This window comes from Nesoenas mayeri (genome assembly GCF_963082525.1).
Source record: "Nesoenas mayeri genome assembly, chromosome: 7".
In the NCBI taxonomy this organism is placed as follows: Eukaryota; Metazoa; Chordata; class Aves; order Columbiformes; family Columbidae; genus Nesoenas; species Nesoenas mayeri.
Window position 1 is genome coordinate 37,015,902 of NC_137551.1, and position 288,358 is coordinate 37,304,259.

At 41.8% G+C, this 288,358-nt stretch overlaps 2 protein-coding genes across 2 annotated transcripts; both read right to left on the reverse strand.

Moving 5' to 3' along the window:
- Positions 1 to 26,513: 26,513 nt before the first annotated feature.
- Positions 26,514 to 195,610, reverse strand: ADAM12 (ADAM metallopeptidase domain 12; the record flags this gene model as incomplete). Its single annotated transcript, XM_080348278.1, has 23 exons — positions 195,383 to 195,610; positions 178,698 to 178,831; positions 149,281 to 149,354; positions 96,461 to 96,539; positions 93,031 to 93,107; positions 81,828 to 82,011; positions 79,533 to 79,598; positions 78,840 to 78,911; positions 76,763 to 76,932; positions 75,485 to 75,569; positions 70,255 to 70,403; positions 52,236 to 52,413; positions 47,699 to 47,788; positions 46,104 to 46,299; positions 38,936 to 39,044; positions 38,612 to 38,810; positions 36,214 to 36,291; positions 34,203 to 34,311; positions 31,228 to 31,363; positions 30,502 to 30,610; positions 29,854 to 30,024; positions 27,524 to 27,612; positions 26,514 to 26,799 (listed from the first exon to the last, which is right to left on the reverse strand). The coding sequence occupies exons 1-23, from the start codon at positions 195,498 to 195,500 to the stop codon at positions 26,514 to 26,516; spliced, it is 2,958 nt and encodes a 985-aa protein (XP_080204404.1). The 5' UTR covers positions 195,501 to 195,610.
- A 14,532-nt stretch (positions 195,611 to 210,142) lies between these two features.
- On the reverse strand, positions 210,143 to 276,114 carry LOC308042684 ((E2-independent) E3 ubiquitin-conjugating enzyme FATS; the record flags this gene model as incomplete). Its single annotated transcript, XM_080348279.1, has 9 exons — positions 210,143 to 210,287; positions 210,869 to 210,968; positions 212,162 to 212,225; positions 222,270 to 222,468; positions 223,935 to 224,128; positions 226,074 to 226,358; positions 241,190 to 242,276; positions 244,484 to 244,578; positions 275,949 to 276,114. The coding sequence occupies 9 exons, from the start codon at positions 276,112 to 276,114 to the stop codon at positions 210,249 to 210,251; spliced, it is 2,229 nt and encodes a 742-aa protein (XP_080204405.1). The 3' UTR covers positions 210,143 to 210,248.
- Positions 276,115 to 288,358: the final 12,244 nt, after the last annotated feature.

A 288,358-nucleotide genomic window follows, 5' to 3' on the forward strand; every position in this document is an offset into this window, starting at 1 on the left:
CTTTTTCTGATGTCAGGCTTCTTGATCACCTCCTCTGATTGCTGCCATTATAGCAGGCCCTTAAGGATTTACAAGTTATACTTTTAAACACAATACAGAAGGATTTAATTAATTCTAACAAATAACAGAAACACTTGCTGCAGATGAGTGCTTTTAGTAAATTAGGGTATAAGCTGCTTTCAATGATTTCAATGAGAACTTTGCTATTGATTTAAATTATACGTTGTTGTGCAACTGCTTATGATAATGTGCTGTAGGAAAGCAGTAAATGCTACATAACGTATTCTGTATCTTTAATAACGTCTTGTTAATATATAGTTACTTTTTTCAGCTTTGCTATTAGATCTTTCAGAGGAGGAGGATTTTCTGTGTGTAATTTATAGAGAATTTGGGTTTGTAATACCAAGGGTATTGCAGTATTGCTGCTTCTCTGTTTCATTTTTCTTTCACCATTTTGGCAGCAATAGTTTGCAATAGCCATGAGAATTTAAGAGTGTCACTTCTTTTTGTCCCCAATAATGTTTAAATAGAGAGTTTCAGATTAAATTTACTTTATAATGAAGCAAATGAAGCCTAGGAAAAAGGAATGTTAAATATATCATGTTTTAAAAAACAAAATTATAGTTTATTCTTGTTAGATGAGAACCAGCAAATGCTGTCAAGAACAGTTCCATCCTATTTTCCAGCACAAAATCTTTTGATGCCAAATCCCTCCAGCACTCTTGTGTATGTCCATCGTGATGTGAAACTGCATCTTTGCAGCTCAAAGTGGAGAGACTGTTCCCGACCTTGAATTACATTGGTCCTGAAGGCTTTGCTAATCTTCCTTTTTAACCTAAAAAAGGATGTCTGCTGGTAACACATTTCTGTTTGTGTGCCTGGTACGATGCCCAATCACTCCCCTGCACTTTAGACTGGAAAAAACATTAAACTCAAAGATGCCTCTATAAAGATGCTCCTGTACACCTTCCACAGCCACTTAACAGTGTCCAAACATCTCCAGGAGGTGACTGGCTGTTTGTGCCACTGCCATGTGAGGATCTTACAAATTTAACCTCCCATAAATAGTTTTCTCTGTCTTCGCAGTGCCTACAGATAGGCACTTCACAGAAGACATGTCCCTTTCCTCAGGGATCCTCTTGATCTTTGCTTTATCAAGGATAACTCACTATAAAGACAGGAGGGAGATGGATTGCTGGGGGACAGAAAAAATCATTACATGGCTAAGGCATGTCACACAGTGATCCTTACCACTACACACTCTGAAGCTGGTTGACTGCAAGTTGAACATAGGAAAAGTCCATTAGTAATTATATTACGATGTATAAGACTAACAAGTGTGGTTTGTTATATGGGTCATATTCTGGTAGTTGTGCTGTTCAGGATCGGAGGTGTGAACATCTTTCCGATTTTAGGCTGACAAATTAGTAAATTTCTTCTTAGCAGTATAAATCATAAAGTATTTTAGCCACGAACAACATCTGTCAGGCATTAAGCCAGGCCCTGAGGTGAAGGTGGCCTTGTCTTTTAGTCCAGCCATACACAAATCATATTCTGGTCAGAAATCTGAGGGATTACAGGGCACATCACTACGGTTTCATTAATCGGTACGGATAGCAATTCTTTGTTAATTTCTGCTGTTCTAACACAAGGATTGATAGGGAATTCTGCAGATTATTTTACATTCTTGGGGATGTTTCTGTTCAGTTTGATTGAAGATAGACCACTGCAATTTCTGTGGCTATGTCAGTATAGAGCTCATCACTGAATACAACACTGCTCTCTTTAAAACTTTGATGTTTTGCATAATGCTTAAACTCATTGTTTTTCTTAATGAGACCAAATGAGGGTTTTGTGGAGCCAAAGCAGTTCAGAAGACAGATAGTCTCCAAAAGTTTCTGTTATACCTACCCAAACAGTTTACTTTATTCCCTGGGAATGAGTTACCTTGCTGAGCCACCTCTGGTTTCCAGTGGCCCGAGGCTGGTGGCCTCATCTATGGGACTCCAGGGCCATGAACGTGCCCAGGAGCAGGAGAAGCCCAGGAACCTGCCCCTGGACCTGCAGGTCACCAGCCACAATGCCACGGTGCCACCGTCCCCAAGGGCCACCAGCCTGCCAAGGCAGATGTTGCGAGTAGGAGCATTGGGTGGTAACTGGATTTTGGCCACGTTATAGTAGATCTGTGATAACAGTAGGAGTGGGGACAGGGCTGGAGATCTCCTTGGGTATCAGAAAAGCTGAACCAGCACCTGTGTGCATGAACCCACTGGAGCTCTTGCAGGGGGGAAGGCAGTGCCAAGCACTGGTAGAACCTTTAGGTGAGAACATCACTGTGATTTATGGAGCCCTGTTACTAAAAATGACACTTTAATAGTCTCTGCAGGACTTTTTTGGTTGCTTTTTATACTGCTATGAATATGAAAGCTTGGTGCCTGCCCAACAGGCAGTAGACAAACATGGAAAAAAAACCCCTCTCATTTCAAGATTCTGTTCACTTCTCTGTTGGCCAATTCACAGCAACATTTAACCTTGGTTGTACTGTAACTATATTAGTATTTATTGAGCAAACTGTAAAACTAAAATAGAGAATTTCCATCATATCAGAGAGATTGTAGCAGCACAGATGAGTCACAGCTCTACTGTGTTTTAATTTCCACTTAAGGCTTTGTTGGCTGGTAAAATATTATTAGTTTTGCATTATTGCTCTTGAAAGTACTGACAGCCAGTGATAGATTGCTTGAGAACATTTCAAGTTAGCAAATAAGAGGAAAAAAACAATCCAAGTTTAACTCACCATTTGCCCACTATTGAATGTTATGTGTCTTTAGCTGCAATTGTGCATGTGTAAGCAATATACTTGCTTTTTGTGAAAGTGAAGTAAAAGTATGTAAGAGACTTTTGTGGATTGAAACTGGAATTCGATCAAAATCACAATGTAAATGTTTTGTTTTACGTATTCAATCATATTGAAAAAGATTTATAATATTTTAAAATTCTAATAATATTTATTAAGAAAAGGAAGTGTGGCCTGATAGCTAGCGATTGAGAGGATGGTTTCAGATTGATATGATCCTACAAGATTAAAGCAGGAAAATATTCTCTTTTCATGTGGAGTCTTTAATGGTGAGAAGCAGCTTTGTCAGTCCAGCAGGTTCTGGGTACAGTGCAGTGACTTTGGAAATAAATGTAAACCACTGGAGTGTTATTGCTACCAATGGGTCACAGTGAGTTCAGGACTTAACATAGTTTGTCATAAACTGACATGATTTTAGAAGGAGAAAAAGTAAATTAAATATACAGGTTCAGTATTTTAGTACGTGTTCTGTACCTCGCCCATCCCAAATCAGTAGCAGGAGCAAGTTTAGTGATTTTCTTTAGTGATATCCAGTATCCTGTTGCAGGATGTTCATTTCTGGGGTGGTGGTGGGAGAGGAGATGGTGCTGGAGACAGAGGCTGGAATGTCACTTGCAGAGCCCAGTGTCACCTCCAGGAAAGGGCTGTGGGATGGGCTGGCTTGGCTGAGCCACGGCCTGAATGCCCTCAGCTGTCATCGTTAATAAAATAAAAGACAGCTCAAAACAAGTTTTTCTTGTATATTAAGATGTTCATCACCAGCATCTGGTTAATAAAACCATTGACTGTCTCATTATCTGCAGTGTAGCTGTGTTAGGACATTATCCAGAAAACTGTCAGCCAGGCATCAATCTGTTTGTTTGCTGCTTGTTTGAATGATGATATTAAAAGCAAACTAGTAGCTCTATGTATCTTTTGCAAGTATGTATTTTTTCCCTGAGCTGTTTTGGAGAATGGCTTTAAGTATTATTTAAACACCAAGCCGTCTTAAGAAGACAGATGATAGGAGGTCTAAATGGAATTTTATTCTAATTTATTAGTGGGTTTTTTTAATGTAATGGGATGTCTTCATCTGTTTTCTATTCTCTTTATGTTGTTCAGAAAAAGCAAGAGCAGCATTCTCTTTTAGTATAATATTCATGCATACTGGAGACTTAACGCTTTCCAGAGCTGGAACAGCAGGAGGAGGAGAAGGGAGAAACAGAGATAATTCACAGGGAAGAGAATAAAGGATATTTTGAACTTGGATTTGAAACGAGATGAAGAGTCAGCTAGACGGTATTAGTACATTTTGTTCCAGATGACAGGAACTACAGACAAGAAGCTTGGGCAGAGGCCAAAATGTCTGATGAGGCGACAACAAAAACTGGTGCTGCAGCAGCGTGGGGAACAGAGAAACACCAGGCTGCTTGTCAGGGAGAGCGTTTGCTTTAGGAACTGAGGAAAAATATTCTCTGGAAGCTTTCCTGGAACAAGTTGGGGCCTGTATTTGTGAAAATATTAGTGATATGGTTATATTTTAATTTGAATGAGAAGGCTGAAATACTTTCATGGCCTGGAATATGAATTTTTGGATTTTGGGGAGGTAGAGCGGAGCATACGGCGGGGATGTTGAGCAACGGAAGAGGCAGGTGTGTGACATAACGGCAAATGAACAAGGTGAAGCATTTACAGATAGCGCTAAATAGTGGCGGTGATAGATTTACAGGCAGCTGACAAGGAATCAAGTGGAAGGTAAAACTTCAGTCTCATGGCTTTCAGCAAACTTTTGCAGTTGATAAAAAGGAGCCACGATTTAACCCAGAGAGCCTGAGGAGTTGTTGTGTGTGTTATTCAAATTACCTCCTCCCGAATCCAAAGCTGTTCCCAGCTGTAGGAACTGCAGAGACCAGCGGAGCTGCTGGGTCAGCAGGGCCTGAGCGCTTGTTTGGGGAATTCATGGCTCTAGTTTTCTTTACCGCTTTTGGCAGCAGGCGTGAAACTCTTAGCGTGTTCATTGCTGCCCTGATGGATGATAGAATGAGAAGTCTCTTTGCTCTGGAATTAATGTTCACTATTCTAAGATATTCCAACTGCCTCTTTATGATTTGATTGATGTGTCTATCTTTTATATTTGCTGAATAAAATATATTACAGACACTCTCCCCAAATATTCTCACATCACAGGTGTCTGCCTTTCTCTACACTGAGGTTTATTCCTTTCTCTGTGGGTATGGATTTCCAGTGGTTTACATCATGCAGAATGGAAAAAGCATATATAAAGTTAATCTAGTTTATTTCTTAACATAAAAAGTATTTCATGGTGACTATGTTCTAAGTGCAAATTTTATTGCTTTGTTTCCTGTTCCAAAACTTGTCAGTTATTAGCACTTGATTATCCTCACTAACTTTTAACTGACTTGTGACTTAGTAACTTACTTAATGGAACCCGAGGTGTGAAAATGTTGCATGTTAGGGATGCCTTCTGATAAATGAAGACTGCGGGCCTGAAAACACAGTGCTGCAGTACTGCAAAAATAAATAACACCACAAACTCAGGCAAGAGGATGAGAACTTTTGAAGGCTTGACTTGGCACGCTGGGCACTGTTGGGTTTCATTACAGAGCTGTTGTAATCCTGTGATCGTCGACTTGAGACCCAGAAATTCCCATGTCATTGCTTTGACACCATTTTGTGTTGATTTTGCTTGATATGTTATAATATTCCAACCCTCATCAGGTCAGTAGGAGTTTCGTTACAGACATAAATGGAGTCAGTCTTCATTCTTTTGCTTTTACTCTAGAGTCATTGTTCGAGCCAAAATATTAGGGAAGTCAGTGCGAATTGGCATGGCTATACTCTGCCAAATCCCATCCTTCTTCTTGTTGGATATGCAGATAATATTTAGAATAAATGTCTGCTTCGTTACAGATGCAGAACTAAATGTTTGGCCTTTGAATTTAATGGGAATTTTGCCATCGATATAAATCAAGCCAAATTTTCTTCCAGAAAATGTTGTTAATTTATCTGTGAGATGTGTGTGGTTAAAAGACTTATGGAAATGTAGTTTATTTTCTCCAGGTAGAATAACCCCTTAGGTGGGGTCAAGCTTCGTTATAGTTTCAGATGCAAGCAAAAAGCTAATGTTAGGTAATGAGTGATCTCTTGATCTTGAATTTGTTTACCCCTGTAGAAGAAAGCAAATATAGTTTTAGATGTTGATAAAGAAAAAATACCTGCTTGAATATTTTTTCTTCATTCTCAGTAACTATGTTGCTCCTTCTGAGCAAATGTCACCTTTTATGTCACCTTAACTTGGAAAGTTTCCAGAAAGGTAACTTTGACTTTTTCCTTTGATAGTGCTCGAGAACCTACTTGCAAAATGTTCTGTACGGTCATGATGCTGAGATTTGGTATTTCTTATAATAATAAATACTTCAATTAAAAGAATTTTAGAGCCTCTGAAATGGGAGGCATATAGAGTATCTTTGCCTTTTGTAGGTGTATAAAGTAGTATTTTGCTTTATGCCCTAGAATATAATTGAATGGACTAAGTGGTATTGTTAATTTTTAAGAACTACATGAGCTTTGAATGAACTGTTGAATATTCAAATTCAGCTACTCATTATTTCTACACTCTTCCAGTTACTTGCAGTCATGGCCTTGATTGAATAAACCATGAAGAACAATCCTATACAAGTGGGGCAATATATCACCGTCTTGGCTCTAGCAAGGTAGAAAAGAGGGGGTTTTGTTCCTTTCTTTCTCCTGTAGGTAAAATACATCTAACTCTAAGCACTGTGTTGTGTGTGCTTTCCTGCTTAATGAAGAGCAATGGTTGTTTGATGAAATGATGGTGAAGTGAAACAAGTGCGATTCAAGTCAAGTGGTGGTGGAGAAAAGCTTTTCAGAAATAATAATACAAGCTGTAAATCAGACTCACTGAAATCTGCATGCAGTTCAGCTTTGATTTCTTAGGTGGAGAATCCAGAGGCTGCTGAAGAGAGGGTGCCCAAAATGAACTAAAATCAACTTCTTTCTCCTGAGCTTATTATTGGTCAGTGGGTTTAAAGTTCAGAAGATTCTGAGATTTCCATTGTCTGTGGCAAATATGATTTCCTTGGTGGAAATGGCAAGATTTTTTTTTAATTCTTTACATATATAGTATTTTTAGTAACATGCAAATTATTGATTACTGATTAAAATTGTTGTAGTTATAGGGTGGTATTTGTTATTGCTAAAATGTATCCAGTGGAGAGAGATTTAGCTAATTCATTTGTTAACTATTGCCAATGAAGACAATATTTTCTCTTCGTTTAGAGAAAATGGGATTTAAATGAGAGTAAATCATGAAATGGAAATGATAGAGGTATGTATAAGGTAATAAAAATGTGTGTATAATATATTCCTTTATACACAAACAGCTGTCAATGTTATAGGTTAACTTTGAAGAAAAATAGTCTCACTGTTCTAGTAAAACTTGGCTATGCCAGGCTGCAGTAAAACATAGTTGGGAGTGAGTGGGGGAATGTCGACTTCTGATAAATCACTTGTTTATGATGTTTCTCTGTGCTTCAAAAATAAACAGAGGTAAGATAAGATGTGAAAATCATTCAGAAAATGTTTGAATTTAAGTTCCTTGTTTCCCAGGCAGGTTGGCAGCAGAAATGTAACAATAAAACAGGTTGGATTCTGTGATCTCCCAGCTCTTTCTTAAGTGTCCTTTGGCCAAAGGACTGAGCTGGATGGAGAGCTCAGTTCCTCCAGAATGAGGAGGCTTTTAGGATTTATTTTCTGTTTTTTAGCATTTCAGAAGGTGGTAGTAAATCTTAGAGGCCTGTGTTTGCTAATACACCATTCTCCAATGTGTGTTTTTGTGAACTACACAAACTGTAGTTGACAATGTCTAAAAGTATAATAGAACAAGAAGCTTAGAGGATTTTCCTTCAAATCAGGTGCTGCTTCACAGCTTTGCAGTGAGAAACAGGTTTTCTTTGGGGAAATTAAGTGGTTTTATCAAAAAAGCAGGCACCTACTGCGATGGCTCCAGCCCTTCTGACAAGAGCAAACGTGGACACTGTCATAATTCAGACCGTATGGCAAAGGGAGGTCTTACACAGAGAGGGTGTAAAGCCTTGCTCAAAGCATTTATACTACCTGGGTGGAGAACATTAAATCCGTTAATTACACTGTATGGATGTTGTGGACCCCAGTTACTGCCTGGCTAAGCTTTTGGTGTTACCACGTTGTACAAAAAGTTTTACAGCCGAGGGGTATCATTAACTAATAACATGTTAAGAGGCTATTTGCAAGATTTTTTTGTTCATGAGAGAAGTAGTTGTGTTGACATATAGCTTATGTATGGAATGAATATCAATGAGTTCTGTTAAATACAACAGGACGTACGTTACTCATTGGCTTAAAAAAATACACTATGTATACTGTTTGGGTACAGGGTAATATAGCTCACAGAAAACACTACTGGCTTCCTTATAGTATTTTCAAACCACTATGTATATCTTGCATTTCTCATGTAGAGAGAGTCAGTCCATGGAGGCTGTGGTTTTTATATGCTGCTTATGTGTTGGGTATCTCCCAAATCAACTCTTGGCAATTCTGGAGTCACTTGTAACAAACTCACAAGTGAGTACAGAGACTGTTTCCCATTCCTCTGAAATAAATAGGAAGTGGTGGTGGTGCTAAAATTCAGAGTTTGCTGGTTTGGTTGTAAAGGCTGTGCACTTCGGTGTTTTTCCTACAGATCAGTGTGTTTTCTAGAGACACATAGTGATGTCCTTTGAAAATTTACATAGAAAACTTTGTCACTAGGTGGCGGAATTAGACTGTATTAGTACCAGCATTTTTTATGATTTGTCCAGCTGACTTCTTTCTATACCATAAATACCTCTGTGACTATAGCCAGCATTCAAAAATACCTACATGTTTATAAGTCTAATAAATGCAGCTTTTTTGAAGGAGTATTTCTTTTTAATAGCAGGTATAGTATGTTGGATTTCAGAATTGTTGTAAGTATTTGATTAATAGTTCACTTTGGCTTTGTGATAAAACCTGCTCAACTCCTGAAATCCTCAGTCCCGCATTTTAGAAGTATTTTAGTTTTCAAATTTGTAGATGATCTATAAATGAAAAGATGTTGTTCTGCTTCGGTGCTTCCCAAAGTTATATAATATTCAGATATTGCTTTAACTACATATGCAGGTGAGGAATTTGTAAGTGCAAATGTCTCTAAATGCCACTTTTCCTATGAGAACAGCTAATTCACAGCCACAGGTAAGGGTACTTACAAGGTAAGTTTCTCCTGTGTGGGACAATTTTGAATCTCTTTAGCTGGGGATAGAAGCAAAACTGAAGAAATCCTGCTCTAATTGGAAGAACAGTGATTACAGCATTTGTGTTCCGCTCTTGATTTGTGACTTAGCTTATATTGAAAAAGCTCATTGATTTGACAGATGCATCAGTATGGGAGCAGTAATGCAGAACTGGAGGACGTCGTCTTTTGAGGGATAATGCATGAGGTTTGAAAACATTGCAGAAGCATCTCTGATCACTTGCTATGTACTGAAAAGTTTGGGAATATTTGAAGGAACAGATGAGATTTCTCTTTCTTTCTAGAGGATGTTGCACACAGCATGTTGTAGGTGGCTGTGAGCCAAGAGTGTCCACAGATATCAATTAAAGGTCACTGGCCCTAAGGAGCTTTTGCTCATAGTCCAGTTGTATCTGTTCTCCCAACCAGAAAGTGGTACAGATTTTAAATTATAATGAAGGAACTAATTCAAGGACTCCTTAGACAGATTTTTTTAAAAAAGAATGCTTAAAAAACCCCATATTTGCTGAGCAGACTTTAAGGAAATCATATAATTTTATTTTAATACTCAGGTTAACTAGCATGGACTAAAGTTATTCTGTGGATTAAATTATAGTTATAAGTGTCTAGACTGCTGTCTGACATAATTTTTTAAATGAAGAATAAAAGGTTGCTTGATTTCCTATTTTTTTTTCAATATTTTATTTATCCAAATATCGACTGTTAGCGGTAAGCAGGTGGAATAGCAGTTCTGTATATTGTGTGTAGCCTATCTGGTGCCGTCTAGATTTGGGAAGAATATGATGATGATACAAGAAATGTATGTGCTCCTCCCGGACTCAGGGCCAGCTCCCCCATTGTTTTAGGTGAAGCCACTTGCATGCACTCTGTGGGCCTCCTGAATTATTAGTTGCTGCCCCTTAATAATCTTCCTCAACTGATATCCGAACCTGTATTCAAGTTACTTTCGGAGTGCTAAAACCCTGTTTCTCAGCGGTTTAATAAGAGTTGTTTTGGACTCTGTTCTTCCTTAAACTAACCTGGGCGTGCCTCCGTGACAATGTTGTTAGATGTTGCTGTTGGGGGATGCTCGGTGGGATGAGACCAACTGTGGGAAGCAGACAGAATAATGAGAATAATACAAAAATCATTAATGATTAAAATAATCAATACTTCTTTTTCTAATAAACATTCTCAGGCTTGAATAACGTCTGCTTGGAATTAAGCAACTCATTTTCAAGTTTTTCAGAAGTTCTAGTTTTGCATATTTTTAGGTGGCACCTGAAATGACTTCGGGAATTAGTTTTTTTACCATGAGCCTTTTTCATTAAATTTCCAGGTTGGCATTGCAGATGTTTTTTTTCCACAATGAAGGAAAGCTTTCCTAAAATATGAACGTATCTTTTTATGGATGCTTTTGATGCTTAAAACTCACAGCGTTTAAGAAATGTTGCATGGAATATTTGAGAGACGGAGATGCAGTAAACTACGCTTAAGCAGTTTGACTTGTTTCGAAGCAGATCTTCCAAAGCTGAGACTTATTTCTTTGCACATTTGCAACAAACCTTCAGCTTTTCAAGTAATCAGAACTTGCTTAAAGTATTTTTTTTAGTTGAAAAGTGTTACTGTACAAGTTGCCCAGGTCATTACGGGCGGTATCTGATCTCTGGTATAATCTAAGCAACAGGAGTTTCTTTTCAGATTCATGCTTGTGGCTGTGGAGAATCCACTACAGTAGTAAGTAAATTATTCCGGAGATTAATTACCCCTGTTAAAAAGGTACACCTCGTTCTGGCGTGTACTTCATTAGTTTCAGCTCCAGTCAATCCATCTTACTCTGCCTTCGCCTTCTGCATGGAAAAGCTGAGATGTCATCACCAGGTTTTGCTCCCTATTTAGACACCTTCTAACTTGATTCAAGCTTTTACATTTCATAGCTGCACAAAGCAGAAATCTCAGTCAGTAGTTTGGCCATAGGCTGGTTGAATATTGCACATTAGCTCATGCTGGTTCATAACAGTTCTCAGCTTCACCTAAGGTCCAGAAACTCTTAATACTATCATGCCGGTTCATAATATTTAATATATAGATATATAAAACCTGCATAGGTGTGTTTGTGTGTATATATACACGTGTGAACTGAATAGAAAAAGAAGTACAGTTTAAGTCTGAAATAACTTGTTGCACCATTTTGTTTTGTTACAGTTTATTTCCGATGAACATTCATAATATTTTAACTCTGATTTTTAAAATAGTGTCTGCATATCACACACAACAAACCAGAATAGGTTTCTAATTTGTATTTGGCTGGAGAGATGCTCAGTAAATCCAGAAAGAAACTGCAGTGTTTGAGAGAAGTTTTCTCTGCCTTTTTGGTAAAGTACAAGAGAATTCTGCTTAAATGAAGCATGCAATTTTAATCAATTTTACCCTGAGAAAAGAAGACAAACAGCTGCTGCTTGTTAATTGCTGAATGTCTTCACCAATGGACTCATCATTTATTCACTGCTTTCAGTGCAGCCTTAAATTCTGTAAACAAAGGTGCTATCACCATGCAATATGACCGCCTGCACATTTGCAACTGAGCAGCTCAGATAATACCTGAAGAATATATTTCAAAAGACAAATATGTGACCTTCACCCTCACAGATTCATTGCTTTCATCTAATAATCACATTTCCTATAAAAGGCCAGATCTCTGGTGTGAAACCCAAGGAAAAACATATTTCATCTCCCTAGCTGAAAGATTAATTTCTTGCTAAAAATTATACCAAACTCTGAAGATTTCCCACTCTGAAAAAGGATTTTCATATAGAACCACAGCCTCCAGAGATCACCCAGTCCAGCCTTCTGCTCAGACCAGGTGAGCTACAGCAGGTTGCTCAAGGCTTTGGTCAGTTGAGGTTTGAAGCTTCCCAAGGATGGAGATCCCACAGCTTCTCTGTGCTCCTGGTCCAGTGTTTCACCACCTTATGGTAGAATCATTTTCTTACATCAAGTCAGAACTTTCCGTCACCCAAGGCGAGCGTGTTGCCACCATTACACACCCAGCCAAGGGTCCCTCTGCCTCCTGTGCAGCCTGTTCGGTACCTGAATGCTGCCGTTGTCTCCTTTTTCCTCTTCTCCATAGTTGCAGAGTTGCTAAAGGTTACCAGAGGAGCAAATCATAGTGAGTTACAAGACTTCAAATTAACTTGACAGAATTTTGAGTGTTTTCTTCTTATTTCCTTCCGCTTCTTCCATAGTTTTTCTCTCATTTTGTTCCCTTCACTATCTCCTTTTCCTTTTGTCCTCCATGCAAGTACTTTTTGCTGTCGCTGTGCTCAGTTGTTATGTTCTTATCTTTTGTTTTGACCTTGCCTCTAGGTTTGTTCTTCGTATTTTGGTCTTGCAACTTGTTTCTTGGAGCCTTCGTTGTCCTTATTTCCCCTCTTCACACACGGCTTGGCTATTAGGGGCCTCTGCTCTCTACATGATTCCAGTGGTTTGTATTTACCTGAAAAATATTTGCTTTGGGTAACCTAGCTACTAAACACAAAGCACTGTAAAACTGCATAACCCAGATGTAAGCTCTGTTTTTGTTTTAATTCTTTTAAAATCAGTTGGCATGCAAAAGGATACAAATTCTTCATTTGATCCTACTTTGTTTCCTTTGGAAGGTATTTTTAAGATGGACTCTGAAGCTATTTCAGAGTCTCCAAAGAAGGCCATGTCTGAAATATTTTGGCATATTAATGATATCAGATCTTATCACCACTTCGAATAACATATCGCATGAAACACAGCTAACTGAAAATTGTGGGTTCTGTTGTTGGACTAAGTAAACTGGAAAATAAAAGATAACAGAACATTGAATATTAATCTTAGACCAGTAGTGATTTAATACTATACAACTAAAATGAATGTCCAACTATTTTTTTCAGAAAAATGCTTTGTGCTTCACTTTCTATAGAAGAACAATGAATGGAGAAAACTTGCATTGGCTGTCAGTGAAAACGATGTATGGGCACTTCTCTTACATTCTTCAAGGAGGGTAAGAAAATGTTCTGGTCTAAAAGAACCGATTTACAAGTGTTCAATAGCATTATTATGTCATTTAAATGTTTTAATAATGGTGTTATACAATGTTCTGTAAATGTCATTTACATGATAATTGCCATTATAATGTTAAAATACCATAAATGACGTGCTATTGTGCTTTCCAAATTCAATTATGAGTGTATCTTCTTTTATATCAGACTTAGCTGTTATGTTTGCATATTTTATCTAAAACTTACTCTGCAAGCATTTAAATTGAAGCAAAAAGGGAGAGGAGAATGGAAGTGGAAAAAACAGGTATAGTGTGAATATATTTCCTATATGACACATAGAGACTACATGACATATAAACATTGCTGTATACATTTAGAACCATATCAATATCTATCTTAAAATGTAGAAAGTACTTTTTATGTCATTGCTTTTTCAAATCTGGAGATTGTGATTTATAATCTAGGTTAAATCACAGTTAAAAATTCTCTTGTAAATTTTTGTCTTGGATTGCCTGCTATTTCCCGCATTTTGCTATAGGTGTGGAAGGGGAAAACAATTAAATGCCCATTCAGGCCCTTGGCTGGAGGTTTCCATTCCCTGTGCCATAGGATGCAGGTTCTTCATTTAAGCACAATTGTGGCCTGTGCATTCATGTCCACGTTGTTCAGGAACCTGGGGGGCTTTAATAATCTGCTTTTGCTTCAGCTCTGAGCACTGAACTTTAAGTGAAGTCTTTGAGATGGGATCTAAAGAGGGGAACCTTCCTGAATGTATTCTTCATGTGTTACTAAAGGTCTGTAGGTACTTGGCTCTAACCAATAGCGATTTTTTTTCCTTTCACTAATCCATGTACATGTTCATAGATCTGCAAAGAAAGGTATCAAACAAAATGAGTATCTTTATTGAAAAACAGCTGTCCTAAGGCAGACTCTAGCAGACTTCCACATGACACGGGAGTGCTGGCAGCTAATTGACAGGCACCCTTTTCTGCGTCAGACCTCACCGCTTCGTGTGCGTTTTGTGAGGGAGTTGCTTGAAGAAAACCTCTTTCTCCATCTTCAAAAGCAAAGAATCACTGTCCATCGCTGCACGCTGTGCTGCGCGCCCCTCTGATCATCCTCCCTTGCGTGCTGAAAGCAGTATTACGCTATTTTCACTGAAAATCCAGTGCGCAGCCAAATGCCGGTTTCTGTTTGTTGTAGGTCAGTTTTCAAGTCCTTTTTGCTGAGGGATGAAAAGCTGCAGCTGAGTATCTGAGGCAGGTGAGTTCGGTGTGCTGGATGTGCAGGAGCACGGCTTGAATGCTGAAAAAGAGGGAGGTGGCTCTGAATTAAATTAATCTGCAATAGGCATTGCTCTTCATTTACAGAATTGAAGGATTTTTCTGTAGACTAGATCAAGGGTCCTGTAGGTGGATAATTATATCTTTAATTTCCAGGCTCCATCCTGTGTGTTAAATGCCATCAGCTGGGTAGTCCAGTGGCTTAAACTGCAGAACCTCAGCATAAAGACGACTTTTCAGATTTGCAGATGTTTCTTAGTTAAGCTGTAAACTCATAAAAAGGGTTGTGTGCTGATTGCTGCGTTGTTTGACACCTGTTCAACCCTGGTGTCATCCCTGCTGACAAAGCTCTGATTAGCTTCCTGTGCTGAAAACGTGTGTTCCTTGGGATGAGTGTTGTTAACCGTATTGGCTTTGTCTTCCCTGGGCTCTGGTCACCCATAGAAGTTACTTCTTCCAACTGTAGCTTGGTTCTCTTTAGCAACTTCTCCATATGCACTTGTGGTGTTATATTTAGTGATCTGGTGAGACAACCGCCTTTTGTAGGTCTTACTTTGGAGCATCCATGAATATATCAACTACCTTCTGCTGATTTTCCCATTCTTTTGATCGACAGTGCTGGTTTTATTGGCAGCTCTATGCCCCACATGCAGCCATTCTGCATGGAACTTGATACATTGTGCCGGAGGGACTGATGTTGCTCGGTTTCTTTCATCATTCTTGGACTGCTTAAACTATTTCAAGAACCGATAGGCTCACAGTCTCATATATATTTTCTCACACGTATTATCCCAAAATGTTGAAGCTTCGTTCTGCATTCATTGAAGAAGTGGATGTTACGATTTATTGGCTTTGCTTGGAAAAAAACGCTTTGTGTCATGTTTTAATCTTTGTCAAAGTACGTATTTGCAACCAAAGAGCCAGGGTTTGAAAACTTGCAGAGCTTACGAAGGATTTAAGGTTTTCTAGCTAAAATCACAGTGCAACTCCGCATTCAATGGATACAGTGTATTATAAAACAGGATGGTTGAGATGTTTTTAGTCTAAAGATCTGAATTGTGAATTGCAGCTTGTTTAACTGGGGGACATGACGTGCGTTCAGTGCTGTCCCAAAGGCTTCACATGCAATTCTTTCCAAAAATCTCTTTTCTGTGGTCCGTGACCCTGGGACTGACTGAGGAAGATGGACAGTGAACACTCTTTTTTTACTACATATTTAGTAAATGTATTGGCGTGGTGTAGAATTATTATATCAGTGACAGAGTAAGCCAGTATCATGCTGTATTTTGAATCACATTACACATTTATCTGAGACAACAAGCCTTTTAATGTCAATTTAACCATAGTGTAGCTGACACTTTGCATATTCATTACCATGGCAGTTGGTCTGCTTACAAGTGGGATAAATACATCCTGGTACTAGGAAAAGCACTGTGATAAATAGAAATGATTTCTCATTTAGAAATGAAAAAAAAAAAGAAATAGAAAACTTCAACTAATGGTAATTGGAACTTGGTTTTGATGTGATTGACACAAAAATGTTATTTGGCCTAGCACTGCATTGAAGACTCGTTAGTTGAGAGAGTCCTACAGTTTTGTTAATAAAATATGTTATTATATATCATAAATACTATATTAGATAGGTATATAATATATAGTAAAGGCAGATAATGAAGCACCAATAGTGAGATTTTTGGAATAGGGAAATACGACACTGAGGACTGCATGTGCTCTATTTTTGAAAGGCATAAAATAATACGGTTGCTTGTAATAGCAGGAGACTGGACTTAACCTGGAAGAGCTCTTAAAGTCCTGCATTCTTAAAGTTTAAGATATATGTATATGTTTCTACTGTATATAAACATAGTGTCACGTGAGAGGTGCTGTGGAACCACACTGAGGGACAGGAGAAAATAAACACCATCATCTGATATTTTCATCATTTAAGACAATAAATAAAAGAACAATCTCTGAGGTATTTCTTTAGCTGGAGTACTACAATATTATAGGTTTTTTCCCACAGTGTTTTTGTTTTGTTTATTAATTTATTATTAAATTATGGTATATATTTTCATTTTTTATTACAGTTAAGGTTTTGAGAATCAGAAACTACATAGATGGCGCAAGGACCGCCAGTGTGGCTAGTGAAGTTAATGATGTTGAGAGCATCTGAAGCGCAGCATTCAATAGAAAGAGAGAAAAGATGAGGGTGAAAATGCAAGACAAACACTTGTTAAGCTAATGTGTTGAACTTCCTGACACCTTCAGTCTGTCTAATCCTACAGGTGCTTAAATCCACTGATTATTTGACAACAGACCTGAACTCAAGGAACGGAGGTTTCTCCTGGGTGTGAGGAAAATGTCTTTGCCGCGAGGGCTGCGGAGCGGCGGAACAGGTAACCCCGAAGGCTGTGCCCCATCCTCATCCCTAGAACTTTTCAAGACCGTATGAGATAAATCCCTGAGCAGCTGGGTCTGAGTTCAGCGCTGACCCTTCTTTGAGCAGGGGTTGGACTAAAGACCTGAGCTCTGTGCTGGTTTTTATGATCCTGAGATTAAGGCAGTTCTAGAGATTTGCTGAAGATGCAGCATTTTACATCTTCTCATCCGTGCTGGAGACAAGGCTGAACTAGAGCCGGTGCAGACGGCAAACAGCTGGTGGAAGCTGTTCCAGCCACCCGTGACCATACCGAAGCACAAGAACTATCACAGAGACCTGTCTGCTGGCTTTATTTTAGTGGTCAGTGCCACTGACACCCAGCAATAGGTGGTATAGAATAGAAAAGCAGTAACAAACCTCTGGAGCGTAAAAACACCTTAAATACCTTTGCCTTTGAAGTATGAAAAGGGTATTTTAAGAATTTACCCAAGCAGAAAGAAACCTATTGTCAGTTTGTTTCTTTCGGAATAGAGGCGTAAGTCCAGATCCTTTAGGTTTTAATAGTTTCCAGCTGATATCTGAAATATAAAGGTCACACCCTTGTACCAGAGTGGGAACTGAGAATTCAGTAGGAGAATTACATTAAATGTAAAATGTAGGTGTTGAAATGAAATCCCCTTTCTGAACTAATGGGTAGTGAAGGCAATAGGAGAGTTGAGATTCAAACGTGGGTTTCTCAGTGCTTATGTGTCCCCTTACCCTGTTCTGAAGTGTGGCAACCCTTCAAGAGGTCTCAGAAGGCTCTTAGGCATGCATCGAGCTTCTAAAATGTATTTATGCTGTTATTCCTTGTCTTCACAAATTCAGATATTTTCAGTTCTCACTCATTAGACTAAACACTTCAATTTTTTTAGCAGTGATAATGATATCCTGGTTTTGCAGCAGGTTGATTTCCTTTCTTTCAGTGTTTTTAATACCACAGCCTGATGTTGGCTGCCTTGGCTGCTCACCTGGGTATGGTGAAGTACCTGAGACCACAAGGTGCTTCTTGGGCAGCCGGAGATCTGGGAGGCCCTACAGCTTTGCACGGGGCTGCAGGCGGAGTTATTCATGTTATTCTGTGTGTGGTTGATGGTGGTTGGAATGCAGGTGGTTCATCTCTACATTTTGCAGAGAACACAGCATCGTCCCACATGGCCACAGGTTAATTTTTCAGACTCAGGTTAGTCCCGCACTGATACAACAGAGCGCTGCTGCTTAATGGAAACTTATTTGCCTGAAAGGATGATGACAAGGGAATGGGTTCAAAGAGTGAAGAACTGTGAAAATGACTGAAAAACAGAGGAGAAGATAAAATCCTACTAATGTGATAGCAATAAATACCATAACCTCTAAGGCTTTAGGACAGTGATGCTTCCACTGTAGTGGTTTTGTAATTAGATCTCTTTAGCTATATTTAATTAATGGGAAAATAACAGTTCCTTAATAGGGAACAGAGAGTAAGGAAATTTTCTCATTGGCAGTTGATACAAGATATAATAGGGACCCTTCCTCACCTATAATTGTACGTTTTTAGTTTTAATAAAAGTGAGATATTTTGTTTCATTTGCAGGTTTCCGTGGAACAGGAGATTTGTCTCTTTTTGGTTTCACATCATGGAGAGACACAAACGTGCGTTAGTAAACAAAATCAGACATATTTAGTAATGGCTCAGTAAATACTAGCAAATGGGTGGTATAATTTAATCAACATGTTTGCTGTTGATAAGGTGTTGAGAAGCTCTGATCAAGACTGCTGGGAGGCTAAATGAAAAGCTGGAGATTCAGAGATAAGGATTGATGGATATAATGTTATTCTAATTGAGAACAGTGGAGAATCTAAAACACTGAGAAATTAAACTGATGACCTGTAAAACAAGCTTAGATTAAGAAAAAAAATCAGACTGATAGAGGCTCCTGCAGGAGTGCAGACAGAGCAAGGGGCAGGAGGAGTAGCCTCATCATTATATCAGCCATCAGTAGATTACCAGAGTTTCCATTTTCATAGCTTTAATGCTGCTGGATATATAGCAAATATATATATATTGTATGTATATAACACTGCTGGCTATATAGTAATAACTAGTTATACTAGTAATTTTATGTCAAAGGTACTTATAAATGTTTTGTTGCCTAATGTATTTGTGATGCTGTACAGTACAGGATGCCGTTCGTGCTTCTGGTTTGATGGTTGCAGAGGAGAACGAAGGAGAAGGCGTTTCTGGGCGCCGCGGCTCCGGCAGGTGATGCCGCAGACACGTTCTGCTCTGGCGAACGTCTCGAGACGTGAGTTTGGGAAACTCCGTTTAGCAGTGGCTGCTCGGAGCCGTTTGTCTTGACTCATTTCATGCTGTTTCCAGAGTACAAAGAGCTGTTGTATTTCTTGTTCCTCAAAAGCCAAGAGGCTTTGAAGAGGAAGGGCAAGATGCAGGATGTTGCCTCTCAAAGAACTGCATTGCACTGGGAATTAACCTTTTGTCTTTAAACTTTTGCCCGTTTTCTTGTTGTATGGTGGTTGACTTTGGGCTGCTATTGGAGATGAATATGAATTGGAAAACTATCGAATCCAACACATTCTGTGCAGCTTCCTTGCTGCTGTCATGTTGTTGTTTTTGTGTTTCTGCATCCTCGGTACTTGGAACAGGCACGTTCTGTAAGAAAGACATTGAAGCTGCTTGGTATCTGATGAGATGAGCTCTGTTTGCCATTAATAGAATTACTGAACCGATGTTGTATCTGCATTTAAGGCATTCCAAGACTCCAGTGACTCTACTACCATTCACAATAAGAGATCGTTATGTCTTCTGATTTCCACTCTGGCCACATCACAGACTTCTATAGAAAAATTGGTCCTTATTTTTTGGCGTGGAGGTTTTGTATTTGTACCCATTCTAAAGGAGTCGGATGGTAAACATGTTTACTGGGATCAATTTCTGATCAGCTTTCAAGGAGACCTTATCCACATTAAAAACAGTGTAACGGATCTGTGGTGGTGCTGGGAACAGCACTGGCTTTGTAATGAAGTTTTTTGGAGAGGGAGAATGGTAACCCTTGGCTGAAGTGGGGAAATTAGAAGTGAGTAACGTGAAGTTAAAGTTCCAGCAGCAACCAAACTTCTAATTGGAAAAAATAGTCTGGCTACAACTTTCAGAACCTTCAGTACGTTGCAGGTGTGGGGTGGAAGAGTCAGTGCGGGGCTGTTCAGGTGCAGCTTCACAGCGAAGAAACAGCGTCTCAGGGTGTTCCAGTGGTCTAGAGAAGTCAAAGCTGCAGGAGAAGAAAAACCTGAAATGTGAGCGTTTTGACAGTGTAATTCATTACTCCATTTAACTGTCTTTTCTGTTACTTATGATGGTGCTTCTGGATATTATGAGCGTAAATGAGAGGTTGCAAAGCTTCGTGGCAGAAACTAGAGACAAAGTGGGGGAAAAGAATCAAGTCCTTCCTTAGAGAGGCTTCTGTGCTTTGTCACCACCTCTAGGTTTGGGATTGGCTTGAACGGCTGAGCAGAAACGATCCGGCAGTTGTGCCCCAGCAAAATCTGTGTGCTCTGTAGTGGTAAAACAACACTGGGAGTTACTCGAGTAGTAGATGTGGAATTTATGATATATGATGAATATATGATAAACGAGGAGGAGTTTGATTAATCTTTGCAGCTCTTCCCAGCCTGTGTTTTTGAATAACTGTGTCTCGTGCAGACTACTGGGGCATTACCTAAAAGTTATTTCAGACCATCTGTTTGGTGCAATTTGTGTGTCACTGGGCTTTACTTACTGCCGAAATCAAATTAACGGTTTCTGTACCAATCTTAGGCCTCTGTGTTGCACCCTTGTGCGGGATGTGAGTAGCAACAGGGCTGTTCACATGCTTTAGTATTTTATGCTTTATTAAAACCTTAGTCCATACATTAATGCCAGCCACCAGCATCATGGATTTTGTTGGCATAAGACATAGATTATACCTTTCAAACAGAATTTGGGGTTATTTTTTTCAGTGTCTGCTCCTTCTTGGACTCCAGGAGAAAGTTCCCAGCCCAGAGGTTGCAACAGCTGGATGCTCTTGTCACTCCCACAGGTTTTGAATAAGAAACCAACTCTGGTGCTGCTGGAAACTGCTCTAAAAATGAGAAAGAAGCAGCAAACCTCGCTTTCTCTCCTTCTTTATTGTTAAAAGGAATAGGCTATTGTTCTTGTCTTTCAGTATCGTAAAAGACTCCTGGAAGATTCCATAGGCAGATATGAACAATTTCTATAGACTGATTTTTGTGGCTCTGCATTTATTTTTTTAAATGTATTTCCTTCTCCATTTTTGATGATTTTTGTTTGTTTGGAGCTCAGTCACTTTATTAAAAGATGAAGAAGGCGCCAAGAGCAAACTCGCTATTTCTGCGTCTTTGAGCTCAGAGACGGGCGACTCCGACAGCCAGTGTTTTCCACCAAGAAGCTGAAAACATGAACACTGGACCTCGGATAAATGCGGTAAGTTTCCTGTTTCACCTCTCGCATCCAGCTGTCTGGCTCTTTGCTCTCATTAAATCGAGGAGTTCTCCACATTTCTACTTTATTTAAGTGCATCTATGGGATTTACAGTCACTGTTTTCCTCTAACAAAACCGAACCCTCTTGCATGCAAGAAATTCAAATAAACAGATACACTTCGCGTTCCCCTGGGGACGTTGCAAACTGTCTTTAAGCTGCTGGAAATTAAATGCTGAATTCTTTCTTTCTGTTCTCTACAGGTTTCTCTCCGAGACCTTTTCTATTTTCATGGGTGTCCCTTTAGTGAACAGAACATTCACATTTCTTACTCATCTCTATGAATATCCATCTTTAAATCTGCCAATTTCAGATCTTGTGCAGCAAATGGAGCCTCAACTCTTGGAGTGAAGAACATGCCCAAGGTGTGAGGGCATCTAATATTCCTTCAGAGAAGTGTATTAGTTTACAACTAACCTGATGTATCTTTGTGAAAAATGCACTTCAGGCTTTCAGAATGAAAAATTAATATACAACTTCAGTATTAAAATATCTGCCATGAATGACCTGAGGTGTTTTCAGTCGCGTGTGACAGTGATGCTACAGGAAGGTAAGAATGGATCGCTACTCATCAGTTCTACCCAGTAAAGATGCTTTAAAGGGAAATGTAAAACCTTTATTTTTGCATTGACTTAGCCTGGTATTAAACAATACCTTAATTTACCTAAATGATTGCATTATTGTGTGTAGAGTATTATTGTAGGTAGCCTAGTCTGAAAGAACCATTGGACAAAGCCTTAGAGGAAATAATATCTTTGTATCAACCCATTTTTAGTAGGAGGCCACGTCGATTGCACAGAAAGAAATGGTGTTAATTCCTATAGACTAGGGGGGAATGTTTGTGTTTTAATACAAATGGCATTACATTTCCCAGCAGGAGGACTGTGTAGAAGGTAATGGGACACTGTAAGCTTTGAGAACAGAGTACAGGAATTATATGATAATCCAACAAGTATTTGATGGTTGTCTGCAAACTATAGCATGAGGTATGCATAGACTAGCTTTTAAAACATTGTAATTCTTCCCAGTTTGTAAAATGAAACGTCGTAGTGCTGTTGGGTACTCACTTTGCTTTGAAATGCCACCCAGGGAACGGCTCGTACAGACTGAACAGGTAACTCCACCTCAAAAAAGAAGTAACTTCCATTGTTTGATACATTCTGATCAGTATTTGTTACCTTTTGTGGTAATGAAAATTGCAATGTGGCTTTATCTTCACTTTTTGTTCATGTTTTTTCCCAAAAATGCTTATACTGAACACATTGTCTTAAGCCATGACTTGGTCAGGTTGCCAGAACATCAGATGCATTCATACCAGAACATAGGATGCATTAATAATAGAAAGATTGTGATTGAAAATTGAAAGTGGAAACGATGATGCAATTAAAAATAATTCCCTAAGTTACTTGAACACTGCACAAGAAGCTTCTAAAATTGTTGCAGAAACATTTTACTTACTGGGGAACATACCAGTGTATTACTTCACCATTTGTTTCTTACATACAGACGGCTTTAGAAAGAGGAAAAAAGGAGCATATTTCTTGGACATGCTTTCATTTAGGTAATTTTAAAATGAGAAAATACGTGCCGTTCTTTCTCCTCCAGGTTGGTATCTGCGAGCAAAAATTAACTCAGCATTTTAAAAACCACCACCAAAACCTGCCCAAGAAGCCACAGCAAAGGACGGAGCCGCGGAGCATCCGTGACAGTGGTACCGAGCGGTGCTGTGACAGCTCCTCCCGCTGCCGCCCCTGCAGTCCCGCCTGGGTGCTCAGGCAGAGCCGGGCCTGCCGTGAGGTATGAGTTCTATGGTTTGGGGTTTAAAAAGTAGTCTTGGATGTCTCTGTATCAAGTAATGGCAAGACTGGAAGGTCAAGCATTGAAAAATGCAAAATTAAAGTTGCTTTTTTATTAATCCAGTCCTTTCCTCCATCCAGGTAAAGCATTATCTGACATATAGCATAATCAGGTATGGATTTATTCCCCTTGACAAGTTGACAAGTCCCGTGTGCTTGCTCAGAGCCCACGGAGAAGCAGGTGAGCATTTTCTTACCCATGTGGGTAGTTACACAGGCAGAACACTGACTGTAAGGAGGAATCTTTTACTGAGAGAACTGGAGGTCGAGCAGCTGGTTCAGCTGTGCAATTAGTAGGTTCATTTGCTGAATTTCTATGTTAGTTAAAACCGGCCACCTTGGAAAAAAAACAGCTACAGGTGATTCTGAAAAGTTCAGCAAACTGCAGTTAACTACAGGATTGTAAATGAATGGTGCAAAAAGATGATGTGCTGGGCTGGGTTCTTGTCAGTCTGTGATGACATATTAGTTAATTACTCACCATATTTTTTTAATAGCACCTTTTCAAGTAAAAACTGTCTTTTTAGATAGCCTGCCTTCAAGTGTTGCAAAAATGTTTCTTTTCCTTCTCATAGTTTGATTGCTTATGTTCATAGGAGACACTTTGTGATGTTATAGTTAAAAATCTACACATTTGTTCTTGTGCTGATGCTATGCACCAGAACCTTGTGTGAGTACGTTAAAGGACATACATTTAGATATGTAAAAATTAGACACGTAGTAAATGTTAAAAATCTATTGCTCATTTCTACAGACAAAGGGGAAAAAATCAGGTAATGGAAAAGCAAGCTTTGGCATGGTGATGACGCTGAGTATTCGATTTCTGAACTAACTGAATTCAGAGTTCAAACCTTTCTCTCCATATGCTGCGGGTTTTTATGCTTCTCCTGCGGCCCCGTGTACGCGGGGCAGCCGCCGGGAGCCTGGGGGCATGTTCAACGTTGCCCGTGCGCGGTGAGCGATCGGGGCTGCTCTGGGTGCAGGGTGAGTTTTAGCATCACTGAGTTTAGAAAATACCGTTTTGGAGAACGCTCGTAAGATAAAGAATTGTTTTGTTTTTTTTTTACACGGTAACTTATAGTTAAATTACCAAATACTGTTAGTTGACTGGAACAAAAGAGAATATTGTATACTCAAAATGATCAGAAGAAATCAGAATAGAAACCAAGAAAAAAGCTGTTTCTTTCCTGAGCTTTTGAAAAGCTTTGATAACATACCATGAAAGTTTTTAAAAGTGCTGCCGTTCTGATAATAGGTTAAAAGACCCCCAAGGAATACTGACGCCAAGAGGTCGGGAGTGCGTGTGGCAGATGCCGACAGCAAGGAGGAGCAGGCAGGAGCAGCTCTGCTCCACCAAGAGAAACTGAGGACCAGCACCATTTGCAAGGTGAGTTCCAAGTAGAACTTTGCTGCGCAGAGGTAGGTGAATGTGTTACACCAGGACCCAGAGCGGGTGCTGAGCTGACTCCTGCGTAAGCAGCTGCTGCACGTACACAGTGAGCAGCAAAGCTTGGATTCCACACTCTGGTGTAGCCCACAGTGATCTGTTTGCTTACACTGGCCTTAACAATGTAAAACCATTCAGCTGGTTTTCACAATGGAATTTTACATGACATCTGCATGTCTAATCGTAAAGACACTGATTTGGTATATTAAAAAAAATAAATGACAAAGCCAGCTACAGCTCCCACCCTGGGGGAGAAAACCGAACCAAAACAGAAGAAATATTTCATAGCTTGGGGGGGAGGGGGTTGTTGTTTTTTTTTAATCCCCTCTAAAAGCTACAGATCATTTTCTGCCTGTAGTATTTTGCATCTGAATAGGTATAAATACATTTGCATATCTGCTGAGGGGGAGGATTCCAGATTACACGCCTGTTACATCGCACCTACTCATCTGTTTTGCTGTGAAAAAACTCAAGTCAGGGTTGTCGTTTTCACAGGACGGGGTTTGCAGCCCTTGGCTCCAACAGTGGATCTGGCTGCGGCCACCTCTGACTCAAGCCAGTGACTCCGGTGGATAGCACGTACACGACACTGCACGGCACTGGGCGCTCGTGCTTCAGCTGCTTGTTTTAGAACAATGTTCACAGTTAAAACATCTGCCATATGCTTTTCTGCTTAGTTCACAGCTTGTTCGAACACGGTTTTTCCCCGGGTTGCGCTGGCTGCCCTGGATGGACATTTCGATTTCTGTGCTCAGCAGACTACACAGGTGGGTCACATTTGTTTGAAACTTAAAGGCTACTTTAAAGATCTAAAAGTTTATACGTGTGTTAAGCCTCACCTAAGCTGGTGCTGTTCAACTCCGATGTTAAAACTTCTGACAAACTTTGTAGTCATATATTTTCACCTTCTTCTTTCACTACTGATAGTTTCGTCTTAAGATTTTGGGGAGTTATCACTAACACTGGTGACTTATTCCAAAAACTGGAGTATTCAAACTAGCAAACTGAGATGTGTCTGCCCCCTCACCCTCCCGTTTTAGATATAAAGCTACTGCTGACAGACCAAATCGGTGTTTTAAATACAAAATATGTAAAATAGGGTAAGTGGGCATCACTGCTGCAGTGATTCTCCGTACATGAAGCACTGCTCTTGTATCGGAGTTGATTTAAGAACTGAAATGCTTTTGGGAAGCATTTACTGTTCAGCAACAAACTAAACTGTGGTTTATTTAGTTCATCAATATTGCAACGATGGGGAATCACCAGGAGAACTACATACAATTAGACTGAGATCCAAGTTTCTATCAATGCTTTTATTTTTGCTTAAAGAAACAAAAACTACAAGCACTAAGGAAACTAACCTGCATAAGGTAATAGTTCCTTCTCCCTCTAGTTCAACCGCTGTGTGTGTTACAGCGCAGGTGGAACAGCCGTGTGCAGCAGCGCTGCTGGTACGGACCCCATCACATCCAATGGCACCACAGAGTAAAGAGATACGAAGTCTCCATATTAAAATACGCATTTTGATTTGAAAATTAAGAAATCTAGAGCAATATCTTAGGAGTTAAATACAAAACAGTAGTAAATATGCAAAATACAGTTGATAAGCAGAGCGATGAGGCAAAAGAAGTAAGTGTACTAGTTGATTCTTACAATGTACCTGAATTTAACTCCCAAAGCATCCAAAAGGTAATGATGCCGGGAGGCCCGATATCTGCAGTAATATGTACCAACCACACTGTGGCTGAGGAAAATGAGGTTAAAAAAATACAGTTTTGTGCTATACAGTACTTGTTGAGTAAGAGAACTTGGCCCACGTGAATCCATCCTCTTTCCGCACAGATTTCTCGGCGATTTCAAACGTGAAAGCTGAAATTATAGCACAGCTCACACTGAGGGATCCTGTGGTTAATACGTTACCCATCTGGGTGCAGATATCGGGCATTTCACCATGTTCCAGAAGAGTTTTTGGTTTTGCTTTTACCCTGACAGATTTATTCCGAAGTTGTTTACGAACCACTGAGATAGAGCTGTTTGTACATTTGATTGATCCAGGAGTATCAGCGCTTAAAGAACAGATTAAAACTACCCACTCTACATAGGACCGATAGAGCAGAAGTATTCAAGTTCAGTGAAATATTACAAAAAAGGCTTCCTTTTTAGGAAAACTTCGCTATGGTAAAAATATCTACTACAGTGCACTGCACTGTAATAAATATTCAACATAAATTAATAATTTACAAGTACCTGAGCAAGTATACAGAGCACCATAGCACAGCACAGCACCAAAGGCAGTAGCTCAGAATTCTTAAAAATAATGCTGTTTTAAACATTAAAAATTCTAAGTATTGTCATAAAAATGAACCCCAGCTGGAGTTTCAAGATAGTGCAAACTTCTGTCTTCACTTTGGAAAATCAAGGTGTCAGGTTTTCTCATTGTTTCACATCACAGTGTTGCTGGACCTGGATACCGGCGGCGGCTGCTTGGGAGCAGGTCTGCGGGCAGAAAGAAAACAGCAAATTGGTATTTGAAATAGCAACAGTTTTCACATGGTGCTCTGGCCAACCTGGGCCACCTCACCACCCTCAGGGGCACAATTTCTTCCCCATGTCCAGCCTGAATCTCTTCCCGTTTAAAACCGTCACCCCTTGTCCTATCACACCAGGCCCTGCTCATCAATCTGTCCCATCTCTGCTGTCCAGCCCCAGCGGTGCTCGGTCTGACACTCTGTGCGTTCAGGTAAGCAAACAGAACGGGTTGTTGCAGAGATGCCAAGCGCTCGCACTGACCTTCGGGGCGCCCCGTGGGGCAGAGCTCGGGGGTGTCCTGGCGGGTCGGCCGGGAGCGGCTTCCGAGGAGGCGTCGGTTTGGGGTTCTCCTGCCATCAAACACCATCTCACGTTAGTCTTTGGAACCGACAGAACACGCTTAACACAGCAACAACTGAAGGAAACTGAAGGTAAGTTTGGAGTAGTTGTGACCAAATATATTGAAATGAGCAAGACAACTTATTTTTAATAAACAGGCACTTATATATTAAAATAAACACTTAATACTGCATTGTAATGATTTTGTTTCTTTTGATTCTTTACTCTAAAAATACTGGGTGCGTATACACTGGAGCTGATTAATTCGTGGTAAATGAAAACAACATAGAATACATAAAATTCTACAAGTAGCTATAGAGAAAGATGGAAATACCAAAACTGACTTGAAAATGCCAATTGAGATGCCCACAAAACCAAACTGCTCAAATGCATCTGTGGCATTTTTTGTGGCGCTGCTGCTGTGCTTTCGTGCTGCGCAATGGGAGGATTGATGATGGAAGAACTGCGGCCGCTGGCTGAGCGGGAGCTGCGGGCTCTGCCGTGTGTCCCAACGCTGCAAACCCGCAACGGCTCCATCTGAACTCTCGGTTCTCAAGAACGGGGCTGGATTAAGTGACTTGCACCCTGCAGCGCATCCAAAACCACCTGCAATCTGAACTGCATACTCGTGCTTTTTCTAAGTAGTTTTACTCTTTTGGTTTGCCACAACTATCATTAGGAAAGTTGACCAAAAAGGAACAAGTCGAGCTCCCAAGCGTGATCCAGTTAAAGATTCCCTGAAAGACATCATAAAAAACAACCAGAGGCACGAATTGCTCATGAAGAAAGTACAGCTGCTCATTATTTGTTCTGAACGTCCATTTGTTCTATTACTTTTCAGCACAAATGATGGCTCTTTCAAGAAGGAAAATGCCAGTTACCTCTCAGTAGGTATTTTGATAAGGAAAAAAAGATGGGAGCTTAAATAAACCTATATAGTTGTTTCAGATTCTTTAATTTTAAAGCTGTACATAATGTCCCTCTTCTTTTTCACTCTAGACACAACATGTATGAGTTCTTGAGTGAATCAGAAAGAGCATCATTAAAAAACAACCTTATTTTAACTTGTTAGAGCCAAATCTCATATTCAATAGAAAAATTAATCTTGACTGTCATGCAGAAGAACTTCCACTAAAGCCCAGATAACCATGTCCTGCTGTACGAACTTTGTGAGCTCTGTCTTTGGGGGTAAAAAGAATGGCAAATATTCTCAAAATAATCAGGCCTGAGCCGTGATGGAATGTTGAGCGTGCCTGGAGCTACTCGGGCAGCTCTGCCCCATGGGGTTATCCTGCTGGAAGTCGCAGTCTGATCAGACACCAGCAAAGGAAGCTTTTCAAAACATGATCCTTTCCCACAACACAGAACTGATACAGAACTGATAGAGCAGCTGATCTAACCTGAGTGATTCTATGTTCAGACTCCGCACAAAGCTGAAAGCAGGTACACTTTTCCTGCTGTCCACATTTGCAGGATGTGCATCCAAATCCATGGGATACTCACTTCAGACAGGTTTGTCATAACATTCACTTCATTTTCATCTTGTACTATATCCAGAATAGCACAATGTCCAGCAAACAGAAATAGCTGGGTGCCTGAATCTTTGCTTAGACACAGTCACGCTCCAAATGCAACCAAAAGAGAAGCCAGTGACAAGAAAAGGGACGATTTAATACAACTGCACAGACAACTTAATCTGCTCTGAACATCACCCTGAGATGCAGCTTACTGCCAAAAAATGGGTTACCAGCTCTACTTAAACACCGCAATGAAAGGTGTGTCTACATGAAACTGGGGGTAATGACAAGTCTGCTTGTCAGATCTGTGCTCTGGGAGAAAAACCCATGCACTTCATCCCCCTTGGCAGAACAAGCACATCAGGGTCATACACCTTTGCCCGTGTGCATCATCTGCAACTCCACCTCCTCAGCCGCGCCGCGGGATCTGGCACCTCGCTAAGCAGAGCGGCCCCTCCGGCTGGGCGGCTGCTGAGATGAGTGTGTGTTTGCCTCTAACATGGGGCTGCTTCATACTGGTGAGGCTTTTGAGCAGTGAAGAGAGATCAGGATCCTAAATTTTAGGATCACAGCCTCAGCTGGCATAAAACAACACATCTACACTGTGCTTCTAAACTTGCACAGAAGAAATAACTATGGGCAAAGGCCAAGATGAAAGGTGAGAAAACACTTAATTCCCCTTTAGCGCAGGCAGATAATCACACAGTAAATCTGAACCAGCAGCTTCAGGCTCACCTGGGGGCAGCGCGGGGCCCTGTGGGGCAGGGCTCTGGGGGGCACAGCCTGGGGACACGGCAGGGGGGGCAGGACTCGCTGCGGCGTCCTGAGCTGTGGCAGATCGTCTGTCTTCACAGGGCCGCCGATGTCCACGATTTGATAGGGCAGCGGTCTCCTTGGAGCATCGCGCTGCGGAAACAACCCCAACACAAAGTTAAAACTTCACGAGTCGCCATGAGCATTGCTACTTTAAAATCTACGTGATTAGCTTGTTCTTCGCTTCTGCTCTGCTTTCCTCACCCTCAACACCTCTGCAAACAGAACAACTCGCAGCTTCAAGAGTCCTGCTCGAGCACTGCGCCCCGTGCTGCTCTGCGGCCAGGGCCTGGCTCCGTCCTGGACCCCGAGTTCTTTATCTGCACTTGACTTGACTTTACCTGCCTAAAACGTGGAAGCCATCCAAGTATTTCGAAGCCTAAATCTCCATTTTACATATTGTTAGTTGTATGTGACATTAATATCACGTAATCACAGAATCACAGGCTGTTAGGGATTGGAAGGGACCTCAGAAGATCATCTAGTCCAGTCCCCATGCTGGAGCATAATTGTCTTATGATCAATTACTTACATGAGATCCCAAATATGCACTTTTTTCTTTTAACTCACTTTTTGTATGTTTGTATTTTGTGGCTTCAGGATGAGATTTTTATTGCGAGATGCGGTATGGACACGATTTGGCTCAGACGACCTGGAAGGTCTTGCTGGACTCACAGACCTGGAATACAAAAATATTGCTTGAACACAACATTCTACTTTATAACATGGTTTTAAACAGTAGTTTCAGAATGAGATTTTGCATGGACTTCCTGACTTTTGAGAGTAAACAAGGAAAGCGAACATTGTCTCACACTCCTGCAACAATCAAAATCAATACTGATTTTTTGGAAGCAGTGCTCTGTTCAATTAGCTCCTGCAATCTGTGGAAATGCAGCTTTGTAACACCCAGGAGACTATTCTAATGAATCTGGCATTTAACAGTAATGACCTCAAATATGGAAGTTTCAGCTCACTCGACCGAGTTTAGATAAAAGGCCACGCAATGTAATGAAACTATTTCAAGCAAAGGAAAATAAAGGGAATACTTCCTTCACTTCTTCATTTTTTATCACAAAAGAGATACACAGTCAAACTAAAACGTCCATTATTTACTGACAATAAAGTTAAACTAAAACAGAAAAACCACTGTTACTAATACTTTAATATTTTTGTAAAGGCTGGTGCTTTCTAACACCTTCACACTGTTGTTTGACGAACATCAAGGTGAGAGCTGCCACCTTAACAGCTACTGTCTACTAATACCTATTAGAGTAGAATTAGGGAAAATGCTCGTACCTCAGTTTCTCTATTGTTGTCTTTTTACTTGTGAACAACCATCTCATGAAAGTCTTCCTCTTCAGATACGTGACGGATCCAGCAAAGATAAGGCACAGAATGGTTATCAGCACTCCTATGGTTAAACTCCTATTATCTGCAACAAAACACATGGGATTAACTTCTCTCGAGCTGTTGTTACTGGGCTGGTTGTGTATGTGGAGCAGGACATCGCTGCCTGGCCTGAGTTTTCAAATGCAATGCAGGTGAAGTGAATAAACTATAAATTGAAGACTAACAAATTTATTTGTTTCTAGGCTGACGCTTGAATTTTGGTCTGTTTTCAAGTTATTTCTCTAACACAGGGGAAGGACTGGTTAAATTTAACACTGTAGGTTCCTTTCATGAACAGCTTCTTGTAGTCTCTCTGCTCCTCTGTTCGGGTCCTGCCTAGGCTGGCACCTGCCAACGGGGCCACAGGGTCTCATCCAGACACCCCGGGGTGACGGCCACAGCAGCACCCACTGGCACCTTCTGCAGGGGGTGCTGGGTGGGAGGGAGCGAAAAGTGACAGAAATGCCTAAATCGCAGTTTGGTAAAGCACAAATTTTAAATATTCCACCCCAATGGAATATTTAATTCTAGTTCCTTCCTAACTAGTTTTTACGGGTTTGCTTGTGCTTTAACACAGGGCGAACAGTCTGAAATCGGGACGACTGCCGTCCAGCCCGGGTGGCTGCCAAGCTGGATCTGGAGGGAAGTGCAGAGCGGAAGGAAAGCCCAAATCCAGTTAGAAAAGCCTTGGGCAGCGGGGCCGTGTGCTCTCGCAGGGACGCTCCGCAGCCTGCGCCACTCCGCAGGGCAGTGCCAGTGCCGGGCTGGAGCGGAGTGAGGCACAACGGGGACACCAGCCTGGCCACAGGACTAGAAAACCTTGTTTTCAGGAAGGGGTAAAGCAGCAGCTCTCGTCATTACGAGTCCGTGATATGATCACTGCCTGGAGGAGAGGATGCTGTGATTGCTCAGGGCTGCGGAGCTACAAGATGCACTCGTGGAGCGGGACAAACAGCTTTAGCCTTCGCTCAGGCCTCACCCCTGGCCCAGCGCGGATGGATTTTCTCCGGGCAGCAACGCAGACCAAACCAGCTACACCTGGGGCACCAAGTGCTGCACTGTTTACCTTGCAGAATAATAAATCCCTCCCTATCCCTATAGAGATTAATAAAATTAATAAGCTAAGATTACACAATTTAAATTAACTTCTCTACCTAACAATGAAATATCTAAGGCTTGTTTGTAAGAAAAATACAGAGTGCCAAACATACATTTATTCTAAGTCAGCTGGGTAAAATCAGTTACTAAATACTAATGAGACCATGTGCCTTGATTGACTAAAATGAAAGTGTTTTATTGAGCTAATCCTTTTGTAATTTGATTTAGACGTGTGCAAACCACTCAGGTCATAAACCAAACCACCTCGTCAAGCGCTCATATTTAAATGCAAGTGTCAGCGATAGAAAATTAGCTCCTCCAGCACTTTCCGTATTTATTCCCAGCATTACTGAATGTAGCGCCGGCTCCTGAGAAAAATGGGGAAACTACCACACTATAATAAACTATTGTTAAAACCATTTTTTGTTGAAGTTCGATCCAAAACCACAAAATGCAAGAATTATCAAAGATATCCTGTATTTGTCTTTTCCACTTAGCGTTGTCTACGCAGCACATTATTCTATTTTGTGGTTCCCTAGATACTTTCAGGTCAGCTGAAAAAGGACTAGAATGCTTTAGAGCAAACCTTAACACACTGAACTCACAAGTAATCACAGGTGTTCAGAGCCTGAGCACCGTTTCTGTGCTGTCTTACAACTGGGAGGCATTTAAAAAAAGATCTTTACACAGTTAAATCATAATGTGAAGTTTTGTCATGGAAATGACCATGGTGTCATAAATCCACTATTATAATTCCCTGCAGGATCTGGCATGTAGAGAATAAAATCTATTTTGGTTTTGAATAGGATTATTCATAAGAAAACATAGAGACCATCTTCCAGCAAGCTGTAGTTTATATATGTATGTGCAAGAAGACTGCTCGGCCTGTCGCTTACTTAAAGATCACAAACATCTCTGGGGAAGTCACTAAAGTTACAGTTCTCTGGAGCAAAATTGGCTTGTGATGCCTGTAACATCCTGTCGAAGTTCACAATGCGCAGAAATAACTCCTGAGGTTGGCCAAAGCTCAACAAAGATGCTACAGTCAACGTTCTGCAGACTGAACAGGGGAAACTGGAATGCGAGTTACAAAGATGCGCATCATCTGCTACTATCACGTGTCAGGGAAACTTCTGATAAATGTTTGGAAGCTATAAAATGTAGCTTTAATCTGATATGATCAGAACTCTGCTATTTTCCACGATACAAAAGATTGTCCTTAGAAGAGTAACATCTCATTTTTTGATTCTGCAATACTTTTGCATTTGTAATCACTGCAATGTCCACGGTCCATCAGGCCCAGCCCCACAGGAGCACGCTGTGTGTTCAACAAGGTATCTCCACCCTGAGGCTCCCAGTGGAGAGCACAGGAGCTCGGCCCATCGCGCGGTGAACCCCGGAGCGCCGCCACGTTCACCCGCCACGGCAACGGGATCAGCTCGAGGGGGCACTCAGCTCCTCATCCTCTGCTCCCACCAACACCATTTCCTACTCACTGCACTGAGCTACTGAACCCAACCACGCATCTTGGAAAACAAAAAAAGAGGCAAAAAAGGACAAAGCAAGAAGCCATCAGGACCACTGTGCCTTTAGTTACACAAGAAAATGGATGCACTCGGCTGGCCTTGGTTTTGCTTCACTGCATTCTAAAGGTGGTGCCAATATGTCTGGACAAAGCTAGTTGATTTACTGACTTATTTTCCCATCTCACTGCTTACAAGACAACACTTTGTGTTTCCACTCCTTATCACGGAAAGCACAAGTAGAGCAGAATTAGCACTAACCTGCCTGCCTAACGGGTCCGCTGTCCACGCTGCCACCAAAGCCCGGCTTGTCACAGTAAGGGGGGGCCCAGTCAGCCTCGCAGTGACAGTTCTTCTTATTGTTGCAGACCTGCAAAACAAGACAAACGACTTAACATGGAAAGAATGACCCTACAGATGTGAGAGCAGCACTGGCTGATAAGGCCTCCTCATCAGGTAGCAACACATCTGAAAGAGACAGAGCTTCTCGAGGAAAGGTGCCGTGCTGCTACCTGCCTGTGGGCACAACCCAGAGGGCGCAGAGCAGCTCTGAGTGCAGGACACCGCGGAGGAACCGGGATCCTAAAAATGCATTATTTATTTGGTGGGTAATTGAGCTGCACCAGCTGACAGCTTCAATAAGATAAGGATAACCACACACCTCCTAAGTTTTATGCTCTCTTTGTTTCCAGCAGTGACATTATCTGCTTTCTAACTTCTGCTCCTCCTGCCTCCACAGAAACAAGATGTTGAGGCTGTAAAGCTCTGTCAGCCCACAAGAACCCTCCTTGTACGTCAAGGCCGTGCACCAGCCTCAATACCCATCTTTCCACCACTCACATCCCCAGCTCTAACATGACCAGTTACTGGAAGAAGACGAAGACGACGATGATGAACAAGAAGACGACGACGAAGAACAAAAAGAAAACGATGACAATGAAGAACAAGAAGAGGACAATGAAGAAGACGACAAAGATGAAAAAGAAGAGAGAAAGAGAAGAGGAAGAGAAAAGACCATGCTGTATCAACAGAATACACAAACTGAACAGGCCAAAAACGTTCTTGCCCAGGATGAAGATGGCACAGTCAAGTGTAGAGGCTCAAATTGATTTTTAAATAAATTTTCTGGGCTTAGGGCTAGTTGTCAATATGGTTTGTAATTTCGTGATGGCACTGATCATCACTGATCTACCACCACCATGGAGAAACTACGCAATAGGTTAATAAATGTGTTTCTAAGTCAGACACTTCTTAGTTCACAGGAGTTTGCAAATATGCCTTTTTGTGGCGAGGCCAGGCTGTGTCTGCAGAGTATTAAATTATCATTCACACAGCTTAGACTGCCTATGGTCATGTAAAATGAAAATGTTACTTTGCAAAGACAGCAAGGTAATTAAAAATATAATTCATTAAACAGTATTTTTTAAATTAAAGCGCTACAGGAGTCCCCATGTAGAATTCCATCCGGAATTCAGCTACCCAGGAGTCACCAGAGGTTCTTGCTCGTAAAGACACAAAGATGCTCGTCTAAGCTGATGCTCATCCCAGCACAACAGGAACAGGCAGCACTGCCAGTGCTGCTCTGTGGTTCAAATACGGGATGATGAACTAAGTTAAACCACATTGAAATCCCTTCTTAGGAGAGGACAGAGAATTTCCTATGGCTCTTCCAATGCAGTAGCCACAGCTCTTCACAGAAACAAACAGTTCATTAGCAAATCAAGGTTAATACTGCATAGCTTGACATAATTATCATTTTCATAATATGAACTAGGTTTCAAAACACTTTTATATTATTAACTGATATCATTGAATTTTTCATCCTGCACCACTTTCATACCATGGAACTCATCAGTATGGTTGTACTTTATTTTAATACTTTTGGAAATGCTATTCCATTTGCATCTCAATTCAGCTGCATATTTTACCTTCTATCCACACAGAAACTGTATTTTTTAAAATGTTAATGGGAATCCTTCATGAAGGAAGGTTAGACTTCAAATTGCTTTGAAGATGACAATATTCCTTTTTTATCACAGACTGTTAATTAAGGAGAAGATAATTGCTACCTGATGAATATGTCTTTGTTGAAGAAAAATAATTTCTTGCAGTTCATATAAGGGACACTGAAAATGGAAATCTATAATAAAAAAGTATTGCAGTGACTTTGATATATTACAAACAATCACAGATCCCAAAGCTATTATGTAAAATGATTTCTGATCCAGTGTTTACTGACTGATTGTAAAAAAAGTGTTGCTATAATACTTACTCCTCGCCCATGGCACTTTGTTGCACATCTATGTACGCCAAAAACACTCGTATTCTGGCACCGGCGATTGAGGCAGATCTGCAAAAAAAGGGAAAATTAGTGTGAATAGGGACAGAACTGCTGGTGCCCCCAGGGCATCGTGTCCCTGTCTGTCCACCTGGCCATACATCGGAGGCCCTTTGACCAGTTAAAGAATTCCAAATAAAGATGGCACATTGACCAAAAGTAATACTGTGTGAGCATTTCAGGCTCAAATCTGCACAAGGTGAAAACGGCTCCTATCAGCACCCCAGCCAAGCCTGAATTTCAGAGCTGGTTCACGTTCAGCTGATGTGCTGAGCTGGTGCAAATCAACACTCCGCGTTTCACTGAAGTGGAACTAGTGGTGAGCCGCTGCGCTCTGGGCTTTTTGAAAAGCCAATTTAAACCCAGTCATTTGCATTCCTTCAGGACTAGGAATGCACTGAGCAGCATCTTCTCGCGTACGTGACGTGGCTGCGTTCACGTCTCCACAGCAGCAGCCGGTTCCTCGGGGAAAGGTGCAATGACCACAGTTGTGGTTACACCAACAGCACCGAACTTACTCGTGCTAGTGCAGAACTTACACCCAGGACAGGCTGAATATTCAGCTGCGGTCACTGATATATACAGGCTCACTGATATTCTTCAGCGAAACAGAGATGCTTTCAAGAATTTTCCCAAGAGAAACGAATTTTTGGTGTAAAATGTCATAATAATCTTATAGAAAATGGTTGGAACAAACAGCGTATGCACAGTAATCACATTCAAAACTTTTGTTTTCTAGTCATTATGGGTAAATTTTGCCAATATGGCTGAAAATTGGGGTAAAGCAACATTAGTACCATCTAATAACCCCATCAACCAAATGGCTGAGGAAGAGGTCAGTAATGAGTTATGCTGCTCCAAACTGAGCGAAGAAGAAATCAGGACTGGAATGACTGTCATCATCCTGACAAAAAGGAAAATATGACGGCACAATTTTGCTCCTGTTTAACTGCAGTTCAGTTCAGTAGTACTAAAAGTCAGGCACAACAATTAGCATTAAGCAGGGAATAGTGCTGCAGGAGACAACAGGGATGCTTAATCAGGGCACTTATCCCCTGAGGAGAAGGAAAAATGGAAAGGAAATGAGAGTGAATTGGCATCAACACGCACACAAGTAGAGAATACGGTCTGATTGCAGCAGCGTTCACCATTCAAAGGTTCCGCGCGCAGCAGCTCACACAGCTCTGATCACATTAAAATGGCTGAATTTCAAATTGTGTATCTTCGCCTTAGAAAACTCAAGAATATTGAAATTCATATTCTTAATCCATAATACAAACGCACTAATGTCCTCAAAGGAAAACATACAATTTCAGAAGTATTAGCCTGTGTATTCTATAGTGTGTATGTGTATGATTAGATAGATTAGAAAGATTAAATACTCATTAGTAAAACATAATGGGGTGCTTTCCCAGCGTTCAATTTTCTTTGAAAAGACATTTTATAACATGACTTAGAGATGCTGTCAGGGTTGTTTTCCTGTGCCAGAACTGTAGTTTCACTAGGGATGTATTTTAAACCTGTTCCCAACGCAGGCTGATAATCCAACAGAACTCACAAGCACTCAGAACTTCGGAGGTTTATCTGAATTCACCACAGATTATCAAAGCACCTTTTTGTTTTCTTATTGCAAGTAACCCAGTGAGGGTAAGAAAACCTTCAACAGTTTCTGGATTCCTTTCCATGGCTCCTCCTGTAAACTCGTGCCTGTCCCCCACCTTTCTCTGTTCCTTTTCCCACAAAAGAAAATCTAAGAAAGAGTCGGCCATGTGAAATGCGGCCACATTCACACTGGGTAATTCACCAAGTTTGCAAACTATGATTGTGAGAACCAGTTTTGGTGGCTGAACCAACAATGGATTTAGATTTTTCCAACCTTGCATAGACAGACAACTCTTGCTGCAAGAAAAAAGAAGAGACGGGGAGCTACAATCAGCAGATATAATATATTTTGAAGCCTCAAGTGAAGTTAATGACAATTTTGCAACACTACAGACACTGGGAAAGTGATACATTGAACTCACAAATTCATTAACGATTATGTAATGTATTTTGCTGTAATTATTTTGCAGAAAACCTCTAGCCTACATGGACAGATACTTGGGACTGTCCTCAAAAAATCTGTTATAAGCTTAAGCAACTTGCATTACATCTGTGATCCAGAATAGTGGCCAAAAGATGAGAGTAAAAATGTGACTCAGTGTAAGCATGAGAAACTGTTCTGTGGGAAAAAGAAACTATTCCAAAGCAAAACCCAGTCAGTTTAGCACAACATACTTTGCAGCACGAGCGTAGTGATGTTCCCCTCGTCTGGGAGGGTTTCAGAACTCACCTTCCCGTCTTCGCACTTGGTTCCCGCCAGCACGAGCCCAGGGTCGGGCATATCGTCACCCAGGTATACGTGGGTCCCCCGACACAGGATCTTGCCGCCTTCCTGAAGCGGGATATTAGTTTCTATGGAAACAGCATTGGTACCAATTACAGGTCGATTTGCTCCCCCTTGACACTGAATTTTTCCACATTTAGCATCTCTGAAGGGAATAAACATAACCAAAGATTAGTTAAGTAATTTTAAATGTTGTTAAATAATTTTAAAGGTTATAAGCCCCCCTCCCACCCCGGTGTATCTGCTCCTGTTGGCAGGGACAGCCCCTACCTGGGTTCACATTTGGCAAAGGAGCTCTTGGAGTCTTTGCCGCAGTTGCCGTATGGATCACCCGCAGAATTGACTCTCTCAAAGCAGATCCCAGGAGCGGGTTTCGCACCTGAAAACAAAACCTCATCAGAACTTCCAGCTCATACAAGGTGTTTTTAACCATTTTCTTGGAGCTCCACCGATGCTTTAGGGGAAGGAGCGATGTGATCAGCATATTGATGAAGCACAACACAACTGGCACAGGATCCGCATGCTAATTGAAGAGCTGAGATGTGTGGGGTTCCCACTATTTGTCTCTCTTGGCAATGCTGAGCAATAGGCAATGCACAACTCTTTTGGAATTTCTCTAGATGTTACCCCTCTCATGGTCCTCCTGGGACACAAAAACCTTTAGGAAATGCCCAATCTAGTTTGGTGAAGAAAGATAAGGGCCAGCCGGGAAGTCAACTCCCTCTTTTTCCAGGAGTCCACGTGACTGTAGAGAAAGCCCAAGAGCTGAAGCCAAAGAAAACTCTCTCCAAGTATGGCCTAAAGTGCAATTCAGAACACCACGAAACCAGAAAAAAATCCAGTTGCAAACCAGTCCTTTGTGACTGTAAAACCACAAATACACGCCATGGTGAAGAGAATACGCTGCTGGTAGCTCATGCCGATGCACTGGGGAGAGGAAGAGAACCCATCCCCACCTGAGTCCTCTGTTAATCTCCTGAAAGCCTGACTTGGAGGAAGGGTCATTTCTAGCACAGAGGCAGAAGCAGGATCTGGGAAGAAAGGCAGCATCTGGCTCTTACCTACCACAGCTTTTTATGCTGGAGACATGTCCTAACAGCAAAGGAACTTTCCTGATGGGTGAGTACGGGCAATGTTTGTGCAGACACATTATCGAGCCTTACATTTCAGAAGTTTAAAGGTACTATTAGAACATCTCTTCTAATGTCTTATACCATCTCCTGTCCATTTTTTTCCCAGATCATGACCAAGTACTGAATATCTTCTATGGGATGATACCTGCATTCATCTGCAAAGCCCAAGAGGTGGAGGATCCACTTCCCTGTTTTGACTTGCAATGATTCATTAGTCCATGTATTAGAATTTAATCCCCTTGTTCTAACGTGAAGTGCGGCTTTTATTTCCAGCCAATAATTGCTGCTCTTTGTAAGATTAAGAGGCCCTTTGCTAGGGCCCTTTACTGCCCCACATTTTCTTTCCATGAAGATAATTAATAGCACAATCAAGTCACTGCCAACATTCCAACTAATCCAATACGCGGACTTGCTTTGAGCACACAAGGTGGTGAGGAGACACAATGGCTACAACTCCTCACAGCTATCTGCTGGAAACGTTTCTGTACTTTTGAGAGATGAGCCAAACTAAAGCAAAAAGAACTGGCAACGAGTGATGTTATAGCCTGAGGGCTGAGAACAGACCATTCCTACAGCGTTCCCTCATCTTTAACGGAGACAAACTGAGTTTACATCACTTTTTTTTAAAAATGTTTTGAGCCACTTCCAAGTGTGGGTAAAACATCCCATTTATTTACAGCATCCCGAACATTTCATTTGAAAAGCTTCAAGGAGGAAGAAGGTTTAAAATAAAAAAGGGGTCAAATTCCTGGAGAAGCAAATACAAGTATGATTTTAAGACTTCCAGTTAGTGTGGCTCTTTTCACTAATAACTCAGAGATTAACGCCTCAATTAATTATCTGCAGTTCACAGGCAGAAGCTTGACTAATACTATATACTGCTGCACCATCTAATGCTATTAAGGACAATATATTAAACCTTGAGAGAGGCTTAAGATGGAACTCTCTTTTCCCTCTAACGTTTTTACATAGTGCAACTAGAAAACTCAGAAAGAAAAGCATAGAAGGAACAGAATATGAGCTGTTGTTCCCTGGAGAGCAGGACAAGAGCTTGAAATTCTTCGGAAGATTACGATCAAGCTTGCTGAGTTCAGAATATTTCTCAAATCTGGAACTATTAAAAGGGACGCACACAGGACTCTTTCACTTCTTCTCATTAAACCACAAGCAACAATCAAAAAATCAACCAAAGCATCCAGACAAGGCACTGTGCAAAAAGCAAAAGTCAAATTTCCATTTTCAGCATGTAGATTACTCGTCTTTCCCAGGGCAGGCACATTAACCATTCAGCTTGATACAAACATTAATATGTGCATATACTGTGCCAGCTTGGGAAAGGAAGAAGAAGGGAGGAAAAAAATATGCTGTAAGCAAGAAGCCAAGAAAAAAGGCTTTTTCTCCAATATCCATGAAGGTGGATTTGCTCAGCCCCATCTCACCGAAGGAATAAGCTCCCCCATGTACCACTATCCTGCTCGATTGCAATGGGTCTCGTTTGTTCTTGGCCTGGAGCTTTGTGCCCCAACTAGTTGAGCCAGTGGCACATTGCTGCATTCCTGACGAACACATTAAAAAAAGGTGTTAAAAAGAGAATGGGCTCACTGACATAATAAGACAGTTTAAGGTATTTATCTGCCTCTTGGTGAAATGTGTTGTTTGGTTGGGTTTTTTTGAATGTAGAAGTCAAGCGTGCTACAGCGGATGGAAAGCAGCCCACAGGAAGAACACCACATCTGCGGCATCCTCGCAGGGCGCAGACAGCGAGATGTAGCTCCAACCCATAATGCTTAACAAGAAAACACATCTCAAAAAAAACATCATCACAAAAAAAATGCTCCCCCTGCCAGGCTGGGAGCAGCCTGGGTATGAAAACACCTGGTACCCAACCATCATCTGCGCTTGGAAACAGCAAGCTAGCTTCAATTTCTGTCTTTGGTATCAAACCAAAACATATTGTTGCTGGGGATTCAGACGGCTGTTCCCTCTCCTCGCTGCTTTCTCAAAATATTTGGACATTTTTACAGATGAAAACATATCGGAGTGTAAGAAGCTGAACAGATGGAGCTCCCAAGTTAAAAGGAGGATTTCAGAGGACGCTTAAGGAAGAGAACTGTGATGTTGTGTTTCTGGAGGAAACCCATTTATCATGATTGCACCACATAAACTGAAGCAGAAAGTCCCATCTTTCTCTGTTTTGCCACCTCTACAGGCAAAGGCAAAATGATCTGTGAAAGACTTCCAGTGATTAAGTGCTTCAAGCTGGATGAGCAGAGTTTATCTCATTTGCTATTGATAATTACAGTCTCGTGACCCTGTAATGAAGGTCCTGTCAGCATTTCCACGCCAAGTGTTATTCAAGGGATTAAATCAGCCATCTGAAACTGCAGAAGGTCACAGCTCACCACCGCCGCTGTCACCCCCCAGAGTTCGAGGTTTTCTTCCCAAGGTGTAGATTGATGAGCCTGCTTCTTTCCCTGTAAGGCTGCGAAAAAGAGATGCTCTATGCTTTTGGAAGTGATACAGAAACACTGTGTCATTTCAGATCAGCACGAGCCCTGTTGCAGTGAGAAAACACCGTCTCCTCAAAGAGAGAATTTTCTGACCATGGTGCTGATTCCAAGAAGAGAGAAACACCCGTTCTCAGGCTGAGAGCACAAAAGAGATTGCAACTCAGTTCCAAATACTGTCTCAGACATTTACAAATATTATACAGTGTTTATGGATGTGGAAGGAAAAAAAGCCCACACCTGAGTAACTGGAGTTCTGCTGCTCAGAGCAAACGAACCAGCACCACAAACAACTGTGTAAATAAATATAAGCATAAAATACCGTTCTCTGGCACGTGATTTGCGCCTGGATTTTCTCTCTCATTGTTTTACTGCACAGCTGATGTAAAACAAACGTCCCACAAGCTCCCCTTGGCCTCTCTCTTTGTCTTGGTGATCCCTGTTGTTCAGTCTGTGCAAGAGCGAGATGGGGCTGAGCTGTTACCAATAATTTTGCATTTCAGGAGTCTGCTGGCTCTCCCTGGCCCTGAAAACATGGCTTAATGCCTTACACATCTCAAAAAAAAACAGGCCTGGCCATAAATCTCTGGTGATCAAAAGAGCTTGATTTTCATTGGACTCAAATCTTTACAGTGCTTGGATAAATTGGTAGTTTTGCAGACAAAAGCAGCTGGCGATGGTCTGGTCAGCTGGGCAGCCCATCTCTTTTGCCTATAGGGTTGTAGCTGGATAAAAACGCAAAACTCTTACATGAGTGATGGGTCTTTGTAACAAATATTGACATTCGGGTTAAGATTCTTTCTACCTAAACAAATGGCTACATCTATGCAACATATTTCAGTATTTTCTAATTATTAAGTCAGTGCCTGCCACTGGCTCCCCAAACCATGGCTTTTTCCCTCCTGGGGAGAAGTAGGAAAACACAGACATGCATCTACTTTCCTTCCCTAAGGAATCATTTTCTTGTCAATGTAGGAAAAGCCATGAGCCTAAAACGGAGAATCTTCTACTCCCTGGTAATGAATAATTCCTCTCTCTTACTTATCTTGATCTCTGTGTCCCGTTGCTCCCAGGATGTGCCAGTGGAGCCCCAGGTGTTGCACAGATGTGTCACTATTATCAGTAAGTCTGATCAGCACAGTTGGATATTTTTGAATACGAGACTAAAAAGGTCACAAGCAATTCATACACGTTGCTCCTTAAAGACAAAAAATACATGAATTAAGGTGAGAGAGAGAAAAATCTGTGTGTTCTGGGAATGAACTTGGTCTGTAAGAGGAATTTATGGCTATTTTCAGACACTGCCCCCAGGTCCTCCTCCCCTCTTTCACTCCAAGCTTTCCATGATATTGCAGATAGGGAACAGAAAACTTATTCCCCTATTTGACTTGAATTTATGTGTTGAAAGTAAGCAAAAAACCCAAGGAAATGCAAGTACATCTCTCTGGAACCACATTCCTATTGCTCAGCCTAATGTTAACGAGGCCTGACGGTGCTCATCATTTTTCTTCAACTACATCTAAAAATATTAAGATTGACATTTATCATTTGGCTTCTGGACATCTTGTAATCCAGCAAATAAGGAAAGATGTACCAAAGAAGACGGTGATAAGGAATTCAATATACAGAATATTAAGAAAAGTTACTGTATTTTACTTAGCATGTTTTTCTCCTATCGGGAAGCAGAAAAAAAGAATTAATATAAGTGAACTCTGACCTGTTTTCTCTTTATGGTGTAGAATTTGTTCTAAAAAACCAAACGACTCTCCTTCATTTCAATACACACAGTCGGTAAAAACCATTTTAATCAACTATAACAACCTAGTGAAAGGTTCAAACGTATTGTTTGGATACAAAGGCCAGAGACACCACCTTAGAATGCCAAGTCTCTCTTTCTGCTGCAAGGCTGGAAGGAAATCTTTACATTCTCTCCCACAGTATTTTTCCAAGTGCTCATACTCCAACCAGATGTGACCGAGTGGCGGATATTCACCTCCTCAGTCCCTAAATCCAGAACACAGGCCCTAGGTTGTTGCCTGAGCCCTATGTGCTGCACTGCTTGAAGGCTGATTTTCCTGGCGTGGTCTCCAAGAATGTGAAGAGAATTAAGCCTTCCAGTTCAGGTTTGGTAATGTCCCATCCTTCATTTCAAAATCTTTATCCTTGGGTACTCCTGAGACAAATAAGTGTATTCCAGCTCCAGTCCGCTGGAGCTCTGCTCTGAACAAAGCCTTATTTCTCAGAGCCCTGACCAGCAGAGACCCCACGCACAGCGCTGCCCACGCTGAACAGCCCAGAGAAGAAAGACAAGAAAGCACCCGGGGAGCCCAGGGGTTTGGAGGATTTGCGGCGTTAGGACACAGACCTGGCAAGGGAGCTGCAGCAATTCAGCTCTCTGACCTTTAGTTGAATTTTTCTCAGCAACTGAAATTATTAACAGTCCAACCAAGTAACTTTCCACGGCATGGGAAACTGGTTCATCAGGAGATTTTGCTTTAGACAAGAGAAAATGTCTGTGTGTCCAGGGGATTAAAAATCCCAGTATGACTAAGACTGGAGGCCGTAACTGTACACACTTACACGTGCTCATATTAACTCTACCATGTGAGTGGGATTTGGAGGAGTATATTAGATTCATGGCTTGCTCCACACGGGGAGTTTAATTATGAACTGGAACTCTGCTACCATTCTCTTATGCCCACACGACCGAGCTGACCTACCATCTGCATTACTGGCGTTATTTCTTCAGATGCTTTAACTCTCTTTAAAACAAAAACTGTGAACAGTCGAAGTCCCTGTGAAGATGACAGATAAATCCTTCAAGACGTTTCTGATGAGGGTTTGGACAAAGGGAACCATCTGTGTGTCATTATGTTGATAAATAAGTTTTGAAACAGAGTTGAAGGCAGAGAAATACTGAACTGAAAGAGGTCAGGGAGCCAAAAGAGTCAGTTTAAAAGAAATAATTAAATCTACTCTAACTAATGCTTTTCTTCAGAAAAAGTCAAAGTCTTTTTTCCCATTTGAGAGAATGTCCAAGTGAGATGCTGAAAGAGACATGACTGGTCCTTATCAATGCAGGAGGCAATAGCAAAAGGCTGAGTTAGTACCTGTATTTCAGTGGAAGGGCCATAGGACATTATAGAAAGGTGAAGAGCTTTCCTGCGATATCATCTGTCTAGGACAGCCCAAGAACTTGTACAATGAGATCTTTTTTTGCAAAACATACAAAAATTCCCAAGGGAGAATAAAATCTTTCTGCTTCAGTGCATACACTGCTGTGAGTACTGTCAGGAAGCAGGTTTACAGGTAACACCAATTAATAAAATCTACACAGTGATACAAGAATCTTACGTTAACGTCAAATACTGAACTCTGTTTTGGGATGTCGACAGATACACCTGCACTATTTAGAGCACAGAAGGAAGGTTATGTACCAGCCTGAAAAGAGATGTGATTTCAACCTGCCAAGAGCATTCAGCACTTTGTAGGATGACATAAGGCTATATCAAAGCCAGTATTAAATGATTTGTCTAAGTTCACATAGCCATTTGCAGTCGTCTTGCAAAATGAACCTAGTTACTGTTGCTCTCTACCTCCTGCTGCAAGAGATGAAGCCGACTGCAGATCAACGATAAAATGAATCACAAAATTATTCCCTCATTATTCAGTTCAGAAAAGAATAGATGCAGATTGGCACTGCAGAAAATTCTTCCAGCTCTATCTATAACCAAATGCCTTTTGCTTTTTCTTTCCCAAGTGTATTTCATGACCGGATCTCGCGGTTCTCAGGCTCACCCTGGCCCCAGAGGGTGATGCACTGCTGCTCGTGGGTCTGGCAGATGCCGCTGTAGCAATAGCCGTCCTCCCGCTGGCACGCGTGCCCGTCATGCAGGTACACGTTGGCTGGGCAGTGAGGGCTGGCGCCGGTGCAAAACTCGGGCAGATCACAGGAATTACTTGAATCTCTGCAAGAAATCCCCGCTGGTTTTAACTGCAAAACAAACAGAAATCCTTAACCGAATTGCAATCAATAGGAGTTATGCAGTGGTATAACTCATGCGGTGCACAAACAGCTTTTTCCACTGGCTCTGCACCAACTGACCGCAGAGGACAGTGTAAGGATTGCGCAGCTCCTCAAGCACATTTATTTGACACATGTTGCGGAGGGTTTGGCAGGAAGGAGGGCCAAACTCAACTTGCAGCTGCAAACATGGCTCACGTGGCTCAGGTCAGAAGGTAAATCCAGCCTTTTGTTCATTTTCAAATAAAAACCAAGGTTTTCAGCATGTCTCCTGCAACCACGCCAAAACATGGGCACAGAAACACTCTGGGCTGTAATGCAAAGGATGCTCTACAGCACCAACCAAAAGTCAGAACAGAAAGCTTTCCATCCATATGGCTCTACCAAGACAGCACGGAGCAGGGCAGCCAGTTAATCACATCATGTTATGGATTATGGTATATAACTCATGAAGCCACCAGCCCACCTGCCTCCGGATTCAGCTGCCTGGGGTGGAGGGGCATCTCCTCAAGGAAACATCACTCTGTTACAGGCATCAAGATCTTCAACTTAATTATACAACTAGTCCATATAATTCTTCCTGTCCCGTCCTGATTTCCCCAGATAACTATATTTTTCTCAGAGCTGAAGGCAACTAGCAGTCAATGGCAACTGAATGCGCCAGTCGGAACCTTCGCTTATCAACAAACACCTTAAAAGCTGGTGGTGCCCTGGGAGCTGAATTTGAATGGCAGCAGCGCCTTCAGTAAAAAGCAAAGAGACGTGGAGATTGATTTTGCTGAAAAGCATTTGCTGGCTGTTTGGATAGCTTGCTGCTACCCAGCTTTTAGGCAGATGGTTGCCACAGACACGATGGAAACTTGCTGAATGCTTTATTAGCCCATATGCAAGAGATGGCCTGAGAATTGAAGAAGGTAAATGCCTGCAGCAAGCTGGCTTTTTATGGGATGTTAGGAGTTCACAAGAGCTGATGATTTGCCATTAAAAATACATATGCTGTTGACAGAATTAATATTTTAAGAATCTTTGCACAAAAAGAGGGTCCAGCATTTAATGACTGTTTGCCAGAGCACAACATCCATGGAAGCACAAAACAATCAAAGAATACAGAAGTTTGTGAAAAGAGGTTTTGCACAAGCAAATTAAATGGCTACAAATAGCTCAGATGCCATTAAAAAAAAAGTCCGTTAATCTGCTCCTTCAGTAACTGGTACAATTTGAGAATTTTTTTAATTGCTTACATGAGATCCAAGTGTCTCAATGCTTAATGATACTAATTTGTTCTGCATCCTCGCTTACAATTTGCAGTCGGGAAGATTGTGGAATTCTGCCCGCCCCACACAGAAAACAACCATCCCCATGGATTCACCTGGCAGTCTTCGCAGCAAAGTCCGTGTGCACACACTGCTCCCGGTTTCAAAGTACAGGTAGTTGCATTACAGCACCGGTTTGTACATTCCTAGATGGAGGACAAATTGAGAGCAGACAACTTGCAGTCACAATGAGCTGTAAATCAAGAGGCTGCCTATAGCTCTGCCAAGAAAAGCCAGACATGAAACAATGAATTATGCATGAAATTCTACAACTTGATCCAAACAGTCTTGTCTGTCCTTAGATTCAGCAAGCGCAATAATTGTAGTAAAAGCAGAGAAGCCATCAAGGAAGGCTGGTTTATTCTAGCTATGGATCTAATCCCAAATATCCCAAACAACTCAAGTGTGCTGATACCAACCCTGACACCACAGTACGGTGTTTTATTTCCACAAAAATCAGTGCAATGATTCCACTGCCTTCAGGACCTGTGTTGCAGCTACTGAACACCAAACTACAACTCTCTATTTTGTGATAGTTGCACACCAGACTTCTGTATCGCATGGAGACAGGCGGCTGCCACAAAGCAGATGATGACACCATTCCATGTAATCTCTTATCGGGCTATGCCAGTAATAGAGCTTTAAGAAATGAAATGAGTATGAATTGCATTCTCGCTAACTGATACATCCCAATTTCACACTTAGGGATTAGATGGTGGCATGTGCGGGCTTTTGCAAACTTCATTCTCAGTAGGATGAGCTACTAAGAAGTTGCGGAAAATAATGGATTGGTTTTTCCACGATTATGCTCTCAAACTGCAAGTTAAATCAGCTGTGCTGGAATCTCAGCTCTCTAACAAAAATAGCAGCAGATAAAATTGCTCTTCAGCTGTGTTAAGTCAGTTTGACTTAACAAGGGATCACCAACAATATAGGGAACACAGGAAAAGTGTGTTACCATTATGTTCGCAGCTTCTTCTTACTTTATTGGCTTTTGTAAAGCTTTCCAACTGGAAGATGGAGCTACCACTACACTCACAATAAGGAGCAAAACTATTCTCAGCACTTCACTGTGTTCTTAGATAATATCTGCCTAAATACACCAAGCTAACTGCGCTGCTCTGGAGCAGGGGAACAACTTCCTGCACCTATTTCTGATCATGCCGGAAGGCAGCAGGCTGCATCAATATTTCTGTGCAGCTGCTCTAGTTAAGAAGTAACATTCTGCTGTACAGAAGCACATTTTATAAATTCACCTCAATAGCGATGTGAGAAAAGCAGAGAGGACGAAAGCAACGTCAGTCAGCTCCTACAGCCCATCATGTGGCCCTGCACAGCCCACAATAGAGAGCAATCAGCATTCCACGCGCTCATCGGGATAAAGACACGGCTCTTTGAATGATATTACTGCAGCCTTTGACACTTCCAATTACTCACGCGCTTATTACTCATTGTAGGGAATAGGTTTGGTAAATAGTTTTTGTGCCTGGGCCATTAAATTGTCAGGAATGGTTTTAACATAAACAGGCGAGCAAACAGAAAAGGCTCCCAAGGCTGGGGGCTGCCACCCCAAACCACTGCTGTGTCGTAGTTTATTATTATTAGCAACAACAGCAATGATGGGAGTTGGGTTTCTTGATGCGGGTCTCCTGGGCTCATCAGAGCACCTCAGCAATTCCAGCACCACCTACATGGTGTCAGATACTGTAGACAGGACATTTTTGCAGCCCCTCTTTTCTACGCACACAAGACAGACCACATCGGGTCGGCCCATAACCCTTCTAGCCTTGAGTCTTCCTGGCAGCAACCAGCAGAAAATGCTTCAGGACAAGAATACGAAGACACACAGATGCCACCTTCCTGGTGTCCTGGCTCACCCCTGGCTCCACGGGCACTTCTAGCACCTGTAACATTCAGTGGAAAGGAACTCACAAGTCATCGATGCACTGTGGGGAGCAGCTCCTTCTGCTGGTTTGCAACCTGCCATTTTCTAACTGCATTTGCACGGTTCCTGGCAGGGGGCAATCGCTCCCTACTCAATCTTCCCATTTTGCTCATGGCTTTATGGCATTTTCCTTCCTTTTCTTCTTTTCCAGCCAGAGACTCTCCAAAACTTTCAACTACCTTATTGCTTTTCTTTCAACCTTTTTCATTCTGCTTTATTCTTCCTGAGATCAGGGAGGGGTAGGAAAAAATGGCATATGCATTTTCTGAGGCAGCAGATTTATAGAGGCCTATTGATGCTTTGTTTTGTATTCCTATTTCTTCCCTAGTAATTTCTAACAGCCTATTTACCTTTTAGACCACTCTTGAGCACTGAGCTGACATTTTCATGAGACTATTTATTGCAATACGAAGTCTCGTTCCTCTATGGTCAGAGTCAGCTCAAGTCCATCATCTTCTACCTGATATTTGGGATGTGCATCACTCCGCACTGAATCTCATTTGTCATCTTAATGCCCCGTCCAGCTGTCTGAGAAGGTTCCTCTGCAGTTTCACAGCCAGCGTTCATCTCTACCATCCTAACTCATGTCAGCAGCAAATTCCAGACTATTCCTCTTCCCGGGCTCTTTATGAATATGCTGAATTGTGTAGTCCCCAGGACACATCTCATGGATACGTCACAGCAGATCTCCTTCCACTCCATAAAACAAACGATTTATACCTGGTTGTAGTTCCTATCTTTTATAACCCAATTTCTGCCCATGCAATATTCTCTCATCCCACAGCTGCTTAGTCTCCTAAAGAGGCTTTAGTGAAAGGTTTTGGTCTACAGCCTCTCTGAATTCCTCATAGGCCACAAGAACAGCATCATCTCTTTCCATCCACTTGTTCATTACAGAGCACTGACAGGTTTGTAACACAAGGTTTCCTGGCACAAAAGCTGCGCTGACTCGTCCCTCACATGTCACAGCTGTTGAGGCACAAGATCTTAACTAATTTTGGAAGGAACTGGCCTGACTTCTGGTTTACCTACTTGTAGTTTTGTGATTCCTCTTGCAGCCCGTTATAAAATTAGACGCATATGTCACTTTTCCGTTCTCAGGGACCAAGGTTATTCTTTTTTCCCTTCTTCTATCTTGCTATCTTTTTCCTTCTTCTATTTTTTCCTATTTTCATGGCTACAGCCACAGCTCTCCATCCTTATGAATCCCTTGCTAGCCCACTGTTAATCAATGTCAGCGAGGACAGACCTCAACACAAGGCTAGCATCTTACCTAAAGGAGAAATATCCCTACCAGCCACCTACATCTACATATTGACTGATATTTACTTCTGATCACTGATAAAATACAACTAGAATATATTATTGTACAGCTTTCCATGCCACAAAACACTGCAATACTACTGACAAAACTCAGCTGGTATAAATTACTGGGCCGTCAATTATTAACTCATCTAAGGGGTTTTTTGGTACCACTTAGATTACAGCAGTAATTCCAAACTAATGTAATTGGGCCCAAGCTGCAGTTTTCCAATGCAATTAAAAAGGAAAAACACAGAAAGAAGAGCCAAATGAAGTCAGTGCTTGCTGACGGTAAGTGGCTTCCACTTTAAAAGGTATCGCTAACATTCAAAAGTGAAAATGAGAAAAGATAACTGGGTTAGAAAGACATTTGCAAGCTGCTTGCACTCCACTGACTTTAAACAAGATAAGACTGCTTCCTCCAACCTCGTTACCCTGAAGAATGAGTGAACTGTCAGGAAATCCTTACGGCTTGTGTAAATCCGATCCGCTGTACGGACAGGATACAGCAAGATCTCGCTGTTTGAACTGCCCTGGTATATTTTGTCCATAGAACCACATTTATCACAGGAAACAAATCCCTCATCTGCTGATATATTTAATTCAGATAATCTTAGAGACGTTCAATCCAGCTGACGAGCACAGGAAGCCAAAGGGATAAGGATGTCGGGTCTGACATGATTTGAGCCCCAGGTTTTGCCTGTCCCCTGACCTGAGCAGTGCTCGGACACATTCACTAAACCAAACGGAACCATCTCTGACGCAGCAGCAATCTATTTGGGAGGCAGAACAGGCTGTTTCTGTCAGTAGGTAATTGGCTAGCGGCAAAGAAAAATCTCATGGTGAAGGAGGGAAAGGTCTTGTACCTAAAAACTGAAGTTGGCTGCAATGAAAAAATACCCAGGCAATAATAATACTTATATAACTATTTATATTAATATCTGAGTGGCTTCTGATACACGCTAACAAACCCTCAATTAATTCATGGTAATAGCAGAAATTTGAGCAACGTTAAGAAATTTGAGTTTAGCTTATTAGCTAGTACTTGAAGGAATTTCTGTTGTTGGGAAGATGAGTTAGTCACGATTAGTCTGTTGGAGCAGTCATGAGAATTTGTTCTCTAATGGTGAATCAAACACATTCTTAACTAAAACCCAGCCTGAACTTCAGCAACTCAAATGCAATTTAAGCACCAACTCCCCATATATCTGAGGACCCCGAGGTTTAAGCTATAAAGCAACGGAGAGTTTTGTTTTACACTGAATCGCGTTAAACGTGTCGAAGCAATTCTGATTCGTCTTTGCTGTTAAGAGCGTGTTGACAGGAGGTGAGCAGTAACTCCTTACATCAGGCTCCCCGCAGTCGCACTCCTCGCCGTCCTCCACGTAGCCGTTCCCACATTTCTGTCCACCAAAGGACTCCTTGACTTCAGGCAGGTTAAACAGACACATGCCCACTCCTTTCTCCAGGCTGTTCTCCAGGTCCTTTCTGCTGCAGCTACTGAACACCATGGGAAATGGATAGCTAGGAAAAAATACACAGGGACAAGAACAAGAGGGGGTGTTATCAGATGAGAACATCTCTCTCCTGCCATGCTGGTGACCTTTTAGCACATCTGTGGGCAAACATGAAGATGGTGTTCATTTTTTTAACCCTTTAACCTAGGATTGAGAAATAGCAATTTCACTGTGAAATTGTGCCAAAAGCATATAATAATTTCTGACTATGAGTAAGGGATTTCCATCATCTTCACTTAAATCTGTAGCTGCCGTTAAGGATTTTAAAACGTTCGCATTTGGAATTCTTTCTTTCTCTTTTGCATATGTAGTTACAGCGCAAATTCTGATCATGAGCCTAAAGCAATACTGGGCGAGCAAGGAGGATTCCCGCAGTTACAGGACTGCAAAACATCCTAATCCTTCTTGGAAAATTCAGCCCCAAATGGCAAATTCATTCCTCCTGCTCTGCAGAATGGTAAACTTCCTGCTCTTTTCAGGAAAAATCATACAGAAAAACACCGAGGAACTTGATGAGTCTGCTTCTGCAATTCATCATCGAGCTTGAGAAGTGCATGATTGAAGCAAATTCTTATTTTACATCAGGATGACTGTAAAGATGCTACTGAAAACACCAGCATTTTGCATTCACACTGCTTAGAGCAGGATTCAGCCCCGCTGTGCAGGCACATGGCGGCTCTGAGTTCCTTTGGAAAACACATGGACAACACTATTGAAATGATCTGGGGCAGTACAAATATCACCAGATAATTTGTGGTTTTCTGTTGAGGACTTAATTCCATTGTCACTACTGAAAGTTTGGGGTTGGATTTGCAGATTTGAGACAAAGTGGCAGCTGGATGTGGCCAGCAAAGCACATCCCAGAGTCTGCTGTGCCCTTTGTGCGCTGAGATGGGCACACGGTTGACGTCCAAGTTGGATCACAATGAAATCATAAGTACCTAAGACTTGGTACTTGGGCCACTGCTGCTCCACGGTCCAGCAGTAATTCAACATTATGGCAGCACAGGGAGCCAACCTGATCACGACTGGACTTTATTCCCTACATGTTTTGTATCACTCCCACGTTATTGGGGCATCATCTTTACAGACAAGATAGATAACAGGTGGAAGTTCCGCACTGCTGAACTTCAGACTTTCATTAATCTCCTGTTGTTTCTAACACCCTGAAATGAAAAGCTTGCTTTGTGAATGATGATGCCTATAGGTATCAGAAAGGGATCGATTCTATTAAAAAATGTTTGACAATTACAGATGCCATAGAGCTTCCACTGCTGCCATAAAGTTATTAGGATCTTCTAGAAAGGTTATAGGTACTTAACACAACAGTATTTATTTTGTGCATATTTAAGACTACCTCTTCTACAGATTATTTTGCAATGAAACAGCCAGCTCATTGGAAAAGAACATGACTCTGAAGAAGAAAATCATCTTCACGTATCACTATAGGACTTGTCTACTTAAATTACACAGTTCTGTGATTCACTGACATATGGAAAGTTAATAGGCATCTCCACTTAAAAAACTAATGTGTGGAAAATATCACTGTTTAGGCAAAATGATAAGAGTCTAAGATACACCAAGCAATTTCGGGATAGCGTGAGGCAGGAGTCCGGCTGCTGCGGCTATGGGCCCCAAGGGAAAACAAGGAAGGTACGTGGAGTAACGGAACAGAAAATAAGGACGCTTGGGAAACCTCCTCCTGACCATTTCACGCGGAGCAATGGAGATGTTCTTAACAGGACACTCCAAACTCCTGTCCTGCTCTCAGTCTGACCAGCAAATGAGCTGCAGAAGATGTTGTGCACATGACTATGAACAGGTAGCTGGATGGTCACTACTATCAACCACCAGAAACATCTCAAGAACCCCAGATGCATCTGACTGATAAATCCTGCCAAAATGTAAGAGTGCTCGATCAGACATGACCCTCATATCAAAGTGGGAATAAATGAATAGTGCGTCATCCACACAAGATCCTTCACTTCAGTGACACATTTACTTTGATATCAATCGAGATGAACACGAGGAGACACACATACCTTATGGAGACTGAAATCAGATCAGGAACACAAATCATGCATTTTTCCCTGTGCCGTATGTCTTGGCCGCACACAGACCATGAGAAAGCTCGCCAGTCAAAACTATCAATATTTTAAGGCTGCTCCTTTTTATCCATGAACGCTCAGCGTCATTTGCATGAATGGGAGATGTGTCTGTCCATTACCGGGAGAACAGAATCCTCTCTCTGTACCGCTGAAATAATGTCATTGTTAATGAATGAGGTTTCTGTTTTACCCCAAAGGAACTTCAAGCTGTTTCCTATTTTGTACTAAGAGATCATCTTCCGGCTTTTCCTGCTTCTGATGCTGATTTCCTCAGCTGACATCAGTGCCGCACATGTTATTAGATGACATTTTCTAAAAAACACTTGTTCTTTAGCAAGTATGCCCAAAATAAAGCAATACAAACCCAGAGACAGACCCAGCAAGTGGAAACAGAGAGCACCTGAAGGGTAACCACACCATGCAAGAGAAGACCCCACATCAACTGATGCCAGTTATTTCACTGGAAACATAACTGATGTTTAATACCACGATATTCTGACACACACGCATTCTTCATTTTTTTTGACCAAAAGAAAGTCCCATGTAATAGCCACTGTGTTTGATCACTGTGATTTTAGGCTACGTTTTGGCCATCTTTGCAATTTTAAAGCTGTTTCATCACAAGCATGAAATCCCTGGCAGATGGGAAGGGACGCTATTCATATCAGACGTCAGCAGCATTAGGCACGATGTGTAAGTGAATCTGGAGCTTGTGAAAAATGACAAACTAACAGTGACATGGAAGAAATCTGTCCCCTGAACAAATGCAGTCAGCTTCCTTGTACTATCCTGTTATGAGGCTTCGGACTCACCTGGAAGAACAACCTTCAGGTGGGAAAAAGTCACGTGGTCTCCACAGCAAAGTCAGCCCTTGACCTGTCTCCAAGATTTCCGTAACAGCCTAAATAGGGATATTTAGTCATCTAGCCATCAGCCACTTATCCTATTGGAAAAACTCTCAGCTACCAGCTCATTGAAGAACCAGATTAAAAACTCATTAGCAATCAGTATATTCCATTATCCTTCACTCAAGACATTTTCTTTTACAGATTCTTATTTTTCTACAATTGGGAAGAGAAAGGATACTTTGGTGCAACCTAATTCCTGTTCTAAAATGCTGAATAGCCCACACAGTTCCTACACTGTTTGAATCTGTAGATTTAGTACAAAATGGATCATTTTGTCAAACCGCTCTGGCTGTGTGTACAACTCCACAGAACTCAGATTGTGCCCAGCACTCCATCAGTCTCCTCACTGGATTTACAGCAAGGAAAATAATTCCAGAGTCTGTCTACCCCTCCTGAATCCACCGCATTCCTCAGTGTCTCCTTGGTGCTTAAAAGATGCACTTAATCTCAAGCAATGAATATCCCAGTTCCCAGTAAAAATAGCTTTGACTGTTCCTGCAAATGAGAGTTCACAGCAGTAAAAGGATGCCTGGTAACTGATTCCTTTAGAAAGAGAGTCTGGTCTTGTCCCATTCATTTATATTTCAAGCACTCAAGCCATTCAAATGCCAGTTTCCTCTATGTCGCTTTGCATTTAGCCTGTATTAGACGGCTCCTTTCATTAACTAAGCGAAGTGGCATCATCACCGTGTCAAGTCCCTTTCAAGAACAGAGAATTCTTTGTACAAGCACCACATTGCCCATCATTGTCTTTTTTTTTGCAAGTTCATCCCTGTTTCAGAGGCATTCCCGCTCCTAACGGGCTGAAAAGCACGAGAACAAGGACAGAAAAAGAGAGGCTCAGTGCTGCAGGGAATTACAGTCTTCAGAGACAAGACAGCCAAAGCAGTTGGGAGAAACAGAGCGGCTGCTGCTGGGTGGAGGGGAGCACAGCAGATCAGGAATGTCCTCGCACGGATCCTGCGCTCAGGCTCACGTGCTGCATTTGCAATTGCTGCTTGTCCCATTCCTCCCACTGGAAAATGCTCCTGGCTGCACATCTTTGCTCCATTCCAAACCAAATTCCATTCCACTGCACTGCAGCAATTCCTTGGGAAAGCCATCTGAACTGAAATTCCCTTGGTGCCTCCAAGCGTCTAGATGTGTACCTACCTCCAACTTTAAGTGTCTAAACAACAGTACCTTGGATCTACCTCCTCCTTGTTCCTCACCATAAACCACATCTTGCTGTTTCTCCAGAAGCACCACTGAAGCGCTAACACCATCGATGCTTCTGGCAATTCTCTGAGTATAACACGGGAGGACAAACTGCAGGTTCACAACATCCTGAGAACTAACATTTTGATTATGATGATTATCGCTATCCAATCTCAGAATTTTTTCATGTCCAAGGACTTTTATGAAGTAAATGCCTTCGTCTCTCCAAAATGTTATATATACACACATTCATTATATGTATGTATACATTATATATCTAGTGATATGGTTCATTTGTTCTAGTTCATATCACAACCTGATTGTTCAGCATTACGGCAATGTTTATACAGAGCCTTTTACCAAAAGGCCCCGAAGTACTTTACAATTATTCACCCAATTAAAATGCACAACAGCCCCAACGAGCTCTATTAAGTACCACCAAGCCTTCCTCCCTGAGGTAATATGATAATTGAAGATTATATTAATTTTAAAAGGACATTTTGATTTTCCAGAGCATACTTACTGAAGCAACCACTGACTAGCTAATTTCCAAAGTTGCAGAAAACTGGGACCTGGTTTTGTCCAGAATGCTTGAAAAATCAAGCCTGCAAGGCCCTATGTGGAAACAGCTCAGACATCAGCAGCGCCTTTTAAGAGCATGAAGGTGCTCAAAGACAAGAAATGTCTTTGAAATGTGCCACCACCTTGTAAGAGCTGAACACCGCAATGTCTCTTTGTGTCTGTCCCAACCTCAGGACCCCTTGAGATTCACAAATATGAATATTTACTCTTCTTAGTCTCCAAAATTCTTCATTTTTCGGTGCCCAAGGGCTCACAAGAAGAGCAACTCAGATCCTTTTTTTGAAGGCAGAAGATGGGGGTTTGAGCTCCCCCGTGTTTAGACACTACAGAATTACCTGTGCACAAATGTGTAGGTTTTCTGTTGCAAATCTCCAGTCTAACATAGGAACCTAAAATAGGGGGTTTTAACTTTAAAAAAAATTGAGACAGGATTGCTTTTGTTAATTCAGGTGTAAGAGACTTTTCCATGGAAGTGGTAGAGAGAGTGACAAAAGAATAAACCTCTATAAGGTTAAGCAACATGGATGTTTCTAGATGCAATGAGGTGTTGATTGCAAGGAACTATGACAAATTTCAAGCCTTCTCTAACTCCTGATCGTTCTTTCCCACTAAAAAGCATCTCCCTTGGTTTTAACCTTCTAGACATTATTACTGCTCTCCATCTCTTGACAACAACTTTTGATGGTCTTCTAAGAGAGATGAGCCTACTAGAATAAAACTGAATTTGCTATTAGATGACATTTTTTGACACTTCAGCTATTCCGTACAGCGTGTTTGTTAATAAGTTAGTAAGCATAAAGAACCTCACAGACTTAGGTATTAAGCAGGAGGTAAACCTGAGTTTTCTTTGATATTGAAATAGGTGTTCGAATACTACAGATCCCTTCGTGTATAAAGTTCTGTCGTTACACATCATTCCATACGCCTCATGTTTTAATAGCAACTGTTTAAAATTAGACAGATGCCATCATACAGAAGGGGTTTTTAATCTATTATTTAAACAATGCCTTCATTTGTAACTACTTTTGAGGGAGAAAGACACAAATGCAGTTTTAAAGTAGATCCCATGAGCACAACAGAGGAAAGGGAGACCCTAAAGGTGGCTGCAATCCTTTCCCACCCAAAGCTGGGAAGAGGGGCTGACCCGGAGGTCCCTTTGTACAGGACACCAGAATGGATGGGTCACACCTTTTAGCTAAAAATGCAGGGTGTTTTTATATAGACTAACAAAAAGATTGAAAAAGGAAGCTTGCTTCAAAAGGCACTAGATGTCTGACAACTCACACTTATTTTTCTAGCCTATTTTTCATTCCCTTGCTCCTCTTTTATAGTTTTAATCCCTAGAGCATCAATAAAGTAGAGCATGGAATTGGGCTATGTGGTTTTACATGACATCAAAGCTCTTGCTGAGTTCATGGTCAGTGAATTTAAAACAAGCCTAGATTTCTCCTACAGCTTTTGTCACGTTCACTACATGGCAGTTTTTACACCTCCAATAAATAACTGTGAATATGCCACACTGGTGGTTACATTTAATTGATGTGTAGTGGCAATGGCTTGTTGAGCTACAATGAAATTTCCAGGGTTATTGAAAAGAAAGTCTTTGCAAGCGAATGTTTAAACTTCGCACACAAATGCTTTAGGTTCATTTTAATTTGGCCCTGGGGATGGTGCAGATTTGCCAAATGCATTCAAATAATCTCAGCTCAGGTGCCTGGGTTGGGCTGTCCCAGCCCCAGCCGAGACTTGACCTCTCCCATTGAACAGAAGGTGAAAACTTAACTACCTGAACTATCCAAAAAGGCAGATTTATAATACTGACTGGGGGACTTCAGGGCAGAAAGCAGCAATGAAACTAACAACTGGATGTTTCAGAAAAATACTTTCTGTCTGCAAAGGACCACCATTTAATGGCTTTATACAATATATACTGTCATGGCTTGATATTTCTGCAGTCACAAAACTGCCAAATAAAACATTATTAGCAGTTACTTTGACAAATATACGGTCAGAGAAGTTTTTTCTTGTTGAGAGGCCTGTTGTGACTTTCCTTTCTGTGATCTGGGGGGTGAAGCAACACTAAACCGATCCATCAATCCTGACAGAATTCTGACTTTCTGCTCGAGTTATCTGCATTGCAAAAGCTCTACGGGAATTGAACTCAGACAATTGTTCTTCCTTTGGAAAGCAGACAGCCAGGGAAAGTAGCTATAATCAGTCTGCATTCGCCTCTGGCTCATCTCTTGCTCTGTTTCCTTTTAGACCGCTACCTCATTAATAAAAATCTGCTGGATTGCTGAGAGTTCAGGTTTCACAATCTACTGCTTAGAATTTGATGTTAATCCAATGCTGACTACAGTGAAAGCTAAAAAGCAACAAACGAGCAGAGGGAGGGATGCACAGGCCAGGCCAGGCCTGGTCCCAGGCTGGAGAACTGGGGCAGCAGGCGGATCCAGCGCTGGCGCCCCAAAGGAAACTGTACAGAAGAAGCACAGAAAGAATGCCCAGGGTTTGAATTTGTTGCACAAACCAATATCCTCAGCACATAACAAGCAAATCAAGAAGAACAGTCCATCCTGTTGCTCAGAATACCTTACTGAAGATTAGCGTTCTATTGATTTCTGGTCAGATAAAAAGCACCGTATGACCTGGCTGGAAATGCTGGGGCAGCGCTACATCCTGATGACACTTCATTTATTTCCCAACGTGACCTTACATCAACTTTTGTTTTAGGCAGTTACATTCTGATTTTCTCCCTTGAAAAACTTCGGAATTATTTTTTAAATGGGTCATGAGCAGATGAGGAGGAAAAAAACAAGTAATGTGACTTTGGGAACTCGGTTTTGAGAGAATCACTTTATAAAGAGCATGTCTGGCTGGGGGAGAAGAACAAAATCATTTTTCAAAAACCAAAGCAAACCAAACAAAAAAGAAGTTCAAACCTAAACTGTAATAGGGAAAAATCAATCCATGGTATTTATTTATGGACACTTCCCCCTTCCAGCAGTACAAGCTCCTGTCCTGCCTGTGTGTATCCTAAACACAACCCTTGATATACTGCACCCTGAAGAACAGAAGAATCATGCCCAGTTGTTCTCCTGGCCACAGAACCATAGAATCATTTTGGTTGGAAAAACCCCTCAAGATCACTGAGTCCAACCGTTAACCCACCCCTGGCACTGCCCCATGTCCTGAGAACCTCATGTCCGTCTGTCCAACCCTCCAGGGATGGCGACTCCAGCATTGCCCTGGGCAGCCTGTTCCAATGCCCCACAGCCCTTTGGGGAAGAAATTGTTCCTCATATCCAATCTAAACCTCCCCTGGTGCCACTTTTTTGTTTGTTACCTTGTCTTTCAGTCCTAGCCCCCAACTTCTATACTATTTGTTTTCAGGATAAATAGTAATGCTTCTTTCAGCATGAATTTAAGAAATTACGAGTGGTTGTTTTCAAAAAAGTCTTAATTCTAGACCCTGTCAAAATGGAAGAGGAGCGTCAGCGTCACCACTTGATTTAAAGACCCGCCATACTGTGGGTCCTTGGCCTCAGCAGATGGATTTGGGGGAGGATGAGCCCGTACGGCAAGTGAGCAGATCCAAGCATATTGAGTCTAGGGAAGAGAACTCTGAGGAGAACGAAACCCCACATGGAGGAACCCAGGACAGCGATAAGGGTTTGGGAAACAGCCCTTTGGTCGCAGCAGGTGAAGAAGCTGCAATGGCAGTAAGAGAATGCAGCTTATGGAAATGCCACTCAGCAAGATGTGGGTGCTAGAGAAAAAACGTGTGAGCCTTTCAAAAAGCTGGAAATAATATATACCCTGGGGACAGGCTCATATTGATTTCACTTAACATCAGTACTACCCGGTCTCTTAATAAATTGGGACTTCAAGACAGGAGTACCTGACTTGCAAGAAGCATGGCTCAACTGTTCTTCCTTTTAGAAGATCCAAAGGAAAAGTAAGTGAAGCATAACAGTGCCAGAAACCAGACTGCTCTCCCCCAGCGTTTCCACCTTCCCTCCTTCTGCTACAAGATAAGCACCAAGGAAAAAAGAGCAGTTTATCCCATATCTCCTACATCACCTCAGCAAATGAAGTGGAATTCCTTCAAAATAATTCATAAACAGCAATTAATCACTTTTCTAGCTCTCCTTTTCTTTTTCATATAGCTTGAACAAAGAAAATGAACTAATCAGCAGCAGCATTGCATGTAATCACTATTTCAAGCCATGAGAAAAGAATGGATCTGGCCATGATCTGAGCGTTGGGGATTTTTAAGCAAGCAAATTAAAGCTTTCACTCACAGGAATGAAGAGCTTCTGAGAAATTTAAAGGAATCCACAGGTATTCTGATGAAATCCTGGCCTTACTGGAGTCCACAAGAGCCTTCCTATCACCTTTGAGGGAGCCTGGATTTCACATCTAATGCTGCTCAGCTGCCAGGAGAACGCCAATGACCAAGATGAATGCAATTTCCAGGCTGTGTTAGAAGAAGCCAGAAAGGCTCGCTAGGATACCAAAGTTATTTCACCTTTTTATTTTCAGTCATTTTACACTAAAATAGGTGGTCGCTTATCTTCATCTCACCACTGGGGCTGCACCATTCAATTTTTAAAAGCTGAAACGGAGCCTACCCGCATTTTTGCTGCAATAATCCTACAGGAAATGTGTCCAGGGCTTTCTAACAGCCTTTGACATGAGAAAAAATAGAATGACCTTGGAGGAAACAACTGTTGGGGTAAAATGGCCATCTTACCCGCTCTGAATGCTAAACATTTTGCACATCTTTCCCAGGCAAACAACACTCTGTGATTCTCATGACAACTGTGGCAAACGCAGCTGTAGGCATCGTTTAATTACAGTGATTCAGCCTTCCAAGTCACCATCAATTCCTTAACGTGCTCCAGGGCGTACAACACATGTTCAAAAAGCAGCATCCATGTGACCTTAAGAATATGCCCTTTAAGGTATGTTTCCATTTATACTCCAGGAATTCGGAATTCATTAACACCAATTAAAACTGGACATTGTGTGCTGAATTCTCCATGCATTGCACTACAGATTTATCCCTGCAGGTGGAAAAGGTTTTTTGATGAAACAGAAAAGCTAAGATAAAGGGAAATGCCCTTATAGGATTTGTTCTCATGGGTTATGGCAATAACAGCACTGTGGGAGAAAAATGTCCCTTAAGGAGCTATATTTTCTATGGATATTACACTGACAAGACAAAATGCAGCTGAGCTCTCGCATACCAGCATCCAACCCAGTAAAACTGTACCCATTCTGGCTACATCACATGGTACAAAACATGACTTGTCTTTAAGTATCTGCTATAAATAATCAGACCAGAAGTAAAATGTGTTTTCATTTGAGGAGCAACCTCTCTCCTTGTCAGCTTCACTTACAGAAAACGCACGCTGGAAGTCTGTACAAGTTCTCCTCTAGAATATACCAAAAATATATTCACTTCTAACAGCACATCTAGTGAAATGGAAAAGACTAAAGCAAAACAAAAAGGGATTTATTTCTTTCTAAAGAGTTGTCCTGTAGCTCTGTGTGCTAATTGTTCACAGCGACCCGCTCCTGTAAAGGACTGGGAAACGTGCAACCTATTTTACCAACGCTACTAATTGTTCAATGCAGATCCGATTTGCCAATACAATTAAATGTATCTGCAATGTATGGTAATTATTAACAAAAAGGAACGCCAAATGAGCTGCAGACATGGGGCTACTCGGAGTGAAGTGAAAGACTGACATAAATCTATTCTGTAATCTCGTCGTGGCTGTTTCCTACTAAAGGAAGGACCAGAATGCAATGTGCTAAACTACTGGGGCACAGGGATGTGTTGCTTAAGTTTTGCTTTTAAAAAAGCAGTTGCACTGCTGGCACAACAGCCCGAGCTCTGTCACAAGCCATTTATTACATCAGTATATCAACTTTATTAAAAAAAGAAAAGACAACAAAGAAGTCTGTCTTTGTGCAGAGCTCAGCTCAGACTGGAAACATAAACAGCTTCAGAGTTTAATTAGAAACTGTTTATATCTTAGAGATAATTTCATTTTCTTCAAATTGTAAGGGAGCTAATTCCAGATAGTTCTGCTGACTCCACAGTATAGTGTCTCTAGGCTGCCAGACTGAGAAATGCAAAGTGAGGTCCGCACAACCGAAAACAAACTGAGAGGGGTCACGTAATCCTGTGCTAACTAATAATAGTCTGATTATTTAACATTTAACAGCTCTGCAGCTACAAGATGCTGCAAGATGCCTAGAAAGAGGAAAAGTGAACCAGTCAGTAAAGTGTCCTTCCCCACTCTGTATTTCTGTCCTATTTCTAGCATGACCTTTTGCACTTTTTCTTTTTTAGCTTTTTTTAAACTTTGTACTTATTCTTTTCTCTTGTGAATTGTTGGAATGAGTGGTGTTCACTTCGCTTTGAACCAGTAGCGAAGCCAAGATGCTGTGTTCATGGCAGACCTGTCTCTGAAGTGCTGGCCATCTCTGGAGGGTGTGTTTTCATAGCCTGGTTCTGTAGAGCCTGAATAACCAAAATCAAGGTGACCATATCTCCCGCTTCCTTGAGATCGTTTTCCAAAAAAGAAACGTGATTGAAACTAATACTTAATACAGTGAATGCCATGTATGATTAATACTTTCCTAACTTGTCCTTAATGGTTTCCAACTATGTTCTGTTTATTTAACCACACGTTTGTAATGTAGTTAAACATTTTTTTTTGCGTGGTAGTTTAAAACCAGAAATCAAACAAAAGCAGATGACAAAATAACAATGCTCTCCACAAATGCCTTTGAGAGCCAACCCTACCGAGCAACACTGTTCTCTCCAGAAGACATCAGCCACCCATCTATCAAGCAAATACATATTTATGCATTATAAAATGAGCATTACTGTTACTAGCTGCCTTTTGATGTTCAGTCCTAAATCTCATTAATGGTAATGGGTGATACACGAGGGAAGAACAGACCCTCAGCACCATCAAAGGACATCAGTTGCGTAACACACTGTAACCACAGGCTCCTGTTCCCCCAGCCGCTGCCCTTGCTGGTGGAGATGAAGCCGCTGAGCATCTCCTCACCCTGACCCCATCCTGCTGTCCACACTTAGCCCAGTTCCACCGGGAAAACTGCCAGGCCGACCACTAAATCCTGCCAATTAGTCCACATTCTTCTGCCCCCACGAGCCGCGTTTTTAACTTGGATGATTGCCATCGTTTGGATTATCACGTGGCCCTACAAAACACTATTCCAGTGCACCAGAAGTAGAAGTAAATGGCTGCACAGGAGCACATCAAGTTGGGGTTTAGATCCACAAGCCAATTTCTCTGCCCAAACTTGTACTTCATAGTGTGAGTATAATGCGAGAATCAGAAATATCAGATGGCTTTTGGATAGAGACCATATACACAGATTCTGTAATTCACACGCCCATGACCTACCGTTTACTTTAACAGAAAGAACAAATGCCTAATCCAAGTTGTGCTGCCTCAGTGGCTCTGGGGAGCATTTCCAGAACCACCCTTAGACCCCAACAGCTTGGGGAAGAGGAAGAACACCGACTGCTGGACTCCTGGAATCCCAGTTACATGTGAGTGCTAAAGCTTCTACTAGTCCTGCCCTTAGATTGAGCAGGAATGCTGGAAAAATCTTAAAAGTGTGAGCACTGCAGAATCTCAGAGCCTTTACACCAGGAAAATCAGGAAACAAAACAGTGAAACTTCAGCAATGTGAAAGTAGCATGAACTAGGGATGGGGAGAAGAGGAGAAAGCAAAGAAAGAGCTAGTTTAGATGTCTCTAATAATCTACGTGCTACCACAGAGGGCTGTTAATAGAGGGTAGCCAATAAAACCAATTTTTCTTTGCCAGCACGTTAGAGAAGTTACATGTTAGATGTTAGAGAAATGGATGCTTTAAGTGACAAAAACTGAAGTGTAATGCACCTCCCCTTGGCCACTGAAGTTAACGCATAAAAGCAAAGTGTCAAATATAACTGTTTCTCACTGGCAGGAAAGTTGCCTTTCAAGCAAAGCTTCTTTTCCCAGATCTTACAGCACTGCACTTTCAAAACAGTTGGGATTTAGCCTGTAATAGGCAACAAAGAACAAATGTTTCCTAACCTAAGTCAGGCTTTCTGTCCCTAGAGCTTCGTGCCATCACTGGGCTGCAAACCAGCGTATGGCCTGGCACAAGGAGACTCCTGGAACAGAGGTAAAACAAGTCTGCTGGGGACCTAGATTAACATAAAGGTTTCTGAAGAGATATTCTTTTATTCAAAAGTCTTCTGAGCAAATAGCAATGGCCGAGACCTCCCTCACACATCAGGTTTTGCACTTTCTACATATACACCACATACTGCTTGAATCATGTCTTGAAACAACAGCCCATGCAGTGTTCTTCTTCTCCTAAGGATTTGTTATTTTCAGTTATTTCACATTTACTTCATCTCTTCTTTGTCACAGTCTTTGAAGAGAAGCAATTTACAGCCAAGGCAGAAATAAGAGTAGAAGCAGACTTACATGACCAGGCTGTGCTTGATGTGCAGTACAATTTGGAAGGCTGGTGACAAAGTGACGGTGCTTGAGGCAAGAGTTCAAGGGCATCTGAAGGGATCCCACTGCAGACAGAGTCACAACTCCTCAGCACAAACCCATCCTGCCTTCCTACTATCGCACTTGTTTGCAGGGACAAACTCCAAGCTGGGTCGCATCTTTCATTTGTAGTTTCTGTGCAGTGGGGTAAGGGGGAATCTGCTGGACGGGTGTGGAAAAGCCCCCCCAGTTTACAGCTGTAAAGACAACTTTCAGCCTACGGTAAAGCATGCACCCCTTCCAGGTCAATAGGAGGTATTTTATCTCACAATATATGGACAGCAAAAGAAATGAGGTGTGGGCAGTAAGGCAAACGTGAAAAAAAAGCTTCTGTCATTCCCATAGTCAGATGCAAAGGGGACTGCAGGAGAGACGGAGAAGCAGCCCTTTTTCCATCACCCTCTTTTGTATCAGCACGGTGAAAACCTGCTTCTGCCTACACAAGTGCGAGGAGAGACGAAGCAACTGGCTCTGTCCTCAGAGCCTGCCTGGCATTTCAATTAGCCCTGGCTGGGATGATTCAGCAGTGAGAGCTGATCCTGGTAAGAGCAGCATGCCTCTGAGAGACGGCAGGGAAAGCAGCTTGCAGCAGCGCGAGTTACGGGGATCTGCAAAGGGAGCAGATCTGAACGAGCCTGGTAAAACCTGGTCTGACCTTCATGGATTCCCGGTCTCCCATCAACACCTCAACTAGGCGGGGGTACACGAAAAGGCGCCAAGGGGTATTTTCTGTTAGAGGGAAGGAAGAACATGTTTACAGCACGCTCAGTTTCCCCAATGACAAGTTAGCTGGGTGAGTCACACGTATTAAACCAGAAGAGCCACTACTGGCAAGGACACAGACGTGGGTGAGGGAAGTATAAACCCTCAGCTTTCCACCAGTGACAAGACAGACTAAACATGCTTAAGGTTGACCAGAAATTTCAAGCTTTCAAACACTTTGGGGGAAACTACCCAGTTTTAACTCCCAAGGAGATACCTGTGCTCAATTTTGATGAAAGAGCACATAAAAAGTACATTTTCAAAATTCTGAAATAAACAAGCCCTGCTAATTGGCTTCGTTTTGCTTCAAAATTTGTGTTCAATTCTGCTTTTAATTGCAGTGGTATAAATCTAGACTGACGCCTTGGGTTTCACCAAAAGTCTTCGGTATTTATCTACCTGTCAGGAAGAACATTTTCACTCCTAAGAGCAGATATTGGGAAAACAAGTGGAATACTGAAATGGCCTCACCGAGCCAGCCTAGTGCCTTGGTTTTCAGATCCTATAATCTCAGCAAAAAGACCTACAGATCTCTTTAAGACTCCTTATATCTTTCTTTTTCATTTGGAAAAGTTTACAGTCAAAAAGGAACTCAAGGAATATCATTAAAAACACTCACAAAAAGGGAACAATGCGTTAGTATTAAATATTTCCTTGTTCATACAATTTTTATAGAAAAAAAAAGTCCTTTTACAGTGGGATTTATGTCATTTCCATAGCACATATTTGAATCTCTAAAAGGCCTGGAGTGTCACGAATGTTGGCTTCTAGATGTTTAACTCCATGTTACACAAAATATATTTTGCTGAAGTAGAGGGTCTTTAAGGCATTTGTAGCTCACACCAAGCGGTTCACATCTTGCTGGTATCTTTTAAGAGTTAAAGCTATAGGAAGCTCATTAAAGGACAGATCCAACAGAGTTTAAATTCCACACTGATCCCTTGAGATTTTTTTCCACCAACAAGTAATTTCCAAGACCTCTTCAAAGACTGAAACATAAGAACTGAAAGAAGATGGCAATAATTAATGAAATCACTTTTAAGTCAAAAACCTTCAAACATTCCCTTCTGCTGCACAACCACACAAATGACTCCAAAGTTAAGTTTATGGAGGCTTTTCTGTTATAACCCGGAGATTTCCTATGCTTTTTAAATATCACATAAGGACTTCTCAACAGCTTGTACTTTTTACATTAGTTCAACACAAAGATTTTTTCTTGCACTTGCTAAATCTACCTTAAACCAACAGCAATTAGAGGAGCAGAGTGTCAGTGAGTACACTGAGAGCTCAGGCTGTTTCTTCAAATGTATGTAGCTTTACTGGGATGCTCTTTGTTTTGATATTTTTCCTATTCTAACAATGTTTTTCAGGTAGGGAGTTTTAATTTCGCCTTAACAGACACGTACTTCTTCAGTGTTCCATGAATAATGGTGCTCAGATGAATACCAGCCTTGGTCAGATCTTGGGTAAATATTCAAAGTGTTAATTTTAAATCGGTAAAATGCAGTTTGGCTTAAGGCATGAAGTATTCTCCCGGAATACTTATTATGGATTAACCGCACAGTATGAAGCCTAAGGCTATAAACTGATGTTAAAATTTCCATTTATAAATCAATAATCGCTGCAAACAACACAGTCCGCTCAATTCTGCGAATGCCGCAACTCTTCCTGAGGCACTAGTTGTATATAAAGTTTGATAAAAATCTGAAGCAAGTGTTCCAAAGCTGGAGTGCAGCTGATGCCCCTCTCCCCACACTGCAAACCTGTGGCATTCTGGAGCTGGGCACGGTGTTGCTGGAGGAAAAACAGCCTTGGAGCCATAATGTGCTACAGGAACCCCAACATCAAGTGAGCGGAGCTGCTGGACTCACATCTGAGAAGACACTGAGCAGGTACAACCTTGGTCTGTCCATGCCCTGAGCAAACCCAGCACCAAGTGTCAGGACTGGCACATTCTGAACACAGGACGGCTTCAGATAAACCCCAAAAACCCCTGCGCAGAAGACAGAACCAGGGAGGAGTTATCTAATCTCACGTTAAAGAGGACGAGTACACAAAACGCCTAGAAGTTTCTGTCCTGAGAGCATCTCCTGCATTTATTTCCAAAAGCGGAATAACTGGATGCTGAAGCAGGAATTCAGCGGGGATGACTCAAGCCTGCACGCATCTGTCAGGAGCTCAGAGCCCATTCTCAGGCCCGTCCGCCCGCTGCGCACCAGCTCTCGCATCCCCTCACCTCAGAGCCCCGTTTCCAATTCCAGTTTGTTTTCCAGTGTGCATACGAGCTCTGATGCGCTGCAGAATGCAATTCCATACAGATATTTACTACCTATTGTTTCAGAAGAGCCAAGCTATTTTTCTTTTCCAAACTGCAGAAATCACTCTCGTTTTCCTCCCTCCACACACAAACTCTCTTTTGTTTGTCTCTTAACTTGCTGTGCTTGGCCGCTGGCCAGAATCCCTTCTTCTGCCTCGAAGGAGGGTGACAGCATGCCTTTGAAGAGACGCCAAGGCTGCTGTTAGGCTGACCAGCGGGGAGCAACCCTGCCCAGCACTCCCTGGCCTCTCCCAGATCGCTCTCCCTCTTTCCCAGAAACATGCAGTGTTGGAGAAGGCAGAGGCTGAGCTGATCACGATTCCCAGAAGAGATTTTTAAGCAACAGATGAAGTTTAAGCAGACACAGAGAATGCTGGAGCTGGAACAGACACAAGATCATTGAGACCATCTTCTTGCCCCAAGGCAAGTCCAGCTGTACCTACAAGACACTGCTGGCAGATTATCTGCCCCACTGGTTCTCACCAGTTTCCAGTCACAGGCTGGAACATTTCTGCAGCCAGTCCACTCCAGCACATCACTTACCATCAGAAAGCTTTGGTGAATCTACTGCTCTTACTATCAGTTCTTGTCTGAATATGGACATGGAGAACTCATTCATTATATCACATATTTCTAGAAGAACTTCAAAATACAGAGAAGTAATCTGTAATGAGCTCCTCTGGTCATGGTGCCTGTGCTCTGTCTACAAAAACACTGCGCTTCTCTTCACATAGCACTCTTATCATCAGCAGAGATGACCAAGGGTTCACTGGCTTTAATTCCCACAGTGTCTTGAACCTTTCCTTGGAAGATCTTCCTCCGGCCACTGAACAGTCCTGACCTCACCAAATGTACAGCTTTAAGTTGCTCACATGTAAATACTGCACCACACTTATAACTAGGGGTGAAACGCAAACATTTGTGCGAAACTAAAAACCTTCTCGGCACAAGACAAAGGCTTTACAGAGCGTCTACTAATAACATATTTCCTGCATTACTTTATTTGCTATACATTCATCTTAGTCTTGGCCTTGGGATGCTGCTCATTTCCTATTATGACTATGATACTCGGTTGGCAAGATGGGAGAAGGTGAAATTCTGATTCAACACTTGCAAGGTTTTTTTAATTTTCCTATTGCTTATGGCATTTTGTCTCTCACACTGGGAACAGAAATACAAAGGTACAATGGTACATGTTTGTGCTCTGATAACAACTTTAATTGTTTCAGCTTGAGGGGGATAAATGCGGAAAGATTTGACGGATGTTGAAAAGATTTTCTCTTTCGCCCTTGAACGTTCCCGAGACACAAAGGAGAACTAAAACTTTTCCGTTCTAAGTGTAACTTGCCAGTGCTTACCCCCGCACTTACCCAGTAGAAGGGTTCATGATGCAGCCCCCTTTGTCGGTAGATGCTTTGCAGTTACAGCCTCTCTCCAATGTGTCGTGATTCATTCCGAAATTGTGGCCCAGTTCATGAGCCAGGGTGACCGCTGCACCCAGAGGGTTTTCTGAGTGATCCTACAACACAACGACACACCAGTGAAGTCAACATATAAAAGCAATTCAAAATACACACTCCCCACTCTGAGGTTCTACTGTCTGTCCTTTGAAATGTTTGATAAACTTACCAGCTGCATTAGATTGGTGTTAAATGGACAAACTTTTAAACTCATCCACCATATACCAAGCACCGACTGGGAATTTCAGGGCAGGCCACCCAGTTTCCCTGGCACATTAGGCATTTGAAACCAATGGATAGTTTTGAACATCTGGGCCATCTCTTTATTTAGGGCATAAAACTCCCCTGCTCAATAAAACCCCCAAAATCCCAAGACATGGCAGAAGAGGCACCCAGCTGTGGAGTGCTGGGCAACCATTTATGGGTGAGGATGAGCGTGATGAGGGAAAAGGGAGAAGATCCTTCGTGGCAGGAGGTAAATTACATAAGCAGCAAGAAACTTCACTTGGTCTATTTAATATTCTTCAGACTGTTTCTTTAATATCAGAAAGTCCAAGATTTCACAAGCCTTGCAAGGAAAACCAAGTAACTTTGAAAATCTCCTTTTTAAAATGAAAGGATAAGGCAAGTCGAGATCTTAGATGGCCTCTTGTTAACACCTATGAATATTCTTCAATGTTGCGGTGTCAAAATTGAAATATTAACATTAATCCTTGTTGAAATACTGATTTTCACGACAATTATTTATGAGAAATTCACTGCATGGTCTGACTACAGGTTGGTGATCGGACTGATGTTTTGGCTTAACCACAAGTAAGAGACCTTTCCACATTGATCATTTTCCTTGAGGGAAAAATCCCACTGCACTCAACTGAAAACTTCCCCTAAAGGCATAAACATGTAATATAAATGCATGATCCACTATTTATCAGTCAGTAAATGGAATTACTATGTACAGCCACCTGCTTTAAAAGCATATATGAATATATTCAGTTTAAATAACTCTTTTAGTATCATCTAAGCCAACCTTCAGACTGAAACGAAGTGAAAGGTAAAACTGTTCAAAACATTAGCTACATATTAATGAAGCCCTTGATACACAACTTGGGGTACATTTAAGAGGTTCTTCTGCCATTCACCTGTGCTAATATTTTTAGTAAATCACTTCTCAGAAAACAAAATAGAAAAGAAAACACGGTCATTCTGAAAACAAGAAACTACTTCTGCATTTGGAATAAACTTTTATCTTTTAACAAAGGATCTCTTTTTAGTTTTTCCTGAATGTTTAACTTGTAATATAAAAACCTCATGGCTAATCTAAAAGGCAGTTTGTGTGCAGTTCTAGTCTAAGATGCCTGTTTGCTGAAAGAAGCTGTACAACCTGTCCTAGTAAAACAAGTAACAAAGTAAACCTATGCAGCAAAAGAATCTGTAATAATCAAGAAAATATAAACTCCTGCACAATGCCTACATATGGAGATGTCTTATGTAGACACGCGTCACATACAGACTGATTTACCTTTGCACTCGTAGTAATTTATGAAATATTTCGAGAATTCTATGTGATCGAACCTGATGTCATCAAAAGAGCACAACTTCTCGCTCGACTGGAAAAGAATCCAGGACTGAAGATGAATAAAACAATGATAAAATTCCATGTAATTTACCAAGAGCACAGTGGAATGATGCCTTGAAACCAGGGCTACGTGGTCAGGACAGAAACTCCCCTAAGGTCTGAGCTACCTCGATGGACAACAAACTGAGCTCAGACCTCCTCATTTGTTCAGTCCCTCTTACTGAACAGAGACTACGCTTATGTGAAACCCTCTAGAGCTGGCAAGTAAAAATAAACCCACAGTTCACACAGTCCACTCCAAAACTGGAGCACTAAATTCCGAAGCGTAATTTGTGTCTTGAATAGGCAAACAATTATTACAGCCCATGCGGTTCTCATTACTTGCTCTGATCCGCTTGGAATGCAATTTTATCAGTTTCTAGAGAGGGTTTTTAAAACCAGGAATGTGATGTCTCAGCAAAGGAGGTTATGTGAAGACAGCAGAAATGAAGGTTATCAAAACAAACAGTTGACACGTCCCATTTGATACTGAGACCATCTAAGTATTGCAAGGACTAAATAAATGAATAGCAATGTGACTTTGATTTATTCCACCGGGGTCTTTTAAAGTTAACTTGAGCAGTAAAAGTCATTACCAAACAGTTTCACAACCACTGAATAAGCAACCATCTACTGTTAAGACATAATAAGCTGTTGCACAAAACATGCAGCTGCTTTTCAGCTGAACTCTGCTTCGTTCCACTGAGATTCAGACCAAATCGTAACAATAAAATACTGTCACCTATAGCTAGAACAGGCTAATGTCCCAGTCCTGGAACTTCACATGCAGTTGCAGGAATAAGTTCCTAAAACACACTTTTATTTCATGTAAGCAATTCACTGAAATGCAAGTGCCTCAGTTCTACGCTTGTCATTCAGCCTAACTTTCCATTGAAGTTGACAGAAATTTGACATGAGTGAGAATATGACATCACATTACAGCAGTATTTTATGTTTAGATCCACAACTTCAGCGGGCCATATTCTGAAACACAATGAAGACGAAATCGCATGTCAAAGGTTTGTTCTTTCGTTTGGTCTTTATACAACACAACAAAACCACGGCGGTAAAATACAGTTATAATGCTCTTGATGCCTTCTCAGACGCAGATGCCTGCTCTCCCCACTTCGAGTTTCTCTTATAGTTAGTGGGGGACAGGGTGTCACCCACCGCTAGAGAATTCAGCCCTACAGAAAAGCTGAGAGGGGCAGGCTCTCAGTAGGGATGATAGAGAAACAGTCAGGAAAACCAGATCATACAAGGATGATTCTAGTTTTTGTATTCAAATATTACTTTTCATGCAATCTCCCTGTTTTCTTTCGGATGAGTTTTGAGAGCATGGCAGCTTTTTGGTATTGAGTGTTAGGGGTGGGATGGGTAAGAGATTGGTGGGATTATAAGGATGGCCAGATGTTCAGCTGCCCAGTGTTGAGACATTTGAGCGCTACTGTCCCCCAGATTAAGAGTTATTCATTCTTTCATGTGCCTGTCTTCCAAATTTAGAGCTTTCTTCTCTAGGTACTGGTATAAATAAGAACTTTTTTTCTATGCACCTGAATTAGCTTTTGTTAACTGGGGGAGGAAGGCTGGACAGCTGCCCATTTGGGTTTTGGGGGTGAGCGTTTGCTTATATTGGATTTGGCTCCTTTTTGAGGATTTGCTTAAAGAACTGGAAAACATTTATGGTTAGGCTGTACAAGCCTTGAGTTAATTTGCATCTCGAGTGAAGCTGCAGCCTGGCCCATCATTCAAATACGAGCACCGGAGTTCTCCTGGATATGTAGAATCACAGAACAGTTTGGGTTGGAAGGGACCTTCAAAGATCATCTAGTCCAACCCCCGGCCATGAGCAGGGACATATAAATCAGTCTCTCCCTGAGAGAACGTTAAGAAATGCTGATTCTTGTTTTCCTGTTACCAGAACGAAATATTTTCTGTTGTTTCTGTTTAAAATGACAGTTTCCAGAGTGAAGAGGACTGACATCGCAGTAAAATACACTGTAGTGTATTTTAAACCTTATGCTAAAAATTAAATGGACAAAAAGTCGTCATTAAGGGCACCTCTGACTACAGATAAAGCCAAAGCAGTGAGTGCTTGTCTGAGGGTGAAATGGATAAAATGGGCCTGTCTGTCTCATATAAGCCTTTGCCAAGATCTGGAAGTGCACTGGGAGGTTCCTACAGCTTGTTCTTCCTCTTTTCCTCTCATACTTATCCCCCAGGTACCCAGTGAAAACGTGTAACAAACACCAATTAGAGACTCAGCTTCTAAAGCTAACAAGAGACTGAAGCCTTTTTCTTTTCTACCATTTTGACACGACTTTCTCCGAATTACATGATGTGATTGTTCTTTCCTATACCTCAGCTTCCCTGCTCACCTCGTAAATCTTCCCAGTCCGAACCATCTATACATCATCTTCCACGAACGCACACAAACCCCAGCTTTGCTTCTTGCCTGTTTGTCCAAGAGACCACAAAGGAGACCTGCAGACCAAACTCAGTCTGGATGCTTGTTAAGACAGAAGGCAGAGCTTTCAAGGGGCTGTATCTCTGGGATTACCCTGTGGCATGTAATGTCTTGAGGCAAAAGCCTTAGTGCCCTGGGCTGCAGGTTTGCCCTATGAAGCTTTGAGATCATGCAAACTCTGAACATTGAGCTCCCACCTCATTTCTGTAGGGATCTGAGGTGTCCAGCAAAGCTGGAGAGAACAACCCATCACCTGAGGTGCTGGAAGCCTTGACGAAGCTGCAGAAAACACAAAGGGTTGAGCACATGCAGGCTGAACTCAGACACTGTCTAAGAGGTTTGTAGGTCTTTATGCTCTGAGTTGAGCCCTGAGGTCAGCAGCTGAGGCTGTTAGTGGCCTGCAAGCTCTGCGAGTCTGCAACTGCACAAAAACACTGTGCAAAATTAATCAAATAATTTTTTTAAAATCTGAAAGAAAATCCTCCAGAAATACCTCCAGAAATTGGCTAAGAAGTTTACTTGTGTGTTCATCATGCCTAGCATGTAACCACAGCATTACCAGTAATGCTACTTGAGAGAGGCTCAGGTAGAGTAAATGCTGCTGTTGTTTGTTCTTGTTGTCTGGCAATGTAATAAACCCACTGTGCTGCTAAGATGGAAAATAAAGCCTTACACAAGAAACTCTGCAAATACAGAATAAAATCAATATAATAAAAGATTCAGCACAGACCGCTGCTGCCTGTAACACTAGTATACTCTAGTGCGTAACATATACATCTTCTGGTTTTCATCCCTTATAGTACCTCAACATCTGATTTCATTATAATTAGGAGCAGGGGATTCTTGCAAAGAGGCCATGTTGTATTTTAATGCCACATTTTCAGTTTTTTCACTTTGGAAACTATCACTTAGAAGCAATGTGCATGTAGATATAGATAACACTGACTGAAAATGGGACAAAAGGGGCTGACGTTCTGGTACAGAATTCAGCGCTACAAAACCTGAGATGGTGTCGCGCCACCTGGGCCAGTTTCAAGTCCCGCGCTTTCAGCACTTACCATGACGACCCCTCCAGACTGCTCTGCGGTGCACATGCTCATGATGGGCGCCATGCCAATGGTGGTCCCTTGGAAGTACACCCCGCTGTGGGAGGGGGAAAGGAGAAGAACAGTCCCCGAATCACCATTCTGTGCCAAGATACCACCCTATTATTTTCAGTCTTATATTTCGGCCCATCTCAAACAAAGATCCCATTTCAAGTGTGTCAGCTCTAGACATTTGCAGGTTTAAAACAATGAAAAGCACACATTAGTCATGCTGACTTGCCAAACTGACAATGACGGCATCCCCGCTACGAGAAATATCTATTTGATCACCGTCCTTTGGGTTTACTGCTGTAATAGGACCCTTCTTTCCTTTCTTTTTCCCCTGACTGAAGTTTGGAATAGAAATACAAACATAAAAATAATGTCTCCAGCTCAAAGAAGGGTTATTTTAATGCAGTGGGAAGTTTATATGCTACTTGTTATAATACATGGCCAAGAATGCAATCATTCCAAACAAAGAGTTATTATACATAGAGAGCAATCAAGTATCTCATGAGGGACAGTTTGGAAGGGCTCATTCTACTCTTACACAGCTAATGTAAGAATATCTACATAATGAGTAAAGAGCTCCTTTTATTTACTAACACATCAGGCACATTTATCTGTAGAATATAAAGAACGGTTCATTGATCAAAAATGATACCTGGCTGAAGAAAGACATGTTTCTCTTGTTTTTTCTTAAGAGTGCTTTTACTTTGAGAATGTCTACTCAATTACTTTAACCCAGGCAATAGCAGCAGCAGGGTAAAAGACATGTATAATTTAATTTTTAAGTCACAAATGAATTGTCTGATTTAGACTGCATTTTAAAGTTTACTGAGGTCTTTCTACCAACAAACAGGCTTAGTGCTGCCTCAGCTCTGCTTCTGGGGTGAGGGCACGACTGCCTTTTGCAGTAACAATTTAGCCTGAGACCAGGTTAAACCGCTCATGAATTCATGCCCATAGTATTTACCAGCTTCTTACACACGTACACTTGTACACGAGTGGTATTCAGGAAAGGCCTACAAGCAACAGGGCTATTGCAGAGCTACGGAAGGAAATTCATCTGAAGAGTCTCCTGAAGAGCTCTGCAAAGTGTTTTCGTGTTGGATGTTTGCAGAGGGGACAGACAAACCGTCAGGGGCACAGACGTTTCTCCCAACAGCTTAGCAACTGGGGAATAAACCAGTACAGCTGTTCTTGTATCACTGCCATACCAGCCGGTACTATATACAGTGTCAAGTCTACCTTATTAGTTGTGCATTGTCATGGGGTTTACGAGGTAGCAGTTTCAGCTTTCTCCAGTCCAGGAACTCATGCAGGCTGGTGAAAGGGTCTTGAGAAATAGAGCACTTATCCATGTCATTCCACACTTCCACTCCGACCAGGGCTACTCGAATATTTAGTGGCCTATAGAACTAATGAGAAAACAAAAATAAAAACATGTTTCTAAAACTCATTTTAGACCACACTGGATTAGAATATGTTAATAAGGACTACAATATGCACAACGTGCACAGGAACCTTTATTGTAGAGGCTTAACTGATCTCTTCTCCAGGGCCAAAGTGAACACCTGATAGGACTGTGTCAGAAAGAGTATTTCCATGACTTAGAGAGAAGAGTTCTGACCTAAATACCCACCAGGCATTCAAAGACATCCAGAGGTGACGCTATTTCTTCATGTCTCACCCAAGTTTGGTATCTTCTGAGATTAAATGTTGTGGCTACCTTCACATGTCAGCTTGAAGGTGACTAGAACAACGTTTGGCAGCTTGTCCTGCACTTTGTGAACAAACGTGTTGCTCCAGCAGATGACTCTCCCTCGCTAGCACCAGTGCAATTCAAGAGGCAGAGGTGACTGTACGCAGCTATGGTTGTGCTTCAATACAATAACTGAAAATTACTCAGCCATCGAGTTTTGCTCACAGCAGATAAAACCAAGTGATTTTGGCACCATGGGCTACCTGTGCTATTAGCACACTAGTAAATGCAACAGTTGCTACAAGAGGGGGAGCCAGAGCAGAATTATCAACAGAGCAGAGATAACAATTCTAGTGTGAGACTAATGTGAAGGATTCAAGAAGCGATCAAGTTCAGATTTGGCTGACAGTCTGAGTAAAGAATATACTAGATCTTTGTCTTGTTTGTATGCATTACAGTCATTTGGATAACACTGGCATTTGCTGAGCATAAATTAAGTATGAAACATAAATATATTGTAACATGCAAAATTAATTTTGAGCAGGTAACATATAAACACCTGTCCTCCAGCAATAAGTCAGCAAGACAATTATGGAAGAGGTGGAGGTGTCTACAGCAGCTTGTTTTTAATCAAGAATGCTTCTCCTTCAGTTATTTCCCTTGAAGTGTCACTTGGCAAGTTCTCAGCTAAATTAAGACTCCCTTCAGTTATAATTTCACTACTGGACGCCTCATTTTTTCCGGCCATACAGCACAACAGAAATAAACTTTAATTTGCTCAAAAAGCACTGTAGAGGACTCTCAGCATTTATTGTTTATGTGAAGAAATTACTCCAAATACAAAAAAAAATCCAGTGTGTGTCTCTTATTGCGCTCACTCAGCCATCAACTCCTGCTTCCTAAAGACCTGCATATTTCTAATTCTGCTATCTTCCTCAGCCATATATATTATTGATCGTATCTTCGCAGGCCTTTTGTTGGCCTTACAATTTGACCATCCCCCGCTGCTGCAAAGGACTTTGCTCTCCAAATTCCTCCTCTGAATAATCCTTTTGCTATGGGCTGTTCCATAGGTGATTATCCCCACTCTCTTCCCAGGTTAATAAAATCCTAGAGCTAAACTGTACATCTCCTTAGGAGATGCACACAGATATATGCATCCTGTGTATAGTCCATGCATTACCGAGAACTGTCAGAGCAGCGCAGAGCTCCCAGCTCAGTACGCTGAAGGGCATATGAAAGGTGTAAGTTTACTTTCTTGGTTTTACGGGTTGTGGAGAAGTATTGCTCTGAAATCCTGCAGTATTAGGAAAGCACAGGGGCAGCTCCTCGAAAAGGTGGGTGGATAAGGAGCTGCGGCACAGGTTGTGAAAGCTGCTGATCTGAGCACGGCGGGTACGCTGGGAGAGCACGATGGGGACACAGCCCCATTGAGAATGGAAATATTGGAAACGTACAGCTTATGCTTACCTGCGGCAAGCTCTTTTTCTTTTTATGAAAGCAAAAGTTTAAAGTTTTAGAAGCTTTCTTCATTTGCTGGTAAAACAGACACTGATTTCAGAGCAATGTTCTTCAGAAAGCATAGTAAGATTTGAAAAAGTGAAATAATGCTTATGTTCTTACCTTATCAACATAGTTTGCAATTTCTATCAGCCTCTGCTTAATTTTTTCCACATCCTTGCCTTGTCTCTGAAACTTCAAATGTAAAGGATTAATATACCAGCAGGACAAATGGCATCGTTTCCCCCATCAGCCACCTTACGGTGCAGCACTGCGAGTGATGTCTGGGGATCCCCGATCTGAGGCAAATTCCCAATGGCTCAGAACAAGCACAGGCTGTGGGACAGGATTTTGGTTCTCACTAAAAGGTTTAAAAATCCCTAAATCACACATAGAAATCTTTCTGGGACTGATGTTTTGTGAAAAAGCGAAGTCTCTCCTGTTAGCTCTTGTGCTGCTTTGTGATTGTATCTACCTAACTAGCACTGTCCAAGGAGACGAAAAAATGAGGTGGTAAAATAACTCAAACCAAGATTTAGATCTTTGGTTGCCGTTCAACTCACTGGAATGTTTCTACAGTTAGTCCCACTTGAGAGTCAAACTCCTTATGAAATATTGCAAGAAATTTTACAATTAACTGTCAGCATTGTCCCATCCTAACAGCGCCTTCCATTGCTCAGCCCTAATTAGGGAAGAAACTTTACTTTGGAAAACCATTGTGTTACAGTCCGAAGCACATTATGTGTGATACCGTGGAAGATGAACTGAGCTACTGGTTTCCCACCCGTGTTCCCCATAACTTTCTAATTTTCTTACCTCGCGATTATCTGCCACAATAACAAGCTCCACATACTTTGTAGTCTTCAGCGTCTCCCTCTTATACTGCCAAAAAAGATGCAAATAGTATTTTATGTTTGCAGTAAGTGACCCTTGGAATCACCTCTCCCTCAGTCCAACACAGCGCTTGCAAGAGGAAATACACAACATCTCAAATTACCAAAGATTTCACTACATACAAAGTTTTATTTTATTCCTTCTCCTTGTGGACGTTTTCCTTTTATCGACCACAACAGAAATGGCCTATGTGGTACTTACAAAAAAAACCCCTCAGGATTTGCTCAGAGCAAGCAGGAAAGCGGGGCAAAGTCTCTCTCAAGCTTTCAGCTTTCTGCAGTTGCAATGTTTGAGTTATCTTCCCTCACAGGAAAATATCATCCCCAGCAGAAAGACTTCGGCTGTTTCCAAGGCACATTTAAAGAAACGATGAGCTGACTTTTAGCAAACATTTCACACAAGAGACAAACTGACTACTAGGAAAAATGAGAGATAAAGGGATATTGAGCGAAGCAGAGAAAAGATCAAGTGGTCAACTGATAAATTATGTAGGAGGAAAAGCCCAAGAACAAAAACTGCAGAAATAAGCAGAATCAACTGTCAGCATCTAGGGAAGCAAACCAACACTCTGAAACCAGAAGGCATCCATTTAGTTTTGTATCTGTATATTTACACAAAACAGCTGGTCACACTACCTGCAGTTCTAAATGCAGGTCTAGAAAAGTCATAGTATTGACCTGCAAAAAGATCACTGAAGAAAATGATTTCGTTATTAGAACTAATTAGAGGACAGCTTCTCTGCTACCCTAAACTTAAATGACCTATTAATGCCTGCAAAAGTTCGGTGATTTAGAGCAGCTGAGCATCTATTCCATCATTCCTCCCTTGCTTCTGGAATAAGACAGTTCAGGAAAAGAGGTCACAGCAGTGTATCTGATCTTCATGCCAGAGCTTAAGGAGCTTAAGCAGATGTATGACCTACTAATGACCACGATTTCTTTAACTAAACTAATTCTCTATAACCTAAAACACGACTAAAGCTTTCCAAAGCAAACTGTTCCTGGGCAAACTGTGCGACCCCCTGCGCTAAGTCAGTGCTGCACATCACCTGCCAGCCACATTTCACAAAGTCTTCTTCACATTCCTAAAGTGTTCCTCTTTATTATCTGCAGATTAGACTTTGAACATCTTACAAAAAGCACTGTCTTTAGAGGAAAGTGACTTCCAAACTCACATGTGATAGTGTTACATAGCCTTCAAACGACAGGAAACGGAAAAAAGCTAAGTTCTATTTGGGCACTATTTATGACCTTAGAAAGCAGTAAAAGCTATTATTAATGAACTAAATGTCAATGATACAAACATGTTACAGGATTTCGCTACATAGGAGGTCTGGCAAATGAGCTCAGGTACATAGTAACACAACTTTTCCTGATACTGGGCTTCTCTGTCACCTTCTTGGGCAACTGCCACCACCATGGGGACACGGTGAGCGCACAGACTTGGTGCCCGTGCCTCATTTGCCACCCAGGTCATCAGCTGTGCCTGGTGATGTGCTGGTTGGGACCCAGGACACCAAAGAGTCAGTGTGTCCCCTCCTGCTGCTCCTGGCACAGCAGCAGATGTGATATAAAGGGCCTGCCACGTCTCACTAAACTTCAGCTGGATCTGCAGTGCTCTGGCGGAGCTTGATTTACCTCCCAACAAAATGTATCAGACATGAGTGAGATGCCACGCAAGGCAAATGACCACGTGGGTGTTGTGATGGACCTGACCTCTCTAGACACTAGAAGTCTAACAGAAATCTGAAATTGATTATGTCGTCCTGATCAGAGGGGTATCCCCAAGGCACCTCTAGTCTTCTTCCAAATGAAAAGTATCACAGCTATCGTGTTCTCTTCCATCTTGAGTGGGCAAGAACTTTTCCAGACATTGCTCAGTGTTCTTATGGGGTCTTAAATTCTTGCTATAATCATCCATGAACCAAAAAGTACTACCACAGTATGAAACTATACACTTTTCTGTGCCATCTCATTCCCACAAAGAAAGTAAAAAGCAAGTTATGCGTGCAGGATCAAGAAAGAGTAAAAAACTTTTAAGTATATGCTCAATTTTAAGCATGATCTTAAGCACATGACATCAACAGAAGCTGATGATGTGTGTAATGTTTTGCAAAGCAGGGACTCTGCAACAGTGAGTTTGGGTGGGCAGTAATATGGAAATGCTAACAGACACACACTCACAAGCCAGAAACATCAAAGTGCCTCATCCACCTACCCTGCCAGCCTGGGAATGGTGCGATGCGTCACCGCCAGCAGCTCTCACCGCAGAGATGTCCAGCTGGTGCCCACAAGATCCTGGGGCTATTTTCAAATTCTCTGCTCGGTAGATCTTGTGTTCGTTTGTAGCACCTTCTAATGGCTCCAGAACGTAGCTTTTGTTTGCAAATGAAATAATTCCCCTGTTACAAAAGAGAACAGAGTAAGATGCATGGTTTTCAAGAGCTAACATATGCGTGTCTGCGACAAAGTTACAACAGGTTTTTATAATAACAGTATGAAAAAGCAAAACGCTGATTTACAATGTCATGGTCGTGTGGAGCAGGAAACATCAAAGCTGTGTATTTGTCACTGCAGTACACTATACTTTAAAAGAAGCAATGGCTCAAAGAAAATTTTCCTCATCTGAAGTGCTGTAGAGCAAAACTGTATCTGTGTTTTATGTTTTCCATTTTCGCAGTGAAGCACGGCCATTGCAGAGTGGAGCAGCGATATGTGTGCTTCTAAGGACCACGGCAAACAGCACTGAACAGAAGTGTGGTGAATGCTTTTGTAAGAAAAAGCAGAGTGAAAGTGTTCATTGTGACCTGCCGTGTGCACTAGACCTCCTAAGCCAAATGCTGATGCAAGCATCAATTCTGCCAGATGAAAGAGGCATTGTAGTATCAAAATGGATTATTAAGTATTGCAGAGTGGGGCAGCAGAATGAACCTCAAATATATTAGCCAGTTGATTCCTGTTTAACTCATTTTACTACCCAAAGTAATAATTTTTACAGCAATCCCACCTGCTCTCTGAGGAGCTCAAAGATTTTCCATCAATGAAAGCACTCTTGTTGCGCTACTTTAAGCTGCAGTATGCAAAGAGGAAAGAGATACAACACCTTGCTCCAAGAACATGTGGAAGAATATAGAACACGTAGCCAATTCTGGGCTTCGTGTGCTGCCTCCTCACTAAAAACCGCTCTCCCTCTATACTCTAGACAACTCACCAAATAAAAGCCATGCTTGGGTTTTTGTCTTGGGTCCCGCCCAATTATTCTGAGCTGCTACAGTAAAACAAAGTTGACAAAAGGCTGAATATCTTTCCAGTTCTTCCCACTGAGGAAGCTGCTGGCACAAGGCTGCTCTCTCAGCTCAGCATAGTAATACAGGCAGCATGGTATAGATGTCCATGGTCTGGGTATGCTGGAATAGGACTTCTGGTATTGTATGGCACAAAGTAGGATGATCTCCAACTATATTGCTGGAACTGGTAATGAGAACTGCAGCTGGAGGACCATGGAGTAAGAAGACTGCTCTGTGCTGTAGCACAACGCAGCATGAAGTGGGTTCACAGACAGGGCTTGGGTAAAATCACTAGAAGATAAAGGAATTGAAATATTCTGTGCCTGACAAGTGTGTAACTTGCATCCTGAGCACATCCCGCTCGCCACGCAGGAGGGTCCCACACAATTCCTGCATCATGCTGGACGTGGAGTTTTGTTGGGTAACTGCGAGACCAAAGAAAGACACCCTTTAAAACCCATTTCTCTCTTCTAAACTAGGAATAAGCATTTCCTTATGGGGCATTGTAAGCATTCATCAACTAGACACTACACTGAACAGTGCACCGAGTTACTGATTTCTTCCCTGTCTGTAAATTATAAAGGCATTAACCCCTAAGCACTGGCAAAGGTTCAGCAGCAGTAATTACAACCTGTATACCAGGAATTCCAATGGAACTTTTAATTAGCCAAGGCATTCTTCCTCAATTCCGCCTCTAAACTACTCTATATTGTCCATATATGCTATTACACAGCAACCATTTTCAGCCCAAAGCCGCCTACATTTTATTAGTGTGTCTTTTTGGTGGATTGGAAGTGTCTGCTCTTTTTATTTCTGTCTGTACTGCAACAAAGGTAAGATACTACAAGCACTGGGAGATCGATATGTGTCTCTATACATTTCTTCTGCAGAAAGCTAAAAAAAGACAAAAAAGAAGGACCCAGAAGCAGGTTAATGACACCATAAAGACTGATTTAAAAATAAAAAGTAAAATTATTAGGAAAAAGCTGCCCTAGCTATTCTATTCTTAGCGAGATATGAAGAAACTCAAAGCCTTTGGCCTCCTGGCCAGCTAAATGAAATTTCCATTCCAAGCTGCCTGCAGTTTTGCTACAAAACATCATTGCCATCAGTTCAGCCAAGCCAACAGGTGAGCCTTTTACCACTAACTAGCACAGCTACAAGTCCAAGAGAAACAAAAAAGCCTGGAAACCCACGACACTGAAAAGGCTGTGCAACAGCTTTACTAATCTCAACCGAGAATCAGGGGCTGGTAACTCATCTGAAGCTTCGTTAGTACCCTTGGCAAATGGGTATTTTATTTACCTGTGGCACAGACACACTGGGTACGATGGATCCCAGCTGGAGAAGCAGCACAGACTGATGGCAGCAACCCCTGCAGCTCCAGCCTGGCCACACTGCAGCACACACAACCCGCCATCCCACTCACCTCACATCCTCCAGTTCTACGTTATTTTCACATCTGCCTTATTCCTTGGAGAATTTAGGAAACTAGGACAACATATTCCCTTTACTCCGATAATCAGCAACTCTACAATCAGTATAATCAAATAAGGACTGTTGTCTTTCCCTTGTGCAATTAATCATTTAATTTAGGAGGCAGCTGGAAGCAGCGATGGAGCCAGGAGTCCATTAGTCACTGTTTGACACGGGCCAGCCTGACCATCTCCCTTTACTGACAACCCCAAACCAACATAAAACCATGGGAGGTTTTATTTTTATTGTTAAACTTTATCCTATTTAGAACATTAACTTAAAAAATAGACTTAAATAATTATTTACACTAGAAACAGACTCAGTAGCACGTTTTTTACTGGGTAAAGAGCATTCTCTTTTTCTTGGTGTTAAGAGCTCATAGCCAAAACATGCCACATCAATGCCAGGTTCCAATGCACCCCTTGTATACCCAGCTGCTGTCTAAAATAAGTGAATAACCATAACAGTTCCACCTTTGCACATGGAGCAATCCCATGGCAAAAAAAAGATATCCTGCAGATGCGATAAAAAGGAAAATATACATTTCATTTAATGCAGACTTATCCTTTGAGTGCTGCCTTGAGGATATCAGCACCTGGCTTGGGACCATTTGTAATAAGATAATGGACATCAAATATGAATTATCTTGGCCAGCTCCCTGGTTTTGACTGATTTTCTTTTCCTACAATTGCATTTTTTTGCTATTCATCAGTGCCAAGCACAGCACCTTCAAACTGTAACTAGCCAAAAGCTCTGGTTTCGCTTCTTGGTGTGCCAGGATGAGACGAACGATACCTGCCAGGCTTTCAGTGCTATGAATTTGATGCAAATAAAATAAATCCAAAACTACCTTTCTCTTGCACTTTTGTCAGGTGTTTCAGAAAAGCCTCTGTTCCTCCTACACTGTTCCTGTGTCTCGCACAGCCCTGGCTCAGCCTCTGCTCCCCAAGACCAGGATGCTGCAACTTTTCCGTTTTTCAGAACGCATTCATGTTGAATAATACAATGTTTTCTAGTGTGGCAAATAGACCGTTTATTAAACTACAGATGTCCAACCAAGAATGACACAAGGAGCTCCAATGGGGTTTCAGGAACCCTGTGAGCGCTCAAGCAGTGGGATTTCCTTATGACCAACTGAAACGTGTGGGATTTCTACCATTACCTCTACCAGGCCAAAGACTGTCAGAACTCATGAGCTAATAAATATTTGGGAAAAATGTAACATGAAGTACACATTTTTTGGTCTCCAGCTATCAAGCTGATAGCATCTGTGTTTTTGCCAGTCCCAAATCACAGTGATGCTGGCAAGTCAGCAACATTTTAAAGAGATAATTCAACCGCTGTCTATAACTAGCGGGTTGTCCTTTTCATCACTGGTAGCAGCGAAGAGGGGAAAAAAAAGAATCGATACCATATAGCATGTCCAGACATGAGTTCACAGGCTCCAAGCCAACTGGGAGCAGCCTCCGTGTGGTCTTGAGCCTGAGCTAATATTTTATTCCATCTCAACAGGGATTGAATCTTGCGCATGTCTGGTGCGCAGCACCAAATAAACCACATCCACGTCACTGCTAATCAGCTCTGAACACAACGACTCATTGGTATTTGCCTACTATATGTCACTATATGCCATAGGCACACACAGGGAATATTTACATGAGATGGCCTATGATGCCACGGCTCTCTCCATCTCAAAGAAAAAGAAATTAAACCATAACTTAAATAATTGTTATTAATTGCTGTTTAACCTGCCACGAATCTCTCAATTAGGGAAGTGCAATTTGATGGAATAATTCCACTATTTAAATCGTTGATAAAGTAAAATGTGATTTTTTTTTCCTCTTTAAAAGAAAAACCAAAACAAAAGCTAATGCAAGGCCAGTTGTATTTCATAAATCAGCAGGCTTTAGGAAATCTCAAAATATAAATGGGATTTTTCTTTTCCAGCTTGTCAGCAGAAGCAAAGGCCCTGCCAACATAAACCATCAATGCATACTTGTCTGAGAAACCATGATGCCGGAGTAAAACTTGGCCAGGACAGCATTATATTAAACTGTGATATATTATTCTGCTGTACTATACAGGGGAAGTTAAGTAAATCAATAAATCTGATATCCATGAGTGCAATTAAACATTTGGTTTTAATGAAGCTCAAAGTTATATGCATTTCTAAACAATAATAATAAAAAGCTCTATTACCACTGGAAGAGGAATGTAGATGTTTTCAGGCTGTAAGAAATTAATTAGACTACACAGGGCTGTCATGTTTACACCCCACATATTCCCCCCGAACACTGTACAGTGCCCGAGTGCCACCTGAAAACCTGCATTCTGTAACTGATGCTGCAGCTTCAAAAGCAAAGGGACCCATCCCACAGCTGTAATACCTATTTCAATGAGAGTTTTAGGTGAACAGACGACAGAATTGGAGCCTTGTGGCCCTGAAGTGTTGTTATGATGCTCATGATGGAGGTAAAGTAGTTCCTCACTAGAGTGGTTTTCAACATGTATATCAGGTGATCTGTAAAATAAGGCATTTTTATGTAGTTTCCTTATCAATTCTAAGTTCTCAGGACTTCGTGTAACAAACTCCCAGGCAAGTCAGCAGACAAACAAACAAAAGAGGAATGAAATAATGAATTAAAGCTTCACTTTTAGTCCATTTAAATAAGTTGCAGATGAATATTATTGGGATAAGTGAAAAGGATGATCTATCAACTGTTTTTCTAATGGGCGAGGTGATCCTTAGATATTTTTCAAATGATCTGGCCATTCTTTAACTTGAAAGAACTGGGAGAAATACAGAGCATGGGATCTGGATGCAGAGACAGAAGCAGCCACGTCTCCCCGCTGCCCTGGGCCACTAGGGACAGGAATTCCCATCTTTCTGCATCAGTTCCCCACCTTTAAAATGGGGGAAAATTTAGTAACCACAAACAATAACTAGATATTGGTGAAGAGCATCACACAAGACCCAAATAATACCATTAGCCTACTACACTGCACATCAGGATTCCATTAAAATAACAAATCCGACCCAAATGAAGCAAGGGCAGTCTCTCAAAGGGAGGTCAAAGCAGTAGCATTATTGGGTTTACATTTTGCAGCAGTGGTAGAGGTGTTCTCACGCAGACACATCATCAGTCAAATAGTTTTACTCCAGCCAGTGCCTTTCATTAACCTGAAAACACATTCTATAGCACAGCATCTAAAATGTAGTCATACCCAGACACTCCTGTAACTCACACTTAATCCTTTCTCGGTGCAAGACAGATTTGTCCAGTGTGAACGCATATTGCTCTAAACTTTGATGCCTGGAATTTAAGCAGGGAGTTACTTGAACTAAAAGCAATAATGCAATTTCATGTCCAGCATTTGGGTTGCAAGAAAAAGTAATTGTTTTATCAGAGAAAGTGTTACACGTAAGATCGACGGGGAGGGTGACAAGATATACCAAGGAAAGTGAGAAAAACCAAGGGAAGAGCTTTTGGCATCAGTGCCAACTTAGGGAGCACGTTTTATAGCACAGTGCAGCAAACAGCGTAACAATATATGAAGGCTTGATTCAAACTTGAACATCACATTAATGCTTACAGGGTGCTTTTCTGAGTCAAAAAATCTATTAAAATAGTTTTAGTTTTGTTTTTTTTCCTAAATTGAGTGTTGTCAGACACACATGCTGGAGAAGGGGCAGGCTCAAACAGGTCATCTCTCCTGTGTGTCCTGGCAGCCCCAGTGATGCTTTGGCATTACTTTGCACCTGGGGACAGCATGCACACAATTGGCAAAAAATGGATGTAATGTTCATCTCAGACCACAGAGGTGATTGTGATCCAGGAGCTGTTCACCACTTGAACAGCCAGAATACAGAAGCTATGAAACCCCAGAAGCTCAATGCTTTCTAATGTTAAGCTTAAAAACCTCGAGTAGTTTCACGGTCCAACAACTTACAAACCGTGCGAGATGTTTATATGAACTAAAAGCTCTTCAGAAAGTATGGAGAAAAAGCAAACATCCAAAACAGTGCTTTTCTCAACTGGGATTTCCTCCTAACTTCTTTTTCTTGGATGAAATCTCCCCTTCTGTGGGGAAATCATGCTTGAGGAGTCATGAGGAATTTAATTCTTTTCTCACTGGTTTCCTACTTCCATCCCTTTTTTCAAACAGTTGATGTCTGGAGTGTCATGTTTAAATCTCCTCTTTAGCTGACTGTGTCTGGGAAGCAGGGAGTTCAGCCAGACCATTGGAATAATGGATGGCTCTAGTATCTGCGGCCTCATGTAGCAGAACTATGTAATCCCATTAAAAACGACTCTCTATTCAGTTCTGGGGCCTTATCCCCATCACTGTCACTGTGGGCACAGCATCTTTCAGTTGCTGAGGGGTAAATGACTGAATACTTTTCATATGTGTGAGTGGGTTTATTAGCTAGCAACTGGGTAACTCCAAGGGATTCTCAGATTTTCAAGGGTGTTTTGGTGTTTCAGAAAGAAAAGGTTTCCTGTGAGATTAGCATCCTTAAACTACTGAGGCATTTGTGAGAGCACCTCTCAGGTTCCCTCCAGCAGTGATGTCGCCTTTGGAGCCACATGTCCCCGTGTCAGCATCCTCCACCAGCCCCTGGACCATGGACATCGTGCTCATCTTCAGCCTGTGTTTTCTGTGCATTTGCTGCATTCTGCACTTGCAGGGGAAGTAATAGGGGAAAAATCATTCAAGTCTATACAAATTCATCATCAAAGACGTCTGTGGTGGCTACAGGCCAAGGCTATTTGCTATAAACTGGAAGAGCCTCCAAGCTAGATAAACAGAAGGGTACTTCCTCGGGACAGGAAGGAAACGACTTGACTTTGTCGTACCTCCACCTTCCCACAAGCTCTGACAGTCTAATTGGTTTTCTTATCCAGATGGAAGCGCTGGAAATCTTGATTATCCATTGTTCCCATTTCGTGCATTCAGCATTTACCGTCTCCTCTCTGCCTTTCAGCTCTTCCTCCTCCGGAGGAGCCAGCAGGATACAGATTACAGCATGATTATATTCTCCTCTAACCTGCATTTTAGGCAGCTATCAGTGTCAATCCAACTATTTATGCCATTGTAATCCTATATGAAGCGAGGCACTCAAATGTTATGTCTGAGAGGATGTAACATAGCTGGAATACATGAGTGCCTGTGTAAAAGAGCCGAGTCTACTCCTCACGTATCTTCCTAACTCACCTCCTCTATCTGCCTGGAAAAAGTAAACTAGTCAAACCTGCCTTAATTTGCAGATTTCACACTTGGTTCTTCCTGTAGCTCATTACACAGTAATCCTGTCATATTTACAAGCTAATAACACATCTTAAATGCTCAACTATGTGGTTGCAAAGTAAGAACCTGATGGCTACAGTAGGTCAGAGCAAGGTCCCTCCAGCTCAGCACCTTGGCCCTGGCCAACAGCAGATACTTAGTGGTAAGATATAAGAATATGACAAATACACCTCAGTTTGTACCCCCAGCTCTGAGAGCATGAGCACTGGAGACATCTTTGGGTTTGACAGCCCTGGAGAGGCTCCCCCAAGTCCCCTCCTCAAATTGGCTCATCTTTTTTGTCTCTACATTGACACCCACCTGTGGCACTGAGCTCCATGGCTTCATTAGGCGGGGAACAAAAAAGTACTCTCCTCTGCTCTAAAGTTTCATTTGATGTCTCCTAATTTTTGGGGTTATGAAAAATATTCAGTAATTGTCCCCTCTTCAGAATGACATTCAACCTCATTTTATCATACCCTTTTCTCCGCCATCTCCTTTCAAAAGTGATAAATCCTAGTCTATTTTCTCTCCTTGGATAAAAGCTGTTCCATACCTTTGATCATGATTTTTGCCCTTCTCTGTATCTTTTCTGGATATAATGCTTCTTTTTTCTGAAACGGGGATGAGAAAACAAGAACTGCATGCACAATTCAAGATGTGAGTGCACTATGGATTTATAGTGGTAATGAAGGTTTTTGTTCTATCCTCTATTTTTGTCTCAGTAATTCCTATGATCCTTTTTGCTTCTGTGACTACCGCTGAGCACTCAGGCTTCAGAGCACGCTGAAATGTGGAACCTATTCTTTATGAAGAGTTTCATGTCTTTTAATGAACTCCCCTAATCTGGGGGAAAAGACACAGTCCCTGCCTATCCACGCCTGGAACAATGCCCGAGGTGTCTGTGTAGCAGGAGTGGGAGGATATTAGTGCTCTGAGATTTCGGTGAGCTAACAGCTTGCACTTCCTTTCATTAGATGTTTTTCAGGCACTTAAACTTTAGTCCCATGCAACAGCTGTCTGAGGTAGGTAAGAATCATTTAATGAATTTCACAGACAGAGAAAAAGAGACAGAGACATTTGTCCAATTCACTCAGAAACTGTCACAAAGCCAGGAACAGGCTGAGAACGAGACCCGTCTTTCCTTCCACCGGCTGCTGCAAGCGAAACTGCGGCCTCAGGGACTGTCCTCACCCAGGGCTCCCCGGCCACACCATGTCTCATGTCCTCACCCCTGCAGCTTGCAGCTTTTAGCATGCCGTGGAAAAACAAGAATCCTTACTCCAGCAAGCTGGTGGGCAAGTACACCATCCCACCCTATCCGTAATACCAGGAAAGTTGCCATGAAGTAGCTTTGAACTGTCCTAATTCCCATTGTATTGTTTAGGCCTGGATCAAGTGCAGTAAATCACAGATTCATTGAATGGTTTGGGTTTGAAAGGACCTTTAAAAGTTGTCTCGTCCAACCTCCCTGCAAGGAGCAGGGACATCTTCAACTAGATCTTTCCACCCAAATTCTCAAGGGACACATTGCCACAATGATGTTTTGGTGGCAGAGGTACACAGTGACGTGTGGGCCTGATTCTGGGAGATGTTTAGTGCTTTCAGAACCTCACTGCAGCTGCTTGGGATTTCACACCACTTGGCCTTTTATCCCTAACCAGTTTTAAGGAGAGGGTCTGGATGGTTCAAGGAGCTGATAGTGCATTATGAAGCCTTTCAAATACACACACTGCTGGCTTAGATCAGGAACAGGTAATGCCTGGAAGTTATTACTATTGGCTATCAGGCTGTGAAATGAATTTTTTGAAGTAAGTCAACAAGCACCCTTATCACAAAATGTTATCACTCATGGGCAATCCTTTAACCAACCTCAGCAGTGAATGCAGCAGCTAAATGGACACGGGTATTGAGATGTATCCTCAGTTTCTCCTGCTGGAGCACAACATGCACTGGCAGGGAAACTTATGAAAAATCGTATTGAAAAAGATGCTGCTATGCTTCTCCTATGGGAAGGAGTCTAATATTGTCAGCTTGCACATTGGGGATTTATCTGCAGTAGTGCCACATGAGCGAAAAATGTCACTGCCAACATATGTTGCCTTGACATACCCGACTACCTAAAACTAAGAAACAACTCTGTGAACTCAACAATTGTAAAAAGAGCACATTAGAAGAGAGAAAATGCATTTCATGTGGAGAAGAGTAACTTCTCTTGAGAGTTCTTCATTTGTTAGGTAGCCCTGGAACAAGACGTTGGTGCAGACTGTGTTTCACACGGTGCAGATTTTCCCAGTGGACCCTGCAGCATTGCAATCCCTTTCACTAAGCTGTGCTTAAAATACCAAGAGCGCTGCGTTATATTTTTACAGACTGAGAACGACTGGTGAATGCAGACCGCCACGGTCCACGCAAGGGCTTAATTATAGTAAACTTGTGGAAGATGCCAGATACATATAAGCGACCAATAAAACCCCCCCTCTCTGTGTGGGAATGAGCCACAGGAATCCCATCCACTCCAGTAAACGGGTCCCTCGCACAGGGAGAGGGGTCCTGGTAACACACTGTTTGCTCTTTCTGCTGCTGTCTGTTCCCAAAGCTCCGTTAGAAAAGCCCTGATAATACCACTGTTGCACAAAATGCTAAATCAAGGGAAAAAGAGTCCAGCTACTCATGCTGTTTGTAGATAAATTAAACAAACCCAGAAAAGGTTGAGACAGCTGGAAATTTGACAGGAAAACTGGGTTTTCCAGGGAGAACGCTAGAGCCAATTTACAGTTAATTACTGTGATTTGGAACAGCTCTGTGAGTAAATACCAGTCTCTGATTGTCCAAGTAGGGAAGATAATTGTTTCCTGAACTGTGTCCATTGTGTATTTAAAATGCTGTCAGTCTGTTCATTTCTCAAACTCAGAAGAGATTTGGTTTTCGACAATGTGAATCTGCTACTCTTCTGTTAACAAGTAGCTAAAACCTGAATGCTGAACATCATACCTGCCATGAACATAATTATTGAGCTCCACAGCCACAAAGCAAACTCTCCTAATAAAGAGGCCGCAGGACAGCGCATGAGTCCACAGCTGCAAAGCAGGACTGGAGGGTCACCGGGCACTGCCAGCCCAAAAATGTGCCAAGCACCACGCTGCCACGGAAGGGTATAGACAAAGATGGGCAGCAAGACAGAAATAACATCATGGAAAACCCCAAAACTGCATTTTCTTTTTTTTCGAAGAGGGAAAATGCTTCTAGAGATTGCATCAACATTTCAAAACCAGGTATCAGTACATTCATTATAAAGTAAAACAACAATTCAACAGATACCAGAATGGTTCCTTTAGGAGCTCACGTGTTACTGCACTCTTGGCTCACCTGAGTCCAGAGCAGGTACTGAGACTGACCGAGGAGCCGGGGAACCCTCGCACGGCGCCGTGGTAATAACAGTGATCCTGATGGCGAAAAACAGAAAACGTTTCAATAGTCACAAATGCTCTTTGCTCTCCAGTTTTCTCATGGTTTTCCATCCCCTTTATTTCAAAGTGATGATCAATTTCAGGCTACGGCATTCAGAACCACACTGAGAGCACCTTTCCTGGCCCGTATTTAACAGTGCAAATAGTTCCTGAGTGGGAAACTTGGGTGTTTTTTAAACCCCGAAGTGCTGGAGCATTTTTGTTTTGTTTTGTGTATTTTTTAAAGAGGCTCAACGGTGTTAAACTGCATGACTGACCACCGTTTTCTGTGTTATTTTATTTGAAGCTAGCATTTAGGATATTTTACAAAATTAAATGAACAAATCAACTGACACATTTTACTACTCTCCATAAACAGATATTTTTATTTAAGGTCATTTACATCTATGTATGTCTATAGGAGAAATTATAGCTATATATTAACGAGATGTATAAAAAACCCAATCCCAACCCTATAGTTTGAAAAAAATCACAGACCAAATGAAGGGGAAGGGAAACAGGTTGGAAAGGAAACCTTCTATTGAATTACCCAACTGAGCTGTATGTTATTAAGAACAACCAATAATAAGAGGGTCTTCTTTTTTGAGAGGCAACAATCCAATTTCATTTTGTGGCTGGGTTATTGTATTTCCTTAATAATCCACTGCTTGGAAAAGCCACCCACAACAGAGATACATTCTCAGCGCACACACGTATCTGTCTGGAATCAAGGTTAATTTTATTGTTGACTAAAGGTTATATTACATTCCAATTATGTGACTGGCTGGAAAGCAATGATTGTGTCACGTCCAGCATTTCTTTTCTCATGGCTCCTTTGAAGCCACCCTGAAACTGGAAACACTGCTGTTAGAGGTTCCTATCGTAGTAGTGCGAAGGGAAATTATTGCTCAGGCTTTAACCTCAGAGTCATCTCACTGGGCCTTTTTATCACTCGGTTCATTCATATCCATCTAGCTGCATTAATTAACATTTTCAGGTTTGGGGCAGCATGGCTTTCACTTACAAAGCCTCACTTAGCAGGCTTCTAAAGACCACCTTGATTTTCTTAAAGTAAGCAATAGCCATAAAAACGCTGAGCAACACAGAATAATTCAGATATTAATTTTCTGCAAATAAGGTGGTACCATGGGAAACATTTGTTTAGGGCATTTGTGTTTCCAACATGAGTAACTGAACACAGAACAGCAACTTCTGATGTTCTAAATACAAATCTCAATAGCTTTTCTTGAAGAAAGAAATGACAGAAATGGGGTAGTGATGTTTTACTCTTGGGTATTTCTGTCATCCATACTCATACATTAGCAAGGATACAGCCTCAACAGAAAGGAGGAAGGACATACACTGAGCTTTCTGGGGATGATTGCTTCAGTCACAACACACATCAAAGCTTTCAGGGTGAGCGTACTATTTCATCGTATTTTAAGATTATCAGTTATATGTGTCTAGTTGATAAGACAGAAGAAAAAATGCCCCCCATCTCAGCACTGACTCTCATACAGTGACCCTGAAACAGTCTGAAATAAAAAATAAAGCAGCTTTATTCTCATCACTTAAAGAATGAGGTAGAGGTGCAGTTCAGAGCTCTTAAGAAGCCAATTTTGGGGGTTGAGCAACACTAGTGTTAAGCAGAGTCCCCACTGAAACAGGGAGGGCAGCTGATATCTCATCCCACCCAGGCTGCTGCTCCACTCTGGTTGTCTTTATCAAAGGTGAATTATGGCAAATGTCCTGATCTTCTTTCACTCTCCACGTACAACTTGTCATTTTATTAACTTTGAGCTCCTTGTTGTGGCCCATTTCACAATTTCTCTGAGGTCCACATGCTATATGATGCCAAAAAATGCAAACTTACCAGACCGTGGCCTGCAACTGGACTGGTAGAAAATTGATTTCTAGCTCAGTAACTCCACTGAACTGCAGGATTTTTTTTCCCACCTATTGAATCTTTTTATCCCTATAAACTAGTATATAAAATGGATGATCCCCTAAAAACAAATAATCATCATGGCTGATTTGTCAGACTTAAAAGAGTACTCTACCCGTACTTGAGATCATTGAATAAATACCAGCTTCTGACAACTGCCATTTTGTCAAGTGCTGTAAATCAGAAAAAGAACCTGGACACCGACTTGGGCGCTAGAGAAACTCCCCACCGACAGCTCCACAACCCTCACTGGCTCCGACTCCCAAGCAGAAGTTGACTAAGCAACTTTTCAATGGGAATCTGGATTTGGTTTCAACTACACACTTTTTCTTGGTAAGGAAACACCTGGCTACCATTAGCTGGACACATATTCATGTTAATGTAGGTTAATCTGTCAGTTCTGTGCTTCCTTTCTTTCCTTTCACTTCCTTGAGGAATCTATACAGCCTCTCTAAAACAAATGACTACCTTCTAGTAAGCTGATTTTGAAGAAGACAGGAGCAAGCAGCAAAAATGCAGACATTAAACATTTCAAAATGATAGCTGTACCTGGGAGCTCTGGGGCTATAATGAAGATGCTGTTGCAGAAGAAAGATGTTATGCATAGAAACGAAGCCTTTCACTGATCCCAGCAATGCCCATTATGGATGGGAACACTACGATGCCTCTTCTGACAGCATCAATAAATAAGTAACGTAACACAACAAATACTTTATAGGACTTCAGCAGATAAAAGATAAATTTTGTAATTAAATAGCTTGCTCCATTGCTCCTAATTAAGGCATTTATACTGTCAGAGGACAAAAATATTACTGCCTTAAAGTATTTTAACTACTGATTTCAATATGGATCATATTAGTCATATATTTATGTGTATATATATCTAGACAGACACACGCACAAATATACACATATATACATAAAGTATATCCACAACAATCTTATGGTCTGGTTTAAAACAAAATCCAATCAAGCAAGCCCGTCTCCCAAAGCCCATTGGTTTCCCCAATGTGGAATGACACTCAAACCTTCGCAATCCCTGATGTGGGTTTCTGCACTATAGGAATCAGATATTTAGGGCTTTCTTCCTACCTGAACCGAGACTTTCCTCCATAACTCATCAACAATGGCTGCGCTTATTATAAAATTTTAATGGGCATATTTCCAAGAAGCTGAATAAATCTTACAGATTTTAAAAGTCACCTGCTTAAAACCCCACAGCTTTCTTTTAATGTCTCTCTCTAAAGATTCATGTGTAGGACCACAGTAGTCAAAAAGGTAACTGAAGGCAACAATAAAAAAAGATCACACATTGAGCTGTTTCATCCCCTGGCTCAGATCCCGGCAGAGAACACTTTGGGTTTTAACGACGCAGCATCATCTACCCACGAAACGCCAACCTTACCTTGTAATTGCGGGTGAGCACCACGTTAGTGCCATCTTTCAAATAATGTGTTTCTGTGAAGCCGCTGGCTAACAGGCCTCTGAAAAAAAAACCACAGCACATGTCATATTAAGGCCACATCACCTTGACTTTGTCCTTTAGCGGTTCTATTTGAGACAGCGATCAAAGCCAAGCGTTAATGACACAGCGACCACCAGGGCTGTGTGTGAAATAAGGAAAAATGTAACTCCCAATGCTGAAGCTGCAGTGCATGAACAATTCCTTCGTTAATTGTGGAAAGACTACAAGTTTCCAGCCTGCTTTTTCTTCCAAATGAGGACTGTGAGCCAGCACATCTCAGTATTGAATCTTCCATGTAATTTTCAACACATTTTGTGTTAAATCTGAATTCTAGACATTTGGACTATTGTTAATTAATGGTGGTTTGTGAAAAAGGAAAATCTTTTCCCTCTGAGACTTGTTTTACTGGATGTGTTGTATTCATCATCAAGTGACCACCCAAATGAAACAAACTTCTTCCACTGACACTCAAGGAAAAACCCTACAGGACTGGATTTATTCTGATCATCTGAAAAGGATATTCACAAATGGAAATCCAATGACTTGAAATTATGTAGCAGGAGACGGTGAAAAGACCATGACCATGATGAGACATTTTGTTCTCATTCTCCCCACACTTCCCCTCCTGCCTTTAGTAATGATCTAAAAAATTGTGCCTTGCAGTTACCATCTTCTGGCCTCTGGAGAGAGGGGCATGTGTGTGACATCCAGGAAAACTTTGCTTTTTTGCAGTAAACTTATGGAACACAGAACATCACCTTTTCTTTTAAGTCTTGTTATTGATCTGTTTTTCAACTCCTTATCTAAAGAGCAGGAAGGCCAGAAGGAAGAAAACATCTTCACATTTAGTCCTAACACAGGCACTAACCTAAGTACCTCACCACAAACATCCACATTTGGACAAACACTCCAGTGAAATGCAAAAGCACAATATTAAGGAAACCAAGATAAGTGCCACCATCACCTTCTGAAAACTGGAGAGTCTGGACTACTGAAAAATCTTTGCCACAGAGTTTCACAATATTCTGTTCCACTTCAAAGAAGTGGTTCTCCCTTGCCTTGTTCATTTGAACAAACCAGGCCCCTTCTTTTATTTAAAGCTGATTAATGCTAAACAATTGCATATATACTAGTGTGAACTAGTACACAGTCTCAGTATGCCTTTCTTGCACTTTGTATAAATGTTAAAACAAAGATTTTAATTGCTGATTTATTTGCATTGCGTTAATATCCAATGACTCAGTCAGGATCAGGACCTGGTTGTGCTGGAACTACACAAACACTTCGTAGAGATAAAACCTATCTTGAAAAGCTTGTATCTTACAGTAGAAGAAAAAGAAAAACAACACTGAATGGAATAATTTAAAAAATAAAAAAAAAAGAAAAAAGAAAAAAGAAAATTAAAAAAAAAGAGAAGGAAATGGCATCGTAAAAAGATGAAGATAGCAAAGACCCAACACAATGAGTATTCAAGTACAGATTATCATTCTACATTTTTCAGTTTGTGGTAAATATCAGCATATCAACAGATACCGAATGTTATAATATGGCAGCACTTGGTGTGTTACAGAGGAACTGCTCCGGTCTCGGCCAAGCACCACACCTAGAGCAGGATTTGATTTCCTAACCCAGCATCCCGCTTTGATTTAGATGTCCGTACATTCAACAATGGGCTCCACAGGGACTCCTCGGATGGCACCTGACACCCACGTTCATCTCACCCCTTGTGCCTGCAGCCTCTGGCAGACCTGCCTGAAACAAAATATGCTGTATCTGTGTTTCCTGCTGTGTCAATTATCACAAAGAGCAGCTGCTTTCTTAATTATCATTATTATTTATATAACACCACTGCTATCTCTTGCAGTTAGCAGGCATTCTTTACCTTTGTAAAGGCAAAAGGTAAGATCCCATCACTGTCGAACCCAGCAGAGTTCTGCTGTGCACATTTTGGAAATGGCATTTCATACAGGATAGCAGATCGATTTTTATTTAATGGGACACAACACCGGCACTGATAGAGTAACACATGTAGCAGAGAGGCAAAGTGATAGAGCAATATACTGGCTTTGTTCTCTGCTATTTTCTCAGTGTTTGACAGCAATGATGATAGAGGTGACCCTCTTGCTTCTGTTCTACCCTCAGGCACAGATTTAGAAAATATTTCATGGCTTTCTAGATTTTAACACCAGAAGGGAGCGCTGTGATGAGCAGTCTGACCTGCTGCATTACCTACGCCATCTGACTTGAATTAATCTTCTGGTACAATGTTATGCAACCAGATCCATTTTCTTATTGCATAGAGCCATTGTCTAGATCTCCCATGATGAAGCAGCTGCCACAAGTGTGATAAGTTTTTAACAGTTAATTAAGTTCAATATAAAACACTGCACTTGCGTCTAGGGTGACTGTGTCAATGTTCAGCTTCCAACCACTGGATCCCATTCCTTTACATCAAGGCTTCTTTTTCATATGAGTCTTTCATGATCAGTTTTGCTTACTACAGCGAGGAAATAGCGCAGATAAACAAATTCCTGGTGTGGCTGTCGGGCACGTTTCATCAGGATGAAAGTTTGCTGATGAAAATACCAACTGAACATCAGAATTCCCAGTGTGAGCAGTAAAAGAATGGCAAGAGCACCAAGATGATGGAGTCCCACTGTTGGACTAATCTAATGAAGTAAAAAGCATGTCCTGATGTAGAAGCCAAAGCAGGATTTCAAATCATGGAAATTTCATGCACCACTAAAGGACCTTTTTAAGAAAATGAGACAGTTTTTCAGGAGTCTGCACTAACACTCCTTCGGTTTAGTAACCAAGACCTCATTCCTGAGACATCTGTTCTCCTGCTGCATGTGGCACCAATCCTGATTTGAGAACAAGGCAGAGGAAAGGGCTGGAGAACCTGGGGACCTCAACAAGACACATCACCAGGGAGTCCAAGCATTTCTGGCACACAAAGAAGCTGTAATCTCCACTTTCAAAATGTCTAATATCTTAAAAGCTGTGTAGCCGAATGAGCACGCAGCATCAGTGTCCAGGGACAGCAAGTCATGTAAAGGCTTTTCGTAAAAGGTTACGGAAACTAAGTGTAACAAGCATTCAAATTCCACAACTCAGTGTGCACCCCTTCACTTTCCAATTAGGGCAATATTGTTTAACATACCAAACAATGAATTCAACATATGTATCTATCAGGTAATTTAATTACCCACCCCCCTGCCTTCCAAAGATATGCAATGTAATGGATTGATTTACATTTCTGTTTCTGACCCACAGTAAAGGAGATTAATAGAGGAAAGTAAATGAATTTAGATGGCAAGCTACTTAACCTAATTGGATCAATGTAATTCTGAAAGAGCAGGGATCAAAATAACATTAATATATCATAGTGCAATTCATCACCATGTCTGGAGTTTCAAATACTCAGCAGTACCAGATGATTACCAGTTTTTTGCACTGCATGAAAAGAAAACAAATGCTATCAAGAACTGCATCAACTGCTGGATACGATGAGAAAAAAACAGTAGAAGCAACGCCACACATTTCTCATTTATTCTCCAGAGATGTAGAAGCACATTTCTTCAGTTCAACTGGTTTTGTACTCAGCCACTATGCTTGTCCACATCATGGATTTTTTCAGTTCCCAGACCCAAATTAACAAGTAGAAGCTTTGATGGCCCAGAAGGACAAGTTTTATCCCCCCGATCTATGACAGATGCAGCAGAGGCTCCTTCATCCTCTGTACATCAGCAGCAAGCTCACCTGGCACATCTGCCGAAACATTTTCAGGTGTCAAGCAGCTTCCACCAACCTAAGCCTCGGGAAGTATGATGAACGTTATTTAAACTTCTAAGCCTCACCTTGTCCAACGTGAAGTCTTAGGTGGTTTGTTCGGGGAGGGGGAAAATGTCTTCTATGAAACACACCAGATTTTTTACTCAATCCATTTAGTGACAGGAATGGTAATTTAACACAGTGCCTCTCACTTGCAAATGAGAAAAATCACTCTCTGCTCTCCAGGCTCCAATATATTATTTTGAAAGGTTATAATGATATTTCATCACCCAGGGAGAGTCAGAAAGATGGAGTTGCAGAAGTCAGACATGGAGAAAATCTAGTGGATCATGTAGATGGCCTCCCTGGAAGCCAAGTACGCTCTACATCAAATTAGGTTCTGTCTCATGGAGCTTCAAATATCAGAAGTGATCCCATCACTTGCAGAGGGAGATTACTCTGTGTTCCAACAGATGTTACTGTCATTATACATTTCCTGATATTAAGTCTTCCCTAGTTTCACTTCTTTACCTTGCTGAAACAATTGCTTTTCCTTCTTGGTACATGCATCATTTAGATAGGTGCAGGTTATTACCAAATTCTCCCTTAATCACCCATGTGCCAAGTAGAACATACCAGGCTATAAAAAAAATGATAAGTCAGGAAAAATCTAAGTATCGTCACAGAAGGAGCAGACAGCAGGGTTTCCCTTGGTGAACCAGGAGAAACCAGCAGACAAAAGCCTAAGGAGAAAATCTCTTACTAACAGCACATGGGCTTGTTTTCCAATCTGCCTCTTAGGATGAAACTTCTTTGATTGCCCTCCCTGTTCCAGGTCATCACCGTGCAATACAGATGCAAGGAGGAAGACAGCAACATTATTATCCATCAAAATGGATCTACAAGTCTTTTAAAGTTGCTCTGTGAGACTGAAAACATCCAACAGCATTGCTTTAAAGCCAAACAATACCACGGTCTGGTGCATGTCTCTTCCACATCCTGGGTGGTGTGTGGCTCTCACACATCTCAGAAGGACTCTGCTTTGCTCTGGCATGACATGGAGCATAAAACTTGACCTTTGCTTCAGCAAGGAATCAGGGCCGGCAGAAGAGACTCAAGGATTTACAATAACAAATCCCTGCTTCTGCCAGGACTAATTGTCAGTGCTTGTGAAGGAGCAGGGAACTGGGATTCTTCTCTTGGGCAGAGGCTCTGCGGCATACAGCCCAAACCAGGGATGGTGTCATTTGCCTACTGCCATCAAGCATTAACCAGCACTTCAAGATGGGGTAAAGTGATGCAGGAACCGGACACTTAGCTAAAATCCCATGCCCGAAATAGAAACACCATAAGCAATTTCTAAAAGCAGCTGTGTTTACTTTTGAATCTCATGGAGGTGTAAAGCAGCCTCAGATCTGAACTAGAGCTTCGTCAACTTCAATTCAGAAGCCTGACACGCCTAAGGATGAATCTTGGATATTCTACATTTAAACTGCAAGACTGACAGCACTGAGATGTATGATCTGTGTTTCTGCAACTCCTCACCCTGCGGAAAGGTTTGAAAATGCAGCCCCTAACTGTCACCTTAAATCTGGTTTCAAATATGACCATACATGGCCATCTCTGTTTTGGGGTTCAACACCACAGCAATGCACCCTTGGTTAGAAGGCTTCGCAGGGATGTTTTAGATTATACAGAGAAGGTGGCTGTGAACCTACTGAGCTTCAGAGAGGAGCATACACTTTTCCTACTCTTAAGTTTGCTTTTCTGCTTACCTTTGGTTTTGACTCACATCTCAGTATAGTTACAGTAGTTCAAGAACTGATGATTTAGGAAAAACATAAAAAAGTCCTCCTAACCGATGAAAGTCAGCTGCTCTCCTCGCTCTGCGGGAGCCCCGGCGCTAACAAGCCCCTGGCAGTGCAGGGCTGACTCAGACCCGACTCCGGTGCTTCCCATCTCAGCAACGCCGCCTGCAGCGCAGACATCGACCTTTGCTGATAGCTGCTACTCTTCCTCCTCCTTCCCAATGATAAAGTGCCTGTTTTCTCCCCCATTCAAGTATTGCCTCACTCTGTGTCACAAGTTGTTATTAAAAGCCCGCCAGCTCTCCATTGCAAACCTGGCCTACAAATGGAGGAGGTGAGGAGTGAAACATATAGGCAGTTACAAAAATGTCATCTAAACCTCAGCCTCCTGACACCAGCACACTCCATTAATTCTTAAGCACCTCAATTCAGGTCATTTTGACCTTTATACTGGCATTAGCTGTTATTTCTTCAATTGTTGTATTTCTTCACAGGTGTATCCGTAGGAACCAACAAGTCTGTGAAGCCTGATGCTGCTGCAGCAGTGGTCTCAGTGCAGGCACCTCCTCATACACACAAAGGCGATATTCACAGAGGCGGTTTTCAATTCTCCTTTCTCATTACAATATAACGAATGAGTGAAGCACGGGTAATGAGTTTCCCATGCACAGGCGTCTAACATCATCCTATTCATAAAACCACCACATATTCTTTAAACACGCCACTTTCTTTCCCCTTGTTTAATTATCTTAAGTGATTTGAAATGCTTTTGGACATTTTCCCACTGAATGTCTCCACTTCATAATATCCTATCTGCCACTCTCCAGTGTGCTGCCATAGAGGGACTGCAATGTCATAATTGAAGAACCTGAGAGATTGAAATTCGCAGAGCCTAATTAGCACAACAATTCCGAGTAAAAGGGGAGCAGAATAAAACTATAACAGCTAGGAAACCAACCAAGCATCCAAAGTTTCAATATTAACTCGAGGGTAGTAGCCTCCAGCCTATTTCACATAGCCTGCAGATAGACAATTTGAGTTGATCATACGCTACATTTGAAAAATATGGCTCTGTACTCCTAGCCAGTTCTTTTGATGCGGAAATTCATATAATCCTGAGTCTACTGGAGTCCGTGTTAACACCCCGCTCCCATCCCCTTGCAGGAACGGAACAGTATCTGGCACTGAGAGAGGAAATTTTCATAAACACTCGCTACAATATTAAAAGCTCTGAGTTGTCCCTGGACAGTGTGTTGGAACACATCGATAGCTGCTCTCTGCTGTGCTGGGGACAGGGAGACAAGAGGGACAAGCACAGCTTTTAAAGCCCACACGCTTCCGTCTTCAGAAGAGTCACCGCATGAGGCTGCAGCATATAGAAAACCAAAGAGCAGCCTAAGCAAACAAATCTGAACAACCTAGGGAGAAAACCACCTCCCTAGCCAGCAATCACTGAGTGATTGAGAGCTTATTGTTTCCTGACTGCTTGGAAAATAAACCATAAACCTCACCTACCCAAACTTGAATAGAAAAAGACTGAAATTAAATCAAGCACGTCGGCAGGCTCCCATGCTGGTCCAGGCTCTTGATGCACACCCTGTGTCCATCGCTCCTTGTAATGTCTGTGGCAAACATTTATTTGCCAAAACTGCAGCATTTATTATATAATTCTAATTCCAAAATGTTACTGAAGAGACTACTGCTAACCAGTCATGCAGTGACATGTTCTCCCTTGGAAGAATATAAATAACATTGCTTTCCAACAAGGCAAACAGGTAAAACCAAATTCTTTCCCTAAAATGGCTTAAGATTGGCCAAAACCCTCAGGGTAGTGGTAACAAGACAACAGGTACCCTGCATCTCAGATAGTCATTAAGGGAAGAAGCAACTCACACCGCATGTGTTGGGAAATGGGGAACACCAGCAAGGTTCACTGTCTTTGCAAGAGAGCTTGAGGAAATAGCAAAATTCTGCAGCAGCAGAGGGGACGGTACCAGTGCTGTGAGCTTCAACTAAACCTGCTCATCTTGCACACACCAAAAGCCAAAGCTAAACTGGCTCCTCACCATCCCGCCCATGTCAAACTCAAAGAACTGAGTATGTTTTTCACCGGTCAACTCCAATCTACCAGAGCAGCATCTGACAGTTTGCAGCATTTCTCTCACAGAATTGTCCTAGGAGAGCTCCTTGCGAGGAATATTTTACATTACCTCCTTGAGCAACCCTGTCTAGTGGAATAATAGAAATCCTGTTATCGGTTCAGCTGGGCAGTATGCCATGAAAAGCAAACACCTTCGGTAAAGGCTCCAGAATAACACTAGGCACAAACTGTTGTCAGCTACGGATAGATGACAGCACTTACTGGGTAACTGATTTTTGATGGAAAAATACAATTCTGTACATTTAGGCAAACTATGCAGGCTGTCCACTTTAGAAATACTTTACTGCATGAGCTACATTAAGTACTTTTAACTCCAAATAACAGAAATGGCTGTGAAACCCTGAAGCAACGTGCCAAAAGTTAAAGCATTATGCTGGAAACAACCACTCAACTATTACACCTCTGTATCTGTGGTACAGATCAAAAGTAATGTGTGTTGCTACACCGCAGGATGAAACGGCACAAATTTACACAACTCAGTATTCTGAACTGGCTTTGGCTACAGACTAACACGGCTCTGAAACCTCTGGCTTCCATTCCATGGGTCTGTTCCTCGGATGACAATATTGTGGCTTCTTATGAAATGCATACTGGCTATCGTTATGCTGCCACTAAAACTCATACATGATAATCTAAGGGGTTTCTCTTTTTTAACATTCTGATCTTGCACGCAGAACACAGCATTGGAGTTACAGATTTAGGCAACACAGAATGATAAAATCATGGCTCAAAAGAGCCACTAGAAAACATGGAGATGTTTCAGAAGCGACAAAGTACGTATATCACAAGTGGCAGACATAATATTTTAATGCATTCTTTTCTAACATCACAGTACTGCTTTTCATAAACTAAATTCTTTATAGTCCCTGTAACTTCTAGGATGGCATATTTTCATTAAATAGTAACTTCGGAGATACTGGGCTGGAAAGCTGTCAAAGTCTATTTGAAATGTTTCATTCAATTAAATATGGCATGTGTAGCTGAGTAAAATTATGCCGCTGAACAGTTGTCATTGGGCAAACTGTCTAACTGTACTTTCATCTGAACATTTCCAGACTAGTACAGAATTCTATTTAAAACATCCAAGAAAACTAGTCCTAACATGGAAAATTCATAAACATAGAAATTTAAGCAACTCCAATGAAAAACCAGAACTTATTAAAATGTAGCTAACAAAATGTAAATAGTACTGTGGGATTGCAAAAGGTTCTATCCAAGGATCTGCAATACTTCTAGAAGAACAGGATCGTACATTAATGAAAAGCACTCTAACCAGCAATCACATCCTTTCTGTTACCTTATTCTTGCTTTTCAGTATGTGCCTGTAGGTTTGCATTTTTAATTGAAGTTGCCTTGCCATTTCTGCCAGTTTGTTGAAACATAAAATAGTATTTTTTTTTTTACTAAACCCATAATCTTTTCCTTGCCACAAGTACGAGCCATTTGCACTAAGTAGGCCGATCTCATATTTCACTCGCAGAACACCACTGACTTTTACAGATATTCCTTCATCCTGCCCTACACCTCACTGCCTCTCTCACTAACCTTTTACAATTCTGGATGAAGAGGGCAAAGATGTGTAAGGGTATTTCTGTGCAAAATCCATGTTTAAGTTGCACGCCTACAAATCCAGTGTGCATGCTCATTTAAAACTAAGTAGGTGCCAAAGCCATAAGACTGCCTGAAGATTGTCAGACCAAAGGTCCACCTAGTGCTATATTCTGCCTCAAACGGTGTCCAGTATTAGGGATATAACTTGTGAAGAGGGCAAGCATGCTACATTTCCCTGAAACACTGCTCCAGTTCTGCCTCCAAATCCTTTACAAGCCAGCAACGAATGTAGAGTGGAGACTGGGCAGACTAAATGAGAACTCACAAGGCTGTTCTCACTCTCCCCGACATCTTTCCTTTCCAGTTAAAGCAGTGACTTCCACAAAGATCAATTAATGCTGATGGCAGCAATGACAGCGTGGCGTGCTGGGCAGTCTGCTCCTGTGGAATCGATGGATACGGCTTTGAGGTGCCTAGCGCAATTTTCCTGGGACAGAAAAGCCACCAGCAAGACACCCACTCTCTCAGCAACCTGTATTTTGTGTTCGCAGGCTGACTACAAATGCTCGTGTGGTTTTCAAGTGTGCAAAGGCTCTTACCAGAGAAAGCAAAGCTGCATAAGAACAGACTCCTATTAACGCTCCTCTGGCTCGATAAACCCACCATCGCTCACAATTGCAGCTCAAAGCCAGCAGGCTGATCCCACACCAGATCAGGGAATCCCAGACACTGCAGCAGCTGGTGGCACATGGCACTTCAGGTGACTTGGGGAAGCCTGGAGTGATTTTTCAAGTAATATTAAACTATACTCTCAGAGGACGATGGCTCATTTCCAGCTAAGTCTGCTTCAGTGTATAACTTGAAATTGGGATGGGGTGATTTGGGTGTTTGCACAACAAAAGCATGGGCCTGAGGTAGCAAGAGAGCAAGTTTATAGGGTGGAGGCATGTGAGAGAAAGGATGGGATTTAAAATATTCCTTCTTCCTTTCCTCTTTCTTACCCATTCATTTCCTACATTCCCTGCATTTTACATTAGCCATTCTTCATCCTCTTTCCATTCTCTCTCCTTTTCCACACATTATTTCTCCACAGCCCTCCTTTCATCACCTCCTACATGTCTATGTTTACCATTAAACTGTTAAACAGGAGATATATTTTTCTTAGTAAGCAAGATGCAAAAAAGCAACACAACCACACTGGTGCTTCTCTTAAACAAGCCTCAAATCTGGGGGTACCACACCACAGTGTATGAGGCTGGGGGAGCATGAGGATCCCTCCTCCCTTATCCAGCAGCAAGTCTGTGCTCAGAAACACAAAGAAAAACCCCACGACATCAGCTGCTCCTGCTTTTATTTAGGAAGTGGTCAGTGTCAGAAGGAGAACCTGACTTCTTGCTACACAAAGGGCTTGTGCTGGCCCAGGGCTCCGAACTTGCTTCTCACTCACTCTGAGGGCATTTCATTGCACTGAAGTCACTGAGGATACACTGGTAAAGAGCTCGAAGGAGAGAAGGTTCAGACACCGCCTTTTAGCAGTTAAGACACAAAATTATAATTTTCTTTTCAACTCAAGGAAGTAATTAGATTATAATAACATTTAACATTTTGTTGCTGACAGAGATATGACACTTATCTTACATAAGTCATTTTAATTATTCCTACTAACTAAGACCTCAAAAATATTGTGTAGTCTAAGCTAACAAAGCCTTGCCAGATATTTTTGGTTCTACTGTCATTTGAAAAATTGATGCCTAGAGCATCAGCATTTGTCAAGCTCATTATAGATTTCATCCAAATCACTACAGATAATTAAAAGTAAGCTTCATTTTTACTGTAATGCCCCCCACCCCCACCCCCGCAACACTGTGAAGTAATGCTGTTGTTGCTTAGGGTTTTAGTAATTAATATAGACTTATCTGCCAGAAAATAAAGTTCCACAGGACTATATACAAATTGTTCATAGATACAGACAAGAGTCAAGCACACAGAAATTCTATGTGCATACACACACACTTTGGAGCACTATATGCATTTGCTCGTACATAAAACAGACTTAAAAGTGAATGGTTATTTCAGAAACACAGCTTCAGGCACTTGGGTAACCATCCCCTGAAAATCAGTCTTCTCTAAGGCACTTGGTCAAATTGGACACACAAAATCCCTTTAGAAAATGTTTGTCATACTTACATTTGTTACCTATATGAAATATATGCACCTGATGTCCCATCGTCTTACACCGCACAGAATTATTCAGAAGTAAATGAAGCATACGTACACTACTACTGCAGACAGGAGTGGAGAAATCCTGGCAGCTATTGCTTTATTTTGTGTAGGTGTCATTAACTTGGAAGATGCCCAGAGCGAAGAAACAAATCTTTTGAGCAAATGTTCCACAGGACTCTGGAGAGCCTTCCTTCCTGAGCTGGGGTTGAAGTGATGGAAAACCCGCTAGGAGACTTCTGAGCTAACTCAGGTTCCTCTGCATTGGGAAATGTGTCACTCACCCATAAAAAGCTGGATTTCTGTACAAATGTAGGGTATGCACTTCCACACAGTTTAAATATGTTTTCTACTATTCACAGATCAGGCTATGTCTGTCATACCGGGATATGATAATCTTTAATAATGTTTATGTAAAACATACATATTTTTTTACAGTTTGTGAATTTGAAATAATTACTACAACACCATGTTTGACTAGTGTAAGTATAATACATTGCACCTAGAAACCAGCTTCATTCTAGGATCCTTAACAGTGCTTCCATTAAATAACATCATGTATGATGAATTTTCCTTGGCACACCTTTATCACCAAATGCTTTATGTTCTTACATGACTTTCCAGGTTACTTTGAAACTAAAATTACCCATAAATAGCAATGGCATTAAAATGCTATTACAGATACATGCCTTTTTAATGCCTCTATTATAATCCACATTCTGGTAAATCAAAAAAGAGACTCTTTAATGACACAGGCACAGAAGAAACTAATGATTTAGCAGTAACATCCATATGAAGCAGTGCTAGCAAGGGGCTGGTGAGGTAGTTTCATACTAAGATAAGAAAGAGGAAAAAAATATAATGAGCAGAACCTGACATAAAGATTATTAAACAGATCCATGTTTTATAAAGGCCATTTTATCCCAGACAGTTTAGGTTTCCTCCCACTCATAGCACGAATTCACAGTGAATAGACTCTTGACTCATGAGAATATTTCACATGCGGATTTGGATTTTATGTAAATTATTTACGTATGTTTCAGAAAGTTTGGGCAGTGATGTAGAAATGTTCCCCTGCCTATACATATCAGGCAAAAAACCAGCGCTCATCACCAAGGAATTCATGAGGGTACAAGTTTTGCAAACAGGCTTAAGACTACACTGTGGCATGGAAAAGATGAGACTATATTAATTAGCCTATCCTTTAAATTTGCCTCCTTGAAGGCTGTGCCAAAAGGAAAATCTTGCAACCTACACATCCGGAATATCAAAAAGAAGGTTAATTACACAAAAGGATTGGTTTGGGATTGTTTTGTTTTTTTTTTTTTGCTTTATCTCCTGGTTATTTCCAAACCACTCAGAATTACCTTTATTTTATCTGAGTTACACTCAAGTCAGGACATGCTCCTCCACGTTTAAGTGTTGGATAGTTTCCAATAAGGCAAGAGATTGTTTTTAACAACAGACAACAACAAAACCCCTAGAGTAAGTCCCTCCAAAAAAGTTCGCCAAAGGAGAACTGCTGAGACACTACAAGAGGCTGGAGGTAATGAGTAATTGCTCATTGCATTGCAAACACACACACACAAAATCTGTTTGCTTTCTCACACATAGTTGAACTATTACTCTTTAAATTTATGTCCAAAAAAACACATATGATATTTTATTGTTGACTGCCCTACCTAAAATAAATGGTGGTTTTTTAATTTAAGCTGGGCTCTGCCATTAGGTCAACACTCATAGGGAAATCAGGCGGCTGTTTTACTCGATGAGACACGTTACACCGCACTGCGCTGTAGGAATTACCTACAACGCTTCCATAGCAAAAGCAGGAGATAAAATTCTATCTGAAGGTGTGCAGGAGAATTTCTACCACTCATGTCTGTCTGCTACCCAGAGCCAGACAAGCTTACAATGGTGCTGTTGACAAAGGTTAGAGAGAAAGCACGCGTTAACAGAAGGGATGCCAGGTTGTCAGGGAGATCTAGATAATACCCAACAAAAAAGCTCTAACCCAGCTCAGTTAGGTGAGGGAACAGAAGACACAATCAGAGCTTTTAACAAAATAGCAGAGAATTCAACCATTTCGGAAATGTGTCATGGGATACTGAGCCTTTCCCCTCCAGACTTCTGGTTTTAATTAGATCCTTGTCCAAAATAATGGAAAGGTTTTTCGCAACTGATGGCTGATGTGTGGATTGCAAAAAATGAGCTGGTCTGAGATGAGACAGTGATATCATAGTACAATACACTCCATCTCACCACGTTCCCCTTTCCCCCCTCAATTCTGCCAACTGTCTCTTTTCTCTTTTGTTATCAGTCTGAGCAGGAAGGAGATACCACATAAATTCCCAACTATTCTCTCAGTATTAGGAGATGGGAGGCAGAGCACGGCTGAGGCAGACGAAGCAGGCAGGGTATGAGCAGGGTGCAGTAAAACGGGCTTCCACATTCTGCATGCCAAGCTCATCAATTCCAGGGATGTTAGTGCAGCATCTCAGGCAGCTAACTAATACAATACGTGGAACAAAGGAAAAACAGCAATAAAGACAAACAACTAGAAAATCAGAGCAACAAATGCTAGAAATGTAGAATTTGTCCTCAACAGTTGTAGGTTTTCCAGGTGTCAGTAATGCTTTGAGACATCCTTATACTGCTTTCAACGCTTTTCTTTCCCATCTCCTATACTTAATTACATTTTCAGTGCATTCACATTTTGGCCTAACTTTCCATACAGGAGAAAGGCCCTTTGTTTCAGTAACAGACCACCTGTGTCCTGCCATGGCTTTCAGGTAGGGCAGAAGTTTTTATGATAACCATTGTTATCATAGCCCCAACATTTTTAGATACCATTAAGGAAAAACCTCCACCTGATTTTGCCCTTTAAGGCCAATCTGCTTGCTCCTGGATTTCCCCTTGGTCTGCTCCGGTTGTCATGTTCCAGAGAGGACTAATATCCCAGCTGGGCTTCAGAAAGTGCAATGGCAATGACCTGAGATGTGCTGTTTCCCCGTATCACAGCACACCAAGAGGGATGAGCTTTGGTCTGCAGCCCATGATACTGGGTTTTTTTCAGCATTGAGAGCTATGAGGAAGTTTTCCTTGGAAAATGGAGCAGCAGTTCATCTCTTTATCTTAATCTGACAGAAACATTTAAAGAGTGCATCAAATTATGAATATGTACCTATTTGGTTTCATAAGCATATTCTGGAGATACCTAGAAAGAGCACAGGAAGCAATATTTCACAAATACTAGTGCAAATCAGCAGACTCTCATTATCTCCTACTGAGCTCTGGTGATTCATTTCAGCTGAAAGAGATACGACAACAAAAAACAGAATTCCAAACAGACTAGATCATTCAATTAAATTCAGGTAGCAAAGGGAAGAGGCTGAGTTTTAAACTCAATGCAAGACAGTAATTGTGGCTTACAAAAGAAGAAAGAAACCATCACAGCCCTGGAATTCCAGAAATCTGCTCTCCTAAGAGGAAATTTTCCTTATCCTTTCTGATGGATGGGAGGCTCAAAGTACAGTGTCACTGAGACAGGAAAGTAACTGCAGCTCCAGAGACCCAAATCTGCCAAGATCCAGAGAGTGCTGCCAAAAAGGTATTTTAAACTTTAACAAGACCTGACCAGAGACTATTTGGCCTGTCTCAGTTTCCTGATGGTTAAAAGCTGGAAAGGTAGCAGAACCTCAGCAAAAATACCTGGAAAGCCTAGGTGGCAGAAAAATACTCTGTCTGGAAGAGAGAGGACACAGGAGCATCACTTTGGAGTGAGGCTTCACTGCTGGGCTGTTTGCTGTTATCTACAGAGCCTTAAATATATTGTCTATTTGAAAGCTTTTCTAAAACTGGCTTGATTACACAACATATCAGCTTGGCCTGTGATTCTGCATCTCAACAAAAGGGAAAGCCTCCCCTGCTTCCCAAAACGCCACTCCACTTCTCACTGAGCTTATTTTTGTTTCTGTGTCTTCATACTTGTTTTTGCTTTGATGGTCTAGAAGCTAAAAAAGTCTTACGACGTTTCAAGATGCAAATGGTTCCAGTATGAATGCAATGACCAACCACCCTACAAACGGATCAGCAAGAAAACGTGGATGTTTTTTGTATGTTTGTTTGTATTTGAAGAATCCCTGTTGCCAACTGCAGTTGGTTGCTGTCAGAGAGCATCATCACTAACAAGATCTCTAGAAACACAAGGCGAACACGATCTTGAAGTTTCTAATACTCCAGATCAGTAGAAAGCTTGAGGACAGTGATATCGTGCTGCCAACAGCTGTCGTAAATAGGATGGTTTCATCTTGTCGCTGGCCTAACAACTGTCTTTTCCTTTTCTACTTCATGCTTCAGCATATCTTCAGCTGTCACAACACATATGTCAAGCAATATTACCCTCCCGACAACATCAGTTCAAATTACATCCCAGAATATTCCTCTTCTGGCCTCTCAAAGCCATGAGTCTATTTTCCCAACTCCAGTCAGTGCAACAGTAGAACTAATTCACTCTGTATCAATGTATCTTTTCCATAAAGTAACAAATTCAAGATGTCAAAGATTAATCTGAAAGGCAAACTCATGTAAAATTGCTAAATCACAGCACTCATGTGCTGAGTTGCTATGGGAAACTTCCCAGCTGAAGGAAGAAAGCCTTTTGCTTACAGAATCAATGCCAAGGCAATGGAAAGACGTGTTCTGCAGTCCACACTGACCAATGGACTGTGGCTTTTGCCCACCAGCAACATTAAGAACATGCAATGCTCTTTTTAAGATTTGCTACTTCCTAATAATTATCTGCTCCTAGAATCTCAGACGTGAAGAACAGTCTACAGAGAAATCCTCAAGAAAGCAATGCCTTTCCAGTCGTGTAATTTAAAAACATCTACCAAAAAATGCCAATATCCAAAGGACTAAAGGGAACTGTCATTCCAAGGGCTGCAAATTCAGAAAAAAGCTGCCATGTGTAATGAACACATTACAAGTCATGCTGCATTCACTGATGCAGCTCTCGGTGGACTGTTTATGGGTTTTTTTCCCCTGCGCAAACATCACTGTTTAGGAGTCCTGCTCTTTCATGAAGATACAGCTCTTGTTGTAGCAGAGCCATGAACCCACTGTGTATTTATTGTGAAGTGTCAGCTGTGGTAGCAGTGAAGAGGAAAGGCTGACAAATCCTCCTTCTCACTGTACGTCTCTATGTTAAAAAAGCAGGTGTGCCATAGCGTGACTATCTGCCACAGAGAAATTATTTCCTCATTATAATGTACTAGCTGCTCCGTACAGCTGATTTCACACTTGGTTGGTGTAGATGATGCTACAGGTCGTACAGTCACTTTCTGACACACAAGATAAAAACCTGTCTGCTGGAGTCAAACCCCAAGCTGTCTTCATCATGGCCAGTATTTCACTCAAATCATTACAGGCAGTATGGTTTATCTGTAGGTACAAGACAGGAGTAAGCCAGCAGACAGCATTCAATCTAAGACAGACATCCAGAAACAGATAATACACAGAAGAGCTAAATTGTGTCTGTACAGAGGTAGACATGCATCAAGTACCCCAACTCAGAACCGCAGCCAAGCAAATGAAGTCTAGTCTATTTAAATTGCAGCGAAGAGTATTTTCAAGTTTTCCCTTTTGCCTTTATTTGCCTGCCAATTGTGTATGGGGGGGTACAATTTCATGTTCCTGTTTTGAAAAACATCTCCTCCTCTTCCCAATGGGTAAAGCCTACCAAAACTAAATAGGAAACTGCAGAATTATGGCTAGGATCCAGCTGAGATTTCAGCACCCATGTAAGTAAAAACACATGCTCATTTCCAGCTCTCTTCAGAGAAATCTTTAAGCACATGGCTAAAGCTTTTAATGTGGGGTTTTTCTGAAACTGATAGAAGTACATGTTAAGTAACCAACCAAGTTTTTCAGAAGCACTCAAGTGTGGAGGTCTTAACAGGGACTTGCACAGCATACAAGCCTAGCTCTGCTCAGAGCACCTTCTGTGAGGATGATTCTGTATCAAGAAAGCCAACATGAAGCAAACAGGAAAAAAAAGCATTGTACTTCATGTCCTTTGTGCACAGTAACTGTTGAAAACATCCAGATAGAAATATGACTCCTAACTGTGACCCATTTAACAAAGAAAGTCACCCCTAAGGTCACAAAGAACAACAGGCCTAGTGCTCAGCGTACCTACGAAATGGGAGAGCGTGATTCTGACCGTAGCGGCTTCTAGCCAGGCAGTGGCAGGAAAACGCTGGCTCCCCCGAACATGAAAGCAAATCAATCAAGAGAAGGAAGCACAGCAAGTGCCATCCTGCCATGGAGGAACACGGGCAAGGGACTTCCACGCTCAGATGAGGAAATCTGCGCAGCACAAAGACGGGTGAGGAAAAACAAAGTGCAGACAGTAGTAACAGGAGGAGAAGAAACAGTCTCAAGTTGCACCAGCGAAGGCTCAGATTGGATATGAGGAACAATTTCTTGCCGGAAAGGGCTGTCGGACATCGGAACACCATGGAGTCACCATCTCTGGAGGGGTTTAACAGACACAGAGATGAGGTTCTCAGGGACAGGGGTTAGTGACAGGGTTGGGTTAATGGTTGGACTCGATCTTGAGCGTCTCTCCCAACCAAAGTGATTCTATGATTCCATGATCATGAGTATGATGACGGAGTGCTCCAGTTGCAGGAGGGAAGGGACACTGGTATTTATACAAGTCACTTGGCTATAGCCACTGGCAAATTAGAGCTATCTACACGTCACAAGCTACCCTGAAGATGGAAAATTCTAGGCAAGTGGTTAACCCGATTACTATTAAATAAGAAAGTAAAAACTACTCCTAAATAATAGTTCACCTTAATGTACAGAATTACAAAATGTTTAAGTAATGAACTAAAATTACATTTACTGCTGTCTGTATAAAAAAGCGTATCTTTCTACTGTTAGTTCACATGTTAATGTGTCTAATCCAACAAGCAAGAGAAATCGAGATTGGGCTATATTAAATTCAGGATATTTAATATCCCAGCCTTCATTAATTTAAGAACATTTCTTAAAGAGGCATCATAGAGGCTTCCATGTGCTTTATTTTTATATTAGGGCATATTTCATACCTCCAATCACCCTTCCTTTCCTTCTCCCATTGTCAGATGACTGAAGAAGCCACCAAACTGAGAGTGACTTCCAGCTTGACCACCTCACTTCATGGAGCAATATTATTAACATTATGCCTGCACGGTTTTCACTATGAGCTACTCTCCCCATCAAGAACATAAAAGCCTAACCTGGATGCAAGCCCCAAGCCAGTGAACTAGTATTTTTAAAAGGCTGGGACCTATAAAACAATTATAAGCAAAAGGAAGTTTTCTAACTTGCGTCTTTGTTAGTGTTGTTGGAGGAAAACAGGTCACGTCAAGCAAACCGAATTTCATTTATTAATTATATGTTTGTTTTTATGAAGATGATTACATGGTTTAAACTGTTGTAAAGCATTTGACCTAGTAATGCCCAGTGTTCTGACTGAAGATCCACCTAGAAGACATGCTAAATGCAACAGAGACTAGAGACACAGGAAAACTGAAAGATTGAGTGTCAGCAAAGAATGCCCATATTCAGATCCTGGTGGATTCCACTGGGCTCTGTAGCAGGCACTGTGTTATTCTGCACTGTGATCAACAGCTCTGAAGCAAAAATATGCAGCTTACTCAAAGCTGGGAGGAAATTCATGTGATGAGAAAAAAAGGACTACGCTGTTAACTGGGCCACTTCAAGGAAGACGCCTGTTAGTGCAGCAAAATACAAAGACATTGATCCATAAGAAACATCCCCACATCAGTGGTGGTTTTGATTTTAAGTACAAATGCACCATATACCCAGAGAACAGTGAGAAAGAGGAGGCGAACCTTCTCTTGGAAAGCAGTAACTGTGGCAGAACAGATGGTTGTAGGAAATGACATGGAGTCATCCATCTCTCTGGACCTGAGAAAAAGTGGCCAAGTGAAAGAATGACCCAAAATTGAGAGAATCAGGAGAAGTTCCCCCAAGTTGAAGAAAAACAAGAGGTAGTGGTTCAAAGACGTGGTGGTTGTGAGTGGTTCGAAGGATATTTACAGAACCCTTAAGAATATAGCAAAGAAGAGGGAGAGAGGGAGCTTCACAGCTCTGAGGGCTTCAGAAATTAAAAACCAGAGAAAAATATTTAAGGTAGATTCTTCTGATCTGGGCAGGGGCTGTTGGGAAGGTCTGAGCTGGCTCACCAGGCATATCAGGAGCTCTGCAGCAGCCAAGGGATGCCTGCTGAGCAAAAAGTGGGCCCAGGTATGTCCCTGTCACCCACTCCAGCACAGGCTCAACAGTCGGACAAGAGAAAATAACAGTTGGACCTCATGTTCCATACGCATCTGTGTGTAAATATCCCCCATGAAGGCGGATGGAAATGTTACTAGTGTAACTCTTACAACAAAGAGCAAGGAGATCAGATGCAAAAATACTTGGAGAGGAGAAAAAGGCTGCTCGGAATGCATCTCCCAGAGCAATGCAGCATGGATTAAGAATTGTGGATGTAGGATGCTCTGGCCTTTTTTATTGTATCCACGGAAGGGACAGAGAGCAGCATATCAAGTGGCTTAGAGAATAACAAGGCGCTTATGATGCTATTAAGTACCAATGTTTTAAAATAAAACCCATAATAGTGAGATCTCAACTTCTGTGCCATAGCAGACCTTCTGAAAGCTACGAATGTCTTACGCAGAGAACACAAAGATAAGGAGCACTGCTGGCAATCTGGTGACTGCTCCTACTCAGAGGTCTCCTTCCTCTTCAGATTTAATGGAAACCTTCTCAACCGCTGTTGTACACGATGCCTGTAACTGCTACAGATCCATAGGTTATTGTGACGCAAGTGAAAATATGCAGCATGAAGAGGTTTTTTTTTTTCAAATATAGGTATATATTTCTTTAAATTATACTGTTGTTTGAAAATGCAATTAGTCAGTTAGCACATGTATTAGTCTCCAATAAGGACTTTTGCACCAAAGTTATGTGAGTTCTCCACAAACACCATTTTTTGTTTGGATAAACAGATGGGACATAGCTTTACAAACGGGCAAAGAGCAGACGACAGTGTTCAGAGCGCCTGCTGGCTGCTCAGGAATGCCAGCTATTCCAGCACCATGAGCTGTTGCAGAGCATGAGACTGGATACTTCTTTAACAAATTGGCATTTCTCTAATAGAAGTCTTTCCAGGTTACATATGTAGAGCAGCTACGATTTATGCAAACAAATCCTACCCTGATTCTCTGAACTGACCACATCTATTTTCTATCCCAAGTGTAACCTAAAAACATCTGATTTGCTTTGTCTCCTCCTCTGCCCTTTCCTGAAAATAGTGGTGGTGCTTTCAGGGAAAGGTCTGTGAAAGCGCTGCTGTTGCTCGGGGTTCACTCGTCATTTTCAAGTGTGCTTATTTTGACAGCGTATTTCTTATCAGTTTTTCGGAATATTTTAAAAACCACTGAGCCATGCTGCAGTATACATCTCTACTGCAAAATCCACCAAGGAGCAAGTTAAATAGAAAAGAGTCAAAGAAAATATCTGTATGTGCAATACAAAATAAGTACGGTGCAACCACTGGCTCTTACTGAACACCATCTGACTCAATCATTTAATTTACTTTCTTGCTATGTTACCCTCCCTCTTACAATATCCTTCCTTTCTAAAGATCTCCCCTTCACCAACACGGACCAGAAACTCTTGCACCATTTTAAGTGTTGTCATAATTTAATATGTCCTTTAAAACACACCTACTCTTCCTACATGAACTCATCGAAAACATTATTTATTACCTCGCTTTTCATTTCATCAGCCAGTAATCAAATTCTTTATTGGACAATATTAATGCCAAACAGATTTCACAGGAAGAAATACGAAAACAATTTCCATATGCTCCATTCTTGCTGTTTCTAGACTCTTCCTAGCTGAGAGGGTGCAGAAAAAAACACCAAAAATCTGAAGGCAACGTGTGATGCTCATTTCAGAAGCTCCCAGTGGTGACATAAGCAACAAAAAAATTAAGTTACAATCTCAGTTGTTTTCTGGCTACCCTAAATATATGCAAGCTTCAATGTTCTGAAATTGGAATATCAAGTTAGCATCTGTGCTATGAAAAGCTTATGTTAACCACCTATTTACAAGATAACTGTCTTCAAGTGACAGATATCACCTTGAAATGAACAGATCTCTGCTTACCTAAGCAAAAAATTCACAGGAAGAAATATCAAATACTGGTCAAAGGCACATTTGCTCATTGTTGGAAGATGTCACATGAAACATGACGTCAGTAAATACAATTCATTCCCTGCTCTACATTGGAGTAAGTAACATCTGTCAGTAGGCTGGCCCAATGAAGTGTCAGAATGCAAACTGGGAAAAAACAGAAATGCAGCTGCACTAAGTGTAACACCCTAAATTTAATATGGTTTCTCCTATACTGGCAAGACAAACATGAGGGTGGGCAGATGCAGGCACTGTTTCCACTGGCTCTTCGAGTGAGACATTTGCCATCTGGTTTGCTGAGGTAAAGTGAGTGGAGAGAAAAAGCCAAGATCTCTCTTTGAATGTTAAATGAGTTGTTTCTGTTGGAGAGAAGATATTAAAACTTAAACTGTCTGGTAGTTGGTTCTTTCTCTTCCTTTAAACCACCATTCAGTTGTTAATACACTATTCAATTATAAGCAATGCAGTATATATGAGACAATCTAATGACACTATAACATTTATAAGTTAAAAGCAAAGGCTTCACATGCTGACAATGAATCGCAATTTTTATCTGAAGGTATGCATGCTTACCCTTTCCAATGTTCACTTTCAATTCTGTAAACTATTTTTTCACATTTCATGTATATTTATGAATATACTATTACTGCCAAATTCCTAGCTTAGCTATCCTTGCAGAGCTTAATACATATTCAAAAGTCACAGCTGTGACTAGGAGGAGATGAGTATTTTTGTGGAAACCAATTTTTCTCACATATCAAAATGTATTTCCTTAATTTATTGTCACATGCTTGTTAAACCATATTTTAGATTCTTTTCCTAATGCATACTTATGTAGAATATGTATTCAGTTTAGAAGACTCCTACAATTGCAGTCCATACTTATTTAAAGAGAGATTTCCTTCCAATATGAAATACTGTGGACAAAACACTGGCAATAGCATGTGGCACTTAACAGGAACACTCAACTAACAAAACTCTAAAATTTTACTAACCTACTGAGTGTTGATGGCTCTCCTATAATATGTGTGACAGTTATTATGGCTGCTCTCAGAACTTACTAATTAAGCAACTCAGTAATAAGGATAAATGATAACAACTGAAATAGATTGAATCCATGATAAAAATCCTGCCATATGCTACAGAATATACTTGTACTTTTGGGAAAAGCCATCTTCTGAAAACAAACCCGGGAAATTTACTGGTTATCATTCAGTCTTAATGGAACAAATGACTTCTGAAATCTCGATTTCACTAAAAACGTGTCTGCAAGATAGCTGTGAACACCCGGTGCACGTGGTGCTACTCACAGGTGGAGTGAAACGGTTCTTATTGCTCCCCTTGGTGATGATCCCACCTGATGGGAAGGTTTCGTGAAGGTGGATGAAGGATACTTTTGTGGAATACATAGCCACTAATCTCTATGAGCGCAGCTAAGTGTTTATTTCAAATGCTACGAATTTCAGTTCTGTAAAATCTAAGTTTGAACCTGGGAGTTTGAATCTAAGTTTGAAAACAGAAATTTTCAAGTGGTATTTCCTATCACTGATGAACTTTCCTTCAGGCAAAAGCTACAAGACAAATTGATGAGACCAGTGAGGCCAGCAGAAATTACTCACTTTGCTAATTAGTGCCTAAGCCATTCTCATCCCAGGCAACATAAACTCCCATTTATCCCAGTGGACACATCTGGTCTGAGTGGTGCAAGAGCTGTTTTTGCAGTGTTGCTAATACCACGCTTTAAACCCACGTATGGACAAAACAAAATGAATTATGTGTGAATTAGGCAATATAAATAACCAGGAGAGAGCTGATTAACGAGCTAGAACCTCTTCTGTCTGTACCAGACAAGCATTTAGCTGGCGCATCTAAAATAGACGTTTCCCCTCCTAGTCTGGACAAACTCAAAGAACAGTAATTGTTAAGTTAGAACAAGATATGCAAAGAATAAAACATCTGGCATTAAGATACAGTCTGTTCTGGAAAACAATACAAATGTAATGTTTTTGCATACTTTGCACATTTCTAATGGAATGGCACTATCTCTAGAGCATGGATTTTCCCAATATCATTTTCATCTGCAGAGTGAGCCAGAGTTTGTTAACCATCTGCATATGTGCAGTATAGATTTTAAAAGTAATTATTTTTACAGTATTCCAAATAGCTATTGCATAAAATAGCATGTCTTTTTCAGTTAAACAGCTGGAGGTTACCTAAGTCATCAAATACCATTTTGCATCCATTTTAGCTTAGCTGTTGTGCATCTAGAAGTTTGTGGACATGTATTTTGTCTCAAAGAAATGCAAACATTTGAAGTTTTAAGGTCCCTTGCTGGTGACAATATCTGAAGGGAGAGGTTTTGCTGTTCTATTTTCATGTCTTCAGGGATCTACTTGGGTTGACGTCTATCATGACCAAGTCTACGGGGATTTTATTCAGATCAAAGTTTCTCAGGTGGGGTTTTGCAGGGCAAAGGGTGTAACTCAAATACACAATTCTCTCCTGTCTCTCTACTGTTTCCTACTGAATGAATACAACTGAAATTCTGCTGATTTACAAAGGAAAAACAACATCTGCAACACCCATTTAAGGCAAACTATGGGCTGTGGTTGTGCTGTTGTCTTTATTGTTCTGGAATGCTTGGGGTTTTTTGGGGGGAAGAGGAGGATTCGGTCTAAAGCCTTCTGCTGTTTTATTTGCAAATTAAATAACAAGAAACACCCTAGGTTTGTGAAATATTTACAAATATTAAAAAAACAGGGCAGAACCACAACTGAGTAAAAATGACTTGGTTCCAAATGACAACATTCACTAGGCAGATCCATGTAATTAAACCTTCAGAACAAAGACCTCCACTGAAAACTGAAGTCTAACATGCATTTACATTCTCCACATACCCAGAGTAACTTCTCAAGATTGCCATCATACCCAAACAGCTGCTCCGCACGTCCTTTGAAAAGATCCCTAATTATTGGAAAGGTCAGAATGAGACTCAATATCTCAAAATCACTAAGACATGTTTCACCAAAGGCTCCTGTATTTTCTTTTCTTTCAGGGAAGAGCACGGCTCGCAGTTCAACCCACAGAAGAATTCATACAAAGTTAGGAAGCTTCTGATAAGCGAGTCTTGCAAAATACTACACTTTTTTGGCCTCAGGCGAACAAATTTTTTCCGGTGGATAAATAACAATATCATCCTCCTAACACGTGTAAATTCTATTCCTTCATGCACAAACTCCATGATTATTTTTCAGCCTTTGATAAATAGCACGAATTCTATATCCTGCATGGCCCTCCCCTGTAATGAATAAATTTGCTTTTAAAAGTCCGCAGCCCTAATAACATAAATAGGAAGTAAACAAGAAAAACTGAAATAGGAACTGTTTCAACATGCTGATTGCAAATAAGGGGGAAAAAATCAAGGCAAAACCCCTAAAGTGTATTCAAAGTTTGATAATGATTTCCAAATGAGACTATTCTAAATGTAACACCTTCAGACAGCTGTAAATTTGATCTACAACAGTAACAACTGTAGCAGTGATTTCCAATCAGGAGTTACCAGCCCTATCAAGTTTGCTACATTTTCTATTCATAGGTTTATGTTTTTCTTTTAGCATCCATTTTAAAAGAGATGCATATTTTTGAAATACAATGACTAAACTGTACCATGGCTGAAACAATTTAGAGCAAACATAGAAAATAATATTTTTGCTTCTGAAATGCCACTGCAATGGAATTCATTTTCTGTAACAAAACGTGTTCATCAGTGCCAAGAAAACACTAAGATTATAGATTCATTTCTATTATAGGTCTCTGCAAATGCCTTCACTTCCATGCCTTCACCCACACATCTTGAGAACACGCTGAAGTTTGATCAATACAGATTAGAAACAATATAAAGATCTGTCTATATGACTGAGGCTGCAGAAATCAGCAGACTGGATTAGGATTTAAACAATTAAGAAACAGATACGCACAAGCTCAACTTCTGTCATGTCTACTCTATAGAAATTTGCTTATATGAGCCTACTATTACTAATTATTGCTTTGAAAATAAAGTCAAGGAACCTGGGCTACATGTGCAATAATTTTATCCTTGATGCTAAACAAACTAAAACAAAGAGTCCTTTCAGTCAATATCTTTGAGCTTTATTTATCATAGAAGACTCACATTAAAAAGCTGAGCCATTATAGACACCAAAGAGAACTTGCATACTGTATGACATCCTTTAAAAATCACATTATTTCTTTCCTTAAGAAGAGTTTAAGTGAAGGGAACCATATTATTCCCACCATCTGGGAACCCAAGGTAGTTTTGTGTACCTGCATCTTCTCTTCAATGACATAATAATTGGAAAACAACAATTTCTTCTACTCTGTAAGCAAACTATTCATCTTCAAGAAGGTATGGAAACAACATGCAAACAGCTGCGCTCTAAAGCTCTAAAAATATTAGTTATGAAGTTTATGTATTACAGTAATCTGATCAAAATATGTTTTATCAAAACATCTTTTTTGTGCAAATGGCAACTGCTTACGTCTATATAAGATGAGGTACCTCTACACTTTTCCCCTCCTGAAAAAGTAGCACAGACAAAAAGCCAGGAACTAATAGTGACAAAGCTGGTGATCCCCACCTGGCACCGAGTGCTGCTCCAAAGTGCTGCCGTGACACTGTAACATAGTGTCACTAGTAATATTTCATTAATCAGGATCTAGTTCAATTACAGCTGTTCTCCATAGGACCAGTTCACTTCAGTGGAGAGAAAAGATTTCCCTCTTCATATGTTTAAGGCGGATCTTGTGTGCGATATGATTATTCAGCAGTATGAGATGACAGACAATTCAATTTTTGATCATGCAGCCCCACAAATCTCTGCTCACAACATCTAGATCAACAAAACACAACTCTTACAAAACACGGCCTTTTGTTAGGCTTTCTCGATTTCCTTCTCTTTTCTTTGTTTCCTACTTGTACTGGGATTTCTCTCCCTCTGCATGTGCATGAGAAAAGAGAAGGGGAGGGTGAGGAGTCTTGAATCGACACCCACACGTCAAACAATAAAAGAGGGTTCAGAAACATTGCCAACTCTGACCTGTCATCTCAGTGGTTATATTCCTTCCATGCAGAAGAACAAGATTCGTTTTTCAAGTCATTACATCTCTACACAAACGCATCTCTATCTACTTTTTGACTGCCCATCTTTTGGGGATGCCCTTAGGGCACACAAGTGCTGAAAACTGAAATGAAGACGCAACTATAATGACGTTCATTGTAAAGATCAGTCAAGTTGACAACACTGCCTCAATGCAGAAAAGAAAAAAAAATATATATTAATTAAAAAAACCAAAAACAGCAGAACACCAGGCAAAAAACACTCATCCTACCAACAAACCTCAGGTTGAAGTGCTGGAAGAACTGCCAAACACTGCGTATTTTAGCACAAAACCCTGCATTTGCAATGGTCTTTTTGGTTTTGCCCCCAGCACGAGTGTTTTGCCCCGAGGACAGTGGAAATGCCATGGAAACGCCAGGCTCTGCCTCCTCTCTTGCCACCCAGACTCTTTTCTTTGAGGGCTCAGTCCTTGGAGTAATCCCAGTGCAACGAAGGGTAGAATGAACACCACCCGGGTCACAGCTCGCAGCCCCAAATCAGCGGGTGTCCTTCAGGAATCCACTTGCAAAATCAAGGTCTTGTGTACCACACAGCACAAAGCTCCTCATTCCTGCAAGACTATCCATCAAAGTAAATAAAATTATCCCAACTGACAGCTACTTAAGTATGTGGAAACTGCATTCTTCTGGTATATTTTAGTCTACAAGCCAAAACCAATTCTATGAATGTCCAAGGATCTGAAGATTACAGCGAATTAAGGGCATTTCACATCTGAATGAAAGCATCTGCTGAAAGGAGGGTGGTGAGAGTGGAATGTAGGTATTTTCACTTAGCCTGTATTAACTTCGTATTTTTGATTAATTCATCTTAACTTTCCGAGCTTCCCAGCATGGCGAAGTCCCCGGAGAGGCTGTGAGTCCCTGTGCTGTAGCAGCTCCTGTCACTGGAGGGCACACTGCTGCTGCTTTCCCAGCCTTTCGCAGGCTCAGCACTCACATTGTTTAGAAAGATAATCTTTTCTTTTCCCTATGAAATGTATTTTATCTCTCCGAATTATCTGAATGCACAATACATCTCTGACTGCTAAGAAAAAAACAAAACCTCCCAAAATATAAAGCTGAAAAAAAAATATAAGAGTTTTTGTTTCCTGTGTAGCATTGCAGACAGTGTAACTATTCATTGGCCCCTCAGTTCCAGCAGGACAGGGAACTGCTGCAGAGAGTCCAGCGCAGCCACCAAGATGCTGAAGGGAGTGGAGCATCTCCCGTGTGAGGAAAGGCTGAGGGAGCTGGGGCTCTGGAGCTGGACAAGAGGACACTGAGGGGGGACTCACTCACGCAGATCAATATGGAAAGGGGGAGTGTCAGGAGGATGGAGCCAGGCTCTTCTGGTGACAACCAATGATAGGACAAGGGGCCATGGGTACAAATTGGAACACAGGAGGTTCCACTTAAATATGAGAAGAAACTTGTTCCCAGTGAGGGTGGCAGAGCCTGGCCCAGGCTGCCCAGGGGGTTGTGGAGTCTCCTTCTCTGCAGACATTCCAACCCGCCTGGACACCTTCCTGTGTAACCTCATCTGGGTGTTCCTGCTCCATGGGGGGATTGCACTGGATGAGCTTTCCAGGGCCCTTCCAACCCCTGACATTCTGTGAGTTTGTGATTAACTTTAAAGCACACAGTTTAAAATTCTGTTTTTCTTTTAGTCTCAGCTTTATATCCTGGAATTCATTTAGACCAAATCCCTGGCTCTGATTCTACCCTTAGTATTAGGAAAATTGGGGTTCCACCCATTTAACCTGTTATGCTTAGTCAGCATTTCCTCTAGCTACTTGAGGAAAAACCTGACCCAGGTAAAGCTCCTTCTTACGGATATGCACTGAACACAAAGAAAAGCCTTTTCCTTTCTGCCTGTGCTCCACTGGCAGCGCCCTCTCACTTGTCAACTGTCCAGATAGCGTGAAATGCTGAGCTGTGGTGCAAATTAGAAAAGAAGTAATGGGGCAGAGGGGGAAGTCTTCCTAAATGTTTAAAGCTCACAGGATAGAAATCATGCAGCAATGAATACTATGAGCCTGGCTGGCTCATGCAACCCCTATGTAAGCGTGCGGGGGCAACTGCAGCAGAGCAGCCCCCACCGTATTCCTGCTGAGTTCCTCCACATGATGTTTTTACCCCACCAAACATCAAGAGGGAGATCACAGAGGCAAATGCACAAGCAGATTCCTCCCAAATGGACCCTCTGTGTGGTTTCTCCTTCCTGTCGCAGGCTACGAGATGCAAATTGGAGCCAGCCAGGGCCAGGAAACACATTTCACAATGCTGATGGGCTCCTCAGTACTTCTGAAATCATATTGTGACCCATGGCTTGGAATGCTTGGACACAACTACTGGAGAAGCGTTCTGGAAAGCAATTTCATTAGCACACAGGATTGGCCTGACTCTGCCTGAAAAGTCAATGGTAAAACTCAAAGTGATTTTAATAAGAGAAGAAGTAGGTCAGTACTGGAAAATCTCATGCACAGCCTTTATATTCTGTCACTGATTCTTTGTGATCCCCAGAGAAAGAGGAATAATGCTGAATATCCACAAGCAAAACAGGGAAGTCAGTTTTACTGCCCTAGCTGGGGTTTTGTACAATCTGTGGAAAAGTCCTTTACTGCATAAGAGTTTAAATGTGGCAATTTTAAATAAATGCCAAATGCATCTTTGCTGTTGTCCCAGTCTTTCAGACTATCTCACTACAACAAGCTTCCTTTAAAAAACAAAAATAAATAAGAGCCCAACATTAATAGAATTTAAGATATTTTAGAGTGCAATGTGGCAAGTCTCACGTATATGTAAAAGCTGCTGGAAGACACAGACAAGTGTCAATAATCCAGTGTCAGTCCCTAAAAGGATCAATTCTGAATTCCCCAACCAAACCAGGTTGTAACACAGACAGCACTGTTCAGACTCAGGGGTTTTAGCTCCATTTACAGTCTGAGTCTATCTTTGCCCAGAATGTGTGTTATTCAGTCCTGCATACCTCCCAGCCCAGACCCTGAATGCTCCATTTATTAATCTGATATTATTTCCTCTGTAGGTAAACGAAAGGATTCACAGCTCATGATTCGGACTGGTCGCTAAACAGCTGGGTCTTCTTCCAAGCCTTTTCCACGCTATGCCTTTTCGCACACTGCAGACTTCAGCTACAGCTATGTTATACAAACTTCTCAGCTAAAGGAACAAGTTAAAACACTGGAATCCAAACCACTTCAGACTGGCAACCACATACAACTGCTGAGTCTCCCTAAGCCATAAGAAAACTGTTGTGGAGATCAGACTCGTATTCCCAAAGCCTTCATGGAAGTTTTCCATTCTGACCCGACTCGTCACATCACCGATATGCAGTGACATGCAAGTCCAGCCGTACAGGTCACATAACGCCCTGCCACATCTGCATTTCCAAAGCATCAGCCTCCTACCAGTAAGGAAAGGCACAACAGAACATCTGAAATCAGATAAACATGGCTAATTATCAAGGGAATTATAATTGTGACAGTGAAATATGATGGTCTACTAGGTCAAATATTTTCTTCGAAGAAACATGCTTGAAAATTATATAGAAAGCTTGACTTAGACAGATTGTAGGGAACTGATCCAACACTATGTTCAAAGATATTTTTCCCTGAAGGCATCAGTCACTGCACTACACAAGACTTGCACACACACAAGCACCAACACAAAAATAATGTAACATCTATTCTGACTTATCTTCCTGCATTAGCATCATTAGCACTGATCCATACCATCAATCAAATCTCGCATTGCAAGAAGTAGTATACAAGATCAGTTCTTAATATTCCAAAAAGTGAAGTTCAAGACAAGTTGAAAAAACATGTTAATATTGACAGGATTTTTAAAGCAACACCTACACATAATTTGCACCTGATCAAGTAATGTTTTCTATCCAGCAGATAAGACCTCCTTGTTACTTATTAATATTGGATTGTAGCTTTGTTTACAGGGAGCCTCACATTTATATGGTTAGATATCATTCAAATTAAATAGGCCACAGAAGTTTAACCAATATTGTAGGTCCCTTATCTTTACATTTCCAACCTCAGATGACTAAATTATGTTGTTGCTTGATAAAACCACATGACACAACTGTTTGCAAAACAATCACAGGAATGTAGGACTAGCAGGAATCACCTGGTAATATATGTTCACTTCAGACGGTGTATATAACATCAGTTCCATTCACCTCAGGTTAAGAAATTCACAGACTCATAATAACACAAAAGCCTTCAGAAAGAAGCCCAGAAGCCATAAAACTTTGCTGTGGCACAGCAGGACAGCAAGAGAGACCAAAGGTATCGCCACTGTTCCAGATTCCTCCATCAGCAACATATCTGCTCACTGAAAACACCCAGACAGCCAAATTTATCTGGAGACACTTGTACTTGCTCATCTACCTCCATATGATAAAGGAAATCCTGTGTTACTATCAAATAAATAGGCCTTTTAAAATTAAAAGCACAATGTTCGAACAATACTTCTGCAGAAGACAGTCTAGATATGATATTAATCCTAAATTAAGTACAGTTGCATCCAGATAAATTCCAATTGCATATCATTATCCACATCCATCCAGATGTTCTGGAAATCATTCATTACAGTTACATTCTGTAACTATAGAGATAGATACATTGTGTAAACACCCTGTGATTTATGGTAGCTTTAATTGCTACAGGAGTGAAACTAGATGTCTAGAGCATACTTTACTGACCATGTCATGATGCAGAGGTCTGCAAATGTTATGAGATTCATGGCCACAGCCACTTGCAGAAAGCAACCCCATCACATGAGGTGTCAGCCAGGACGCTGCCCACCATGGCTACAAACCATAAATGATACTATGGACATCTTTAAAAAGCATGATTAGAAATATATTAACTAAAAATGAGCATTAGGCCAATTAATCATTAACCTAATGATGAATGTTAGGTCATTACATCTACTCTGTTCCTCTACTACCTGTTGTACGAGATCAGTGGCTACTGTAAATCAACACAGCTCAGATGAATTGGTGTGGGGCCATTGATTTTCTGTCAATGACAGATCTACTCTATCAGCTGCTTTGCTCTTTATTTTTCAGCTTTGCCTAACTTATGCTACTTATTTTGCCTGCCCCTGCCATGCTGCCTAATACTCTAATGTAGTGTTGTTCTGGCAAGCTGATGCAGCCATTAAAACACAGAAGAAGTAGGAAGATGGAATTTGTTAAAAAAGGTGCTGGCAGCTGCAAGATGTCAGCTGCATTTGGAATAATAAAGCACTCTTCTGGGGAGTACAAAACACACAATTTGCAATAATTAATACAAAACCCAAGCTAAGTCAGTAATGCTAGCCAAGGGTGATAACGTGAGCATATTTTATTAGTAGAACAACATCCATTTATTTTTTTCTGGCATACAACATTACTGCTTACATTGTTTCATGGCATCTGAATTTGTATTATGGTTGTAGATGCTACTCCACCCTCAGAGTACAAGAAGTTCTCTTTACATCATTAAATGTCTATACATTCATCTGGCATATCAAGCTTTTGTATTAGGTAAATGAGCTTTTTTTCATGCACTGAATTCTCACCTGAAAGCGACCATTTGGAGAAACCTCTTAAAGCCATCAAGCAGCAGAGAGTGCTAAGAGTGTTTACCCTTCCCTGTACAGGGCACGCTAAAATTCTGCTCAACCACTGATTATTGGAGTCCCTTCTAGGAGATAAAGAAAACTGAGATTTCATATGAATATCAACAGACTTTGATCTAGCAATACATCTACCAAATGTTATTCCAGTATCTCATTCTAAATCTTTGTCTCTACAATGATGTGGATCGGCAGAACTTCATACATAAATTTATGAGAGACCATCTTTAATTTCATGCAAATGACAGTCCTAAATGGCCCTGGTAAAACAGTTATTGTCTTCTACTACCACCAATTTCAACTTCAGGTTTCCCTGAACTCTGAAGATGAATGACATTCTAACTGTTCTCATCACACATTTCTATCGTCTTGGACTCGCACTGTGCTGCTACGCAGAAAGATGAAGTTCCAACAAAAAAGCTGATACCAAGCAAAAGTTTTAGCAGTTCTGAAATAAAATTCTCTATCAAGTCTGGAAAGTAAATGTTTTAACTTGCTCTCAATGGCCCTCTTATTTCCTAGGTAAAAATGTGTGCCATATGCAGTTCAAATTCATTATTATTTTGGAGCCCAATACGCTGTACTTTAATTTGTTAACTTAAGGGGTTTGTGCAGCTATCCCATTTTTGTTATACTATCTACTTCTCCCTCTCCTTCCTGAATGAACAGCTAAATGTTTTCCTTCAAAGTATTCTCTCAAGAGGAAAAAAAAAGTTTCTAGACGCTTTTTCCAGAAATGTCTGTCTTCACAACAAAAAAACAGGAAGCCAAAGGATTTCCCAGTTTGGCTCCCCTAACTGTGCTGCCATCCTACATCTTTACTAACAGTGTAGAGATAAACGTGACGGAGCTGGTTTATCATGTGGCCAGGCTCTGGTGTGAACTTACTGGGACACAAACACAGTCGTAATTTGGAAGACCCCTAACTAATAGATTAGTCTTAACAATTCCATTTTCACACTACTTGCCTCTCAGGAATAAATAAAATAAAATAAAATAAAATAAAATAAAATAAAATAAAATAAAATATTAAAAAAACCCCACAACCCTGTCAGGTCACCAAGGGCAAGGTATTGGTTCTTGAAATGCATCCAGAATGATGACACACTTCAACAGCTGGGTCACAGGTATAAATAACAAAAACCCACACAATTAACAGTATAGAAGTTCACTTACTACAGTTACTGGGAACCACCAGTATATATATATCCAAGCCACCTGCAGAGCTTCTGTGGGCTTTTGGGACACATATCAAACATGACAAGAACCTCACAGGTTTTATTCTACATCATCATAGAAATTTTACTGGGGTTTTTTGGGGGTAAGGGAGGCAGAACTGAAGGCACTGTTGCTGATAACAGGCATCCAGCTCATTCAGTTGTACAGAAAAAAATCAGAGTTTTGAATCGTTCCATAAAAATGTTAAAGTTGCCTTGAAGCCACCACTGTATGATTAGCACCTTAATACAGAACAGAATTACTACGTGTATGGTTCAGGGTCCATATAAACACATGCAGTGAATTTCCCTATGTCATGATAATAATAAAGAAAAGCTATTCAGAGACACCCTGTGAAGGAATGCGGAACCAGCAGAGTATCTGCGACTGTTCTTTAAAATGAATAATGAATTTTCAGAAGGAGGAAACAAATCAGTGGCAGAAATGAATTGTACTAAGATAACTTTCACATGCAACAGAATAGAAACAGAACAAATCAAATTCAGGACTGAGGAGATGAAAATTATAAACAACCCATGACTAAGGAATCACAGGAAACAAGAACAAGGGAGGAGCACAGTCCTCTTTCCTATTTATCCATGGAGAGATTAAAAACCAAAACACTTCTTAACCACCACTCGATGCCTTTATTTCAGAACAAGGGAGCTCCGTCCTTCTGCATTTGGGGCACTGCTGCTCCAAATATCCTTTTGAGTGTAAATAAAAGAATTGCTGTTTAAAATCTTTCTTATATGTTGATGACAGATTTATCACATGAAGTAGCTGCGTCCTAGCAACAACATCACTCTTGCTAAACTCAGGCAATTGGAAAAATCAGTCAAATTCAGACACAATTCAGATTAAATGTCATAACTGATAAGGTATGAAAAACACTAGGCCTTTCCAATTTAACTTCTTTTTATTCTCATCTCCATATCTCTGCCAGTGATTCATGCAATGACATTAGTAATACAGAGAATTAAATTAGAATTGACTTTCGCTAGAATATCTGAATAGTACATTAGCTCTTCTCTAGGCATGTCCGTGAGGAGTTCCCCTTCTCCTGCAAACTAAATGCAAGCAGCTTGTATAAAGCACAGATAGCTCCAAGTTGGGCTATTTCAGTACTCAAACTTAAGTCACATCCTAAACCTCTTTCTAAGCCTGAAGGCTCCTAATTTTTCCTGGACTGGACCTCAACTCAACACCATTGCCAAGTCCTTGTTCATTTACTAGTGGATGCAAAGACTTCTAAGACTTCTGTCTGTGTTCCCTTTGAGAAAATCCTGTGCTTCTGAATTCTATGTTTCCATCCCTCCTGAATAGAAGGTTTTCTCGTTTCTTACAGAAAACAGAGTTGCTTTCTCTTCTATATAAGCTTCAACAATCACAGTCAGTCAGCCAATTCTGCTATCAATAAAACTGCTTCTTCAAGATCCCAAAGAAAATTAAAAATTAGACATTATTATTAATATCAGCATATTTTCAAGTCTCTTAAGTTATTAGGTTTCTTATTACTTCTCTGCTATGGCATATTTTCCAGTAGTCTCAACATAAATTTTGTAAAGCAAAGAATCTATCCTGTGAGGAGTCTGTTCGCTCCCATTGCTGTCTGCTGTCTTCCTCTCTCCCTCTTCCCTTTGAAAATATCCTTCTATTTAGGCAACTGAAAATAACAATATGAAGAACACAGAGGAATTGCTCACGGTTTACACTGTAACAGCTTTACAAATTAAGATGACCTTAAATTAGTAATGTGTCCCCTTTACGTAACCTATGCTTCCTGTACAATTTTTAGTCAGGAATTATGTTGTGTTGGTTTCCTTATACTCCATCCCTGACATAATTTCCTAAGGGGAAAGACGGTTTGCCAGCATCCTCTTCCAACACCAGCTGGACACTCTACCTTGTACTTGATGTGCAACTGCCAGGGTTAAAGCAATTTGCATATTTTAGTCCTACCAGTAGTTTCACTGTCAATCACATACTCGACATTCTTCGTTTCCTTGGGCTGAGGTACTATATTAATTTTTCCTTTCCTCCAGTTTCATTGACAGCAGTTCCTGTGCAACCTTAACTGCACAATGAAGGTTTTCCCTTGGAGATTCCTATGCATAGATCTCACCTGAGCCTCTTTTCTCCACCATCACCTACACAAAGCACCCACCTGCCTCCCCAGTGTTCCTTGGCCTCCTGTGAGCAGCTGAAGAGGACAGGTTACTATACAGCATGTATGCCACGTACACCAGATTTATCATAGTATCAGCACTGCCTCTGATAGATCTTCAAGACTATTAATCACAATTTATCCACTACCTTCAGCTCTCTTTCACCTACTTTTTTTTTCCCTTTTATCATGTCAAGAGTACCAACATTTTTTTATTCCTGCTGACCTCTTTACATTTCAGGGCCAAACCTTTAGCAGCGAAGGCGTCTCCATCTCTCCCCTTCTCCCTTAAATCATCAATGACAGTAAAACTCCTACTTCTTCTTCCACAAAAGACTTGCCTATATCAATTTTGCTTTCTGTCCACATGCAGTTCCCCCTCTGACTCTCCTGTCCCTGCTCCACCCTGTTGTTTCTCTACCTTTGCCTCCCTGAAAACGTTCAACAAAGAATGCAACAAGCCTCATTTAACGCTTTTCTGCTGTCTGATATGCCCACTTATTTATTTCAAATATACTTCTGCTAACAATGCATAGCTCTAGAATACTAGATTCTGATCCAACCCACGTCTAAAGTGAATTAGTGATTTATATCCAAATGGGGATACATTTCTGTTCCATCACTCCCTAGGCACTTTAGACTCCCCAAAGTGAAAATACCCAACTAGTTCAGTACCCAAAACTCAAAATGTAGGTTGCCTTTTTCACCACCAGGGCCATTTTCCCCTGTGCCACCACACCATTAATCCAACATTTCCATGTGAGCCCAGAACACTCCTGAGGAGGGACCATCAGCCCGAGCCCGGTGCCAGTGGCTTCATCTCGGGGTTGAGATGAAGTTACAATCACACCTACAAGAGACTGACTGGATCTGGTATGTCACAGAGACACCCACAAGTCGATTTGGGCAGGCAAAGAGCTCCAAACACACTTTATCCCAACCAGAGGCGGTCAGCAAAGAAACCAACTAGAAACAGAGTTTATCCAGAATTATTCATCACTTTGGTAACATTGTAAAGCACATCTGGATAGCAAGTAGGATATCAGTTACTACACAGCTGAGTGAAACTGAAGGGGATCAGTGAAACTGACAGGGTGAGGACCCTCAGGGGTACCCAGATCACTTACTATGTCCTGAGGTGTCTCAGTCGCTGGAAAACGTCCCTCAGGTGGCCAGTCTGAGGAGAAGAACCTTCCACTGCAGACCTGCTGCTCTGAGGAGCCCAACCCCATTGGGGTTTCCAGCAAGTGCCCCATTTCACAGCGGGGACCCCATTTCACAGCGGGGACGACGCGGCCGCAGCCGTTACCAGCGGGCTCCAGAAGCTTCTCTGCGCCTCCACACCTGATTGGCTGAGGCCGCTGTCTGTTGAGCGAGGGTCCCGCCCCTCCCGCTCCCCCATCCGGAGAGGTGACCTGAGGATGTCCCTGTCACCGCCCGAGGACAGGGCAGAGGGGCACAAAAGGTGCTAAGCACCTTTTGTGCCCCTCTGCCCTGTCCTCGGGCGGTGACAGGGAGCCATCAAGTGCCCCATTGAAAGCTACAGACCTCATGGGGCTAAGAGCCGTAATTAAAGCAACAAGTAGATGCAATTCGCGACTCAGAATCCCTCATCTGGAACTGCTGTCTGCAGTTATTCATTCTGGACAAGAAAGAACGCAGCCCTAAAACAAAGGACATCTGAAAAAATGTAGCAACGCATCCATACCATGGAGGAGAAAAGCCCCAGTGTTAAATTTCAGCAAAGATCAAGGTCAGAGTGGATATGGAGAACAGGAGCTGAGGGGAGACCTTCTGATCTCTGAACTGCCTGAAAGGAGCTTGGAGCCAGGGGGGTCGGGCTCTGCTCCCCAGGAACAAGCGCCAGGAGCAGAGGAAACGGCCTCAAGTTGCACCAGGGGAGGTTGAGCTTGGATCTGGGAACAATTTCTTCCCCAAAGGGTTGTTGGGCACTAGAACAGGCTGCCCAGGGCAGTGCTGGAGTCACCATCCCTGGAGGGTTGGACAGACGGACATGAGGTTCTCAGGACACGGGGCAGTGCCAGGGGTGGGTTAATGGATGAACTCAATGATCTCAAGGGTCTTTTCCAACCAAAGTGATTCCAGGGTTCTATACATTCAGAATGGGTGCTGTGACTCGTGTGTAACCTGTGCACAGATCCTTTCCTGCATTCCTCCTCCAACGCTTCTAATAATGCATGAGCGCTACACCGTGTTGTACAAGCCCAGCGGTGTCAGAGCATCGCCCAAGGCAGCTGTCACAAGCAGTGACAGCCTTTTAGGTGATCCCTTCAGATAAAGCAAGGAGGAGGAAATTGCATCTGGCTGAACTTTTAAGATTCATTTCATTTTTAAGGTAAGGAAAAGCTCAGGTTGTGGATTGCAATCACCAGAACACATTAGTTCATACAAAAAAAAAATAGACAGTAATGCAAAATGTTGGAATCTGGTGGGATTTCAGTTACCACCTGCTGAATTTTCACAGACACACCTGCCCGTGTGTGGTCTTTGGGAAAAAAATCCATAATCTTGAGATCAGATCTCAGGACCTGAGTCTCTTGCTGCAGGTTGAATACTCTCCCCATAGTCTACCTGTGTGGAAAATGCACACCTTTCCTTGCACTGGAGGATTAGGGGAAAGCCAATAAAAGAGGAATTTTCTCCTTTTATTTCTACTGCCAAAAATGAGAATGTTTTCCCACTGAACTGAAAACAGGTAGAGAACACACCCTGCTCTGTTCTCACCATCAGACACTGACAGACCATTCAAAATCTACCTGACAAGATGATTCAAAAGCGAGGGGTATTATGGTTTCAGCTGACTGCGTGAATGAAAATAAGCATGAAAAACTAACTTAATAAAACTGCTGCACCTCTCATTGTCTTAATATGTGAGGAAATATTAGGAAAATCTATGAAATTCACTGTGGTGCGGAAAGCCCATGCAACAATCTGGCAATGGCAAAGCCCTGGAGATGTGGGTTTGGTGCACTGTAAGATCTTCCAAGTCCCTCTGCTCTGAAAGTGATTTTCACCCTGCTTGAACTTTGTAAAAAATGCCTATAAAGAAGCAAAGAAGAACATTTGAGATGAGAAAAGCAACCATTAAATATGTACAGTAATGTGGAATCTGTGGAAATACTTCTCGTGGAAGTATATAAGAAAAGCAGCTGGCTATTAAGCCAAGTAATGCAAGACAAGGCATCCACCTCTCTGCAGACTCCTAATATTGTAAACACACTTTCCAACGAGAAAGCTAATATCACTGTAATACTTACTTCTTCCAGTAAAATATATATGCTTTTCAGAACAGGATTCACTTCTGAAGCTGTACCAACAAGTAAATTATTCATAAAAGAAGAGATAAAAGGCAGAACATTTCACAGAGTAAAATATTTAGACCCCCCCTGACTCTGGGAGTGTGATCATACCCGCACTAACTGGGCATACTGGGAATCAAAATGAACCTAAATTAAGTGGTACAAACTATGCATATAAAGTTGATCAAAAAAGAGAGCTCTCATGTACCTACATTTCATCTTTCATGTTGAACTAGTTCAAATAGAATTAAGCAAAGATGCAATTAATCAGTGCTCTTACATTGTGCTACTTATCAATATGCGAGTGTAAAGCTTCAATAAAAAAAAGGATGCTTAAAGGTCTGTTAAATGTATCAATATTCAATTACTTACTGTTAATAAAGCCATTAAAAGAGAATTAACAAGGGTTTACACAGGAAGTATCTCTGCCTGACATTAGGTGGCTCTTTAAACATTTCTAAAGAAATACTGTAAAAAGCTATTAAAATATTTATGCAATGCTTGCATTAGTTCTATTTAACGGGTATAGCAGCAATAATATCAGCAGTTAAAAATGCCTCGCTTCTCAGCAACACGATTATCTACCAGTTACGAGAGAGAAATAAATTCCCAGGTTTAGAATTTTAATGCTTTTCATTATAAAGAAAAGACCTTCAAATCCTTCATTAAATCTCGTAGCTTCACCAAAATCGGATGCTTCCGACTATTTGTTGGGAAACTAATAAGAGAGTATTCCTGCAGCAGGAACCCGGGCTGGAACTTGCCCCCGTGGCTCTCGCCGGCTGCTCCGCGGTTCCGGTGGCCCCAGAGGAAACCTGGGTCTTGCCCCAGATCTTTGTTTCTCGTGAACTCAGGCCTCGCAGGGAAACCCTTCATGGAGAGCTCAGAGAGCAAGAGAGATTATTTCATTCCAAGAGATTGTGCTGGTGCAGCAGTTCTGGGCTTTGTGGCTCCTCCTCTATTACCGAGTAACAAAAAGCCTCCTAGGACTTGTTAAATTAGCCAAGGTAATGAAGTCCAATTCTGTGTTATTTGCACAGGGACTGGAAAAGATTTCATGTTTCCATGTACATAAACAAAACCTGGCTCAGCACACCAGGGACTTAAGAGGTTTATAAAATATAAAAGACATTCACATTAATCTGTTAAACAATTCATTCCCTACCCTGCTCTTTCCTGCTAAGTCAATTCATTACTTATTAAAATATATCTATTTGCTGCTGGCCCTTTAGCTCCCAGCACCCCGGGGCTCGCTGGGGGACAGTGATGCTGCCCCTGGGGCAAGTCCATTTGGGATGAAAAAGGCACAAGCACCAGCAGAAAATTAAAGATTCAAGGATATTTCTTCCTATGATTACAAGGATTTGGGCCCGTAACCATGTCAGTCTTGCTGTGGCGAGGACAGAGAGTCTTTCAGACTGCCCCATTGATCAGAATTAAATGATTAGGAGGTGTGGAAATGAAACTAGTGAGTTCACTCCCCGGAAACCAAAAAGCCAAGCAGTCTCTCTGGTGCTGCCTAGGCAATGGTGAGTAATTTTCTTCCAGGAATTGCTAAGCTAAGGGAAAACACATCTTTCTTGCAGAGGAGCTTGGGCAAAGTTTCTCAAGATAAACCCGTCCCTACATTCAGGCATCTGTGACGCCTCTCAAGGAACTGTCGCTTATAGTTTTGATGGATACTCCTCTAAAATTGTATAAAACCCTTATTTTCCTGAAAATAATATCACTTGCTATTTAAAAAGATCAAACAGGTGCTACTAAGTAGAAATATCTTAACAAGAACTTGTTGGTTTTGGTTTTATGTTTGTCTTTTTTTTAGAAGAGATCATTATACCATCTAACTGTATGTCCTACTTGAGCATTATTCCTACAATTGTTTGGGAAGACATTAATTTGCCCCAATTTACATCCACAAAACAAAGTGATAAAGATTTTTAGAGATGATGTAGTTCCTTTATGAACTACTCTTCAACCCACGTGCAAGTAAGAGTGAAAACGGTCACTACTTGCCTTTGGTTGCAGTATTTGCAGCAGACACCAACAGCCACCCACTTCTTTAACAGAACCACAACCTATCACATTCCCTCCTCTCCTCCCCAAATATTTCTGTTTCAGAAGCATTCATGTTACAATCACTGCTGGTTTTGTGCTACCTCAGTGCTATCACCCAGCTGATAACATGTGTGACGTTATCTACTTTGTATTTGGGTGGGGTTTTGCTGTTTTTATAGGGATAAGAGATCTATTCCATTTTTCATTTCTCGTGTAGCACTCAAAATCCCTGCTGTTTCATAAATTAGATTTTTATTTGTCCAACTAAAACTGCATAAGCTATCCAATGAGTCTGTGGAACAAGTTAAGGTATTGTAGCTTCCACCAGTCCAATCCAATCTCCAACTAGATTCGTTTCAAAGCTAATCAAATTATGATACACCTAACAGGCACTAGCCCGTCCATAATGGGCGATTTGCCCATTTTCCAGCCAAATGCAGTGGGTCTGAACACTCTTATTCACTTTGAATCCTCTGCCAAGTTATCGTGCAGTCATCTTTCATCCAGTGATTCGAAGAGTGTCTTTTTTAAAGCCCATACCCAGCCAGGGGACAGATCTAATTCAGGAAATGGTGTTGCACCGGACTTGACACGTACTGCAAAGAAACAAATGTGTACGTTGAATTTATGAGTCACCCCAATACATTTATTAAGCATTAAGTTGTGCTTTTACAACTGGTCTTCATCAAAGATATTTCATCTGTTAGCCAAAGCGTCATCTTTTCTAATGACTCATAATGAAGACTCATTCCATTTAGCTTGATTTTACTGGCTCATCAGCCTCTTGTTCTCAAGGGGCTAAGCTGTTCTTTTCAGCATGTTCAACCCACATATAAGTGGCCATTAACTATACTTTCTCATTATGTAAGAATCAGCTAATCAAGACTGACCAAGAAATAACTGATGTTGTGATTAAAAGAGGAGAGACATCTGCTTGGAATTATCCAGACCGCTGTTTCAAAACTGATAAGGCTTTTAACTGCCTTAGTATTAAATTAGAACAAGAATAAATGATGTTGGGGGGCGGTGGGAAGAATGCGGAGTTTGCTTTACCCATCGCTTGGAAGGGGAAGCGACGGAGAGCAGAAAGGGCAAGCAAAGACCTATCTCGAGAAGTAAATGCAGAACGTGCCTGTGAACTGCAGCAATGCAAGTGCAGGCAAAAATTCTAGGCTATATTTGAGGGACTGTATTTAATGTCATTTCCATGTTTTGCAGAGATGCAGTAAAGGCTAAATTGTAAAAATCTCTCTACTTCCATCTCCTGGAATCCCATTCAGGGTTTGGTTGTGGTTTTTTTTTTTCCTTTTTCTGATATCCAAAATAAAAATAACATTCATATCTATCAAATTCTTTTCTCATGTAAATAGGCAACCATTCTCCTGAAATCAGAGTGGGCTGCATATATGTATTTCTGATGAAGTCTGACTAGGAAGCTTGCTTTAACTCATTTCGAAATGTCACGTGCAACTCTTCCAAAGCCAGAAGTTTACTTATTTTGCTCAGAGAGCAGGAGATACATCCATCCTCTTATTCTTTCTTTTTACAGAAGAACTGTAATAAGCTGTGATCATTTCATACACAAACACTAGCAAAACAGATACCAGAATGTTAGATAAAATATGTAACGTGATAGAGACTCTACTGAAACTGAACCATCACTAGGGCTGTAACTGGACTTATACTGGACTAAACAACACTGAGAAAGCGCAAATGTGTGGGTCAGCTGAAGGACCAGGCGAGCTTTGCTCTCATCCCCAGAGGACTTGAAAAGCAGAAATTGCCAAGAACAGTGCCATTTAGAGGGAGTATTACAGTGTACTCAAATTACCTTATTCATAAAAAAGCATACTTCTCCACAGCACCAGGTACTCCATTTTTTGCGTAGCTACTTCAAATGAACAAGTAGCAGGTAGCAAGATAAAAGCACAGAAATAAATTGGACCGGTTTCTTGAAGGAATCTGTCTGGATTACTGAGGCCAGACATCAAAGAGTAGGGGGGGAAAAAAGCACCCTATTGCCAAGCTTATTTTTCCATATATGTATTTCCTCCGCACTCAGACTCTTCATATAGACTCTGCTTTTTGAATCAGCCCTCTTGGCTGATATTGCAAGACTTAGTGCTCATACACCGCTTTTCATCTTTAAAATGCGAACAAATGAATCCTCGAGGCCCTGCTTGAAGGCAATGAAATAAAGAAATGCCGCAGGGCGGTGGGAGGCGAGCGGGGGACGAGCTGACCCGGCTGGGGCAGCAGAGCTGGACGCGGCTCCAGCATCTCCCGGCGCCAGGTTTTGCGAGCAAGGCGCTTTCTGCCATCCTGCGCAGCCCCGAGAAACTGCGCTGTCACTTGGACAGGAACTGACCTTTTCTGGAAAGAGCCTCAAATTCAACGTCCAGGAAAGTATCTGCTTCTCCTATGAATCCCGTCCTATATAGAAGATTCTTGTCCTTAAATACCTTGCGTCTGGCTTTTGCTCTCTTTCTTCATTTCTTTTTTTTTTCCATTTTTCTCCTCTCTCTCTAATTTTTTTTCTTTCAATGAGAGGAAAACCTTCCATAAGTGAATGCAGAGAACCAGCTGTTGCAGCAGCAGCTCTGCAGACATGCCTGCTGCCTGACTCACACACGCCTCGCTCAAAAAATGTGAAAGGAACCGTTACATCAGTGATGTTGAATCGCACCGTGCCCAGAGAAACATCCAGGGCTCACAGTCTTCTCCTGTCAACACAGGGCATTAATTTCTTCCTCCCCTTGGCCGTCCTCTTTCCCTGTGTTTTGTGAGACAGGAGGTCACAAGTATTTTTAGAGGGGGGTCTGTGCACACTGACCCCCTCACCTACACCCTGGCAGAACAGGAGGGCTTGAAATGCCAAAGGCTGCCCTACTTTGGCTATGGAAATGCAGATACAGCTGGAAATCTCTCTCAAAGGAGTTTTGGAAAAGGGCAAAAAAGAGCAAAAAAGGAAAGAGGAAAAAAAATTAAAAAAAAGAAAAGAAGAAGAAAGAAGGAAGAAAGAAAAAACAGCCAGATCAAAATTTATGTGGAAGTTCCTGCACTCAATTCCTGACCGAGATTTTTAAAGGAAACGAAGGTATGGACTCTTCTCGAGAACAGGATGACTAATTTCTCTTTAGCCCCTTAAAATATCCCTACACTCAGTTCTTCATAAACGTCTATTCCTTTAAGGCTACAGGGGTGTCAAACCATGTCCCAGGACCTCAAAACACAAATCACTTGGGGCAAAGTGTGTGCGTGGGGGGAAAAAAGGTCTTCTTGGACCCTCATGTATCTGAACTTCATGACTACAGCATGGCAAGGCTCCCAAACATGAGGATTTTACCATGCCTGTGTCTATATCATCAGGGGTTCAGTTTGGTTTTCTAAACTTATGACAGAGCAAAAAAGCTTCATGATATGAATGTTAAATATCACAGCAACAGCAAAGGTTAAAAAGAGCATCAAATACTTGCATCTTGCCTTTTTTGTTTGTTTGTTTTACTGTCATGCTCTTTTCTTTGAGCTGGTACTGACACGGACATGCATTGTCAGGACACGGCTCATCCTCCTCCTGCTCTTACCTCCTTTTTGATACATCCACCAAGCAGCTGAAATTCTTGGAATGCAAACTCAAGGAAGAAACAATAACCTGAACGGACCGTGATACAAGTAGATGCCAACAGCAGCAGCAACCTGACATAGGGATAGTCTAGTATATAAAAATCTATGTGTTTTAGGGAAACAATAAGGTGTGCCTCTTCCTCGCACATACGCTTTGGTGGGTCAGAGGGGAAGGGTTGAGGCACTGAGATGCTGGAGATTAATTTATGTTTTACATAACTTTGGACATCTACAGACACAAATCTGCATTACAGAACTTGCCTCCACTCCTCAATATTCACCATAAGGACTCAACAACAGTTGTGCAGAAGGTGATTTTGGAGGACAAGTGCAGGACCCTGCAAGACACGTGGACAAGGGGATGGATTTCTAGGCTCTGGAAAGCTCTGCAGCAGGTTCAGGGCCACTTTTGGTGTAGATGAGTCAAAAGCTGGGAAAGCAGTGCCCGATTTGGGAGGCACGTGCTGTGCTCAGCCCTGTGCCTGCCGGGGGTGCGGATCAGGTTCCCAGACAAGGATTATTAGCAGAATTGAATTGTTCCCTTTGAATGCTTTTCATCTCCACATGCAAGATAAAATAATGAGGAATTCATCAGAAGAACTGTGCTTCAGTGTAGTCTGTATTTACTAACCTTCTATAAATACATACGTGAAACAGCGGACACTCTACGCAAATTAAATAGCTGGCATCTTTCCCTACAGAACTTTATGAAGGCAACAGTGTTCTTTCTACAAAGCCTTCAGGAGACGTTGAGGAGCAGAGTGTGTGCCAGCAAAATGCCACTAGATGCAAAAAGGCAAATTCTAGGGGTGCTGGATATACTGTCACATATCTGCTCTTCTTCAAAGACATTGGACCCCTGGGACTGAGCATCACAGTGAAAATATGTGATAGAAGATGCATTAAAAGCAAGTTCACCCACAATTTTGACTTGAAAACTCATTTACAGTCCTCCCTGTGTTTCTAAAGCCAGAAAGCAATATCCACAAACGTTTCTGAAAAGCAGGAGAATCCTTTTGGTTTTGGGCTGGTACCTTTACACATGTTGTGAAACGGGTAACGAGGGGGCACGTGAGGATGCAAAGCCAAATTCAATGCTCCCCCTTCCCCGCTATTGAAAAATCTGCTCACGCTCGTTAGAAGCAAATTAAAAACCACCACAAACCAAAAGCAATCTGAAACCTGCTCAAGCAGCCGATCGCAGAAACACGTGAGGAACACCCGCGAGGTTTGCGAGCAAAGCCTGGGTCCAGCTGGACACCCCCAAACGTCTCCTGCCAACCTGCAAAACAGTGGCCGCGAGGCCACGAAATGTTCTGCGCCACGTGTGCTGGCATATGACTATCCATGGGAGATTACAAGGTTTCCAGAAAATGGGTTTTTTTCTCTTTCTTTTTTTCTCCTCTCCCCTCATCATTTATTTTACAGTCCCAGATGATTGTACTTTGCCTGCGTGTTCGTTATCATCGCGATCGCGCTCACTCCAGCCCGCCCGCGGGAGTGCACATTCCTATTGTGTTCTTGCAGCCAGCTCTCCTCCCCGACCCCACTGCTCAGCCCTGTCAAAATGAAATGCTGAAAACCTCACATTCTGCAGTACGAAAGGAGATTAAAACACAGCTCTGAAAATATAATGTTCTACTGCTGCAATATATCTGGGGAGTGAAATCTAAAGCAGGCATTTCTTCATTAAATCCATTGCACCAGCAAGTGTATTTCCCTCTCCATTATTGTTATGTATTTAATTGGAAGGTACAGCTCTGACTGACAGACACTGAACAAGCAAAACCTTGTGTTAACTTGATTCAAAGCTGACAACCGATGCAGCACTGGAAACTACCACTCTCAGGAAAACATTTGTGGAGGGAAAACAGTACCTGTCCTACCCATCAGACTCCAATTTTCTTTGCATGCTATGTGAACAAGGCTTGTAGTGCTGCAGTATGTACAGAAATGTTAAACTTCTCCATATCTGAGTCTTCCCATCTGAGAAAGGGGATTGTCCCCTAAGTCCTTCGCGTGTGCCAAGGCTGCAGGACAAGGACAGAGCAGCTCTGGCTCTCCTCGGCCCCAAGGTTTGGGCTGTGAAGGGGACACAGACTTGGCTTTGCCCCATGGTCCTGCTGTTTTATGGGGCATGGGATGAGAAGAAGCTTGGCCGTGTTAGAGATTATGACGATCAGCCACAAGGTCTCCAGAATAGAAACTCCAGTCTTTTTACCGTCTCCACTTAAAGCATATTATATCAGTGTACAAATACCTTCTCTCATTATTCTTTTCTTTTGGTATATTTATATAAGGAGAGGAAAAACAGATGAAGAAGCAGTTTCTGTCCTGATGGAGCTGAAGCTTTTCACTCCAACACACAGCTCCAAAAGGACACAGCTAAAGGGAGCCCCAACCCCACAACCTCGACTACCATCACCAATACCAACCTATTCTAATAATTATAGAAAAAATCTTGGTATCTCAACACCCACACTAAATATGCCACGCTTATATTACAAAGATACAGCAAATACCTGTTCCATTAGAGCCAGGGATCAATACCATCATTACTGTAGCTGTGGGAGCTGAATCTTCACATTTCAGTGTGGTGCAAACCATTTGATTGTTGCCATTACAGAAGGGAAAAATTGTTCCTTCCATTAATGTGAAACTTTTACTGCAATTAAAGTGAAACCCCAACTGTCAGCTCCTGCTGAAATGCTGCAGTGCAGCTGCCAACTCCAGCATTTGCAGATAAAACAGTCAGGGGTCATCGTTTTTTGGCTAAGATGCAGCACAGAATTATAACAGCAAATGTATCTGAGAGGTCCCATTTCTCTATTTGATATTTGTTTGTTTAGATTTGTATTTCAAGCCATTGATTGCATATAAGCATGTCAATTCATTAACAAATTTTGTCAGCTATTTTCTTTGGCACTGGAAACGGGTTGTTTCCCTGCTAAACTAATCCAGCTAGAATGTCACTTGCACACCGATCAGTGCTCATATTCAGAAAGGTCAGGGAGAAGAGAAGGGATAACTAACCAAAAAAATAACATAAAAGGTTTCTGAACACCAAAGCCTCATTGGAACAGTTCACATGAGCGTGAAGATGTCCAGGGCCTGCTTTTCTGATGGAAGGAATACTGCTGGAACCTCCTCTGTCCTGGAGATAAGCTTTCCAGGTGACCTCCAATCCTGGCCCGTTACACCTCAATACATCCATGTAGAAGTGGTAACTGTGCAAGGGGGACAGTCAGAGATGCTCTGAACTTCTAGACATCTCTGGATCCTAAGGGATTTAAAGGATAAGATGGAAACTTATACCATGGCCTAGGATGGATTTTTCCTCCTGATAAACAGAATAATTTTTACTGAGAGAATAAAAGGCAGCAATCTAACCACATATATTTCATTTTTTTATATTGCTTTGTTAAAGGCTGTGTCATAAACCTGACAAAAAAGAGCATTAAGTTATGGGGAAATGATTAGTGAACTCCGCTTCTCTAAAAGACTTGAGCTTTTTCTTTCTGTCTCCACGTTCCTCTGGACTCTGGCAATGGCCTGTCAGCCACAGCCTCGCCCATCACTCTGCAGAGCTGCTCAGTGACACCCCAGGACTCAGTTGAGATGCTGCCGATGTCCTGGGGGCAATGCCATCCTACCTCCATCCTGGCCATCACACGCTCTCCACTGGCCTCAGCTTTTTATCTGCCATAGACTCAGGTATATACAGGAGCCGGCCGTGAACACGCTCTCTAACATCTGTTCAAAGTTATATTCCTTTGACATTCATAATTATGACCTTTACCAGCAAATCATTTAAGCATGAAATTAATTTTGAAAATAAGTAATTCCACTGACTTTACCTGGATTACTCATATGTTTAAAGTTAAAAGAACACTTAAGTGCTTTGCTGTGTACAGACCTACTTCTGACAAGAGTGTAAAATGTTTCCAGTTGCAGAAAACCAGCCAGTAGTCACATAGCATTCCACTCTCCAACACGGATTTAATCTTACAGGGGGTTTGTTTCATTTACACAATAGTCAGCCTGCTTTCCTCTCAGATCCACATGCTGCAATCAACTTTAAAGGGATTTATATGTGCATACATTACTGTCCCTTGCACAAGAGAACGGCATCAGTATTGTTGATGTAATGCACACCAGTACAGTCAGCTGCTCTGCAGAGTGGTTTATTTTGCAGCTGATCGATGATTTGCTGATTCTGGAAATCTCTCCATATGACAAGTGTTCCTAAAACATTTAAGGTACTACAGAGCTTAAGGTTCTCGAGAGTGCAACCATATTTTGCAACTTAATCATAGTAAGAAATGTACTTGCAGTATAAGCTCACTGGCAGGTTTTCTACAATTAACAAATTGGATTCATAGGAAATAATTTTGGTTTTGCAATTACAAATGTGCAATGCCTGAAAATTAATCACTGAAGTATTTAATCAATATGTGCAAAAGTAACCTTAACAGCTGGAAATCACAGAGATTTTAAACCCTGAGCAGTGAAATTAGGTACCAGTAACTCTTGCAGAACTAACTTACAACATCTTGCCCAGTACATACGAACACATCTTGCTGAGTCTAAATATCAGAAAACACCAAACTGACATTAAATATTTCCATAGATAACAGATGGTTTAACACATCAGTCCCCACTTGGGTTGCCTAATGCATCTGAATCGTGTTTTGAAATATAACCCAAGGTTTGGAAAATCTCTAAGGTTTTCGATAAATGAAGTTTAATGTCAAGACTACTCAAAGCAGCTGTTTCTACTAACCATGGAAAATCACATCCAGTTTTTTAGGGTTTTTTTTTTGCATGACCAAATGCAGAAATTATGTAATTTATGGGTCCCATCTACCTCCACTCTCACCATTCTCCAAGGAATAACATGCTTTACATGAAACTACAGGAAAATAACAGCACACATATCAGAACTTCATATGTGTTGTCACGTATGACTCAAGAAAAGATGTTTGTATTTAGCACTGTACTTCTACCTAAAGCATGCTGATTGAATGGCTTCTCCAGTGCTCAGCATCAATGCTTGCGGGCTATTTGAGCTGCATGTTTCATGCCAAGATCAGGAAGATGGAGCAGGCTGGAGGAGATGGGATCTGTATCCACATCTGCTGGTCCTCTCGGCAGCCTGGGAGACCCACGGGCAGGAGCTGCAGCGTGGGAACTTCGCTTCCTTCTCCAGGGACCTTCTCACATCTCTGGAGTCCATCATCTACCTTAGGCCCACCAGCTGTTACCCTATCCCCTGCTCTGCATTCTCTCATTTCTCTCCTGGACTTTATTTTTCGCTCCATGAACCTGCAGGAGCCCCTGGAAGCAGCAGCGCGTCCATGCCGTTTGCTACGTGCCCCCAATGTCTCATCTCCCCTGCTGCCACTTGCCTCTCCGTGCCAGGGACAACATGCCCAACACCATCATCACAAGCAGAAGAAATGCAAGCACCAGTTTCCACAGACAAGCAGAGAGGCCTTGAGATTGTTTGCCCCGGGAAGCACAGACTGATGTGCTGTGTTATTTACAGAAACACGTAACAAATGCAACTACAACTACACACACACTCACCAAAGCAACTTCTGCGCAGACCTGCAACATTCAAACCATTAATTCTCCTGAAAATCAAAGTCAGTAATACTGCAGAAAAGGGATGAATGATTTTGCAAAGCCATGACCAGCTTTTCCTGTGGTTTGGGATCTATGAACTGCCTCATATGCTCCAAAGGGTAATTCTAGTGTTTTACTATCCTGCCTAGAAGCTCCTGCAAGGTTGAGGAACCTCATGTTGTTAAGAGCACACAAAGCTCGTATAGAATGCAAATGTTCTGGTGGGCACCGCACCAAAGAGAGAGGTAAACTAAAAAACAATCATTAATAAATTTATTAAGGAGCAGATCTCAACATCTCCAAATCTGATTAGTCAGACACATGCTCATAGACTTAATTTACTGAATATCCATGTCCTGCTTCTAAAAGAGGTAGAGATTGCATCTTACCATTTTCTAAATCTGACTTTATTACAAGTACAAGAGAGTTTGGACAGTTTCAGCAAGGCCTGTATTAGCAGTTTTATGTTCTTTTAATTGCTGACATGGAATGTAAATAGTTTCCTCAATTGCTGCATACTTCCCATTCCTGAAGGAAGGCACGCCCTTTGACAAAGATTACCAGAATATAAAGTTAAATCCCTGTTTATAAAAGGAATTAAATCCTCCTCTACTTACTGAAACAGAGCAGCCTATGCATGGGGGATCTACATACCCTTCAAGGATAGGAAATGAACGACTAAGGAGCATTAAAAACAATGTAGAGAGCTCAACATTTGGGCCTGATGTTGAATAATAAAGTGAACTGGATTTTTTCACAGCTGAGTAATCACAGAATGGTCTGGGTTAGAAGGGACCTTCAAAACTCCCCCAGTGCCCCCCCTGCCCTGAGCAGGGACATCTTCAGCAGCTCAGGTTGCTCAGAGCCCCGTCCAGCCTGGCCTGGGATGTCTCCAGGGATGGTTCATCCACCACCTCTCTGGCCAACCTGGGCCAGGCTCTCACCACCCTCACTGTCAAAAATTTCTTGTTCATGTCTAGCCTGAATGTTGAGACTCTTCCAAATGACTGGAAACAGAAAGTGTTTTGTTTTACTCCAGAGGACTAAAGCGGTGCCCTGTCGTTTTCCATTGACGTTGTCCATCTCCAGGCTGTACCCGATCTCCCTCAGACATTTGCTTTCACATGCACATTCCCTCCTCCTAGCACATAAAGCTGCACTGCTTAGGTCTATGGTCTCTCTATTACAGTAAAAAAATCCAACCCTCTGCTGCTTTTATTTCACAGCAAGGAAACCTACAGAACTCATAGATCCTTGCTAACATTTACAAAAAGTTCTCCCTAGGTTGAGAGTGGTCTTAGATCTGCCTTCAACAAGCAGCATGTAGTTGCCCTGATCTGAATTCCCATAATATATTCTTGAGATGCTCTTAGAGGAAAAGCAGTTTGAGAAGTTAAACTAAGACTTGGATGACTTTGGTTCCGTTTGTCATGGACTTGCAGAGAAGTGACTTCATTTCTGTACAGTTCTGTATCCCTTTGTAAAAACTCTGCTGGGTTTCTGCCATCTCTACAGCAGCCCCCAGTGTCCCCTCTGAAAGCTGATAGATATGGGTGGGAGTTGTCAAGAGCACGTGGAAGAAGACACAATATTTTCATCCCCCAAACAAGGGCTCAAGCTCAGCTTTGATCACAGGCCCTGTGAACAGCACAAACATCCCATCATCAGCCCCTTGACACCAAACCCATTAAAAGTCCAGAGGGGTTAAGCTCAAACCCTTGATCTGTCTTCCCTGAGCAGACGCCGATGGCCACTGCATGGAAGTAACCGCGGTCACAGGCAGTGCCAGGAGAGTGAGTCCTCCAAAACACATTCCAAAGACTGGAGGATTTTCCACATTACCATAAACAACAGGGCTTACCACAGGAACGGAGGACAAACCCAAATCAAATAAAAATAATGACCAACAGGAAAACACGGAGAGGCAACGTGTCCATTTTCAGTCCCACATAAATGCAGACGACTGTGGAGATTCTTGCTCTAAAAGCAACGTCCAAACACACATGACCCAAACTGGAACAAAACTCTCTTGTTAGGGACCAGCAGCCAACGTGGCCCTGGGTTACTTTTAAACCCTCAATTTTAAAATGATAACCCTTCTCTGAGAACCGCCAGTACAAAGTGAACACGCAACAAGGGTACTTACTCGTTCCTCTCCAAATCGATGACCAGATGTTTACTCTCAGCTTGTATCACAAACTGCAGCAATGCCGGGTGATTCTGAAAAAGGAAAATAGAGTGGGTTGAGTCCAAACCCAAAGCCCATCATCCCACACCCCTCTTTGCCATGTCTGTGGTTGCAGGGAGGAGCAAACAGCTACAAAGAGAAGCGCGTGTGGTGTCCCAGCTCCTTAGTGCCACCTCAGTGCGAACAAACATTGAGAGGCAGCAGGATTTCAACCCCTGTCTTCAAGACGCCACGATGCACCCTCAAGCAATTGTATCGCTTGCAACTTTGCACATCAGAAAGCCTGGGAAGACAAGCATAGTGATGCAATACGCATCAGTTCCAGGAGACATCTCATACAGTGCTGAATTTTCTCTTTTTCCTCTCCATGTAATAGCATAACTGCAATAAACACTACTATAATCTCTTATCAATGCTCTATCTTGCTGTATACGTACAACTGCACACATGATCTAAGATCATCACGTAAACAAAACATAAAGTACACTCATGCTGAACTATTTTTCCCTGTAAACAGCTGGATGTTTTAATGTGTATTTTATACCTTTTAATAAGGAATGATAAAGTTGTAGCTAAAAAAAAGAACTAGGAATATGGTCAATGGTACTATCAAGTATCTCTGTGAGAGCAGTAGACACAGTATTTGTACATATTCAAGCATTTAAGAGAATTTTCTAAACAAGACATCAAGAGCTGAGCACACGGAAATCCCAGTTGCACTCCAGCACGGAGCAGGGACCAGGACATCTGGATTGCATTTTCAGCACCATCAGGGCTGCATGCAATCTTCATCTTGCATTCCCCTGATTCTAAAACAAGTTGTTTGCCATCTCAAGCATTCAAAAGTAAATAGACTATTTTTTTGAAAGCTGTGAAAGAGCATCAGAAAGGTCTGGTGATCCATTTGCTATCAGAAGCAGAAGGAGCTGGAGGCTCAGACACTTGTTTGCTGCAAGGGGCAGTGCACCTATAGAACCTCTTGAAACTCTACTTCAAACAAGAAAGCACAGTTTATGATACACTAGTTGCTCTTAATCCAAGAGTCTGAACTTGCATATATTTTAAGCCTGTTTACATTTAGCTTACATCTCCTTAAAAAAAAATTACTGGATTGTGAGACAGTATTTCCTTGTTTTAAAATTCCAGCAGTAGCTCCATCAATCAGTTATTCCTCTGTACACTCAATATGCCTTTCCGAAGATTTCAGTCAACTAATTGCAATACTGCAGCAGGATAATTCTAGGGTTCTAGTATTTAATTGATTTATTGAGAAGTGTGGCTGAATTTGTGCTTGCTGTAGTGGTGCCTTGATGAAGCCCCAGCTGCATGGGGCACCCCACCTACAAAACGCAATGATTTTTACATTATTTAGAAAATGGCAAATGTTTATTAAAAAGTGAAATTCTGAGGAGGCTGTCGTAGACTAAACAAAACTGTAATTTTGTTATAATGAAAAATAGCTGACAGCTCCCCAGTGCTCTCGGAGATTATTGCGCGCAGAGCGTGACTGAGATCCCGCTGCTTTCTTCTGTGTCCTGCCCCGCTGCTCGTGCAAATCCAAATGTGTTTTCTCTCTCCCCATGCAAAACAGCAACATTATTGAAATTCTGCATCTCTGTGAACTTTGCAGAAAGCAGATCCCACTAGGATACTAAATAAATGTTCAGACTATCCTTGGCATTCAGCAAACACATGGGAGTCATTTATTGACATGAATATTTAGAAGCACTGTTGATTACCGCTTGAATATCAGCACATTGGTTCCAAACCCCGTAAGATATAGATACTAGAGAGTTTTTAGAGGGTAAAATACAATTAATTACAATATAACACAGTAAATAATTAAGATATTGCAGTAGCACAAATGGACCCTTTTCAGCTAAAGGCCCTCTGTTACTATGTAAATGATAAGTGTTTATTCATGCGTTCTCAGTGGTACTTATTTGACAGTCAATTGATGTTAGTAAGTTGTAAAGTTGAAAAAGCAGCTGCAGAATAAAGCAAACTGGTACAAGACAAAAACATCTCTCAGAGAATTCCTAAAGCTGGAGCTTCTCATTATCGAGCACAGTACTGTCCCCAGTTAGGGCGCTGGGCTGCTTTGCATGGCACCCAGGTTCAAATTCTTGCCGTACCATAGATTTTTCTCTCAAACAAATGCCTCATTTCCTCGTTTGCCATCTGGGAAGAGATGAAACTGCACTTTTTCTTATTCTCACTGGCAGTCATAAGCATAAATACAGTAAAAAATGACATGCTGCTCAGGTGGGATGGTGACTGGAAACACATAAACACCTCCAATGATACATTTGTCATGTGAAAGAAAAACACAGATCATTCAGAAACAGGGGGATTTTTGGTTGTTTTCTCCCTTTTGTAAGGTATACACTTGTGAAAGAAACTAAAATCTTTTCCATTTTTACATTTCAGCAGTCGCGAAGTCTCCCCTGAAGTATTTGCGTGGTCTGTACCACACCTTAAAAGCTGATTTTGAATCTCTAACGCTTTTCCCTTACAATCAATATTTTCAAAACCGAGCTGCAGGATGAAATGGGAATCACCATAAACACAGATATTAGATTCCTGTTATATATTTTCTGTCACAAACATTGAAAAGGCACGTTGTGAAGGCACATTTCAGAAAGAACCACTCCTTATAAAACATTTCCATGCTGATACCACAACTTATTCCCACATTGATGCCTTTAAAATTATCAAATGTGAATGTAAAGTGAACCTTATAAGAGTAGCAGTATTTAAACCATAATAAATAATGATGTGTGCTTCTACCTTCTTTTCTCTACTGACTTACATTTTCTACTTCTCTCTACTCTTTAAGTACAATTTGCTGCTCTCTTTTTTTTTGGCAATGCCTTTTGTAGCATAAGAAAAGGTTTCACCAATGCACATAAACCCTTCCTTGATATCTGAAGAGGCAGAACTGACTTTGGGATGACTGAAGCAGGATCCTCCATAACCTTCCCCTCTTATTTAGAGCACTTACTTTCAAAATCTACAGCAAATTGTATCAGCAGAAAAGAAAAACTCTTTTCCCCAGTAATTTTTTCCTTGCTTGCTGAGGGATGTCACTGTGAACGTGCGTTAGTGAAACACAATATTCTAAAGGAAAGCAGCAAAACAACAAGGTAAGACCAAGCAAGAACTCTCAGAGCAGATTAAAAGCAGATGAATAAAGCAGCACCTGAACAACTGGAAGCTGGTGAGACAGCAGCTACTTCTGTCATTCTCGTATTCTTACAATGGAATGAAAATCAATATGCACTAGTAAAGCTAGTTTAACTAGTACATGTGTTTAAGTACTATTGAAGTTTTTGTCGCCTTTTGAATCACTTTGATCTCCAGATCTTTATACAGAAAGAGAAAAGAAAGGATGGTTTGGAGGTTAAGGACTTCCTGTGTGAACCTGGAGATGGTGTTGGGATCCCAGCTCTACCACGGACTCATGTTTTGGCTGGGACACAGCATTTCGTTGTGGGAAACCCCACACCCCTCCACTTGAGCCAACCTCCTGCACCTCACTCTTTTGGGGCTTCACTCACCCTTGTCCAATTCTTTCCTCCAACTTAAAATCTGCAAAATGGACCTGACAATAGTTTTCATCCTCTTGTCTCTGTCTACTTCGCATGTAAACTGATTTAAAGACATGCTGCCTAAACACAGATGCGAGCGAATGGGTACTTCTGGTGAAGGAATCAAGACAGTACAAGAGCAGTGGCTCAAAAATGGCAATAACACTTTCTTTCCTTCAGCTGCTCATGTTTTATCACATCACCATGAATACCAAGATAGACTCTCAGTAACAGATTTTGAGCTTCGCACACTTTCAGGGACTTTCTTATAATAATACGACAGCCTCAAAAAAAAGTCAGTTTTTATGCCTGAAATACTAGTAGCTGTCCATTTGGAGTACATTTGTTCACCTTGGTGGGATGCCCATTCTGGAATCCGAATACAAAGTAGTTGTCACCGAGCATATTTTTCTGCACAGTAATGTAGGAAAAAGTCTTAATCGTTTCTGGATCATCTCTTCCTTCGGGCTGCGGAGTTGGCAGGGACTGTGAAACACTGCGGTGCCGTCAGCTTTTCCCTTGATACTCACTGTTGAGATTGGGATAGAACACTTCGAGTAATTTCTTATGACATTTGGAGAGAGAGAGACAAGTGATGAAGTGGACAGTCCTAATGCATATGTCTTTACACCTTTACAGATAAGGCATAAGGATTAAGAAACATGAGTTAGACCGCCACAACTTTAAATAAAAAATATTCTAGCAATCATGTAGTGGAAATAAAAGGAAATATCGATAGACAAGGGAAAGAGTGCAAATAAACTCAAAACAGCGGCATTAATTCATTCGGAAAGCGAAAAGCATTTTCAGCTGTATCAGATATCCAAATCCAGTATTTGAGAACAGAGATCAGCACAAGAAATAGAACCAAAAGGGATGATTTTGCTTCTCTGGTTTCGAAGTTTTAATTATATCCTAACATGGTAGACTGAAATAGGCAGGTTTGTTCAACCCAACAAAGCGGTTTCCAGTCCCTTCAGAGCTACTATTAACTTCACTAAAGGCAAACTTGCAACAGGGCTGACTTTGCACAGGCGGCCAAGTCGACCCACACCCACAAAGTGCCGATCAGAGATTGCAGGATCCATCCTGACAGGTCACCAGTGGGACGCTCCTACTCTGAAATCAGTCAAAATTGGCACGATGCTATAGGAAGAAAAACATAGAATGTCCTGAGTTGGAAGGGATCATTAAGTCCAACTTTAATTTTAAGGCAAACTACAGATTGCAATTAGTTGTACACAACAAGATTTGTGCCATTCAATGTGGACCAGAAATAAAAATGCAGCAAAATCTCATTTAATAATTAGTTGCCTGGGCTTTAGTTTGAAGTAAGAGAAATCACATCAGCAGTGACAAGGACAGAAGAGATTCTGGAAGCTACTCCAGACTTGCACAAAGCTCGTCATTACTGTACCAGCCCATAGAAACAAAAGACAATGTTCCTGTAGGATAAGGAAAGAACACTGAGATGCAAAAGACAACTGTCATTTATGTTGAGCAGCCTGGCTCTGATAAATATGTGCTCATGGATGGGGCTTAACATGGTGTTATACAAGGCAGTTGGCTTTAGAAGAAAATCAGTGTTTGCTCATGAGAACAGTGAGAGGAATAGGGAAAAGACATCTCCATAGTGCAGAGAAACCAGAATATGTACCTGAAACTTGAGCATGTATTTAAAATGAAACTAAATAAATAGCTCATTCATGCAGAAATTCCCCACTCGTAACTGGCCAACCAGGACTGTTGCCTTTTGGTTACCTGGTTTCCCCCAGTATTGCACACGTCAAACCAGACTCGATGACGTGATGGTCAACATACTCTACCAGGGGATAATCTCAACGTACTCTACCAGGGGATAATCTAGGGATATTTTTTAATTCAGATTCTTAAACTGTGCAAAAAGCCCCAACATTTACTCTAGGGATAAGACCCTATTTACTTTCTCCTCTATGGTTCTTAAACCAGAAATTCCAACTCAAAAACAGTGAGGGTCACAAGTTTGCGTTATCTCTTAAGCGTAGCTCTGGAAATGAAGGACTTCTGAAGTAGTTACATTCCACACAAATCTAGATGCTTTTTCTTGTATCTGAATAGCTAACATCAGGAATTAGAGATTGCATAACTGAGGAAAGAGTACATCATTTCCAGTACATAAATGTACATAAATTCTATGCCATTTTGTGCTATCGATGTGAAAATACCTTTTCCCCCCCACTTCATTTGTCAGACACCGAGGTCCTGCGTTGGCGTCTTCACAAGCTAAAAGGTTTGTTTATATATATCAGATCTTTGGGCTGATATTACCCCTCTACTATCTGTAATACACAAAGAGAGAAAAACTAGAAAATCTGTAAGAAATAAAACCACCTGGGGAATCTTATCATGATAACTGGAGTTCCACCCAACAAACACAAGCTGTCTACAAAGTATATACCTTTAAGATAACGACAATCAGCAATGAATACTATAAATCGCATGCCTCGCTTTAAAATCAATAAGTATTTCTTCCTTTTCTTTTGGCGTGAGTTCAGAAGGCAACACAAGAGGCTGTGTTTCCTGCAAACACCTCCAAACCCCAGCGATATTTCATGCGGATATGAAAAGTAGAAACATTTAATTCATATTGGTTTGGCAGTTCCTGAGGGCAGTGAACTCAGCTGTGCTTTCCTCACTGTCAAACGACAAGCGTGTATCCCTGTGGTTGTGTATAATGAGTAGCAACAAAGGGAACGGAGTGTTTTGCAGCTTGCTTTTTTTAATGGCATTGCAAAGAATCACAGCCCCTTAATAAATTGGCTGAGCCACTCCAATCACATAGGAAAGAACTTCCAAGTTTGTTCCCACCCTTAAAATAAAATGGTTATTTGAAAACAGAACGGTAACACTCCTTTCTTGCTAACTGTACAAAGAGATGTGAGATTCTTCTGTTTGGAAGGCATAATTTCTATTTCTTTTAGATTTAAATAAAAGAAATGTGTAGGTGCGCTGCTTCTCTACCACTGCCAGTCCCAGCCTTTGGCCATCAGGTTATTTGGCAACATCTGCTGAAGCTCCTACGAATCCCTTATAAAGGGCTTTTAAAATTAACAGTTCCTTGCTCACTGTTGCTGTCCCAAGATCCCTATTCAGAGTTAAAAATTCAAGCAAATAATGCTCAAGAAAGAGGAAATTGAGAAGTTAATTGTGCCAGACCAAAATCAATAAAACCACACAGCTTCAGCACACAGTTTCCTGGTTTCCATGCAGAAATACAAAGCTAATGACTACTCTGGGAAAGGGAAAGCGTACTTACGGTTAAGCTAGATCCTTTTGGTGAGGTATTTCTAGTTTATGTTTTTTAAAAATTAAAGAATAACCTGGCTAAAACATGCTCAAAATGTCCTAACACTGTGGGTCAAATCTTCCATGAGCAAATCCAAAATAACCAGTTTGATGTTGTAAAGAAATCTGCATTTTCTGAGGCTGAGTTGTTGTGCTATGAACTTATTTAGTGTCAGTAAAAAGTCGGGCATGAAAGCTGAGTTCAACATTTACACCGTATTTTCATTATCAGGCACTGAAGTTGTCTTAAAACGTATTTATGTGCATTTGGCTGGCTAAACAGGGATTATCAGAAAATTCACAACTTTATACACTAAAAAAAAAAAGTAAAATGTGTTCTTTCTTCTTAATTAAATCTAAGCAGAGCAAATAGAGCAGTCTTGGTTTTTAAACCAGCCACCCAATTATCTGCTGAATTATATTGGTCAAAAATAGGTCAAAAAAAATCAATACTCCCGTTTCAGGACAAACTTGGAAAAACAAAAATCTTTCAAAGATTCCTAAAAACAAGTTCAGAGAACAAACGTGAGTGAATTATGAAGAAGGGGACTGGTGTTGCCAACGCTTTGAAAAAGCCGATGGGGAGCGAGCTCCCCTGTCCTCTGGTTCAGGATGTGGTTTGGGAGAAGGATGCGAGTTGTAACGCAAACCAGCCAGTGCGAGGTATTGAAGCCCTTCCTGTATCTTTGCAGCAGGATGGATGCAAACCAACATAAACCAACGCTCGGCGTGTATTTATTGCACTTCTCTGCGCGCCTGATGACCTGCAAGGAGTCTGCTGCGCATCTGGGAGAGGGTGATTCGTTAGATTCACGGATCACAAAGGAAGGAAGAAAGGAAAACGCAACAACATATGGTTTTGACTGAATGGAAACGACTGCAAACTGTGAACTCAAGTTTGTATTAAGAACAAGTAATAAAAATAATTTAAAATATGTATGCTTTTAGCCAGCTTTCATTTAGTAGGGCCTGTGGTGATAAGACAAAGGGTAATGGTTTTAAACTAAGAGAGTAGATTCAGACGAGCTATAGAGAATAAATGTTTTACACTGCGGGTGGTGGGAGCCTGGACCAGGTTGGCTAGAGAGGTGGTGGATGAACCATCCCTGGAGACATCCCAGGCCAGGCTGGACGGGGCTCTGAGCAGCCTGAGCTGGTGAAGATGTCCCTGCTCATGGCAGGGGTGGCACTGGGTGCATTTGGAAGGTCCCTTCAACCCAAACCATTCTGTGATTCTACGATTTATTGCCCCCACTTGAGCTGCTGCCTGCCACCTCTTTGAAGGACTCTCTCCATAGATCTACCTAAAGCCGCTACATTTTGTCATTTAGGTAAGGACTTCATGGAGAAAATGAGTTTCTACCCAGACCATGAGTACAACTGGCAGGTCCTCAGCCTGGAAGCAGGTCAAGAGCAGCAGTGCTTTTTAATGTGAGTTTGATGGAGGGGTGTGTTGTTTGCTATCACAACATGTTCCCTCAACCAGCCGGAAAGACCAAGCCCTGCCCGTCCTCTGATGCACCACAACCTCGCCAAAGGGGTCAGGCAGGACACTGATTGCACCGATGCCCATTTTAGCTTTCTGAAAGACCTGAAAATATAAACGTCTTTTTAATAGTAAAAAGAAACATTATCTGAAGAGTTTGGTTAAAAGACTGGTTACTTTGCTGCCCAAAAAAAGTTAAAATAGCAATACCCACAGGCCTGTAAGTCTCTGGGGGAGTGTTTATGTTGTCTTATATTCCAAAAGGCAACTAGATATTATACACCACAGCCTTGGAGGGCTGAGAAGCATATGGCAGCTCATCCTCCTGGTACCTGCTGCATTGTCAGGTCTTCTTGTTGCAGCCTTTTACTATCACCTCAGATGACAACGAGTCACTGTGTTAGAGGGAGGTTTAACACCTAAAAAGTTCAGGCCCAACATCAGAAATTTTTCTCTGACTCAAAAACCAACTAAAACCTGGCATAGGAATAAAATAACCTGGAATTTGCTCAAAGTAAACCCGCAGTCACTATACAGTATTTACACTGCACGTACCAATCACAACTGTTCATTTTGCTATCAAACAGATGGGAGCAAAAAGTACCTCTTTCTTGGAATAGATTATGTGCTGCTTAAACAATGCTTTGTGGAAGGCTGTGTGAAGAAAACAAACATATTGGTTCTGTAGTAAAGTGTTACAAACCAAAACTTAATAGAGCTGGCAGCTAGGAAGCAATTGCAGTGGGTCTTGGTAGCCTTAGTTATTGAAAGAACTTATTGCAGACAGCCCTTTGCAATTTGGGTAATTATCATGTGAGTGAACAGCTGTTGATATTTGCCAATTTTAAATGTATGTGAACTTCTTTGAGGTCTCTGCCATGTAGATTTAGTAGATCCCATTTGAGTTTAAAACTACACATAACTTTAAAAGTAAAATTCCTCCTTTTTGTAAGGACACTGGGGACTGTCACCTCCTTTTACTAGAAGTTTGATTACAACATCGTGTTCTTCCAATGTACTCAAATATCAAGGTCAAGCATGGCCTGTATCAATGCCTGTATGTCCACTATCTACCCGCTGTCATTGTATTTTATGCAGCTCACCCCTTTGTCCTGCCACTTCTTCTGTGAGTATTCCTATCTCATTTACCAGACACACATCCACTGTGTTTTATCAGAGCTGGAGCCGAACAGCAAACCTGACCCGCTTTAGAAACACCTCTTCTCTCCTTCTATGCACATCATTATTGCAGCGTACGTTTGTGGGAACCCAGAACGTGCCGTGCGCTAGGGGTGATCCAAATAATGAAGATAATTAATACTGAAGATAATTACTAAGTTGCCCATGATAAGAAATGGCACGTCCTCCAGATTATCACTGCAAGTGTTCTCACCAGTGGGAGATGTCTGGCACGCCAAGGAGGACACGAGCTGATGAGCTCCATGTATTTTGCGTGGGGGCTGCATGCACAATGTACTCGTGTATGCTGGGCAGGTTAGCAGATAAGAGAAATGTTTCCAGGTCAATAGGAAATTAAGTCCAATCTGAATTGCGCCAATCACAGCCATTATCTGAGCCACCCGCCCACTCTTTAGGTCCCTTCGGTGTCACCTGCATCCTCAGAGCCTTCTGTGACTGCAGGAGTCCCGCGATGGAGGGTTCTCCACATTCATACAAAGTTGAGGAGCAAAACCAAAAATCACAACCACCCCCCTCCCAACGTTTCCGTGGTTCAGCTAACTAACATAGAAAGAAAGAACGCAAAATACAGTAGTAGCTGTGTCCACCGAGAAGCAAACTGAGATGGCCACCCGTTTCAGCAAACTGCAAGTCAGCTCAGAAGGCTTCAAGAAAGCCCATAAATTATTCTGTCACTGGAAGAGGATTTCAGATGCTTTTTGTCTCCCATCAATACAAATCTGGCTCTGCTCAGTAAGTTATATTAAATGCACATGTATCTCCTTGAAGCCACATTTCATGCTCTCCAAACATCTTTCTCTAAATTAGATCCTTTCATATTCCTTGAAAAGCTCAGTTCTTAATTAGGAAAGAGTTCTGATTTTCCATTTTCATTAATTCGTTTGATTTCAAGATTTTGAAGCCAGAGTAATTGCAGCTAAATGAAACTTATTGAAAGGCAAAAAGACACAATCGGTTTCAGACAATGAAAAATTTAAGAATTTGTTGAACGCAAGTGAAGGGTTGGTCTAAATGTCCTGGCTAAACTGAATCCTTGACGATGCAACAATCTCCAGAGAAGGAATGATCTATGTTTTGCTTCTCTGAATGAACTCGGAGGGTTGGCTAGATTAACGCTTAAATCACTTAATTATTTGGCTTAATTCACATGCAGTTCTTCACTCTCAGATCCCTCCCGCTCCTCTCCGGCTGCACCGCTCCACTGCAGCAGGTCTATGCCAAGATCTCTGAGCTCAGACTTCATCCTCTCTAAACATCTTTTTCTATTATGTGGCTCAGATTAAATCTTCTTCGTTAATTTGTTATTGCAATCACAGATGTGCTTCTGGATTCGAGTTCCCTTTTGCACCGCAAATACTGGAATGCAAACCAGAAGTGAGGAGCCGGTATCTAATTTCCACTCTTTCAAAGTGTAATTTGTCTCTGATGACCTTTTGAAGATGACAGATGAGTTATACAAAGACAGATAAAATATTAATATTTTTTAAATGAATGGAAGGGGAGATTTCACCCCGGTCTTGGGCTACTCAAGATAACTTGACAAACTTTCCAAAGCTGTACTTCCAAGACACATGAATCATTTTTATATCCTGGAATGTGCCCTAAGAGAAGGAAGATTTCCTAGTAAAGCAAATGACATCGCAAACCTGTGGGCAGCATTTCACATTTTTCTACTTAATTAGAAAGAGACTTTACTCATAGATACCTCATCTATGCATTTACATCCTCATGGAAAATAAATGACACAATGTAGTGTAGAATGCTCAGAAAACTTATCTAAGAAAGTACTCCCTAGAACAAAAACATATGTTTTATTCTGAACAATACCTGGAGATTTCAAGTATTAATGACCAGCATATTTCTTGCCACAAAGGCACAGACAAAACACAGATGAAAATGCCATTACCATTAATATATACACCCCCCACCCCGTAAATAAAATGTATCTATTAATTATAAAATAGATTTTTAAATACATCCAACTTGATTACAGAAGGCAAATATGCATCTAATTCCTCCTGTAGGCAATTTGCTTAAGTATTTTCATTTGCTGAGTTTAGAGAAAATCTGATTCTTTTCTTATTACTCCTAAGTTCAATAAAAATAAGCTATAAAATGTTATTTCTCGAACAAGCTCTCTCATGACATATCAGATAAACTTGTGGGTCTAAAAAATAACTCCTGTATCAAGGTTATATAAATTGATATTAAAGCTCAGCAAGTATCTGCTTTACGCTAAATCATCTAGAAATAGCACACCCTTTCCCCATTGAAGGGCATGAGGTAAATAACTGAAGAGGAGGTAAAAACAGATAATCAATTATTTCAGTTGGCTTCAGGGTTAGTGCTGAAATTTTCAGCCCCTTAGAGAAAAGGTAAAAATCAATACAGCACAGTATTTCGAGATAACAAAGAAAGAAACGTTTCAAAGGTACTTGTGACGTGATAAACGTCTAAAGAAAAGCTCACTGTCACCTTCAGCTGCTCTACCACACGGTGCAAATGAACACAAATATTCCCGTTTCTTTGCTGAACTGACTGCACTGCCTTAGAAAACAGAAAAATAAACATTCTGCAGAAGGCTCCTAAAACATTTCAATTACCCAACCTCAGTCTCACGGACCAACACAGCAAAATGGAATGAGCAAGAATATTTTCCAGTTCAGCCAGTGGATGCTGGAGTCCAGCACCCAGAGGGACCCCACAATGACTTTGAAATGATGGAAGAAAGCGACATTTGTTCGTGCAGCTAAAAGATGAGGAGCAAGTAAAATTGCAAGCCGCAAACTCTATTTTAATTGTTCTTTATGTCACCAGACCTCTCTCCAAATCTGTCTGTGCAAAACCCAGGCTGCCAGAGCATCCCATGATGGGAGAAGACGGTCCATCTGCCCTTCTGCACAGCTTTCCATTCCTTTTGTGTTAACACACCATTCAAGCATGGATTTACAATGCCTCCCCCCAGCTTCTTGTCACTCCATTATTCGTACGAGTCCCGCTCTATTTTCCCTGCCTTCCCCAATATCAGCCGCCAGTGAACGAGCACAGGTAAGAGAATAATAAAGATTGTCTGAGACAAGTCTGTTTTATGCGGTTTTGTCTGAGCAAACGCAGTAAAGCTCTGACAACACACTGATTTAAATGTCTGTGATAGTCTCAAATTCTCTGTTTCTTATTTCAGTTTCACGGATATTTTTTCCCCCCAAGATTAAACCCCAATGGAAATTTCAATAGAATGGTTTCCCCAAGGACAGGCTGTGACATACAGACTATTTAGGTATTTGCACTAGATGAATTGTGTGCCGTATGTTGTTGCATTTCCATCAGCTTTGGAGATTTATTGTCTTCTGAGGGAACATTCTCACTTTTAGACACAGAGGAGAACCCAGACCTGGAACTACAAACCAACCATCCTTCATAGCAAAAAAAAAACCCAAGCAAAGATAAAATAAAACCAGAAAAATCATATTTTCCAACTTAGCATTGGGGAGAGTTGGTAGCCACAAGAGAGATATATTCCTGAGGAGCACTGAGTGAACAAATCTGTTAAACACCTGAAAACGTCTAGCAATAGGCGAAGCACAGCATTATCTGCCCCAAACACGCCACGCTCTGCATCCTGTCGACTTCCTTCATAGCTCCTGACACTAAACTGCAGAAAAGATACTGAAAGGAAAAAGAAAAGGAAAAGAAATACTCACAAGCAGCTCTGGACTGAACATGTTTTTATCCAGATGATACTTAAAAAAAAAAAGCAGCACCCAAGCCCATCACCATGTCTCTGTTCACTGCTAATTAAAAATAAGGCAACTCTGCAACATGTGATCCACCGGGACTTCGCAACTCAAATGTCCCACAATGTGGTTTGAATTACTTCAGGCTTATTGTAAACGGTTGAAATTGTCATCTCAGGATTTGCTCTATTTATGATGCACTGCAGTTCAGTCCTCTCCTCCCTGACAGCCTTTTGAAGCTTTGATGCTGCTCAGGAACAGATGACATGGGTCCAAGGCTGCTGCTGCCACCCAACACGGTTCATGGCATTACAATCCCCGAAAGCCACCCAAGGGCCTCTGATGAAGCCTGAGTATTTCTGTTGAACAACTTTTCCATAAAATACAGAAAGAGATATAAAATAGAATTTTGAAAGATTCATCTCTCCATGCAACTTTTATTTACAATATTTTATAGTGTATACTTTGGAAAGAGGCAATAATTAAAGTGCTACTACAAGGTGCGGTCAACAGTTCACATGGAGACCGTATTTTCTTCATAATGGCTTAAACATCTCTTTCCTGAACCCCCAAAATTCCTCCGAGGAAGGATTTCCTCAAGCTCTCCACTACTGTTTGTTAAAACTCTCTTGCATTTTCCTAAGAGTCTCTATCACGGCTGCAACCAAGCGCCTGTGAGACAGACAAGTGTCGCTATCTCCATTTACAGATAAGAAACTATGGCACAGAGAGGTTAATTGATTTGTCCATAATTACACGTGAACTGTGTGGCACAACACAACATTTAACGAGTCCTTCTAGAGCCTTAACTACTTTCTCCCTAGAGCAAATCTCTTCAGGTTACAAATATACCAACCCAGCCCTGTGATTTCAGTGTCCACCCTGGAATTAATAATAAAATTTGAAAGAACAGACAAAAGGTTCAGCTTCTGCTGGGGCATTTCTCTTCATCCAGTTGAGACAGGACTATGGTTAATGTTTTAGTTGTCTACGCATTATTTAGAGCCTGGTTCTAAGTTGTGCTAAACCAATAATTAGAAGAGAAAGAAAAGCTATAGGTCGACAAAGTCTTCATCTTGGGCATGAAATGGAAGCTTTAGGTATCTGAAAACTCAGAAAAAAAATCCCAAATCTTATTCTTTGAAATGTAGAAATGGCAAAAGTTCGCAAAGCAGATTTTGATAAAGGAGAAAGAATGGTCTCCACATGAAATAATAGAAAATATGGATATGGGACCTTAGAGGCTCCTGCCCCATGTCAGGATCAACGATATCTCTCTCATTAGCAGCCGTTTCTCTGGCTTTTCTGAAAACCAAGGGCACTCTGACAGACTTGAAAAGCTTCCCTTCCTCACTATGTGCATGTAAATACATCCTTTTCTCATTATCTTCATTACTGAGCCCTTACTTGCTGCCTTGTAAGGCCATTCTTCTTGTCCCTGCTAGACAGGGAGCATATCTAACAGTGACACAGAAACTAATTACTCCCTCTTGCTTTCCTGCAGCCTTTTCCATACTGGAAGATTCATCATGTCTCTGCCCTCCCCATGCTGACAGTCCCCATTCTTTGGTCCTCACCACAGGCCATGGTTTCAGACCTCCAACCATTCCCTTCATTTCCTCCTGTGTTCTCCCCAGGTGACCTCCCTCTCTCATTTATTTTAATGGCTATTCTCCCGCCCGGTAATTATTCAATGAAGATATACAGGGTGTTTGAAAAAGATGGACCTAATTGGAAATCACTTCACTTTGAAATCGGGTCCATCTTTGTGAAACACTCTGGAGAATGAAGTGCGTACAGTCTCCCACCTGCACTCACGAGTACTCCAACCACTAGATTCTTAATGAACAGGTTTGCACCCCACTCTTGCTATTGAGCCGTTCATCACTCCTTTTTTGAAGCAAGAAGTCCAACCTTTCATTGAGGTGTGCACCTACGCTACTAAATTACAACTCCTTTACAGCACTATATCTTTTAAGGCTTAATGCTGCACGATGTTGCATATTTAAATGAAGTTCAACATGAGCGTATGAAACTTTGCCTGTTAAAACATGACATATAGCACTGGGCTTCTGGTTTTTGTACTCCTGAGTCACACAAGTTAGCAGAATGCAAAGAGGACGGCTTCTGGAAAGGTTCATTAGTGGCTCTATAAATAGCAAGAATTTGCCAGATATGGGTATTAGTATGCTGTATCATAAAGTGTCAGCAAACATAGTATGTTTAGAGCAGGACTTTGAAGCACAAGAGCAAGCCAGAGCCTTCTGGCAGGTTTAAAAATACATATAGTCTTTTTGGAAATGTTCGTGCAGGCTCATCAACATATAAATAGAGAAGGGCTCTGCAGGGGTTCCTCCTACTGTGCTGATTTCCTGAGACGATGAGGGAAAGCGTGTTTTAGAGCTGTATCACAAAGCTTAACTGAGAAGTCTTGCTCACCAGAAGACTGAAGAGTTTCACCCAAGAACTTGGACGGACAATTCATGGATGTGCATGAGAAAATAACATTTGAGGGCTGAATAAATAGACAGGGAACTGGGAAGAGCAAAGGTGCCATGTGTGTGCTCATCCCCTGCGGGACTCCCGAGCAACTACATCTGAACCACCTCAGCCCACGGCTGCTGCATTCTTCCCTGCGACAACAGTTATTTGCTTTTATATAGAGACTCTGTTTTTGAAGAAACCTAAATGTCATGATACATTCGGTAAAGAAGGTATATCAACTGCCTCCCAAAACAACTCAGTTATATTTTAGTTCGAAAAAATCAAAATTCAGAGATAAAAATACATCGCACATACAAACTTTACCTCAGGCTAAATACATGGGACAAGTTATTTCCTCTCCATCTATCAAGGCCGTGACGGTGACATTGCATCAACAGACAAGACACAGCTCCCTAAATCTGAAGAAGCAAATTTGCACCTTCAGGGAGATGCAGAGGAATGATTTTGTGGGAAAGATAAAGACAGCAATAAATTGCTGTAAAATTTTACTGTTGGCTGAATAATTTTCTCACCAGCTCACACCAGACCGGCAGGTGCCAGACAGCTGAGGAACTTTTGAAACTCTTGCTGCTATGACTAGAAAACAGAAGCATATAATACAAAAAATGTAAAATGGCAGAGTGGCTGCTGAAAAACCAAAGCATACAGTGGTATTTCCAAATCATTTGACTTGACCGTGATGGCTCATGTAGGAATTCAGCTTCAGAAATACACCTTGGTGAGACACAGCTTTGTGTTTTACCAGTGATATGTTGATTTGCCTTTCACCGAGAAAGATTCTACTGGTAAAAACAAACCAACATCACCATTAATGACTTCAAGCAGAGATTGGAGTCTTCCTCCAAATTGTTCAGTAATGAAGGTTATGAAGATTTTTTTTTTGTATTTCTGTAAAAAAAACCCAAAAAACCACAAAAAGCACAAAAAACCAAATTCAATCTCTCTTTGTTACCTGCCAAAGCTTATTAGAATTATAGAAAATATTTGTTCAGCTCTAGCACCAAATAATGAGGGATCCCCCTACCCACTAGACACTTATCTTCATACACACCAGCCAAAATGTCTGTAATAGGTGATCCTGTTGCAAATTTTAAGCTCTTTAGTGATGCAACAGCTAATACCCACACTTTCAATGGCTGGATACTGGTTTTATTTCTTTTACAATATGCTGGGTTTGGGTGTTTGCAGTCGTTTGGGGTTTCTCCCCCCTCTCGCAGCCTAGTCCTAAAATTAGAACAACTCTATCTACATATATGAAGTTGCTGACATTGGCAAGTGTGCTACAAGGACACACTGATAAGCTCTCTGCTTCCAAATGTGATTCCATTGCGGAAGCCTTGACAGGAATTTCACTCAACGCTATTTATCTTCCCTTTCAACTGCTTGATTTTATGATTTGATTTCGGCGCGCAAGCTTGGTGGCACCTTATTCTCACATATTGTTGCAAAAATTTTTCAAATTGTGATTTAACAGCTGAATCCTGAGGCAAAGCTGGAAACGGAGTATCTGTATATATGTATAGATATATAGATATAGATGGTATAGGCATAGATAGTGATATACATACTATATCAACATCGATACAGACGTAAGTACTGGGACATTTGGGAATGCAATGGGGACGCCTCAGGAACCTCTTTTAAAGAAATGGCCCCCAAAGGGTCATCATTCTCTCCATCTCAAACATACAGATTTGGAGAAATTGCCAAATACTAATGAAGGCTGAAATTAGAGTTGATTTCAATTCCACGAGTAGAGATTTGTTCTTAAATTAGTTAGTAAAAGATGTATGGAAGCATGTTGAAACTAATACATTTGATTTAAAAAATTAATTGATGCTTCATGATTAAATTGCATATTTGAAAGCAGTAAAATGTACACGTGAAAGAAAAATACATAATACACCAAATCTCATTTCTCAAAATGTTGCTTAAAATAAAGTGTTTTCACGTCAACATTAATCTCCCTCAACGAAAGGTGATCGTGCTAAACTTGGACTGATTTATATGGCTCATCATACACTATAAAAATCTCAGTTAATGTTCTTCATAGTGCTTACAAGCTGCTCTCAAATTGCCTCCAAGATTTTAACAGTCAAAATCCTTGTATGCAGCATTGCAAACACTCCTCTTTAATTCTTTGGGAACTAAAATCTTGAAAATGTTTGTTCCCTTGCTCTGAGAACACATGCGTGATCTATTCACACAAGTAAGACGTCCCTCTTTCCCCCAGGACGGCAAATCCTTGCTCTCTAAAAGTTGTACAGCAAGAGTACGGACACAAATAATACTTTTAATCTGAAAAGGCCGTCGCCAAAGTCAAATCAATCTCCCGTGGCTTGGCTTAAGCTTTATTCCCATTTTACAGACGGAAAAGGGCGGTAAAATGGGAGAGGTTTGACTGCAAAAAGGCAAACAATTGAAGTTTCCATCTTGAAAAATAAGATCAACTGTTTCTATCAATGACTTAAATTTGCCGTCTGTGACTTGCAGCGCGTTCCCAGGCTCTTGGTCCCTGTGGTGTTGCTGTTTCCTTTCCTCTGTCCCTGCGGGGATCCCGGGAATTGGCCCTTTGGCCTGGGGGCTCCCACATGTCACGGTTTAAACCAGCCCAGCCCCGGTCAGTCCCTTTTTACCTTTATAACCAGCACACCAAAGCAATTCTGCACTAAAACTTGCAAAGAAAATAAAAAAGAAAAGGAGGTCAATATTTCAAAATAATGTCTTTTTTGTTGGTATTGAAGCCTTTTACAACCAGAAATCCTGAGATAATAAATGGAATGTCAATATAGTATGAAATACAGCACTTCGTGTTTAATTGTGGGCATTTAAATTGATTTTAATTTCTCTCTGCAGGGTGTACTTTTGGGGTTTGGTTTTGGTTCTTACACGTGTCAGTCACTTATTCACAGTAATTTACATGCCTCAGTGTATCTCAATAGCTACTTCACTAACAAACATGGCATCTCTTGGCAATAAAAGGTTAAAATTCACTTCGCCCCCTGACTATAACAGAAATACCTTTGCAAACTAATGACTGTAACAGGCCGCTCTGTTCCCAAATAAACATTCTAGGGATTTCCTGAGGTGTTGTTTTGTTTTGCTTTTTCTTTTTTATTCTATTTTTTTCTCCTCTCCCATCTTTTTAATTGAGGGAAAATAACTTGCAGGGCACAGCCAGCTTAGATGCTATTTCAGTCAAAAATGGGTGCATGTTTTCTTTCTATACACTTTTTAAACTGAAAAAAAATACATTTACACAGCTTCTGGATATTCATTTTATAGGAAAAAAAAATCTTTAAAGCTTCTCCAACTCATCTCCTCCTGCCAGCTTCCCTTGCCAACTCTGTCTTCGTAATGCCAGTAAATGCCAAAAAGAGTCTGGTTTGAACAATGTTCCTGTCTGTTGAAACCAAGAGAAAGGCAGTTTATGTTGGAGATACTCGATTTAGCGATCCCACTTTTTATTCTGTTGCTGAAAACGCACCCTGGCCGTGTCAGCGCAGGCAGAGGGGAGCGTGCAAAGTTAAACCAGAAATATGCTAAAAGTTGCTCTGAGGACAAAATTACACAGTTCCTCTTATTGGCTTTTCCCGCAACAGATTCATTTCCAGAAACTCCCCTCTCTGAAAAAGGCAGATTCAGTATCTGCCAAGGAAATGGTCCTTTTTGGGGCAGGGATACTATGGCTGTTTAGATTAACACATCTGAGAGCTTTTGTCTCACCATCACTTGCCAGGAGCTGAAGCAGAACCTCCTTGAGCAGCCTTTCTTTTTCAGTACGAGATGTACTTAATTTGAAAACATCGAGGGAAATATGATGGAATGGGTGAAGCCCAAGTAAATAATGTCCTCTGAGAGACACCAGTGTGGGATTCCATCCAAGGCTGCTGCCCAAAGAGCCTGTCATCTCCAACACTCACCCAAATGAAGTGTCCCGGAAAACTGCATCCACCAGCATGTAAAAATTAGGCGTCTCAGTGAAGATCTGATCCTCCCCTTGCTGGGCAGCAGCTTTGACTAAAATACATTTACTCCTGTGCTCATTTAATTCAAGAAGAGACTGGACAACATCCTCAGACACATGGTGGACCGGTGGGGTTGTGCTGAGCAGGGACAGGAGTTGGACTCCATGGCCCTTGTGGGTCCCTTCCAGCTCAGGACATTCTATGACTTAAGCAGCCTCAGGTAGCAAATACAATTCTCCCAAATACTAGAATTAACTAAATTGCTGCTACCTGGGAAGGAGGCAAATCACTCCAGACAGTGATGACTGGCTGGGAAGGTTTTGGCAGGTTCATCCTAAAAGGACCATTTTCGTGTAGAACTTCAGTGCTTCTCAAAGGACGTGCTCAGTGGAGGGAGAAGGAGCAAACAAGGAGATCAATCCTGCCAAGAAACTGCCCAGTAGCTCCTGGTGGAGATCAATGGTCAGAAGAGGACAAGGGAACAAGTTCATTCAGTAGAAGCAAAGTAAAGTTGATCCTAAGGCGGGACACACAGTAAGGGCAAAGGAATGAGGGCAGGACCTAAAAGTACTTCATTTCCTGAGAGTGATTCAAACTTCAGAGGAAACAACATATGAGCACCCTGGGACTTTGGGCAGAGGATGAAAAGGCAATGAGAAAGTCAGAACTGGAGATCTAAACAGAGCTCAACGCGTTCTGGTTTGCTGAGGAGCAACGAGAGGTGACGAGACCCCTCCTTGGATTCGGTGGCCCTGTCAAAGCAACCGTGTGTCTCTAAGTGCTGTATCAGGGTGAGCAAACACACACTTCAGTACAACCTGTGTTGGCAGGAGATTTATCGTTACACTGACCAGAAACGTCCCAGCAGGACAAGGATGAGATCAAGTCCAGTAAGACACCAGCAGAGCATCCCCGTCACACACACATCGCACCAATGGAAAAGCATCACACAAATTATCACCAAATGCACTTCGTCTCCAGTCTCACTGAACTTCATCACTCCACCCTGTCCACAAAGCTGTAAATTGCAACTGTTTTGTTGAATAAAGCTCCGAAAGCTCAATTACTCTTTAAAACTGTGTCCTTGAAGAAAGCGCACAAAAGGGACACACAATTTCCTCAAGACAGAAACTGACCGCAAACTTTCTGCTACAATATCACAATGATATAGATCAGTTTTACCTCATCTACACAAGCTTTTCAAAAACCACTAGCAGGTTTTTTGGCAGTCACTTTATTGCTAGAAAAATAGTAACACTTTGATACCCTTGTATTGTCAAGATATTACTACTGCATTTAAAAAAGCCTTATTATCAATCTGAATTATTTTTTCTTATCGAGCCTTAAACTGCTTCTAAACTCTATGGCTTCTTGTTACAATTCTGAGAATGAGAAATATTCCTATAGAAGAGGTAAATCAACTGGGGTTTGAGTAAATCATATTGGAATAGAATTATAATTCAACAGGAAAGCCACCAGACTTGTTAATAATAGGACTTGGTGGATCGACCAGCTAAATTTACCTCTTCATCCTTAAAATATACAGAGTACAATTCAATTTACTAAGGCTTCCTGAGATAAGGGTCATCATCACAGCGTATGTCAGCAGCTCTTAGTTTCCATGGCCTTCCCCTGCTCAGAGGACTTGAGGCCTTGGAAGGGCCCCAAGTTCTTCTGCTGTTACCTCCAAGCCCTCAAATGACTCCTTGCAGGAGCTCAACGCTCCACATAGCAAGAGCACATGGTGGGAGAGGGATCCTGCTATAGGAATTGTGGCGTGTTCGGTTTGACTCAAGGCAATCACAATAAGAATTAAGAACAAGAGAGATTCTCCTTTTGCCCGTAAAAAAAAAAATAATAATCACGTGTTCATAGCTGGAAAGCAACACATTATTTCAATCCAACACTGAAATTCACACCTTACGCTCGCAAAATCTGTTGCAAGAGACATGAAATAGCCAAGTATAAGCTAAATTAATTCAATATGAAAATGTCTCAGTACAAGCACTTCACAAACGCGGCATTATGCTGCATAATTGCAAGAACTTAGTTTTAGATTTTAGCAGCACGTTGAAGTGTTGCTAGCATTAACCGCGTCATTAAGATGAAAAGATATTTTCCATTTTCTTACAGAAAGTATGATCTGTTTGTTTGGCTTTTTAAATGCCAGTCTGAAAGCTCATGTTGAAGAGCATCGCTTCAGCCCCACAACCTTCCAGAGGAACATATGAATGGATTCCTCGAGCCCCAATCTGAGACGCTACCTCATCGCTGGTGGGTCCCAGGCAGCAAACGCAACAAAGCGCTTCTGCAGAGTTGCATGGTGTGGAAGCGCTGGCAGCGGGAGGCCGGGGGTACGGGCAGACAGAGCTCGCCCAAGGCTCTTATATCACTGCAGATCTTTACTGGCCAAGTATGACAAAATTCCTCCCAACAGCTCAGCATGATACAGGCTCATGAAAGGGACTTTCACCCCATCGAGGGCTCCAAGATGCTGAAAGGAGGCGGGGGGTGTCTGGTGGATGGTTAATATAAAACCCTCCGTTTTCTGTTTATTGAAATAGCAATCGCTCCCAATAATATCTGCTATTTATATTGTGCATAAACTATTGCACAAAACTTAACACACTGTATCACTTAAGCTAAAAATGAAATGGACCGTTTTCTGGGATGAATCCCAATTGCTTAACACTTCCCAGTATGCCCAAGCGTTTCAGGCAGGAAATGAACACTCGTGTATCTCGTCTAAACTGGGGCACTGATTCAGTGCAGACAGAGAAAAGAATTTCCCCTACTCAATCACCAACACAAAGATTTTATTGGTGGTCCCAGCTCCAGGCATTTCTCAACCCTGTAGCTGCTGTGTAAGATCCAGCAACTCCCCAGGGCCAGGATATACCTAATAACGTTTCTAAAAAAATTCATAAATGAAATAATCAGATTGATCGATTGGTTAAACACAGATACGGAGCTGTCTGAGATGCTGAAAATGTGCTTCCTCCATGAGGAGGGGTGGCTTTAAGCTGCTTTTGCTCACCCGGTGAAGCAACCCAGCCCTACTTGCATAGTCACAGACATTCAACCAAGAATCAGAGGAGGTGACACACTCCCTTTCCTAACAGTTCCATGCAAAAATTATGCTATTTCTGAATTAAACAAATGCAGAATGTTATTATTTAATAAAGCACATTTGAACTAATTGGCTCTCACAGTGGCCCTACAAGGCAGGGCTAGAGGTATAATAAAACAAAACAAAACAACCCCGATTGTTTACTAGGCTATTAAATTAATGGCTACCAGGTTACTATTTAAAGGCTCAAGGTGCAGATCGCCCGTAGAATTTTATCGAGGATTAGTGGAGTTTCTCCCACCGCTGAGCTGTCCGTGCCAAGCTGCATTCCCAGCTGATGACACAGCCCCGGCAGCATGCACAGCTCTGCCTCTTCTATTCGATACTCGTGAGTCATAAAAATATGGAGAGGACTATAAATTCTGTTTATGCCTCTCTCTCTTCAGATATGTAAAACAACTATGTAAAAGAGCTCTGAAAGCTGTCCTCTCAGTCTTCAAAGACTTGTTTAAGCAGCACTGTATGATTCCCCTTAATACAATTGTCTGGAAGTCTAAACTTTGGTAATTATTTCAAATGAAAAAGAACAGCAGGAGGCTCTGTTGAAGGGAATATAAACAATTATCACTTGCACGAAGGCTATGCCAGTTACGAAACAAACTTGAATGGCTTTGCTCTTGAGAGCACCGAGCACTAAATTCATTATTAGATATAGCAAGCCTCTCAGCTGTACTCCATACATCAAACCCTATATGAGTGTCGCACGAGATGTGCAGCAAAGAGGGGAAATATGAACTGGCACAGACATCTCATTAAATTGGGGTCTTTCTAATGAGAGCACCATAATAATACCAAAGCTGGTGTGGTGGATGATAGACTCGACTATAGACCATGCCTATTCTGCCAGTTTGCAAGAGAAATATCATAATGCAAGAGCATAAAGACAGGATCAAACGGGTAAGGCTCATCCCTGCTTGGCAGGTTCAAGAATGTTCTCGAATCTTCAGCATTATTCCTATGGCTTTTTAACAAATTTAAAGTTATTTCTTATCCCTTCCAATGATTTTTTGTTTCAGTGGCAAAAATGCCTATTTCAGTAGGTGTTGAATTAGGCCCTTGTAGTAAAGGCATGGAAAAAAATGCAAAAAGCTGGAAAAAAAAATGAGTGCAACATCTGATACATTTGATAAATCTGGAGAATCATAAAGATAACTAACAACTGTCAGAGCTCATAATGTTTGTACAGATAGTGAAGAACTTCACATTGAAATTCAAGTAATCAGTGTCCAGAATGACATAGAGATAATCAAGATTCTGATGTTTGTTTATGAACACGATCCATAACAATACTTTGCGAATGAGGCAGGCAGAAACGCAAAAGCCACTTCTTTGCAAGCTCAATGAGATGCAATGCATGCTAAGCAGTAAAAAATGGCAATCTTCTGCCACTTTACATGCAGAATCTTTTGAGCTGTGACAAGCGTATACTTAAAAACCACAAGAAATACAGTCTAAGTGTATATTTATAGCTGGCTTCCTCTTTATCTTTGCATTTCATTGCTAGAGTTTATATTCAAAGTATAACATACCACCAAGAAAGAAAAAAAGAAGTGTTGCTACAAGGAAAGGAATTCTGTCTACTCATCTTTTTGGAAAACACTTCTTTAAGATTTCAATTTGCAAACCTGATTTATAACAGCCCAACCAAAGGAAAGAAACTGACTCACGTGAGCTTGTAATCTGGCCTTGAAAGCTTAAACTTGGTGAAGGAGTTTTAATGTTCTCTGAATCCATCTCCCTCTCCCCAATGGGGAAACGAATTTCTGATTTATTTGGATTTATTTTATGGGTGTTGGAGTCCTAGCTGTTCTTCATCAGGGAACCCTCTGCAGGTTTTCCCATCCTCTCTGCCCACCATGGGCATCTTGCTTTTCCTTTGCTTGTCTCTAACCCCAACAACAACAGCTCCACATCTTCTGGTATGTGCAAAGTCATCCAGCTTCTGCCATCAAACAAAAGGTCTGAAAGCTGGGGGAGAGGTTGCTGTTCCAATATACTTTTTATATATCAAGGTCAGTGGTATCACTTTAAAAGAGTCAAGTGGGACTCACCGTGATTCAAGTGGATTAAGGGTCTGATCCTTGACAGGTATCTTGTACTCATCTCCTTTCCTGTAGTTAATTATTTTTTAAAAGTTACACAGCAAAATTTGCTCCTTGTCCTCTATACATTTAACATTAAAACCCAAATTCTCTGCATCATTTGAAAACAACCTGGACTAGCAACTTGTCATCTCAAAGCAACCTAAAGCCTCTCAGGGCTTTCCAGCTCCTTGCACAGCTCTTCAGAGACCATGGCCAACTCCATGGTGCCAAGTCCTTCAATACCTGCCCAAGTACATTCAAATTTGGCTTTACAAATGGCAATCGTAGCCTGAGTGGAGCATACACCTGTGTATGGAGCAGTTTAATATTGCACTCAGACAGGTACAGACATCAGAATTACAAAAGTATGTGTATAAGCATCCAAACACGCAAAGCCAGTAAGGAGAGTTGCACCTAACTTGCTTGTATGCTTTTAGAAACTTCAGAGGATTAAACCTTTCAAAGCACTTGATGAGCCTCGTGCTTATATTTGAGTCCTCGCAGGTGCCAGCAATGGCACCACAGATGCTGCACAGCCAAGAGCAGAGGAAAAACCCCACACCCGAGTGACAGATGCCACAACCTGAGGGCTCTGTGTTTACCTGCATAATCGATCATGTCATATACACCCAAAATGTTTTCCATTTCCCAGAAACGTAATGCATTTTAAGATCTGGGCTAAACCCTGGATACCAAGCCAACATCATTAATGAGCGTGTCACTCCAGAAGGACAAAAATCAGCTCAGGGCAGTGCCACACCAGGACCCCCCAGCCTTCCACCTATTGCATATCTGCTCTGGATGCTCCTGCCAGGCAGTGTTTCCACCCAGTTACGACCCTTTAAACACAGAAATGGAGACAAAACCCCCTTAATGCCCTCATGAAATGCTTCCTTTGGAGCGCTCGTCTCTCCAGGAGAAGGCACGTGCTCTGGTGTAACGCAACCAACATTACCTGACCTACAGCTCCTGGGAGACAGGGATCTGGCACACAGTAACCATGGGGTGTCCCTAACAGGGTGTGAGGATAAAAGCTGAAGCCAAACAGATGGTCCTTGAAAAAAATCTCCCCTGAAGTGTTCTGCGTACTAAAACATCACTTACCCAACTCCCATCAAACTTGGCTTGATTTGCAAGTCTCAAGCCAAGTTTGGAGAAAAATATTCAGCTGGAAACATGTGGGGAGAAAGAGTCTTTTTCTTGCACTTGAATAATATAAAAATGAAAATATTTTGTTCAAACCTTAGAACAAATTAAGAAAAACAGAACCCAGCCCTCTTGGGTTTAAATCAAGTACTAGGGGGAAAAAAAAATAAATCAACACAGAACGCAAAGTGATGAACAAATGAAAGAGAAGTGGAAAGGGAACTGGAGCTATAATGTATAATGACCTATCAACACGTTCTATAATGTACACAAAATTTCCCTAAAAACGGAAATCACATCCGTACGGAATAGGGGCAGCTATTGTCTGAAAGCGCAGAGCAACGTTGCACAACACTCCAGGGTCCTGAGGTCGCCGTCACACACCCACAAATACAGTTACTCATCGGTACAACTGGGTACTCCAAATAGTAGCCACTAATTTTAGCAGCGTGTTCAGGATTAGCAACAGAATATTATACTCAGTTAATAAAAGAATGTAACTGGGCACCATTGAAATATTCCAACTGAAAAGGATGTAAATTTTCTGGATTCAACAAAAGATGCCAGGAGAACTGTTAACAACCACTAACTAGATGAGCAGCATAGTACAGTTGCAAAAACGTGCATTCATTTCCATTGTAACTTAAATACGCATATGTAATTTTTTAAATGTGCTTCAGTATATATAAAGTTTGTATGAGCATATGCATCCTTTTAAACAAGAAAGAAACAGCAGCATTTCTGAAATAACACTACCACAATGAGACCCCGGCCTTGGTCTCTTATAACTTGGGGTGCAGAAGGCAGCGAGAAACATCAATCTGCCCAGTAAATGATGGGTTCTCTCCAGAAACAAAATACTACATTTATACTTAGGGAAACCCAAATTCTTTATATATAATTTGATTACATGTCTGATTTTAAAATTGGATTTTTCCTCCCATTAATTTGAACCGTCATCCTTCAGAAGTACCTACATCATCAGATGTCCTTGAAAAAGTACACCCTAACTGCATTAAAGTAAAACCAGGCTATAGCTAAGGAAGCTTTTTAGTTTTTGCTTCTCAGTAAATGTAATTTTATTGCTGCTGGTGAGTGAGTCCGTGTGTTTGTGTGATTAGTCAGGGTGACTAGTTTCAGCTTTTTGCTTCTCCTCTGCACAGGGTATCGCGCAGACGGCTCTCACTGAGAAAGTCATTAGCTCAATAATAATTCCTGACAGATTCTGAATGAGATATTCCAACAGCTACTGCAGTGACTCCTGGGGTAAATAAAAGGACAGTTTTATCTTTGAGATGGGAATGAAAGAGTACACTGCACTAAATGACTAACAAGGTTTCTCAGGGACTAATTGTTAAACAAGAGTATTTATGATCAGAGGACTGGAGAATGGGACTATCATTGCAAAGTAATTAGCTCTACACAAATAACTTTAATACTTTGGCATTTTTATAACCACTGCATTATTTATTTTACTATCTATTCTATTGCAATACCATTCCCCTGGTTGCAAGTACACAGCACTTTATACTTTTTTTTTATTTCATATAAATTAAAATAAAATGGAGGAACACTCCAAAATGAGTTGAAGAACAATAGGTCCCATTTAACCATCAAATACAACAGTATTTAACTTTTGTGCTTTTGATCAATATTTACGTGACAAGCTATTAAATGCTCTTCTCCTCTACCAGTTTAATGCTGTTGTTCTTCCCACAGCCTGATCTGCACTTTTGTGTATTTAATTTATAACAGTTTCCATGGAAAAGAAGTATTCAAAGAAAAAAAAAGTGCTGATACAGCACATGGATCTTTCTACCAAACCACAAATCTTTTCTAATGTTCATCTTAAACTGAAAGCAATTCTGGGAAACAAATTAATGGTATAAATCACATTATCATTACTCACATAAAGATACTCTGTTCTAACTCTCTCAGAAAGCTACAGTGAGTAGCTAGAAGAATTCTGTATGGAGAATGCCTGTTTCTAATTAAATGATCTAAAAATAGAGTTTACATACATCTAGGACCAAGCCATCTGTGTTATCTCTCTAAGATAAGCTGTTATACACCCAAATGATATCCCTTTCATCACTGCACATATTCAAAACTAGGACTGGCCCTTCTGTCCCATTTCAGAGGGGAAAAAGAAAAAGGAAGCACATTTTTAATCAGACAAGATTTTCTGAACCTCAGATCAGATCCCTTGGTTTGGAATCTCTTTTCACACCTACTCCTGTCAATCAGAAGCAGCATGATTCAAAACTGAGGCAGCAGGCAAGTAGGATTCCTCCATGAAAGACTTGCCCAATGCAGTAAGAAGAGCTGGTTTTAATGGGCTGTCTGCATTATTTGTGTGGGGAATTCTTGCATTTTTTTTTAACAAAAGCAAACACCACCACCACCCACAAGTGTTGAAAAATCTAACTTTTTAACCTTCATTCTGACAATTAAAAGAAGAATATAAAAAGGGCACTGGAGCAAAAAGGAACCTGGGTTAAAAAGGCTGGGTAAGAGATTCCCTTGACATCTTTTGGTGATAATAAACAACAACCTGACCTCATACTTCAAGCAGGAGACCAAGGAGACAGAAAACAGACCTTTTCCCCTAAAAACAGCTACCTATATTATCAGCCAATGTCTGAGGGGAAAAAAAAGAGGAGGAAAGCTTATCAGGGCCTGTGGAGAGGGGGAAACAATCCCTGCTCAGTCAGAGCCAGTGATGGATTATCCCTTGTTAGGGAAAGGGAGCGTGATGGCATTTGGGATTGGGCTCCAGGTAACGCCTCAGGCTGCACTCAACAAAGCAACATTATTTACACCTCTCCTTAAAGTTCTTGCTGTCAGACTGTATTGAATCAAACAAATGTGTTGGTTATATTTGCCCCTCCCCTCAGCTCTGAGGCTGTTTTGCTGTTGCATGATAAAATCTCAAGCAATGGAAGTTAACCTCTTTTTTTAAAAAACTATTTCACTTTAACCTTCCAGTTCTACCACTTCACAGTAAAAAGGTATTAATTTCAACCAAAGACCTTATCCATTTTCTTGAATTAGGTAAGTAACAATTTTACACAGCAGATTCTCTACAAAAAAATTATTAAAAATACACTTATAACAGATACAAAGTAAATGCACTTAGTAATACTTTCCCCTAAAGCCTTCCAATTGTAATAGACCTTAGAATAAAATAAGCAAAATGAAGACTAACCTTTGAATAAATGCCATTTACTGGTCTCCACTGTTCTCCATTCAAAAGGAAGGGAACTGTTATCTCATAATCTTTTGACTGGTCCTTTGGCATCTGCTGTCTGGAGGACTCCAATCTGCCATCCACATTCTCGCCTGGGGACAGGGAGAAGCATTTCACATTAGTCCGGAACAGCATCTGACAACATGAACCTTGTTATTTAGAGGACCTGGCAGTATATTTCAAAAGGAAGAAATTCAGGAAAAGAATTAAACAGTAAAACCTTGTGGGGTCATATTGTCAGTGTCAAAACCTACACACATTTCTAAAAGAGCTGGTGTTCTGGGAGAGAAGCATTGAGGTTATTTCCAGCGTTGATTAGATGGTGCGTTTCTGTAGCCGCAGACAACACAGACTGCACGTAAGGAGTACAGATACCAGAATGAAAAGGTAAGGAGTTGGGATGCAAGACTTAAATATAAAAATCTGGAGAAATATTGGCACCACTATTCAAAGTGTTACATTAACCACCATACTAGAGTTTGGTATTTTTTTTCCATTTACGATGACTGGTCAGGGGAATGCCCTAGCTGGCTGTCTTTTCAGCGTCACGTTAAGAGGGTAAGCAGACTGCAGGGATTTAGAAGAGAGAAGATTTTATCAGGGCTCTTTTTCCATAGTTAAGGTAAGAAATTAGCCTTGATCATTCCACTCCCCAAGCCCTCCTCTCCCATTCCCTCTTCCCACATACAGTTGCTCTGGATCAGATTCAAACAGTGGTGGTAGGAGGAGGGACAGTGCCCCGGGGGGTGTCACGGGAGCTCTACCGTCCCCGAGGTGAACAAACCCTGCGGTTACATGACACAGGCTCCCTAAGGGCACAGTGACCCCAGATTTTCCCTTATATCCTTCCTGTTTCTGCAGTGGGGTCCACTGGTCCTCCCACTTTGCGAGTTGGAGTCACAGCATTGATATAACAACCCGGTTTGGGGTTCCTGAAAACTCCAGGTTTATTGTACACAGCAGGTTTACTGGGTTTAATCCTCAGTATTTTATTATCCCTCCAAACACTTCTTAATGGACCATCTCACTCCGCTAAAGATGGAAAGGTGAGGTTGTACTCGGTTTTAATCAGTCTGAGCTGTGTAAAACAAAACACTGAATAATGCTCTAATCCTACACAGTCAGATGACTTCAGTTCATACCACAATGTCAAAAAGCCATTTGCATGCAACATTTATCAGGTATTTTTTTTTACTCTCACTAAACATACTAATGGTATTGTGCCTGTCAAAGCAGAGTCCTAAAAAACAGTATTATAGTACAAGAGTTTGGAATGGTGTTGAGAATAAACCTTAAAGAGAAGATAGGGTTGGCCTCCAGGTGCCATGGGACAGTCAAAACCCTGGTGAGGTTTGCCACACTCTTGACCTACCATCACACTGAGCCCTTCGGTGTACTTGGACCTCACGAGGATGAGACCTGAATCTTCCCAGGTGCTCTACGATCGTGTCCATCCTCCACTAAGCTGGAGAAAGGCCGGCATTGCCTGTCTTCCTCCTTCCCCCGTTGCCTTTGTGCGAGGAGGTGCAGTGGGAAGGCGATGGGGCAGCGTTTTAGCAGCTCAACCACAGCCCAGGGCTGAACCGTGTTATGGGAGGGAGACTCATAGATTCATAGAATGTCCTGAGCTGGAAGGGACCCACAAGGATCATGGAGTCCAGCTCCTGTCCCTGCACAGGACACCCCACAGGTCACCCCGTGTGTCTGAGGACGGTGTCCAGTCTCTTCTTGAACACTGTCAGGTTGGGGCCGTGACACCTCCCTGGGGAGCCTGTTCAGTGTCCAGCACCTCTGGGTGAAGAACCTTTTCCTCGTGTCCAACTGACCCTCCCTGGCACATCTTCTGCCATTCCCTGGGCTCTGTCACTGTCACAGAGAAGAGCTCAGCCCTGCCCCTCCCGCTCCCCTGCTGAGGAAGCTGTTCCCGCCATGAGCTCTCCCTCAGCCTCCTGTTCTCCAGGTTGAACAAACCCAGTGACTTCAGCCGCTCTCATATGGCTTCCCCTCCAAACCCTTCACCAACTTTGTAGCCTCTTCTGGACACTCTCAGTAGCTTTATATCCTTTTTATCCCGTGGTGCCCAAACCTGCACACAGTGCTCCAGGTGCGGCCGCACCAGAGCGGGAACCTGCCCACACAGCGCAGCGCTCCGTGCCGCCACCTCAGTAACCTGCCCTGTCCTCTCGGGCCACCTCTCACCCTTTGTGGATCAAGAGCTCTGTTTTGGGCAGAGTGACCCCAATTTTGTCACTGTTAGAATTACCTTAAAAACATCCACACAGCCATTCATGCACACGCTTGGGCTCAGCCCTGTGGAGCCACATGAGATACCATCTCATCTGCCTGCGAGGGTCTAGACAGAACCTCACAGCTCTTTATCCTGATTATCAGGCGTGAAGCTCCCTGCACAGAGCAGAAATTTATGAAGCATATCTCAGGGAAATGAGAAAAGTTTGACTCCAGCCCTGATCTTTTTTTTTTTCCTTGGCTCACTAGAGCAGTCTCAACTATATGAATTAAATGACTCAGGTTCTTCTACTATTTTGTGGGATTTGCACTCTGAAAGTTTCATGAAATGTGAGTTTTAAGGAACGCTATTAGCACACTTTCCCTCCCACGGATGCACTGTCTACATTGATTCCACACTATCTTATACCATGGAACTGCAACTAGATATCAGGAAGCATCAAAGTCTTTCTGATATTCCTACATGTGCAAGTTGCCTTTCTTATTAATTCTGCAAAGCATTAACATTACAACATTACCCGAAACAGAAGAACTAGGAGACAGGGTGGGATCAGCCTTTGTGCACAGATGTGTTATTCCCTCATTATATGGCATAGTCCACAAAGTGCAACTGCTATAAAAATATCATGGGGAAAATAGAACAATATCTACACAAAGTGTGATTCAGTTTTGCCACTCCTACTTCTATGCTATCCTGACAAAGTGATGCTTGTGGCGCATAACAAAGTAAGGTTACAATGAGGAAATTTAATCTTACACACATGCTTATTTATCTGAACACTGAAAATGCATATTGTGCAGAAGTGTTGATAGTCTGGAGACAGACATCAAGACAGGTTTATAGGCAGCAGTTATATCTTTATTGGAAAAGACAATTTATTTGGGGGAAACTAAACAGACAAGCTTTAGGGTTTGTGAAGTCTTCTGAAGCCATAGCATTTATAAAACACAAGATCAGTTTCTGTCTAGTTGCTTTTCTTCAGCCAAATATTTTCCTGCTTATCTGAATGTTTTTATTGAAATTATTGGGTGTGATAGAAATCACAGCTTCCTGCAGGAGGCAGAGAAAGCACTGCAGCCCAGTCACGGGGCCTCATTCTGAAGAGCACTTGGGCACATGCTTAATGTTATATACGTGCTTAACTCCCAGCTGTCCTCAGTGTGATATAACCACATTATTATTTGATTTACAAAAGAAACTGTAATGTTTTTCCTATTTAAGATGATTATATTTAATCACTATGTATATTCCTGAAAGATTACAAAACACCGAAATCTGTATAACTGGTCAGTAAACTCTAGGTCAGTATTTAAATATAAAAGTAGGGGGAAGATGAAAAGGTAGATCCTTTAAATGGGATTCCACAGTCCGATTGCAAAGCTTCAGAGAACACGTTGCAGAAAACAAGGGATCACAGTCAATAAAGAGCAACCCACACATACCCATCTGAGATGGGAAATATGATGGAATTTAAAGGGCCACGGAGCCTGACCAAGGAACGGGATGCAGACAGAAAAGATACGGGTAAAGGAAGGTGTGAATTCAGAAATTTTGGGCCACCCATCCCCAAAAACAAGCACAGCCCTTCCCAAGAGCATCCGAGGAGCACCAGGAGTGGAGTGCGATGGGATGGGACCACAGGTCCATGCTAACAAAGGGTTTCCATCACCCCAATCATGTCCCCCGAGCTCCCCATGCTACCGTTCCTCATGCACACAGACCTGCTGGTATTTCCTCTCTGCCACTCTTCATCTCCTCTGCCTATTTTCATTAGCAACTCTTTGAAGCTGAGACCATTAGAGTTGTTTGCGTTATATTAATAATGAGGCCTCTTCTCTACAGAGACTCCTGGTATTACAGCAATATAAATAGTGTAATAATTGAAATCAGAGAATTTAAATTTCGATAACGTGTCATGAGAGGGGAAGAAAAATCAGGCCATCTGTATTACCAGAAACTTTTATTAGACCCAGGTTTCCTATCTCTTGTGTCACATGCACCTACTTACTCACCTACTTATTTTCCATTTCAGTGAAATTCTGTCCAGTTCTTCCTGACGCAAGCTCGTCTCCCAATTTTTCACATGAAAAACTTCACAGTTGTGCCTATCTGTTTTCTATTTTCAGCCTGCAGCGAAGGTAACGCTTTTGATCCATAAGCAGCCCACAAGCTGATGTAGCACCCTTTATTCTTTTTTTTCTTAGTAATATAAAAGACACTTTGTACAAATAGTGAGATGAGTACGTGTTATCTGACAGTGACTTTTGCACAGCTTAAATATTTTTTAATCTGCCGTCTACTTCTACAACTTTTCTTCTTCGTGCAGTATCACACAAGGACTTGTTGGGAAAGAAGTTAAGAGTAGTTTTCATCTTTTTGCTTTGTATTTCAGCTCCTCTGAGCTCTGTGCAAAACAAACTCCAAGCGTGTGATGTGACATCTTTGTTTAACGGCTGTTGCCTCCTGAAGAAGCCCAGACACACTTCAGATTTGCATTTGCTTAAAATTAATAAGCTTTTAGTCAGGCAGTGCAATTTATTTGTCCTTATGATAAACAAAAAGGTGAATGCTCTCAATACTGAGTGGGTCTGGATAAAATGGGCTGAAGTGGAAGGAAGAAAAGAAAATGCTCCCTAACCGCCCACCCCTGCCATCCTGCTAGTGCTGGTTTTGCTCCCCTGGCACAGCACAGGAGAGCGGACCCAGACCTGCGGTGGTTTATAAAAACCCTCCATCTATTAACACAGATTTACATGATGTACAACAAAGCCAAACGTACGACACTGCGCTTCCTCCCCATTGTGGATGTGCATGTCCTGGGCGTCCCATCCGCACGTCTTGTCCCACACGTGCCAACGTGATCCCATCAGGATCCCCAGGCACCCAAAGGCTCTCACAGCCCAAACATCCCACTGCAGCCCAGGGTGATGAAAATAACAGAAGCAAAGGCAGGGAAATAGAAAAAGGCTAAAGTATATTAAATCATAGTACACTTGTGTTAACTTTCTTATTACAAATGGGCTCAGAATTGTAAGTCACAGCCTATCTACTTTTTCATCTGCAACAAAACACCAATGCATCAGAATAATCTTAGGCTAGAAGAGTAATCTTTCTACAAACGGAACACCGGCATTAGCACTGCTCTGTATCGCAGGCTGTGGAAGACAGAAGGATCATACTTTGCCCATTTTCCTCCTCATTTTCTCCAGCTTCCTCAGCTTAGTTCACAGTCAGTGGGATCCATGGTTTGGATGCGTTGCTTCTCTCCCATGCCTTAAGAGAAATCTTTTATCATCTCTAGTCTCAAACTACAACTTTTAAATCCAAAATTACCAAGTGTATACGCCAAGAGAGGAGGACCAAGCATTTGTCCTTCAGGATGGGGGTGAACTTGGGAAATGTAAGGACATGAATCTGTGTAAAGAACAGAGACTCCCCACCAAGCACATCACTAACCAACCAGGTAAAGTTTTCTACCAAGGTTTAGTCAGAAAATGTATTAGGATCAACCTTTACTCACTATGCACAAGTGTCCTCCTGAAACCCAGTGCTCCAAGTTAGGAGACAACATGTGCACAGAGGACAGGAATACAACAAAAGTATCCAGCAACTTCCAGGCTGGAGCAAAGAGCCGAAACCAAGCAGTACAGAATGGAGGGCCAAATTCTAAGGGACCAGTAAATTTTCGGCTCTAAGCCATAATCTTCAAAGGCAAATAACACAAGAAAGATAAGCACATGCTATTCACATAACATCAATGTCACATGAGGCAAAGATAGTCCTGCAACAATGCATTAAAAGCAGTGTTTCCAGTGAATATCAGATACTGAAGTTACTCCCAAGAGTTACCAATGCAAGAATACCTGCAATATTGCAGGTATTTCTCCTCACCTACATTCACGAAAGTGATTGGGCCTGGAGCTGGTGGATGGGAAAGGCTGCCCGGGCGATCAGGGGAGCAGAAAGACTGAATTACCAGAAGGGAACTAAAAGAATCATTTTACATAGTCTAGAAAACCAAAGGCCCATGAATGTCGTTTAGCTTTATATACCTCTTGGTTGTTATCTGGCCAGGGCTGATGTATTTATAGATGCCAAGAGTATAAAGTAGTGATACACAAAAATAGATTGGATCACAATAAAGAACTTCTGAGCAAAGATGCTCTTGTGCATCAACGAAAGAAAAAATCAACTTCCTTTAAATGGAAATTGTTAATGTTAGGACTCCGTCTATATCATGCCAAAAAGAAAGTGTCAACTATCCAATTAACTATCCAGCTATCTGGCCAAGGAGTGGGGATGTGTGCTTCCAGTGCTGTTTCACTCCATCTTCCAGCAAAACCAAAACATTACCCAAGCCAAACATTATCCAGGCACAGTTCTTGCTGAAACCATCTTCTAGGATGGTATCCATCCTGTTTGAGCCAGGAAAAATAATAAATTGTCACTTAGTAACACAACAAAAATGCAAATTATATCTGATAATAAATATGAGAATGCTGCAAAAGAAACCGGTACAAGATTTTCAGTGCATAATGGTTAAAGAATGAAAGCCCAGTAACTTGCATAGGGTCAGACAAGCACTAGCTTGCCTTAAAGTCAACCCTTCATCTGTCTTAAATTTTACACTAACCACCAGCTGGAAACACAGCCACCCTCTCAGAAGAAAGGACAAAAATCAGAAACTCCAGCAGACTGATAAGGTTTATCCCATTATCCCACTAACAGCACTTAAACAGCTTTAAAAGAGACAGCACATAACATGCCAGGCTCTGCCCTCATCTGTGTGTAAGCACCAAAGTCTGGGCAGGATTTGACTGTGCACAAAATAAAGAACTTATCTATTCGTTCAAAATCATAAATTATTTTTCCAGCTAACATTTGGACATCTGAGCAGTACATTGATTCTCTCTACAAAACGGAGTGAAATGAGCCCTTTCAAGGTCTGCCTGGAAAACAATTATTGAGAAGAAAGAAAATACAAAAAGGGCAAGCCACCTAGCTAGACACAAAGTTAGACTTGTCTTCTCATTCCTCCCCTCATTCCCAAATCCGAGACCTCAGGCATTTAAGCACCAGTAACTTCTGGAAAACAACTAATCCATGGATCTTAGGTTTGAATCTTGTCTTTTCCTTCCCATTGCAAAATTACAACTCAAGTGCAAAAGTCTTTAAAACATCAAAAGTCAGCAAAGGTCTTTGATGAGCCTGAGGACAGGCAAGAGCAAGACGGCTCCACACACATTTCTGAATTTAATTTGCTGTTCTTTCTGCTTCTAATGAAAAAAGATCCTCTCTCCAGCTTGACAGGTCTGTCAACTTGGAACTGATCTGTCCATGACTTTCCAGCATGTCCACTTGATCTTTCCCACTGAGCACCTCCATGGGCACCGACCGCTCGGGTGACAAATAGGAGCTCGAGACGCGCGGATCCCCTTTAACTAAACAGCATTAAAACCACACTTTTTAATATTTCAGTTTTATAATTCTAAGAGCTAGCTCCTGTCATCACTTGTTCTTGCATGAGTTATTCCCTTCCTAAATCTAAATTCTGCTGATGAAATAATCTGCGACAGGAAACAGCCCTCCCAGCCCTCCCCCCACCAAATCCCATAAACTCCACGGAAAAAGTCATATGTTCAACATTTTAATATGGACTTGGGAGTGAAAGCTTAAATTTGAAGGTAACTTGCTGTTCTTCTCCACCAAAGGCTCTGCAGTCAGTGCCGCTGCGCGACCAGCTGAACAAACTAATGACACATTTCAGGGCGAAAATAGAGAGGGCGGAATAAAAAGAAAAATAAAATGTTCATTGTGGAACATACCCCCTAAGCAGTTGGGTCATCTTAATCTTCAAGCTTCTGTAATACAACTGTTGGAAGGCTCTAAGTCTGCGCACAATAAAGTGCTTTATTCAGGGAACCATATGACTCCATCAGTCATTCAAGCACATGTTTGGCACAGATTGAAAGTGAAAAGCATAGCTAAGTCAAATATTTCAAAACTGAACTTGTCTTTCTAACACACATGGTTTATATATTGGTGTAATATCTATATAACTTTTCAGTTCTCATATACGGTAATGTCATGGCTAAAGTACAAAATGATGTCTGCGGCGCTAGGCAGCGCCGTGCTTCTCGGGAGTTAACGCACGCCAAAAAGCCATTTACCAGAAAATTAAAAGGGAAGTATCACACTTGACAGGTCCTCAAGAAAACTGTAAAAAAAAATAGCTTTTGTTCCTTCTAATTCTTGAATATCTATTTCTCAAATCAGGATGCTACACCATTCTTCAGTACAGAGCTGCGCTGTAACAGATCCAGGACAGGCAGTTCCCTCCTCGGCGTGCGCCCGAGATCCATCCCCTCTGTTTGCAGATGAAATATTGCTCATCATCCAGAGTTACTCCTGCTGATGCAAATGCGATTAAAGCAATCTTGGGAGAGCACAGTGTGATTAAAGCATAAGTAATGCAAGAAGGATTTGGGCCCTCATTATACAAAATACATATTGAAATGCACTCGAGGAAAGAAGCCAGTGTATCTCAATATCCTCCCTGTTCTCGAGAACAAAATGTGACAAGTGGAGTTTTGAGAACAACATTTGCCATTGACTGCAGGAGGGGGCAGGGAGACTGCAGAACGTTTCCAATAGTGAAAACCAAGCTTTATTACCGTGTATAGAATACATACATATACTATATTTAGGAAACAGCTGTCCAGCCTCATTTGTGATGTTGTTACATTTGACTGAGGAATTACTATTCAGAACCAGTCCAAAGACAAGAGTTGTCTTTTTTCCCTAGAAAAGAACTTTTCAAAATATGAGAGAAATAAAGCAGCAAAACATTGAACCAGAGGGCATTTCAGCATGCCGGGTGATGGGTACGTATCAAGAGGTTCCTCCTATGAAAGAGCTCAAAGCCTGGAGTTCATGGCCAAGGGCAAGTTGTTAATGCAAGATTCAACCCCAAAGCAGCTTTGAAAAGTGGGCTTGGGACAACTTTGGTCCTCTTACTGCAAATCCTGTTTTAAGCTGGCTTCTTTTCCAGATCCTGATGTGTACCAAATAAACAGTCCCCATCACTCTTTCTCATGAAAACAAGCAGGACAGGACTAACAAAAGGTGAAAAATATTGAGGGTTGCACTCTGCCTTTCCCACAGGTATTTCCAGAATGCCATAGTGAGGGATGCCCTAACTCAGCATCACCCCGGCACAGGCACTACAAGGGCACATCTGTTTCTGCCTAAACTGCTGCTCCTTCCCCAAAAGATCCCAGTCCCAGACATTCTCATGTTGATTATAAACTCAGCTTTGCAGCCTTCAAGGCAGCACCTCACAAAAACACTCAGGAAGAGGAAGAGCAACCCATGCTTTACAGGAACACACACAACTAATCCATAAAGCTCCAATGTCAAAAAAAAAGTACTGAATATATTCACTTTTCAGCAATGAGTCTACATAATTACATGAAAATCCGGATCTAGCCATTCATCTCCAGCTCCTCCCCTCCAAACTCTCAAGAAAGGCTATTTTCCACTGAATGAAATTCAAAATTATGCCCAAAAATACCATTTCCTCTTGGTCTTTATAAGGTACCATACAATCATTTTCTCTTTTGATTTACCAGCCTCCCCCACTGAGTACAAGGAATCCTTAGCATTGCTGTATTGAGAGATGTTCCTTCCCATATACAACCACTGGTGGAAAAAACTATTGAGTGGGAGTTTGAGTTGTGCTCTTTAGGTGCTCACAAATCATTCATTCAGGTGTTCTCTGGGAAATCACACTCAAAACACAGCAAATCCAGATGAAGCAAATTTCAGTATTAATTGACGTAAACGTGCATGGGAAACGACTTATAATCCTTTCCCAAGCAACTATGCTACTGGACTGGGGAGTCAATATCCATCATGTATTTTGGTTTGGATGGGGAATATCTGCTACTCATATTGCACAATGGCAGCAGAAGAAAAAAATCACTGCACCTGTACTAACAGAAGCTGTCACTGACTTCTGTCTTCCTATGTTTTGAAACATAAATGAACGGACAACTCAGAGTTACTTAATCTTCTCGAAGCCACCTATCCTGCTCAGGTTTATGTGTGTAACCTTACAACAAATGTCACCATAAGCACTGGATGAGTCCATAACTCCTGACATTCACAGGCTTCTCCGGGAGATGAGGTACAGAAGTCACGAACATTTATTTTTATTGTTTCCTCAGGGCAGGATATCTTTCCAGGTCAATAACACGCTTTGCTCATCTAACCTACACATCCTCTGATCCTGCCAAGCAGATTTGAAATGAACAGCGCAGAACATCGGCACCAGGTTGTGCAAAGGAGCCAGATCCACAGAGGTGTGACAACTTATCCTGACCAAGGATCAGACCCACAAACAAGGAAAATACATGACACAAAATAAATATACAAACTACTTCTTTCTGAAGCATGACAATTTCTTCTGCAACGACCCTGCACTTTCTCCTCAACCACAAACGTTTACCCAAAATGTCTCTTCAGTGGGACGTGTTTTCCTCACTTAAGAGGCAATAGATGAACGCATAAACGCTGTTGCACTTGGAATTCTTATCTCCTGCTTCAAAATCTGCATTAAAACACAAGAGTGGTTTTCAACCTGGATACAGTTTTATGATCTCCAACTCAAAAAGGAGCACGGATCGGATGAGAGATGCTGTATCCTTCCCTAGAAGCTGCAGAGGCCATGCTTTATTCTCAGCTACAGCTGTGCCACCGCAGTGCTCTCAGTGACAGAAGAGGAATGCAATATAGACTTAAATAATCGGGACTGAACAGTTCTCCTCTTCACATCTCCTAATTGTGGAAGTAACGGGGTTTTCAGCACACTGCCACTGCTGCCTACAGACAGTGCTGCTGAATAAAGACATTGGTGATATTCTGCTCCACATATGCTCAGGCCCCTATGCTCACCTTATGTAGCATTATGATTTTTTATCTTACTTTTTTTAGATGACTGCGTCAAAACAAAATCCCCTAAACACTTAGATTCAGTGAAGTTTCTATTTTCAAATATTCCTTCAAAGGTAAGCAGTCACACATGAGGTTTATTTCTCTTGCTTGATCAGCCGTTTTCAGAATTAGAACACAAGAAGCCAGAACCAGCAAACTTTCACCGTTGTCAGAAGAAGGTTTTTCACCTAAAGCATCTGATGTATATCGTTAACCTGTATTTGTAGGGACTGACAAGGTTCCTCTTAACAAATATCTCAGGATAAACTCGTTAAAGATTCTTCTGTACCAAATCCCATGTCCTGCTTTTTATGCCCTGCTGTGTGTTATCCAGCGTGGCTAACAGGCCATGAGACATTTTGCTTCTTGCCTTATTAGATCATATATTTTGGACGAGAAAGAATGTGTTCATCTAATCAACGGTTTTGTCATGTTGACCTTGTGAATGGACAACCCACCGCTTCCAATCTACCAAATATTTCTCATCTTATCTCCAAGCCATAGAAAGCAGCAAACTCATTTATGTGGGGGGTAAAAAAATTAATGATGCAACAAGAAGTGATTTAACAGGGGAGTCAGCATTTCCAATTAGATGATGCTGCTCATCAAGTCACTTTCTGAAGCATGGATGCCAACATCACACTCAATATTGACGTACTCTCAGACTCTTATGTGACACTACAAAGAGAAGAATCAACATCCCAGAGCAGGGGTCGCCCAAGAAACAGAACCTTTTATCAGTTAGTGTGATCCTTTTCCCAAAGAGATAAAAATTTAATACAGTTGAAGCCCTTTGCTCTGTGTTAGCCAGAAACAAAAAGGATTGACCTTTTGGACTCCACTGTCCTGTCAAGAACCAATTGCAATTCTGTAACAGACTTACTCAACCTGAGGATTTTTAATTTAGATTGCTGTAGATTTGCCCTGGTGACTCAGCAGGGCCTAAGAGAAGGCTCTTGCAGGTGCGATTTAGGCCGTCGGTACTATCAAATTTTGGAGATGATGTGCTTTTGTCCTAGGAGTAATCTGAAAAGCTAATAGAAATGCAAGTACAATGTGCATGCAACAGGAAGAGCAAAATCTGAGATGATGTGGCATAAAATACAAGAACTTGTAGATGGAAAAAAAGCCATCATAAAAAGGATTAAATATAAAAATCCTTCTAGTATGAATACTATGAAGGGCCTGGTATCCTAAGCAGGACAGGATGCTACGCGAGATGCAGAGCTGGGGAGAATCTTTTTAGCAGGGCCTGCTGTGACAGAACAAGGGGTGATGGGTTTAAGCTGAAAAACGGAAGATTCAGGCCAGACATGAGGAAAGAATTGTTGGCCCTGAGGGTGGTGAGAGCCTGGCCCAGGTTGGCCAGAGAGGTGGTGGATGAACCATCCCTGGAGACATCCCAGGCCAGGCTGGACGGGGCTCTGAGCACCCTGAGCTGGTGAAGATGCCCCTGCTCATGGCAGGGGGGCACTGGATGGGCTGTTGATTAGATGACAAAACTGTTGATTAGATGAACACATTCTTTCTTGTCCAAAATATATGATCTAATAAGGTAAGAAGCAAAATGTCTCATGGCCTGTGGTTCTATGTGGTTCTATGAACCTCCTGGTGTAGCAGGACCTGGCCATAGAAACATATTTCAGACCTAATTGCAAACACCCTAGAAATGTCACTTCTCAGTTTACAACAACTCACAGCAAAAGTCAAAAGAAAAGCCACCCCACCAGCCCTCAAACATGCAGTCTCCAAAAGTCAGATTCCCAGAGGGGGGCTTGGCAGCACCCCCAGCAGAAACTGGGCTGTGAAACCCCCTGGCCAAGCATCGAGGTGGCTCCATGGCCCGTGCTGGCCACATCCCGCTGCCCGCCTGGCCCACACCACTCGCCATTCGCATGCCACACCACAGCCCTGGAGCACAAACGGGCCTGCCCAAAAGCATACACATGAATACTAATTAAAGAAAGCCCAGCTGGACTCCCTGGACCATTTGCACTTGCAATGTGAGATATGTTAGAAACTCGGGGACCGCTTGTGATAAATCTGTCAGGATGAGGATACACGAGGTCTGAACAAGGCTGGTGCAGGACCAAATAAGCCTTTACATGAATTCAGCCTTTTAAAAACAGAATTTCATGATCAATAGCATCGGCGGCAGCTGAGAGCTGGAGTGGAAGTAACAGATAAACACAGCCCTGATCTGCTGCTGTCACTCAGGTGGCGTTAGAAAAGTGCCACCGGGGCAGCCTCTGCGCTGCCAGTGGATGAAAAGCAGCCCAAAACACAGCCTGTCAATCATTAGTTCAAGGATGCTCTTTGCGGCTGGATGGACACCTTTCCAAAAAAATCTCAAGGAAAAACAAGAGATGCGAAGCTCAACAAAACACCAGCAAACCACCCGGCAGCTCCTCAGCGAGCAGGAGGGTTAACGACGCGAACATGATTTGGAGAGTGGGCATAATATCCTCAGCTGGTGTATTTTGGCATGTATCTGCGGAGCCCCGTGGACAGTGACAGCTCATGCCAGGCTATCTGCAGGGGACCTGATAGGGATAATCGTCAGACAAGAAGGTGATTATACACAGGCTGTAAATATCTGCCACGAGTGCTGGAACACTTTGAAAGAAGACGGTATTTGAAACTGAGCTGTAAAACAGAGTGCGTTGGAGAGACTGCATTTAAAAGCAAGAGACAAGGAAAGATTTGTTCTTTTGTAATTTATTTCTGCTATAGCCAATGGAGTAGCAATCAGTAACAAAAATAAAACCTGATGGAAAAGTTATTTTAATTGAAGGTAAAGAGGTTTGGACCACAATTTTAGAGTTTTCGTTTTTCTGCTATTCATGCAGCTAACACCTAATATCTGAAAGGGATTCAAAGGCTTCCACACACACACACTGATTTGGACTTTATACACCAACACCTTCATTGTCAGCCCTGAAGACACAGGAAGGCCTTGATTATGCAAAAGACTTGTACAGATGTAGTTTTTAAGGCGTTTGGCTCAATCTATATGATTAGATCATATCCTAGTAGGTATTATCCTCCAACAGGATAGCAAAGCCGGTATTTCAGTTAGTTTTCCTTTTGTCCATAAGGTCTTTTAGCTAGCGACCAAGAGCTAGCACTACTGAAAACTGGAAAAGGCAATGCTAAAACCATACAAATTGGAAACTCATACCAAAAGTGAGCGGCAGGGTTACTTTCAAGCTGTCTAGCTTATAACCTGATAATCTCTGTTTAATGTTAGTTGTTACTTGGGCAGTCCCACACCATGCACGTCTCTTGCCTTTTAAAACAACCGCATTTCAAAATCCGTTTTCAAGGCGTATCACAACTTAAACTTCTGTCTTAATCGCTAAGCACGTGTTTATGTAAAAATTGGGATATCCTGGCAGCACCTCAAATCCATAACGCCGGGCCCAGAGCAGTGGCAGCCGTAAAGCTGAGGCAGGAGCTGCAAAGCTTCCAAACGCCCGGTGGGGACGTGTGCCAGCACAGCCAAGGGGACGCTTTGTCACTGGGTCCAGGAGCACGCGGCTGTAACTTTCAGCACCTCCGCGACCAAGAAAGCAGCACATGCTCTGGCAAAGCTAAAGCCGCTCTCTGCTTCCATGCGACAACAACAACAAAAAAGGAATTAAAGGAGATAGTTGCTGAGCACACTGGCTGCAGCCACAAAAGAGCAAGTTACAAACGTGTTACAGAAAGGAATAGGAAAGATGTAGCGAGGCAAACCACAAATCCAGGGTTAGCAAGCACCACTGTTGCTCAAGCTTAGACATCTAAAGACAGGCACCATAGAGATGAGCAGCTGACACAAGTCTTACTGAGAGCTTAATTCATCAGAGCAAACAGAACCTCAGAGCTTCGGCTTGGCTCTTAGGGCATCCCAAAACACAGGTAATAGGATTTCCACCCACACCCACCACTGCGCTTTCTCATTTGTATGCTCAATCTAAGTCACCTATAGTTTGCCCTTTTATTTTACTATAGGGACAACTACTTTGAGGTACGCTCATTTCTGTCATATGTGAGTGCTTAAAGCATCTTACCTCAAACTTCCCTGGATGCATCGTCACGTTTACCTGCAGCACACGGAGGGCCTGGCCAGGTTCCCATGCTCAGAGATGGGGTACGTGCTTCCCTGACCTATACAAACCCCTCTCAGCCCATGCAAAGGGAATGATCACAGGGGAACTGGAGACCAATTTCTCATCCACCTGAGAACTGCTGCAGCTTTTATCCCCAATGTGCTGATTTGGTGTAAACACAGATGCTGATAAAGAGAAATTAAGACCCCTCACCAAGGCAAAGCAAAGCTTCAGCTCCTGTTAAGCCATTAACATAAACCCCAGGTGTTCAATTAAATGCAACAACTTGCTCTGTCTACCCTAGGATTTCAATGTGCCGGCTAACATCACGAAGTATATCTCTATCGTTCTCTTAGCAAGTCCAGAGCCAAAGTCCCAGTGAAACTCACTGCGCATAAATTTGGAGACAAACAAACATTTACAAAGTTTAAAGTTACAATGAAAAAAAAGACCCAAGACAAGAGTTTGTAGTAACACATAGGGGGACACGCGCTGTTACATGTATTTACACAAGAGAATCTCCCTTCCTCTCTCACATAAAATATGCATTGTCAGCTGCTGCTCAATGAAGAGCACAGGGCCTGGGCCCTCCAGTGGTTCCCGAATAAGCCCCAAACTTGCCGTATGAAGAGACAATTCACTTTTTCTGTGCTGCACCCCCCTTTGTAACGCAGATATCACGGGGCTGGTGCTGCAAAACACCTTTAAAACCGAAGCCACCGCTCCCTGACTTGTGCTCACTTTGAATGAACGTAGCGGCGAGTAAACTTTTCCCCAGCAAGGACGCGTTTTCCATCAGTATGGGGCTTTTTCAGGCAATTCTTCCCGGCTGGAAGCGGAGCCTGAACTCCGCCGATACTCAACCCCCCAATTGAATCTGCAGGGGACCCTGGCGGGGTAACGGCTCCCGGGTCCCCCCAGGGCACCCCGGTGCTCCCCAGGACCAGCCCCCCAGGCGACGTGCCGGGCGCTGCAAAGCGGAGTTTTTCCGCAAAGGGCTCAGAAGCCCCCACACCGCGCAGGTTACGCGGCCCCGCGTGTCCCCGGCCAAACCCCCCGCGGCTCCACCGCGTCCCACCCCCCCGCTCCGCGGGGCACCGCGGAGGTTCCGCCGCTTCTCCGCAGCGCGGAGCCCGGGGGGGAGCGCGGCGTGGGGCGCAAAACCAGCGCCGGGGGAAGCGCCCCCCCCACGCTGCTGAGTGCGCTCACTTTAACAAAGTCATTTCTCTCTTGCTTGTCCCCTTAAAATGGAGTGTGCGGTGAGGACGTGCTGCAGCAAAATGTATAGCGATGTATGGTTAACTTACCTTGAGCTGCGGGTGATGCTAAGAGGAGGCAGCTGAGGCTGAGCAGCAGCATGGAAATCTGGGCTGGGGGGTGCGGAGGAGGGGAGCGCTGCTGCTCTGCACGGAGACGCTTTGACATCTTAGCCCAGACTGAGGGAGACAAACTTTCATCAGCTGGGGCTGGAGAGCAGCACCATAATATACAGTTACAGAGAGGAGCGAGCTGGGACTCAGGATGTGAGAGATTTCCTGCATGCAGTTAACTCCAAAACCCCTCCTGCTCCTGCATGAGCTGCTGATGAGTTGGGCTTTGCTTTCTTAGGAGGAAAAAAAAGAGAGAGAGAGAGAAAAAAAAAAAAAAGAGTGAGCAGTTGTCTTTCTTTTGGTTGGTGTTTTTTTGGTTTTTTTGTTTTTTTGTTTTTTTTTTTTTCTTTTTAAGAGATAAAGGGGTTTGCGGCTGTTTTGTTTTGGGGTGTGTTGGGGTTTTTTTTGTTTGTGTTTTTATTTTTGGCAAGGAAAATTGAATTCTGTTGACCGTTGCCGTGCAGGAGCAGCCCGGCCGTGCTGGCTTGCGCGCTGCTCACCATGGAACAAATGAGCTCCGCGCCCACTCCGCGGGGTCCTAGCGCCCGCCGCCGCGCAGCCAGCGCCGAGCACCGCGCAGGGACGGGACGAGGGGGCCTGGGGTCTCCCCACCCCCAATTTTCCCATTTCTGCAGCACACGCAGCCTTGGCTGCTTCCTTTGGAAAGTCATCTGCATACGTTAAGAGCTCAGGGATTATTTATTGGTTTCATAATTATTTCGGAGTTGTTTCTGGTGCCTCCGACTTATTTCACAGGGTTGATTTTTTTTTTTTTGAAGAAAAAATAAAAAGAAAAAACACACCCACAGAGCTGCCAGATGCATTTTTTAAAATCTTCCTCATTCAAATTGCTATTGCTGACTGTCTGGGAGAATAACCAAATACAGATTATCTATTCCTTAATGTACCAGCAAAATACTACCATGCCCACGTGTTGTGCAGAATGTTGTACTACAGTAGTAAGATCCTAATCCTGCAAATCCTCTCAGACTTTTATTGTGTAGTTTTATTTTTAATTTATTAAGATTCTTCCCCAGTCCCTCTGTTTGGATATTGATGCTTAATTCTGCAGGTTGGCCCCGTGTTTCTTGTGCAGTTGGCAAAACTGGCTTAATATGTGTCTGTACATCAAAAGGAGCAAAAGCCATGCAATCCCACATAGAAATTTATTTTGGAGCCATGGATTTGAGCCTATCCTAGAGCAGGCTGGTAGTTATTTACAGTGATCTGGACTATGCAGGAACTCAATGGGTGTAAAATGCTGCAGCTCCCAAGCTGGAACTACCCTGGGGGACAGTCACATCCCAGGATAACAGTGGTAATCTCAGGTTGTCTCTGCACATACAAACCTGGAGAAGAGCTGGGGTGGTGAAGCAAAGGCAGAAAAGGCCTCTTAGCAGCTGCTTTTCTTCACAGTTAAAAAGTACATTTTCTCCCCTTACCTCTCCACCCAAAACTAGACACATGGACTCCCCTCCAGTGCTCTGAATCAGCTCTGTCTACATTTGCCTCTCCAGTCTCACATCAGCAGCACACGTTTTCTTCACCATGCCCCTTCCCAGGAAACCCCAATCCTTGCCAGCAGTCAGGAATTATCCTATGTATAACATACCCAAATGCTAATAACATACCCAAATGCTATTTTTTCCCTATGTACCCATTATCACTTACATTTTAACAGCTATAGTCAACAACCAGAGGGCCACAGATATGATCAGAGGTTGGAACAGCTCTGCTGGGAGGACAGGCTGAGAGAGCTGGGGTGTTCAGCTGGAGAAGAGAAGCTCTGGGGAGACCTTATTGTGGCCTTTCTGTGCTTAAAAGGGGTGGTAAGAAAGATGGGACAGACTTTTCAGCAGGGCCTGTTGCCATAGGACAAGGGGTGGTGGTTTTAAACTGAAAGAGGGGAGATTCAGGCTGGACATGAGGAAGAAATTGTTGCTGCTGAGGGTGGTGAGAGCCTGGCCCAGGTTGGCCAGAGAGGTGGTGGCTGAACCATCCCTGGAGACATCCCAGGCCAGGCTGGACGGGGCTCTGAGCACCCTGAGCTGGTGAAGATGTCCCTGCTCAGGGCAGGGGTGGGAATGGATGGGCTTTGAAGGTCCTGTCAACCCAAACCACCCTGTGGTTCTGTGATGATTCTGTCTCATTATGGACATACATGCTCCACACAGCACATTGGTGAAAAACATTAAAATTAAACCAGAAGACTGAGGAAGGCCGCCATAAAAGCCATGTAAACAATTTTTATTCTTTGAAGGTATTTTTCCCATTAAAAAAAATCAGTCAAAAGGAACTAAAGAATTCTAAATAGAGTTTTGGTAATCCCACATGGCTTTTCACTTAAATGGTAGTATTTTTATTTTGAGTAACAATATTCCCTGACAGAGAATGTGGAGCCAATTATATCTTGGTCACTCACTACCGTGAATGAACCAGATATTATCAGAGTTCTTCCTCCTCCCCCCAAACTGAATCAGAAAGGAACAGTTGCATTTTACTACACTGATTTTTATGGGCTTGAAGTTGATAAATGGATAGTTTATCACAAAAGATCCACAAGTATTTTATTAACAGCATCCATAAAGAAATGCTACTGCATTACAGTTACCTCTGGTTCTGGAGAACAGCACAATTTCACAGCAGTTGCAGAACTGTTTATGAACAAAAAAATGTCAAGGAGAAGTTAATCTGAGGTGCCCCTGCTTCACTAGGGTGCATGGGAGAGACCAAACCTTGCCTTTTAATTTCTCATGTCAAACCACCTCCCACAATTAGTTTTACGAGCCTTGGTTTATCCTCGTCAGAAGAACAAGGGCGAGTTTCCCTGCAGGAAATGAAAATTGCATCCAGGTTGTGTGGCTGCTTCAAAGGGGCCACAATCCTGATTCTCCAGGTTATTCCCGCAGGCAATGGCTCTCCATCCATCCATCCATCCATCCATCCATCCATCCATCCAACCCGACTTTGTTCTTTAGCACTGTCAGGGGAAGAGGAATGGGGATGTTTTCTGTGGGTGTCTTGCTGCTGCTGGGATCTTCTTTACCTTTGCATCTTTTGCTGCTGCTTCTTTGTGTTCCCTCCTCCTCCTCCTTTATGTTCCCTGCTCCAGCAGGGGGATTGGACTAGCTGATCTTTTGAGGTCCCTTCCAATCCCAAACATACTGTGATACTGTGATTTTTGTCCTCCTTATCTTCTTTGTTCTATGTGTTTAGTTTTTCTTTCCTTCATCCACAAGTAGCTTTTCTTTCCAAAGCATCCACCCCACTCTATGCTAGTTTAGGGCTGTCTTGCAATAGCAGCAGCATATTAACAGCTAAATTGTGTTTTTTGCTCTTCATTTTTTTTTCTCTTTGGGTAAGGGAAACCGAACATATCGCTATTTCTTCTCTATTGCTATAGACAGAGGGTGGCAATAGCTACAACCTGAAGAGCACAGGCGGCTGTTCTGTAGCACCTCTGAGATGTGTGGATGAAATAGCTCCCACTGCAGCTGCAGGTCACCAGTGGCTGGAGGAAAGACCAGGGAATGAAGTGACAAAGATCTCTGAGATCCCATCAGGAGCGTCTTTCCACTTCCCCTCAGAGCAGTTCGGAAGCATTTAACTCTTTCAGCAGGACCCTGAGGGTTGGTAACGCTTACAGGATGCTCAGGATGTCCTGCATTAATTGTGACCTCTTGTCATTCCGCGAGCGGGACCTTTTCTCTCCAGCTCTTGTACCTGCCTCTGACTTGTGTCACTTTAAGGGGTCACACTGAAGTATTAATAGCTTAACTTTCAGTTTGCATTTACATATGAAAATAATTTGATGTAAAGAGCACCCGTGATTTTTACCAGTTAATATTTGACTATATGACAATAAAGGCTGTTGGCTTGGGCCTTGGTTGTCAATTTAGTAATTCATGTAGGAGCAGGAGTTCACATGGCACTGAAAACGGCAATTCAGGAGAGAGCAATATGGAAGACAGCAATATGGAAGAGAGCAGTATGGAATAACCTACCTGGAAAGAAGCATGACATATGGGGCTGTATAGCCGCCAGAAAGAAGGAGGATGCACTGAGGAAAATACCAACTTCCATTAGTTTCCTCTTCGTTAAAGAAGAAGGAATTTTGAGAAGGAATTAGTGACTCGTGGAGACAACATCGGACAAAAAAAAAAGGAGCAGAGAGAACATATATTGAGTCTAAAACCTCCAGACTATGATACTGTATAGTTTCGTGACATTAGATGGAAGGCACTGTAACAAACTATATGGCACTTGTGAGATGGGTAATAGTACGCTATAGGATAGGGGGTATTAGAATGAGAAAGAAAAAGGGAGGAGGAGAGAATAGAAAACAATAAAATGGAGAAAAAAAAGAGGGGAAGAGGAAGGGAAAATAAGAAGAGAAATAATGAAAGAGAAAGAGAGAAAGAGAGAGAGAAAGAGAGAGAGAAAGAGAAAGAGAAAAAGAGAAAGAAAAAAGAGAAAGAGAAAAAGAGAAAGAGAAAGAGAAAAAGAGAACGAGAAAGAGAGAGAGAGGGAAAGAGAAAGAGAAAGAAAGAGAAAGAGAAAGAGAAAGAGAAAGAGAGAAAGAGGGGGGGGGAAAAACACCAAACAAACAAAAAAAGAAAAAGAGATGTAAGAGAAAAATCTATGTCTGCTGCCCTTCTCTGGTAGAGCATGAATTGCAATCCTGGATTCCAGCCTGAGTTAAGCGAAGAGAGGATAAAACACCCTAGATAGTTGAATGGTTTCACAAGAAGAGGTTCTGGTGGGGAGAAACCCCTTCTGTACCACTGCTCCCACATCGTCCCACTTCAGCCCTGATCTCCTTTTGGATATCCAGGAAACCTGACTGTAATCACAGCATCGAGTATTGCCCAGAAATCCAAGCCCTTTGATTCCCATATGTGCCAAAGCGCATGAAGACTTGTCTGGCCTTAGCTACAGGGATCTACAGTTTTGGGGCCTCCAGGCTGAATTTTTTGCTTCTTAGAGTAAACAAAACAAAACAAAAAAAGCTTTTCCCTTTGAAATCTTGGTGTCCCCTCGCCAGCTGCGGAGACTTTGTGTCTCCAGCCCTCCCTCACTTCATTAACTCTCTGCAAAACCAAGACCCAGCTGAATTGTGACTGCAGTGGCAGATTACAATCCCCTGTAATTAAGGGGCATAGAGGGAGCACAGCCCAGCGTGACCTTGAGCGGCGGAGCTTTGCTGCAGCCCTCTGTCAAACACCCGCCGCTCAATGGCGTGATCCCCAGAGCAGCAGCCCACACGCTGGGATAAAGTACTGCCTGCAAATATTGTTTGCTGCAGTACTTGAGTGGAGTTGCATTCTATAGATTTCCAAGGCTCTGAGGACAAGTTTCGTTCCTCCGCATCTTTAGCGAGCTGTCCCGAGCAGCGTGGCAAGCCTGAACCGAGGTGTTAAGCCCATGAAAAGTGACGCAAGGACAGCAATCCGACCTGTCTGTTATCAATAAATATATTCCTGCCATCCCCTCCACTCCCCTTGCTGCTTCCCCCTTGGGTTACCACTTTTTTCTCCCGTCCTGAAGGTACCGTTGAATTCATGTGACGTTTCTACCTTGAAGCTCAATTTAATCCCAGAGACGGAAATCTCCCGACTCCAAGAACCAAGGATTTCCTCAGTTTCTCCCTTGTCACACACATGCGAGGGACACATTATAAAGTTGGGATTTTGTTGACTGGGAACTGTTTCTTTCCGTAGACCTATCCGTGAGCTATCTGAACTAACATGGTCCTTTGTACTTGTGGAGAAGGATGTAATACTGCATTAATTTTATCGTGGATTGCAGAACCCCCAAACTCAAATATTTCTAGCTGATACCTTTTTTTTTGATAGACCCCTACCTTGTTTGAATGATAAAGCTGTAGAAGGTTATTATAATGTTTATGTTTTTAACATTCAAATACAAGTAAAATTGACACAGCCATCCTGAAGTTATTAATACATTTAATAGATGAGCTGCAGCAATTTTAGTCTGTCTCAGGGATAAAACATCATCTGAGACAGCAAACCCCTTCTGTTAAGCCATGTTTGGAGAACGGTGCCTGCCGGCATCTTTTCTATCTGGAAGAAGAGCAGCAGGGCTGATGGCAAATGGTACAAGCTCATCATGATCCTCCCCCTCTGCCACTCCGTTCAGTCCATCCTACCCTTCCACTGCAACGCCATTATGGAAAACAGCTCCTTTCCTCTAACAAAGCCGGGCAGTAAGCTCCGCTTTAGCGCTGATTAAGCAATATATACTACTTTATAGGGAAACTGCACAGAGGCTGTTGCTGGCTGCTGTATCAGGGCCAAGGGTGAAAAAGCCAAGAGGAGCTCGAGCAAGAGCAAACAAAGAAACCCACCGCTCCAAGGATACGGGACCTTAGCAACAACAACGGCAACCCCAAAATTCCTCGGCAGTTAAAACACAAAACCCCAAACCTCATACAGTCCCTAGTTACATTCTTTTCCTGTAGCATAAACCCTTGGTCGTGTGAACACAGAGCTCTCTGGGATCACGGCCGCCAACGGCAGCTCAGCCTCCCTTGGGGCGACCCTGTAACTTGGGGTACCCTCCACATCTTGGGGCACCATCCCTAAATTGGGACACCCTCCGGATCTTGGGGCACCCTCCCCACCTTGGAGTACCCTCCCTATTTTGGGACACACTCCCCATCTTGGGGCACCCTCCCTAAATTGGGACACCCTCCCCATCTTGGGGCACCCTCCCTAACTTGGGGTACCCTCCCCATCTTGGGGCACCCTCCCCACTTTGGGGTACCCTCCCCATCTTGGGACACCCTCTTCATCTTGGTGCATTCTTGCCATCTTGGGGTACACCCGTGGCCCCCAGCACGCTGCCCCAACAGCCTCAGCATCCTCAGCTTCCAGCTTCACCCCACACTGAACTGGCCACTGATATTTTCCTTCATTCTTTCTTCCCCTGTGATAACAGATGCCCAAATACTTATCTTCATAAACCCAAGACAGGCGTCATCATGCCTGCACAGCCTTAACATTCCACTTTTCATTCTGGTGGTGCCATTTTCCCACCCAAACCCATTGCAGTGACTGGGGATCCCCGCTCCCCTTGCAGGGCTCAGCACGTGGCATGGCAGCTCGATTAGCGCTCGCAGACAGCAATTAATACTCCGCAAAATAAATTTACAAAAAGAAAGGTTGCACTGTCTTCCCATTTGATGCTCTGCTGTTGATCAACCCCTGTTTACTCCAGTGAGAAGGAAATTCTGACACGTAGGAAGAAGCACCAACAGTCTGCACAGAGAAATCCTGACAATGTCCAAACCAGAGTAATTTGGGCCTCTCTTCTGGATATCCTGCATCCTCTCCTGAGGACTCCAATAGCTGCTTCTTTTTCAGACCACCTGAATAGATCCTTATTTTTCCATGATGGAAGAAACATAATTTCAAGCTTTCCTACTAATTTCAACGCTTATTCTGAGAAGCGATGATTGTCCAGCAGGATCCCTATATCAGACAGGCCATTTCTGGGAGCATGGCGGGAAGTTTTCATGTGCTAAAATCATTTTAAATACAACAAATAACCCATTACATATGTGGCTTCTTTTTTTTTTGACATTTTAGACCAGACATTGAGAATAAACACTTTGATCTGTTGCTGCAAGTTTCGCTGTCTCCCTGAAAACAAAGGAAAGAAAAAAGCCACCAATTTGTACATGTCTCACAAGAGGACAATATTCAACTCAGACTAAAAATTATGAAGTAACATATTCTTAATATTCCTGTCTAGCCCTCTGCAAACCACAAAACAATGCAACATCCATCATCGTGAATGCTGGGACAGTAAATTAGGAGGACAGCATATTTTTGGGTGTTTTTAAAGAAAAATAAATATTCCTAATGGGAAATTTGAGGGGAATCATTACAAAGTACTGCGGTATAAATCACAGGAGAATGAAATCTATTAGGTCTTCATCTCATATTATTTATGAAAGGAAGAGTGAAATGGAGCTGCTTTTATTATAGGCATCTTTTGATTGGTAGACTCTGTTGCAAAATTTGCATTTTCTTTGGGTCACAAACACAGCAAGCGAAACCTCTCGAAACTAAACCAAATGGAAGTCAAATGTTGGGTTTGTAACACCAGCTAATAGTATTAGATAGAACAGTCAGCCCATAATTATATATCTTTCATGCCGTTTAACTTATGCCATTATATAATTAAATCTAGACCAATGAGCCATCAAAGTTATATTTTTACATAATAACAAACACAGAAATTATATATGTTCTCCCAGTAGCATTACAAGCCAAGTATATATTTGGCGACACTTTACAGTAAGTGGGTATTAATTACTAATTCCTCCGGTATTCATTGTAACAACATTAGTCGCGAAGAACTAATGTGGATATAATATTTGAGCCCTGGTTTATTTCTCTGTAAATCAGCAATCTAAAATACACCGGGAATTCCCTTTCCTGACATCACTGCAATGCTGCTGAGGACCACATGGCTCCATCTCCCTGCCTTCTTCTGCAGGGACACCATTTTAGAAGACAACTCAGTCACAAAACCAGACTTAGGTACTGAACAGGGTTTGTTTTTAAGCTCCTTGGCCACAATTATATATTACAATTATCTTCAATGATTGCTGAGGGACCTTTCTTTCAGACACCATTATCAGGTAACCAGAAGATGAGTCCAAGTTCAGACTGGACACCATTTCCATGACCACCCTTTTGTCACCATCTTTATTAACTTGCCCCGCATCACCCCAGAAGCAAAGTGCTCACTTACTTTTAGAACAAAAAGTTCTAACAAAGCACAGAAAAGTTAACAAAAAACCAGAAGTCTCCCCATTCTTCAAGCCCAACTTCAAGAGCACCTTAGATGGTGGGTGCACAGATGGGTCCAAGTGAGCAAATGAAGCTAAAATGCCTTTAAAAAGGTCTGTGCCATTTTCTACTGGCAATTTCTCAAGCCAATTGCAGACCTGCAGTAACTCCAGCGCCACGGAGCAGCCTAGATGTAATAGATGTTCGCATAAAGATCTTCCTATAATCATACATTAACTAAAGTCTGGTCATTGTAAGATACTGTAGAAGATAAAAGTGCTTAAAACATGAAATCTAAAAAAAAATAAATCACTGTGACCAATTTCTGAACTAAAAAATCCAACACCAAACAAGCAAAACCCACAACTCTGCAATTAGGGGCTTTTTTACATATTCGTATGTATGCAACACAAACCTCAAACAGATCATCACACTTTTCCTATTTACTGATTTGATATAATTGCGTGTACCGTGAGTACATTTGTGCGGTTTCTCCTTTTTTAATCACTCCGCAGCTGGTAGGGAGATGATACACCTCATTATCTTATTCTGCGGGTCATCTAAAATGGATATTAAGTAATTCTGCCTCCTACAGCTTTGGTACGGAGCCAAGGAGAACTAGGAAAAGTAAGATTCCTGACTTAAAAAAAGAGGATACTTGTTCTTTTCAACATAAAACTGTGTTTTCGCATGACAGGCTTCTTTCAATGGTTTTGTTGTAGCTAAACAGACATCGCAAGAGAGAAAATCACAACCTCCCAAAACACCTCCAGGTAGTTTAGATAGGAGACAAGTTTCACTTCCAGAGCCCAATGCGCTAATGAGCCATTATTAACAGACAGAGTAACTCCACTCAACGAGTAACACGGGCTTCTCCCTCTGAACAAGGATTTTGGACAAGGGGTTTTGTGGTTGTGGTATCAGTAGATGCCTGTTTAAGTGAAAGCTTAACAAATATTTTCATACGTACTTCTCTACCTACACTATGTTTGAAAGATTTTTCTGTATTTTCTTTTATCCTAACCCATTTTTATGCTCAGATGTCCTTGCATTTCAATTTGTGTCACTGCTTCTAATGGACTTTTATTCAGAAGACTGCAGGCTGGGAATGGTCTCGGCTGGAGGTGGGATCAGGAATTACTGGAGAGAGTCAATGGTGGGCTGTGAAGATGCTGAGGGGTCTGGAGCATCTTTCTTATGAGGAGAGACTGAGGAAGCTGGGGCTGTTGAGCTGGAGAAGAGAAGCTGAGAGGGGATCTCATCAATGCCGATCAACATCTCCAGGGTGGGTGTCAGAGGATGGACCAGAGTCTGTTCAGTGGTGCCCAGTGACAGGGTGAGGGGCAACGGGCACAGACTGAAACATGGGAGGTTCCATCTGAATATGAGGAGAAACTTCTTCACTTTGAGGGGCCAGAGCCTGTCCCAGGCTGCCCAGAGAGGTTGTGGAGTCTCCTTCTCTGAGACATTCAAACCCGTCTGGACACGACTCTGTGTGATCTGCTCTGGTGACCCTGCGTGAGCAGGTGGGTTGGACTGGATGATCTCCAGAGGTCCCTTCAACCCCAGCCATTCTATGATTCTGTGATGCTCAGCCCCCCATTGCCGGGTGTTGACCTGCGCCCACGGCAGCGGAGGAGCACAGGGAGGGCATCTTGCAGGCATCCAGCTCAACAAGAACCCTACTGAGTAATGAACTACACAGGCTTAAGTCATGGTGCTTGATGAAATGTGACCCCGTGGGACAACCCCATGGACTGACCTACTCTGTGAGTGAAAAAGTGGCCAGTCAACGCTCTTGGAAGGATAATTACTCACCCATCAAAGCACACAGGCATTGTTGTCCCTGAAGTCAAAGGGGCAAACATCTCTAGGGATGGGGCACTCTGGGGTATTTTTAGCCATAGGGCTCTTATTGCAATGGCTCTATCGGGGAAGGGTTTCCTCTGGAGAGAGCTGCCAGAAACTTAATCCCTGCTTTTCTGTGTTGTTTTCCTTGTAAATCAGCCCTCTCACAGAAAACATTACACTAACATGGCCAATCCCAGATACTCAACAACAAAACTCCCGAGAAGTCTTACCCAGACAGTCTCCTCATCTCTCCAACCAGCTGAGTAAACTCGAAGAAGTAACTAATGACTTGCGTACACATACACAGGAAAATATTTGGGTTTAAAATAAATCCCCAGAATACCGTAACCCTTGGGGCTTTACAGTGCAATGAGTTTCAGCCCTTAATGAGGTATTTCTGTCCGATGAAATTAACGATGCCAGCAAGCAAACAAACACCACGTCTTGCACACCTACAACACTGCGCGTTCCCCATGTGGGCTCCATTTCGAATCACGCAAAATGTCAGCCCTGCTGAGGGGCTTTCTGCTTTGGAAGAAGAACGCCGAGTCAATGTGTTGGAACCTACGCAGGCTCTGCACTTCTACACCCCAAAACCATCTCAGTATCTCACCCCAACCGATATTTGTTATTAAATACCTTTCTGTGGGCACATAAAAACAAGCAGTGTGAAGAGATGAGCCAGCAAAGGAGATGGGCAACAAATAACACCTATTGACCAAGATTTTAATCCTCATAGAGTTGTACCTGCAGGAAGATGTGTCCCTTCTGAAGACACAGGGCATGGGCCAACAGCCAGACAACCCAAACTCCAACAGCATCCAACACGAAGGAAAATTCCAGTATTTGACAAGTGAGGGGATTTCCAGCTTAGGCTGGGGAGTTTTCTGTGTTGAGTACTATCCGATGGCAAATGTACTCTCTACTTTGTAATGCCCGTAATTCCAAAGTGAAATGAAGCCCTTTCTTTTTGCTAACTCTGAATTCCATTCAGTTGATGGGTGCTTGTGCAGGGCTAAGCCTGTGAGGCTCATGTTTTTCTGAAGTTACATTTTCCTGTGCAGTCTATTTTCTATTACAATGGCTGGATTGTAGAGCTGAAATGAATGTCAGAATTGTTTGCTGGATACATTACCAGGAACCTTCTTTTCTGAGGCCCAGAAATAGAAATTAGTTTTGCAACAGAGATAATTTTTGGTTTTCTCAAGCAAAAGTTTCATATCATATAAAACATTCCCAGACAGGAATTTGCATTATGCATTGTGCTCACTAGGTAAATTCCCAAGCTTATTTATACAGGAAAATTCCCACCTCAGATTACGACATATTTGTCCTGCAGATCTTGAAAATGACATTTAGAGCAAATAAAGTATAAAATAAAATAACCCTTCTACAACCCCCAAATATTTAGTGAATAGTGCACCAGCTTTATGTCTGTGAGAAGGTGGAGATACTGGTGAGCTGGGGAGGTGAGGATGCAGAGACCGGTTTGGTACCTGGTCTCCAAGGATGGTCAACAGAAACGAGAGGAAATCAGGTCAGTTGAGAAGTGTCCTTGCCCTGGTGGGTGTGCCAGTGGGGGTGACAAGGGACAGAAACCAGGCTGAACCACGTCACACCAGCCCTGTGCCGTTCATCCCCCTTGCTCACCTGGTTTGTTTCCTCATGAGGACCTCGGTGCTGTGATTTCTAAGGAGGATCAGCTCCTCTGTTTGATATTCCCATCCAGACAATGAGAAGCATGTGAAATATGCATATATATTTATATGCATTTACATATGCATATAAAATTTTACAGGCATGGAGGAGGGATATTATGGCAGTTAGATTAAGATACCTCCCTTTAGCTCTTGGGCATCCTGCAGGACAGATGTCTGATTTCCATGTAAAATACTCTTTACTCCCAATGGGGAAGACTCTGGCTCTTCCACTCTGCCAGAGAAGAGGTGGCAAAAGTTTTGGGGCTCTCTTCTGGTGGCACTAGGTGTCCCACACCAGGGGACATCCCCTGCCCACGCTGGATCTTGCTGTGTGCTCCTCTGCAATCCATCCAGCTATAACCATGGATCCCAAACACCCAATATCTTGTCACCATACCAAAATGTCTTGCTGTGGCTATACAGTAAGGCTACAAGCAGGCTTAAATGTAGACAGTATTTCTCTGCAGATGCATGCAGGAAATAAGGCTCCGGGAAGGTACAAACTTGCTAAACCAAAGCTGCATTTCTCTGAAGTCAAGAAACAAGAGACTAAGGAACCAAGGTGGAAAAATGCTGGGTTCCTGCTGAAATCAAAGGGGATTTTGGCGCTGACTTCTATAGGAAACGTCCCAATTTGTAGTGAGCTGTAAAGGTATGAAAAGCTTGAAAGATAATCCTTCAGATTCAGTTTAGGAGACCGTGTGTGTGGATGTGTTTACAGCTATAATTTATCACTCTATGGTGGAGACCCAGAAGCGCACCAGCGAGAAGGCGGCCCTCCTGTTTGCGGCAGGGCACGTGTTTGTTCTGGAGAGCAGCAAGGGGGATCAGGGAACCCACAGCAGAGCAGATCTACCACACAGTTGAGCTGCCAAATGTGGAGGATGCTCCATCATTCAGTCCCTTTGCAAACTCTTGGAGCTACGTGTGGGACTTCAGCTCCCAGTACAGTGTTATTTTCTTGGTTAAAAGACGCTTTTTGAGGAAGAACCCTGGCAGTTTCTTCCTCCCAGCCAGCATTACCTTACCTTCTATACCCTTTCAAAATGTATTGAACTAATTGATGAGTTTTTAAAAATACCTGTCTGGACTGCAATATATTTGTTCAACAAATATCTTCTTTGTGAGCAAAAATCATCCTCATTAATCCTCCTTTACAAACTGCAAAGCTGAAACACAAAGAGGCAAAATAATCTGACAGAGACAGTCAGAGCACCAAATGTAAGTAGGTTCCTTGTGTCCAGCACCGGTCACACAGCTGGAGGCTGTTGCAGTGGCCAAAGCTCAGCTCACAAACATCCCTCTTCCAAAAAACCTGACCTTACATCTCAGGCTAAGTTAGAAATAATAAAGCATAGATATCAAAGATCAAATTCCAGCCTCGTTCAAACACACCCAATTGAGTGTGCATGCAATGGAGGTTAACACAATGATTTTTATGGGCAGTATTTTTTACCAAAAGGATTTGTGGCGTATAAAGTCATGACTACTCAAAGCATATTCTATAATTGTGTTATATTTAACAGTATCAAATAAAAACATAGCAGTTGGATCAGTATTGTATTCATATTTTATTCCATAAATAAACTCCGTTGGTTTGTAAGCTGGTTGTTTTTACTTCCAAAATGTACAAATAAAGATTTCAATATTTTTGGAGGAAACATTACAGATGGTTTGAGTTCTGAAGTTTTGATGCAAACATACTGCTTGGCACCACTTCTTCATATGCCATTTCTAGAAATACCTAATGCTCATAGAAGTGGACTAAAATATATATTACAATGAAAACCACAAAAAAACCCAGTGCTATAATCAAATTTTTAAATGTTGCCCTTTAACAGGTAAGCTTGCTGTGTAGAATCACTACATAAACAGGAATAGAGTTCTTCACAGAGCTAAAATATTGGTCTCTTTTGGAATGTTAAGTATTAATATGAAACTGCTGCTGCTATGGTTATGTGGAAATGCTATTTCAGCCAGTTTCTAAACATAACAAATAACGATATTTGTTTCTCTTCAACGATTTCACTCACAGGAAATCAATTAATAGAATACTTCAGAGAAATAAGTTCTCCAGGTCTCATAAACCCAGTTCTATTGCTACAGAGACGTACACTTTCCAAAAGATTAAGATAAATAATACCACCGTAATTCAGTATTTGCATTAAAAAATATTAAAAATCATCTCCTCTGGGTAAACTGACCCAAAGACAAAGCTCTGAAAAAGCTGTGTTCTGTTGTAGACTGGTTTTGATTACTTGAAAGTTGTCTTAAAATGTCAGTTGAAGTATAAATGATCTTTCTTTACCTAAAAAGCCAAAGATAAGAAAAATACCTCCAGGTAATTCAGATAACAGTAAATTTTATGGCTTATTCAGCAGTCAAAGGCTTTCAAGATCCAATCAGGATGTTGGGCAGGAGAATCCTTTGTCACTCCGTGTTTCTTTGAAGGAGCTGGTCCAGTAGTTGCTAGGGAAAAAGAATGCAAGCCAGACTTAAGATACCATTAAAGCACATGAGGTGGCCATAACCACAGGAATCTTCAGCGGTACTGGAGGTGAGATGGTGTGAGCATTCTTAGGCCTGAAATCTACTGGTTACATTGCTAAAAAAAACCCAAAACCAAAAAACAAAAAAGGTATAGAAAGCTTTTCCATCTTGGATAGGAAGGGTGGAATTTCATGGAGAAAAAATGCACTGAAACAAGGAAAAACCTGGTACTTGTGTGCAACATGGAGCAGGATTATCTGGGAACGCCTCAGATCTGCACCTGGATTAAATGCGCTGGTACAGATTTCTATCAGCATCACTCACCTTCAAAAAAACCCCCAAGTGTCTTGGATGCTTATTCCAACACTAGGTTCAGTTGTTAATTCAAGCCTAAAGAAGTGTCTAACCCCAAGGGCAAGATTTAAACCCCCTGATTTGCTGTAGGGTTTGCACAGATTAGCACAGGCTCTCCAGGAAGGCGCTGCCTTACGGGCCCTGTCCATGGGTCAAGGTTGGTTACAAAACGATGGATCCGTTTGGCATTGACAAGAAATCTGTACCTTCTTAAAGATCTCAACACGCAGTCTGTTACTCTGGATGATGATCCGTTTCTGCTTTTCTTCTTGTTTCTTTTTGACTTCAGGTAAATTGTCGTAAATCCTGGAATGCATTTAGGAAGTTAATTTCATGCATCATCCCCAAGACTTGCAAATGGTTGTTTGCCTTCAACGCAATACTTGTCATTAATAGGCATCTCTAAGCACTTGACTTAGATTTATGCATGGGAATTATAAATGATTGACAATAATGTTTTTATATCAAGTCTGACTTGTTGAAAAACACTTCTAATTTTGGAGTAGAAAGTAAAGAAACAGATAGGATTACGTTATCTCAATGCAGTGGCGTAATTCTGGAGTAGCTTCTAATGAGCTCAGTGGAGTTGGTTTCAATTTATAGCAACATAATTCGAACCAGAATGTGGCCTGTATACTTTTTTTTTTTTTGTATTTATCTCACAAAACTAATACCAAGCAATTATTTTAAAGTATTTTTCTAAAATATAAGAAAATCATCATTAAAAGACTGCAGATTGTTAACTTTCTTTCCAGTATCATTAGGAACTCTCTTTACCAAGGAGAACGCAATCTGTCCATTTTAAAAACAGTTATTTGCCCTCAGAAAGGTGACTTCTGGTCTGCTCTTTTCCCATGGAAACAAATTATAACATACCCAGGGGTCCAAAAAGAAAGTCGGACTTTCCTTCGCAGCAGTTCTGTCGTTCGTGTGCATAAAAAGCCTGTTTGGTTCTGATTTTTGCTCATGATACTTTGCAAAACCGAGTTCTTGAAGCAGCCTGTTTTGGCTGGGGATTATATTTTGGAGAAGTGGAATGGGAAACATCTTGAGTTCTCTTAAAAATGGGGTGAATTGTGCCTGGTAGCAGCTTTCCTTGCTGTAAATGATGGTGTGAAATGCAACATAGTTTAAGGTCAGACACCACGTCCCCAGTAGTTTGCTGTAATTCCCACGCTATGTGTCATAATCAGGATGGGGAAAAAAAGCCCCAAAGTAACTACACTGCCTATATTTTTGAATGCACATTATGAGGTACCTGTCAGGGACTTAGATTTCATGCTGTGGCTACTCCATGCCATCTGCAAATGCTAGAAAAGGGGCGCTCAAAGGGCAGGGCTGCCCCAAATCTGTCAAACTGATATAGGGGAAGACAAATATGAGCATTGCAGAAAAGCGTGGCAAGGAGTGCGACAGAGCAGCCCTCCGGCGTGCCAAGATGACGAGGACGTGCTCTGCCCTGGGCGTGAGATGGCAGCGATCCACAGTGAACTTCGTACCTTTTGGATCTCATATGCATCTCCTTCTCCGGAATGAATCTTTCCTTGGGTTTGAAGAGGTTGTCTAGCAGAGGAAAAATAAGGTTAATGTTGGAGGAATCTGTGCTTGCTGAAATTTTAAATGTCATACCCCGTGCAGTCAAGATATGCTATTTGTGATTAAATTTTTGATGGCTTAAGGCTGGATCCATATCTCCGTAGGTCAATGGAAAGGTACTTAGCAACTTCATTTGGAACTGAATTTGTTTCCGAAGTTGCCCTACAGAAGGTGAAGGCTGAATAAGACCCATCATTTATCTTTTATCGTTGTCACATGCAGCTATATACACCCTTTACTCAGACCAAGAACCAGCCATGATTTCTGATGTATCGAGGGACCAATTTGCCCCATGTGCTTGTGCAGGTGATTGCACCCGCGCACACTGTCCGCATCCTCAACTGATGCGTGTCGGGAACCTGGCCTGGTATGATCATTTCTGATTCAATTTACACCTGTTTTACAGGGCTGTGAATAATTAAACCAAGCATTAGGTGGAGGGAAATGATATTACTCTTTCCTGATCAAATATGAAGATATCTGTGATAACTCCAATCAGCATTTCCCTGGATACAGGAAAATAATTACAGATCCTGGCAGTCAGTGAATCTCAAGAATAGGTGATTTTAACACCTTCCTTGCAAAAATGTTTTCTGAATGGGAAGGGATGGTGTTTGTATAAGGTGGGAAGCCAGTAAATATGTCATCAGAACTGCTTCTTGGTGACACAGACACATTTATCAGGGGGAGGAGGAAGGAGAGGACTGCTACCTGCACAGCTACGTTAGTTAGAATTGCACCAAGATGGTGAAAGAAAAAGTGGGGAGACAGGGGCAGGGACCCCACTCTGTATAGCAGGACATAAATGGTCTTGTGTTCTGGTCTCTGAACACAAGAATGACCAGCGCAGGCCCAGGAGGTTCCCCAGGGCACTGAGGACAGGGGTGCGATGCCCTGTGCAGTCACACTGAGCTGAACATCAAAGCCAATTGCCAGTATCTTTGCAGAACATATGCATAAGATAAATAGATGTGCAAACTTTTTAGCACTTTTCCATTTTCCAAGGAAGTTCAGAAGACATAATATATATCACAGCAGGCACCGCATCAGCCTCTTTCTGCCATCTTACTAAAGAGAAAAATACAATAATCAAGGCAGAGAAGTAAATACAGAGAATAATTCGTTCCAGAACTGCCCCATGCAGACTCTAGCCCTGAGTAGACATAGCAACCACTACCCAAAAAAGGCCCCTTCTCCCCAGGTTCGCTTCCCCGCTGTTTGAGACACTAAATGTTTCAGAAATATTGATGGGAGATGTCTTAGCAGCAAAACATCCCCGAGCAGCTCACGGGGCTACACCTGAGGGCACAGTTGTACTCAGATGATCGTGTTTCTCAGAAAAGATGCTACATGTCCTTTAAGATCACTGTTGTATCTTGATGTAAAAATAAAAGGGAGCTTTGCAGCAGCTCCTATTCTGAACCGGTACAGCTTTCAAAACACAAACTGAGTAAGCAGGGGAGGCTGCAAAGCCTCCTCTGCCCGAGGATTAACTTTTCTCCACTCAGTGGCTATCTACTCTTAATCATTCCTATTAAATCTCCAGCACACACAAGCAACATGCTCAATTTGCAAGGAAAATATAATTTGCCTTTTCTTTATTAATGTTTTTATGTTCATTTACGTGTTGATTAACTTAAAAGGGATACACACTTGGACGCTATTGCTGTCCAAACAACCCTGACAACTAAAGGGAACAGATTGTCCGTGACATGAACGGTCCTGGTGAAGGATTATGGTGCAGGGTGATTGATTTTCTGGGACTAGTGTGGATCCCAGCACACTCCAGAGCAGCCTCAGCATCATTGCTTGCTGCTGGAGGTTGCACACCTTGTTCAGACAACACAGGGTTGCAGGATGCGTCCCTTCCCACAAGGCACGTCCTCTAACCCGGAGAATGGCATAGGATCCATCTGAAATCCTATAAAGCCATTACTATGCAGTGCTAAAACAAAACCAGGAGGCACTTCATGCTACACAGAAAATTCAGGCATCTTTTTTGTCTGTGTGGTAATAGAGTCCCTGGTATGAGATCCACGCTGTGACAACCAGGTCCTCGCATGTTCCCGCATCCTTGGGCACAAAAGCGCAAGGAAATAAGACCCCGGCAAAAAGCTGCACTACCTGCACCAAACCGCCCTGCAGCAAGTCCAGGTGGACCTCTCCTACATTGCAATATGATCAGATTTTACATTTTAGCAGGTTTTACATCATTTCCCCGAGTGACATCTGCTCAAATTCATGGACATTCATCCCAGCAATCCTCAGATGTAGGATTTCTGGAAGAAAACTAATTGTTTTAGGGATCCCCTCCTTTCTCCCCTCCCTAAATAAAAGCTGTTAATGACACGTTAACATTTCCAGAGCTCTGTGCTAATCCACCAGACCACGCGAGGGATGCAAACCCAGCCAGGGCTCTGCAGGCCCCTGACCTATCTTGTAAACAGCAGGACAAGCTGATCTGTGTTTTCTCTAGGACTCATGAGGACTGTTTGGCCTCTGGGTTCGGGTGCTGGGAAGCGCCGCAGAGGCCGAGAGCCACGCAGAATAAATCCTCCAGAATAATCCTCTCCTGGTGGCAAGAAATGCTCTTAAAGGGCGTCAGACCCATCGCTGCCCGCGATTCTGTCTGGAATTGGGTATTTGGTGCGCGGGTGGCTTTGAAGGGAAGGATTAAAGAGAGATTCTGGGGAAATCCTCCAAGAGAAGTAAAATAAATCTACCTTGGTTTTAAAAATATCCTTTGTGAAGCAGTTTGGAGTCAAAAGGTTAACACTTATGCCTAAACATTCATGTAGTATCTCTCGGCTCACCTGCAGGTCACTATGTATGGGGAAAAAATCACATGCAAGCATCATGCAGAAATAAGGGCAATCCTTGATGGACTTTAGGATTAGAGTTCAACAATTAACTGAAAAATAAAGATTAGTATGGGAAAATAAAAATCATACGTGCATTTAAATATTTGTCAATGTTCAATATCAAGAAGGAGACTGATTTCAAAGTGGAAGAGCAGCACACATTCAGAGCTATAATAGCCTGTCAAACACATCACGAAGAGCTGAGTTAACATCCTTTCCACCGAGTAAAGATCAAAGTGGGGCATAACATGGACAATTCCCCCATTTGTAGTCTTATAAACTGCAGTTTATCAAAGTTCCTTATCAAATTTCATATTACTGTTGGAGAAAACTATTCTGAAGGATAGAAAAGAAGGGACTTCAAAGCAGACATTCAGCATTTCCAGTGATGCACCACGGTTCAAAAAGGGTATAGACAGACAGACAGCCACTAAACACTTCATTGAGCTTCTGGTATTTCCACCAGCACTGTGTGTGACAGTCCTCTGACATCTCCACAGCGGCAGAAAGAAGCCACTTAGGCAAGTTATAAATGAAGGCAAATGGGTCATCACTGTACTGTATTTTAACTAAAGCTCAACTGCACCTCAGACAGGCTGAGTAACTTTCCTGCTCGGGAAGTCAGGAAATGTTTAGACTGTGCACAGATAACATGATCATGTTGGAACCATCCCCTGGCTTCCTACTTACCACTAGATCACTGAAATACAGAAAAAAACCCAAAAGAGTGGTAAAATTCACCAAAAGCAAAACTCTGCCCGTCAGAATATACATACATTTCCTCCTAGAGTGAATGTGAATTCTCAAAGTCTATTAGGAGCTGAAACTTGCCTTTGAGGATGTATTGCCAGCCCCTGAAAAGCAAATCACTGATAATGGTGGTTCTCTAATTAAACTGCTTTTTCACTGAATTGAAAGAATGATTCACCAAAAACTCATTCACTGACTGCTTTTAAAATCAACAGTCATCTAAAATATAAATTAGCCTTGAATCTAAGATAAACGTCAAGGTAGCGTTCAGCTTGGCACGCCCATAGCACTTGGCTGGGAATTCATCCAGAGAATATGAACTGGTGCCTACACCCAGGGGTGCTGCCCAAACTTTTGCACATTGTACGTCAATGACTTCATGCAATGAATTACTGCAGCCACAGTCAACAGATGAGATTTCAGTATTATTTATCAAGATTGCAATAACCCACTAGTTAAAGGTTGATGGTAAGTCTGCCTGGACTTTCTGCTCGTCTCGGAGAAATGCTGAAGCTCAAAATTGGTCCCTCACCCAGAAGGACACACAGGAAGGTGGTTCATGGCTTTTCCAGCTGTTCAGGTCTGTCCTGCTCTGTGGCCATTGAGACTTCTGATCCACCTTAATATTTCAGCCTTAACAACAGAAAACGTCACTAGTACCTCCAAAAAAACCATAAAGTTTAGAGGTTTATGAAAACATTTTCACACTAAATTAATTCTGGGTGTGCTGCAGGAAATTTCAGCCCCCTCTGTCCAACTAGTACTTGAACATTCATGGATTTCATCCACAAAAAAGATTAATTAGCACCTCACTCTGCCTTCTTAAATCATTCTTGTTTGATTAGAGCATGTTGTCTTGAAAAGCATAAAATTTCTTTCAAAAAATAGCGATTAATGAAGAAATTATGACAAATCTCAGTAAATTCAGCAAAAGATTAATTTATACTTTGGTAAAATTTGCACTAGTTTCTTAATCCTGACTTCTTTAGTTTCAATCTCTAATCATGGGTGGATTAACAAATCCATCAGCAAAAATTCAGTTTTCTGTTTGGCTCCTTCAAGACTCCAGTGGAATTATCCCCCAGCAAATCGACTGAACTTCATGAGTCGCCCATTGTAAGGCACCTCGTTTCAACCACATCCATGTGTGCCACCATCCTCACAGAAAACTCTTTATATTTGAAGATCTTCCAATTTATCGCCACCTTGCACAGAGGTTGGTTATCTCCCCACTTCATGAGGATGTGGGCATGGAGGGGACACGCTGGTCACCCCATCCATGGCATCACACCCTCTTGTCATCACAGTGAGTCGGAGCATCGGGCTCCCAAGGGACCATGTCACCTGCCACTGGTGCCCTGCAACGCACTGCCGTGTTTAGTGACTAACGGGCACTGCTCTAATCAATGTGATGACTAATAATATAATAAGACTAGGTCATTCCTCTTTATAATTCAATTCTCTGACTGCAGCTTGGTCTTAATTCAGAGCTGTCAGCCTCAACCAAGTGGCCAGGTGCCAACGGCATCAATGGCACTACTGCCAGCGATGAGATCGATGGGAAAAGGACCACGAAAAATGGCACAACTAATGTCATACATGATAGGACCTGAGGGAATGGCAGAAGATGTGCCAGGGAGGGTCAGTTGGACATTAGGAAAAGGTTCTTCACCCAGAGGCGCTGGACACTGAACAGGCTCCCCAGGGAGGTGTCACGGCCCCAACCTGACAGTGTTCAAGAAGAGACTGGACAACGTCCTCAGACACACGGGGTGACCTGTGGGGTGTCCTGTGCATGGACAGGAGTTGGACTCCATGGTCCTTGTGGGTCCAGCTCAGGACATTCCATGATTCTATGGTGGCTGCAAACATCTCGTCAGCCACCAAGACCACGAGGATGCACATTGGCAGCCGCAGGACTTGCCAGCTGCGCACTTACTGTGAATTTTCTTATTCCTATCTTCTTGTCTCTTTACAGTCCAAATAAAAACCTACCTGACACAGACACTCTCAAGAAACCAAACCCTTGAAAACGCAAACAAACAAACAGCAATCCTCACCCTCCAGGCTTTTGCAGTTACAATAAAGCTTTTTGGAAAGGTTTAGAACCATGACTGAGGAGGTATGGACTTGTTTCCAAAATATTACTAAAGATCCAGGCTTTGGATAGAAAGCCAGAGAATCACAGCAGGCACCGCAGTAGGGGTTGAATGGTAACGTTCAACTTCTATTGCCATTTCCAACGAACTGCCACCCTCTCAAAGGAAAGGAAAATGGAAGGTATGGAAAAACCATATGTGCCTGAAAATTTTTTAAGAAAATCTCTGAAAGTGCTTGTGTACACTAAGATCAGAAGGCTGTTCATTATGCAGATTTAAAGGCCTATAAACAGCTGGTAGCCCTGTCACTGAAGTAATTACATTACGGTTTTCAAGATTTAAATCCGGTTATTTGAACATTGTTTCTATTCAGTTCGTCACAGTGGGATCTCTAATTTGTTCAACATACTCAACAGCAGAGTAGTCTATCTTGGACTAATTAGCTCTCTCGAAATTGAGCGGTACCCATTACGCGGCACAAAGGCTAGCGTGAGAGTTGCAGGTTCTCTGCCTTCAAAGTGCCCTCGTGATGATAAAATCTGCCGCAGGATAAACATTTTCATTTTACTAAGATTACTTGCAGCATTTCGTAAAACCCCGCTCACGAGTTACAGTTGAAAACGGTAAACAACTTGGGTTTTTTTTGAGGATGAAAAGGTAAACGGAAACTGCACAGATGTTGGTATTTATATGGAAATGATGCTGAGTGCCAGTTATTTCCCTCTCCTACAAGAAACTAAAGTTGTAACAAAACTGTCGAAACATTGGAAAACTGCGCTAGCGAAGCATTTCACATTATCAATAGAAACACTTTAGTGTGAGAGAATAATCTCAGGTGGAGAAAAAAAATCTCTCAAGGTCGCTGCTCTTTTAGCTGGGGGAAATTATTTTATTGAAATAAAAGCTGCAAGTGCAGAGAAGCGCATGTAAGAAGCTGATTTTGGAGAGAGATAATTGCAGCAAACTTGACAAGGGCAGAGGGAAACCCATAAAAGTAGGATGGCACCCGAGGGGACATCCCCACTTCTCCCCCTCTGGTGCCACCAGACGTGGACATGGGGAGCTGGGTCAGAGAATGTCCTCTGGCGGTGGAAAACTATTCAGATAATTACTGTTGCTGCCAGTGCTTGCAACAGTGACCTGTTCTGTGAGTCCCTCAGGGTTGCGCAGAGACAACCTGCTCCTGCCCAGCCACAAATGTGCTTAAAATCCATCCTTGGGGTCCCTGGAAATGAAACTCATCAGCCAACCTGCCCTTACAAAAAAAAGACTGTCGGTAAATGTATAAGGGTGTGCTGGCAATGAGCCCTATGGACCTCAGAGTCATGAAGACCTCTATGTCCACAAACCCCCGAGACATCAGGAAAGAGAAAAAAAGAGAGAGAAGGAAACAATTAGACTGAAAAAAGCCACCAGGCAATCACACACACATCAATATGATTCTATACACTTGAGCCAGTTTCTGGGTCATCCTTTTACCCTCCCATGCTCTTAATTTCCAGTGTTTTTCCCCTGTGTGTTGCTGTGGAAGAGCAGTCTGCTTCCCCAGACCAAGATACCAGACGTCCCTTCCAACTCCGAGCATTCTGTGATTCTGCGAAGGGAGGTGGTGCTGGTCTGTTCCCCACCATCTCCCACCTCCCCTCCTGCCTCTGCTGCACCAGCTCATCAGATGACAGCCCTGTTTGATGAGTGGGATCGGTCATCTGATTCAAGAAAACCTCAAAGACGGAATCTTAATTAAAAAAAATAAATAAATTAAAAAGCAGCTCCTGGTAGATCCAGCTGAAATATAATTCATGCGCAGTGACAGAGCAGACGGTGACGCTGCTGCTCATGCCCACAACCTCCCTCGTGCCAGGTTATAATGGGAAATGGTATTCACAGATCGCTGGGATTTTAGCGTCCACTTTCCATCCCAGTAAACGAAACTGCGCTTGCATCCCCTACCTGGACCACATTGGCATTTTCATTTCATTTTACTTTTGTTTTCTAAAACATGATGCAAAGTCCTTCATTGCTTTAAAAGCACCTTTTCCATGCTAAAATGGCTTTTTCAGAGACTACAGAATATAGATGGCAATAAGCGATAGATAACTTCCCTTCCTTCCAGCTTTGGGGGCAGGCAGGAGGGAAGGAGAAGGCTGTGACCCTGGTGTCATCACCAGGGACATCAGGAGGACACAGTGGCCTGGATGAGCACGGGGTGAAGCCCTTGTCTCTTCTGCAAAAGGGCTTGCAACTCGAAAAGCTCAGCAGTACCTGTAGGAAACAAGCAGCCCCCACCGGGGGACCCATCAATGATACTAATCCTTCTGCACAACAGTATCCACCAGGAGAAGTCCAAAAATACCAAGCGTCAGGAGGCAAAGCAAATTCAATACAGTCAGTACACTCCCACACAGCCCTCTGGACTGCAGCCTACGCGGTTGTGCTTTATTAGGGGTCTGGGATTTCCAGTATGGATTAAAGGTGTGCTTAAACAATAGACATGTGACACTTCTGTAATTATAAAAAGATTATAGTTTCACAAACAGAAAATGACACATGGCTAGATGAAGGCAGATGAGTTACGGAAACTAAATATTCTCCTTAGACAAATTTATCTTTAATGACTAACCACTGGAAGAGGGAAATAGTAATTTACTTGAATAATTAATGACTATATTTCAATATTATGCTTTTATTACTCATTAAACAAGCATAAAGATTAATCTTTAATTATAATTTAAGGAGAAATATGTTTAACCTTTCATTTTTTTTTGTTTCATAAGGTATTTGCAGAGTGGTTTGGGAGACTTTTGAAGATGACCAAACAAAGAGGGACGTATTTGTGACTTCTAGGATATATGACAAACTCCTGGCAGTGCCACCGCCTGCTGGGAGGGCTTGCTGGTGCACGGCCCCCAACAGTGGGGCAGCCTGGCCCCAAGACATCTGAACTCAAATCAATTAACTTGAGTAATTGAAGCGGTGAATGAATTTTATCAACTCTTTAAATTATAATTCATCCTTTGTTGCTTTTATTTATATTTGTCTTGCTATAAAACCCCATTACGTATCTGATGTAAGGCTGACTCTGTCATACCGCAACAGTCGGCACAGAGAGCCAAGCACTGAGATGAGGACTGCACCCACTTTTTCTGCACCCAATCTCATTCCCCATGGAGCAAGAAACATACATGTTTTTCCCAGTGTTGAGGACATCAGAGATTTTCTCTCCTGCTTCCTCCAGACGACCCATCTAGCTTAATGTTTTCAACTGATTTACTTTCCAGTAGAATAATGCGGCTTCAACCAGCCACCAATTTAAAACCAAAATGTAAAGAGGAATGCCAATCAAACAAAGCTTTTCTTTTACTCAACTGAATTAAGTAACAGCCAGATGGTAATTAAATAATTAAATTTAAAAAAATGAAACAAAACAAAAGTAATTTGTTTAACATCTTGCGCACAGAGAATATTTACAGAGGTGCTATTGGGAGGGAGCTGCGAGGGACCTTCTCAGAGAGAATCATTTTACTTGCTCGGTATTGAGTCTGTTTACCCCTAGGGTAATAAAACTTGAATTAGGAAATCATGGAGTTTAGATGCATTGATTCAGCAGCCTCATGTACAGCTGCTGGGCAGACAAGTGTTCTCCCAAGCTAAGTCACTGCTGAGGGCTTCGTAAGACAAGTGGCAAGTCCACACCTGAAGCTGCTGAGAAGACCCTATTGGGACTCCTACTGCCAAATCCCACCTGTCCCCCTGCCTGCCACTTCTCTCCCCCAAACTGCTCTTTCTGTGAGCAGCGAGAGGTATGAAATGTCATTTATTGCCACCACTTCTAATACTGGCTCAGGTTGGCCAGAGAGGTGGTGGATGAACCATCCCTGGGGACATCCCAGGCCAGGCTGGACGGGGCTCTGAGCAACCTGAGCTGGTGAAGATGTCCCTGCTCATGGCAGGGGGGGCACTGGGGGAGCTTTGGAGGTCCCTTACAATGCAAACTGTTCTATGATTCTAACTAGCAGCAACTTGCATCATGCTGAAGAACATGATGTGACAATGACATAAAGTGTGCAAGAAGGGCTCCTTCCACTGTCACAGAGCACAGAAAACACCTCATCCCCACCAACCCATCTCTGTGCTTCAGAGACTTTCTGCTTTGAGCTTTAGGAGAGATGCTGGAGCGCTGGCGGGGTGAAACAGGAGCAGCCGGTCTCACGTGTTTTCACAAAGTTAATCCGCAAATACTACACACGTGCTGAGATTTCCAAGGCAGCTACAAACCTGTGTCTGGTCACAACTCAACTTACCGCTGAGAGGGTGAGGGACGGTGTATTGCTTCTTTTTGCTGGAAGAGGATGTTGAGGAAAGCTTGCGGACGGGCGTCCCTTGGTTGCCCGTGGGAGTGTCGCTCTGCTGGGCTTTCCTCAGCTGGACCATCTGCTCGAGCCTCTTCAGCCTTTCTTGGGAACGAGAGATGAACTGGGGCTTGTGGACTTCTAGGGCTTCCTAAGTGAAACACAGAAAGTGTATTTGTAAAAAGAACTAAAAGGAAGACAAAATATATATGTGATTGTGCATCTAACTAGGTTCAGTAAGCGACTATCAATGAAAATTATTGCTTGTCCGTACCAAACTGCCTTCCTATCTTTGTGTTCTTCTACTATTAGAAAGCCGCCTTTGAGTGAAATTTCCAGATCAGACAAAGCGAATTTCCTGAAAAAAAAAGCCCACTAACTTTCAGAAAACATATCCAAAAGGTTTTGAGTTACATCTTTTAAAAGTTAGCCAAATTCAAGTTCTTGATGTTTTGCCTATTTCCTTGGCTCATCCCATTGCCGAAGCAGCTTGTCACTCACAGTTCACAAGCTTTCCTGTTTATTTAGACTGTCATGCAGATCTATTCATAGATGATCCAGAAAGAAAATGCTTTCCAGTCAAAGGCTGCTTCAACATTTAGGAATGTCTTATGACAGAAGACAGGAGCAGAGATTGGTTTGAAACCCATGCCGGAAAAAAAGGCAGGAGAAAGAAATGTCTTTGGGAAATTTGTGAATCCCTGAAGTTTTACTCTGTTCTTCTACAGGAATGGCAGGTGGGGCTTAGAATGGGGAGCTTGTACAACCAGGCAGCCGAGTCTTGGCAGCTGCTGCATGCTACCGAAACTTCACCGGAAAGGAGAAAAATTAAGGAAATGCAAACTTCTGCTCTCAGGAAAAAACCCACCATGCAGGAAAAAGAAAACAAGAATAAAAATAAAGTAAACAGCTAACTATAAACCCGCATATTAACAACAATAGCAACAAGTCATGGTATCACAGTATGTTTGCGATTGGAAGGCCCCTGGAAAGCTCATCCAGTGCAATCCCCCCATGGAGCAGGAACACCCAGATGAGGTTACACAGGAAGGTGTCCAGGCGGGTTGGAATGTCTGCACAGAAGGAGACTCCACAACCCCCTGGGCAGCCTGGGCCAGGCTCTGCCACCCTCACTAAGAAGTTGTTTCTTCTCAAATTTAAGTGGAACCTCTTGTGTTCCAGCTTGATCCCATTATCCCTTGTCCTATCATTGTTTGCCACCGAGAAGAGCCTGGCTCCATCCTCATGGCACTCACCTTTTATATACTTATAGACATTAATAAGGTCCCCCCTTAGCCTCCTCTTCTCCAAACTAAAGAGCCCCAGCTCCCTCAGCCTTTCTTCATAAGAGAGATGCTCCACTCCCTTAATCATCTTTGTTCCCCTACGCTGGACTCTCTCCAGCAGTTCCCTGTCTTGCTGGAACTGAGGGGTCCAGAACTGGACACAATATTCTAGATGGGGTCTCACCAGGGCAGAGCAGAGGGGCAGGAGAACCTCTCTCGATCTACTGATCACCCCCTTGTAATACATCCCAGGTACCATTGGCTTCCTGGCCACAAGGGCCCAGTGCTGGCTCATGGTCACCCTGTTGTCCACCAGGACCCCATATTTTACCCGCAGCGTCAGCGAGGCTGGTGGAACTTTCTCAGTCCGGGAGCCGGTTTCTGGCTGGGCGAGCACGTCGTTTTTCTCCCGAGTAACAGGTGGCGGGCGAGCGGTGCACAGCGTCACCCGGCCGGCTCGCTCCCGCGCGGCCACCTCTGCGCGCTCCTCTGCTTTGTCACCTGAACCACAGAATTCATAATCACCTTCGAGAGATTTAAAAGTTCATTAAGAGTGCATGGGTAATTTTTTATTGGCTTCTCCACCTCATTAGACATAGAGGGCAATTTCCGAAAGAAGAATGCCAAGGTATTATTAATAGGCCTCATTAAGCAGAATAGATCAAATCTAATCATAGGTCCTACTCACTGCCCTGTGACACCCGGAGTATCTTTCACATTAAGCCAGACATCACATCGAAGCGTAATTAAACCGCTCGGATGCTCAGCTCCAATTGCTGGTACCCGCGTCCCAAAATAAAGATACTCCTGGACCACACTTGTATCATGGAAAGCAAAGATATCACCCTGCGACTTGCAGTTTGAGTTCATTTCAATTTATTGCATGTATTGTAGGAAATAACAGGTTGTTACAGACCTTAATCACATATCAATTCTCTTTGACCAGACTGAGGCTTTCATAAACACCATTCGTGTTTTTCTTTGCTGATAATATGCTTTACTCTCTATGATTTCTATATATTCATCAGCCAGCGGAAAGACCCAGTGAAAAAAATAATAAACAAAAGGTTAATGTGCATTATAACGTATTATTATGAAAGCTGTCAATTCACACCGAGAGAAAAGGAGGTTATTTTCTACACTTATAATGATGCTTTAATGCTCTATGGCTGATACTCCCAGCACAAATTAGGACCAAAAGAGGCAACATGCTTAAAAAATCAGAATTGAGAAGATTCTCATTTAGAGGGCAGAATTAATCCAAAATAACAAAGTAACTTCAGAAGAGTTCCAAATGAACTATTTTAAAAGTCAAACTGGAATACATCTTCCTTGCCAAATAATTTGATTTCTAGAACTAAGTATCTGGGAATAAAGCCCATTACTGTTTTATTTCAATTTTTGGTTACAATAAACTTAAAATATTTTCCTCTTTATGACATATTGTACATATTATATTGTACTTAAAAATATATATTAAAATGATCTGTGTTGGGTACATTTGTGTTATAAAAGCCTGAAATGTATTTCCTCCCTAATACCGCTCTTGTTAACATTTTGGAAAAAATCTTGAAACCTGTGAACATGAAATTAAACTTCTTGATAAGCCAGGTTTACAGAGGTGTCCATTAACTTGATCTTTGATAGATCTCAGTGGATGCTTCACTTCTGTAAAACTAGAAGTCACTTGCAGTTAGTGAACTGGCGTGATTTAACTTCAGGCACTGACAGCGGAACGCAGGATTCTCTCCTCTAAACGGGTGCCATGTTCTGTACTTTTATAGTCAATACTCAAAAAGCTTTGCCTACCTGCCTCTGTAACAATAAATGCTGTAAGAAAACATCATTTTAAAGATATTCTTGGAGTAAATGTCTCAGAAACCTATTGATACTAAAGACAAATTAATCTATAGTATAGCTCAGCTGTCTTCTGCAAAAATACCTTGTGAATGAATACAGCTGCTCCTGTCATCTCCATTTTAGCTTTGTGAGTAAGTGTTGGAGTAAGACATCCCAACAGGAGCTGAACTAGAAGAAATCATGGTTTACATGCTGAAATCTTAATGACAGTCAAAAAAGAACTATTGCAGAAGTGAAAGGTAACAAAACAAGGTTGTAAAAATAACCTCACTTCTGGTGTTTCTTGGCTGAACTGGAACTGCTTGACTCTGCAATTTTAATGTTTCTTCAGGATTTTCTTGAAGAATAATAATCACAATAATAAAAAAATAATAATAATAATCATCATCATCCCATCTTTCTCATTTTAATCTTGTTTTCTATTAACCACAGCAATGTATACAGTCCGATTAGTTGACTGATCTCTCACCAGAAGACTCATACTCAGCACTTAAAGCTGGACAAAAACGGACACGCTTTCCATTATTTCACTTTTTCTTTTCTTTCAGACTGATCTCATCTAATTATCGAAATGTTATTCCTAACAACCACAGCAGGATTTGTACCTTACTTTTTAGGAGCTGTTTTTGCCTGTGCACATTTTCTTCCGAGAGAATTCTCGATGAAGATTTTCTATTGCACGTACTACTGGAGATGGACATTTTTGGTTTCAGGAGGCCCTGTGCCTGGATCTCTTTGGGTTGGGAGGTGTCTTTGGAGGGGTCTCTCTTTTTGGACGTGCCATCAGTAGCAGTTGTCTTTCTGGATGCTGTACCCGGAGCAGAAGCCGAGGTCGTAGTTCTGCTCCTGCCCATGCTGTATTGCTGCTTCTTGCTTTCCGACAGCATTTGTGTTCCTGTGAAAAACAGGAAAAAAATAACAACCCCGAACTCTATAGCATGAGAACATTTTTCTTCTCAGCCCTCTAGTTCCCATCATTTTTATTTCCTGCAAAACCACTCGCGGTCATATATTTTAAAAGTTATAACGTACACATTTTATCGTGACTGCCACGCAGTACTGCAACAAAACCGAAGAATCACAAAGGATACTTTTCACAATAACAAACTGCTCTTCCAAATAATACTGATACACTCTGGGCAGCGTGGAAGAAGTCAGGATACCGCTGACAAAAAGGTATGTGATAAGTCTTTGTCTTCTCTCTTACTCACTTGAGAGGAATATTTTAGGGTGGTTAAATCTGATTGAAGTTATAGTTAGAGACCCAACGGTGGCTGTGTTGAAAACTGGGGTCAAAAGGGTTTCAGGATCAGGGTTTTAGTGGAGTGACAGCCTCAGAAGCATCCTCCATCTCCAACACTTCCAGCGCCCTGCTCTACCTCTGTGCAAAGCCGCAGCAGGAACCAGCAGCAAAAAGGCACCATTTGTACAAGCCATGCTGGAATTGTTTTGAGGATAAGGATGTTGGACAGCAGCTACAACAGCAGCAGAGCTCTGTGCTACACAAACCTCCCGAGACGATTCAAGCTGACCACAACTAATACGGTCAAAGCCTAGAAAACCGCGAGCGTGGCAGATAAACACACAGAAGGGTCCATTTTCCAAAAGCCCATTTTCCAAGATGCATCTCACAGAATCCCAGACTGGCTGGGGTTGAAGGGACCTCTGGAGATCATCCAGTCCAACACACCTGCTCACACAGGGTCACCAGAGCAGATCACACAGGTGGGTCCAGGCGGGTTTGAATGTCTCAGAGAAGGAGACTCCACAGCCTCTCTGGGCAGCCTGGGACAGGCTCTGCCACCTCAAAGTGAAGAAGTTTCTCCTTATATTCAGATGGAACCTCCTGTGTTTCATTCTGTGCCCGTTGCCCTTCATCTTGTCACTGGGCACCACTGAGTCTGGTCCATCCTCTGACACCCACCCTGGAGATAGTGATCAGCATTGATAAGATCCCTCTCAGCTTCTCTTCTCTGAACAGCCCCAGCTCTCTCAGTCTCTGCTCATCAGAAAGATGCTCCAGACCCCTCAGCATTTCCATAGCCCACTGCTGGACTCTCTCCAGTAACTCTGCATCCTTCTTACACTGGAGAGCCCAGAACAGTTTTGATGGGAGAAGAAAGAACAAAACAGAATAAAAAATCAGGAAATAAAATTCAAAGGATAAAGGACAGCATAGGAAGGGCATCGGGATCAGCAAGGGGGGAAGAAAGGAGGAGCAGATGGGAACTACTATTTTCTGTCCCTATAAGCCCCTCACGGTGGTCCCTGGTCAGCAGGCACCCCGACGGCCATGCACACAGCACAACTCTGCTCTGGTTGTTTAAATCACGTGCATGAATTGCCTGCGAGCAGTCCTTGCCACAGGCTCACTCGAGACCTAAAGATTTATGTACATGGAAGTGGTAAAAACCTCTGAACGAAGGCAGCTGAGAGATTTGGGAAGTACAAGGGGAAAAAAACCCCAAACAACTGGTTTCAGGCCTCACCATGAAACAAAACAAACCAGGCAGCGATTGTCTCATTCTCTGTCATGGACACAACACATTTAATAAACCACCAGCGTTTCAGGGCAAACACTTTTTAAAAAGTGACCACATAATGATTTTCTCTTTTGACTCCCGCTCCTAAACGCTTCTTTGCAATATCTTGGTTTAGGACAGAGGAAAGACCAGAGGTGTTTTTCTTCTTTGATTCAATCCACGAGAAGGAGTGGAATGCCTCATCACATCAGGCACTTCTTTGGCTCACGGTCATTAAGTAAAATTAGATTCTGTGGTGCAGCGTGGGAAATCTTCAGTTAATGTTCCCAATCCTCAATCCGCTTGCAACAGATAAGAAGTATTATTTTCCACAAAATTATGATCCCCTACACATCTTAGTGACCTGATGGCTCATGTTTCTCTTTGATCAGCCTGTATTGCTGAGCAATCAGAGGCATTCAGCTCCAGCATCTAGTGCTTTCCCCTTACCATGCGGATCAGAAAGCTTTTGACATCTCCAGTTCCTATAACTGCCCATCGAGGGAGAACTCACCTTCTCAGGGCACTCCCTAGCGAGGGATCCCTGACCATCAGCATAGACAGAAAAAACCCCTCACTTTTCTAATTAACTTCATTGAGATAAACCCTGTCCCAAGCAATTTCACAGCCAGACAGAAAATCTGGACAAAGGGAGGAAGCGCACACAGAGCTCCCAAATTCTAGGCCAGCATCCAAGCTCTCCCTCTTCTCCCTGGTATGAGTTATTGTTCCCTTGCTTTTCACACACTGCAAACATTTGTGTTATCTTGCATCAGAACTTAGGTAAAATTAATTTTGATGCAAATACTCTCAGCAAACTGAGTAGACTCAATTCTGTACGTACCCGGAGCTCACGCATATACAGTGATCTATTCCTTCATTCCCTGACCGATCCCATACCTGCAGTTCCACACTGCGTTTCTACAAATGTTTTATGACATATAGAGGGGGCAAAAAACATTGGGAGAGATTAATGGGGTCATGTGCATCAAAGAGTGTGTGTGGGAAGAGGTAGAAACAGGCAGCGCGGCAGGAGAAGATGAAGAAAGCAGCAGGTAGCATTAAGTAACTGCGGAGCGGCAGAGAAGGAAGTCTGGTCACAAAGGCAGCCAAGATACTAGTAAGATAGAGGGGAAAAAAACCAAGGGCAGCTAAACCACACAAAGAACTCGAATGGAAAACAGATTATCTCTTTAAATCATCTTTTAAATTAAAATAGTTTACTGGCCGGCAGAAAGCAGAGAGGAGAAGAAAAGAAAGTGGAAGGGAGAAAAGAGTTTCTGCTCATCCAAGGCAGCATCACAGTAGGAGATAATTTGCCTTCTTATCAAGAAGTGGTCTGTGCAACAAATGTGTGTGTTGTGAAGTCAAACAGCTCCTTCCCTGAGATTGTCAGAGCTCAGATCAGCGGTGTAGCCCCAGGAGAGGTTATTTGTTATGGCCGGTTATTGGTATCCAATACTGCAGCAGGGTGGTGGAAATAGGAATAAAACTGAGCGAGCAAAGGAGTTGTCTGTAAGTCACGTCTCCCCTCTCGAACATTGCACAACGTGGATCTGAACACAAGAAAGAAGAGTTGCCTGAAGTATTCACACTCCATTTACTCCTAACTATCGAACTAGTTATTTGTGGATATTGGCTTCCGAGTGTAAACACAGTAACCTTCAGGAACTGAGAATTTAGCCCCAGGAATTTCTTACCTATAGCACAAATGGAGACAATTTCCCCTTCTGCACTGCATCCCTTCCCTGCCAAATAAATGCCACCTGCCCATAAGGGCTGGGGATTCCCACAAGGATGTGGACTGGGGAGAAAGAAAAGAAAGGCATGAAAATAAACTAGGAATAGGGTCTAAAATTAGAAAAAGGTGATGGCTGCTTCTTAGCTTTTATGAAAACAGAAGGATGCCTAAGAAAGGATTTTAAAAAGAAAGATTCCTATGAAATTCAGGTATAAAACATCCTTTCTGCATGAAAAGTGTCTTCCTTAGATCCCATACTAATATTATAACTAAATCTTGGTCCTTATTAGATCCACTGTATGGTGGGGATTTTTTTTTGTCATTAACTAAGGCAATCAGAAAAGGTGCGCCTTGTTCTTGTCTAACATCGAAGGCCATCGGGATAATAACGGAGCCAATTTGGTAAATTCTTTCCTCTAACTCCCTGTTGAATTAACCTTCCAGTTGGGAAGGTACACCTAGGTGCAGCCAAGCCCCAGGAAAACACGGCAAAGCAAACCAGACATGGGCTCCAAAGATCAACTCCCTCATCCTGAAAGCAGCTGTCAATTAACTAACGAATGTACATGCAAATGATATTTCGAAAAAAAAAGAAGTACTTAAAGGTAAGATCACAGAGTTTCGCTCTGTACGTTCTGGATGCGTTTTTAATGTATGATGTGGGGAATTAGGACTGTTACTCTCATTAAGACTATCTGGAATTGTATATCTAAATCCCCACGCACCTAACTTGAAATATATATGCCCCTCTGAGAACAGCTAGAATTGCAACTGGATGACTAGCAATATATGTTTTCTCTATTATCCCAGCTGAAGAAAGACTTTAAAACTAATGAATGAAGACATGCAAGTGTAATGCTTTGGGAGATACAGGAGAACAAAACTCAAAGAAACAGAAAGCAGAATGGTTCCGTTAATAAAATTCAGTAAATACAGATCCTGGTTGTAAAAGTTCAGTTCTTTATAGGAGAAAAAGTTATGGAACAAAATCATAATTACATCACAGAAAAGGTCATTTTTGCCCAATGCAAAAAAGAAAAGGAGAGCAGTTCGATCTTTAAATAATGACTTAGTGAAAACCATATGATATTGGAGGAGTTTAACATATTCTGTAAAACCAGGGGTAGGTTTTCAAAAGCTCCTTTTTTAAAAAATAATCCTTGATCTCTGAGTAAAATGAGCATATTGTTTTACTGCAAAGTATCTTTTTACATTTTCCTCCCTGTCCCTTCAGGGGGTTTTGCTAACGGGAAGTGACCCCGCATTACAGCAGGTTAAACTCGCCTTTCCGTGAAACACGGCCAATTCAGTCCAACAGACCCTTTCCCATTGTTACGACCTTCTTTTTTTCCTGCTTTCCACTTCACAGCGGGATAATGCAGCTTTTCATACTTCCACACAACACTCTTCCCAGCGTTTCAATGTGGATTTTTGACAATTCATGACAAAGTGCTTCTTTGAAATTGGCCAAAGCTCCTTTTAACACACGCGGCGCTACAAAACCTCCGCGACCACCAAGCCAGCCCGCCGAGAAGCGGCCGGGGAAGGAGCCACACGGCGTTGATTCCCCATGTGTCGTTAATGAGATCAGACATGGCCACTGTAGGTAGGCTTTACATTACAGACCACCTGCTGTTGTTTTTAAATAGATTTTTTTTTTAATTTAATAAAAGCTCCATGCCCTGGGCTGCCGAGCTCTCCCAGACCTCCGCGATGGGAGCTGATGCTGCCAATACCCCAAGCAGAGAGGAGCAGCAATTAATGTTTCTTAAATATAAGAAACTTCAACCTTTTTCAAGATTTAGACCCAGGTGTGTGTAGGTTGTACAGAACCCACACATCTTAGGCAACAATACATAATCCAAACCAAGACTCCAGCCAATTTCAAAGACTGATGACCCAATCCCTATCATGAATCAAGTATTACCACCGCCAAGCCATATAATCTTGGATATAAGTAAACAGACCACACCATCTCAACAGTCTGGTAACACAGAGAACGGGAAACACAGAGAGCAATGACAATATTATTAGTTATTTCAGTGTTTGTCAAGGGATGGGAGATAGGATGGATAATTTATTGTTCAGGTGGCTGCCAAGGATCACTTCTAATCAGTCAACAAGCTGCAGTCAGCAAGGAGTGCTACAAAATGTTGATGTTTTTACTGAAATTTCGGCTGACCAGGATGAGACCCATGTCCCTAACTGCCTCTTCATGTTTGTCAAATGTTTCGTTTGCAACAGGCAGCGTCAGCTGCTGTTCAATATTAACATCCACGGATACTACCCGAATTGCAAAAAAATCCTGACAGTAATGTAGCTCTGCTCGCGCTCCCTAATTAAAATGTAATCACAGAATCCCAGAGTGTCAGGGGTTGGAAGGGCCCTGGAAAGCTCATCCAGTGCAATTCCCCCATGGAGCAGGAACACCCAGATGAGGTTACACAGGAAGGTGTCCAGGCGGGTTGGAATGTCTGCACAGAAGGAGACTCCACAACCCCCTGGGCAGCCTGGGCCAGGCTCTGCCACCCTCACCAGAAACAAGTTTCTTCTCATCTTTCAGTGTAACCTCCTCTGTTCCAGTTTGCACCCATTGCCCCTTGTCCTGTCACTGGTTGTCACCAGCAGAGCCTGGCTCCATCCTCCTGACACTCCCCCTTTCCATATTGATCCCCATGAATGAGTCCCCCCTCAGTGTCCTCTTGTCCAGCTCCAGAGCCCCAGCTCCCTCAGCCTTTCCTCACACGGGAGATGCTCCACTCCCTTCAGCATCTTGGTGGCTGCGCTGGACTCTCTCCAGCAGTTCCCTGTCCTGCTGGAACTGAGGGGCCACAACTGGACACAAGATTCCAGGTGTGGTCTCCCCAGGGCAGAGCAGAGGGGCAGGAGAACCTCTCTGACCTACTGACCACCCCCATTGCCCAGGTACCATTGGTCTTCCTGGCCACAAGGGCAGAGTGCTGGCTGTAATGCTTATTGAGGCCTTGGATTTACCTTTCAATAGACATGTGGGGCTGAATCCTGAAAAATGAAGCTGGGCCACATCCTCAGCTCCGTTCCCAGAGTTGTCCAGACCCAAAGTTGAGGCAACTTTGCAAGCTTGAACCGAGAGACTCGGCCAGACTGTTACTCCCGATGAACATGTTGTACCGATACTAAGGCGTCTTCAAACAGCCCTGCCTGGTGAGGATCAGGCTTAATTATCTCAGCTGTATCAATAACACCTCAAGCTAAAAGTCTAGATTAAAATATTCTCTCTAACAAAATAAGTGTAGTGGTTTTTTGTTGTTTTTTTTTTTTAATAACATTGACAGCTGTGGACACTTTTCTCAGAAGCAAGATGCTTTCTTTTTGGAAAAGCTAATATGTGACTGTAGAAAGTTTTAATAATTTAAAAGAGAAATCTTATCAAGTATACCTAAGAGCTATTAGGCTTCAAACCTGTAATCAGGCCAAAGTAGGAAGAGCCTCTTGATGGCAAGGAACAGCTTGTTTACAGAAGGCTTTTTGGCAAAATTACCCTAGTCCAACACTTGGCTTGAGAGCAAACAATCCCACAACGCAGCTAATCAACAGCACCTACCCACAAGTCCCTCTGTGGCGACTGCCAATTTATCTTCTCAAAACACTTTGAAAATAATTAATCAATCTTCTCTTTTGATGTTAAATAAGGGAGCGTCACTTGTTTCAGGGAGCAACGAGCTGCTCAGGACAGGACGTGACGCACCGGAGGGGGAACAAGGGTTTAATTTGCAATGACTGTACTAGTGAAAAGGGAACGTTCCTGCCTGGCACCTGCAGGAGATGGTCTTACACTCTGAATCATAAGAGCGCATTATTGCTGCAGAATATTAACATTTCAGTGGTCAGGAAACAATTCACCTGCATGATTTGATTCTACTGCTTAGAGCAGTGAATTCTAAATACCCAGCTGGTCGGGAATAATGTTAGTATGTTTTGCTAACATTTTTTCCCCTTTGCTTCCTGTGTGCTGGGAGAAGATAAAAGGAAAAATATTCCCTTCTCGTTAAACCTTTCATAATTTGGAGACTGGTCAAGCACCTGGTAATTATTTTCTCATTAAAGATAATCAGTCTTAGATTTTAAACTCATGCCTCAAATCAGCATTTTTCTTTTTGGCCATGCTATACCCAAGCTGTGTCTTTAACAAAACCAACATTCCCAAGCAATGGAACCTTAAACCGAGAGGATCTCTGTTCATATGATTAAGAAGCGTGGCAACAATTATTGAAAATACTTTGAAATTTGCTGCTGTACTTCAAGACATTCCCTTGAAAACCCAGGTAACAAAACCTCATCCGTGTTTGCATTTCAAGGATGTCATGCTGGAAGCTATCAGGACCTATTGTAGAAATTCAAGGAGTAATCTGATGCAGTGCGACTTTAAAAAAAAATATTCAGGATGATTCAGAACATTTAAATGGTGATTTACAGGGTAAGAAATGTATCGACCACTTGGTATTTTCATCATGTCAAAGACACCTTAGTTGTTCAGCTCTTTCTGATAATTTACCGCGGCAGCCTGAGCCAAGTACTCATTTCACAGATGGCAGAAAAGTTGCTCCGAGTTTAAACCAAGTGTGAATTAGGAGAAAATGAGGCCCTTTGCTCCAGTGGCATAATGCAGTCACTGAATCCGCATAGCCCATCTCTTAATCACTGTTTTAATGGCTCTAGTACTCAGTCCTCCACTGCTTGCCCTGAGTGCTAATGAGGGACTTGCCCCCTCCAGAGTCTCTCACTTCCAATTGTCTCATGTTTTTGCCAAGTCTGACAGCTCGAGATAGAAATGTCCACCCTGAACAAGATGTCAAACAGTGGAAAAACATCAGACCCTTAACTTTGACACGACAAAACAAGGAGAGCCTAACTTTAATTCGGGTCTTCAGCAGACAATATCATCATCTTCAGGGAAATAATTCTAGTTTATCAATTTCACTCACAGAAGTGCTGTCCATAATATTGTTAACAGGACAGAAATCTTTCTGTATTGTAGCAAAACGATGGTGTTTCTATCCAACAGGTGCACTGCTATGGCCCATAGTATAAAACTGAGCCTTTGGTCAGTGAAAGGCATGATTCCTGAAGCTGGGGAATTCCTTCAGCTCCAGCCAAATTATTTTATGGCCATGGGCTTAAACAAGGGAAAACACACACACAAAAGCCCACAGGAAACCAAAAAACAACCACGTCCCCAGCTACCCATGTCTGCTTGTTGCCTGAAACAGCAGAGAAATTAAGAACAACAAACTCCATAGGGAAATTCGTGCTGTAATCACAGCCAGGGACGCCGTGACATCTTAGCATTGCCAATGCCATTGAAAACCAGACTCAGGGAAGCTTTAGCTTAGCCTTGAGCATCCTCTCTCCCTCTTGCTTACATCGGTTGCTGTGACCTCCAACGGGAGCTCTGCATCCATATGGCAGGGCAGAAGGCCACAACCCTCTTCAGAGTCCCATAGTTTTTCTAAACAAGCGATCCCTTGCTTCTCCTCTTACATCTGATGAGCATCATCATCCCTTCATTCATCCCACCAGATGATGGGGAAAGTGGCAGCAGGCGTTTGAAACACGGAGCAAAGCTGAAGAGCTTGGTACTCCATAACCGTAAAAGGGCCCTTCAGAAGAGGAATCCTCTTTTAAAATGAATTTAAAACCTTCAAGATAAGAAGAGCCAACTCCTATTGCTATCACACAGCCTGGGGTCTGTCTCAAAGGCTGGCAGCATCTTCCAGAGTCACTCATAACTGAGGGCTGCCAGTTCCTCACCGAGTTTTCAACCTCTGTAAGGACCACGTCCTCAATTTCTCAGCATCTCATGCAGTACATGAAGGTCACGCTGCAGTGTGACACAGACCCAGTGACACAAAATGTCTAGACTAAGGAAAACTGACAACCTCCTCCATTTTAAATTTATACCAGATGACGTGAAACATCAAAGGAGCTCCTTTTAATGGGCTTTTTGGCATGTGGTCCTTTGTTCTTAACAAGTCGGCACCAGCTGCTATGCCCATAATGCCAAGTCAGTAATGTCCCCGGCCAGATTCTCGGCTGATATAAATCAGTGTCACTCCTCTGAAGGCAGATGTGTCTATTGGTTGACATCAGCTGAAGATTTGGCTCCTCATGCTTAGCAGGTGCAAGCTAAAGTAAAATCTTCTGTGCCGTATTTCACATTTCTCCTGTCTTCACCATCACTACTGCTCTACACATTCTCAGGCTGGAGGGTTAATTAACATCAGCTGTAGCTACTCAAGTTTCTATACAATAAATTCCATATTGTAAGGAACAGCTTTCGTCTAATTATATCTTGTTCATGTATATACATATATATATATATTTCCACACTAATCTTGTACTCTGGGTTATTGTGCGGTGACTTTCCCATAAACGGAAGATGAGGTGAGAACATCAGATGGGTCACACTCATTCATCACAACATTTCAAATACTATTTAGTAATTGGAAGCAAATACTATTAATAGTGTTCAGTCTCAAGATTGTCTACGTTAGGCCATCCTGATTACCATGAGTATATATTAGTTTAAATGTACCCTACAAATACTTTCTTGATGCACAAAGATCTCAAATACCAGGGCCTTTTCAATGCATATTTAAAATAAAAACATTATTTTGCCTTGCAGCTAGCAGCATATTGAAATCTCACAGCACCAACTGCTCTGATTTTACTACAATACAAGTGTGCATATATATATATGCACACACACCAAAAAAAGACTCTTGAAACAAACTAAATATAGTTATTTACCCCTTAGTAAACATGCTGCTGGCTTCAGCACTTGTTAATAAAACTCTTGCTTAAGAAGGAAACAAACCTATAAGCAGTATGGGGCCATTCAACCCCCCCAAAGGCCAGATCCCATCTCAGTTTTCTCCATCTGCTGTCTTGGGCTGTTTTAATTAAGTAAATTATGCTTTCAAGTCACCTGCTCTTCTCTTTGAGAAAAAGTGCAAGCAGCTACAACACCAGCTCTCTGATGTGTCTCGTTCACTGTTTTAAATGTGTTCTTCCCCTTCCGGAGTGCTTCATTCCTGAGTTCTGCGGGAGAAGGGACGTGGGGGACGCCCCCTGCGCTCCCTGTCACAACCGTCACCATTGCGTCACATTCACCTTCCGTGGCTGACTCACACGTACCTCACAATCCCCACTTCCCTGCTTGTGGGCACTTTACACATGACCGTGATTCACGAGATGCCCTTTTGTCATCTCCCCCCACCCTCCTCGCGCATCCTCCGCGTCTTTATCTCGCGGTGGGAGCCAGCACAGCACCCACCACCCAAATCGGGTTTACATTTCCCTCCACCTCAGCTGCTCTTCCTTATTAACTCTGCAGTTTGGGGCATGACAGCAAAAGGAAAACAAAAGTGTAGATGTTATAAAAGTCAAAGCGTTAGCAGAAATTTTCTCTGTTTATAACATAGCTGATGTTTGTCAAGGAGCTCAGGGATCAAGACATTTACTATCATCTAAGCTTAAAGATAAATTTAAATGTTGGCATTTATAATCTTTCACAGTGAAGTGATGATCTTGTATAATCAAGAGGTCAAAATGAATTTAAACTTGTGCCATTTTCTTCTCTTTGCCCCTTTTTAATAATTCAGCATGGAGACACTAGCAGGCAATATATTTTAAAAGACAGATGAAAAACTAGATATTCATGTGGAATATATTCTCCATGAAAGATAGGTGAGAAATTAAGATTAAAAATATTCCTGTCTTCAGCAGAAACAAGACTCATCTTTTCATTTTTAACTTACCTTGTATTTATGAGACATCAGCTACAGACAGTAAAGGAAATTGCAGCATTCAGTTAAAAGCAGCGTTAGCAAGTTCTGACAGCTCTTTAAAAGCCATGACCAAAGGCAGGGTGGTGCACATCCATCGTCTGTGACAAGGACCTCATGGAGCTCTGCCCGAGCTTACCCTTGGCCACATCTCCAATGTGGGTTGTGTGGCTCTCAGTGAGCCATTTCACATCAACGGGTACATGTTCCTTCAGCTGCCCGAGGGATTTAAATGTTGCCCACTCATTGAAAATAAACACAATTATGTCCTACAGCCCTATGTCCTCTCGCAGTTCAAGTTTGACTTCATGTGTAACATGGATTTTTTAGCACGTGCAGCCCATTTCTTGCCAGATAATAGAAGTAAAGTACCCAAAGCAACAGAATCAGTAGAGGATACAGTCCATAGCTGTGAAATCACAAGATCATATTCCATCCTTGGGATGCTATACCATGAGATATGGCTTTGAATGCTGAGACTGAGAGATTTGGATTTCAAAGTGTAATTACCATCCATGAGCATGGCCCAAGATCTACATTTCATTAATATGACTAAAACATCCTTTTCCTATATGTCAGAATGTGAAAATGCACACCTCTGGAGATCACCTGGACCGACCTCCTGCTGAAAGCGAAGCCTCAGATTAGGTTATCCAGCTCTGTGTAAAGCCAAGTCTTGAATGCTTGGATTAGAACATGAACTAGTATAAGCTACACTGTAAGTAGAGTCATTATTACTTTAATGAAACCACAAGAAAAACTAGAAAGACACTCCAAAGAGGCCATGACTCAACCAGCACTATAGGAAAGAGCAAACCTGGCCCCAGTACCTGGAAAGCAGAGAATTATTTGGGTGCTCATTCCACTTCAGATCCAACTAAGGCAGCCTGTACATCCTGGAAACTGCATTTAGAGATTTCACACAGAAAAGTCTCGGCTTGAAAGTAATTACTATTTTTTTGTCTACGGTGATGTTATTGCCACTTGTATTTCTGCTGGCAGGAAGGTATTGCCTACAGCTGCAAACTAATACAAACTCAAACTTTTTGGGTCAACAGAAATGTGATGGACAAAGTGCTCTCCACAGTTCCTTCATCCATAAGATAACTATGTTAAAGTATTAACACCATGTCAAAAATTGTTTGCTGCTCCTTCTTTGCGAGCTCTTCCTTCTTTTTAAACATTTCACAAACATTTCATTGCATAAACATATAGCAGACCAAAACTTAGTGTGAATAGATTTGAGCTAATAAACATCGGAGATAAGAAATATCTAGAAGAATTGGGAATCTGTGATGGTATGAAGGACCATGCTGATGGGGTAGTTATTTACTGTGCTCGTAAAGCAGCATCTTGCCAAATGGGTCTTGTAATTTTGAGCTGTATACACAGAAGTGCCACAGCAAAGAGCAGGAAGGCAACTGTGTCCCGCTATAGCTTTCTTTAGATATTTAAAACCAGTCCAGGAAAACACATATACCAGGCTGCAGGACCGTACCAGACTTGCACCAGAACAGTGTTGGAACTAAGAGATCACTTCTCTACCCTCCTTCACCTGTTTTCAGAACTAAAGGGAATTCTTTCATTTTCTCACAGGTTAATATCGTACCAATCGTCTTTCATTTTAATGAGCAGTGCGGATGTCTCATGCATTTAACCGGGCTTCTTATGATTTGTCACATTTGATGACTGAGGGCTATGCAAGAGCTCATTACTTTGGGGATCCTGGGGAGAAAGACTGTTGTTTTGAAGCATTATTCTGGCTGTTTGTACAAATTTCACACAGGAAAGTTGTAGTAAGCTGATAAACACCTTATATATTACAAAGGGTCTGATCAAGAGAAATAGATCTCTTTACATTCTGCATTATTGCTTACACAAAAGGTGGAAGCAGTTAAAAAGGTAACACTTCCCATGTTTATTTACACCTATATTCTTGTGTACACAAATGGTGGAAATCATGGTTCAAACCCCAGTGTTTCTCAGCTGGTTACCTCACTTATTTCCTCTCTTCAGTAAAACTGTGGAACCATGAGCAGTGTCCTTTTTCACTTTCTAATTGCTTCTGGTAGAAGTGATTTTGTGACCACCACTGTAACACCAAGCCCAGGGAAGACTCAATACTATTCTAATCCTTATTGCTGTGGTATATCACAGAGAGACACCAGAAACGGTGTTGAAATAAGCCTAGAACGCCTAGTACTTTCTATGGAACCCTTAGGACATTGCTATTTGAAATTAAGATGGCATACAATCAAGTCCAAAGCTGAAATGCTTAATTTGTGGGTGCCTGTCAGTGGAAGATCCTCACCAACCCTCCTCACCCCTTTACATTTCCTTCCTGCTCCTCGTTGTGCCGTTTCCCCTTCAACAACAGACAACCTGGATTACGCTTAGAAACATAAATGAATATTTTATTTCAGGCTTTCTTCAGCAACCATCCTGAGGGGTGCTTCGCCCTGTTGCTTTAATTTAAGGATCTGACTCTGGAATCACTGACACCACTGGTGGAAAATCCTGGCTCTTTGAGGTTAAATCATAGAATGGTTTGAGGTGGAAGGGATCTGAAAGATCGGGGGCCCCCGAATGAAGCAGCGCCTTCTCTGTTTGCACCTCGAGAGCTGCAAGAGCAGCCCCATCAATTTGGGGCATGGGAAGCAAGCACATCAGTAACAGCACCAGCCCATGAGACAGTTTCTTATCTTTCTCCTTTTGCTCATTTGCACATTGGCAAGATGAGCGTACAAATGAATCATAGGAAGTAGCTTATGTTCATATACTGACCCTTAGATCAAAAATGCCGTATAAGGACAAGGTAATTGCAGTTAAATGTAGCCCAAGGTCACAGGATACACAGGGGGGTACGTTTTTGGTAAAAGCCAGACTCACTCATTGACATTCCTCCCATCCACTCTCCTTTCCTGGAGAGTCAATAAACTCAGCTGTGGTTATTCAAGTGCACTGTACAGAGCTGCTCCAGCCCCGTGTGGCAGCAGCAATGCCACCCTGGGCACAAAGCAATCCTCTCGGTACCTTTCCCTTCCCCGAGAGTAACGTTGTGAAGAACATGTTGTGTTTGCAAAATGCTTGGAGAAGTTTGAAACAAATGTGTTGAAGACTTGCAAACCACTTACCTGAAGCCAACAGTTATAAAGCCTGGGCTTATTACTATAGCCGTCTAAATAAATGCTGAAAACAATTTTTAATCGCTGGGAGCACAGAACAAAGCTCGGTGTAGTCATCTCCTTCTTAATCTCACACTTTGAAATTCAGCCCTCATACAAAGAAATACCTAATTGTTTTCAGGGGCTAAGCATTTGCATCTTGCTGGGACAAAAAACCAATAATTTACAGTTATAAATGGTTAAAAAGAAAGGTTTAATGCAGAAAACACAGGTAGAGTTTTCTCCAACTGATGAGCAGCATGCATCACTACCATGTCAATGTCAGTATCAATGTCACTATCATGTGATGTCAAATATATTCATGGTAGACCTGAAACTGAAAATGTCTGGGTTGTGCTCTGACTCACCGTGTCTTTGCAGAAGCAAAGATGTGCTCACATCAAATCATTGGGGTGGGTCTGTTCAGCCTGAACTTCTGCTCCACCAGACTGACATACATGGGAATTACTTACCTGCCTCATCACTTGAATTAAGAAGCTGGAGAGAAAATGTAGTGTGATAGCTGCCAGATTGCTTATCATCATCTTTCTTTGTTGTTACCACGTTATTAGGTCCTCCGGGTATATCCACAAATGCTGGAAGTTCAGAGACAAAGATACTTTGCAAAGGGTATTTACTACCCAAATAGCCTTCATTTGTTGTCTCTCTATTAATTACATTATTTTCTGCTAAGTCTGCTCTCCAGTTTGATCCGAGTGGAGTCTTGCTTTCTCCTAGGAGCTTTGTCTTGAGCATCGTCTCTATTGGCTCTCCATTAGCTATGCCATCTACTCCATCTGCTGTTAATCTAGACGAACTGCAATTTATATTGAAGGACAGCGTTGATCTATGAATTTTTTGGCATTTAATTCGAGGTTGGTCAATGCACACATTGAGCGACTTGTCTAAATAATAGATGGTATTTGGACACTGCTGAGAAACCTGAAGGTGGACACAAGAGATGAATGAAGGAGGTACTTTCTCTCTCCCATCGCTGCTTTGAAGACCCACGCCGTTCTCCTTATTTCCCGGGTCAAAAATCCGCTTTCGTGGCTGCTCTTCACCGAATCGCGAGCAAGATTCAGGAACCTTTGATGGAGAGACATTTTGGTTTGCATAGCCCGGTGGAGGACAGTGACAGAGGGCAGCGGGGACTTTGCTCGAGGTGGGAGACATGGCGTTGGGGTCCTGCACAGCCCCAGCTCCTCGTGCTGGGTCGCTGGATCCTGCAGCAACACGTTTGGCTGTAATAGTTATGGATGCAAACCCTTTCCGCAGGTTTTGAGGCTGTTTTTCCTCTGCACGGAGAGAGTCCAATGGAGATGTGGTGTTATCTAAAGTTGTCTGAATTCCTAAGCTGCTGGGAAGCGCTGTAGATGCTCTGTTAATGTTGACTGAGCCATGGGTAGCCAGAGGTTGCTTTGCGTGGTAAGCACTGGGCTGGGGGATCATGGGCTGCACAGGCAAAGCACGGCAATTTTCTTTGGATTTATTCTCATCAATCATCTGTGAAATGATCATTGGTGAAATCAATTTTGTATTTTGTGATGACGGAGATTCCTGCAAATGAAAAGATTCAAGTTACCAACATACTCCATCATAATATATGTAACTGTTGCTCATCTACCTTCCAGCACACCAGACAGTTTTATTGGAGATCTCTTATTAACTTTGTTGTCATCCTAACTTGGTCATTTAAAAACACATGCTCTTGAAATAAGCTCTATATTGTCTGGCAGACTTCAATGGAAACCTTATCATTCTGATGCAAAAACAAAGTATTCTATACTATCATTTTCAGTATTTAACCCATTGCTGCAGTTGGGATTTGTGGCTGCTACGTTTAGTTAAAAAATGGATGTGTCAAAAGGAGTTGCCAGTTTCAGACTCTTAACTGCTCCTTCATGATGGTCTGGTGGAATTTAAAATGCATTTAAATATGTCATAGATCATTAGCCCAAAGGTCCACAGGTGCCATCACGTGCTGCAGAGGACGTGTGGGCACCAGAGTCACGACTGCTCTACAACCTCACCAGTTATAAGCATGGAAAATCTTCTCAACGATCCCTCCCACAAAGGCAATAAAATTCCCTATAAGGGATCTGAGTACTATTTTAATTCTCTCTTGTTTATCATTACTTGGTGGCACCTATCAATGATATAAAGCCACACATGTCCAAGATTGATTGATAACGACCCAGATTCGTTTTTCCAACCATGGCAGTAAACATCTATCTTGATAGACCACCCATTACTTCACTCAGTGTGATCAACAGGGTGCTTTTATGTTAACGCTGTCCAACAAAGACTAAACCTGAGTTTAAAATCTCCTGCTATTATTATCCACATGGCCGGTCACATAAGTCACATGCAATAAAGCCTCTGGCCTAATCTCATTGCTGCTGCAAATTGGCTGCTTATATTGCTCCTGCCCTGTGTTCCCAGGTCTCCTGATTCTAATAGAAAAAAACCCCCACCAAATTGGCATGCAAACCTCAGGATTAGCTCCATAATGAAAGCTCATCCAAGTTCATTCGGGGTTTAGGTGCCATTTCCTTGCTGTACTGCTCCTGCTTGTTATGAATTCATTTCAGTCATATCTGGGCATCTATCATCTGATAATAAATGCCAGTACTTGACAAGTATTTCACAAAACATTATATTCTTCCTCGAGAAGGACTATGGGAGCGACAGAGTTGTGACCTCCCAGGTGCCACATCATCCTCCTCAGGGTGCCAAAGATGGGACCCTGCACCAAACCGGCCCTGGGCTCCTGTCCCCACGCACAAAAACTGCACAGAAATGGGCTTCTCTGCCACTCTTGGGAAGGCTGATTTGGGACCCCAAATAGGGAGAGTTAGATCAAGAGTTTATTAATGAGGTGAAATGCCAAGTAGATTTTATCAACTCTTCAAACCAGCTGCCTGTGGTTTTGACAATTCAATAATTTCTTAGCCCTAGGGAAAGCATTTTCTTCCTTCTTTGTTTTTTTCATGGTTTGTAACCACATTTGCCTTATGTTCTCTGCACTACATTTATTCTACCTATAGATTCAAGCCCTTTGCATGCCTTCCAAAACTCCCGACTTCCCTGAGATTTCTACAGGGCACCGAAGAAGAACAGCGCTCAGAATACTTTATTTCGGACGTATTTCTCATGCTCCAGTAGTTATTTTGACATTTATTCATTTTGTTAAGGGCTGCACAGATGGAGACATCCTGCAAGAGTCCAAAGGCATATCAAAAATGCTCCTGATTAGCTTCAAACTCATGCATTCATAATTTTGCTTTTCCTTTTTCTGTTTGAGTATATGTATTATTCCCTCCTCCCAACCTCTGGTGAAGAAATGGATCTTTAATGTTAGCCCATGTTGATCCTACGCTTGTTGGGAGCTTTCAAGCTTCACTGCATCTTGTGAAAAAAAAGATGCACTTACACAAAGTAATTGTGGTGAACTGAAAACCTCAAGCTTTATCTTGAGAACATCTGAGACAGGATGTACTGATATTTGAGATACCACTTGATTTAGCCTCCTGAGGTGTTTTAAACAACCTTTATCCCTCCACAAAACATGCAATTCTTCCCCCTCCCCAAGAGCACACTGAATCGCAACATTTAGCCATCAATTTATTTGGCTTTTCTGCTGCCTAAGCTAAGCCTAGCTAAACAAAATGAAGTCCAAACACACCGCTCAGCAATCGGTGATTGTTTTTGAAATCTGAATGCATTCTGCTGACTGCTATCTAAACACGAGTTATTTATTTTACCTCGGCAGAGCTTGGCTCTCTCTCCGCAGCGCTCTGCCACCCCAGGCCGGTGCACGTCCTCTGAGCACCAGCACCCCAGCGCTTTTGGGTCATTCCTGGGAAAAGAACCCAAAAACGCAGAGAAAATAATGTTATTTTCAGCGTCCTGGAGAAGATGAGTTAGAAAATGGGGTTTTAAATGGAGCGCAGGCAGGAGGGAAAGAGCTACTGTAAATGATCTGATTGCCTCGGGATCTTGTTATCGGAGCGATCCCATTTCTCCCTCTTCCCCGGGAGGCGCTTGAAACATCCCTGGGATCCTGTTGCAAAGACGTGTTTGCGGACAGTCCCACAATGCGTTAAGGGATGATACAAAGCTTGAATAACTCCGCTTTTGCTTTCTGTGCAGGAATTGGGGAAGACGGGAAACGCGCATTTCAACAAATGTCACTTTTGTGTAGTCTGCAGAACCGGGGAGCACAAATGGGCACATCAATGCGCTGGATGCTGCGAGTTGGTTTCATTTGCACTAAGTCACCTTCATAGTTAAAGAACCACAGTGAATTTAAATCATATTCGTAATTCTATTACATCATAGCTTTTCTTGCTCAGCGATAACTATTACATCAGTACATCACTCTGATTTTGTCTGTTTTTCTTACTGCGAGCGCTCGCCTGTCTGCAGCTTTTTACACAGACCTGATTTCCATACAACACGGAGCCCGGGCTATCGCAATGATGCATTATGTCTGCTGTCAAGAGCTTTGCCAGAAATTACGTTACTTTCTATTTTGTAACAAGCATCCAGAATTAATTTTCAAAAATTCTCCATTTGGACTGAAATCTCTTGACATTACTGGCTTGTTGCTTTATAGCAACAAGTCGCACCACTAGTAAGACTTTTTTTTCTCTTTCACATAGACAGTCTGTCACATAAGTTGATAATTTTTTACAGAGCAGAATTTCAGTTTACATGTAAAATTATATTAACAAAGGAATATATAAATCAGGTCCACTTTAAGAAGTGTTTGTTAAAGCATATTCACCATAGCAGGCTTCATCTCCTTGGGTGCAGCTAAGAAGCAGAAGAAGAGGGGGAAGGTACCAGGTCTATCCCCCATCAGGAGATGATTTGAAGTCCCACCATGGAGCAGCAGTCACAAAACACTAACAGGGTGTTTGATGAACCTTCTACTTTCACAAAGTATACTAAGGTATATTGTAATACTTAACTTGCACAGCTCCAAGGTGCCAACGCCACTGTGTATGTCAATAGCTAGCATGAAGAAAAAAAAGAGGTTTGCATTTGTCATTGAGCAAAAGGAGGTGCTGAGCAACAGAGAAAACAGCTGGACTCATTAGCTACAGTACAGGAAAAAAAGAGAATTCAGAAAATAGCTGGAGCAGAGGGCCCACTACACGTTTTCTGGCAAAGAAATAGTGTGTGGTTGCAATGAGTGAAAATGCAGTGAACCTGATCTAGCACTGGATCATGGTGAGCGCTGGCACAAGAACCAGGTGGGATGCCCTTGGAGCCCACGTCTCACCCCACTGTGGTGCACAGCGAGGAGGACAAAATGCACCTCCATCCACCAGCAGTGGGACGGGGTGATTGATGGGAAGGTTATTTTCAGTGTATCAGTACTCTGGTGAGCCACATGTGAACACCTTCACTAGGAACAGCTGCTACATAGGCTGTTTTATTTATTTTTTAAAACAAATAAGTAGGGAATAACTTGTAGAGAAGAATGAAGTAGAAATTCTTGAATTAAAGCAAGACCTCAAAATAATCCAGAAGTTTGACATACAAAATATCTGCAATTAAAACAACAACTTCACCTGAGTCATGAATATTTTCCTCAAACACTTTACAGTAAGAAAATCACAGTTATCTCATATGGAGCTGTAAAGCTACAACAGGAGAACATGGACTTGTGAATGTCAACCAGTGTGCAAGGACATCCAGAAGGCTGGCTGGAGATAAATCAGATCCACACAGGCATGTTTTGCCAGATGGCCTTTCATGGATTTCATTTGAATGTATTTTCAGCACAAGACTCAGTACTGCGGGTTCAAACACGAACAAGTTGTCAAAGTCCACATAGTAAATTACATGAAATACGTAGGTTATTCTTATCAAAGTAATCTCCTGTAATTAGCAAGAATGTGTCCCATTTCACACAGATCCCTTGGAATAGATGAGTTCTTGCTTGATTAAATAAAGTCGCTCTTTCTGGAGCAGAAGAGATAGGAAGAACTGAGGTGGGCAGAAGAAGAGGATGAAATTTTTGCATTGCATTTTGTACCATATCCTGTTCAATGTTGTTCTCTATGGGAATTCCATTGTTGGAAAACACTCAAACTTTCAGCAAGTCATTTAAAGTAGTTGCTGAGATAGACTGAATGGCATTGGTAGCAAAAGCTCCGGCATTTTTCATTATATTATTAAATCTATTCTTGGAAGTTTCACATTGGTAAATTCATGTTAACAGAACAAGGAAAGAAAACCCCAAAACCTTTATAAGGAGCTTGAATCTGTGTTTGAAATGAAGACACTTCAGGGAGCACACAGGCTTAGATATGTCACATACACAGCTTTCATACAAATTCTCATTGCTGACAAAACACATTGCACTGTAACTCTTGTTACACAATGAAATGCAAAGTTCAGTTTTTCCCTTGTGTGAAAGCATGAAAGAAACGGCATTTCAAGTACTTTCAGGCTCTGTGGGGAGTATGAGAAACTTATTTCTATCTGAGTTGAAATCCTGAGTATTTATTTAAACTCCCCAGACCTTTATTCCACCATGACCCACCTCTCCAGCCCACGAACGGGAGATGTGGTGAGGAACAAAGGAGCAGTTTCTGGCATATGAACTTTGTCCTATTACATCTTCACTCTTTTTCCCCCCACGAATACTGTTTGTCGAAGCAAATGATACGCTCCTTGGCAAGGCATCTGGACATCCGGCTATAGACCAGGGTTTTCCTAATTACGGCATGCAGCTGGAACCGATTCTCCCAGTCTCGAGTGCCTGGATGTTGCCTCGGGCCAACTGGCAGCCGGCTCAGATAATGATTCAGAAAAGATGTACTTGTAAATCAGCTTGCTAAAGCACAGAAAGATTGGAAAAGGTGAGGGTGCTGGTGAAAACTAGCGTACCGCGAATATTTGGCATGCACGGGACAGCCCAGTTTGGAGCCAGCTGAGGGTTTGCACAAAACTTGAGGCACACGTAAAACCAGCCCATAGATAACGCTAGATTGCTGGTGTATCAGATCTTTGCTAGATATGCAGACCGCTGTGCACATTTGGTGACACCGGGCAGAGCTGGAATGACTTTAGACCTCTGGCCCTGCCCTCATGTCCCGTTTTTCTCATGAAAGTTGCATATTTCAGTCATTTACTATTCACACGCTGACAAATTTCAAATATGCATAAACATTTCTGATCTCTGCTTACTCCACACTGACCAGACCTCCCATCCCTGCTGAGACACCAGCACCACCTCAAAATCGACTCCGGAGGCTCCAGAAACCACCAGGGCATCCCTCAAAACACCATAAACCAGCATCTCAAATCACAGACACCAGTATGAAAAGGGGAAAACCTCTCCATTTCACCAAAAAATTATCATTTTTTTTGTTGATCCTTAGCCCACCATCTAAGGGGATCTCTGAGGACACTCAGGGTCCCTGTAGTCCCCACGTCAGCATTGTTGGTTACCCAAAAATGCTCAAATTCCCCACTTGGGGCCTGGGAGCGTAAGGACATCGACGTCTTGGCTGCAGGGCCAGGCACCAGAGTAAGCACTCGGCTAATACAGTACCTTTGGCCTCACTTAAAACTTTCTTAGAGCCTTTTTCTCCTATGCATTATTCTTACTGTAAGTTATCAGCAGATAAACCATATTATTAAAACCAACTTGGAGGAATTTGTTTATCCTTTACTCTGTGTATAACGTTAGATTTGTTTAAAATTTCTTGTGACTTATTTAATTCAAATACCCGAGGAAGCCTTGAGGAAAAGAGCGTCGTCATTAAAGATTCACCACGCTCCCTCTGAGCGAGGGCTCTGGGAAATCATAATTCACTTCTGCAGATCTGAAGTGAGTCATCCAGAAAAGCTATCCGGACACTGCAGATACATCTAAGATGAAAGCCAAGTCAGAATGAACACCAGAACCAATTCTACGTCTTCTGGTCTTCTTCATGTGTCATAAAGAAAGAATATCATAAAATTGCAAAGGGTCTTGCCATCTAAAATAAAGCTGAACAATGAAGCTAAAGTTTGCATGCCCGGTACTAAAAGTAGAGATTGATGTAAGATGAGATTTTCAGCATTTGTCTAAGTCCTTGCTGATGTTAAATTGATTTATAAGGGAATCTACCAGCGAGTGTTGTGTTTACTTGTTAGCGGAGAGAGTGATGCATGTCCAGAAAGCCTTGGCACTGGCAGTCTCGCCACCCTTCAAGGACGTCGTCCTGAGCCTTCAGAAGCAACGTGAAGTCCAAGGAGGAGTTGAGGTGCTGCATTGACAATGGTCCAAAGGCAGCGTCCCAGTGAGGACAGTGCACATTTTATACTCTTTTACAATCTCATAACACGGCCCCTGATTTTCATCTCTGCAGGATTTGACATTTTAGCTGCCTCCATGCAGGAAGAGACAGCAGTTTTCACTGAGATGCTTGAGGAGCACATATTGTCATCCTGGTGGCTTTAACACAGCTAGAAACCACCCATCAAGAAAGGACGACACATGGAGAGTCCTGTTAAAGCATCTTTGTGAACTTCTTATAAGTGGCTTGCCCCGACTCACAATGGGGGTCAAACAGCAATAGAGATTTAAAGGGGAAGAAAACAGCTGCCAACCCTTTTCTTGAAATCTTTCTTGTCGTGGAAAAAGCCAAACCAATACAAACAAGTACCTTGCCACAAAAGAAAGTACTTGAACATGGTTGTACAGAGATAACAGTATTTTACGGCAGCTTTGTTGGTGAGATTTTCCAATCAGAGTAAGGAAAACAGCCTGAAATTGTTTCAGTCTGAACAGGATGCATTATGTAAACAACAGAGAACAATATTTTTTTAAGATGTCAGGATGGATTTATTTCTATTACAAGTAGCATCGTGAGATTTGTTAACTGAATTATCTTTCCCTGCTTGCACACCTTGAAGCTGTAGCTGGCTGCCTGCAGAGATGATTACAGGCTCTGCCACGGAACGGACAAATGAGTTCTGGTCTGCTATCAAAAAGCCAGAAGTCATAAATCTCTCATTATCCATGCCATTAGAGCAAGGTGCTCATCAGGGGGCTAGAAAGAGCACAGGAATTATATCTTGAAGCCCATGCATAACAGAAAAAAATATTGTGTTTTCATTATGCGCTGTTATTATTCTTTATCTTCACTTTATAAAATATAGTGAGAATCACCCTCAGCATATCTATCAGACACACAGAGTTAAAACCAAGTAGATTCTATGCTTTCTTCTTTTTCTTCATCCTCCAAGTTTTATGCCTTTTTTCTTTTTCCTAGGTAGCATAAGCTTATGGTGACAAATCTCAGCCCCTAGAAGCCATAACAAACTCGCCAAACCTGCCCAAGCTCAGCTGTGTGGACATAACTCAGGCCAAGGACTCAAATGGGAGCACACGGGAAGATTTAACCGACACAGGTTTGATTTCTTCAGTCTAAATAACACGGTCTGCCACTGGAGCTCTTTCCTGGAGCTTGTCTGAGATCTCTATGAAATGTTGTAGGAAGAGAACGGGGACCTCAAAGACAGGGTATTAGAGGGAGGATATCTGTAAGACATGGAGAACTGGAGTGGAGCACAAGGCATGATAGTGTTTAGTAGCCAAATCATTCCTTTTCATAACTTTTCTTCAGCAGCCTCATTGTAGAGATGTAAGAGATGCCACAACTGTCACAAGTTCCTATTCCTGTGGCAGCGAGAAGAAAAACTGGAGGCAAAGAGCAAGCCAGCAAGCTCCCCAACGTTGATGATCCAAGCAGTTCAGGTCTTGAAGCTCCATGGTTCCTCTCACTCTGGTGACTGGTGAGACTGGCTTCCACCCATCTCTTTGCTCTGCTGAAAGCAATGCAATATTGTCCATATATTTCACCAGGATTCTGGGAGATGGATACTTCTGTCTAATTTGGACACATTAACCTAAGAGGATTTTGCAAAGCAGTGCGAGATGGTGCACAAGCAGCTAAAGAACCAAAATCTCCTTGGAGATGAGGACTCCCCTCTAGATAATCCTGGCATGAGGTGCTCTGTCCCCACACCAAGGCCAAGGGGCAGCAAAAGGCAGATGACACCTTTGGTTTCTTATCAGAGTCAAACATTCAAATAGGAACAGTGCATGTGCCAGAATTTTGTCCAGAAAAGAAGGCAGACAGCAGACAGAGACAAAGAAAGGAGGTAAGTCCAAGCAACACCAATAATTAAGTTTTACAGATTCCACTTATCTCTAATTTTGTGGAATTCTGAATACCATTCCTGTTCAGATCTCTGCACAAAGATTCATTAGTACTTATTGTAACATCATTTGTCTTACTGACCACCGAGCACCTAATGTACTCTCAAAATTAAGATGTAACTAACAGAAAAATTTCATAGGGAAAGAGTTATGGGAAGGGATCGTCCACCACTCTCAAAGTCCCCTTCACAGCACATTATAAAGACATTCACATTTTGGTGACCACGTCTGTTTCTGAAAGTACAAGAATGTTTAGGATAGCCAGAAAATTCTTAAGTGACTGTAAACATGAAAATACTATGCATAAGCAAACAAAGGAAAAGCAGTTCTGCAGCCAAAATGTATATTTATGAAGAGCTGTTTTAGTACTATAACGTGTATTCACGTAAAGGTCATAACATGCACAGAATTTGACGGTACAAATGGGGCTTGTAAATAAAAATTCCAGCAGTGTTACTCAGAACTGGTAGCAATTACAAAATGTGCACATTTGCCTAAAGCTGCTTATGCATAATAAGAGGTAGAGGTAATTCTTTGGCCTCAGCAATCCAATATTTCTTACGTTTATCTGCTTTTGTTAGAGCATAACTTTAAGACAAGAAACTGTAGTGAGGACAAGAGAAAACCTGTGTGCTCTTATCCATGCATTTTATGACTCAATATATATCCTGCTGCAGGGATTTTTCACCATGCTTTTGCTTAACAATGATATTTGCTTTATTGATTTCTTTTTTCCCTTTTAGTACTCTTAATACAGTGTGGGCTCCAGAAGATGATGTGTGCTGTGGGTACAGATGCTTTTGTCAAGACATCAAAGTAGCTATTCCAACACACATCTATATTAGTCCAATTTTGTTTCCAAAACAAAGAAACAGGATGTTCACATGAGCCAAATTTGACACTGAACAATTTGTACAACGGAACTAAACTCAGTGGAGCCCCAGTCATGCCAGATTTAATATAGACTTTTCATGTTACTTTTGTATAATAGAAGCATTCATTTTTGTGTAATGCTTGGGGTATTATTTCTTTCTGGAAAGTCTTGCACATTAACTGCTGTGACTGCAGACATCAGAAACTGCCGGATAATAGGGGATGCGGTAGGATAGAACCAGGAGGAAAAAAACCACAACAGTGTTAACAGGATAAAAATGCAATAGCTAAGATTTAAATAAATATGAAGCCTAAAAAGTTAAGTTTCTAAGTCATTAGTTTGATCACAAAGTAAAGTTTTATTTTGCATAATTTAAGATTTCTGTGCTCCCACTAATTTCAGTTGCCAATGACTTTCCTCAACTCTAAATCTTAACCCTTCATGCAGTTGAACTTGATAATTATTCTACCATGTAAAACTTTCTCAGTTGGTGAAATAATACCTACATTTGCTTTTTGAAGGGAAATTGAAACCCAAATCTCTATTCGGAGCATGAATACACGATGTGGCTGTGATTTGTTTGATCTTGGAATTAGCTCTTTCAAATTCCATTGGAACAGGTTTAGAAACAGGTCATGGTAGAGATTAAAACAAAAGTGTAGTAATACGAACATGAAACAGGGCATGGCAGATTTTGATTTAATCACCAGATTCAACAAAAGATAACTAGTAATTGTTTTTTTTCCCCATTTGTTTGGCTGGTTTTTTAATCACTCCGTCTTCGAACTCAGAAATGGAAGGTGCAGAAAAGCTTGGAATCGATGATTAAATGTTAAAGCCCTCAGAACCTTAATTTTTGGCGTCTTTAAAACGCTGGTTGGCGGGGAATGAAATTGGGAGTTCGCCAGCTCTCCTTTGGCTGCAGGTGTCACCTGAATGAGTAGGAACAGGGTTGGGAGCTGCCAGCGCCCACCCAGCCCAACCTGGCCAGCCCAGGCAGCCGGGGCCGCTTGCTCAATGAGCAACAACCTGCTGCTTAGCAACAGCCCAAACCTCACCAGAGTTTGTATATTCCATTTCTCGTGCTAAACTAAAAGCTCACATCCCAAATTACTGCATTCAGCAACAGAGCTGCGACAGATGGATAAGAAAATGCATTTTCCTTTACTTGCTGCAAGACTTCCTTGCCCTACGGTGTTGCGTTTGTAAAACATACATAACCCCCAACCTACCACATTTTGATGCAAGATCAATCTGAAAAACAGTTTGATACGTGGATAGTTATTTTTGCAATAGTTGCCCCCTAGGAGCTATTTATGTGAATAAAGTATTTCACATGTTATACATTTAATGATCAGGTCACTAAGACTGATTTAAGGCCAAACACAGTCATGTTCTCTCATAAATATACTGGTTAGAATGACAAAACCATGCTTGTGTTTTAGAAATTCTGACTTTTTCCTAATTATTATTTACTGCATGTGAAACAAATAAATAAGAAGCCACAACCCCCCCTTCCCACAACCCTATTTCACGGTACTCCCTACTTGGATCCAAATTTTAGCCTGATGTTCAGAAGGCATTTGATTTATACCCCACCCTTCTATCTGTCCAACCTGGGGCTTTTGAGCTTGTGGGATGTTTGAACCAACGTGACAGAAAGGTCGATAGCTGATCTTCAATAACCTTACCGCAAAAATCAAAGGCTTTGTAGAAATGAGAGGCTGCCACAAAGAGAAGTTCACCAGGTCCCCCCTGTTTGATCAGCAGGGAGAGACTCGGGTCTCGGAGTACTGAATCATGGGCTTGATCTTTTTCTCATTAAGCCTTGTTACAGAAGTCCACAGCCTATATTTTCAATATCATCTTTCTGTTTTCATTATCTAAAAAAATATATGGAAATCTCATGCTAAGATTATGGAAATTGAGAGGCTTAAAGAAAAGTTAAGTGCTGGAGGCCGACCTAATGATGCTCTAACTGCTTGATCCCGGTATTGCTGTACCTTAGACATAATCATGTACAACATCTGTCCTGTTTAAAGGCACATAGCAAATCATTACTGAAGCAGTCACCTTCCTAAATGTGTGTACTATGATAGACATGGCATTAGGTACCCAGATTTTACTGCAGAGAATACTTGGAATAATGCAGCAAGAAGTAATAACTGAACGGCTTAGGCTGGTATAACAAAATGCTGAAGTAACCATCTATTGAAGGCAAAATTAAGTTGTTAAGGGTGATTACCACCACCACTTTGTTTGTCCTACAGCTGTTCTGTTCGGTGACAATCTCTGATCCAGAGCCAGCACATAAGCCATTAAATAATTGAGCCGCACTCCTCATCCAGCTCAACTCCCCCAGCCAGATTCTGGCCCCTCTCAATTTCGGTCTTCCCACTGAATGCTCTGGGCTGAGAATTGATCCCAAAGGTCTCTTCAGGTCCACCAGTTACAGGACGCAGACTTTGCTGAATGTGCTTTCAAAAACCTCTTCGGTCATTATTGATACTCTCTCTAACATTAACTAACATAAAATCCTCCAGCTAGAAGCTACAGAATGACCTGTAGGATGTTACTGAACATTTTCAGGCTTCACAAGGAGCACTATGAGCGCTCACAGCCCCGTACTGGAGACACTGATGCTCATGTGGGACGTGACCAGGTGATGATGTGTCTGAAACCAAGAGCAATGAACTTTGCACTGGGAGTAGGGGAGATTCATCCTTGTGCACAGAGACAGCGCAACCCTGGACGCTTTGGCAAAGGAGAAATTCAGGTGGAATTTTCTTTTTGGAAAGTTTCAGCTGGAAATAAAACTCTGCAGCCTGTCTACATTGTTACGGCACTCACACAAACTGTGTTTTGGGGTCTCTGCTCTCCGTTTTGGGCTGGCTCCCAGCTGAACTCTCTCATGATGCAACACAACTCTCCCCCTCACCCTCTGTAACCCAAGCGAAAGCGCCAAAGAAAAACTACTTGGAAACAGTTGACATTTTATGTAATAGGCTGTAATTATTAACCCGACCTCCTCATAGCGGATTTGCACACACACTGTGCAGGGGATTACTCACCGCCAGTCACATTAACTGACTTAGTTAATATACATATCTGCAAAATGCAATATCTCGTTCCACCTGGTTTCTGAATCCTTGTGAAAATACAGCCTGCCCCTACCCACCCTGATACTCCTGGGGTGACCTCGGGTAACTAATTAATTACTGTGGGAACCCTCTCATCTGCCACTCTGCTGCTAGGACCACACTTTCCCCTTCTAGGACGGTGTCCTGGCTTAATTCCCAGCCACAAAACCATTGCAGGTAGCAGCGAGAGGCCAGTGAGGTGCTTAGTTTCCACCAGCATATGCCTCCAGAAATAACAATTTCACTTCTCTGAGCAGCCTCTACCCTCTCCCCCCTTTCTCACAGCACAACTGCATCTTCTCTTTGTCATAGTTTTCTTGGGCCGATAGGCTCAGATAGACGTTTTTGTTGGATTACTTGAAATTACTTTGGTTAACTTCCAGCGTTTTTTAGGTTGGGATGTGGTTTTGGCTGTAGCGCTGTTTGCTTTTTCGGTTTGTAATTGATATTTTTTTCCTACATCCACTCAAAAATGTTACCTTGGTGACTTCTGTGTCCAAAGGTAAAATGGAGAGGAGGTTTGGACTGTGCTGGGGCACATATAAATGCATGTTGAGAGCACTCCAATGGCTGCCTCACCACGAGGACCCAAACAGGGTCACCAATCAGTAGCGTTTTATTTTAAACCACAGACATCTATTCTTTTGTTGGAGCTTAAGCACCCTGTGTTTTATTTCTTATGATACACACATGCAATTTGGTTCATGAGAACGATAAACAGATGTGTATCCACAGGTATTGATTCTATAGAGTACTGCATTATTCAAGAGGGCTGAGACTAAAAGGCCAACTTTTACAGCAAAAGTATTTACTGTAAATTAAAATCCTACCAATTGAAGCCAACTTTAGAGGATTAGCACAAGATTCATGTGCTGCTTTAACCACTCAAAAGACTAAGATCTGATCGGAAAGGAAAAAGCAAATTCAAGGCTACCCTTTCATACCTTGCTTAATATATTCTGGTAATTACCAACCTGTAGCACATACTGATGTTACATATGGACACACACTGCAGGGCCACCTGCAGCTGCAGGCACAACACCACAATTACTCTTAAGTTAATTTGAATTAAAGATTTTGGCCCCCTAAACAGATCAAAACACAGAATTTCAGGATATTGTGTTTTTTAAAAGAAAAAAAAATACATTAATAAGCATACTATTTGGATACTTAGTGAGGCAGAAGTCATCTATCATGTAAGTAAAGTAATAAAAAGTGCAGCAAGTTATTAATGTTATTTTAAATAAAAGAGAAAACAGTATTTCTCATACCCTAGATTGAAAGCATTATTTTGGAAGATCAGTCTAATCTATGTCGTATTGATTTAGGACTGTCTAATTACTCCGAATGTATTGCTGCATTAGAGTAACATTGGGATTAACACCTTGGCCAGAATTTTAATGCTAATAGGCATATAAATGCAGATTTATGTACTTCATTCAACATTTAAGGAAAGTTTATTAATCCACAATTAGGAGGTGGCTTGTTGTCTTTTTTTTTTCCTATTTAAACTTAAATAAAGTGCTGCAACCGAGCACAAAACGTTTCTGTACCTTGTGTATAAATGAGCGTTTCTGGCTGTAGAAGCCATAGTGGTAGTACAAGGATTTTCAAGGCTGGGGCTTTGGTTTTTCATTGTTGTTTTGATTTTGGTGTTGTGTTTGGGTTTTTTCTCCCCGGACAGCACTGCCAGCTTTACTTCTCTGTTGCTTTCAAAAAGGAATAGCTAATTCAATAAGGTGCTATTGAAAATAGCCACAGGAAAGTTGTTGCACCATCTCCAAAATTTTCTCTTCCAGAACTGCTTTTCTACCAAAACTGCCTGTTAACCGTAACACATTGGCAGAGCTGGTTTAAGGTCTGCAATATGCTAAACCAATTTATCATAACTTCATATTCCTGGAATAAACTCCTCTTTCGGGCAGCCAACCCCAAGGTTAGCTCCTTTGGGCTGGGTCAAAAGTAACAGAGAAAGAAGCAGGGAAGAAAGCACAGAGGGTATGAAGTAATGCTGTAATAAAATGCAATATTCCCTTGAATGAGGAGCTTCCAATACATTCACCTACAGCAAGTCATGATAATAGCCATTGCTTTGTATGAAGAAATAAACAGCTTTATGTTACTGACCTCTATCACATATAGCCAAGAAATCAGAGCACAATTGTAGCTATTTGCTGCTTTTTAGGTATTCATTTCTCTTCTCTGGTGCTTAAGAAGCCTGACTGGATGCAGCTTGCACTAGATTAGGCCTCCAACACCTTTATGCATTATAGACTTTCAGATACATTTTTTTTTCCCCATCTAGAAGGTGTTGAGTCATTTATTTTAAAGATCTGATGGAGGTAATTGCTCATAAAGAGAACAAGTCAGCGGTTCAAGGCAGGGCTAAGTGAACCCCAGCCAGCCCGAGACCAAGCCCAAACATCCCCAGGACTCGGGGTCCCGGCTCCCCTGCTCCTGGCTTAAATCAACCTTAAATCAACCCTTTCCTGGCTTAAATCAGCCAGGCGCCAGCAGCTTATCCGAGATCGTAACGTGGATTAACAAGGGCTCATCGCATGGAACCGTGTGCCAGAAATAATTACGGTTTAAAATGCAAGAGCCTGGCAGGAAGGCATTGTCATTTGTGAAGCCAGTCCATTTAATGGAGAAATAACCCTCATATTACAGTAGAGGATAATTTGGCAGTTACAGTTTCAGTGGCTCAAAGATATAAAATACAGTCTCATCGATGTGTAGGATCAGAAGTAATTAGCCCCTATATGGTAAAGTTATCAGTTAGAAACTAGACTCCATCTGGGGACTTTTTGTAATGATGCCTCAGGGACAAGTGAGATGGGACCTTTGACTTAAATGATTTGGAAGGGACTGAGACCTAATTAAATCTGCAAAGATGCAGTAACTGCAGTAAAAGGGATTTTAAAATATGAAATGTATTCCCTTCCTCTAAACAAACTAGGTATATTACACTCTGGAATAGTAAGAGAATTAATCAAAAGACAGTGAGCAAACAGCTGCTGTGCGGCTGCCAAATAGAAGATGATACAGGATTTTACAGAACTGAAGAACATTTATTAAGAATTGAAGAATATTAAATAGTTCTTTTTCTAAGGGTAAGGTTTTATTTAATGGTGAAAACCAAACACACACTCCTCATTGTAAACCCAAGAGAGTATGTTTCTTAAAATGTTTCTCCAAATGCATAAGTTGTAATAAACTGATTTCTTTAACTAAATAAAAACTCATTCTCTTAAAGAAATAATATACAATTTACTTTTTCAACTGTTACAAAAAAAACCACCCAGATTCACAGCTTTTCAAAGAGGCATACAGAGAGCTATTATATTTTTGCTACTGAGTTCCATAAAGCACTTACCATTTACTATTTTCTTAAAAAGGCTTGGCAATTTGTACTGGAGAAATGAAACATTTTAAGTTAGCTCCTCAGCAATGATTGCTTCATTTACATGAGCTATTTTCTCCCAAGGAAAAAAACAATGACTATCTGATATTAACATTTTTCTACCATAGCTCAATACTCTGCATTTTGTCAGTGCAGACCTGGATCATTAAAGCCTGGAAGCTAACTGGAAAAGTATTTTAAGGCCATGAACTACGAGTGGAGCAACAGAAATATACCGATCTCAAAAAGAAGAGAGCACTGAGATGACATATGTAAGTTTACATGCTTCGTCATGCTGCTTAAAAAAGACTAATTAAATCATAGAATCACTGAATGGTTTGGGTTGAAATGGACCTTAAAGATCATCCAGTTTCAACCCCCTGCCATGGGCAGGGACACCGTCCACCAGACCACAGAATCCCAGAGTGTCAGGGGTTGGAGGGACCTGGAAAGCTCATCCAGTGCAATCCCCCCATGGAGCAGGAACACCCAGATGACGTTACACAGGAAGGTGTCCAGGCGGGTTGGAATGTCTGCACAGAAGGAGACTCCACAACCCCCTGGGCAGCCTGGGCCAGGCTCTGACACCCTCACCAGGAAGAAGTTGCTGCTCAAATTTAAGTGGAACCTCTTGTGTTCCAGTTTGTACCCATTACCCCTTGTCCTGTCATTGGTTGTCACCAAGAAGAGCCTGGCTCCATCCTCCTGACACTCACCCTTTATATACCTGTAAACATTAATGAGGTCACCCCTCAGTGTCCTCTTCTCCAGCTCAAGAGCCCCAGCTCCCTCAGCCTTTCCTCATAAGGGAGATGTTCCACTCAAAGCCCCATCCAACCTGACCCAGGGACAGGGCATCCACAGCTTCTCCAGGCAGCCTGTTCCAGGACCTCACCACCCTCGTGCTAAGAATTTCCTCTTTATATTTAAACTAAATCTACCCTCTTCCAGCTTAAATCCATTAATCCTTGTCCTGTCACCACATGCCCTGAGAAAAGGTCCCTGGCCAGTTTTCTTGCAGGCTCCCTTTAGGTACTGGAAGGTCTCCCCTTGAAATGGCATCTAACTCATATGTAGGCAGGTCAATGCTGAAAGAAGTTACCATCTAGCTAAAAACTTCAGTGTTTTTTTTCTATATTTGTAAAATATCTTAGAAATAATTTGATCCTTGCACATTTATTTTATAAAAGAATCATCTTCAGCCATTCCTGAGTCAACTCAGCATTTTAATCTACCATAAAACGCCTGTGAAATTATACATTATTTGGGATTGCCTGTAGAACTGTGAAGTCAATACTCTTTATTTCAGCCACACTTGGTGAAAGGATATCAAACCAAGAATCCAGCTATAAATACATTATCCCATACAACACATCCACTGTTAACTGTACAGCATCTAAAAGCATGTTATTAGCACGATGACCAAGACCATTCACTTAACAAGAGGCCCATATGAACCATCCACCAACAATGAAGAAGTCACCATGGCACCTCACTGGAGACATACAGAGCTATCATAACTCAAACACTGCCCTGGGGATCTTCTGTGAAAATGAACCAGCCATCATTAGCATTTCAGAGTGGATTAGTGTTTTCCTTTAACTACAGCGCACACACGAAATGGTTTCTCCTCTGGACAGCAGGTTCTACACTATTTGGTGTGATCCACACGTCATTTCTGTGGATAACTATCTGTGCACAATGCAGTTCCACCAGCACCTATATCGGCTCTTTCTTTACAAGAAGAGAAAGCGTAACCACTTTGATTTTAGTAGAAGAGCACGACGAGCTTGATGGCTAGTCAATCACCACGAGAAAAATCAACAACCATCTGAATGCTCGAATATTTCAAGCCTCCAAGTGACCTTTTGAGAGGATTTCAGTTTGAAAATACAATATGAGGAAAAGCTATGGATTTTAGAATTCATCTTATATCCAAAGCCTTTGCTAAATGTCTCTTAGAGATTGCTAGAAATGTAAAATAAACAGCAGGGGGATCAAAAATGGGAAAAGAAGAGTCAAGGAAAGGCGGGCTGGTGTCCAGCCGGTGATCTGGGTCAAGCAACATGTATAACTATTTGTCTTTGATTATGTGTGTTGGAAATTCTACTCGTGTTTCTGAGGGAGAGCAACCTCTCCTCAGATAGTGAGTCAGACAAACTGGGAAAGACAGAGGTGGACACAACAAAGAAGACAAACCCTCACAGAAAAAATAGTCCCAGCCTAACAGAGCGGTCCTTGTGCAGGAAAATGCAATGGAAATAAGAGAAAGGCTTTTACTGGGAAAAACGTGGCAATGAAGGAGGAGGCCTGCAAAGGAAGCTCCATCTACACCAGAATAGAACAGCACCATTAACACTTTTAAAGCCGAGAGAGTTTCCTTGTGATGTGGTGGCGGTTGTGTTGTCCCCCCACTCCCTTAGACTTGCCCACCCCATCTCTCCAAGCTAAAAGCTGGAAAAAAGTGGGTTATAAAAGCCTCTTTATCTTTGGGCAGAGTGGAGAGAGAGAGTCTCAATTTAAAATAAATTGCAAACAACAGTGAACACAAGGAAGAATGCATCTACACCTGGAGCATACTGCATTTACACCCGGAGCGTACAAATAGCAACGGAGGCAATACTGTGTGAGTTCAAATAAAAATACATAGCATAGAAGTGCTGAGTAATCCAGAATGCTTGCTTTCAAAAAGGGATATTGATATCGCAGGCATTTCAAAAATATGATGGGATTAAGACAAATCAGTGGACATTATGAAAAACCAAGCCAGTATAAATTATATAGAAATAAGAGAAGACCAGGCTGACAAAGGAGCAGAGCCAAGAATCAAGGAAAATACACAGGAAATTAGGTAAATAAACTAAATATACACAGCAGAACTTCAAAATCTTCATAAGCTGGATTTCCATGCTAAAACAGCAGAAGTATGTTAAGAACTGATATTGTTTCAGAACATCCCATGAAAGGAACCATTACCGCAAAATACTGACACTAGATAACTTGGGACTTGTCAGCAAAAGTCAAAAAAGCAGCAAAGTAGGGGAGATCTACTAAAATCATAAATGGCTTTCAAAAGATGCACAGGAAGATGCATGGGGAGATGTGAAACTACTGGGTACATGCACGAACTTTAGAAGATATTATTTGCACAAATAAATAGTGAACCAGGATCAGAATAATGATGTAACCGGATCCTTGCTCTGATGCAGTGTTGTTGTTATGTCCCCATCACAGGGCCGCTGCAAAAGACACTGTGAGCATCCTTGAGAGATATTTAGGAAAATAAGACCTTAAAAAATAATGCAAAGGTGTGTGATGTTTTTGTTGTTATTATTATTAGTTTGTTTGGGGCGTTTGGGGAGAGTTATTGTTCTTTTGGGCTCTTTCTTTCTTCTTCTTTTCTTTTCTTCACAGATCAGATTTTTTTTTGCTGCTATTCAAAGCCATAATGATAGTAAATATACACAGGACACAGGTACCTGGTATACTGCAAGTATTAATGACTGAGCAACTGCAGTGTTTTACCATGAGATGACCCACCTTTCACATAAAGACAGTCTGCAAGAAAATTCCACCCTTTCTAATGAGTAAGTTCTTCAAATAACTGTTATTCAATTATTTTAGTATGTATAGATTGCCAAATCCTCAACAAAAGCAGTTCATATCTGCTGTTCTCTTTGATGTATATTTACAGAAGAATTCAATAAATTAACAAAACCGAAGCGAGTTTAGAGGTTGCACGTCAAACTTAGATGTGCGAAAACAACATGCGCTGGGCTGAAGAAGAAATCTCTGTTCTAAAACAAAAGCGGAGCTGTATATTGAAAAACAAAGCAGCACATTCAAGGCTTTTGCCCATCCCATACCATGGGAGGATAGTCCCGAGAACAAGGTCATGAGTTTCATAGTCTGTGTTGCTGTTTGGAAGCAATGACAGATTTATTGCAAAGAGTTGCCAGCAACAGCAGTGAGGTCACCATGCCCCAATAGATAGAAAGTGTTCATCTACCTGTAACCTTATTACAGTTGCAGGCTAAACATTTCCTTACCCAGCCCTTTGGCTTGAGAAAACATCTATTTACCTTATAAAGCTGGAGTTCTGCATCAACGTTCAGCTAATTGGAGGTTTACTGTCATTAATTTAGATAATACACATTCATCTCGCAAAAAATAGCTTCTAGCAACTTCTTTCATTTAACCTTTCTTTTAGCCTTCTCTTTTTTTAAGTGTCACACAACTAGCAATTCAGTGCTCACAAATGACCTCCCATGCCCCAGTTGTGCCATAACAATCAATGGTAGAAAATTCATAAAACAGATTAAATTCTACAGTGTTCGCTTTGATGAATTAGTGGATTTTTTTCCCTTTAGCTGCTCAGAGTATCTTTGATTTTTAGCTGAGTGCACTGCATTGGAAAGAGTCAACTAGAGACATACTGTATTTTTGCTACTTACATGGCTATAACGGAAAGAGAGGCACAGCATCCATTGCACTAAAGCTGGCTTTTAAAAACTTCTGCTGTTTATCTCTGTTCCTCATATATTTCTTCAAGTAGTGAGATAAGAGCTGCCCATGACAAAGTGTTTCTGTATAAAATTTGAGATGATTACAGTATATGATAATGATTATACTTCCACACCATGCCAGAATGAGGCACAACCCAGGATCATTTTTCCACAAACCTTTACGGGTGGCAAATGATCCCAAAGTAAAAGATTAACTCCATCACTGCAAATCGCATAACATGTTTTGTTCAAGGTAAGAATTATTATTCACCATTTAAATTAAGGATTGCAAGGGAAATTCATTCTGAGCTTTTTCCATTTCCCTCATACACACAATTTGGCTAATGAACCAAGAAGCCAATTAGTAAAACATCTCAATTTATAGCAGGTTGAGGTAATCTTTAGCCAGGGCACAGATAAAACTCCCGCACTGTGAAAAGAAGACTTTTCATCTTCAGAAGCAGCACTGTGGAGTTAATGAGCCCTCTTAATTCAAAGCATCAGCAATGACACTATTTGCCCAAAGGCAGAGACTTCACCTCCCACCTGCCAGGAAGCAGCAGAATCTGCATGAAATCTTGACACACACCCCGTGTTTTCTTTCTGTTGACATTTTGTGGATCTTTGTGTACTTTGGCACCTGGGTGTATCATCCACCGTGGCGTGTGGCAGAGGTTGGATGCCCATGTGGAGCTGTGGTTTTTGGAGAAGCTTCACCTTCATGTAGCAGTTGTCCTCTTGCAGGTACAGTCCCCTCTCACCACCAGGCCTCAGTTTTGCACCCAAGGTGTTGTGCTGAAGACTTTCTCCTAGTTTGCAGCCCTACTCATTGAGTAGGGGGGCTCAGCCTGATCTGAACCTGTGCCTTGAGCTTGGCTGACAGGGACTAACCCAGAGGCCACCTTCCAGTTCCAGCACTGAGCCAGGGTGTCCTGTGGGGTGTCTGTCCCATGAACCAATGCCAAAAGCCTCACATTTCAGAGGAAAAAACCCAAAATCTAAATATTTGAGCATTCAGAGAAGACAGGAGGCTGAAGGGACAGTGCTCAAATGGGCTAATGGGGAGGGCAGATCTCAACTCCCACCTTCTTCCCACTTGCTGGGATCCACAGCCCAAATCCACACCTTCGTGTCAGGTGTTTCAACTAGTTTCTCTAGTTATGAGTAAATAGCTCATTAAAGGGCTGAAAAAATAGGAGATGGACTCTGGATCTGAGATCCAGAAGGGGGTTTTCCCAGAACAAACTCACAGCCGTGCTGGAGGGTGGGATAGATATTAACAGAACAGAGGGTTCATGGGATAAAAGAAAGCACATATAAGAATAGGGGAGGCAATCCCCTGCTAAAAGGAAATATTTGCTCCAGTGACTGCTCATGCATTTTGCACTATAAAAAGTGCTTTACTAAAGTACCTTAAAAAAATAAGAATTGAGAACTGCAGCACAGACATTCCCTTCTGCTGCTGCAAAACCAACACAGGCGGCACTGTGTTTTATAAGACAGAATATATCCTTGTTTGTTAAAACACATTTCTTCCAGGGGCTTTCCATCCTATTAGCACCCGTTTCTTAACATTGTGCTCTCACCCTTGGTTAAACTGGTTAAAAATATATGTTTTGTACAGAGAGGTGTGTGTGCACAAGTGCAAGACATGCATCAATTGCTTCTTCCTCTATTAAATCATATCAAATCCTTACACACCTGCCTAGGACCCCAAAAGATGTCCCATCTCCCAGCCTTCCTACCTCTTCTCACATAACTCAACCCTTGACATCCAGAAGTCAAACCCAATCCCACTTCTTCATGCATCAGCCCAACTACCCTGCAGCTAATGGGGGTGTCTCAGAGAAGGAGCTCAGCTGGGCTGGAAGAGAGGAAGAATCACGGGGGTACAGTGAGGACCTCTACAAGATAAGGGTATTTTTTTGAGGTACTGCCTGTATAAAGGTATTTAGCTCACGCAGCTCAGTTAAGGGTTGGACTTGATGATCTCTGAGGTCTTTTCCAACCCAGTCAATTCTGTGATTCTGTGACTACAAAGGCATTTGGGAGCAACACATCCCACGTTCTAGTAGCACTTCACAGTGTGGGAATCCCATGTTTTGAGGAATTTCATTCAGCAGAAGAGCACTTCCAGGGATGATCCTCTGCTGATCCTCCTCCTTGCAATCAGCCTGTGCAACACCCATTGGAAAAGGAGAGAATCAAGAGAAGCAAAACACTTACACTGGAAGTGGAGCCTGCCTGACACATGCACATTTAATGAGTCCCAGAATCGGGCACAATTCAGAAGTTGTGTATAGACAGACTCAGATTGCTACAAACATGGAGTGCAAGAAATAATTTGAACTACTGAAACATTATTGAGCTGCAATCAACTAATCACTTAGGAAAAAGACCAAGAGTCACGATCAGCTTAATGTAAACATCTTTTCAGCATGTAATAATAGGCAAAAAGGAAAACAAGTATTAGACTGCATAAGGAACAGAATGCATTATGGAAAGTAAAGTAGCACTAAAAATAATGTAGTGGTTTGCTGAAGTACTGCGTCTACTACTGATTCTTGTCTGTAAAGTTTTAAGGGGATTTAAGTATATCTGTTATATTTAGCCTTTATGTACTAGATGCTCTTATAGCGAGAATTTGGAAATAGGCAATAAATACAGGAGGCTTTGTCTTTAAATTCAGTGCATCAATAACCACAATTTTGCTGAAAAAATACTTAATTCAGATTCAACCAAGGGTTCCTCCGAGGCTTGGGCTTGATTTGATGCTAGGTGGTAGAAGTCAGGCACTTGCTTTTTCCTTGGAATAGTAAAGAAAAAGGAGAATGAATTTGACTTTATTTACAGCAATGGTAATATTATGAGAAGCATGAGAGTTGGTAATTGAGTCAGGAGTAGAAGTGGAAGTCTCCTGTGACAGTCGGTAATTGTCAGAGCTCCAACTAAATTCAGCAGACACAGATTCGAATAATATTTTGAACGCCTGGATAGTACCTGTATCAAACCTGGCCTCTGGACCTCCAGAGATCCGCTTCTCACTGTATTTCGGTCCTTCCATTTTAATACAGCAAGTATTAACCAGAAAACTGAATGGGTAATTCTCTTCTTCATGCTTTAAAAATATTTCATATGTAAGTGCATAAAAAATTCCATCCCCTGGCAACTGCGAGATTCTTACTTGAAATGGTGATGGGAAAGATGGGGCTCCAGGAATGTTAGAGTCAAGCAAGGATTCTGGGGGTGTGAAATTGTTGGCAATTATGTCTGATCACCGGCTGCACGTGTTTTTGCTGAATGTGTTCAGATTTACGGGAGGAATTGGGCTGGAGTATTACGGAATTCCGGGAGCCCTGATTAAAACACGCTGTGTTGAAGACACACGTACTGCAGGGAGACTGGGGAGCCCAGGCAGAGCTCCGCACGAGCCAGAAGTGTCAGGCACCAGAACAAATTAAAGAAATGAATTGTCTCGGGAAATATTACTGCTGGTTTCCAAAAACAAGCTGAAACGCGGTTGCTACCTGAGGAGCACAAAGGGGAAGAGAAACAACATTAACAGCAACACAGCGGAATTTGGATATGAGTAAGAGGCAGAGCAGCTCTCTGAAGATCCAGACAGTAAATGAGCATAGATGATTAAGACCAAGCCATTACACAGGAACCTGCTGTGATCATCTATCGGCTGGAAGGGTTGGAAAGGCAATCCCAGCAGATAATGCCCCTTGCTCCCTCTTTTTTAGCTGCTTCTCACAAACCTGAGATTGCATTTACCAGCCTGGAACATGCAGACAGCAGCACAAGTTTCCTTGCAGCCCGTTGAGCTGCTCCTCAGGTTTATCTGACTTTTTTGCTGCCTGATGTGGACGGGATCCTGGAAGGAACCCCCGAAACGGCTCTTTAGCTTCGCACAAGCCCCACATTCAGCCCTCTTTCCTTGGACACATCCCCTGCGTGGTGCCATTTATTCAGGGAGAGGTTTGGGGGTAATAACGCAATTTTGGGGCCACAGGCTTGCCCCAGGCAGGTGCTGCAGGACCCGCAGTTCTGCGCCCTGCACCAGCCTGATGGGGTGAAAGCAGCAGATGCTATACCAGAGGGGGCCCTTCTCACAGCCCCCGAGGAGCACTGAGCAAGAGAAGAGCCCCTGGTTTTATAGAAGAGGGCTCAGAGACCCATTTACAAGCCCTTTTATCTTTCCACCTGCAAGAGAAAAGGGACCTGCGGTGGTGTTTGGCTCGCACTCTCACATCCTCCTCCCATGTACAACAACAGAGTCAGCCCACATTTCCCCCAGGAGAGAAGTACATGAAAGCGATTGCTAATAGCTCAGCTGCTGGAGAACATTTCCTTGTGCTGCTGAGTGAGGTTTTGGCTTTGGGCAGCGTGGAAATTGCCACCAACCACACAAAGATGAGTCAAGAGGCCAACACAGACGGCTGCCCAACAATCTGGGTCTCCTGCCTCCTCAGAGGATGCAAAGAGGAAATCAAATCCTATTTAATGATCTCACGTTGCCACCAGGAATATGGTATCAAGGTGGTGATATAAGTGTGGTTGTAATGAGTCCCTGGGCCACAGCTGCATTTTGCACTTAAGGCAAGGACTTCAGCCCTCTGGGTGAGGAACAGAAGATCTTCTCCCCAAACATAAAAGTACTTATCTTCTAAGCACAGAAGCATCTTTATGCTATCTTGCTCATAACCTTGAGATTAATTCGCTCTTCATAAAGGTTTGTAGGTGATATCATGGCAGTTTCCTTTTAAAGAGATTTATTTTACAGCTATGTTGTTAGTTTGTATTCTGAAATCTCAGCTACAAGACTCCACAGTCTTGGGAATTAATGTACTAAATTTCTGCTCCTCAGACTGTACTACCTTTTTTTTTTTTAGTCAAATATAGTATTGTACATCAGTAATAATATAAGGCACTAACATTATGTCTATTGTGTGTGTGTGTCCTCAGCTTTCTGCTCTTCCTCTGCCTCTCTGGATATTATCAACTCTCCTTTTCTACATTCTACATCAACGGGCATAATACAAACAAAAACTCATCTCACACCTGCCTTGAATGTGGATGTTTTGGGTACATATTTACATGTACATCAGGAAGTTCTATTTTCCTCCCTTTTACAGTTTCCTTAACATGAACAATTAAACTTCTATGCTGATTGAATACCAGTGTATCCCAGCATTTCAAGATCTAATCTAACCTAAAACAGCTTATGTTTTAAATATGCCTTTTTTTCCTTCTCCTCCCAAAGGATTCCAGTGTCTTTCAGAAGCTGCAGTCATACAATGATTACAAATAAGCTCTTTCTGGAGCAGTCAGTAGAAGGCATATTGATAACTTGCCTTCACTACTCATTTCCATGGGGGAAAAGAGGGAAATCTTAGCTAAGCACAGCAGCTAAATGTCAACTGATGGCACAGGAAATCTGTGGGATGCTCAGAACACAGTAAATAAATTGCAGAGAAGTAAATAAAGGTATTTTTTGGTGCACAAAGATTGCATTGTTCCAAAAGGTGTACTCTTTTGGAGCATGCTAAATCTAATACCTCATTCATCAAGTTATGATCTCCCCTAGATGCAAAATACCCACAGTTGTTGATGACCTACTCATCTTCTACCACCAATGTCCATATACGACCAAAAACGGTCAAGAAAAGCAGCAGAAAATATTAAGTATCTATAAACAGATATGAACTCCTAGAAATTGTAACTACCTATGGCCAGGTTCACTTGGATGCAAGAACAAGGCTCACATTCACTCCCATTAATATTTCTAGTCAAAGCTTAAAGAACAGTAAAATAAACTAAGCTGTAACAGAAAATACATAATAGTAGACAGATAAACAGTTATTGTACCTCCAGCTTTCCATCACCAGAAAACAGTGAAATACATGATGGTAGTTTAAGATCTTTTTCAAAAGGGCTAAGGGCTCCCTGAATTCAGAGGGCTGGGCAACACTGGCCTGCGAGATAAATGGCACTGGCCCTGACATGTGCTGCATATTCCCAATACATCTGGACTCTAGTTGGAATTAAAATTCATATTGCAGCAGCAATTAAAAGACAGAACTAGGTCATGAGCTGTTGTTCAAGGCACTGTGCAGGCAAAGAAAGAGGGAAAAAAAAGCCCAAAGCAAGCAGCATTTGCCCTAAAAAATTCAGTGTTGAGAAGTTCAGAAATAGGAGATAACAAAAAGGGGAGGATGCAACAGGAAAATAAGAGTTTGGGTAACTTAGCTACGCCATGCTACGTGCTCACCTTTGAGCCAAGGAATGACTGTTACCGCAGGCAGTTCTCAGTTTGAATTATGATTATTTTGGGAGAGGACAGTGGATGGTTGAACTGGTGATGCTCAGCACCCACCCACCGCTCACCGGGGCGTTTGGCCCTGTACCCACGGGCTGGTGCTGCGCACGTGGGACGTTTCTTCACGCCTACGTACAGCATTGTTTGAAAAGCCATTTCCGTGGCTGGAAGATTTTTATAAAAGAAACCATAGCAACCCTCCTAAATCTACTGGAGCAGCTGTTCACAATTCACTATGTCCATTCTGGTATGCAGCTTTTTCTTTTTCCCCCATTAAGTTCGGTATCACCATCCAACTATTTTATTCTATATGGAAAGGACTGTATGAGAGACATATCCACAATGCACTCAATGGTATATCACACTCAGTGTGACGATGCACTTTGTATTGTCCGCGTCCTATTCTAGATGTAGGAAGTGAGAATGAAATCGCATTGCTTCAATTCCCTTTTTAAAATTGCGCTTAGAGATTTTGTGCTGTTATCCGCGGGCTGGCACAGAACCTGACTGCACACTGCTTTTCTGGTTTAGCGATACTTCACACTATTATTAATGAAGGTGAGCACCTGCCTTCAGTTTAACAGGTGACTCATTTTCATCCACTCGCTCACATGAGCAAAAAGGTGGTGGAAAGAAAATTCAGCAAATCCAGAGCCAGCCAACTAGTTGTTGATTAAACCATACTTGCAGTATAATTCAGCCTAAGTTGTGACCTTTTAATCTACACAGGAAAAAAGTACCCTCCTTCTCTAAGACTTTGTGAGGCAACATCACCTGTTAAAGCTGGATATTACTGAAAAAATGAAATAATAATTTTATATACATTTCAAAGATAGTCCTCCCTACCCACAAGAGCTGTGGGTATATTCTTTTGACTCAATTCGTCTTCCAAAAGACATTCAAAATAACTCGCAACAATTAATTTCATCACTGTTCATTGTTTGTTCTGCACCATTATATCCCCTGTCCCTTAAAAAGCCTGCACTGATGCTCTTTAATCACCAGAAAGGTTTATATAAAGGCAAAGACATCATTTTAGTTGTTTGTGAGACATCCCTAAGCAGGACCCTAATTACTAACAGTAACACACCATCAACAAGGCAGGATACAATGCTCAGTGAAAGGCTGTGTGTGCTTTGCAGGGAGTGCAAGAAGGATTGTGCATATTCAAAATAGACAGTGGTCAACACCGTATGCCCAACAGTACTTGAAGATGAATTTTCCCATTTGCTCCTGGTGGACTGTCAGGTGTCAGCGCCATGGGAGAGGGTCACAGCCGTGATTTTACATTAAGAACAAAGCTCTCGGGAAATGTGCTGCCAGGAAAGGCAAAACCAACAAAAATGACAAAGTGGCTGCTACAAAAACCCACCACGGTATCACTCAGAGTAATTCACACAGATCGCTTGATTTTGACAGCGACTGAAAAGGTTTTTTAAGATTCACCTACAACTGAAGTGAGTATCTTGCCAGTAATAGATTAACTCTTTTATCAACTTGGGAAACAATTAAAGACTTGGTTGAAAGAGAAGATATTCCTCTCTGGTGCCACTGATGCCTCAAACCATGGAAATATCAAACAGTTTCCAACAGTTATTCATTACCGTAACAGTTAGAAGGAGACTCCAGCGTCTCATAATATTCCTAATGTAGCCTCTCTGAATGTAAGCAAATTATACTTTAAAAAATGTTTAAAAAAAAAATCAAAGGGTTTAACCTTTGCAAGCATCCCATGATTTACTGCTCATAACGCCAGAGATCATTCTGAAAGACACTGCTGTCAACTAATGAAGGAAAATGAAGACACACTTCCAGCTAATTGCCCTCACAGCACAATACAGCAACACGTAGTGTAGACAAGTCAGTTCTTGAAGGCTGTGAAATGAAAAGTTTTCAGTCAGTATATTTTACTCATCTACTGTAGTCAATTCAGGCTGTTAGGAGACACTTTGTTTGTCAGACACAGCTCCATGACAAGGCTGTGGCATGGACCCTCAATACACTTTATGGCTTCGGTTTCTTCAAATGCAGGTAACAAAAGCAGTTGTCTGTTAGTAATTACTGTCAGTCATTAGGTGACAGTTCAGTAATTGTCATTTAAATACATTAAGGCTGACATTCAGGTTCTGAACTTCCCTTTCTGTAGCTCTGAATGACTGAGTAGAATCACAGAATCATTTTGGTTGGAAGAGACCCTCAGGATCATTGAGTCCAACCATAACCTAACTCTAGCACCAAACAATGTCCCTAAGAACCTCATCTAAATGCCTTTTAAACACCTCCAGGTATGGTAACTCCACCTGCAATTCAACCTGAAAATGGTTTGGGGCGCTCTCCTCTTGTCCCTTACCTGTTCTTCTGCTCAAGAAATCAAATCTTCCTTGGACATCACGAGGTGTCACTACGGGGTGCACACAAACACACACAACCCAAACAAAACAAACCAAAAAAGGCACCCAACCAACAAACAAAAAACCCCACAAACAAACAAACAAACTGGTCAGAAGCTTGACCCGTTCCTGAACCAATTACCCCACGGGCAGGAAGAAATGCACTTTCCCAAAGAGCTACGCAATTCAAAACTTGAGGATGAATCTTTCATGCATGAATTTTACAAGCCATGGGAAGTATGACTGACATGTTACACCATCACACACGACCATGATTAATGCATGTTGCACATCACTGACTGTCATCCGAGACAGGTTTGGGCCAGGGACCGCACACGGAGGTTTGAGTGTGACTGTCCTCTGCTCACCTCTCCCTCTCTGCAGAGACACAGAGGCAGCAATGTCACATGAAACAAGAGCAATGCTGTCTGAAAGAAGCCTTGAAACATGCCCTGGGGACATATCAGCTTGGGGCTGGGCTGCAAAAGGACTGCTGCTCCTCCACACACAACAGGATTTACAGCAAAGGAACAGAAGAACAACAATTAAAACCTTTATTATAAGAAGTCTTCATGCATCACTGTTTTACTTGTGCTGTTGTCCTATTTAATATGTATAATCATACCGGCTCAGCTTTTCCACTTAGAAGCCACTAGGCAGCTAGTAATAAAAGCATATAATTAAGGTCATTGTGCTGGTTTAGTCTTTTTTTAAGGTTAAAGACCAAACTGAGTCATCCACAATGTCTCATGGTTCCCTTCTGCTGGGGACTGGTTCCTGGACACACACGTGGCACTGCCGTCCCCACAAATGTGACAAGTCCCGCCACAAGGACACATCAAACCACAGGACCCATCTTCAGGCCCTGCTGTGTTAGCTCAAGTTGGCTCCATGGCTTTGAGCTGAGAGAGCAGTAAATAAGCGGGTGACGTTCAGCTGGCACTCGGCTTTCCCATGGCCACATCCCAGACCTTGCTCAACCTGTGCGCTGGCTTTTCCAGTCTTTCTGCTTCCTCTGCCACGGACTCCCAGACAGCGGCAAAACAACAGCTAGAAAATTTCCTTTACTGGTATTTAACTTGCCTTTTATTTTGTGCACTGCTTGGGCTTAGAAGGGGAGGTCGGTATAATTTCAAATATCTTATTCTATCTTAATTGCAAGACTTGTATAAGTGGTAATGGAAGCCCTAAGCAGGAAACCTCAGTACCCTTCCATATTGATACGGCAAAGTCCATCAGCCGCAGCCATGCCACAATGCACGGCCTTTGTGTGACCAACCCCAAAAGCAGCAAAATAAATCTTGCAGAAAGAAGGGAACGCTGCCAAACTACAAAGAATCTGCTCTTAGCATCGCTCACAGCGCGCACATCCACAGCTTTGTTCCAACAGAGCTTCGAACCTGGGCAAAGAGTGGAGACCGCGCACCCCCTGCCCGCTCGCTGCGTGGGAAATGAGGAGACATGGGCATCCTTTAATGAAGAGACACGAGGACGGCGTATTGGTGACTACAGGAGACGCTTCTTGCTATACTTAGTCAAATGAAAACCAGGCTGTTCCAAATTGCTCCACGCATGATTTTTGATACAAAATGAGCAGAACCATTCTAAAGCACGTTTTTAGACTTTTCAATACATTTGCATGGACATCCATCTCTAAAACTCACAAAACACAGTAAAAATTAAAATGAGCATCTGACCTCTACTCGTTATCAGAACAAAATCCTTAAAAAAAAACAAACAGTGCATGTGATGTTTTTCTTCTTTTTTTTTTATAATTCAAAGGAGAATGTGTGTAGAAAAATGTACCCTCACATTAATGTGCAACCAGTGCTTGGGGGGTTGTACAAGGATTGAGAATTATTAACCCCATGGGTAGGGGTCAGGGGACAGAAAGGGACTTACCTGGAGAGACTTAATGCTCCTGCTGGGATATCTCATTTTATATATATATATATAGATATATCTATATATCTATATATGTAAATATACCTCATTTGCAAGTACAAAACACCAAAATCTTTGCCATGTATTGAAACTGGTTAAGGAATAATTTTTACATTCAACGCAACAACCAAAAAGCCAACAGATACTTAAGATCAACATGATTTATCTATATGTTTTATACACCACCTGGAACCGCCATCTGTTGCATTTTTACTTCATTTCTACTTTGGGCCCTTCAGGGCACACACAATAGAATATTTCCACAGAGCAATGGCTGTGATGGTCACAGGTAATGCTGATATCCACACAACCTCCACTGGCATCCGGCACAAACATGGGTTGACGCCTTGCAGAGCACCTGGACTGTTCATGACTATTTATACTTCTTGACCCCATTGCACCAAAAGCTTTTAGGTAATTAGTTTCCCCTCATTAAGAGATGTGGTGTCTGGGGAAGGGCACACAGGTGCTCCCAAGCCCTGTCCTGGATTACAGGGGTGGGAAGCTCAGAAGTGCCAGGCTGGGCTGATGAGGAGGCCAACAAAACCAACATGTTTATACAAATGTGTTATTGCCGACATAGAACTGCAGGTATTTTTGGGGCAAGATCAGAGACCATAACAACAAGGAAAAAGAATATTCACAGGACAAACCCCATATATTTTGTTAGAGATGTGCTTGTAGTGGAATAGCGCTACTCACCCTGTTGACTGTACTTGTAGAGTATTTTTTGTACATGAGGTATATAAACTTGGGTTTATCAAGAGATCAGAGACCATAACAACAAGGAAAAAGAATATTCACAGGACATCACCACAAAAGCCATTATTTAAATCAGAAAGATGAACAGTACTTATCAACAATGTTATGGAGGCCCAAATGTACTTTATGAGACACCAGGTATCACAGTGAATTTTTGCTAAAGTTCCACCCTATCCTAAAAGAACCCAAGTTTATATACCTCATGTACAAAAAATAATCTACAAGTACAGTCAACAGGGTGAGTAGCGCTATTCCACTACAAGCACATCTCTAACAAAATATATGGGGTTTGTACCTCCTTACTGACACATCTAATGTATTATTCTATTTCTCTTTTAGAAGCAAAACAGACATTTGGTAAAGTCTAATTCAATATTATCGCTAATGCATTCAAACACTTTGCTAAAAACTGTGTAGCTAAAACTACATTACAGAAAAAAAAACAAGGTAAAAGAGACACTGTTATCTCCTTGAAAAATATGGGCCTTCTGCTACAGCACCTACTGATGTGAATCTATTGAAAGCAGCAGGATTACTTACGTGAATAAGGATTACTCCCATGATTAAGGAGTGCAGGATTACATCCATTGTTTGCATATCTGCTGTTATTTACATAGCCCTATTTTCACTTCTTGTTATTTTTTCTTAAAACACAGGGCATTTAATTGCTGTTAGCACTAGATATCATTATGCTGTACTCCTATCCCTTCCAAATTTGACTGTCTTTATGAAGTCTAATAAAACGCTTTTATAATCAAAACAAAGTAGAAGCAGCAGAATCTGGACTGTATAATTAAGAACAAACAAATAAAAAGAGAGCTCGTTATCCACAATCAAAACTCATTCGCAACTCTTTACATATTCACACTCCCATCCAGGGCCTCTGCTCTGGGATGCTGATTATGTACATTAGGTTTTTAACTGTGCCAAGCAGTGAGTTACCTGAGAGTTCTCAGGCAATGCTGATAGTATCTCTTCCAGATAAACGATTGCAACAAATAGTATAAGTAGGTAAACTGATAATAAATAATAAAGCAAAACATTTTTATGCTTTTCACCTTATAAAGAAGTGCTAAGTCTCACCTTATGCTTTACATATGAAACTTATCTCCTTCGGAAACCTGGGGAAGTTACCTTTTCAACTACTTAATGATACAACAGAATAGTTAATGTATGGTAAGAATGTTACGCAGATCTCAGTTCCTGTTCCCAACCCACCCAGAAATGCATTTAGCTGAATAAAAAGCAACAACACAAGTGACACTTAAAACAGAGCATTAATATTTGCTATGAAAAATAACACACATTCCTCCAGAGTCTCCAGTTTGACACTGAATTACATTAGTCCCAGTTTTGTTTTTGAAAATTCAGACCTGGATCCTAAATATGTTTTGTTTTAGTAGCGTGAAAATGTAAACAAACCAAGTTAATTTAAGAAGGCTTGATCATAACTTTAGCGCCAGCTCTGTAGATACTGTTTACATGCTTTTGAGAGTTAATGAGAGTATCGCATGCCTTTTTAGGCTTCTTTAAGTCATTTTAAAAGCAAAAAGAATGCAGTGTTTTTAGAAAGACTAGTAAAACGTTGCACATCATAGTTACCATAAAATGAAAGCTTGCAATGGATTCAGGAAACATCAAAAGTTGCACCAACTTACCGAAGCAACCCGCTGTCTTCCAAGAGGAGCAGTTTATGGTCAAGTACATTTGAGTTACAAAAGACCGCGTTTCCCGGGTCCATTTGGCACAGGGCTGAAGCTGCAGAGCCAGCCGGCCGTGCCGGGCGCAGCGCACACACGGGGGGTTCCCGTCCCCCCACGGCATCGCGGTGACTCCGCGGGGACGTGCGACAGCCCGAGCGTGGCCGGGCCGGCTGCCACTTGTTGCAATGGTAACAGGGGAAGCCAGGATCTGCCCGCCCGGGCTGCGAGAGCATGAATAATTCATCTCCTCCACCGCCCCGCATTAGCATGCTGCTCAGGCAGCTCCGATGAAGCGATTCATCCCCTCCTTTGTCTCCAGGAAAAAGCTCGCTGGATTAATGAGGGTTATCTGTGATGATAAAACCTGGGCCTGCTGATTTATTTAGGCTGATTGGTTAGAATTTGTGCCCCTAAACACAGGTTTTCGGGCCGGAATATCAAAGCAGTTGTGCATCCTCAACCTTAGGCGGGTGTGGGTTGTTTGGCTACAGCAACAATATCCAGCTACAGCAACAATATCCAGCTACAGCCCAGGAATGTTTCATTTTCTTGACTCAAATATTGAAGCTGGGCTCTGCTCCTGAGTGGTTCTCAAGCAAAGTTGAGAGGAAATCTCCAAGTGCTTCTCTGCATATTTCTATAATGACCTCTCATGCTACTAAATAGCTAACACCTGGCTTCCAAAACCTTTGTCTTCTAAGCACAAGATATGGCAAAACCCTCCACAAATTTATAATTTGCCTTTTTTAAAAAAATAGCCACACATTGCAGCGTTATTTTTAAAAGATGGTTTCGAAAGAGATATTTTTCAATGCGCTATTTTCATTTTTATTTGAAGTTTTTTAGATAATTAGCAGTAGCACCATTAGGTTCCTTAATGTTTACCATCTAGGAGTCTATAATGACAGTAATAACAACAACAATAAATTAATCATGATTCTGATTAATTGCTCACAAAACTGATAATTGAACACAATGAAGGATTTTTAATCAATTACCTGTGTAGCTACATGATGCATTATTGGGATGCATAAACACAGATTTTACCATTTCAGCTGATACTGCTAAGAAGAGCAGTGGAATACTGTATTCATTTTGGTATCCATATTCTAAATAGGACACCGGCAAATAAGAGAATGTAGAAAATCACTGCAGAAACTATTTGAACTCATTAGGGAAAAAGTTCTTAAACATAAGTGATTCAAACTGGTTTGATGTCAAAAAGGATATTGAGAGTTAACTTGACTGCAGTGTACAAAGGGCTTCACAAGGAGAAAATACTTTGGCTACAAGTACTCTCAGGTACATATTTCTAATGGAGAAGGTGATTACTTATGACAAAAATGTACTGAGTACACTAGTGATCGCTACATTTTCTAAATACTTTTCTAGAAGATGTGTTTTTGCCAAACAAACAACTAGAAATTACTGGACACAGAAGAGGTTTAAAGACTTAATGGAGGGAAGATAAGAACAAATTCCTTAAAATTCTTGTAGCATTGCATTGTGATCACGTAGTTCATCGAAGTCAACAGCACATATTTTCCAATCAGTTGCATATACTGATTCTGGTAATCTTTAAATCAAAAAAATTTGCAATGATTTCAAGATTTCATCCAGAAAACCATTAAATTCTGATGCAAATGAGGCTAATGAACATTTCGTGGCTAACCTCATAACATTTCTAGAACAAGACAGGTGGATGCACTTTCCCCCCCACCATTTTCTCACCATTCTAGTTAATACAAGAAACAAAACCAACCTGGAGCACAAGGATATAAAATAATTTGATTTTGGCTGAGAACTTGTACGTAAAGATTATTTCTGCCTCTGTTATTCGTACTCTAGACTGTTTCAGGCTGATTAAAAGCCCAAGTTTATTCAGTGTCTGATGTAGATAGGATTGAATGACTTTCAAAACTTTGATCACCAGCTTAGAACTGCAGCAGAGACAGAAGAATTTGTGATAAGCCGCTAGGTTTTGGCACAAAGTCTAACTTGCTGTTTCTTCCAGATTGCAGGTGCAGTAGGGTTTCAAGGTGGTGATTATGGAGATCACTGCTGAGGTCACCCCCTCCTCTGGTGGACTTGTAACAATGGCCAAAAAGTATGTTTTCACCTGAAATAACACTATTCCTTCACCCGCACTAAATGTTGAAAACGTCCTTTGGAATACATGCAACATTAAAGGAAAGGTTAGGCAGAAAGGGAGAAGGTAGCCAGACACATACAGGCCAACTCAGTCCTGGAAACATTTCCCAGCAGGATGTTCTGAGATCAAATTTGTTTTTCCTTCTGTATATATAATGATATCTCTGGCTGCCACCGTGGAAGGGGGTTATGCAGGTCGGTATGAGCAGAACAGCTTCAGCAATGGAGTTGGCACGTCCTGCAGCTTCTCTAGAGGTCTCCAGGTAGATGGTGAACAGGAATGAGGACAAGGAAGAGCTACAGAGAAAGCAAAGGGAATAGCTGCCTACTGATGTGATGTGAGTTTTGCCTGAAAAATTGATTGACACAGTTGTAGCTCAGACTACCTATTCAACCAATGTCACATATGCAAGTCAGTGACAAATTATGGTTGACTGTGCCTGAAAGCTACAGAAATGTTGAGCAGCATGAGCAGGAAGATGGGGTTCCTATCCATTGCCATCAAAATATCATCTTTTAGTGCTGTTGACAGTTTAATAGCTACTTCTGTATATCAGAGAGGATTGTGAAGTACTGCCACTGTATTATTAACCTAGGCTGGAACTTTCCTGCAAATGCAGAGCAAAAAACCACACAAATGGAGCTTCTGACATAGTTTAAGATTAAAGGTGTGCTGTTCACAGCATGAACAGTATCTTTCTAATTGCATTTCAGGAGGACTCGATAACACTTTAACCCCCAATTATGTTATCATATATTTTTTTCAGATCAAATTGATGCCATTTTAAATATCCCGATGACGGCATTCAGCTCAAATCAAGCATTTTTCATCCAATTTGTTTCCCCTAGGTATCTGAGGTGGGATATGTGGGAGCTACCCAGCTTCCCACAGATCTGTGAGATACAGTGTGTGCTGCTCCAGTGGGGGCTGGCAGGGCTACGTCCCCTTAGGAAATCTCCACTGCTTATGAAAAAATGCCTTTGTGCCAAGTTGCATCCATGTATGTCATTACTTGAAGTCTTTACTGGAATATACTAAGTTGTATCATACCTTTAAAATGGTTTGCACGGCCCAAGTCTGTCACAGTTCAAAGACGACATATATGATATCACACAGATTAAGCATATTGTGTAGCTGAGAGGGACAGGGTGACCGTGTGTCTACAGAAAAGATTTGGGATTCAGGAGACTGGAGTGTGACGGTCTATCGATAACTTTAAATTAGCTATCACTGTAGCATCTGGTTTCTGTCGAGGTATTGCAGAAAATCAGTGAGATGCATCTAGGAGGTTAGTGGATCAATGCTCTGCTCTGCCCATGGGCTGACCCTTGCCTGTTGGCTGTCTTTCAGTGTGTCATCTCAGTTACTTGGCTCTTTTTTTCCCCTTTCTTGCATTCCTTGGCACCATTGGTAGGCCACATGTTCCCTGCAGAGGGGCCTGCCTATTGTTGCCACCTACTCAAGGTGACATCTCTCCATGGTGGCACCTACCCAAGGTGGCCGAGCTTTGGGATGAGACAACAAACGGTGGCTCTTCTGGAACGTGGCACCAGGATGACCAAGGACAACACCATTAACCAACCCTGGAGAGCAATGGGAATGGGTAGCAGTCTTGCCAAAGACGGGCTTATGCATTCTGCTGTGACATTATTCCCCATCTGGTTTTTTTTTTTGAAGTACCAGAAAAACAAAGCATTACAAGAACATCAAGCTGTGAAAAGTCAAAAGCCAGAAAATTCAAAGTTAATGCTGATTCTTTAACTCAAGTCATTAACTCAGAGGCATGCCTGAAGTCTGAGCCCAACTTGTGCTGGTTTGTGTAACCGGCTGAATATTCGCACATTCGAGGGGCACAGATTGGTATATGAGCATAGGAGGAGAACAGGGAATGACTGAGTTAGAAGGCTGGAAGCCACTTGTATGGGGAAAAAGAGGGAAAATCAAGAGAGATATTTCCTAAGAAATTAGGTAGGAGAAAGGAGGTGAGAGAGAGATAAGCTCATCCAAGAGACTGGCAGAAAAAGAAAGATTAAGGACACTGACAAATGAGAAACTCAAAAGAGAAGACATGACTTAAAAGGTGGTCAGAGAAAGAAAAGAAGTTCAGACAGGAAAGACGGGGAATAATTGTGAAAAACACAGAGTGAGAGGAGAGCGACTTGGATAGGGATCTAGTATCGATCTGGCACAAAGGTGGTGATGGGATTGAAAATGGAAGGAGGACAATGATCTCTGAGAGGGGAAGAAATGTAATTAGGACTGGGAGAGGCTGAAGAAGAGAAATAAAGAGGGAAAGAAAGCTCAGATTTGGTGGCGCTGGACAGAGGAGTCAGGGCATATTAGATTTGTTTCTCTTTGGTAGCCGGGGTGGGACAGGATTCAACTCTCCATTCCCCATATGCCCAGGTGCATATTGATCCTGTTAGCTGAGTCCTGTCCTTGATTTCTGTGATACACATATATATTGCTCTTCTGTTCAAGATCTTAGAGAGTTTTGGCTCTTTGAAAATACACACAGCTGGATACTTACATTTAATTAAATAGTTTTTAAGATAATGACTACGGCAGCTTCAGCATAATTCACAATTAAAAGCAATCAAACCCCAAATTCAAAATTGCTCTTATTCAAATAGCTAGCACCAGTAACAGCCTATATGTAGTTTTCAATGAAATGAGAGTCATAAAACTACATTCCAGAGTCTACAGTTGTAATAAGTACAGATTTATGGGCAATAAGAAAGTATCTATGTGTACCTTCTTGTGCCTCTCATTTATTAGTCTAAAGCTGAGACGTCTCCAGTTTAAGCACTTAATTTAACAAAACAAGCAGTTTAAACAAATACAAACTAGTATTCTCCAGCCACCACGTACATGAAACAACTATCATTTCTGCAAGATTAATAAAGTCACAGGTGATTTTATAACAACCTAATTAAAGCATAATTTAAAGCTAAGAGGAAGATGTTTTTGCATCGGCACTGAATCAAGGAAAGAAAACATTATCTGTTAATAAATACCATAGTACTCCTTTTATATATTTCCTCTGTGTTTGTCATATATATTAAGATACCTTAGAAAGCAAGTTGCTTTTCTTATAAAGACATTTAATAAAAGTGCTTATGTAATTTTTCCCTTGAATAAACAAAACCATATTTTCTGTTTCATCATGTAATCCGTGCATTAAGGAAGAACAGTGCAATGATGAGAAAAGAGTTGAAGTTAGAAAGTCAGGAAGGAATGTTGATAAGGGGACTGAGGGGATAGTTTGCTGGCTCAGATTTCAGACGCATTACATAAAGTGGCTAAATATTTGCATGGAGTGTAATTAACTTCTCTTTTTTTTTTTTCCCCTATAGTAAAAAATGGCATTACAAAATACTATGTACATTTGACCATACTAAATTCAGTGGGAAATGAAGAGACCCAGCATTTTTCTCAATCCAGGTCAGAGTCTTTTGGCTGCAGTCCGGTATCGGATCTCTCACAAGCCCCCTCTGTCACGGGCAGGCTCAGGTAGAGGTTTCCAAGAGATGAACGTGGGCTCAGAATTCCCATTAGTGGACTCAGCTGGGGGCCCTAAATTCCCACAGCCTTTTGCAGCCATCTCAAGATATGATCAAGTTGCTTTGACTTATCAATAGACAATCCAGCAATCGGACTGAAGGTAGAAGAAGTGGCAGTGCAATTTTGCAAAATCACCAGGAAAATGTGGATAGCAAGTGCCTCCCTGATGAACATTCCTACAGCAACAGCCAGATGAACTGTGCATTATTTGTCCTCAGCAATTGTCCCCACAATGGTTTCTTCCCATCATTATTCGTGAGGTTGCTTCTCTAAACTTCATTTCGATATCATTCCGTTGATACCATTATTTGAAGAATATAAATAATAATTGGTAACTTCAAATACTTTTTGCATGGACTTTAAAATTCGAAACATTGCTGAAGCGTTTTACTGCTCTTAAGAGTTTCTTTCCCCAAATGCTGCTACAACACAGGTGAAATCTTGGCTCTTTCAGAGACAACAACAGATGTCCCACACCTTTATAGGTGACCAGAAGCTTTACTTGCCCCATCCTTTTAATGCCATCCACTGATTACTTAGATATGAGGGATATATTTCTGTTACAGACCTCCACAATGCCCATCCATGTAAGCCCTCACTCTTTCTTTAGTACTTATTGAATAAATCATTAATCTCCACCACCTCAGCTTAAGAACAAGACTTCAGAGCTGCTTGTGGATAAGAGGTGAGAAGTTGCACTTGCCTTTAGCTGCAGAAGTAGGATTTGAGATCAGCAGCATAGGAGAGACACACACCCCATGTCCCATCTGATGGCCAAGGAAGACCCAGCAGAACTGCTGGAGCTGGACAAGGAATAAGTGAGGATGTCTCATAATAAATTCATTGTGAGCTGTACTAAAGGACAACATCGTATTCACAGACTCGAGAGGGAAACAAGAGGCTTTGTTTACAAGCATCCTTAAAACTTGGAGCGAAAAGTCCCCTCCTTTGTGTTATTAAAAAATAATGCCGCCTAAATTCTTCATTACTCTTCTTTGTTATTGCAGCAGAGGCCATTATGAAGAGCTGTCCATATTGCACAGCCTGGACCGCAGCGATCAGCTGCGCAGAGCAACTCTTCTGCACAACAGATACAGTCTCCCGCTTAATGAATCGCTTCATGGGCAATTTGTACAAAAAGGAATAATTTGCTTTTTTGACTCATTTTAATTTCTCGTGATAAATAGAAAAATAAATTCACATGCCAAGTATCTAAACTGAGAGAGTGCCTGTAATGGCCTCTATTTCCTCAAATATTTATCTCCCCCAAAAAATCTTTATAATTTAAACATAAGCTATTTAATTGCTAATAAACCATTTAATATTAATTGGGTTCAAATAGTAAAATAGAGATATATTTGGTAATTGGCTGTGCTGTTCATGGGTCCTGATTAGCTGTACTGCTGGACTCGGATTATATCTCCATCCTTGTATCACCAACAGAAGACTATTACAGTTTTAAAGAATCCTAAACTCTTCAATGAGAATAAAGAGAGGGAAATTAAGTTATGATCTCTTACATAGATGCAAGAGTTTAATATCGCCGTTGCTACTCAGCGGCAGTGTTACCCAAGTTTATGAAGAGAGAAGTCCCACCATTAGTTCACATAATTTGATATAAAATCCACTGGAACTGGAGTAAAATTACATGCTTTTTCTTGCTCAACATTTCTAAGGTCTTTCTTGGACAACGAATGTAGGAGTTTTGCTTTTCAACTGTACATTCCAAAGTGCTCATATTGGTTTTGATTAACCTCTGTCTTGGACTATTAGAAATGTCTCCCTGACCCTGACAAATCCCAAACCACCTCACTTATAGCCATCCTTCTTCGCAGATAATTTTTCTGGCTCATTGCTCCAGCCAAATGACTCCTCTGCTCGCAGCCCTGCGCTGGCTGCTCTTCCCTATCGCTTCAAACACAAACCATTACCGAGATGTTGATCCCTGCCCCTGCTCGGATGCTAACACAGGCTCGGCTGCTGCTGTGTCATACCTCTCAGCTTTGAATCGCATTTCATGCCAGTCTTAATGGACCGGAAGAACTCTCCTCTCAAAATCTAAAAGGAGACCTGATTTTTTGTCTTTCAAACCCTCCCTTAAAGGTCACCTTTGCTGTCACTTCTGCGGGGAGAAAACACCAAATGCCTTGATAATGGTCAAGAAACTAATGTCAGAATAGAATCACAGAATAGTTTGAGTTGAAGGGACCTTCCCAGCTCCCCCAGTGCCCCCCCTGCCATGAGCAGGGACATCTTCACCAGCTCAGGGTGCTCAGAGCCCCGTCCAGTCTGGCCTAGGATGTCTCCAGGGATGGTTCATCCACCACCTCTCTGGCCAACCTGGGCCAGGCTCTCACCACCCTCAGGGCCAACAATTTCTTCCTCATATCTATCCTGAATCTCCTCTCTTTTAGTTTAAAATCATCACCCATTGTCCTATTGCAACAGTCCCTGCTAAAAAGTCTGTCCTCATCTTTCTCATAGGCCCCTTTAGGTATGGAAAGGCCCCAATAAGGTCTCCCTGGAGCCTGAGAGCTCTTGTGATCCTCACGGTAACCTTGTATTTCTCTCCGTTTTTGTGAGAGCCACCCATATTTTTCCAGCTTTGACTTTGACAGTAAATCCTCTGGCACCATCACCCCTTTTTCAGCTTCTGTTAAACGCCCGTCCCGATGAGCTGAGGCGCCTGGCCGGGACTGCAGTGCAGATGGGACCGTGAGCCTCCGTTTGGCAGCCACACCAAAATAAATAAATCATTTCAGACCAGATCAATTTAATGCTTTCCCTTTCATATTTTCACCGGTTCATTCAGGGCTCACAAGAGAGGTCAGCAGAAAAACAGAAGTAGCACATGTGAATCAGGAGAAAGCCTTGATAATATCTATAAAATTTCTCAGTTGCTGTTTAACAAATTATCTTCTCCACACAGTTCAGAGGATGTCGGGGTGATTCCTGTGGGAAGGGACTTGGGAGGGCTCAGGTCCAACCCCTATCCTAGACAGGGCCACACATGGGGTCAGACATGGGGGCTCAGGGCTTTACCCCAGTGTGGGATGAGCCCTCCAAGGACAAGGATGGCACAGATCACAACTTTAATATCACCTGTGCTCTTCAGTTCTCTCATTCTAGTTTAAAACCAGAAGTCAGTATTTTTCAAATAAGATTATGAAAACACACTGCTATCACCAAGCATCAGAGGAAGCCCCGGACCGTATCCTCCACCCTCATTTACTTATCATCATTTCCTATTTCTGTGCCTTTTCTTTGGGTCTGTTTTAGTCAAAAGCTCTTCAAAGCCATCCTGGATGAAACCTCAGCTTCACTGGAGCAGATGGAAACATCTCCCATTGGCTGCTGTGGGGTGCAAGTCCTGGATCATCTTTGCTTTGCCATGTAAATTGCTCAGGCTCCCCAAGGTCTATAGGGTTTGATTTCTTTGTTGTCTGCAGCCACTGAGTCTCATATAAAAGAAATTCACAAGCACAGTAACCTGCTTGACCTGAAACAACGAGCAACTAGAAGTAATTTCATTGTGCAGTGTATGGGGTTTCACATTTTCCCTTTGGCCATAGTACAGTCTCCCAACTGAAGTAAGTAAATTAATTCCCAGATACACAGTTACTAACGGCTTTCTTCACTTCTTGGTGTCTTGTTGCCTGATTTTCTAAGAAATTTGTGACCTTTGTAAATAATTCAAAAGGGAAGAACAACCAGGAGATGGCAAAATTTTACCTGACCGCAACCGTTGCTAGGGAAGGTGCAGTTTCTGAAGGGGTCACATCCATGGCAGGCCTCTAGTAAATTAAAACTTAAACAGGTCAATGAGGTCGACAGCTACGATTATGCACCGGGGCTCAGGAAAACACAACAGTGATTATGGATAACGTAAGCGCTATTCCCATCTCTAAGTCGCCAGTGACTGCATTTCATTCTTTTTCTTACATTAAAAACAAAGAATCTGAAAATATCTTCTGCAGAAATGAAAGGCTGAGGAATCTGTTAGCTTAGGAAACTATGCTGTGATTCCATCTTAAAATCTTGCACGTCGAAAAAAACAGTGACTAAACGGCAGGCAAGGAAGGAATTGGGATTTCACAGAAAATGCTCCACAGATAGTGCCAATCAGAGCAATATGGAAAGACACTTGGTCTAGAGGTCTGCCAGCTCATCCTCATAGGTATGTACATATTAAATGTACATTTTCTTTGGGACAGGAGCTCGTGCCAGATTGTCACATGAAAGGCTGATGGACCTTTCGAGAGTGAAATATATATTAGAGTGCTGAAGTGCAAGATAAAGATGCACATCTGTAACATACAAGTTCTGAACTGTTCAGGTTAATTAAATATTTAAATTTGATTACATACCAACAAAAAAAAAACAGCTGCAAACTTCTGTCTGCAGGATGTGAGCCGCTGTGACAGTCAGAAAGCTAAAGGGTCATCAGATCTGTGACACAGTGGAACATCTTCCATTTCATCATGAAGGTGGATGTATGTAAAAAAAATAATATATAAAAGCCTTATTGCCCTTTAAAACTCCATATCAATTTCGTATAGAAAATGTACACATTTTATCATTGTCTGCTCTTGTAAGGGTTATTTAATTAAGTGGTTCTCCTTAACACACCGCTTCAGTTGCTGGCAGTATCGAGCAGGCCCTTCCAAAAGAAGCAATCATAAACTGCTAGATGGGTTTACTCAGCTGTGGCACTTCTAAGCTGATTTAAGCAGTCTGTCAAAATTGAGTGAAATTAATTAATTCATTGGAGAGCTTTGCCTTCTCCAAACTGAAGTGAAAAGTGATGCAAACTAATGAGAATCAGATTCACCTTTTTCAAAGGAAAAGTGATCTACCCTGCCTAATACAGAGGGGCAGATCGCTGCATACAGGACACCTCCCTATCGTAAAAACCCAGAGAGGAAGAACCGTATTCCTATCACACTGCAACAAATTTCCTCTTCGGTGGTGGCTTCTGCATTTTGGGTGTTTGGCTACTCCACGCGGACTCCATTTAACAGCCCAAATTGTTGCAGGACTGTGAAGAACATTGCAAGTACAGAAAAAAGACAATAGTAGCTGGATTACATCCACATCCAACTGTCGGAGATGCTGAAGCGGACAATTGCCTTCTGGTTCTTACTAAGGCTTTTTCAGGTTTTAAGAGCTTCCCTGATAGCTTGGTACACAATTATAGGTGGATTAGAGGAAGTGGTAATAGGGTATTTTTGCTCTAATCTTTCTCAATTGTTAATATTAATTAAAGGACTTTTTCCTCTTCATTATACAATAAACATGAACCACTTCTTAAAAATGAGCATTTTGGCTTACTAGCTACTTAGTCTTGCTTTTTTTCAGGAATTTCTTTCTTTTTTTTTAAACCACGCTGAATACCAGAGAACAAGACACAATCCCAGCAGAAACCATGGTAGGAGCATGGCACATATTACAACCAGGTAATGATAACCTCATCTTAGACCTCATCCCATTCAGAACTGGCTGCAACACCGATCTCGAGTTGGTTTTCCCTTAGTACAACAGTCAAACTCTTACACAAAAAAAACAGCACAAAATCTACAAAGTCATCAAGCCATTGCAGCCGGTAACTGGGAAGAAGCGAGACATGGAGTGACTGGTTTATCTGAATAGATGAGGAGGTTTTCAATATATCTTTTTTGTGTTATTTCAAACATGCCCTTGATGTGAATTATGAGCATTTGCCACGGAGTGGATTGCTTTGGTAGGCGGTTTCATAGGTGAGTTTGCAACCTTGTACTGCAAAGCAAACACCGAGGTGACATTTATTGCACGCTCAGCCATGATTAGCAAGAGGGATTTTCCACCTTGCCTGGGGAAGACCCCACAATACGAGTTAATTTTCAGAAGCCATTTATTTTTGGCTAATCAGGCTAATAGAACTAAACTAATGAAAGAAGTAATTAAAACTCCCCTATTATTAGGAGCATACCTGTAACAAGGTTCAATGATAGCGTGCCAAGGTAGAAAATCACAGAGATTCTTCTTGTAGGTTGGATCAGATCTGGTTTAACTCACCAGATGAAAACATCTTATCTTTTTGAAAAAACAGTTCACACAATATACTCTCTCAGCAATGCAGATAGCTGGATTCACACAATAAACTCTCTCAGTAACGCAGATAGCTGAATTAAATGCAGCCTCCATGCAAACCACCGTGTGCCAAGATTTCTGGGGTTGCTTTGGGATGTGGTGTTATTTATGGGGAAAAGAAAGGAAAAGAGTGGAGAAACAGCAAGAAAAGGCAGCAAGGAGGCATTACCCAGGGCCACAGAAGAGCTGTCCAGAGATACAACTGAGAAAATATTGCTAGTATTGAATATTGAGTAGAGGGAGATCGATGCGGTGAGCGAGGAAATGGTCTCCTACGGCTCTAGCTCTGCTGTGCCCAGGGGAACAGCAGCACAAACGTGCCTGAGAAAGAAACAGGGGCTCATCAGAGGAACACACGACTCTATCATCCCTTTCTCACCCTAACAGAAACAACCCGCAGGACACCAAATAGTGGCTCAGCGCTCCAAACAGAAGGGATAACATGTTTATTAGACAGAGCCGGACCTTTAACTCACTGAGTGCATTTGCTGTGATTTCTTCTCAGGCAATAACCTTTTGG